The 240,419-nt window shown below is 36.1% G+C and overlaps 10 protein-coding genes across 13 annotated transcripts; 3 read left to right on the top strand and 7 right to left on the bottom strand.

Moving 5' to 3' along the window:
* Positions 1-9,219: 9,219 nt before the first annotated feature.
* On the bottom strand, positions 9,220-10,740 carry LOC149921372 (uncharacterized). Of its 2 annotated transcripts, XM_090163293.1 has the most exons (5): positions 10,216-10,740; positions 9,946-10,146; positions 9,574-9,886; positions 9,440-9,517; positions 9,220-9,385 (listed from the first exon to the last, which is right to left on the bottom strand). In XM_090163293.1, the coding sequence occupies exons 1-5, from the start codon at positions 10,417-10,419 to the stop codon at positions 9,240-9,242; spliced, it is 942 nt and encodes a 313-aa protein (XP_090019419.1). In that variant the 5' UTR covers positions 10,420-10,740; the 3' UTR covers positions 9,220-9,239. The 2 variants fall into 2 exon arrangements, with proteins under 2 accessions (XP_090019419.1, XP_090019418.1); XM_090163292.1 differs by having other exon boundaries at positions 9,220-9,517.
* Positions 10,741-33,684: 22,944 nt separating this feature from the next.
* LOC149921371 (uncharacterized) lies at positions 33,685-34,702 on the bottom strand. Its single transcript, XM_090162166.1, has 3 exons — positions 34,486-34,702; positions 34,140-34,425; positions 33,685-33,702 (listed from the first exon to the last, which is right to left on the bottom strand). Exons 1-2 carry the CDS (start codon positions 34,700-34,702, stop codon positions 34,145-34,147), a joined length of 498 nt encoding a protein of 165 aa, XP_090018292.1. The 3' UTR covers positions 33,685-33,702; positions 34,140-34,144.
* A 3,509-nt stretch (positions 34,703-38,211) lies between these two features.
* Positions 38,212-142,052, top strand: LOC149921370 (uncharacterized). The gene is made up of 14 exons (XM_090162165.1): positions 38,212-38,458; positions 81,065-81,168; positions 99,160-99,258; positions 133,707-133,805; positions 133,887-133,991; positions 134,488-134,601; positions 134,666-134,764; positions 136,534-136,632; positions 136,981-137,079; positions 137,622-137,819; positions 139,680-139,772; positions 140,573-140,789; positions 140,851-140,979; positions 141,040-142,052. Exons 1-14 carry the CDS (start codon positions 38,212-38,214, stop codon positions 141,123-141,125), a joined length of 1,788 nt encoding a protein of 595 aa, XP_090018291.1. The 3' UTR covers positions 141,126-142,052.
* On the bottom strand, positions 141,943-152,701 carry LOC149921369 (furin-like protease 2). Its single transcript, XM_090163714.1, has 19 exons — positions 152,029-152,701; positions 149,873-149,977; positions 149,342-149,464; positions 149,145-149,279; positions 149,003-149,073; positions 148,853-148,941; positions 148,616-148,788; positions 148,335-148,550; positions 148,121-148,269; positions 147,586-147,692; positions 147,073-147,513; positions 146,867-147,011; positions 146,624-146,808; positions 146,406-146,559; positions 146,076-146,338; positions 145,721-146,003; positions 144,850-145,064; positions 144,503-144,784; positions 141,943-143,812 (listed from the first exon to the last, which is right to left on the bottom strand). Exons 1-19 carry the CDS (start codon positions 152,452-152,454, stop codon positions 143,469-143,471), a joined length of 3,906 nt encoding a protein of 1,301 aa, XP_090019840.1. The 5' UTR covers positions 152,455-152,701; the 3' UTR covers positions 141,943-143,468.
* Positions 152,702-152,748: 47 nt separating this feature from the next.
* mRpL24 (mitochondrial ribosomal protein L24) lies at positions 152,749-155,588 on the bottom strand. Of its 2 annotated transcripts, XM_090163716.1 has the most exons (6): positions 155,165-155,277; positions 154,951-155,111; positions 154,783-154,878; positions 154,533-154,639; positions 154,128-154,264; positions 152,749-152,994 (listed from the first exon to the last, which is right to left on the bottom strand). In XM_090163716.1, the coding sequence occupies exons 1-6, from the start codon at positions 155,181-155,183 to the stop codon at positions 152,858-152,860; spliced, it is 657 nt and encodes a 218-aa protein (XP_090019842.1). In that variant the 5' UTR covers positions 155,184-155,277; the 3' UTR covers positions 152,749-152,857. The 2 variants fall into 2 exon arrangements, with proteins under 2 accessions (XP_090019842.1, XP_090019841.1); XM_090163715.1 differs by having other exon boundaries at positions 154,951-155,588.
* Positions 155,589-156,650: 1,062 nt separating this feature from the next.
* On the bottom strand, positions 156,651-158,813 carry LOC149921367 (uncharacterized). The gene is made up of 4 exons (XM_090162164.1): positions 157,766-158,813; positions 157,393-157,713; positions 157,198-157,320; positions 156,651-157,135 (listed from the first exon to the last, which is right to left on the bottom strand). The coding sequence occupies exons 1-4, from the start codon at positions 158,745-158,747 to the stop codon at positions 156,651-156,653; spliced, it is 1,911 nt and encodes a 636-aa protein (XP_090018290.1). The 5' UTR covers positions 158,748-158,813.
* A 1,143-nt stretch (positions 158,814-159,956) lies between these two features.
* On the top strand, positions 159,957-161,435 carry LOC149921366 (endonuclease 8-like 1). 2 transcript variants are annotated; one of them, XM_090163683.1, is made up of 5 exons: positions 159,957-160,341; positions 160,397-160,531; positions 160,593-160,831; positions 160,885-161,040; positions 161,104-161,435. In XM_090163683.1, the coding sequence occupies exons 1-5, from the start codon at positions 160,046-160,048 to the stop codon at positions 161,304-161,306; spliced, it is 1,029 nt and encodes a 342-aa protein (XP_090019809.1). In that variant the 5' UTR covers positions 159,957-160,045; the 3' UTR covers positions 161,307-161,435. The 2 variants fall into 2 exon arrangements, with proteins under 2 accessions (XP_090019809.1, XP_090019810.1); XM_090163684.1 differs by having other exon boundaries at positions 160,885-161,034; positions 161,097-161,303.
* Positions 161,319-162,962, bottom strand: LOC149921365 (uncharacterized protein C3orf38 homolog). Its single transcript, XM_090163685.1, has 5 exons — positions 162,948-162,962; positions 162,579-162,642; positions 162,359-162,501; positions 162,120-162,304; positions 161,319-162,057 (listed from the first exon to the last, which is right to left on the bottom strand). The coding sequence occupies exons 3-5, from the start codon at positions 162,477-162,479 to the stop codon at positions 161,374-161,376; spliced, it is 990 nt and encodes a 329-aa protein (XP_090019811.1). The 5' UTR covers positions 162,480-162,501; positions 162,579-162,642; positions 162,948-162,962; the 3' UTR covers positions 161,319-161,373.
* A 17,474-nt stretch (positions 162,963-180,436) lies between these two features.
* LOC149921364 (peptidyl-alpha-hydroxyglycine alpha-amidating lyase 2-like) lies at positions 180,437-186,767 on the top strand. The gene is made up of 11 exons (XM_090162163.1): positions 180,437-180,595; positions 180,659-180,712; positions 184,607-184,659; positions 184,900-184,966; positions 185,022-185,164; positions 185,226-185,342; positions 185,406-185,478; positions 185,540-185,747; positions 185,802-185,987; positions 186,044-186,159; positions 186,228-186,767. Exons 1-11 carry the CDS (start codon positions 180,437-180,439, stop codon positions 186,342-186,344), a joined length of 1,293 nt encoding a protein of 430 aa, XP_090018289.1. The 3' UTR covers positions 186,345-186,767.
* Positions 186,768-186,999: 232 nt separating this feature from the next.
* Positions 187,000-196,785, bottom strand: LOC149921363 (peptidyl-glycine alpha-amidating monooxygenase B-like). Its single transcript, XM_090162985.1, has 19 exons — positions 196,725-196,785; positions 194,550-194,720; positions 194,429-194,483; positions 194,268-194,367; positions 194,045-194,208; positions 193,927-193,975; positions 193,782-193,849; positions 192,100-192,266; positions 191,991-192,041; positions 191,873-191,925; positions 191,478-191,815; positions 191,289-191,412; positions 190,469-190,585; positions 190,190-190,405; positions 190,048-190,124; positions 189,666-189,985; positions 189,499-189,604; positions 188,422-188,670; positions 187,000-188,313 (listed from the first exon to the last, which is right to left on the bottom strand). The coding sequence occupies exons 2-19, from the start codon at positions 194,694-194,696 to the stop codon at positions 188,102-188,104; spliced, it is 2,613 nt and encodes an 870-aa protein (XP_090019111.1). The 5' UTR covers positions 194,697-194,720; positions 196,725-196,785; the 3' UTR covers positions 187,000-188,101.
* Between the last annotated feature and the right edge of the window lie 43,634 nt (positions 196,786-240,419).

The following is a 240,419-nucleotide window of genomic DNA, read 5'->3' as shown; positions in this document are numbered from 1 at the left end:
AACGGATCATGGAATACAAAGAATTCCAAGACTTTGTGAAAGTTGAACCTCATAAGCTATTAACACCTTGCCAAACGCGTTGCCTCTCTTTAGGAGCTGTGGTTTCTAGAATGCTTGAACAATGGCCGGCTCTAATACTTTTTTTTTCAATCGGCTGCCCTAGAGGACAAATTAGCTTCGGCTGCAACAATTCTTAATGCATTGAGAAACCCAACGAACAAATTATACTACAGTTTTTTAAATTAAATTTTAGGTCACATTAACAAAATGAACCTTTTTTTTCAAAGCGAATCTCCAAGGATCACAAAACTGCACACAGAGATTAAACGATGCTGAGAAATTTTTTGCAAAAAAAATATGTTGATGAAACTTCCGTCAGTAATATTTGTCCAAAAAAATAAATCGAAACGGCTATCTCCCACAAACGTCTATATCGGTACCAAAGCAGAAATAATGATTTCTGAAGTCAAAATTTGCCCAAATGATTTAACGATGTTTTATGAAAGAGTAACCGAGTTCTACGAGGAGCTGTGCTCCCAAATTAAATCCCGATTTTCATTCGATGATCTTTTTTTAACGAAAATATCGTGTTTGTAACCATATATCGCCGTATCTGGGGAGGTAGCGAGTCTTGTCCCTTTAGCTACGCAATTTCCCAACTAAGTTTCCGCTAAAGAATTAGAAACTCTAAACGAAGAGTGGAGAATGCTGCCAAATTTTGATTGTTTACAAAATCTAGGAAATAGTGATGAATCACTAGAGGGATTTTGGAATAAAGTTGGCCAATTTAAAAATTCATTAGGAAATCAAATGTTCCCTACACTCGCTCGTTTTTCAAAAGCGCTCATTTCTTTGCCGCACTCAAGTGCTAACGTTGAGAGAGTGTTTTCACACTACAAACTAATTAAAAGCGATCAGAGAAATTTGTTATCAACAAAAACTTGTAATTCCCTCATTTTAACTAAAGAGCTTATTGGAAAAACCACAACAGATAGATCTTGTTTTAACTGGGAGCCGAGTCGTTGTTTGATTAAGAAAGCAATTCCCCCTGATCTTTAATTCGAACTTTATGTCTAAACAATTACATGATACCTGAAATTATGCCAAAAATTTGTATTCAATTATTCATTATTTCATTATCGTATTAAACATTTCTAAATTGCTATTGGAGTTATTCTTTTTAATTAAATTAAAATTCGCGCCTATTTTATAGATATTTCTTGCCATTTCGTTTGAATTTTAAAAAAATTGGCGCCTTTTCCGTGTGAAAACTCTAGATGGCGCTCGCAGCGTCGACTAAAATACGTAAAGTACGTTTGCTCCTCAGAAAGTACGTTTTGTTTAGGGTAGAAAATACTTTCTTAAATCTAACAGGTCTTCTTCACGCGGTATGTGTCACAACGTCAACTGGAAGTCTACGAGTCGTCCACTACCAGATGTCGAAAATGGCTATTCTACGGTATCTTCATCAAGGGCAAGTGTTAAAATAAAATGAGCGTTAAAGGTGTGGCTATAGTATTTCGTAAGCGAGAAAAATACAAATACCCTCTGTAGATATTTCTTTTATTAAAATTTGCTTCGTATTATATTCAACTGATAAACATTTACTGTAAAAAGGGTTTAATTCAATTGTGCATTATTATAGTACGTCTAACTCACTGTTGTAACTACTTAACTTATGATATTCTGAATAAATTAAAATTGGTCGTTTCGTCTCAATTATTTTAATTGTAATTAAAATTTTGTACCGGGCGGGATAGAACTGGGATAAAATTTTTAGCAAATAACTCTGAATTGCGGAGATATATCTTTAAGGGTTATCTCGATAAATTAATACCACTAAAGACAATTCTTCCGAGGAGAGGTATATTTTGGCTTGCCAACTTGTTCAATGATACCTTGTTTAACGGAAGTTACGTAAATGACGTCACTTTTTCCAGTGACGCAATTTAAGTAATGTGTTCGCGAAGCGGCGTCTGCATTACAAAGACCATATATGGTAGTAGAACGGAATTAACGAGTCCTACGTTTCTTTGGCATGTGTAGAACAAGCTCTCATTGTAGATTTTCTATGGGAAAGGCTCCTATTGGCACACTTAGGGTAATTATGCCACTTATGGTGTTATGAATTCGGAACATGTTTTACAAACGTTTATTTGTAGGAATGTATTTTAACACTTAAATAATCTAAACCAATAGAGAAGAGGATCAGAAGATCTGATAATTCAATAATCTTCTTCCATAAAATTTACACATTTCTCTTGCTTCAACGGCACAATGGCTCGATGTGGTTTTTTTTAAAGAAGTGGGAAAGAGACAGTCAGTTGGATTAATATGTAGTTATCACGAGAGAATATTATTTTTTTGGAAAAAAAACATAAGTGGTTTTTGTTGTTGTATTTAAATGTATTTATACAGTAAATTAAATAAAAACTTACGTTAAATAATTTATGTCAGATAAGTTTGAGAAAAAAGTTTAAGAAAAAATCAGTAGTTGTTTTTTATATTGCCATCTTGAACATCTCACTTCCGGTCACTTTTTCGATTTGGCAACAGGCAGATTCGGATTCAGCAGGGTCGAAATAGGGGGAAAACGTATGTTGCCCGATTGTTATACGAAATGCCCCTTGCAGGTGAAAGGAGAGGCCGGGAGTAGTGGCGTACTCCTGTAATCCCAAGCGTCTGGGACAGGGGCGGATCCATAGGGGGGGGGGCGATAGGGACGATCGCCCCCCCTTAGAATACTTGAAAAAAACATAACAATTTTGAAGTTATTGAAATATATTTATAGAGACTAGACTCTAGTTGTAGAAAGTACTTCGTTTAAGCAAACGAAAATGAGAGCTCCACGTTACATTTTCACGCTCCATATAGGCTTCGAGCTTAGAAACGATAGCGCCATCTACTTTAATACCTGTCAACTAAATTTGTGAAGAAATAGCAGACGACTTTTGAATGCCCATGATCGCCTCTCCTTACTTGATGGGCTGGATCCGCTCCTGGTCTGGGAGGCAGAGTTTGTGGAAGGCCGTGTGGGGACGACCACCAATCCCCCAACGGGTGGTCGGGATACTTCCGCCACGGGTGTTCCCACCCGTCCCCACGTATCCGCCCGTTGGCGTGGCCGTTACACATATCTCATCCTGATGAATCAGTTATTGTGTGCTGGTGTCTAAGGCCTTGGGTCGACACCGATGTGTGGATGTCAAAAAAAAAGGTGAAAGGAGGGGAGTTACGGTTAAAAAGGACAAATTGATCTCTTGACATTTCGGTTTGGGTTGATTGTACATAGTCAGTATATTGTTTGTATATATCATCCTTTAATTTTTTTAATTTTAATTTTTTTCATTTTTTCATTTAATTTCATTGTTTTATTTTTGGCGCATTTTATAATTGTATTTTAAGTGCTAGATCGTATTTCATTTTATGTTTTTTACCCGCGAATCCAGTAAATGGTTTCCTCCCTGTTATAAAGGGGATTTGTATTTCAAAGGGAAAATAAATATCCATTCATGATTCATTCAACGCCAACTTTCCATTAATTTCAATGGGGTGGGTAAAAACCTTTTAACCAATTTACGCGTGAGCTCGGTACGAGAGGCGCTGCGTGTCATTTTCGTTTGAAACCGACAAAGCCTCATTACCTTTCTACCATCATTCTGGAGCTAAGCATGGCTGCCAGAAAATCTATGGAGTGCGACGCCCAATTTGTCGTTAATCTAGCCCAACAAAAAACCGCGAATTTTAAACTAGCCCAAAATTTCGCCCATGCAAATTTAGAAAGTAGCACAATTTTTCGCCCAAAAACGGTAATTATTTCTGAAACAGCCCAAAAAGAAGCACAATAATACAATTTTTAATAAGGACGTTTTTTAAAAACACTTTATAATATGCTTCGAGCTTAGGAAATATAGCGCAATTCTCCATAATATCCGCTAACTAATGTTAAGATATAGCAGACGTGTATACCCGCGGCTACTGCTGACAGTGCCACTACAATGTGTGACAGTGTGAGAAATAAGGCACTATCACAGGTCGATCAATCGCCAGTTCACGCTAGTGGTAGATAGCGCCACTAGCTTAAACTATTCTCACCGCTGGCTTGCGGTAGATGACGCCACCAACTAATGACTTTGGTGTCACTTATAGCTCTGTTCACCGTTACCTTTACCGTTTACCTATTCACGAGTCTCCTGACCCTGACAACCTTCATCCACGTCTATTACGCGAAGGCGCATGCATCATAGCTTCTCCCCTCATGGAAATATATCCCCACTCGCTCCAATCTGGTAGGCTACCCGCCATTTGGAAACAGGCCAATGTTACCGCTCTCCGTAAATCCCCCACTTCCTCCTCAGTTGACACCTTTCGGGGTATACGTTTGCCGTGTATTCCTTGTAAACAGTTAGAGACGTACGTTAGATATTCTCTTGTTTCTTTTTATCTTCTCGTGGTTTTTTTTCTCCGGACCAGCATGGGTTTCTTCGGCGACGTTCGTGCTTTACGAATCTTTTAGCCACTTTAAATACGCTCGTCACTAAATCCTTAGAGCTTGGTGAATCTGTAGACCTGATATATCTGCGTAAAGCCTTCGACACCGTTCCTCATTCCATCCTTATCCGTAAATTAGAATTACTCGATGTCCCCCCTTTGCTAGTTAACTGGATTGCTAATTTTCTTACCGAGAGGGTTCAACGCGTGACATTAGGGGATGTCGTTTCCTCCTGGTGCCCCGTTAATAGTGGTGTTCCTCAGGGTTCGGTGTTAGGACCTACATTGTTCGTCATATATACCAATGATCTCCCGTTAGCTATTCGGGAATCTTTTATTAGGCTGTTAGTATCCCACGATTGTCTATTGTTGCAAAGTGACTTAATCGCTTTGGACTCCTGGGTCTCAACAAATGGGATGAGTTTTAACCCTGATAAATCCACGGTCCTCCATTGTGGTCCTAATAATCCCCTTTTCCAGTACCGGTTGGGTGGTCGGGTCATCAAGTCCGTGTATGTTTTAAAACGTTCGTTTTCCTATTTCTCTATCAAGTCCTTTAAGGTGTTATATCAATCTTATGTCCGTCCACATCTCGATTATTGCTCGAGTATTTGGTCCCCTCACCTGGTTAAGGATATTGAGAGGCTTGAGAGAGTGCAACGTAAGGCCACCAAGATGGTCTCTGGCCTTCGTTCTCTGTCTTACCCTGAACGTCTTGAGCGCCTTGGTCTTTTGTCCCTTTCGAATAGGCGTCTGAGAAATGATTTGGTTGAGGCCTTCAAACTAATTTATGAGTTGTATGACGTCCCGGCCACCTCCTTCTTTACCATTCGCTGGACGGGTAGGAAAGCTCCTACGATATGTAAGGAGCGTAATGCTTGTACCTCGCGCCGTGTTTTCTTCACACAGCGAGTAGCAAACTCATGGAATGCCCTCCCTTCCCCAATTAAGATTAAATCCTCTAGTTCTTCCTTTAAGAGTCGGCTTGACAAGTTTTACGGGTGGTAAATATCTTTCTTGTATATAGTTGTATAAAATGAAAAAAAAATTATTTATATTTTACTTTTCCTAACTGTACCTTTTGCCATATCCATCGCCATTCCTTTGTCCTTGCTGTTATTTCATTCTTATTTTTGTGTAACTTTCATGGTATTTTATCATGTATTTCTGATTTTATATTATCTCCATTCCCCACTAAAGCAGGGCGCAATAAGTGTAAACTTTCTTTTCCTGTTTAATAAATTTTATTATTAGATGGCGTAACTTTCGTTACCAGCCAAACGAAAAGCGTGGGCCAAAGGCAGGGTTTTTTAAAAGTTCTAATCTAGTTTGTTATCCGATTTCTATGGTGGAAACGGAGCTTGAATTTTTAAAAGGGGAAAATAGCCCAGAAAAAAATTACAATTTACTTAATACTTAACTTTTTTTTTGCTCTTCTAGGCATGCTTCAAAATCGATTGGTAAACTAGATGATGCGATACCAGGAATTCAGGCGGAAGATAAATTGCAATTTTAAAATTACTTGGTACTATGGCTTAGACGCTTAGAGGGAGTTAAAAACCTCTCATAATTATTATTCAATTCACGCGTATAATTGACATTTCTGGATTTGATGTATACAGACATCGTACCGGCTTCGTTAGATCATGGGCCAATAAAAGCCACTCTATTGATGTACAGTCCCGGACAAAAGTTTTTTTTTTAAAATGTTAGGAATTTTTTAACCAAGGCTTAAAAAATAAAACATCGCTTTTTCAACCAATTGAAATTCTCCAATTTCGTGCACGTGACGAACGTCATTCGACGCGCCGAATTATTTCCATTCCAGGGACTCGATTCTGAGGCGGTCGTTAAGAATTTTAACCACCGAAAATCGTCGGTATCGCAAAAAATCGTCGTTAAAGAAATTGTTGTAATTCTAAGGCAGTCGGATCGAAAAATAGTCGGTAATAACCACTGAAAATAGTCGCTATCGTAAAGACTGGGGTAGAGCAGTCTTTAGAGGCTTTAACCACGGAAAATCTTCAATTTCAAAATGGCTGCGAACATGTTGAGGATTAATATGTTAATTTTAGCTGCCGAAGCTGATGAAAATAATTTATTTCGACGTGATTTACGTCGTCAACGGGTAATTAGAGACAGAGCTCAAGCTTTTGAGCTTTGTGATTTTAGATTTAAACGACTTTTTCGGGTGAAAAAAGACTTAGCTTATGATCTCTGCGAGAGATTGACGGACCGCCTTACCGGGAATAATGCGTTGGCGCTACCTGTTGATATTAAGGTATTGTTATTAAATAGAACCTCTTTTTCTTAATTTATTTAAAATATTTCAAACTTTGTTTTTAAGATTCTTATTGCTTTGCGTTTTTACGCGGTTGGCTCATATCAACTAGCTGTTGCTCAAGATTTATTTCTTGCAGTAAGTCAGTCGACAGTTAGTCGATGCGTCGCTAATGTAAGCCGGGCTATTGTGGATTTGGTAATGCACCAAAGCATAAAATTCCCAAAAACAGATGAAGAGGAATTGCAAAATAAAGTGGGGTAAGTTGAATAAATTGGTATTATCATAAGCCTATCCAGCCTAAGTTTGAATCGATAGGCAGTGTTGTTTCAAGCTAACGACTGTCGAAAGTACCGCGCTAAATCCACCCGGTGGAGGAAAAGAGAAACGTAACGCGTCTCGCAATGCATGATGCCAGCTGTGTTGATAGGAGAGGTGCGTAGAGAGAGAAAGGGGGAAGGAAGAAGCTTCAATTTATCTCTACCAGGTGCCGATACTATCGCCTGATTTCTAGAGGTGTGCAAATACCATTTTTTGGGGATCGAATCGAATATCAAATATTTTTTCCAGGCACGTCATATACCAAATCGAATATTTATAACGTCAAATAATTTGGTCGAATATTTTTAGAGCAAAATTTTAAGCCAGTTAACTGATCAAATACCAAATAGTATTTCGAATACCAAAAATTCGACGTATTTGGTTTTTAAATAACCAAATAGTTTGCATATTTGTCAAAAAATAAAGAAGTTATTGAAATCACTGTTCATTTTACTTGCAATAGTAAAATACTAAACCAAATGTATAATATATATTTTATTTTATTTAATAAATTTAAACTATAAAACTAAACTTTTTTAAAGAAAACTTTTACAAACAATATTTAAAATACACATTTTCAAAGTTTAACTACCCCAGCGTTCTCCTCTGATGGCCTTGAATCTCAACAAATTAGAAAAAGACCCGCGGTTATTCGACCAGTTTGCAAACTATTTGAAAATACAAAATACTTTTTTCCTATCTTTTCGAATAATCGACTATTTGATCAAGAAAAACGAATATTCGCGAACTTTCCCAAGTGCTATTCGATTAGACGAATCGAATATTCGATTTGGTATTCGATCGAATTATTTGGTCTAACCAAATATTTTGCACACCCCTACTGATTTCTTCTTTTTCGACCGTCCAGTGGTGGTACAAAGGGCGCTATGCGCGTTTCATACTAAGGGTTGATAGGCTTATGGTATTATACAAACACAAATTGAAAACTTGTTGAAATTCCTGTAGATTTAGTCAAGTTGCTGGATTTCCCGGAGTGATTGGTGCAGTGGACGGAACCCATATTGCCATTGTTGCCCCACCAACAACAGATGCAGAATATAGGGAACATTTATATGTTAATAGGAAGGGTTTTCATTCCATCAATGTACAACTGGTAATAGGATAAGGATTTCATTTTGCATGCAACGTAATGGAATAATTATCAATAATTTAATCCAACAGATTTGTGATCACAACCTCAATATTTTAAATGTAAATGCCAAATTCCCAGGGTCTGCTCATGATTCACACATTTTTAAAATGTCACAGGTGTCAACATATCTTGAGCAATCCTATTTAAATGGAAGAAAAAATTCCTGGCTAATTGGTAAAATTAAAAGTCTTAATTCTTAGAATGATTATATTTCTATGTAATATTCGATTTTCAGGAGACAGTGGATATCCTTTAAGACCGTGGCTATTGACTCCCATAGTAGAAGCTCCCGAAGGATCCCCAGAAGAAAGATACACAGAAGCTCACACTAAGACTCGTTGCCTTATTGAGCGTTGCATCGGAGTTCTTAAACAAGTCTTCCGTTGCCTACTACAACATCGAACGCTACATTACCACCCGACAGCTGCAGCAAAGATACTTTATGCATGTTGCACTTTGCATAATTTGCGTCGAGATTCCAAACATTCTGCAGAAGACGACGAGTTCTCTGACACAGAGAGTGAGAGTGATGATGACATTGGCTTAGAAAATGGCAATAGACGTCAACAACAAAGGCAAGATCGAAGACAGAGAACCGCAGTTGTGGATGTTCCCAACTATGTGCCAAGACCAAATGAAAATTGGCTAGCGCCAGGTCACGCCACTCGAAATTTAATTGTCACAAGATTTGCAAGACCACATTAAATGGAAATAATATATTAAGAAAAACTTCGTTTAGTATTAATATTTTTTTTCATTTATTTTTATGACACTAGAAGTTTGGAATCCCACTTGATGTTATTCATTAATCTAATATTCCTTTATATATACAAAATGAAATAATTCCCATATTTAATTTTTTATTATAAATATATTCATTATATATTAATCAGCTTTAAATTAAATAAAACTAATTGAAGTAATAATTATTGATTTTAATGAACAAAATACAATAAAAATAACAAATGGTTTTGATCAAAAGCAATGAAATACCTACTCTTCTTTTGGTGTTGCTAAAAATTTACAAACTGCATCCGCAATTCTGTTCACCCCATTTGCAATTTCACGAAGCAATTGGATTTTTTCCTCCTCAAACTGTTTAAGGGTGTCAGTGGCCTTCACGTAATGGTCATTTCGTGCTAGATATAAAAGAAACATTTGTACTTTTTTAAAGAAAAGCCTAGAAAATTTACTTTTCTTTTTTGGCCTTTGCTCCTCAGTTAACGTTGACAATCGCTTATTAGTAGAGCTTTTGTCAGTACTTGAAGCCTCTATAAAATGAAAAAAAAAACACGCTGACAACGAAACCAAAATTTAACTTCCTTACCATTTGCGGTTTGTTCCGAATGGGAACTTATTTCAAAAGAACTATTTTCATGTACTGAAAAAAACATTTCACCAATAGACCCAACAAAGCCTGTGGATGATGAGGTGCTTGGCTGTTGGTCTAAAAATTGTGAAGAGCTATTAGCTAAAGGTATTTGGGGTTGCTTAAACAAGGGAGAGTCTATTGAAGTTTCCATTTGTGCGACTGTTAATAGAGATTCCACTGATTGAATATCAGACACTGAGGAATGTATTACGGGTGATCCTGCTGCGGCGCTTAGCCCACGAGGCGTAGCTTGATTTGGTCTTGATATCTGTAAAAAATGGTAGAAGTAACATTTGTGTGTAAGTATAAAGATAATTGAATACTTACCTGTAACTCGCTATTAACTAGGTTAAAGCCTGCTTCTTCAACTTGGGGGTCCCCGTCAATACAAATTGGGCCAATAAGGACCATCAACCTACTTTCTATCTCGCTCAAGTCTATGTCTTTGGGTCGTGGTCCACCTCCAGTGGGTTTTTTCTTTGCTTGACCGGCTTTCGCTTTAGTGTCAGACTTCCATTCTATCCATTTCTTTAACCGCACAGTAGAAATATCTTATGAATTGATTTTCAAATATTTCATTTGTCATTTCATACGTACTCTCTTCCAGCCAGCAACATCTTTAGTTGGTCCAACTCCATCACTATTTAACATAAGTGTTAAAGCCTCCCACAATTTTTGCGACTTTGCTCTGGTAAACGTAGCACTAAATTTTCCAATAACCAATTCTTGGTGGGCCTCCATGTACTCCAACATAATAACAAGTTGTCTCTCCGTTACTTTTGGTGAGCGCTTTGGTCCCATTTTATTTTATTATATTAAACCAAGATTTTAATTCACGAAATTTCGATAACACAAGGCTAACTAAAAAACTGTGTTAAACTACTTGCCGTCTGCTTCTTTCTATTATTGAAGTGAAAAAGCAATAAAATTCCGTTCATCTATTGGCTCTGCCAACCTCACGTGACACAAAAACTACTACAGTAAATCCCCCTAAAAACTCGGTGGTAATTCTACGTTACCGACTTTCCTCTTAGCAACTTTCTGTAAGTCGATGCTTAGAATTGCAAAATTTTTCTCGGTAGGTAAATGTCGGTACGGAGAAGTGGTTGATAAAGTGGTTGGTATTATAGTCGCTACGCTAGCGACCGTCTCAGAATAAGACCCCTGAACCGGTATCGTTTTCCAAATCGGACAAGTGGTTCCGGACATATTGAGGGAAAACCAAAACCAAAAAACGAATTTTTAAAGCTTAATCAAAATTAATTTCAAATTTTAAGTCAGTTTTAGTTGGCAGTGAGGAATCAGCCGACAACTCGGTTACACGACTTTTTACAGTTTTTGACGGTGATTTTTTTAAATATCTTCGTAGATTTTTCGATATTTTAGGATATTGAATTCATATTTTATAGTTTTGTCAGTATTTAAGAAATAGTTACGAGATATTTTATCGCCGTTTTTGAGGTTTATAATTAGTTTCGGGGTAATCAGGGGGCGTTTTTAGGCATTTTTAATTAGTTTCAGGGTAATATTTCGGTGTTGTTTTAGCATTTTTCATAAATTTCGGGGTAATATGTCGAGATCTTTTCGAGTTTTAGATATGTTTTGAACTATTATATCGACGTTCAATTAATTTTGGGTTAATATGGCGAAGTTTTTTGACATTTTTAATTAGATTTTGTGTAATATGTCGGCGTTTATTGGCGATTTTAACTAGTTTCGGAGTAATATTTTCGCGTCTGTTGGCGCGTTGAATCAGTTTCGAGCTATTATATGTGAGTTTTTGACGTTTTCAATTAGTTTACGGGTTATGTGTCTGGGTTTTTTTGACATTTTAATTAGTTTCGCATTTATGTGTCTGGGTTTTTTGACGTTTTTAATTTGTTTCGGGTTTGTGTGTCTGGGTTTTTTGGCGTATTTGGTCGGCATTTTATGTTTTGAACTATTATATCGACGTTCAATTAATTTTGGGTTAATATGGCGAAGTTTTTTGACATTTTTAATTAGATTTTGTGTAATATGTCGGCGTTTATTGGAGTTTTGACTTTTTAAATTAGTTTCTGGGTTATGTGTCTGGGAATATTTGTGTTTTAATTTAGTTTTGGGGTTGTGTGTCTGGTTTTTTTGACGGTTTTTATTATTTTCGTGGTTATGTATTTGGGTTTTTTTGACGGTTTTTATTATTTTCGTGGTTATGTATTTGGGTTTTTTTGACGTTTTTAATTAGTTTCGAGGTTATGTGTTTGGCTTTCTTGATGTTTATTATTAGTTTTGGGGTTATGCGTCATTGTTTATTTGGGTTTTTAATTAGTTTCGGGTTTGTGTGTCTGGGTTTTTTTAACGTTTTTAATTAGTTTCGCGCTTATGTGTTTGGAGTTTTTGACGTTTTTACTAGTTTCGGGGCTATGCGTCTAGGTTTTTGAACGTTTTTAATTATTTTCGGGGTTATGTGTCTGGGTCTTTTGCCTTGTTGAATCAGTTTCGAGCTATTAAATCGGAGATTTAGGCATTTCTTATTTAGTTTTTTGACGTGTTAAATCAGTTTTGAGCTCTTATATCAGCGCTTTTAATTAATTTTGGGGTAATACGTCGCCGTTTTGTTTGCGTATAATCAATCTCGTTCGGGTTATTATATAGATTTTAGGAATTTTGGATAGGTTTCTGGCGAATATTTTTGCTTTTTTAAGCGTGTAGGGTAAGTGTCCAATTTGTATAATTACGTAAATAATGCAGTGGTTAATTGTTCTTAGTTTAATAAAACTCAGGTAGAGAAAGGAAAGCGTGATAAATAATTTAGTTTACTAAAGATTACTGTTTATTTGGTAAAGAAAAAACAAAATTGAAATCGAATATATCTTTACACAGTTATTACTTGGCTTATGTGGTAGTACTCCAAAGTTTTTTGAGCCTTTCAAGTTTTGTTTTTTTAGCAGATAATCCACTCTTATTGTAATTTGTAAAGGGCGCGCAATATTAAAACCCGGATCAAATATAATACCATCCAATATTTTAACTTGCGACACGGCAACATACGTCATTTTAAGTGAAACTCGTTGGGTCCGATGTCCACAACTGCTTTCTCCAATGTTAAACTCGGCTTCTCTCGTTTCAAAATACTACAGTTTAGTTAAAAGAAAAACTCGGCTTCTCTCTCCAAATTCGAAAAACGAAACTTTTTCTTGGAGCCGTTTATTTCCAATAAGTTACAAAAGGTGTCGCAATATGTCCGTGTCATTCTCCACCTAAATCGGCGCCAGACAGATTTTGGAATCCCCTATCTAGTGCGTAGGGTCGGGGGAGGAAAAAATATCATCTTTTCTACTTAAAGACCCTTAGGGCTGGGGGGTTAGACGGTAATTTGGGGTTCTCCCTTACGGCTGTAGTGGCGAATTCGGGTAGGAGAAGCAAAGTATTATTTGGTTTTTCCTTATTTTTTCTCCATTTCTGAAGACCAGAGTATTTCATTTACTAACATAGCAGGCGGTAGGAATCATTGCATCCCCAAAAAGCTCGAAACGAAAAGTGAATTACTGAACACAATTACAAAACTCGACACCCAGTCAATCACTCTTAAAGACTCCTGTTAAGACTAACAATCGGCTAGCGATGCCAATTAAGAGAAAAGCATTTGCTCTTGTGTTAGTAGCAAGCAGAACGGTTGGAGCTCCCTCTCGACTCGTTTTCCGAAGCCCCACTTTTCCCCCCAATTCAAGCGCTCTCTCGCGACGAAACAACCACCCGTTTTTAGTTCCACATCGAGATATATATATATATCGAAGTGGGACTATTGCTATGGACGGAATGTCGTTAAGTGTTGTCGTGGTTAGTTTGTTTGTTTGTTGTGGAAAAGCGCCGGCACGGTAGATGGAGCTGCGAAAAATAAGTTAAATATTTATTCTATTGGCGGCGACGGGACTCGAACCCAGATAGCCGCTGGCCGCATTATCTCTAATACCGGCGCACTTACCAACCGAGCCACGCCGATCTGTACAAATTTTACTCGGAACTTCAAGTCTCTTTTTGCGACGCGGGGGGATTGGTCAAGTTAAGTTGTCTCAATTCTCTTTCCTTTTTCCGCGTTATTTTACATGTATTTACGGCGTTTAAGGTCAAGTGAACCTCAAACTTCTTCTCCCCACCACGAAGGGTGACACGGGTAGAGGTCGGCGTTTGAATAAGAAATTACACGATTGTTTATATTTATCCATAACCGAGAATTATTCAGAAATATTCGAAAAAAAAATGATTAATTTTGCATATTAAATCGTTGTTTAATCGTATAATTTATTCGTATAAAACAAATAATACTAATTTTAATGATTAATTGAAATTTTTGCGGTTAACTTATTTGTTCCGCCGACCTCTAGACACGGGTGTGGGGCTACAAAACTTTTACCGATGGTCAGTTTCAGGTCTGTCAGGTAAACAGGGGGCACAATTACGACCTCCCCTTTAATAACAATACGTTAAAGTCAACTCTTTAACTTAGGATGGTACTTTTTATATCAAACGATAGGACGCGCAGTGCCGTTAATTTGTTTTTCATCGAGCAATTAGTTTGAAAAAGAATTAAAAATTTAATAGGAAAATTGTAAAAGGATTAGTTTGGTGGGAAGTTTGGAACCTTTAGTCTTGAACACTTTTATAGTTTGTATAGTTGGTCCAGAGATGTCGCTCTTGCCTGAAAGTTTCGGCGCGTTTTTTTGTTTGAATATTTCATCGAGCAGTTATATTGGCGGGAAGTTTGAATTAAACCCGGGTCTCCTGAGGGTGGGCGGGTTGGTCTCATTCGATAGGCCCTCAAGGGGTCGGAGTGTGCACTAACTGGCGGCTTTACCGGGGAGTTGGGGTCTGGCTCTTGTAACCCGCAAGGGCGGTGGCGCGCTGGGAGCTGTTAGCTCCATCCAAAGGGTCCTATCTCCAACCTCCGACTTCGGTCAGGTGTGGGCTGGATACTGGGCTTCGGCCCAGGCTAATGGAGAGGGGCCGGGCAACCTGGCCACCTTGGCGGATTGAGTAGCCTGCTGTGGGGCTGGGGGCCTCCGTATGAGGGCACGGCGGACCCATCTCCCGGCCTTTTGGAGCTTCACTGGGATCTCCGGTGCCAGCTGTGCCAGGTTATGCGGGCTGCTGTGTGCCCGCCGTTCCCCTTTAGGAGCTCTTTCCAAAGGGCTTGGCTCCCTGCCTTTCTAGGTGGGGTGTCGGCCGGAGTTGCTAGAGCATCCGTTCTCTATCCCACTGCTGTGTGCGAAGTGGCGGGCTGGTCGTCCCATTGTTGCACCTTCTGCTGGGTTGAGCGGCTTGCGTCAAGGGTGCGACCATCAGTAGTGGGGTTCTGCTACCCATGCTGGTTTTGTCACCTGTCTGGGCTTGTGGACGCTGGCGTAGAGCATTCTGATGATAGGCCTCCGGTGGTGTGGTTCTTTTCTTACCGGTACACCGGGCTATAAATTCGGACAACATGGTCTCATTCGATAAAACTCTTTTTTCCGCCCCCTCACGCGTTCCACAAATTTCCGCCCCCTCCGACCAACCCCCTTAAAGGGAGAGTGACCGAAAAAAACAAGCCATTCTCATTCGATAGAACAATAAAAGTAAAAGATTGGAATCGTCTACGCTCGCGTCTACGTGAAAGAGTGAGACCAAAAATCCAAAGCAGTCGAACTTAGGGCCTGTTGCAAAAGTCTGCTTTGCTAGAATCGCACAGGTTAAATTCAATGGGCTAGCACTTTGGCTAGGGTTTTTGCAACTATGCGACCATAGGATGGTAAATTATATATCAAACGATAGGAAATCACATGCCCTCAGCAGCTGTTGTATTTCTTTGCCCACCCACGTATCCTAGGTGTGGGTGACCCACACGTTTTAAACCTACTTAGAATGTTATTTTATATATCTAACGATAGGTAATCACATGGCCTCAACCGCTTTTGTATTGGTTTGCCCACCCGCGTATCCTGAGGGTGGGCGGCATCCACTCTTTTACTTAGGATGGCCATTTATATATAAAACGATAAGAAATCACGTAGCCTCAACTGCTTTTGTATTAGTTTGCCTACCTGTGTCTACTAAGGGTGTATGGGTTTGCCCACTTGAATACACTGATGTGGAACTAATATTACGGCCTGGGCCGACTTGTTCCCTCTCGAGTCGTTTTCCAAAACGCCCCTTTTCATCCAATAGCTTCTCTAGAACCGGACAATCACCTTTTCTGGCCAGTTTCCACAGTGAGAGCTACGCTCAATCACCGTTTTTTACACACAATCCTTAGGGATTTGTGTGTATTACGATCACGTACTGTGTAGCCGCCGCCGCCGCCGCCGCTGCCGTACACACGATTGCTCGCGGTACGTTAGTGGTACAAAGGCGATTGATATCTCAATCGATAGGCACTATTATAGCCTCGACGGGATTTTCGTAATTTTGGGATCGGAGCCCTAGAAGTTGGGCAAATGCCCAATTTACTATTTTTTGTGGTTTCGCTTTGTGTGGTTGATATTTTATTTAAAATTAAGTCCGATAACGTTAAAAAAAATATTTTTGGTAAGGATACGATTCAGCGGATATACAACTTCAGTTATATCAGTAAATATTAAATTTAAGTATAGTTTCCTGGTTAATTTACGGGACCCCAATTTTCGCGGTTTTATATTTTCGCCTAAAAGTCTACATAACGTTCTTTAATTTAAGTCCGATTTTCATGATAGTTATATTTTTGAATAGCTGTGGTTTCCCTTAACCCTAGATTTGCAATTACGTTGCTTAATTTTAATTCTAAGTGAGGTTTTTTCGACAGCGTATGCGGACCCCCGCAAATTCCGACATGGTAAATCCGCGTGTCTATAGAGTTCTCGCATTTTTCAAGGCCGTTCGCGCCGAGCTTTCAACGTGTTCCCAGAAGTAACAATAAGTGTGACCCCCAACGTTTTACGCACGTTTAACGCCCTTTTTACGCACGTCGTACGGCAGGAAGTAGGTAAGTAAGATTTGATCAAAAATCACAAGTTTTGTTACTTCTAGGCCTATTCCAGCTTAGGTTGCAGCCGCGTTGGAAAAAGTTAATTTTAAGTGAGTTAATTAGCCATTTCGCGTCATACCTGAATTCTTTACGCGCTGAAGCTATATTCGCATTCCATTGAAAGCCTGTCTGCAATAACAATAACGTATGAACAGGCGCGTAAAAAATAAGTGTGACCCTAAATATTTGTTATGCCCAGAAGTTAAGCATAAGTGTGCCACTAAATATTTTTTTGACCAGCTGCCGTACACACGATTGCTCGCGGTACGTTAGTGGTACAAAGACGATTGATATCTCAATCGGAGCCCGAGAAGTGGGGCATTTGGTCGATTGTCATATTTGAATTTCGTGCCAATTGATACAGGTGCCATCTTATTTCCAAAACCAGGTAACTCCAAAAACTTGGTTTTTATAAACATTAATTTAAATGAACGTGTTCGCGTTTCGCCACCTTATTTCCAAAACCAGTTAACTCGAAACGCTTGGTTTTTATACAAATTAATTTAAATGCACGTGTTCGCGTTTCGCCACCTTATTTCCAAAACCAGGTAACTCGGAAAACTTGGTTTTTATAAAAATTAATTTAAATGAACGTGTTCGCGTTTCGCCACCTTATTTCCAAAACCAGGTAACTCGAAAAACTTGGACCTTATTTCCAAAACCAGGTAACTCGGAAAACTTGGTTTTTATACAAATTAATTTAAATGAACGTGTTCGCGTTTCGCCACCTTATTTCCAAAACCAGTTAACTCGAAACGCTTGGTTTTTATAAAAATTAATTTAAATTAACGTGTTCGCGTTTCGCCACCTTATTTCCAAAACCGGGTAACTCGAAAAACTTGGTTTTTATACAAATTAATTTAAATGAACGTGTTCGCGTTTCGCCACCTTATTTCCAAAACCAGGTAACTCGAAAAACTTGGACCTTATTTCCAAAACCAGTTAACTCGAAACGCTTGGTTTTTATACAAATTAATTTAAATGAACGTGTTCGCGTTTCGCCACCTTATTTCCAAAACCAGGTAACTCGGAAAACTTGGTTTTTATACAAATAAATTTAAATGAACGTGTTCGCGTTTCGCCACCTTATTTCCAAAACCAGGTAACTCGAAAAACTTGGACCTTATTTCCAAAACCAGTTAACTCGAAACGCTTGGTTTTTATACAAATTAATTTAAATGAACGTGTTCGCGTTTCGCCACCTTATTTCCAAAACCAGGTAACTCGGAAAACTTGGTTTTTATAAAAATTAATTTAAATTAACGTGTTCGCGTTTCGCCACCTTATTTCCAAAACCGGGTAACTCGAAAAACTTGGTTTTTATACAAATTAATTTAAATGAACGTGTTCGCGTTTCGCCACCTTATTTCCAAAACCAGGTAACTCGAAAAACTTGGACCTTATTTCCAAAACCAGTTAACTCGAAACGCTTGGTTTTTATACAAATTAATTTAAATGAACGTGTTCGCGTTTCGCCACCTTATTTCCAAAACCAGGTAACTCGAATAATTCTTTTCCGATAACATTCCTCTTGGGTTTATTAAGTTAATACATCAGTGGGATTGTGTGTACTCAAATGTCCGTGACATCTTGTTGATATTTTAATAGGGTTACGCTGTATTTTATTACAATTTAAGACGATTATTAATGTTGTGAAACAGCATTTATTTAAAAAAGCTATAAATATTAGAAAAAACTAAATAATAAAAAAACACATTTAATTTATAACAACCCACAAAAACAAGTTTATGCTATAGGACTAATAGTTCAATAATAATGAATATTCATGATATATAGATATATTTAGTACATATTTAAATAATTAGGTGCCTTTAATATTTAGACCAGTAGCCTTGATTTTCATGCACTCTTTGAATTCTGGTCGTCATTGATTCATGCAATTTTCGCCAAAGGCTCGCATTTGCCTTTAGTTGGTCCCAAGCATTCGAAACAGCTTCCCAAAGCTGATCTTGGTTACGGACGTTAGAATGATCAACGATTTTGACCATTTCTGCCCATACGTTTTCTATTGGATTCATATCTGCGCCTTTTGAGGGCCAATCAATATTCTGGTAGAAAAATGCAATCTTAACGTCACGCGTTAAGATTTCCTTATTATTTCTCCAAAAATTACTTGAAATCCATGAACGTCCATCAGACGATTCACAGTCGCCATAGATACGCGTGACATGTGAATGGGCGACCTATCGTGCATGAATTTAAAATTCCCGTCAAGAAAACGATTTAACACGCTGGGCATGATGGTGTACTCTACATCCAACCGTGCACGTTCACTGAAAATCTTCCGCTTCTTTGAACTTCTTTAATATAAGGCCGTTCAAAGCGCTCACCAATTGGTCGCCTAACCCAAATCTGGGAATAAAGAAACTATAAATTATTTAATATCTAACCTGTCCGTTGTGACCGACAACAAAAACCTTTTCGTCCGTGAAAACTACGTTTTCCCAATCTTCTAGTTGCCATTCTAAATGATCGTTTGCAAAATTTAAACGACCTTCAATGTTTGCAACAGATAGTTTCTCTTTTTTAACAGCTATTCTACCATGCAAGTTATCTTTCACTAGGGAACGGCGAACTGATCGTACTGAAACATCGAGATCAAGATCAAGCTTCAACTGTCTAGCAGTCAGAAATGGGTTGTTTCTGGAAGTCCTTGCCAGGCGTCGCCGATCATTTGGTAAAAGCTCTGATGGTCTTCCATCTCTCGGGTTATCGACGCCATTATTGAATTCACCATTTTGGTGTCGATTCACCCACAAAGCCACGATGGTTGGAGATATATTTAATAGTCGACCAATATGTCTATTTGAATAACCTTCATTGCGCAACTGCACTATTTGATGTCGAGCAATAACTCGATTTCGGAAAATTAGGTTTACGAATTTGCGAATTGATTGAAAAAATTACCAATTATCCTTTTTATTCAATCAAGAAAAGTCAGGAAAGAGGTTGTTAGGCTTAACACTTTTCAATAAATAAAATGTTAAATCACGCGCTGATGATTTCGCGCGTTGAGCTAGCGCGCGCTTTTAGATTCAAAATGCGTCACCTGAAAGCAAAAACCACGTAACTATAACTATAATTAGTATAAAGTTACGTGGTTTTTGCTTTCAGGCGACGAATGGTTCTATTGAATATTTAAAAACGACACACTCAATTTTGGATCTGTTTTAACATAAACCACATCCTGGTAACCTACTATGTTTAAACTTCCATGTCATTCGGAGTTGTAGTTGTTGAGTTATTAGGGAAAAATCACGCCATAAGAGTGCCTTGATAAAATTAGTTTTAACTTAATATTTATTGTATTTAATATATTTTATTCTACGTATTTAGAATAGAGCGATTTAAAAATAGCCGAAGTGTGCTTGGCCACTTGATTTCGAAAGGGGTAAAGGTTTAACCAAATTTTTGTTTAACCAGGAATGCTCAAGAAAACTACATCGAAGCGTGAAATTTTATACATTATCATTTTTAACAAAACATCGTTTGAAGAGAAATAATAGATATCACAATTATAACACAGACAAAACAAATTTTAGAAAGCGATAGATCGCCAACTCCTAAAGTTTGACATTAAAATGCTAGTTGGTCGACTAACATTCTTAAAAAAGGTTTCGTTATCGACTCTGAAAAGTCTAATTCCAAAATGCACCAACTCGAAAAAGTCAGAGAGCGAGACCCTGACAAGCGACTTCAACGTTTTCAATAGTTGGTTAGTCAAGGTCGCGGCAATGTTTCGTATCGGAGTCCGCGTCTCAATGATCTTAGTTAGAGATAACAAGTATGAAACTAAGCAAGTGTAAGTGGAGTTGGGCCGACTACCGGAAAAGAGGCTTGAATTCAATTTACGTCACGAAAACAAACGTGAGTCTCTAACCCGAACCAACATTTTTAGCTTGGAAAAAAATGGGCTACTGGGGATTGTTTTGCAATTTCGGTCTAATATCGGTCAACTTTAATTCGGTCCCCCGAATTCTGTGAAGTGAATATGCCCAACTCTGTTCGTGGCGAACAATATAATAATAATAATAATCCGCTAACAATGTTAGAAAAATCGCACAAAGGTAATTTTCACAATTTCTGTCAAGTGTGCAAATATTAAAATTTGGTATTGCAAGTTTGAACGCAACCTACCAACTTCCCAGAAATTCATTTTAAACTTGACCAATCTGCACACCCCGTTTGAAATTTACGCATTTATTTATACGCCGTGCCAAATTTGCTCGCTTCCATCGAAATTTGTCCACTAAATCGACCAAAGTTTGCCCAAAGTTTCATCAGGTATTCGAAATTCGTGCACATCTGGTAGGAGATGCGTGGTTTTGAATGGCTCATTTGCGCAACTTTGAAGAAAACTTTAGCCCGATTTAGTCTGTAAACTTGATGTGCATAATTGTCCTCCCTTTTACAGGAGTGCGATCAAGATATGTTTAGTGAAATGAGCCTTCCCCTGCCCTGCTCTTCGTATACGACCCTTCTACTTAAACTATTTTCAAATATCATTTTCTGAATTTAATTTTAAATAATATTTTACGTGTTAGTTGCCACAGCCTAGCGTTATTTAATAAGAACGACGTGACGTTAAACTCCCTGAAAATAAACGGGAACATGCAATAATATAACGCGTAATTTACTTAACTTTCCTGAAATAGCAATGAAATAACGAATAACTATAATTAAATGCCGACCAAATACGCCAAAAAACCCAGACACACAAACCCGAAACTAATTAAAAACGTCAAAAAACCCAGACACATAAATGCGAAACTATTTAAAATGTCAAAAAAAAACCAGACACATAACCCGTAAACTAATTGAAAACGTCAAAAACTCACATATAATAGCTCGAAACTGATTCAACACGCCAACAGACGCGAAAATATTACTCCGAAACTAGTTAAAATCGCCAATAACAAAATCTAATTAAAAATGTCAAAAAACTTCGCCATATTAACCCAAAATTAATTGAACGTCGATATAATAGTTCAAAACATAAAATGCCGACCAAATACGCCAAAAAACCCAGACACACAAACCCGAAACAAATTAAAAACGTCAAAAAACCCAGACACATAAATGCGAAACTAATTAAAATGTCAAAAAAACCCAGACACATAACCCGTAAACTAATTGAAAACGTCAAAAACTCACATATAATAGCTCGAAACTGATTCAACGCGCCAACAGACGCGAAAATATTACTCCGAAACTAGTTAAAATCGCCAATAAACGCCGACATATTACACAAAATCTAATTAAAAATGTCAAAAAACTTCGCCATATTAACCCAAAATTAATTGAACGTCGATATAATAGTTCAAAACATAAAATGCCGACCAAATACGCCAAAAAACCCAGACACACAAACCCGAAACAAATTAAAAACGTCAAAAAACCCAAACACATAAATGCGAAACTAATTAAAATGTCAAAAAAACCCAGACACATAACCCGTAAACTAATTGAAAACGTCAAAAACTCACATATAATAGCTCGAAACTGATTCAACGCGCCAACAGACGCGAAAATATTACTCCGAAACTAGTTAAAATCGCCAATAAACGCCGACATATTACACAAAATCTAATTAAAAATGTCAAAAAACTTCGCCATATTAACCCAAAATTAATTGAACGTCGATATAATAGTTCAAAACATAAAATGCCGACCAAATACGCCAAAAAACCCAGACACACAAACCCGAAACAAATTAAAAACGTCAAAAAACCCAGACACATAAATGCGAAACTAATTAAAATGTCAAAAAAACCCAGACACATAACCCGTAAACTAATTGAAAACGTCAAAAACTCACATATAATAGCTCGAAACTGATTCAACGCGCCAACAGACGCGAAAATATTACTCCGAAACTAGTTAAAATCGCCAATAAACGCCGACATATTACACAAAATCTAATTAAAAATGTCAAAAAACTTCGCCATATTAACCCAAAATTAATTGAACGTCGATATAATAGTTCAAAACATAAAATGCCGACCAAATACGCCAAAAAACCCAGACACACAAACCCGAAACAAATTAAAAACGTCAAAAAACCCAGACACATAAATGCGAAACTAATTAAAATGTCAAAAAAACCCAGACACATAACCCGTAAACTAATTGAAAACGTCAAAAACTCACATATAATAGCTCGAAACTGATTCAACGCGCCAACAGACGCGAAAATATTACTCCGAAACTAGTTAAAATCGCCAATAAACGCCGACATATTACACAAAATCTAATTAAAAATGTCAAAAAACTTCGCCATATTAACCCAAAATTAATTGAACGTCGATATAATAGTTCAAAACATAAAATGCCGACCAAATACGCCAAAAAACCCAGACACACAAACCCGAAACAAATTAAAAACGTCAAAAAACCCAGACACATAAATGCGAAACTAATTAAAATGTCAAAAAAACCCAGACACATAACCCGTAAACTAATTGAAAACGTCAAAAACTCACATATAATAGCTCGAAACTGATTCAACGCGCCAACAGAAGCGAAAATATTACTCCGAAACTAGTTAAAATCGCCAATAAACGCCGACATATTACACAAAATCTAATTAAAAATGTCAAAAAACTTCGCCATATTAACCCAAAATTAATTGAACGTCGATATAATAGTTCAAAACATAAAATGCCGACCAAATACGCCAAAAAACCCAGACACACAAACCCGAAACAAATTAAAAACGTCAAAAAACCCAAACACATAAATGCGAAACTAATTAAAATGTCAAAAAAACCCAGACACATAACCCGTAAACTAATTGAAAACGTCAAAAACTCACATATAATAGCTCGAAACTGATTCAACGCGCCAACAGACGCGAAAATATTACTCCGAAACTAGTTAAAATCGCCAATAAACGCCGACATATTACACAAAATCTAATTAAAAATGTCAAAAAACTTCGCCATATTAACCCAAAATTAATTGAACGTCGATATAATAGTTCAAAACATAAAATGCCGACCAAATACGCCAAAAAACCCAGACACACAAACCCGAAACAAATTAAAAACGTCAAAAAACCCAGACACATAAATGCGAAACTAATTAAAATGTCAAAAAAACCCAGACACATAACCCGTAAACTAATTGAAAACGTCAAAAACTCACATATAATAGCTCGAAACTGATTCAACGCGCCAACAGACGCGAAAATATTACTCCGAAACTAGTTAAAATCGCCAATAAACGCCGACATATTACACAAAATCTAATTAAAAATGTCAAAAAACTTCGCCATATTAACCCAAAATTAATTGAACGTCGATATAATAGTTCAAAACATAAAATGCCGACCAAATACGCCAAAAAACCCAGACACACAAACCCGAAACAAATTAAAAACGTCAAAAAACCCAGACACATAAATGCGAAACTAATTAAAATGTCAAAAAAACCCAGACACATAACCCGTAAACTAATTGAAAACGTCAAAAACTCACATATAATAGCTCGAAACTGATTCAACGCGCCAACAGACGCGAAAATATTACTCCGAAACTAGTTAAAATCGCCAATAAACGCCGACATATTACACAAAATCTAATTAAAAATGTCAAAAAACTTCGCCATATTAACCCAAAATTAATTGAACGTCGATATAATAGTTCAAAACATATCTAAAACTCGAAAAGATCCCGACATATTACCCCGAAATTTATGAAAAATGCTAAAACAACACCGAAATATTACCCTGAAACTAATTAAAAATGCCTAAAAACGCCCCCTGATTACCCCGAAACTAATTATAAACCTCAAAAACGGCGATAAAATATCTCGTAACTATTTCTTAAATACTGACAAAACTATAAAATATGAATTCAATATCCTAAAATATCGAAAAATCTACGAAGATATTTAAAAAAATCACCGTCAAAAACTGTAAAAAGTCGTGTAACCGAGTTGTCGGCTGATTCCTCGCTGCCAACTAAAACTGACTTAAAATTTGAAATTAATTTTGATTAAGCTTTAAAAATTCGTTTTTTGGTTTTGGTTTTCCCTCAATATGTCCGGAACCACTTGTCCGATTTGGAAAACGATACCGGTTCTGGAATGGAAATAATTCGGCGCGTCGAATGACGTTTGTCACGTGCACGAACTTGGAGAATTTCAATTGGTTGAAAAAGCGATGTTTTATTTTTTAAGCCTTGGTTAAAAAATTCCTAACATTTTAAAAATTTAAAATAGCCAAAAGTTTCTCCCTTCTTTAACCTATCCAAAAAGGTATCATTCGACTTTCTACTCTTAACGGTTTTTGGAATATTTGAAAAACAAAGTGTCCAGAAACTTTTGTCCGGGACTGTACCTGAACCTAAAGCATTGAGTTTAAGATTGAAATGGTAAAATTTAGTTTTCAGTGTGGTTATTGTTAATACCATTGTATTCAAATTATTAGTGAAAATACTCCACCAAAATCAAAAAGACAAAAACCAGAGACTGGATCAAAATTGAAAAACCCCAAACCGAAGAAGGAGCCCAAACTGAAGATGGCGCAGCCGCAGCTAAAAAAAATGTTACGGGTTCCGTTTCAGCCCCCTTTTCAACCCCCTATCACAAAGGTCGTACGCGAGGTAATACGAGAGTCATGTCCTGGATGAATATATTTCATTGGCCCATGGTTAGATCGCTATTTGACAGGTGGTAATTACTGTGTCAAATAATGGTAAATAACGTTATGATATGAAATGCAAAAAGTCATAAATACCATATTTAATGGTAATTAGTATCACCATCTCTAGTTTTATTACTGAACAAATAAAACGTTCTCTGAAATCTATAAACTGTCGTCTGCTAAATGGTTGTTAAATAACAAATCTAGAAATGGCGGGATTGTAATAACAAAATTTCGTCTGCTATGGCATTTACAGTATTATAACTTGAATTTACTCATGTTATATGTTACAACTGACGTGACATACTGTTTTTGCAACATAAATAAATAAGCTTTTATCACTGTTAATAGTTTATTTTCTTAATTTCACCAAATATTATTAACTATTTACTTATATTTACCAATATACCATTATTTGCCAAAGCAATATGCCATTTTTACCGATAGACCATTATTTACCAATATGCCATTATGTTCCCATATGCTATTATTTATCAATATGCCATTAAGTTCCTAATATGCCATTATTTACCGATATGCCATTATTGACCAATATGCTTATATTTATCAATATTCCATTATTTACCGATATGTTATTATTTACCTATATGCCATTATTTATCAATATTCCATTATTTACCAATATGCCATTATTTAGCAATATGTCATTATTTACTAAAATGACATTATTTACTAAAATGACATTATTTACCAATATGCCATTTACTAATATGTAATTATTGGCCAATATGCCATTATTTACCAATGTACCATTAATTACCAGTATGCCATTATTTTTCAATATTCCCTCATAAGTACGATTCTTATGGTGGCCAGCATATGTAACATAATCCCTCATAAGTACGATTCCTATAGTTGACCGCATATGTAACATAATCCCTCGTAAGTACGATTTTGTATAACATTTGAGACCTTGTTTCACACGGAATATCCAATAGATGCTTCAATAAAACATCTTCAAGGACATCGCCTAGAAGTAGTATTTCAGAGAACTAGGACCTGCAAGTTAGTGTTTATATAGGGTTTGATGAAATAATGGAAACTTTTCACTTGTAAAAATAACGTCGTGTTTTTACTAAGCCTTAATATGTCAAAACATTTCCCTTGGTTAAAAGGGAACACTTGTTGCATACCGTACAGGGGAAACGTTTCCATTATTTCCATAAGCACCATATAAACAGTGACTTGCAGGTTTGCGCTCGGAAATATTACTTCTTGGCGATTTCCTTGAAGATGTTTTATTGAAGCACCTATTAGTGAACCGTATATGGAAAATGAGTATATATTTTGGTGCTATTGAATAGGTTACCATGGAAATAAAATCTCGAGATCGCGAGCACGAGCTCACCTATAGGAATTCTACAGTTTTTCAAAATCGATTCCACCTAGGAGCAACAAACACAAGGAGAACGCAGCTAGCCTTTAAACACGCTAACGAAGGGTTGTGTACGAATTTCATTGGAGGAGCGTCACGAGCCTTTACGCTGAACGTTTTACGGAAAGGGGGAAGACAATTTCCGAATTTACCCCTTCCGACGGCTGCAGGCGCTAAAGCGTCTAGCCAATGAAAAACGTACGCAAGAAATTCCACGACTTTTGACGGGTTGCGTTCTCCTTGTGTGGGGTGTTGTGTTTGTTGCTCCTAGATTCCACATAGGAGCAACAAACACAAGGAGAACGCAGCTAGCCTTTAACCACGCTATAAGGCAGTATTTCGTACAAATTTCATTGGACTAACCTTTACGATGAAAGTTTTATGGAAAGGGGGGAAGACCATTTCCGAATTTTCCCCTTCCGACGGCAGCAGGCGCTAAAGCGTCTTACCAATGAAAACTGTACACAAGAAAATCCACGACGTTTGACGGGTTGCGTTCTCCTTGTGTGGGGTGCTGTGTTTGTTGCTCCTAGATTCCACTTACTTCAGGTTCCCATATAAAAAGTTGATAACGCGTTTTTGGTCACGGAGTTTGAAGTGACGTAAATTACGTCATAACCTGGGAACATGAAAGAAAATACCTTTAGGACATTTTTATGAGTGATAATATTGTTGCGAGCGATCGGAAATCGAAAACAAAAACATTAAAGATTTCAACGGTGTTTAATGACGCGGGGAAATAGGCTGATTGTTGAAGTACAGCCCCGTCCCAGCGATTTAGCAACGTTTAGCGACACCATTAAATAACAATAAAGAATACAATAAGACGTATTTAGTTTAAAAACGCAAAAGTAAACAAATAAAGGTACTTGTCGAGTAATGACTTTATCGACCGAAAGGGGGCACGAGAAACGTAGCTTTCGGTATCGTCACAAAAACAATTTATACACAACCCCATAAAATATATAAAAGAGGAATAGTAGTTTGGATGATTTATCGAGGTTGCTTAGGCCTATTTAATTCCGGTAATAATATGATTTACGCTTCGTCCATTAGTAGTCGGGAGTACTTGGCACAAACGTGCAACATACATTATAAAGGCTTGTTCAAGCTGGATATTCTATTCCTTTTCTATATTTTCTATGGCAACCCTCAAAATGACTTTCTAGAAGCGGAAAATCGACTCGAAACTGAGCGAGTCACGATAGAAGAACGCCTTCCTCAAGAACCTGTCAACTCGTTTTTACTCCCAAAAATGTCGGCGAAAAACAAAACGGATAACGGAAGCGAAAAAAAACCTTATCGGGGCCAGACAAAAGTCTTCTTAGTTGATGAATTATCGACCAAGGCTTAGCGTGGGGAGTAACCTCAACGTCCCAAAATTCATCACGTTAATTATGATAAATTCGACAGGTACCGAAACTAGAATGGATTTTTAGTTGATAACTAACGTTTGGAATATACTAGCCTTTCTTAAGAGAAAAATATAGTAACTTGTAATTAGCCTTATTAATTTACATCGAGCCACGTAGCGGCCAACGGGAAAAGCTCATAAATTGACGGATTTTCGACTTATAATAGTAGGTAGTCTGCTCAAGAGACTCAAATCCAGTAGTTTATGAACCACTCGCATTAGCCGCTATGTGGCTCCATGCAACTGAAAAGGCTAACTGGACTATTTTAAGATATACTCTGGTATTTTAATAAAACCTGTATGAGGTGTTTGGTATAAAATAGATCAATAAAACTTATCATCTACATGAAAACCAACGTAGGAAGCTATTCTCCAAATGTTACTTGAAATTATAATAGCGTTCAGCATTTATCATTAATGGACATCAGCGGAGCTTCATTAACTGCTCACGAGATGGCGTTTTTCATCTGGCATTGCTTTAGAGGCACAACTTTCAAATTAAAGCGCACAAACTTCCTTAATGATTTAGCGCCTTACGAACTGTGACTTTAGCTCATAAAAAATCCAAGTGTGAATTTACCTGAAACATGTTACTTCGGGATAATGTTTATATTGAGAGATCAATAAATATATTATTGGTTAAATTTTGGCGTCACTTTGTTAAAATGTTATTATTAACATAATAAATTTTAACGGTCTATTTAAGTTTTAACTCCACATTTGTGTCAAACAGCATATTGGTCCTATATCTCCATATATTTTATATAATAAATTAATAAAGTTTCAGTATCTGGTAGTTTTGGAAAAATCAAAATTTTTAAGTTACGATATTTTGTGTCTAACAAGTCGTAATCCCCCCCCCCAATTCTTGGTTTAACATATATTTTTCTAGCTTTCGATGTCACCTCTGTCTTCAATAGCGATCAACTATAAGACAAGAGAGGTTTGTCCGTTATTTCGGATTTCTAATTGAAATTGGACATTACCGATCTACCGAGAGAGAATACTGACCTAAATTATGATCCCCAAAATGCAGAAGACACGAAAATGTATCAGCGATGAATTAGGCTAAGTGTCTATTTCTCGCCTACTGGCGCCTGTAGAAGTGTTCCAACCACAGCACACCGGTGTTCGGAGAAATGTGGAATACCAGGGGTAAGTCTTTACTATACTTTCAGAAGGAATACATGTATCGTTCATTTGTTATACTTTCTAAGCTATTGTGGCGGATTACTGTGGGCGGGGCTTATACGGCGACGCTTATAGTCAGGAGGCGCGGGACCATTGTCTGATTTGTGAATGATAGGTCTCAGACTTGGCAAATAAATAGATTATGTACCTCAATATTCTTCTTTAAACAACTGAATAAGCTTCATGCGTCATTAAATTTTGGTCGCAAGTATTCGCGACCGAAAACTATCGTTACGCCCCCTTTGGTTCGTCATTGAAACCTAGATAGGTAGCGGCTAAAGCAGACGCTATTAGCTTTTGCTAATCGTTATTCGTAAATTTGACTTTATAAATAATGATACTCGCATTTTTATAATTTTTGCATCTTGATACAACAGCTGAACTTTTCAGCCTAAAAACATTTGAATAAAAAAGCCGTCTGCTATTTCGTCATACCTTTAGTTGAAAGGTGTAGGCGCTTAAATTAATCATCCTCCCAGGAAATCGCCAAGAAGTAATATTTCAGAGAGCCAGGACCCGCAAGATATTGTTTATATAGGCTTAGTGCTTGTGGAAATAATGGAAACTTTTCACCTGTAAACAGAACTTCGTGTTTTTGCCAAGCCTTGAAATGTCAAAAAAGCTACCTGGTTAAAAAGGAACGCCATGAGGAACTCGTGTTGCTGCCGTAAAGGTGGAAAATTTCCATTTTATTAACAAGCACTGTATAAACTGTAACTTGCAGGTCCTGGCTCTCGGAAATATTACTTCTTGGCGATTTGTTCGGAGGATGATTTATTGAAGAGTCCATTGAAGCAGATGGCGCGAAGACTATAGGATAATTATAGCATTTACCATTTGATTACTCGAGGTTCGCTCCGAATCTGTCTCTGACGTCATAGATATCGAATCGATCGACTAGAGTAAAACCGCGAATGGAACATTCCATGAACATATTCCCGCGCTTTGTTGTTTTTCGTCTGCGAGTAATTTGAATTTTTGCGTCTTGGTCTGCCATTTGGAAAAAATTGGCTCCGAGCTCGGTCTCGATCCGTTGATCTGTCGAAATCGGCAGATCGGTTTTGGTGGATCTCGGAGCACCCGAGAGCGGGAAATGGAGAGCGCGAAACTTGATCGGAGCAGATCCGAGCACGCAAATGCTGATCAGAGCGATCTAGAGTGCTCGAGAGCAGTCAAATGGAAAACGCTACTAGTGATCAACTACGTAGATTTCGTGATCAACATTCTAAATTCTCCAAGAACGCCAAAGTCATCAAGCTACTTCTCGTCGCCCCCTATCGGCCTCTCGAGGTACCACGAAACGATAGTGACGTAGTCGATATACTCATTGCGCATGCCCCACAGTATAAACTCTATGGAAAGAAATTTAAAAATTTCGGCGGCGGAGAATGGAACTGGGCGGTATTTTGGTAAATTAAAGTATATTTAAACGAAAAGGCAGGCAAAGAAGTGCAGCTAAACCATACAGAAAGAGATAAACTATATTCAAAATTAGTAGAAAACAAAATTCACGAGAATTATTTAGTATTATTGTTAAGCCGCGTTTTCACGAACGCTTGTAGCTTCGAAAAAACGATTGAGATATTTCGTTTTCGCTTGAACAATTTTTATATTTCGAATATCCGCGCTAAACGCAAAAAGCACAAGCTACGCGTTTTCATGAAGACGAGAGATTTTTAGCGAGCCGCGTAATTTGAAAATAAACATGGCGGTTAAAGATATGAAGGTTTTACTTATTAGGAAAAAAATTGCGTTATTAAAGCTTTTAATTGTAATTAAAGGTAAGAAAAAGAATAAGAAACGCGTTTATAAGCAGAAAAAATGGTGGGTTCACCCAATTTGGTTAAATAGAAAAACTGAAGGAGATTTTGAAACTCTTGTAAGTATATCGGAAGTAAAGTTGGGTTATTTTTTCCCAATATAAATAATTTCCTTTTTAAAAAATTTAAGTTAAAGTCAATGAGAGAAACAGACCCCCTTTACTTCAGAAATTACACAAGAATGTTTGACCAATTGTTATCATTAGTTTCACCATATTTAAAATCAACATGTTTTTCGAGATCTGACCTTATTTCACCTGCTGAAAAACTCGCATTAAGCTTGAGGTAAATCTATAAAAACAAATAAAATAAAAATGTAATTTTCTTAAAAATATATTTAGGTTTCTGGCAACCGGTAATTCCTATTCGAGTATGGCGTATTGTTTTCGGATGGCAAAGACCACCGTTTACAATGTAATTAAGCAAACGTGTCAGGTCTTTTGGAAAGTTCTCCAGCCAATTTACTTGCCAGTAATTATAAAATAGATGTAGTGTTAAATTAACTTTAGTAAGAATTGAAATCTTTAAGCAAGCCACTGCTCAAACGTGGAAAATGGCTGCTGCTGAATATTTAGAGAAATGGAACTATCCAATGTGTTGCGGGGCCGTTGATGGAAAGCGCATCATGATTGCTCAACCCCCCAACACAGGGTCACTCTACCACAATTATAAGGTATTTTATACTTTAGAATTACTAAATTTTCTGTTATAATTAACGTTAATTCCTTATCAAATTAAGGGATTTAATTCCATTGTTTTAATGGCAGTAGTAGACGCCAGTTACAAATTTATAACTGTCGATGTTGGTGCTTATGGCTCTACATCCGATGGTGGTGTATTCAAAGCGTCTGAATTCGGTCAGGCATTAGAAGCTGGATCACTAGATTTTCCACCTGACTTCCCTTTACCAGGAACAAACAAGTTAGCGCCACATGTTCTGGTTGGTGGCGAAGCATTTCAGCTCCTGCCGAATTTTATGAAACCGTATGCGAGAGATTTTCTTACAACAAAATCTAGAATTTTTAATTATAGGCTAAGTCGAGCAAGGTATGGCTCTCAATTTTATTAAAAAAAACCTAATAAACAACTAGTACCGTGCGAGTTTCGATTTTACGGGTTCGAGTCGAGTTTCTAAAATTTACATTATCGAGTTTCGAGTCGAGTTTTATTTTTTCCTGAGTTTTCGAGTAATTAGGCTTATTTTAAAAAAGGATTTCGAGTACTCTAACAGTTAAGTATTAGCTTGAGTAGAACATACAAACTGTTCTCAATAGCAGGGCGCTCTGAGTCAGGTTTCATTTTCATATGGCTCATGTTTAAAAAATCATATCCAATCAAGGTCTTTGGGCGGGGCCACGGAAAAAAACCGAAAATGGGCGTTGTTTGGCGGTTTTTTCAAAACTCGCGAGTGATGCCTTGGATAAAATAAACGTTTCGAGAACTCGAAAAAATAAGCCTAGGTCTCAAATGAGTACTCTATTTTGTTTTCGAGTTTTTCGATTTGGGTTTTCAAGTTTCGAGTCGAGTATTCGCACGTGGATATAAACCACCCTTTTGTAAAAAATAAATAACTGATCTTACGCAGGCGCTGTAGTGAAAATGCATTCGGTATTTTAGCAGCACGGTGGAGGATATTTAGATCCTGTATCTATATGGTGCCAGAAAATGCCGATAATGTAGTGAAAGCTACTGTAGCTCTTCACAATTTTTTAATGAGTGAAGAAAAAAACAGTACGAAAGTTTATTGCCCTCAAGATTATTCTGACCATTTGAATGAAAATGGTCAATTAGTTGAAGGGTATTTTCACGACGAGCTAAGACAAAATCCGGCGAATGCATTTCGAAACATCACGCCAACATCCGCACGCAATTACAGGGATATTGCACGAAATAATAGGGAGTTATTTGCTGACTATTTTATTAGCAAAGAAGGAGAGGTTAACTGGCAATGGGATATAACGACTGGTGTGATTAGACCGGAAATATTAATTCTTATTTGTATTTTATTAAAACCTTTATTGTAAATTTTTTTTTACAAAATTAAACTATTTTCATAAGATTTTAATTATTAGTTTACCCGTCGCTCCATGGCTGCAATATAATGGCCAAATTTTGAACAGTCATCTTGAGAGTTATCAATTTGTCTAAAAATGAAATGTTTTAATAATGGTATCATAACTTTCGTAGCAGAAATTTAGTACTTATTTAATTCAGACAATTCATCTAAAATTAATGTAGTTTCATCTTCATGTGGCCTTTTCTTTGGTTTTTTATTTTTTGAGGACACTGGGCACTAGAATTGGTTGCAGTGTCTGCACTTCTTGGTATTGCAAAATTGATTTTCACCGATGAAGTTGGTGTAGACAAGTTGCTTTCCATTGATTTTGGAAAAGAAATGTGGTTTTCTATTGAGTTTGAGGAAGGCCCACTATTTTCGATAGAGTTCGGAGTTGGCAAGTTGTTTTCTACAGAGTTCAGAGTAGACAAATTGTTTATCGCAGTATTGCCACTGGCAAAAGACAGGGAGTGTTGGTCCTCAGTCCGTATTAGATCAATAACATATGGAATGCTATTGTATTCCTAAAAATCAGGGTTTATATTTGAAAACTTTACCATAAGTCAATAAGTATCATAAAGCTATTAAAATATTTAAAAAAGTACAATTGCCATATTTCAAATTTTATTATTTAACTTTCAATTTCTTTTAATAAATAATAATAATAATAATAATCAGCTAGGCTAATACCCAAGGCACCACCCAAAAACTAACTTCAAATAAAATTACTTAAAAAATAAATAATTGAAATTAGTTTATGTTTTTAAGTCTTCATTTTTTATAGCATAGCTATATTCTCCTATTTATCTTAACTATCACAATTAACTGAAATTGACATAACGAAATTTAACTGTATATACATTTTTAAGTAATTAAAATTGGGAATAGTTAACAGAAAATCCAATTTAATTTTAAAAGTTGTTGGTTGCTACGGTTAATAAATTCAGAAAATTTGTAATACTATGTTTAATTCTTGACTATTACAATTGGCAATTTGCGTAGACTGGTTTGCATTGTCATGAAAAAAAGCGAAGTTTGAAAAAGTTCTAGAGAAAGGAACGTGTTAATTAAAATTTCAGTTTCTATTGTGTCTTTTAAAAAGAGTAATTGTTGAAAATGAGGCCACTGAACGCTTTCAAATTGTTTTTCCTTGTCGTAGGGGTCTCCAGATTTCACACTTTTAATTGAATTTATATGAGTTCGGAATTGATCAATTAGAGATTTCCATGCTTTTTTTATATCCTCCTCTAAAATTTATGGAACAATATGAAAATATAGTAATGATACTTTACGTAAACTTCACTTACTTGGCATTTGCATGGTCTCACTTAATTCATTCCAAGCCACATCAACTGCATCTCTATCTCTATGTTCTTTCAATTTCTTATTCCAAATAATTTCTTTCTCCCTTACAAAACTAATGAATCTATTCTTTAATTCTATGTCTTTTCTCTTTTTATCTTCCTTTAATTTTCTTTCATATTCCTTTTGCTGTTTTTTTGTAAATGATTTGGTCTCATCCATTTTGGTTGACTAGCTAAGGAATTAGGAAACAAAGCCGTCACACGGTCACCGGGTATTGCGTAAGCAATCGCAACTACTTCCTCATTCGCTGATAGCCATCACGTGGGTTGACGTCGGGCGCGAAACTTTGGCTTGGGCCTGAAAATATCTAGGTGGATTTGATCGTTGCTAGACGCGAGACACCGATCTAGTTTCGCAAGCGCACTCCACACGCGAAAGGTTCCAGCTTTCATAAAAACAGAAATTGTATGAGCGTGAGCGTTTTTCAATAACTATTTCTTGCTCAAGCTGAAAAGTTTTAGCTACAAGCGTTCGTGAAAACGCGGCTTAAGATTATCTTCTAAACGTCAATATGACGGCTTTTAAAATTCATTTTGCGCGTGAAAATACCTCTACATGTTATGGTCAAAAAAGCACGCAAATAAGGCTGTGTGCCCAAGACATGTACCTGTAGTGTCGCGCGGTAAAACGTCATTTCAAAATCCGTCAATTAGGGATATTCAAACAGAAGCTAAGCCTAGTCATTTAAAATCTCATGTAGAGGATTTACTTAATGCTACAATAATAATTTTAAGTTTAACAGCGTAAAAATACTCACAGTTTTTGGTTTAGATTTTTGCTCATCATTATTGTTTGCCTTATTATAAATAATATAGCATCAGTTTTGAAAACAGAAGACCTTTTTTTGGTTATTGTTATTAAACGTGAGCGCATTTAGGGCAAGGCTTTTGGAGTTTCCAAATTGAAGCCACCAAATTGGTTTTCTTCTTGTTCTTTTAGGTTTTACGTGAAAGTACGGGCATTTGAACATGGTGAAACATATCCTAGTCTATTGGAAGAAATACAAAGCTGAATGGCGTAGGCGGAATTGTTAATATGAACTATCAACATTACTATAATTGTTGTTGTCTTTAGTTTTTTAATTATAAATTTTAAATTTCTGTAATATTTAGTTCCAACTAAAATTTAGTGTTTGTTTTTTTTTACCATGCCCCCACATATGGTGGTGAGCCGCTCTGTTTCAAAAGAGTTGTATTTTATACGGGCCTTTTACTAAATCTTGAATCTTGAATCTTACGTCACGATGTCATAGTTTTACTAGAAAAGTTTTGACACACTACATTCAAACAATAAGGCCACGTTCATTTATAAAAATATCTATTTATATTTATCTCCCAGGTACTAATCACAGGAGTTATATTAAAATTTTGAGACATTTTAATAAATTTACTCAAGAAAGTAAGGGACAGCTTTCGCCATAAACCGAGAGCTGAAACTTTCAAGGCAACTTCCAGTAAAAACAAGCGACCTCCGCGCTGACTAGATGGCGCTCTATTCGTACCCGGAGTTCTTTTTTGAATTAAAAATTATCCATACGAGTACCATGGGCGCGTCAAATTCTCACTTCTCAAAATTTTGACGGTCCTAAAAATGGCACTAATATTCTTGTCAGTTTACTTGATGCTGAAGAAAATGAAAATTGTGATATTTTTGTGGACGAAAATGAATTTCAGAGTAAACCGAATGTTAAGTTAATTTCCGATGAAATAATTCCTTTTAAATTATAAATAAAATGTTTCCTTCCTTCATATATTGTCGCGAAATCGTGTGAAAATAACATTTATTGTCGAAGGCTTAGTTTACAACGTTCGTGACATTCTCGTAAGCCGCCATCTTTAGAAGAATCTTTTTTATTGGACGCATTTTAGCGAGTTTTCACGGAGACAAAAATTCTCACGAAGAACTCTTCTCAAGAGAAGAATTCCTTCTTAGAATTTTGACGTGCCCCATTCCGGTAATATGGAACCTTATGGCGGAATCTTACTTATTGGAACCATATGATAGACTTATGGCTTTACACATAAGTCTCGTTGACGATTCATATTTTCGGTACAAAATTTATACACGTCTGATTACTTGGAAATAAAATTTTGTATCTCGTGATAACGTTCAATAATTACTAATGTAAGTGACAAAATTTGAGCATAGTATATGGCTAAAGTAAATTATAAGATTTCAAAGTATCACTAAAGTACGTGATAAGATTTTAAAGTATCACTAAACTAAGTGATCAGATTTCAAAGTATCACTAAACTAAGTGATCAGATTTCAAAGTATCACTAAAGTAAGTGGTAAGATTATAAAGTATTACTAAAGTAAGTGATAAGATTTTTAAGTATCACTAAAGTAAGTGATAAGATTACAAAGTATCACTAAACTAAGTGATCAGATTTCAAAGTATCACTAAAGTAAGTGGTAAGATTATAAAGTATTACTAAAGTAAGTGATAAGATTTTTAAGTATCACTAAAGTAAGTGATAAGATTACAAAGTATTATTAAGTAAGTGATAAGATTTAAAAGTATCACTAAAGTAAGTGATAAGATTTAAAAGTATCACTAAAGTAAGTTATAATATTTAAAATTATCACTAAAGTAAGTGATAAGATAAGAAAGTATCACTAAAGTACGTGATAAAATTTAAAAGTATCACTAAAGTAAGTGATAAGATTTCAAAGTATCATTAAAGTAAGTGAAAAGATTTTAAAGTATCACTAAAGTACGTGATAAAATTTTAAAGTATCACTAAAGTAAGTGATAAACTTTGAAAGTATCTCTAAAGTAAATGATAAAATTTTAAAGTATCACTAAAGTAAGTGATAAACTTTGAAAGTATCTCTAAAGTAAGTGATAATATTTAAAATTATCACTAAAGTAAGTGATAAGATTTAAAAGTATCACTAAAGTAAGTGATAAGATTTCAAAGTATCATTAAAGTAAGTGAAAAGATTTTAAAGTATCACTAAAGTAAGTGATAAACTTTGAAAGTATCTCTAAAGTAAGTGATAATATTTAAAATTATCACTAAAGTAAGTGATAAGATTTAAAAGTATCACTAAAGTAAGTGATAAGATTTCAAAGTATCATTAAAGTAAGTGAAAAGATTTTAAAGTATCACTAAAGTAAGTGATAAACTTTGAAAGTATCTCTAAAGTAAATGATAAAATTTGAAAGTATATCTAAAGTAAGTGATAAGAATTAAAATATGACCAAGTGATAAGGTATATGACCAAGTGATAAGGTATATGACCAAGTAAGTGATAAGATATATGACCAAGTAAGTGATAAGATATATGACCAAGTAAGTGATAAGATATATGACCAAGTAAGTGATAAGATATATGACCAAGTAAGTGATAAGATATATGACCAAGTAAGTGATAAGATTGGAAATTACACTAAGTGTAAAATTTAGATATAATGACTGAGCTAAGCGATAGAAAGTCGACAGGCGGTCGTTCTTTCAATTGCCAGAGTAACATCGGGTAACAAACATCCTGTACAATTAGTGGCGGAAGAGCGGGGAGAGATACGAAGGAAAGGCTAAGTCTCGGGGCGTCCGGGAAATCGAATCGATAGTAGGCTTAGAAAAGAAACGGGTCCTCGGGCGGGCTCGTGCTTCGTGGAAGTGCATTCGAGCCGAGCGGAGGCTCCGTCAAAGCGAGGCGCAATGGCAGGGGGCATAGAGTGGCGTTTGAATCCGCACCGGCCACCGACGAGTAGCCGCGAAAACGGCTCTGAAAGGCGGCCTAGAAACAACATGGACGAGGCGGCTCGGACATCGCGCGCTTCGGCGTTGAGCGAACGCAACAGCGAGTCGCTGCAAACGGAGAAACGCTCCAAAAGGTCGTCCCTGGCTTCGAGTCGCAACCAGGACCCGGATATTCTGTCTTTACAACTGAGCCATTCCTCTAGAGGTGAGCCTTTTATTTCCCTGGCTTTTACGCGCGAGGTTAACAACCTTACCCAACGCGACGCCTAGATCGCGCGGGATTACGGCGACGTTAGGCCTAACGCGGAACGCCTCGTTTGCCCGCGTTTATTTACCCAACGCTTTTGCAAATCGAAATTTCGTAAATATAAAACAAACCTTGGCTCTATTCAACCCTGATATTTTAGCCTTTAAATAGTCATCTTTTACGTGTTTCGCGAAGTTTCGCTATTACGTAGCGCTTCTATTTGAAGGGGAGTATAACCGCGTAGCTGCGTTTTTGTCTAAATTTCCCGGGTCGTAAATCGTAGCTCAGTTCGGGCTAATTTCCCTCCCACCCCTTTGCACTAATTTTGCCGCATCTCGTATTTTGCTAATTGGAGGGTTCTAATCAAACGATTGACTCGCGTATACGCCCGGCAGATCAAATAATTAGCGTAAGCTATTACGAATATCTTCTAAGCCGCTAATTTTGCCTAATTAAGTATCTATCCTTATATAAAGTACATAAAATAAGTTATCTTAAAATTCTCATAGATAGGTTTTGGGTAGAATTATTAGACGATAATTTACCTTGGTTTTTTTAATGTGATAAAACCTTCTCTAGAAGGAGAAATTTGTTAAACCGTCTCGAACAGAAGTATTGTGATAAACCCTTATCGAACAGAATTGTTTTGCTAAAACCTTCTCGAGCAGAAGTGTTTTGTGAAAACATTCTTGAGCAGAATTTCGATGAAACCTTCTCAAGTAGAAGCATTTTGTTAAAACCTTCTCGAGCAAAAGCATTTTGTTAAAACCTTCTCGAGCAAAAGCATTTTGTTAAAACCTTCTCGAGCAAAAGCATTTTGTTGAAACCTTCTCGGGTATAAGTGTCTTGATAAAACTTTGTTGATAACACTCGACGTACGATAAAAAATGTTTAACAAAATAAAAACTAATAGGGAGTCTTTACACCAAAATCCGCGTATAATCGCTATAAGAAAGAATGTCTAACAAAATCCCCTCTAAAATATCAGTATTTTGGCAATACAAAACTATAACTAAGTGGAAATATTATGAAAAGAAGTATATTTTACGAAAAACCGGCCATAAGAAAGATATTATAACAAACACCAGCCATAAAAGAAAATTATTTTTGACAAAATGTGTCATTCGCGGAAATATTTTTACTACAACTGTCTTAAACAAAAGTATTTTTACTGAAACAAAAACCTTCGAAAAGTAGTGTTTTTACAACAGTTCGGACTAAAACCAGTTATAAGCAAAACTATTTAACGCATTCGTTATAAGCAAGAGTATTTGACTAAAACCAAACCTTTGCAGATAAATATTGTTACCTCCATTTTTGGCTAAAACAAAACCTTTGCAGATAAATATTGTTACCTCCATTTTTGGCTAAAACAAAACCTTTGCAGAGCAGTATTGTTGCCTCCATTTTTGACTAAAACAAAACCTTTGCAGAGCAGTATTGTTACCTCCATTTTTGACTAAAACCAAACCTATGCAGAGCAGTATTGTTACCTCCATTTTTGACTAAAACAAAACCTTTGCAGAGCAGTATTGTTACCTCTATTTTTGACTAAAACAAAACCTTTGCAGTGCAGTATTGTTATCTCCATTTTTGACTAAAACAAAACTTTTGCAGTGCAGTATTGTTATCTCCATTTTTGACTAAAACAAAACCTTTGCAGTGCAGTATTGTTACCTCCATTTTTGACTAAAACCAAACCTTTGCAGTGCAGTATTGTTACCTCCATTTTTGGCTAAAACAAAACCTTTGCAGAGCAGTATTGTTACCTCCATTTTTGACTAAAACCAAACCTTTGCAGTGCAGTATTGTTACCTCCATTTTTGGCTAAAACAAAACCTTTGCAGAGCAGTATTGTTGCCTCCATTTTTGACTAAAACCAAACCTTTGCAGTGCAGTATTGTTACCTCCATTTTTGGCTAAAACAAAACCTTTGCAGAGCAGTATTGTTACCTCCATTTTTGACTAAAACCAAACCTTTGCAGTGCAGTATTGTTACCTCCATTTTTGGCTAAAACAAAACCTTTGCAGAGCAGTATTGTTGCCTCCATTTTTGACTAAAACAAAACCTATGCAGAGCAGTATTGTTACCTCCATTTTTGACTAAAACAAAACCTTTGCAGAGCAGTATTGTTACCTCTATTTTTGACTAAAACAAAACCTTTGCAGTGCAGTATTGTTATCTCCATTTTTGACTAAAACAAAACCTTTGCAGTGCAGTATTGTTATCTCCATTTTTGACTAAAACAAAACCTTTGCAGTGCAGTATTGTTACCTCCATTTTTGACTAAAACCAAACCTTTGCAGTGCAGTATTGTTACCTCCATTTTTGGCTAAAACAAAACCTTTGCAGTGCAGTATTGTTACCTCCATTTTTGACTAAAACCAAACCTTTGCAGTGCAGTATTGTTACCTCCATTTTTGGCTAAAACAAAACCTTTGCAGAGCAGTATTGTTGCCTCCATTTTTGACTAAAACAAAACCTTTGCAGAGCAGTATTGTTACCTCCATTTTTGACTAAAACCAAACCTATGCAGAGCAGTATTGTTACCTCCATTTTTGACTAAAACAAAACCTTTGCAGAGCAGTATTGTTACCTCTATTTTTGACTAAAACAAAACCTTTGCAGTGCAGTATTGTTATCTCCATTTTTGACTAAAACAAAACCTTTGCAGTGCAGTATTGTTATCTCCATTTTTGACTAAAACAAAACCTTTGCAGAGCAGTATTGTTACCTCCATTTTTGACTAAAACCAAACCTATGCAGAGCAGTATTGTTACCTCCATTTTTGACTAAAACAAAACCTTTGCAGAGCAGTATTGTTACCTCTATTTTTGACTAAAACAAAACCTTTGCAGTGCAGTATTGTTATCTCCATTTTTGACTAAAACAAAACCTTTGCAGTGCAGTATTGTTATCTCCATTTTTGACTAAAACAAAAACTTTGCAGAGCAGTGTTGTTAACTCGATTTTTGACTAAAACAAAACCTTTGCAGAGCAGTATTGTTACCTCCATTTTTGACTAAAACAAAACCTTTGCAGAGCAGTATTGTTAACTTGATTTTTGACTAAAACAAAACCTTTGCAGAGCAGTATTGTTACCTCTATTTTTGACTAAAACAAAACCTTTGCAGTGCAGTATTGTTATCTCCATTTTTGACTAAAACAAAACCTTTGCAGTGCAGTATTGTTATCTCCATTTTTGACTAAAACAAAACCTTTGCAGTGCAGTATTGTTATCTCCATTTTTGACTAAAACAAAAACTTTGCAGAGCAGTATTGTTAACTCGATTTTTGACTAAAACAAAACCTTTGCAGAGCAGTGTTGTGACCTCCATTTTTGACTAAAATAAAACCTTTGCAGAGCAGTATTGTTAACTCGATTTTTGACTAAAACCAGATCTAAGCCATAATATTTTTACTAAAACCAGTTCTAAGCAATACTACTTTAAGAACAACGAAACATTTGAAGAGCAGTGTTATTACTTCAATTTTTACCAAAAACCTTTGAAGAGCAATATCATACAGTTATAATTAAGTGTCGTATAGTTGTGTTAGCTACCTAGGGCCCGGGATAATTAGTTTTAAATTTACGCATTTTCCCGTTAGGGGCGCTTATCGACTACCTGGCGCAATTAGCCTTTTCAGTTTACGTATAGCCACGTAGCGGCCATCGTGACAATAGACTTCAGGAGTTTAGTCTGCTTAGCAGACGCCTTGTGTTTTATAATTATCGTCTGCTTATCAGATGATAAAACAGCAGTTTGTGAACTTCTCACGTTGGCCGCTACGTGGTTCTACGTAAACTGAAAAGGTCAATTGTGTCGCAACATAATTGAAAACACGACTATAAAAATCCTTTTATAGTCAAACACCAAAAATCTTTTGCAGACAAAACCGTTCGATCGAAATAAATTATTCGATTGCGAAAACACGAGAAATTCTCGCGTTTTTCCAATACATCCCGAGTTAATTGATTGTCTAGCTCATTAATCAGATTATGCGCTCGTTATTCGATCGAACAACCTATTTTTCACGCGAGACACCCGTAATTTATGAAAGCCTTTTTCCCGCGAAACTGATTAGGGCTCTAACTGAGCCCAAACTTCCGCTTAAATATACCGTTCTTTAAAGATATTAATTTTGCCGAACGGCGCTATATTTTAAGGGTCCCTTAATTACGAATTCAAAACGATACAGGCCGGAAGTGGGGGGCGTTACTTACCCCGCCTAATAAGTTTAGCCAAGGCTTATTAGAATTTCGAATCAAAAGCCACGGGGGCCCCTTGAGTTTCGTGGCCTATTTTGACCAGCGGAAAGTGTACGCTAAGCCTCGCCTTACCTATAGACTCGAAGTTTACACTCAGCGTGCGGTCTTAGGACAGTCTTAAGTCGCCGTTATTACGAATAATACCCGTAGACAGGTAAACCCGGGAACTTTCGATTGTACTGCCAAGTTACTTCGAAGAAACGTCCGCCTAAACGTTAATTTAACGTTTATAACGTCGACTGCTTAAACCATTGTACTATTAAACAATGTAGCGTTTTCTTAACAAAGAATGTTTACCGTTATTGTCACATTTATAAACGAGGCTTTCAAAAGATTTTCTCCAATTTGAGTTGTTTCGCTGAACGGTTTAGTCGTTACCGAGTGTATTTATTCATTTTAAATAATTAGCCTTTTGTCAAGACTTCAGAGCGCTATTTGGGTAATAGTTTAATCAGTGTCTTTTTATGGAGAGGTCAGCGTAGCTATATAACGAAATCGTGCAATTCCTTCGTCACAACATACTGAGCGAAAAGGGTGTATATAGATAGGAAAGTATATTATTAACGACCACTAGTGGAAATAGTATGATTTTCAGCACGTAAATTATGGTAGACTGAATTGGTAGCTTGCTCGTGGGTGTGGCTTGTGTTCGTTGCCATGGTAACGCGTATAGGTCGGCCATGACATTAAGACGCCCATGGAGGTCACGTGATTATTTCGCAGAATCCTGTGTCGTTTTGCCTCGTGATCTGTGACGTGGATTTAATGTCATGGCGGCCGTTTCAAGGCGGGACTTATTTATGACGTATGCCTACGACGCTACGAGCAAGCACACAATAAATTCTGTAGACTACGAATCTAAAAAATCTTAAAATTTTAATACATTATATAAACTGTTTAAATATTATTATAACAAATAATTATTGTGTCATAAAATAATATATAGTTATGCGTACCAGCATAAATGGCACAAAACAATATAGTAAATATTTTCTTAAGTGAAATTGACGAACGATTTCCGCTAAAATTTGGGAGTGCGCCAACCTCTCGATAAAAGGACCATGGTATATAGTTTTTTAAACTATTTAACGATAGTAATTGATTCCGGGATTAGATGGCAAAACCTTTAGTACTTATGTTTTTGTTTGTGAAACTGGTTAATTTCATTAATAAATAAGTGAAACTGGTTAATTTCATTAATAAATAAGTGAAACTGGTTAATTTCATTAATAAATAAGTGAAACTGGTTAATTTCATTAATAAATAAGTGAAACTGGTTAATTTCATTAATAAATAAGTGAAACTGGTTAATTTCATTAAGAAATATGTGAAACTGGTTAATTTCATTAGGAAATATGTGAAACTGGTTAATTTCATTAAGAAATATGTGAAACTTGTTAATTTCATTAAGAATTATGTGAAACTGGTTAATTTCATTAGGAAATATGTGAAACTGGTTAATTTCATTATGAAAGATGTGAAACTGGTTAATTTCATTAAGAAATATGTGAAATTGGTTAATTTCATTAAAGAAATATGTGAAACTAAATTTCTTAACAGAGTATTTTTAAAATGCATTGAAATATTTTTTAAATAGAACAACATCCCCGGCGTGCGTTGGAAGACGTACGTCTTAGGGAACCAATGAGATACTAGGCTGATTTGATTGACTCTTAAGGGAAGGAGCATACAGGAAGAGCGTGAGGTTAGTTTCAATCCAAAAAGTTTTCCGATTGTCTACTTAAATCCTGAAGATTTGCATCCAAAATGGAACACATATTAACCCTAATATTAGGGCTAGTTAATAGAATAAAAGTAGCTACTGTAAGTTTTCAAAGGTTAAAATTCATCTCGGTATCCAAGTTAATTATTGAAGCATAAACATTGTATGGTATTGTAATAATTTATTTCAATATAACCTTGATTTAAATGAACCAAAGCACTACTTAAAAATAGGGCTTCGCACAAAAACCCCAATGACGTCATCCTGAATCGATGCAACCAGGAAAATATTCACTGAGCCTGAGTATCGTGTCGGTAAAGTAGACTACAAGATGACGAAATTCCCGACTAGTAGGCTACTTCAGCTAATCTGATGTAGTACTGTTCAAACACAGATTTCAGTCGTCGCGTGTACTTCTTTACCAAAATAAATATTAGTCTGCCAAATTGCTTAAACAACTTGATCAGAGGGCTAAAAATCTGTAAATTTCGCGTTGATGAGTTCATTAGTTTCTTAATCTGTCTAGAACAAACGCTTTACTTCGACAATGCTCTTTACGCTTTGAGAAATTATTGTCTAGCACCTAGCGGCGAAAAAATAGTTCGCATTTGGTGGATACGTTTCGTTTGTTCTGGAACAAAAGGAGTACACCATTTACGCTAAATTAAAATATTCGCCGGTTCTGGTGGAGATAATTACTCTGCAACCACGGGTCGGCCGATTCAAATGAAATTTAAACCACCTAAGCTAGGTACCAAATCATGGAATAATTTACATTTTTGGCGAAATCGATGCAGCGGTTGCGTAACTAGAGTCATTCGAAAATAAGTCACTTTTTCAAACTCTTGAAAAGTTAATTTTCACACCCTCAAACATTTTGAATAAATTGAAGAATATTTCGATGATTACTATGAATCTCTCGTTTCGCCAATTAGAAATAGTTCAGACAAATGGTATTAAACATCAAATTAAAGCTTATTTTAAGCGCGTTTTTATGAATGTTTAAAATCTATAATCGAAGTTTGTTCTCATAACGAAATTGGCCGTCAAAAATGACCCCCCGTTGATTAAAAATCCCGAAGTTTTAACTTACTAATATAAAACGGTAAGATTTAGAAAAAAAACATTAATGTTTTCGAAATAAGCGCTACGCGTAACCCTAACATCGAGAGTTTCATTGTAATCATCGTAATATTCTTCAATTTATTATACAAAAATATTGGAGGGTGCGAAAATGAATTTTCAAGAGTTTGACTTATTTTCGAAGGGCTCTAGTTACGCAACTGCTGCATCGATTTCGCCAAAAATTAAAATTTCCCTGTGATTTTGTCCCTAGTTAAGGTGGTTTAAATTTTATTTTAATCGGCCGACCCATGGTTGCATAAGTTGTCGATTTGACGTGGAATGACCCAGTTGTAAAGAGAGTAAACTGATAGAATCGTCTGTTTATAAAGAATTTATCTACTAAAATGGCAAAGGTAGTCATTTTGGAAAAACTATCGAACTATCGGAGTAAAATGACGTCACATGGTCACTCTTCTTACCCTACTCCGAAATCCCAGAACAAGCGAAAAGTATCCACCCGCTATATACAGGATAGTGGATAATTTTTGCGTCTCTCTCTTTGTCAACTTATTAATATAGCGCCATCTGTAGTGAATAACATCTACGAATGGAAAATGTGCTTTTACCATTTTATTCATTAGATGGGGTTAGGTGCAACGCCAACGGTCGAAGCCCAGCATTTTTGGCTTCGCGGGGCGTCATTTATATTTAAAGCCGTCCGCAAATAAATTCGAAACAGTGACTTTTAAACATCGGGAAGCTTTCAAGTCAAGGAAAAGTAGCGCGCTGGGAAGGCCACCTCCGCAACCGCACTCAATCCGGGCAAACATTGAGTTAATATAACCGAGGCTTAAAAGAAAAAGGCGCGACAAGGCCTAGCCCTTATTTAGAGACTCCTTTACTTTCATTGAACGGGCAAAGAAGGAAGCTATATCAACCACAGACAGAAAAACCTTCACCCTCAATAAAACTTAACAGCTAAAAGGGAAGCCCGAATGTTTCAGAAGGAGAAAGGCCCAGAGTAGCAAAAACGAAATAAAAGGCAGCCCTCGCCCGTCGAAGTCACGTATAAAAGGATTTTGCACGAACTAACTTTGCCACGCCATCTGTGGCCCGATTAAATTGCGCAATTTGTTGGTCACATTCGGTAGCCGCGGGAACTCATTTAGGCCCATTTATATCAGCCAACATTTTAGCCCGACTTAGTTGGACGACAAAGTTATCGAAACAAGTTTGCAACACACTTTGCGTTTTTTCGTTCATTCCACCAAAAGTTAGAGCGTTAACCGGCGAAGAAAATTATCATTTTTGTAAAGAATACCTCTACCACGGCCAACTTTGATCACGCGCTGTTCGCGCTACAGCGGCCAACACATTCGTCGAAATTCCGCGAGCAAGGATTTTCCCCCTATAAACTGTACTATAACGTGTAGGAGTTCAGCGCCACGCTCGGTTTTTATATTGCCTTCAGTGTAAAAAGTATTCTAAAAATAATAATCCACTAGGGGCGCTCACGTCATACACATCTTTTGCTCATAGGTTATCACAGAAACGTCAACGAATGAGATGGCCGCTGTAGCGCGAGAGATCAATGTTGGCCGTGCCTCTACAAAGACAAAATATGTCGATTGTCATTAATAACGGCGTGTAATATTAAAATTTTCTTTGAACACTACATAACCGTTTTTATGACCAAGGCTTAGCACCAAATATCCGTCTCATAATTTTCGTATACATCCTTTTCATTGAAAAATATCAATATTCCTCACTGATATGAATCTACGTTGAAATATTTTATTGTAGCGGAGCTTTTTCTCCAGAATTTCTAATTATTTTCATTGACATTTAATGGCAAAATCCCATGGAATAGATCTTTAAACGGTATTCCATAGAATGTATAGAAATTTAACGTTTATGCCGCTAGGAACGCTGTTTAGTGACTTTTAGAGTGAAAAGTCTGTAGGAGCATCTATTCCTACTGCCTTTTGCAAACATCGAACTAGTCCGCCTTACCCGCCGGCGTTCCTCCGAGCTTAGAGAACTATGATTCGTTTAAAGAAGATTCTTTCTACTAAACAACTCAGTGCGTAAAATTGGGTGGAAAACTACTATCATAGTTTAAAATTAGAAATGAGTGCTGTGGGTGAAATGTGGATATAAAATTATACTACAGTTACTACTTCCGATTTTCAAAACATATACGCTCTTTTATTTCCGACTCCCCTCAACAAATTTTCTCCAACAATTTGAAACGAGCAATTTTTAAATAAAACTAAAAATTTCGAAAAATATAAATGCGATTCCTGTTTGTTTTCGCGCCGAATTTTTCCTGAGTTTAATTTTGTTATTAGTTTATAAACATCGCTTGAAATAGTGTTTTAAATTGTTTTTATAATTGTAGAAAATATAAATATTTACATTAATGTATTCATTTCAACCATGAATATCGAACTATAGGCTTCGGGCGTAGTTAAAATTTTGGTCATATGTATCGCCGCCTACCGGCCGAGTTTTAAATTGAATATATGAAAGCTGTCTACTCGTTCAAAATTATCTCTGCGCAACAGCGGAAATTTTCAACCGAAAAACATTGAAATTCAAAAGTCGTCTGCTATTTCTTCACATAATTAAGGCAGATGGCGCTATATTATTTCCTAAGTTCTAAGCCTTTATCATGACCCTTTCTACCATCTGGGGCTAAGATGGCCGGTGCCTTTCTGCATTTACGTAATCACTTAATCCAATCAGGAGAACAGCGTTTGTCGTTGACTCGATCCACAAAACGTTTCCGGGATGGCGTGATTTAACCGGCGAAGAAAATGACCCGTTATTCTTAGAAAAATACCTGTAATTTTACCAAATTACTTGATAATCATAAATAGAGGAATTGATTATTAAATTTTTACCTATTTTCGTTCAATCAAAAAGAGGTGTATTAAAATTTTAGAAACTAAATTTCGCACTAAGCCTTGGCACTGAAAACTAGTCAAGTTTCAAAACTTGTTGAGGTTGGCTCGCGTGGCTTGCAGGGCTTGCCACCACCCTCCTACACATTGTAACCCGGCCACCTGAATTAAAGGGAATATAACCTCAGGTATTTGGTGTGGAACACCAACGGTTGCAGCTCCGGCCGCTCTTGCCTTTGGCTTTAAAAATGTTTGGCGCCACTGTACAGGGTGGTTGGAAAAATTGAAGGGGCCTTCCATAAAGATTGCTTTGCAGGTTATATTCCCTTTAAATGGCTTTAAAAGTCGCTCGATGACTTAGGCCTAAGGTGGTGCCTTGGGTATTAGCCTAGCTGATTATTATTATTATTATTATCGTTGCCCTTCAATACAATTTTTGAGTGGCGGTGCGTCATAATATCTAAGCACCTCCGATCCTAGCGACTGAGGCTAGACTACCTCCTGCAGTTCGATATTCATGGAAGAAATGAATACATTCATGATGATTATACCCTTTTTGCTAATATAGATAGAAAATAAATTCCATTTACGTGTATTTAACTACACGTGGCATGACCTAGTTCCAAGAAAGTCCGTTTGTGGCGCTGCCTTGCAATGCAATTTTACTAGCTTCATTGTCACTATGTGGTATGAAAAGGTTCTGCCTTTTAGTTTTCCCTTCGCCACTTTTGTTCGCCGTTTAAAGTTGCTTTTCACTACGGCAAAAAACAAAGACGCAAAAAACTTACGTTAGGCCTAACGGAAAAGGTTTTGACCGAAGTTTCCTTTAGAGAAAACCAGCCTTTAATGAATTCATACGAGGCCAACTGCGTTCGCTAGCCAAGTTGAAACAATACATAGATCTCTTGAAAGACTCGAAGGTAGCGTTATTTTGAAACGGTTGATGGGTGGTAGTTCAAGCCTTCTAATTTCATTAATAAGTCTCGCGTTTTTCAAGTTAAGCCTCGGCTAAAAATAAAGGGAGAGATTTATTTCGTCAGATAGCGGGCGACTTCATTTCATTAATATGCCGATCGCGCTCTCCTGTTCGCTCGCTTTCGAAGCCAGACCATAAATAAGAATTAAACCGTGTTTGCCACTGCTACCGCTTAGAAATCTTTCTAATTAAGCGCGTTATTTGGGCTCAGCTTCTCATTAAAACAATTGATTTTTCCACCGAACGCTAGGTGGTCAAATAAACACTATCGCCAGTGACTTTAAAAATAGTTACAGATGGCGAAAATCGCAATAGTTGCGGAAGTGTATTATATACTTCTGATATTTACAATAGAAATGATTAAGAGGATAAAATAATAAAAATAAATAAATCGAGGGAATTTTACGTCTGATGTCATCGTTACGATAGAGAGCAAGCGTGAGCGATTTCCGAAGATAAACGCCGTGTTTTTCGGAGTAGCATTTAGACGACATTTTTGTATTAAGATTAAACTAGATAATAAATTTAGAGCTTAGGAAATATAGCGCGATCTATATTTAATATCCGTCAACTAAATATGTGAAGAAATAGTAAACGACCTTCGAATTTCAATGTTTTTCGGTTGGCACTTTCAGCTGTTGTGCAGACATAATTTTGAACGAGCAGACAGCTTTCATATATTCAATTTAAAACTCGGTCGCTTGGCGGCGATACTTGTGACCAAAATTTAAATTACGCACGACGTTATAGAGCTGCTTCTTTCAAAAATCAATCAAGTTAATTTTCCACAAAATTTCCAAATAAATAAATTCTGAATTGAGCGAATTATGACGATTTTACTGTAATAAAACATTTTTATTTTACTCGACCGAATCCATTTTCTCCCCAAAAATGGGTCTTTAAAATGAAAGCTTGCATCCAATTACATTACTCCGTCACTAACCTTAAAGCAGCAGAAAGCAGTGGCGTCACCAGGATTTCAAAACTGGTGGCGCTTTAGCCATAAGCACTGGTCAGGGCAGTGGCGGCGCGAGGGGTAGGCTACGCAGGCTACAGCCTACTTTTATTTCGCTTGTAGGGGCCCCAAATCTAGATAAAGGGGCCCCGAACAGCCCCCTAAAATGATTTGCGAAACTAGAAATATCAAAATCCGAATTATAAGCCTGCTGTTTTTAAGTTGCGAACACTGAACAGTGATTTCTAATATTTTTTCGAACGCACCCTTGATTCGTTGTAGTTGCTAAACTAGCTACTTCAAAAAGTGTTGCATCGTTAGACAGATGATAAATTGCGCGGTTTTCCGACTCTCAGAGTCCCAATTTCCAAAATATAGTTAAAATAAAGCGTGGTAACTGGCAAGTGTTTTTGCAACAATTGTAAGTGAAAATGGAGAATGCTGTTGGGGCATGTTGCCCATAACATATGTGCATTGTTATGCTCATCGACTAAAATAAATAACTTCCGAGTTCATTTAAACAGTCGATGTATATTTCTTTTGTAAATTATTAAAAATAAACCGGTTTTGTCACAGTTTTGTTTAGTTATTGTATGTAAAGGGGGGGGGGGGGCAAATTAAAGAATTAAGTAGCCTACCCATAGTAATATCCTGGCGCCGCCACTGGGTCAGGGGCGTCTCTTTGAGTGATATGGGACTCCCTAAAAGCTTTATAAAGCCCATTTTTATTTTGAAGAAACTTTTCGCCCAGTGAATTGGAAAGATTCTGAATTTTAGGAGGCGCTTTTCTGAAATTTTAGGTGGCGCTTCAGAAATTTTTAAGGTGGCTCAAGCGCCGCCTAAAACACCCTAGCGACGCCACTGGCAGGAAGCAAGTAATTAGTTGCTCTCTTTACGAGCAAACTCCCAATGTAAAAAGCGATTCTCTCCTCAATCTGCTCTCTATAGCCCCAATGGGACACGGATCGATTTTCTGAGCAATAAAACATCTTCAAGGAAATCGCCAAGAAGTAATGCTTTTCGAAGTAATGGAAACTTTTCACCCGAAAATAGAACGTTGTAATTCTGCTAAGCCTTAATATGTCTAAAAACTCTACCTTATTAAAATTAAACACTCGACGCACACCGTACAGGTGAAAGGTTTCCGTTATTTTAACAAGCACTTCATAAATAGTAATTTGCCGGTGCTGACTCTCGTAAATATTATTTCTTGCCCATTTCCTTGATGATGATTTATTCAAGCGTCTATTCAAAAAAAACCTCATAAAGTAAATAAAATAATAAATAGGTAACAAAAATATTACATTTGTCTAAACTTCGTAAAATTACCAAATTAAACGAAGTAGGAATAAAATGAGTCACCAAAGCGGACAGAACTGAACTGAATCTAGCTAAAGCACGAACCGAAAGGAGGTAGACCTAGAGCATAGCGCCGATTTGATTCGGGTCGGCGGCGGCGAGGCAAAATATGTTTTGGAAGGGAAAAGTTACGTAGAAAATCTAAAAAAATAATTCAGCGGTGGGATCAAAATTTAGCGGCGGCGGCGCGCCAAAAAGTAAATGACTCGGTGGCGGCTGTTCGGCGCCAGAGAAAATATCGGCGACGGCGGCGCTAGGCTCTATGTAGAACTAGACCCTGATGCCGCGATATTTTGACCGGCGACGGCGATTCGGTGATTTTCCATCGGCGCCATTTTTTTATCGGCGGCGGCGTTGAACCAAAATTTAACGGCGGCGGCGGAAGACGTTCGCGCAAACACCTAGAAAATAAACTGTCTTTTATATCAAAGTAATAATTGAAATGTGATAAAGAAAGAACTACATTTTTATTGAAGCTGCAAAGAAATCAACGGAAAATCTGGTAACCCTGTTGATAAATATTATAAACCGGCGGCGGCGCGCCGAGAAAACATCGGCGGCGTCTGGGTCTGGGTAGAGCGACATGTTAGCGTTGCTCCCAATCCTTCTCACGCAAGTTCCTTCCCCCTAAACCAAATCAAATCAGCAATGATGAAATGAAACAAACGCAATGAGATGGTTATGGTTTTATTTATTTTATTTTAATTTCCCAGGCGCTCACTCGTGATGAAAGTTAAGCGTTTTATCTAGTGGCCAAATGAAATTGACCCCGCACGCTATCAGTCCATTTCAATGGAAGTGAAAACCCAGTTGGCAATGCCATTTTCTATACCCGGTCCGGTCTGTACCTGAAATATCTCTAAAAATCCTGGATTTTCTTTAAGGCCGGTATAAATTGAAAACTCGGAATTGAAGGGAATAAAAAATGTAAAATACGGCTTGGCTTTAGATTGGTTTTCCGTCCGAAGTTGCGGGTCTATTTTCGTTTTCGGCCTAGCTTTAAATTTACAATTTTCTTACAGGAATGGTCTTGGCAAGCAATATTCCCAGTTTATTTTTATTGAAAAATACTATATGGCGATTCTACGCGGGTGGAAGCGGATCAGGTCATCGCTATTTAAACAAGCTAGTTTTGCTTGTTGATATAACCGTTTCACATCGAAAATATAAATGACCAAACCATTGGGGGGGGGGGGGTGCTAGGCTACGGAAAGGTCCTTTGAGGGGAGGGGGTGAAATTTCGTACAGTCAAAGCCATACTCACTGGACCAAAATAAATATTACGACGTTTCTTCTGTAGGCCATCCAAAATCTCCACCTCGTTATCATGAATGTATTTAACCCGTGAGTATTCAGCAAGAATAGCCTAGGTTGCTTCTCCCAAGGTCATATAACTATGTGACGTAGTATGACTAGCTTTTGATTGTAAATAGTAGCGGTGGATTGAACCTGGAAAACAAGATGGCAAAAAGCTAAATAAAGTCTGGCGCTTAAGTCGCCATCTATATTTGTGAAAGTTAAAACGAAAATATGACGAGGAAAGCACGGTTGTAATATTTTATTACTATTTTAATTAAATTTTTAATTTTAATTTAATATGAATTTAATTTTTAATTTTAATTTAATATGAATTTAATTTTTAATTTTAATTTAATATGAATTTAATTTTTAATTTTAATTTAATATGAATTTAATTTTTAATTTTAATTTAATATGAATTTAATTTTTAATTTTAATTTAATATGAATTTAATTTTTAATTTTAATTTAATATTAATTTAATTTTTAATTTTAATTTAATATCAATTTAATTTTTAATTTTAATTTAATATCAATTTAATTTTTAATTTTAATTTAATATCAATTTAATTTTTAATTTTAATTTAATATGAATTTAATTTTTAATTTTAATTTAATATGAATTTAATTTTTAATTTTAATTTAATATGAATTTAATTTTTAATTTTAATTTAATATGAATTTAATTTTTAATTTTAATTTAATATGAATTTAATTTTTAATTTTAATTTAATATGAATTTAATTTTAAAATTACGCTTTAAAGCCCACCAAATAGAGGGCTCATTCCTAGAACCGACGAAGTTAAGCGAAAAGCTCTCTATATACTCTCCCTCTATACCCTAAGAGTCAGTTTGCAGATATCCAATGCCTTCTCTACCATTTCCAATGGTGTCAACCAAACCGTTTATCGGAGTGTAATTCTGTCGCCATATCTAATTGAAAAGCAGGGACTCGGCTATGAAGTACACCTCGAAAATGAAGTTAAGAAACCCAGAATCGTTTTCTCCCTAAAGATAATTTAAAATTGTGAACGCAAAAACCTCACAGGTGTAATATCTTCTTTGGAGACGAGACTTAAAGCAACTGTCGGCTCTATCATTGCCATTTGTATTATGAAAAGGCTCCCTGTTATTAGAGATGGCCAGGAATCTATCCGAATCTTCGAAAAAAAATGACTTTCATGGAGAGCGTGGAGCCATCTATTAATGGGAACGGAAGCTAAAATTCTAAATAGCGAAACAATAACGTCGTCAGAGAGCCATTATAGAGTATTATATTTAAACCACTTTTACTCTGCTTAGTGAACTTTAACCTAAAATATATATCCCATATAAAATATATTGTAAACAATTACTATAATTGAAGTTATTGACAAATTTACAAACGAGCCAATCAACGCGAAGCATACTTTTATGTCCCGCCTTTTGGGTCAAAATGTAGCTTCAGCAGCTTGTTTTTATTTCGACGCTAGCGACATCTGTTGAAAAAAGAGCTACTTCACCTAGAGCCGACACTTGCTTTAAGGCTATTATTGAGGCGCGAAAATAGCCCCCCCCCCCCTTTAAGGCCGACTACATAAATCTTCGGTTTACTCTTTCTCTCACTGGAAGTAGGCTGACTGCATGGCACACGTGTATAGCAGTAAGCCTACTTCCAGTGAAAGCCAGAGTAAACCGAAGATTTATGTAGTCGGCCTTTAAGCTTTTAAATAGCGGTAAATATTCATGGCTTAATTAAATTCATGCCCTTTACTGATTAAACGAAACACGACGGTGAATTGCAAGATTGGCGTAATACATTATCCGCCAGGAATGAAGAGGGCTAGGCGTATCAGTCTCCCCCCTCTGCGCGTTGAATATTCATCCCCCCTCACGCAGTCTGATTCGTTTACCTCCTTTATTCCTAGGGGCATCATGTATTCTTACAAAACGTACATCCAGTATTTAGAGTCGCTGCCTTCGTAACTCGAACAGTTATTTGGATGTCTTAAAGGGATTTCTGTCACCAGGTTTATCAGAAGCTAGGGATGATTGGCGCTAGTTACGTTATAGTTACAAAGCGCGTGTTAGCGGACGGTTTTTCGATTTAGTTCATACTCCCTTTAAGGAAAAAATATTAAAATTATTAATATATATTTTTTAAAAGTAATACGTCGATAAATTCAGTATAACATTAAACATTTAGCAGCGAAAGCCATCTGTAAATATATAAAAGGCCAAGACGTTGTTGGCAGAAACTGATAGCGTTTTCCATTTGACTGCTCTCGAGCGCTCTGCTCGGATCAAGTTTCGCGTGTTCCATTTCCACTCTCGTTGGCTCTGAGATCGCCCAAAAACCGAACGGCCGACTTCGACAGATCCACCGATCGTGATCGGAGCAAATTTTTGCGTGTTCCTTTTAGTTTTTTTGAAAAAAATGGTCGACCAAGACGCGAAAATTCCAATTACTAGCAGACGAAAAACATGTGTTCATGGAATGTTCCATTCGCGGTTTTACTCTAGTCGATTGAGGCGAGATCTATGACGTCAGAGACAGATTCGGAGCGAATCTCGAGTAATCAAATGGAAAACGCTATAAGTTTTGCTTATGGCGAAATTCCTCCTTTTATGTCGGTCCTTTTTTGAGTAGTTTCTTTCATCTTGGCCCCATCGTGGTCGCGTTTTTGACGTCTCGAGTTAGTTTTAAATTTTATTTTCACCTGGTTTTATTTCTCGGATTCAGATTTTTTCACTGCACGAAAAACAAACAAGATTTCATTTAGGTACACACAATCCCCCCGATGTATTAAATATATTTAAAATATTAAATTTAAAAGTTTTTCAATTATCTTGTACATTAAATTAATAAAGAAAAATTTTATCGAAAATAAATTTTTCGAGTTACCTTGTTTTGGAAATAAGGGAGCGAAATCTTCTAATGTATTTAAACCCGCGCTTTGTATTTTTGGGGGAAACGTTTCGCCGTTCTTACGAAGTGTACCAATTAAATTAAACCCATCAATTACAATAGTGCTCACCATAAACTTTCGAATTAGTCAATTTATTTTAAAATTAAGTCTATTTATCTATTGTTTTATCTCTAGAAAACTAATCATACTTTTAAAAATAATTAATACGAGTAATAAATTGTGATTGTAACTTTAAATAACTAATAATTTGTATTCTGCTATAAAACTCTGATTTCTCAAACCCTGACCCCTTTACTGCGTTACGTCAGTGGCGTAGCCAGTGGGGGCACATGCCCCCCCCCCGAAACGTATTTGTCGTACGTACAAATATTTTATTACAATAGTGTCCCTCCCCCCCGAAACCAAATCCTGGCTACGCCACTGCGTTACGTAATTAGTGAAGATTTGTTGGAACACTTTCGAGGGGCTTCAGAACGAGACATTCAAATTAGTTTCGATCCCTTTCCATATTCGCTTTAGAAAACCACTTCCAAGTAATACAAATTGAAGATCACTAACGTCCTGGGCTTAAAAATAAGAAACTTAAAATAATTTATCCGCCATAGATAATATTTCGCCAAAGAAAATAGAGAAAAGAATAGAAATTTCATCTAGGGATAGCTTAAGGCTAATCACTTCCTTCTGTAATATTATTCACTGTAAAAATGGTTTATCAATTAACGTAAGATAGTTTAACGCCTGTCTACTGGAAGCTAAGGTCTATGTACACTTCAAAATTAGAAAAACTGCTATTATCGCTTTTAAAAATAACCGCAACAGCCGGTATTTTCCCAAATTATATAACGCGCGAGAATATACTTAGAAATTCAACCGTAAACAGGCCAAATTCGAAATTCCCACCGCCGATTTACCGGAAATTCCTGTTAGTATCTTTCCACCAAAAGTGCTAGATATTTTGCTTTTATTAACCCGCAACCTTGGACGAATAGTTTCTGGACTCGAAACCTAAGCGAAATCCCCTTTTCCAGAATTTGCATCGCCCGTCAGCGCTCCTACCGAGAGAATCGTGAAATATTTCTATCCAAATACAAAACACGTGCGTAAAAATGTTAGATAACCCGCGTTCCGCTATCTGCTCTGCTGTTTTTAATAGAAGTGAGGCTTTTGGAATTTTAATAGGCTTTCCGTTGCTATGCAACGCGTTTTGAAATTTTTAATGTTTAGGCTTAGTTTCTCCATGGAGGAAGCACGTGACTGATACTGCGATCAGTCACGTGCTTCCTCCATGGTTTCTCTTTTCGATATAGCAGTCGCCAGCCAGATTTCCCGCACGGTATTGATGAGTTCCAAATAGAACGAAACCGGTCTACCGTTGGAATTTCTGGCTATTTTATTTATTTTTAATTTAGTTTTTTACTCGAAGATCTATTTGATCCGAGTTTCGCGTTGCTCGAAGACCTATCGGTACGAGTTATTAGTAAGTTTTTAAATTTCTTCAAATTTGTTTAGGATTTAGCTATTTTATCCCTTTTAATTATGAACTAATCTACTAATTCGCGTATTTTATCATCCTTTGCACAGTCCATAGGTGGTTCCTTCTAACTTAACTTTAGATTATTCAGTAATAATTGTATTAGAATAAAAATAAGAGGGTAATGATTTAATTAATTTAAATCGGAAGTTTGCTTTAATGTTTTTGCATATATAGTTTGAGCAAAGGTTTAAATAGATTATAAATTTAAAAATGCCTCGACAAAATGGAAATAAAGCTGTAAGCTTTGACGACAGTGACGAGCTAAGAACGCTAGGCCGAACGTCGTCCGCTAATATTGGGCACGTGTTTCGTATTTGGATAGAAATCATTCCAATTCTTGACACTACGGCGCTACAAGCGGCGCTGCCGTAAAAGCACCAAACACGCCATTTGGTTTCGGGTCCCGTAATTATTCGTCCAAGCTGCAACTGAATATAGATAGTACTTCTAGAAACGCTTCTACGCGTACCTTTTCAGGAATCTAATAAATTAACATTATTTAAAAACAAGTTGACAAGCCAAAATATACCTCTCCTCGGAAGAGTTTTTAATTTTCAGTGAAGCGTAACTGTATCCGTGGTTCTGCGGTAGAACGCTCACCTGTCGTTCAAGAGGGCTCGGGTTCGAGTCCCGGCCGATTGAAAAATTATACTACACCCAATGACAAAAAGACGGCGCTTTTGGAAAAACCTTTTCCCTGATTCTAAGAAACTGCGTACGCAGTGATTACCCTTTGCCCCGAAAATGCGAACGCAGGCATGACAGACAGACCCACCGACAGACAGACAGACACGGTGGTTGTATAACCCCTCCTAGGGTACAAAGTCCCCTCGGAGAGGTAATAAAAATTGTATTATAATACACATGTATTCTCTAAAAAATGCGACTTAGAGCTCGTAACATTAAGAATTTATTTTTATTATTACGCGGGTAGTCCAATGGTAGTGGCGTTGGGACGGTAACTCAAAGGTCGTAGGTTCGATTCCTGCCCGAGGTGATATAATTTTTCTCAGTCCCTCTGGTAGGGAACAATACGCGGAGACATTCCTTGATTTAAATTAAACTTCAAATTAGAGCTCGTATTTAAAGGTAATCCAATTCCGTATTGAAACGTAGGACAACATCGAATGGCGGTTTGAATGACTTTCCAATTGGGATAAATGTGACGGCGCGACCAAAAATCTTCAAATGTTTGCTTTTCATTCATAATTTATGCGACTCTACAATAGCATTGATTTGGAAAACCCGAGAACGTCATTGGCCTCCGACAGAATTTGCCTTTCGATGATTATTTTGGCAAACCAAATATTCCCGGCAAACATAATTCGTCGCTGCAGAACGAAGCGTTAGATTACAACCAGCCTTAAGCTAAAAACCAGTCAATTTTACCCCAAATTTGTTATCATACAACAGTTTGCGTGGGTCTTAGAATCTTGAAAATTGTTAGCTTGCTGTTGCCTAGGCAACCGGATTCAAATACGAGATAACCTAGTGTTCGCAATTGCAAAAGAAATAATAACGTAGGCAACAAATTAACACCGATAATGTTTAATAATCGCAATAGCTTACTTAATAATTTGAAAAGCCAAGTCTTTGATTTCAGTAATGATTTTATTTGACAAACACAAAGCTAATTTGGTAATTTAGCGCGTGAAGATAAAACCATAAGTCTATAAGTTCCATAAATATGATCCTCCTTATAGAATTCGCTCACTAGATGATTTACAAGGAATTAAATAAAAATAAATTTATTTGCTTCAAATTTGTCACCAGATGTTATTTTTAAAATGATAAATGTACTAGATAATAACTTAATATGTTCTTCAAATTTTGACATTCTAACTTGTGACTTAAAATCACTAAAAAAACATGAATCACCTACAAAACCTTTCTATTCTACACTTAAATATTAGAAGCCTAAATAAACATTTCGAAGAACTTACAGTCCTACTTGAACATCTACAAATTAATCTCGATGTAATAGTATTAACCGAAACCTTCAATATTACCAACATAAAACAATTTGAACTTAACGGCTATAACGTCATATGCTCAGAAACGTATTTAAACAAAAATGATGGGGTGGTTGTTTATATAAAAAATAACCTTAATTACGTTACAAATAATGTATTTTTCACTCACGCTACCTCGCAAACTATTGATATAACGTTGCCAAATAACAAAAAATATAAAATAATTTGCGTGTACCGTTCACCGAATAGTAATTGTTCTGACTTTATTAATGATATAAGTATAAAACTAAAACATATTACTAATACCACAAATTCAATATGGATTGGTGACTTAAACATTGATATAAATTCACTTGATTCTACTGCAATAGATTACTTGACGCTTTTAAGCGAGTGTGGTTTTTTATCGCTTATTAACTCTTCAACCAGAGTTACTGAAAATACGAGTCGATGAATTGACCATCTCTTTCTGAAAAAAAATGACAACGTGGATGTTCAGTCGCTCGTCTACGAAACTACGATTACAGATCATTACGCGACGTTAGCTATTATTCCTGTGAATAAAACTACAAACCAAAACAATACGTCTAATGTTTTTAAAGAAACAGTTGAAAAAGTTCAATTATTAAATCGTGTAAGGAATGAAAATTGGCTGACAGTCACTCAAGAAAATAATCCAAACAGTGCAACTAACAACTTTATAGATAAGTTAAAAAAGTGTATAGATCTATCAACTATAAAACATAAAATAAAAATATCACATAAAGAAGAGAAACTAAAGCCTTGGATTACGCTGGGCTTAATCACGGCTATAAAAAACCGAGATAAAATGGCTCAAAAAATAAAAAAAGAACCTTATAACCTTTCCTTAAAAATTAATTATAAAAATCATCGAAATAAAATTCACTCTTTGATTAAAACAGTTAAATTTAATTATTTTAAAAATAAATTACAAAGCAACAATAAAGACCCAAAATTAATTTGGAGAACTATAAACGAAGCTACACAAAACTTGAAAAAAAAAAGGCAAACGTTTGATATAACTATGTTGAAACGACTTAAAAGTAAATAATATAAAATGAGCCCGGTATCTCATTGGTTCCCTAAAATTGATTTCTTCCGACGCGATTGAAACACATACTGGTGACGTTTTTCCTCTCAAAGGTCAAAGATCAGTTTAATTGCAATATTTGATAGAATAGCGTACAGATGGCGGTATTGGGGCAAAACACTGTAAGTTACCTTCTCCTTAAACACCCGTGTATTGCGTGTGAAACACTTCTACAGGCGTTTTGGCCTATGTTTGACCTATTTCGACTATATTTCAAAGTTCCGTGGTTTTTTCTTCTTACTAACTTTAACTTTTAAATAAACTTCTTCCATAAACTAAAAAATAAATTGGTAAGAATTCTGAACATTTCAGAAATAACTTAAGTTTAATTGCAGTACTAAGGTGAAGTAAAATTCATTATTTGGAAAACAAGGGTCTTTTAAGAAGCAATACAGTAATAATCTCTATAGTTTCAACTTAGCAAGATTAACATACCCCTTCACAGGAGCCTAGGAACCGCAGCGGGCAGGAGCCAAAGTTATTAAAAGCTTAATGTAGCCCAAATTAACTCCAGGCGAGAAAAGTGAACACTTCCTGTAATTTGATTATCCGCGCATTCATGAATGTATTCATTTCAACCATGAATATCGAAGTATATCATGACCCTTTCTACCATCTGGGGCTCAGATGGGTGGTGCCTTTCTGCGCTTTACGTCATCACTTCAGCCAATCAGGAGGCAGGCGTTTGTTGTTGACTCGATCCAAAAAACGTTTCAGGAATTGCACGATTTAACCGGCGAAAATGACTAGTGATTCTTAGAAAATACCTGTACTTTAACCAAATTATTTAATAATCATAAAAAAAGGAATTTATGAATAACATTCTTACCAATTTTCGTTCAATCAAAACTTGAAATAATTGTTTTAGGCCTAACCTAAATTTTTTTTGGGTCAACTTGAAATAATTATGTTAGGCCTAACCTCAGTTTTTTGCGTCAACTTGAAATAATTATGTTAGGCCTAATCTAAATTTGTTTGCGTCAACTTGAAATAATTGTGTTAGGCCCATAAAGAAAATGTCGAACCTATAGTACACCTATAGTTTGATTTAAGTATGGGTTGTAGTTCTGGTAAGTGATCAACCGGGAATATTTTAACCAATGTTTCCGACTTGTAGACGAAGGGTGGGGATAGTGAGTGTAGGGAGTGGAATGAAGGGCTTGCCACCATCCGCCTACGCATTCTGACGCGGCCACATGTTTAAAGGTATTAAAAGTCGCTCGATGACTTGGGCCTATCTGATTATTATTATTATCGGGTGTTATGGACGCGTCTATTCTAATGAAGCAAAGCTAATAACTATAAATATTAACAGAGGTAAATAGGGGAGTAGGCATCACGGTCATTTTTGAGAGCCGCCATTTTTCAAGAATTTTACCGCCTTTTCGCGATTTCGCGCGTGCTCCCTGAAATAAAAAAATATGCGCGAGCCTTTTACGCTAAAATATGAAAGAGTGCGTGGAACATTTTAACAAGTTGAACAAGACACGAATTAAAATTCGACGAGTCGCCCTTTTTATGAAGATCTAACCTTCAAAACTGAACTGAACAAGTTCGGCAAGCGCAATGACTTTATAGAAAGGCTTATTAACTAAAAACCGGAATAAAATATATATATATATATATTTTAACTTGAACAGGAATAAAATATATATATATATATATATATATATATATATATATATATATATATATATATATATATATATATATATATTATTCCGGTTTTTATATATATATATATATATATATATATATATATATATATTATTCCGGTTTTTAGTTAATAAGCCTTTCTATAAAGTCATTGCGCTTGCCGAACTTGTTCAGTTCAGTTTTGAAGGTTAGATCTTCATAAGAAGGGCGACTCGTCGAATTTTAATTCGTGTCTTGTTCAACTTGTTAAAATGTTCCACGCGCTCTTTCATATTTTAGCGTAAAAGGCTCGCGCATATTTTTTTATTTCAGGGAGCACGCGCGAAATCGCGAAAAGGCGGTAAAATTCTTGAAAAATGGCGGCTCTCAAAAATGACCGTGATGCCTACTTCCCTATTTACCTCTGTTAATATTTATAGTTATTAGCTTTGCTTCATTAGAATAGACGCGTCCATAACACCCGATAATAATAATAATCAGATAGGCCCAAGTCATCGAGCGACTTTTAATACCTTTAAACATGTGGCCGCGTCAGAATGCGTAGGCGGATGGTGGCAAGCCCTTCATTCCACTCCCTACACTCACTATCCCCACCCTTCGTCTACAAGTCGGAAACATTGGTTAAAATATTCCCGGTTGATCACTTACCAGAACTACAACCCATACTTAAATCAAACTATAGGTGTACTATAGGTTCGACATTTTCTTTATGGGCCTAACACAATTATTTCAAGTTGACGCAAAAAAATTAAGTTAGGCCTAATATAATTATTTCAAGTTGACGCAAAAAAATTAGGTTAGGCCTAGCATAATTATTTCAAGTTGACGCAAAAAAAATTCGGTTAGTCCTAACATAATTATTTCAAGTTGACGCAAAAAAAATTTAGGTTAGGCCTAACATAATTATTTCAAGTTGACGCAAAAAAATTTTTAATGCCGAATTTTTTTCCTGAGTTGAACTTTTTACATAAAGCCGCTCTTAAACGTGTGTTTATTCCCATGCTTTCAAAATGCCTTTTGGGGCTACGCTTCAAATGCTAGTTTCCCTGCAAGCGATTTGGGAATCGGTCTATTCCAGTTTTAAAAAGCGTAAAGTTGGCTAGAACCAAAGAAATATCGCTATTATTCGCAGATTATTGATGCATTCTATCCGGTCTTGGAAACTCCGACATTTTAAAAACTATATAGCGTGTCCCTTTTTTAACAATCAAAAATCCCTTGCATAAATCCACAATTTATAAACTTTTAAAATATTCGTTTTAAATATTCAAAAACCAGCGAGGTTTTTCTCATAACATATTCTTTGACAAATAGTAATAATAAAAAATGCTTTTTGAAAAATTCGCTGCGGAGAAACACGACAAACCGGACTGTTTGTTCAGTCCCAGCGCAATTTTGATAAATTCCCGCCTAATCTCAGCGGGCCAAAGAGTCCCCGAAAGTAGATGTATTCAAAATAAAACGTGTATTCTAGAAAAGGTCTGTATTTGCAACGTGTTCTCGAAGTGATAAACCATCTTTGATTCTTCAAGGGGACGCGGAACACCAAGGCGAATTCCCCGGGCTATCCGTCGCGTCATTGGGAAAATGCGTTCGCCAAGGCTTAGGGAAATTAAATATATCTCCGAAAAACTACACTGAAAAAAAATTGCAATTTTTAGGGTTAGATTTAAAGTGAATTTACTAAACGCATAAGTAAACATAGTAACAATAAGTATGACAATTAACGAGATTTACAACCAAAATGATTTTCATAGTTATTGCGTAATCAAGATATTTTCTCGGCACAGAGTGTCTAAAATATGCGAGACTTCCGCTAAGCCGAAATATCTGGTTTCCGATAAATAGGCGGAATATTAGGCTAATATGATAAAAATTAAATAAGTTTTTCTCGGCGCCACGAGATCATGTTTTTTGGCACGCGTGATTCGCACGCGGGCTTCGAAACAAAACCAAAGTCCCTCGCGACTCCAGAACGTGCTCTCTGATATTAGGCTTAAATTTGTATCAAAACGTAGTCATCCTAAACGGTAAGTCGCGAGTCCAAGTAACAGCTGCTTGAAGAGAGTATCAGTGCCGAAAAAAGGTTCGGTTAGAAAATTAGCATTAAAGCAATAGGAAGTGTCATACTTATGCTTATTATGTTACTTATGGTGTCATACTTATTGTTACTATGTTACTTATGCTAAACGTCAATTAAATTTTTAATTTATGCTATTTTTACAACAGTAATTCCCATTATTCGAAAATAGGGTTGCCATAGATTTCTACAATAACTACATAAATAAGATCGGACAATGCATGGCCACCCAGCTTGCAAAGACAACATTATCAATTTGAAATAAATAAATAATAACGAAAATTACTTAGAAACTCTGGTAAAATTTCGTCTATTTACAAGCTTCCAAAAACGTCAGCTGGAGGGTAGCAGTAATAAGTTAATAACATCCATCTTTATTACGTTGCTAAGTAAAGGGTCATTCCATGTCAAATGTCCCGTTTTTGAAAAAAATTCCCCACGGCACCATGCGCGATTTCGACGAAAATTTACACGTTAGTAATTAAGATAATTTTGGTGGGAAATCCAAATTCTTAGCCCTAAATTCATGGTAGTTTTTAAAATATGATTTTTTTAAAAATATTATGTATAAAGTGTTCATTTTCAAAACGCCGAAAGTCCCGGTATTTTCGTTCAAATAATTCTAAAAGTATTAAAGGTAGCCCCATCAAACTTTTTACACTATAAATAAGAAACTAACAGATACGTCTTTTTCTTCTTCCCAATGTACCAATCTTCGTCATATGTACATGCAATAAATGTTCCTGACACCTAGGAGCAACAAACACAACACCCCACACAAGGAGAACGCAACCCGTCAAAAGTCGTGGGTTTTCTTGTGTACGTTTTTCATTGGCTAGACGCTTTAGCGCCTGCTGCCGTCGGAAGGGGAAAATTCGGAAATTGTCTCCCCCCCCCCGCCCGTAAAACGTTCAGCGTAAAGGCTCGTTACGCTCGTCCAATGAAATTCGTACACAACCCTTCGTTAGCGTGTTTAAAGGCTAGCTGCGTTCTCCTTGTGTTTGTTGCTCCTAGCAGGCACGCATTCTTCTCAAGTTAAAACGTCCGCACGGTTCGTTTGGAACAGGCCAACTCTTGTCGCAAATTAATCCTCAGATATCCGTTTGATCTCAAGTTCATTTTCATTTATCGGAAGAAACGCATGGTACGATCGAGTACCGGGAATTGTTTTTACTCCGATATATCTTTCATTGGGGCAAAATTTTTCCACTTGTTTATCAACGTCTTTTTAGAGACGTTACCAAATTGAACATTGGTCACATTTTGAACGCACCAGGCATACATCTCTTCTGGTTTTTGTATTTGGTTTGTTTTGGTCGACTGTAAATAAAAACCCATTCTCGGGTGAAGAAGTTCAACATTACAGCTACTGCGTAATTTCAGATTTTCTCGCGCATAACGCCAACACTGTCCCTGCCTTTTTGTGTAAAATGATTGAACATATTAAAGCAAATCTTCCCCAAACGATTAACCAACTTATCTACTTCAGCGATGGAGATGGAAGCCAATACAAGAACTTTAAGAACCTTGCTAATTTGTGCTCCCATGAAAATGATTTTCAAATGAAAGCTTAATGGCACTTTATCGCCACCTCTCATGGCAAGAGTCCATGTGATGGAATTGGTGGGACAGTGAAAAGACTTGTAGCTAAGGCCAGTTTACAGTCGACCAAAACAAACCAAATACAAAAACCAGAAGAGATGTATGCCTGGTGCGTTCAGAATGTGACCAATGTTCAATTTGGTAACGTCTCTAAAAAAGACGTTGATAAACAAGTGGAAAAATTTTGCCTCAACGAAAGATATATCGGAGTAAAAACAATTCCCGGTACTCGATCGCACCATGCGTTTCTTCCGATAAATGAAAATGAACTTGAGATCAAACGGATATCTGAGGATTAATTTGCGACAAGAGTTGGCCTGTTCCAAACGAACCGTGCGGACGTTTTAACTTGAGAAGAATGCGTGCCAGGAACTTTTATTGCATGTACATATGACGAAGATTGGTACATTGGGAAGGAGAAAAAGACGTATCTGTTAGTTTCTTTCGTAGAAAAGATCTTAAGCTTTCTTGGCCAAGAAGAGAAGACGTATGCTGGGTGCCGTTTCAAAATATAATAATACGTTCTGATGGTAAAACGTATGTTCTAATTGTTCTTAGAAAATTAGATCACAAGAAAATTTTGCTCCTGAAAGACGTTGGAAAATAATATTTTTGCATTGTTTCGATCAAAATTTCGCAGATAAAATTTTTATTTCTTGTTTAGTTCCTTAAGTATTTAAGGATTTATTAATAGTAATAATAGAACACCCAAAAACCAAACCAAAATTAAAATATTTTGCTCTAAAGTTTTTTGTTCTGTATTATTAAATAACATTTGTTTTTAAGATAAAATAGCATATTTTTGAGAGTTATTTTTTGGGTTGAAGGTCTCTCATATACATCTTTTTTATTTATGCATTTCGTAGCTTGAAATCTCACGGTGTTATTTGTTTTCTGTATATTTTTGTCCTTTATACCGTAATTTCCCCTAAAGCACTACCATGTTTTGCAGTTTTTCAAAAAATGGATCGGTTCAAGTAGCTATATTTAAGAAACTAAATTTACTAGAATTTTTTCAACGCAATTTTCGTCCATTTTACTTATTATAAACTTCAATATTTATTTCATATTTAATACCTTCGCGACAGAAACCTTTTTAGTTTACCTCAGTTGGCGACATTCGAGTAAAAGTCGTCGTTTTCAACAATTTATAATTAAAAATCTAATTAAACAAATTGTATAATATTTATGCTAGTTACTCTCTACTACCCATATTTATAGTGTAAAAAGTTTTATCGGGCTACCTTTAATACTTTTAGAATTATTTGAACGAAAATACCGGGACTTTCGTCGTTTTGAAAATGAACACTTTATACATAAAATTATTAAAAAATCATATTTTAAAAACTACGATGAGTTAAGGTCTAAGAATTTGGATTTCCCACCAAAATTATCTCAATTACTAACGTGTAAATTTTCGTCGAAATCGCGCATGGTGCCGTGGGGCATTTTTTTCAAAAACGGGACATTTGACATGGAATGACCCTAAAGATGTTAGACAATGCGTTATTTAGCGTTGCTAGATCGGTAAAATTGAATTATAGCACCAAAGCTCTAAAATTATCGATTTCAGAAAATAAAAATTATTGTACGTTTAGAAATGGGCGGGAAATTTAAATTGTTTCGAAATACTGGCATCAAACTTTTTCGAAATTACATTGATGATAAATTTAAAACTTTAATACCATTTAAACAAAGTTTGTTTTTCCATATCCGCTTTGTTGTTTTTTTGGTAGTTGACGTGACTGCTGGGTGGTTTTTTTGTATTGTATAACTTTAAAAAAAAAAACATTTTTGGAGTCACACAACGTTATATATATTGCTGCTTCCTGTTTTAACTCTGAACTGTTACCCCTGATGATGATCTGGCAAAGCCGGTTGAAACTAGTAGGATCAACTTTTCAAGCCTTGGCTTTTAAATAAAAGTTTTTATACATGTGTAAATATAACAACGTCTTCAAATTATTTTTAATTATTTTAATAAAGTTGAGCCTATGTCAAAAAATTTTAACCAAATAAAAACTAATATTTAAAAGAACGCTTTAACCCACTTTCCACTAATATTTAAAATTACCGTACATCATCGTACTCTCAGACCGAATGATCGAAAACAGCGTATTATAATAGTACGCGTTCCGAAAATTGCCTCGAAATTAACGACATTTACGATAGCTGACTTTGAAAAAGAGGTTTTTACGTAATTAAATGCATTTTTCCGAGTCGCTCGCTTAGGTGAAAAATAGGTTTTTTAATAACGGGGGACAACCTATTTCCGTAGAAGACATAGAAAAGGAAAAACAAGTCGTAGAAATTAATGGTCACGGGCTATATTTTAGGCCTATTTACTTCGAGTAATGTTATGACTTGAACCAGAAGAAAATAGGGGGAAGTACGCTGCTAGTCAGCTTTGGAAAGGCGTCACTTTTCACGAATTTTCGCGCCAAAACGGTTTGGTGGGAAATCGCGGATGAATACATCGTTTAAAAAATCAATTTTTCTTAAATAGAACAATTGTAACATAATGTCCTTCTCATTCTCTGCTAATTGAGCTAAGGCGTATTTGCTTTCGTCGTTTATAGCCGAGTTGAATCAAAACAAAAGTGGAACTACTTTTTCAGTTTGGTTTATTATGCGTAAAAAGGCATTTTCGTGGGTCACACGACGACTTCTATGGCTCAAAGCTACAGATACGTACTTCCCCTATTTTCTTCTGCTTGAACTATACAGAAACCAGACGTACCCCGTCAAAACTCAGGCTAGCTTTATAACCCCGAGATACAGTTTAAAGCCTTTTCAATTGTTGCTATTCCTATTTTATATTTTCCATGGTTTTTTGAAAATGCCCTAGAAAATTGAAATTTTTCATATCTCCAAATTGGTCCAAATTTGACAATTATATCATAGATCAGGAACTTATGTACGCGAAGAAGATCCTTGGACCCCTGACATTTTATGACCAGGACGAAAGACTGCAGCCCTCGCTGCAGCCTCGAATAAATGGCGCCTTAAATGTCTTGGCTTTCTGCGGATCATTTTTCAGGCAGCCAGAGTCAAACCGTAACGTCCCGTTTCCAAGATCATGTTTAGAAATTTGTAAAATAAAAATTTGTTCGCTTCGCAAGTTGGCAATAGTAACTGCTTGGTAACTTCCCACTTTTTAGGCGAATCAAACGAAATTTAGGCTTTAAAATGGATTGCCCTAACAAAGACTGCTAACGCTCCAATTTAACCCTTGGCTCCGCCATTTTGTTTGTTTACATCGACTTCTCCTTTCAGCACGATTAAATTTTACAGCGCTACCAAAAAATCGGAAAATAGGATCTAGACTACTTTCAGAAATAGTCGCAATGATAAGAAAGTATTTCTTTGAAAAATATTGGAAAATTAAAATGTATCAGTTAAAAACAATGAAATTTAATATTTGTTTTCAATTGTATTTTTTCGTTATAGCTTAAACAATGTTAAATTTAAAACACATTTTTAATAATAATTGATAATTTTAATAGGTTTTACACTTTTACGGCACCGTTATAGGCTTCGTGCGTAGTTTAAATTTTGGTCATAAGTATCGGCGCATACCGAACGAGTTTTGAATTGAATATATGAAAGCGGTCGGCTTGTTCAAAATTATCTATGCAGAATGGGTGAAAGTTCAACCGGAAAACCTATAATAAAGTGGGTGGATGAATTTGCGACGTTTTTTAGAGGAGGGGGGGGGGGGGCTTTTTAAGTTTGTATCTTTTTGTTACGAGGGGTCTAAAAGCCCCAATTTTTGCGTGACGAAACTTGAGAACAGCCCTAAGGCAACTCATGGACCAAGAATTTAAGGGAACTCACTGTTCCCGATATTTTGGAAATAATGAAAGTGGTTGGGGTTTAAACGAAACTTGCCATTTTCATCTTTTATAAAAAAAATATATATTTATGGCTCTTTAGACTCGATAGCTTAAATAATGCTAATTTATCTCTCTTTGCATTTGGCTAAGGTCGTAATATCAGAAGGAGATAATGGGGAAGGATGATAACGGCAGTCCGACCAACCTCAAAAAGGCGCGAAAATATGGCGGGAGTACACACTTTTTCAAACCAATTTATTCCCAAAAAAAAACGTAGTCCCGAGAGATCTCCGCGCTACAATTCCGCCTTGTTGTCTGCTTAAGTCGACTCGAGTAACTGGACGATGTAGACTTAGTTTGTTTGGAAACCTGGAGGTTTGTATTTTATCTCAGATTTTAATTAAAACTATTAATAGTTTTGACTATTACCTTTTAAAGTAGTATTTGTTTATAATTTAATTATTAAAACCGGAAACGAAGGACTAGTTTGGGTCAGCATCAAAGTTAGGAAATTAGTTATTAAACAAGGCTTACCCAATCGTTTAGTTTCCTCTTTTTACTATCGCTTTCCTGAACTTTAAAGCCGTCTGTTTGCACGTATTTACTTAAACATTTAACTTGACTTGGCTTTATATTAACTTGGGTAGATTTAAACTTTTTACCCCGCGAAATTAAATCAACTTGAACAGATTTACTAAGATTCGCCGCCATAGCAATCTATTTTCGCGTCTTTCGCGACGTCAGTTAGTCACGTGAGCTGACGATTCTGACGACATCGTATGTCATCATTACGGCATACGCTTGTCAGCCAATTAGAAAAAATCACGAAATTCGAGGTTGGCCGAACTGTTGTTACACTCGTAAAGCATTATAGCATATGGGCAGTGCCATCCTTCCCCTTTATCTCCTTCTGTTAATATCTAATAAGCCATCCATCATCTTTTTGATAATCCAAGCGATCTGGGGGAGCGCCTAACATAGACAGAGTTGGATTTACACATAGACCCGTGGAAAATGATTTGGTATTTTCTGTGGCAAACTTTTAATTTTTCAACCCTTCCGTCGTATATCCAAGGATTCTTATAAAGAATCCTTGGTATATCTATTTTTAAAACATAGTTTTGAAGACGCTTGCACAATGAACAATTTGACTGCTTTCTTCTTTAAATAGTTTTTCGTTGGATATTCCTGGCATGTGTTTAATACCTTGGATATATATTATACGAGAAGTAGTGACCTTGGTTATTTATTTATATCGTGGATGGGGTTTTCCCCGAGATCTTCGGTTTCCCCTTCCATAAAACTTGTTGAGGTTAACGGTAATAGTTAGTGTCGGGAGCTGTTGGCTCGCGTGGCTTGCAGGGCTTGCCACCACCCTCCTACGCATTGTAACCCGGCCACCTGAATTAAAGGCTTTAAAAGCCGCTCGATGACTTAAGCCTAGGGTGGTGCCTTTGGTATTAGCCTAGCTGATTATTATACTTCTTTCGTAAAATTATATAATAAACTTCTGACAATATTCAATAGCTGAAAAGTACCAAAACGAATGTAGGAAAGCGGAAGGATAATGTTAGATTTCCGAAGAATGTTTCGAAAATCCTAATCTTCAATCACAAAAGTCGATGTCCTGAAAATGAGTGGATTGCACCTTTTATCAGGGACGTACCTTTGGGGGGGGACAGGGGGAGGCTCCCCCCCCAAAGCTTTGTAGAGTTGGCAAATCGAGGTGGACTTGGCAAAATGAAAATTATGAAACATGTTAGTTAATTAAAAACAAATCATTTAGAATTTCCCAGCAATTTACTTCCCTAAAATCATTAACTATGTTTGAGATTTCTATGTAGTTGCTTCTCCTTATGTATAACTTACAAGACCTGATTTCTATGCTAGGCAGCTAGTGTGTCGGAACTTTAGTTCAGCCTTGTGGTAAAAGCTTTTTAAATAGTCATTTTTCCTACAGCACCTTATAAAATTGAAAGGCAGATAGATGCGTGATAGAGAATATCCGATCGGTTGTTCGTTATTATTTCAGTGTTCATTTTCTACGTTAAATTTGGCAAGTATAAAATTTATAAAAATAGTTTTAATTTCTATAGGAGATGTTACAGTTTTTTTTAACTTAGAGTAAATTAGGTAAGTCGTGAATATTATAGTGATATGTTTTAGGAAAGTGAAAATTTCACAAGCCAATATTCCTAAAGTTGTGTTTGGTAAAGATAACGTGTGATACAGTTTCGTTTGTTCTTACGTTCATATTTCAGTAATAAGTGTTTGAATTGTTTGTTATATTTGGGTATGAATAATTCCAGTTATTCAAAGCAGTTCAGTTAAACAACAACTAGTATTCGTCAGGATGAAATGTATCTATTTTTTACTACAGCGGGATACACGACGAGAAAATAGTAAAAAGGTTTGATAGGATTTTTAAATTGCTGTAGCATCGTTCAATCTCCGTTTTCTACTTCGTGTATCTCACTTTATATATAAAGAGAGTACGCAAATGCTTCACTCAATATAACTAGACGCCTAGCCGTTTTCGCCATTGAATTGGGAATAGTACCGCCAGAATGACATAGGCGCGTTCGGTAGTTGTGGTTTCGCGAAACAAATTCTGAAATTTCCAGTCGGCGCAATCAGCCGTCAACTCTATCATTATACGGGTGGCGCCATCTATAACTTTCAAAGTACATTAATACTATTAATTCAATTGTATAGTATATAGTTCCCGCCGCTAACAGCGGATGGCGCCACCAATTATAATTTTAATGAAACATTTAAATTGAAATCTACCGTAACAATCCAAACTTAGACGACTTGACAAACTTTGTTTTTTACTTGGCAAATTACCCTTACCTCCACCCCCAATGGTACTCTCTTCGGTACGCCCCTGCCTTTTATATTTTATGGGGGAGAGTGAACACGCAAATTGATTCAGTACCCTGTAGTTGGGACGTCATCCCAACGTAAACAGAAGATGCGCTAGCGACGGTACCGGGGAGAGGATAACGACAGTCCGAAATCGATGATCTTCAAAGTCGCCACGGATTTCCGAACGGATTAAAATTCCCTCCAGTGGAGTGCCGAGGAGGACGCGATGGAGAGAAAACGCGTTCGTTACGTACGTCGAAAGAGACCCAAAAAATGTAACGTTCATTAATTTATTTAATTTATTATTGTTTATCCGAGATCTGCTAAATAATTAAAGGAGGGGTTGGTTAGGGGATTTTCCAGATAAAAATGGACTAAATTATAGGAATAAAATTTTTGAAAATGATTACCAAATGTTTTTAATAGGAGCCACGTTTTTGAAAAAAAAATAACCAAAATGTTAAAATCAGGAATAAAATTTTTGGAAATTGGAACTAATTTTTGGAAATTGGGAACCGTATTTGTGGAATTAGAAACCAAATGTTTTTGATTAGGAACAATTTTTTTTAAATAGAAACAAAATTTTGAAAATAGGAGCCACATTTTTGAAAACAATTAACCAAAATGTTTAAATTAGGAACCAAATATTTGGAATTAGAAAACAATTGCTTAGAATTAGGAGCCAAAGTTTTGAAAATAAGAACCAAATAGGAACCAGTGTAAAATCAAATCTTTATTTAAAATTTGTGATCTCGAAAGCTGACTTACGTCGTTAGTTTTAAATATTGGTTCATAGAAATGTGTTTAGTTTTTAAATATTGGTTCCTAAAAATGAACAACTTGCCAATTTCAATAATATTAAGGTATTTTGAAATACCACAAGTACAGCCAACTTCAATAGTTTTGACACTGGCTTTTATTTTATCGCAATTGGTCAAGATGGTACTTTGGCGCGAGATTAATTTTAAGAACGCGCTACCTTATTCAGGGCAAAATTTTTGAAACGGATAATTGGCGGTAATATTATTGATCGATTCGTCTCAGCTTTGACAGATAAGTATCTAGTCATACGTTAAAAAACAGTTTAAGTCGGTTTGATTGCCAGTTTTGACCAATGTAATGAACTCGCCATAAAACCCTAGCTTAAAAGTATTTTCAGACGATGGTACTTTCTTCAGATTTATTAAAAATATGGTACTTTAGGGAGCAAATCCACATTTTAGGGTGGTTTAACTACCTTGAAGAAAAATAGGATATTCTAAGGACCTGGTCGGGTTTTAGTCGTAAGTTTGCTCCAATGTTTCGTTTTGTAATTTTGTTTACTATTATCAAGAACGATTTCTATTTCTAAATGCTTACCACGATATGTGTTGAGAAGATGCACGGGCATCATATGGATGAATTTTATCGACTTTAGGAGGAATAAGCTGATTCTCCGAGCGTGAGGACGGTGGGGGGGATTGCGAGCTACGCTCAAGATTGTTTCAATATAGTCATTCTTTCTAAGTTGAAATAATTAACAGAACTAGAGGAAAAAAATTCCTCTTTAATTATTTAAATTTCGCATTTGATAAGTTTGTTTTATTTTTGGCCAAAATCCTGAATAAATCGTGTTCGAAAATGAAGATTATTTTGTAGGGATGCACCGATATATCGGCCGATATATCGGATATTTTTTCAAATATCGGTATCGGCCAATATCGGCTTAAGCGAGGCCGATATTAGCCGATACTTCTGGTATTAGAAAAATATTTTCAGGAAAAACTTTAAAAAAAGGCGATACTCAACTAACATTACATTTCCTTTTAAAAAGGCCAGTTGATCGCTGTTGTAAGAAATAATTATTCGCGTCCAAAACGGTCAGGAATCATAAGTGGTTTTTAGACTCCAAAAGCCATAGATCATATCATTTTTTAACAGGTGGTTACGAGAGTAAACAAAAAAGCATAATATTGTGATAGGTAACTTTGTTAATATCGGCCGATATATCGGCTATCCTCGGCCACGATTAGCCGATATCGGTGCATCCCTATTTTGAGCATATTCGAATACCAAAACCCTTCGAGCAATTGGTTGAGTAATGGCAGTTTAAGCTTTCGACTCAACGAAAGCAAAGGTCTAGCTTTCCAGCAGAGTTACCAAAATAAGTTTACTTCTATATTCCTGGGATTTCCCAGGTTTTCCATGAAAATTCCTGAGTTTTTAATTGAACATTTTTAATCCAAAGTATCTTATGTTTCAGTGACTTGATCAGCTTCAAAATATTTTCAAGCTTTTGCCGACATTTTATACAAGTTCTGAAAATTCGCTGACTTACTCCAGACTTCTTTAACCAGTTCTGGACATTTTGCGATTTTTTATAACCTGCCCTGAAAATCACCCGACTTGTTCTCAACGTTTTTAACGAGTCTTGAAAATCCCTCGACTTGTTCTTAACGTTTCTAACGAGTCCTGAAAATCCCTCGACTTGTTCTCAACGTTTTTAAACCAGTTTTGAATCCCCCGACTTGTTCTCAACGTTTTTAACGAGTCCTGAAAATCCCTCGACTTGTTCTTAACGTTTCTAACGAGTCCTGAAAATCCCTCGACTTGTTCTCAACGTTTTTAACGAGTCCTGAAAATCCCCGTACTTGTTCTTAACGTTTCTAACGAGTCCTGAAAATCCCTCGACTTGTTCTCAACGTTTTTAAACCAGTTTTGAATCCCCCGACTTGTTCTCAACGTTTTTAACGAGTCCTGAAAATCCCCCGACTTGTTCTCAACGTTTTTAACGAGTCTTGAAAATCCCCCGACTTGTTTCCAACGTTTTTAACGAGTCCTGAAAATCCCCTGACTTGTTCTCAACGTTTTTAACGAGTCTTGAAAATCACCCGACTTGTTCTCAACGTTTTTAACGAGTCCTGAAAATCCCCCGACTTTTTCTCAACGTTTTTAAACCAGTTTTGAATCCCCCGACTTGTTCTCAACGTTTTTAACGAGTTCTGAAAATCCCCCGACTTGTTCTCAACGTTTTTAACGAGTCTTGAAAATCCCCCGACTTGTTCTCAACGTTTTTAACGAGTCTTGAAAATCCCCCGACTTGTTTCCAACGTTTTTAACGAGTCTTGAAAATCCCCCGACTTGTTCTCAACGTTTTTAACGAGTCCTGAAAATCCCCCGACTTTTTCTCAACGTTTTTAAACCAGTTTTGAATCCCCCGACTTGTTCTCAACGTTTTTAACGAGTTCTGAAAATCCCCCGACTTGTTCTCAACGTTTTTAACGAGTCTTGAAAATCCCCCGACTTGTTCTCAACGTTTTTAACGAGTCTTGAAAATCCCCCGACTTGTTTCCAACGTTTTTAACGAGTCTTGAAAATCCCCCGACTTGTTTCCAACGTTTTTAACGAGTCCTGAAAATCCCCCGACTTGTTCTCAACGTTTTTAAACCAGTTTTGAATCCCCCGACTTGTTCTCAACGTTTTTAACGAGTCCTGAAAATCCCCCGACTTGTTCTCAACGTTTTTAACGAGTCCTGAAAATCCCCCGACTGGTTCCCAACGTTTTTAACGAGTCCTGAAAATCCCCGTACTTGTTCTTAACGTTTTTAACGAGTCCTGAAAATCCCCCGACTTGTTCTCAACGTTTTTAAACCAGTTTTGAATCCCCCGACTTGTTCTCAACGTTTTTAACGAGTCTTGAAAATCCCCCGACTTGTTTCCAACGTTTTTAACGAGTCTTGAAAATCCCCCGACTTGTTCTCAACGTTTTTAACGAGTCTTGAAAATCCCCCGACTTGTTTCCAACGTTTTTAACGAGTCCTGAAAATCCCCCGACTTGTTCTCAACGTTTTTAAACCAGTTTTGAATCCCCCGACTTGTTCTCAACGTTTTTAACGAGTCCTGAAAATCCCCCGACTTGTTTCCAACGTTTTTAACGAGTCCTGAAAATCCCCCGACTTGTTCTCAACGTTTTTAAACCAGTTTTGAATCCCCCGACTTGTTCTCAACGTTTTTAACGAGTCCTGAAAATCCCCCGACTTGTTCTCAACGTTTTTAACGAGTCTTGAAAATCCCCCGACTTGTTTCCAACGTTTTTAACGAGTTCTGAAAATCCCCCGACTTGTTCTCAACGTTTTTAAACCAGTTTTGAATCCACCGACTTGTTCTCAACGTTTTTAACGAGTCCTGAAAATCCCCCGACTTGTTCTCAACGTTTTTAACGAGTCTTGAAAATCACCCGACTTGTTTCCAACGTTTTTAACGAGTCCTGAAAATCCCCCGACTTGTTCTCAACGTTTTTAAACCAGTTTTGAATCCCCCGACTTGTTCTCAACGTTTTTAACGAGTCCTGAAAATCCCTCGACTTGTTCTTAACGTTTCTAACGAGTCCTGAAAATCCCTCGACTTGTTCTCAACGTTTTTAACGAGTCCTGAAAATCCCCGTACTTGTTCTTAACGTTTCTAACGAGTCCTGAAAATCCCTCGACTTGTTCTCAACGTTTTTAAACCAGTTTTGAATCCCCCGACTTGTTCTCAACGTTTTTAACGAGTCCTGAAAATCCCCCGACTTGTTCTCAACGTTTTTAACGAGTCTTGAAAATCCCCCGACTTGTTTCTAACGTTTTTAACGAGTCCTGAAAATCCCCCGACTTGTTCTCAACGTTTTTAACGAGTCTTGAAAATCACCCGACTTGTTCTCAACGTTTTTAACGAGTCCTGAAAATCCCCCGACTTGTTCTCAACGTTTTTAAACCAGTTTTGAATCCCCCGACTTGTTCTCAACGTTTTTAACGAGTCCTGAAAATCCCCCGACTTGTTTCCAACGTTTTTAACGAGTCCTGAAAATCCCCCGACTTGTTCTCAACGTTTTTAAACCAGTTTTGAATCCCCCGACTTGTTCTCAACGTTTTTAACGAGTCCTGAAAATCCCCCGACTTGTTCTCAACGTTTTTAACGAGTCTTGAAAATCCCCCGACTTGTTTCCAACGTTTTTAACGAGTTCTGAAAATCCCCCGACTTGTTCTCAACGTTTTTAAACCAGTTTTGAATCCACCGACTTGTTCTCAACGTTTTTAACGAGTCCTGAAAATCCCCCGACTTGTTCTCAACGTTTTTAACGAGTCTTGAAAATCACCCGACTTGTTTCCAACGTTTTTAACGAGTCCTGAAAATCCCCCGACTTGTTCTCAACGTTTTTAAACCAGTTTTGAATCCCCCGACTTGTTCTCAACGTTTTTAACGAGTCCTGAAAATCCCTCGACTTGTTCTTAACGTTTCTAACGAGTCCTGAAAATCCCTCGACTTGTTCTCAACGTTTTTAACGAGTCCTGAAAATCCCCGTACTTGTTCTTAACGTTTCTAACGAGTCCTGAAAATCCCTCGACTTGTTCTCAACGTTTTTAAACCAGTTTTGAATCCCCCGACTTGTTCTCAACGTTTTTAACGAGTCCTGAAAATCCCCCGACTTGTTCTCAACGTTTTTAACGAGTCTTGAAAATCCCCCGACTTGTTTCTAACGTTTTTAACGAGTCCTGAAAATCCCCCGACTTGTTCTCAACGTTTTTAACGAGTCTTGAAAATCACCCGACTTGTTCTCAACGTTTTTAACGAGTCCTGAAAATCCCCCGACTTTTTCTCAACGTTTTTAAACCAGTTTTGAATCCCCCGACTTGTTCTCAACGTTTTTAACGAGTTCTGAAAATCCCCCGACTTGTTCTCAACGTTTTTAACGAGTCTTGAAAATCCCCCGACTTGTTCTCAACGTTTTTAACGAGTCTTGAAAATCCCCCGACTTGTTTCCAACGTTTTTAAACCAGTTTTGAATCCCCCGACTTGTTCTCAACGTTTTTAACGAGTCCTGAAAATCCCCCGACTTGTTCTCAACGTTTTTAACGAGTCCTGAAAATCCCCCGACTGGTTCCCAACGTTTTTAACGAGTCCTGAAAATCCCCGTACTTGTTCTTAACGTTTTTAACGAGTCCTGAAAATCCCCCGACTTGTTCTCAACGTTTTTAAACCAGTTTTGAATCCCCCGACTTGTTCTCAACGTTTTTAACGAGTCCTGAAAATCCCCCGACTTGTTCTCAACGTTTTTAACGAGTCCTGAAAATCCCCCGACTGGTTCCCAACGTTTTTAACGAGTCCTGAAAATCCCCGTACTTGTTCTTAACGTTTTTAACGAGTCCTGAAAATCCCCCGACTTGTTCTCAACGTTTTTAAACCAGTTTTGAATCCCCCGACTTGTTCTCAACGTTTTTAACGAGTCTTGAAAATCCCCCGACTTGTTTCCAACGTTTTTAACGAGTCTTGAAAATCCCCCGACTTGTTCTCAACGTTTTTAACGAGTCCTGAAAATCCCCCGACTTGTTCTCAACGTTTTTAAACCAGTTTTGAATCCCCCGACTTGTTCTCAACGTTTTTAACGAGTCCTGAAAATCCCCGTACTTGTTCTTAACGTTTCTAACGAGTCCTGAAAATCCCCCGACTTGTTCTCAACGTTTTTAAACCAGTTTTGAATCCCCCGACTTGTTCTCAACGTTTTTAACGAGTCCTGAAAATCCCCCGACTGGTTCCCAACGTTTTTAACGAGTCCTGAAAATCCCCGTACTTGTTCTTAACGTTTCTAACGAGTCCTGAAAATCCCCCGACTTGTTCTCAACGTTTTTAAACTAGTTTTGAATCCCCCGACTTGTTCTCAACGTTTTTAAACCAGTTTTGAATCCCCCGACTTGTTCTCAACGTTTTTAAACCAGTTTTGAATCCCCCGACTTGTTCTCAACGTTTTTAAACCAGTTTTGAAAATTCTCGGACTTTCTCGAACTTTCTTTAACCAGTATTGCGAAAATTGGCCGTGGCCTGTCCTCCATTTCCTGCTCTGTACCAACTAGGAATATGAATGACCCGTATCCTGGAATGGAAAACTGTATTCCCTCAATACGGGCTCCCCGTCGCACCGATGCTAATGTAGCTCGATCTAAGACTTTAACCTAAGCCGGCAGTGTTACTAGATTAGCTGATTATTATATGCATGCACGTATAATTTCGTCTGCTAGACGTTCGAAATAAGAAGTAGTTAGTAACGGGTTTTTCTTTGGTTGAGTGGAAACTGATTTTAAATAGTGAAGGAAGCTGAATGTTTGCTTTTAGTAACAAAATATTTTAATATCTAATTAAACAATATACAGGGTGTTTCAAAACGTTATGCAAAAAATTTAAGGAGTTGTAGGAGGTGAGTTGAGAAGTATGCCTGTTTTTCCCCCTTTCCCTACGATCAGTTAAAAGAGAGCTTCAAAGTGTGGCCTACTAGCCCCTGGAACTGTGTTCCGGGGTGGTAAATACCACCTGACATTTATTGTGGCAAATAATGATTTTTAGTGACAAATTGACATATACTGGCAAATAATAGAAAAAGTAAAAATACTAATAAATTTTTCATATGAAATACCATAAAAACATTTTAGGCTATTTTTGTAATTATAGTATGCGGGGTTGCCAATAATTGGGCTATTTTGTATATTTTTCGCATAAATATATAAAATGTTTGGCAGATGATTGAAACATTTAAAAAAAAATTAAACCTTTTATTTTGTTCATTGCTAAAAGTTCTAGCATATAAAATGTTCTAAGAGTAAAAAAATATTTTTTTTCCCTATTTGTCACTATATGCCATTATTTGTCAAATTTGCCATTATTTGTCACTATTTACCAGTGACATGGCCTATATTCGAAAAAAGTGACATTTTAGGAACTCTGCCTGGAAGTAGGCTGTAACCAGCGCAAAACTCAGCATTAGGGAAACGCGAACATTAAGGCTTGGGTTCGTGTTATAGGTTAAAAAGGACTTTGTAAACAAATCAAGGTAACCATCGTAAAAAGGTAAACTTAAACTGTATTTAAAGTCCCTGCTGCTTGGTTTTGCGCTTGTTGCTGCCTACTTCCAGGGGCTAGTACCCCTAGCTGATTATTATTACTTTGAAGTTCTCTGGCATTCTTTTAAAGGGAATATAACCCGCAAAGCAATCTTTATGGAAGACCCCTTCAATTTTTAAAATTTCCCTGTACAGTGGCGCCAAACATTTCTTAAGTCAAAGGCAAGAGCGGCCAGAGCTGCAAACGTTGGTGTTCCACACCAAATACCTGAGGTTATATTCCCTTTAACTCATCGTAGGAAAACGGGGAAAAAACAGGCATACTTCTTAACTCACCCCCTACAACCTTTTGAAAAACCCTGTATATTTACTATTAAAAACAATAAAAACACGTGGTGTGCCAACAACTAGCGGACGAAAATATTTTCTTGAGCTCAAACTATTTCCGCTAGATGTCTATATTACATTAAGCCTACCTACCCAGTCTACCCCGTATCTTCCCTCCTCCTAGGTCGCAACTCCGCCCTATCAAAACAAGCCTTCTAAGAGTTGACGTTTTACCTTCGTAATGTTGACGTCACTTTGTCTTTGCAGGGATCAAACAAGAGCTGCTGTTACACGAAGGTGCCATTCGCAACGACGCGGATCTGGTCAAGAGGTTGATCGAGGCCAAAGTCGACGTCAACTCCAGGAGCAACGTAAGCTAAAGACATCAACTCCCCGCCCCCCCCGCGCGCGCGCCCATTGTCCGTCAAACTTTTCCAATTCCCCCCGAAACCGGCGTCGCCATCTATCGTGTTTCCGCGTCATCAATATCAAACACGCGACGTGTCGTTTGGCTCGTGGCCCCCCGGGGGTTCGCCCCGGCGCGTTCGCGGAGCGCCAAGGCTTCGGTTCTACCTGGACGAAAAAAGAGGTTTTATATCAATATATTACTCTGTAGCGAAAACTTCCTTTCCTTTATGGGTCGACGTAAAGTCATAACTTTGCGCTCTATAAAGAAAACAAAACCATTTTTCTTGTCCAAACAAGATGGCCCGTATATAGCATCAAGGCTCCCACCGTCATTTCCCTAAATAGGGTTGTTCTAATTAGTGGATATTGTTAATTTTCCGGAAAAATAAAATGCGGAAAATTTTCCGCAAATTGGAAAAATAAAAATTAATTAATGTTTTAACTTTTTATCGATATAAAATGTCTAATATCAGTAAACATACCAAAAACCATTACTAATGTTACATTGTTAATCAGTTTAAACTAGTCTAGATGTTTAGTTTTACTTTCAGATTCGAAAAAATGAGGCGAAAATGCCGCTTTATTTAAATTTGCAAACAATATATTAGACTTATCATGGAATGAAAACTTTTTTTATTTTTTTTCGGAAAAATACGGAAAATTTTCCGGAAAAAAGGTCTCGGTCATTTTCCAGAAAATTTTCCGACTTACAACACTAGTTCCCATATTTTCAGATTCGAAGTCCCTCGAAATTTCAATGATTTTCCCTAACCTTTTTAAAGCCTTATATTACCACAATTTTTAACTTTATTTTTATCAGACGTTAATTAATTCACTTATATTTTAGTATAAACTAAAAAGGTTTTATAACAACGCTTACAAAACGTTTCTTTAAGATCGCCTTCGCAATTTTTCAGAATAAATTTAAATTAAATAAATTTTTTAAAATTCCCTGATATTTCCATAAGGTTTAATTATATTTCAATTCTTGTCTTTTCCTTGATTTTCCTGACCCGAAAGTCCCTGTTTTTCTTCAAGGTCCCATAACCACCATAAAATCAAGATTTGGACTCTATTGTTATTAATTATTAAGTACTATTGCCTTCAAATATTTTTATACTTAAAGGGCAGTTTAAAAAGGTCATCATAGCTAAGGGGTAAACTATAGTTACAACTATAATTAAAAACGACGTACATTTTTGGGATCCAATATTTAAAAAATAGAAGAATAATAATCTACGTTTATAACCCACATTGCAACAGGCCTAAGGACCCTTTCACAGCGAAACTAGCAACTTAAACGGCGGCAGGGGACTATAACCCTGCCACAGATAACCACTTCACTAACTACTGCTTTAAAACCTCCGCGAGCTTTTATAGAAATAGGAAACAGATGTACTCGGAGGAAAACGCCTTTAACAGTCAGTTAGAGAAGTTACAAACTCAACGCGGTAGGAGTGGTTCCGAGTTTCTCACCCAGTGACACAAGTTGGGATCACCACTTTAGTTCAAATAAATATTTCATTTTGTTTAAAATTTGTCCTTCTGTGGCTAATATATATTTTACAAAATTTTGTTCATCGTGAAAATTCCCTTATCACTTAATTATTTTCGAGATTTCTGTGGGAGCCCTGTATATTATGAAGCTCGTGATGCAACTATAGCCTTAAGATATTCTCCGCATACACGAAGACAGAGCCTGCCATCTAGAAACAACAAACACAACACTCCACACAAGGAGAACGCAACCCTTCAAAAGTCGTGCATTTTCTTGCGTACATTATTCATTGGTTAGACGCTTTAGCGCCTGCTGCCGTCGGAAGGGCAAAATCGGAAATTGTCTTTCCCCCCCCCAGCCCGTAAAACGTACACCGTGAAGGCTCGTCCAATGAAATTTGTACACAACTCTGCGTTAGCGCGTTTAAAGGCTAGTTGAGTATCTTCCCTCCCTCACCGGAAGAAAGGGGGCGGAATTACACGCATGGAAGGCAGAGGGGCGTGGTTTTATTTTCGGGGATCATGAGGCATTCTTGAATCTTGATTCTGTCCCTAAGTATAGCATCGTTTGAAAGGTGCTTCAGCTAAAGAGGACCCGCTAATAGTTGACCTCTGCCAAGTTACGTTGATGGCGAGAAATACGAGACAAAGGGTTTTTGGTCTCGAATTTGAAAATAAGTACCATCATAAACGAAGCGGTAATTTATAATAGCATAGTTTATAACAATTCATCATTATTTCGACGCCATAAGCTTTATTTTTAACTTTGAAGACGTTATAATTCTCAACAGGTTCAGAGGCGTGTTAACAGAATTTCGAGCCCTTGGCGAAACGAGCGGTACAAAAGCATTTGCGCTAGCTTTAAACCATATTACATTTGGAACCACAACGCTTTTCAAAATCGTCTGCGAGTATGTTGTAATTATATTCAAGGTTCAGTTGTTCTGCCTTGTTACAATTCACACGAAAATTGTTTTAAAAATAAACAATTTAGAAATGTAAAATTTCATTCGAAATTTGAGATGTTATTCACAGCTCATACATCGCTATAATTCATAAAGCGTAAAAAATACACTGATAATTCAAATAACTTATATTTTTAAATCTGGTGGTTAGCTCTCCTATAAGAGGGAAGAATACAGTAAAAGCCTCTTTTTCGTTCAAGCTGAACGTTTCTGTTTTAACAAGTACATAATTGAATTATATTTTTCTTATTAGGCTGAACCTTCCTCTAGTGCTTAAAATAATTTTGATAATTCTAATATTAATAGTTAACGAGATATAAGAACCTAACTAAAGGGTAGTTTGGACGCTTGCCCAACTTGTTTAGCTCCGGGGTGCCGAATTAAAAAGTAATAACTTAATTACTTTTAAATTTAAAATTGTAAAAATTATTTTAGGCACTAAACAAGAGGCTGTTCAACACTTAAATATTAATTTTATAAGTTAAAATACAAAATTAAAAGAGTTCAGCTGAACTTCTTCGTATTTCGTGACGAATGAGCTACATACAAACAAGTTCAGCAAGCGTTGCTTATTTTATATAAAGGCCTATTGAAGTAGCCCTAATTGCACTGCAGAGAAATGGTCTCTGTGGTGGTCTAGGCGCACTTGGTTTTTCTTCTTGGATATCAAAAGCTTGGAGGATAAAAAGTATTTCTGGAGTTAGTCCAAGAGCCCATGACAAAATAAGCATGTGATAAGCTACACGATGGGTCAAGGTATTTTTTAATTAGGTTAGTGATTTGTAACCAAGAACTGTTTGTCTTACGGGTCAAAGTGGGGGCTTTCCGGAATTACGAACCACGTGACGTCACTTCCGGTGACCTTGAAAATTATATGACCTGATATTGGTATCATTCGATTGGTCTCAACGTGTTCTTACCAAATATCGCTCAATTAACCTTCAAATCTGAACCAAACGGCGTAAAAGACTAAAAAACTAATTTCGAGCCTATCCCAAACTTACATGTATAAGACAAAATTACTTTTTAAGTGGAATGGTTCCGTTCGGGACGTTCAATTTAATTTTGATCGGACGCCGTTTAGTGCTGCCATCACTGAGACCAATTTAGAACTAGTTAACCTTTTTTTCGTGTTTTTCAAGGTTAGATGACAGCAGGGCAGATTAGCAGAATCTCAGTCTTTCTTCGTGATGGGATAATTTCAAAGTAAATTTATTATTTTAATTTGGGAAATATTAAAATGGAAGACGGAATATTTTTTAAGTCTATTTACGACGAACACACTAGGTGGTTTCTTTTCGCTTGTTCCGGGATTTCGGAGTAGGGTAAGAAGAGTAAGATTATGACGTCATTTTACTCCGATTCTGGGGTGGCGAATAGTCGGAGTAAAAAAGTTTTTTCAAAATGGCTGCCTGTAGCCTTTTTAGCAGATAAATTCTGGCTAGCAGACGACAAAATCCGATTTACTCCTTTACACCTCCTTTCCAGAAGGATTAAAAAGAGTAGCTCTAATACTCAGGAAAAAGGGAATAGTTTATGGGGCGGAGTAATTCTCATCCCCGGAACAAACGAATAAAACGTTTTGGAATAAAAAGAGTACACTTTTAGTCCGAGAACAGGCGAAAAGAAACCACCTGCATTTCTAAAAAAGATGTAAAGGTAATTATCAATTCCTAATAAATTTCTAATTAAAGACGTGCGTTCGACCACTCCAGAAATACTTTTTATCCTCCAAGTCAAAAAGACAACTATAATATGCGAAAACGTCGTTGCACATGACCAGACTTTAGTGAAATTATCCGCCATTACTTTAGCGCGTGTAACTCGAAACCTATCACGGCGAATCGTACAAACAAGACATCGTTCTTATTCTACGTGTCATATAAATCTTCTGAATGTTTAAAACCGACATTAGTGTACAATATCCGTATTATTAGACGTAAAACATGTTTAAGAATGCCGCCAACAATTTAGAGACAAATTCCGTTAATAAGAAAGCCAATTTAATAAGTCAAACACTGTGTCTAATTGGAATTGTGATCCCATTGCGACAAATTCAGATCACAAACCCCATTCTAATCGATTGTTTTCATGAAAGGGTGATATTGAAATAGAGTGCATCACTATTTAAATATATAGTTTCTAATTGGTTATGTATATAGAAAGAAATTACAAACAATATTTGGCAGTTTAACTAAACTAGTGTAGTAAGTCGGAAACTTTTCCGGAAAATGACCTAGGCCTTTTTTCCTGAAAATGATTCGTAATTTTCCGAAAAAAATAAAAAAAAGTTTGCATTCCATGATTAGTCTAATATTGTTTGCAAAGTTAATTAAAGCGGCATTTTCGCCTCAATTTGGAATCTAAAAGTAAAACTAAACCTCTAGACTAGCTTTAAAATGATTAACAATGTAACACTATTAATGTTTTGTAGTATGTTTACTCTGCCGTGCAAAGCACAAAAGCATTAACGACCAAATTTTCGATTTACAGATTTTGGTTTTATTTCACCTTATTTTATACGTTAAATTCAATTTTGAACTAATTTTCGAATTAAAAATTTTTGTTCGTAGAGAAATGATTTGTTGCAAAACGCATTATTTTAGGTTTTTGCATTATTTTCAAACCAAAAACGCATTAATGTGTTTATTTTCTTTAAAAGTCAAATCAAGACGCATTGTTTTCGCTTTTTAAGACATAAATAGTCCAACATATACGTGGTAAAAAGCATTTTTTTAATGATATTTCTGAAATATAGTTTGGCCTGTAAATTGTTTAGTACTAGAATATAATTTGAGTTGAAAAATCCAAGTCTACTATATAAACTTGAAAGAAGTAAGTTGGGGTATCTTAAGGCAAAGAAAGTTTGAATTTCGCGGGTTTTCTCCATATTTTGGTTTTGGTCGTTAATGCTTTTGTGCTTTCACAGCAGAACGGTTATTAGACATTTTATATCGATAAAAAGTAAGAAAAATAATAAAAACATTTATTTTTCCGATTTGCGGAAACCTTTTTGAAAATTTTTCCGCATTTTATTTTTCCGGAAAATTAACAACACTAAACTAAACCAATTGATTGGGGTTCCACTTAATATTTAACTAAATTTTCAGTTGAAAGTGGATCATATTTGTGTATTTTTTCACAATAAGCCGGGATATCTAAGCAGCAAGACGGGTTTTCTTGTCTTTTGTTTCGCCTTCTATTGCCTCTAATACGGGTTATCAGGCCGTTAAATATTTAATATTTAAAAACATTTTCAATGAATTAAAACCAAATAAATTGTGAACTAGTTTTTTGAAATTCGGCTACATTTGGGTAGTTTTTATTTATAGTGCAAAACGCTTATAAAAAATGACTGAGAATAGGCGATATTATAAAGTCAGATATGCTTGCTCAACTTGTTAAAATGGGATAACGAAATAGTACAGTTAAAGCCTACGGATGAATTCATAGGCTCTTTGGTGGGAAAGCTAATAGAGATGTATCACGTCGTCTGCTCTCCCTAGCTTTACCAGTGGAAACGGTCGCCATGTTGTGGGGGTTTCTCTTTGCTAAGAAGCATTAGTGACGTTGGTCACGTGGTCACTAAAATATCTCTATGGAAGCATAGTGGAAGGTGGCCTTTACCATCAAAACAAGAAGGCCACGTTACTTTATTATATCGCTTATTTGTTGCCTACGTTATTATAAAGGCCAGTGCGAGGGAAATCTCTTCTATTATTTCTAGCATTTTAGTTCGCCAATTTTGGCCACTAGGCTCTCTTGTTATCTGTTAAATAGATCTCATGAGTCATGAATCACTAATTCAGTAGCTTCAAAATCCTTTTTTGTAGGTTTAATCACAGACCATCTATCCCAAGAGGGACATGTATCGCTGGTAGTAATTTAAATTTTTCTCTGTCTCGAAAGTTATGCGGCTCTTTTAGGAGCGCGCCATCTCACGGAAAGTAGAGAAAGTTTCGAAGGTACAATAAAAAATGTATGGTAAAAGCTGGCTCGCGCACGGGGTTTTTAATTTTAATTTCGTAAAATAAGCAATTTTCAAGCGGTATTTTCTGTTAGCTGTAAAAAACGTACACTTTTAAGACACCTTTTTGGTCTGTGGTTTAATCTAACAAGTCGGTCCAGGCCGTAATATTAGTTCCACATCAGTGTATTCGAGTGGGCAAACCCATACACCCTTAGTAGACACAGGTAGGCAAACTAATACAAAAACGGTTGAGGCTACGTGATTTCTTATCGTTTGATATATAAATTACCATTCTAAGTTGAAGAGTAGATGCCGCTCACCCTCAGGATAAGCGGGTGGGCAAACCAATACAAAACCTGTTGAGGCCACGTGATTTCTTATAGTTTGATATATAAATTGCCATTCTAAGTTAGAGAGTGGATGAAATAGGTAAGCAAAACACGACGAACACAATTCTTTTAAATTATTGAAATTAGTGGAAATATAATTTAAAGAAATTCTTAAACTGGGATTCAAATGTGTTTATTTTAGGAAATGTATATCAAACATTTGGGTAGTTTAGGCAAATTCATAAAAAAATACCCACGAATGTAATTTGGCAAAACAGAAATTAATAGAATAATGTCATTCTCGAATTTTATATTATATCGGTGATTAAATTGGTATTTTCTCACAGCAGATATTTAATATGGGTTATTAACAACTGCATAAATCATATTATTGCAAGAATGTATTTATGTACTAAGAATATGGCAAGACGGAGATTCTGTCCCCATGGTCACATACTTTGCAGCTTAAGGGCCTGTTGCAAAAGCCCTAGCCAAAGTGCTAGCCCATTGAATTTAACATGTGCGATTCTAGCAAAGCAGACTTTTGCAACAGGCGCTAAGTTCGACTGCTTTGGATTTTTTGGTCTCATTCTTTCACGTAGACGTGAGCGTAGACGATTTTAATCTTTTACTTTTATTGTTCTATCGAATGATACCAACAAGGGGGCGGAAATTAACGGCACTGTGTGCGCGTCAAAGAGTGCTATCGAATGAGACCACTCTTGGACGCGCACACAGTGCCGTTAATTTCCGCCCCCTCCGACCAGCGCCTTAAAGGGAGAGTGACCGAAAAAAACAAGTTGGTCTTGTTTTTTTCGGTCACACTCCATTTAAGGGGGTTGGTCGGAGGGGACGGATATTAACGGCACGCGTGAGGGGGTGGAAAATCTTTGGACGAACTATACAAACTATAAAAGTGTCCAAGGCTAAAAGTCCAAGCAGGAAGAGCCTGCTTGGTAAAGGCGTCGTTTTTGGAGATTACGCGGCCAGAAATCTGGGTTTGAATCCCGGTGACGCCAATAATATAATTTTTTTTCCGCCGCTCCATCTACCGTGTAGTCGCTTTCCACGACGCCGACGCCGACGCTGACGCCAAACAAACAAACACCCAACACTTATCGACATTCCGTCCATAGCAATAGTCCCACTTCGATATATATATATATATATCGATGTGGAACTAAAAATATATAAAATTGGTTGATTTTAAAATTCATTTTGCGCGTGAAAGTACGCCGCCAGGATAGGGTATAGAAGCAGGTAAATATGCCTGTTATACGTCATAATTTAAAGGTAGTGTCGCGCGCAAAAACTTTATTTTGAAATCGGTCAATTTAATAACACCAAATAACTCCCCCTCCCCCTCAAACACTAAATCACACTTCCAGGAAATCGCCAAGAAGTAATATTTCCGAGAGCCAGGGGGCCTATAGAGTGCCAGCAGCTTGAAACCCTGCGACGTCACCAATGTTAAACGTCTATTGAGAAAAAAACGCGAGTTTTCATGACAACCATTACGGAAGCTACGGCTGTGACGTCACTAACTTTTCAAAACGCATCAACTGCTAGCACTCTATTCTGTAAATATTCGAAATCCAATTTTCGATCGAAAACTAGATTTCGAACTTCGAGATCTCGACGAATGGTATTCGGTAAAGATTTCGAATAAGCATATTAAATCAATACAAATTGTCGAAGTCGATTTCGACATGGTATTCAATTTTTTACAGAATCGCCCCCCAGGACCCGCTAGGTATTGTGTACATAGTGCTTGTGGAAATAATAGAAACTTTTCCCCTGTAAACAGAACGTCGCGTTTTTGCCAAGCCTTAATATGTCAAAAAAGGTACCTGGTTAAAAGGGAACACTTGTTTCGTACCATACAGGTGAAATATTTCCATTATTTTAACAAGCACCAAATAAACAGTAACTTACACGTCCTGGCTCTTAGAAATTTTACTTCTTGGCGATTTCCTGGGAGGATGATTTATTGAAGCGCTTATTGGAAAACCCCGGAAAGACCACACCCCGAAATTTTTGTCCCAAATGCTCTAGTAGCCTCCTCAATTATAACACACACCTTAAAATTATGAAATTACATTCAAAATTAAGTCTATTACTTATTGATTTATATCATACGTATGTCAAATGAGAAAAACAAATATGGAATTGCTAGCGTGTCTTAAATAAATGATAAATTAGGTTTTAGTATAGAATTATTGTATGGGTATCATATCAATCCCCTCCCACCTGTCACCTTTGTAAGACCCCCTCCCCCTCTTACAAGGAGACCTTGGAGGAGACATCCCGAAGTGTAACCCACCGATTTTGTTCAAACTCGGGAATTTATTCAATGGGCAACCATTTTGCAACGAAAAATGTTTTTGACAACAACAAATGGAAATTTTCCCATTGAAAATAACATGGGATTCTGACCGATTCCTAGCCCCCCCCCCCCCCCCCCCCGTGAAAAATTTGAAAATAATTCAAAATTTCGAAAGTGCCAAAAAAAGAAAAATAAATAAAAATTGACAATAAAAACATCAAAATTGATCAACTTTTTATCAATTTGAGGTCAAAATCCCATGTTATTTTCAATGGGAAAATTTAATATTTTGTATTGTCAACAACATTTTTCGTTGCCATGGCAAAACGGTTGCCCATTGAATAAATTCCCTTTAGGATTTTTCATCATACATGAACGTCTACCAATCCCCCGAGTTTGAACAAAATCGGTGGGTTACACTTCGGGATGTCTCCTTGTTAGTGCGTTACGTCACTTGTGAACGAACTCAATAATATGACCTTTGCTAGGCCTTGCCCGTAAAGAAATCCCGAGTTTCTTTAAGCCTTAGCACGGTCGAACCAGCATATAGCAAACAAGTATCTACCTATCATGGAAGAAAATGTATTACTCGCATAAAAATTCTCGCAGCCTGAAAGTGTTGGTTAAAAGGAAAGTATCGGGACGAAACCCAGGCGCCGGGTCACAGCCCGAGGCTTAGCACCGACTTTAAACCCAAGCATACTCCTTTAACAAAAATTGTGAACATTTTAGGCGCGGGGAAATCGACCAACTAAATCTGTTTGAAAATTTGAAACTGTGAATTTTATGTAGCCATGTGGACCAAAAACCCCGTACAGGGACTTGTTTGAGACACCAGAACACCGGTTTTGGGGGAAAGCAAGGACGAAGATACTAGTTCATTTCGAACCAACATATTCATTAAAATTTTAGAAAATTATTTTCCCCTAAATTCAGCACGACTACCTATTTTACTCCGAGCCAATCCAATTTAAGTATTGAGTCCTTCTAAGGGGTCCTCGGTCCTTCAAACCCCTGCGTTAATTGAAGCGTAGCGAGCTAAGATTACCTTAGACCCAATAGTACACGCGGAATTTGAAGGAGTTGTAGGGGGTGAGTTGAGATGTATGCCTGTTTTTTCCCCATTTTCCTACGATGAGTTAAAGAGAGCTTCAAAGTGTGACCTACTAGCCCCTGGAAGTAGGCTGCAACAAGCGCCAAACCAAGCAGCAGGGACTTTAAATACTGTTCAAGTTTACTTTTTTACGCTGGTTACCTTGATTTGTTTACAAAGTCCTTTTTTACTTATCACACGAACCTAAATTTTAATGTTCGCATTTCCCTGCTGCTTGGTTTTGCGCTGGTTGCAGCCTACTTCCAGGGGCTAGTAGGCCTAACTATCCGGCGCTCTTTTAACTCATCGTAGGAAAATGGAAAAAAAACAGGCATACTTCTCAACTCACCCCCTACAACTCCTTCAAATTTTTGCATAACCCTTCACCTTTCCTCGCTGTATATTTCCCCCTTTCTCTCGGTATATGCTTTTGAAAAACCACCGTAGAAGGCGTAGATGGCGCCCCTATAGTTTATTATAAATATTGAAGCTAAGCTAACTTTTTTTTTTTTGCTGTTTTTGGTATTTACAAAAATGCACGCCTACAAAAAAATGTTGCCATATAAACACGTACCGATTTACGCGAGGACGAAACTAGCTGGGACGGTAGCTTATAGCTACGGTAATATGCTGTAGAGGGTTCATCTTCTCTACAGCGCCATCTCTTGAACGCAACACGAAACATTTTTTAATAATTGTAATTATATTATTTTTATAACTACGTTATATTTTTTAATACTTGCATATCACGTATAAATTAAATTTATATTTTAATTCATTTTTATTTATGAATTATTCCGTAGTTATTTTAGTTATATGAAGAATATATTTATTTATAACCCCGTCACGCTAAGGAGGGGGGGGGAAGGAGGGGGTCTTATTTTTTGCGTCCTCGCAGCAGCGTTAATCGCGTCGAAAAACGAAATTTTTAAGAACCAATGAGATTGCAGTATTATTTGATTTTATTAAAGCGGAGGAGCATACCGGGGGCCCTAACGGCTGGAATTGGAGAAACGCTAAAAATAATCTCGACATATTCATTCTCCCTGAGTATAAATAAATACATTCTTGGTTATATATTGTAATTTTATTCATTATTAATTGATATTATAAAAATAACTCATTTTATACAAAAAAAACATCGTTACAGCATTTTCCACGAGTATTTTTAGAAGTAGAAAATTTCCCATTTGTGAAAGTTTCCATAATTATTACTTTCATTTCCGCTCACTAGATGACGCCATCTGACCCTTACCAAACTAAATAAAATCCAATGGAAATGAAAACTCTACCGGTTCTAAGTTCTTCCTCGCGTTCCTTGGTTCTTGGTTAGTAGTTGGTTACTTTCAAAAAAGTGTCATAAACTTCTGGTGTTATAAATGGGTGAACAATACCACTAACAACTTATATGTGGGTCAAAGCGATTGGCCCAAACATCTCTATTTCGGGGAAAGAGAATATTAATAGCCTGAAATATTTTCCCGGGGCCAGAGCATTTACTATTTACGACCGGAAAGCTTTAGAAAACAGTCTTTTTATAGAAATGTTCTCTATTCCTTCGCAAACACTCGATTTTTCTAGTTTTCTATTAAATCGCGAAATAAACTTTTTTTGTATTCTTCGGCCGACGACGAAATTGTTACTTTTTTTCCCGACACGAAAACAAGTTGGCTCTGAGTTAGTTTGGCACGTTGAGAAATAGAGCAATCTCTAATAATAATACCATAAGTAACGTAATATCGCGGAAGTAACGTAATATCGCGGAAGTATGACGACGCCAACTCATCAGTGGCGTAGCCAGGATTTTGTTTCGGCGGGGGGGGGGGGCACACCATTGAAAAAAATATATATTTGTACGTACGACCACTGCGACTCATCTTAAAAGTCACAATAGACGACTATTTTTCAACTGCTATTTTTAGCAACGACAACATTAATCATGACGTAGCTAAGGGCTGACAACTATTCGCCAGTTGATAAATATCCATCTTTTTCATTGGAGGTGCCAAATTCTACTGAAAATTGAAACGCTTACTTTGAGAAAATAATGATGAATTATCAAATTGGTATATAAAATTGGCTATTATAAACCCTAGCTTCGTCTCCGAATTTTGGTATTTTCGAATTTGAGATATAAACGATTTTTTTCTCGAATCTATTGCCATCCAACTATCCTGCCAATGACTTTGCCATAATAAAGAGTACGAAGGTACCAGTTCCATATTCTGAAACACTATTTTTATAATTGGTTGGCTCTCACTTAAAATTAGTGGTGTTAATTTTCCGGAAAAATAAAAGTTTCGGCAAATCGGAAAAATAAAAAAATTGAAACATAAATTCCTTTTTAAGGGTTTTTAATTTTTATCGATAAAAAATGTCTAATATCAGTAAACATACTACAAAACATTAATAGTGTTACATTGTTAATCAGTTTAAACTAGTCTAGAGGTTTAGTTTTACCAGGGACATTCAATATACAGGACGAGTCATTGAAATGAAAATTTCGCACGAAACGTCCCACGTCTCAGCGGATACTTTTCGCGCAAAGAGAGTCGATGTAAACAAACCGTGACGTCACGATTTTGAAAGCACGTGTAAAAGTCGTCTGCTTTGCTCGCTTTGCCTTATCTCTTTGGAAGCAAACGAATTAAGATATATTAATTTTAGAATTGAAAATAAATTATCCTAATAATAAATTAATACAGCTGTAAAGAGATCGCAACGAAAACGTCTAAGCCTAGGGCTCATTTTCTAAGGTGAAACCATTCCTACTATAACCAAATGTGTGTTATTGTGGAGCATTCATACGCAAACTAATTAAAAAAAATTACACAACAATCTCTTATAAATGGTTTATTGTATCACCACCATACCTTATATTCATCTGTTTCTACCTGGCGATCCATTCTTCACCTAAATGATTTTTAGGTTTTGAAAATGTTACAAAAAAACTTTTTCCTTGCTCTTCATAAAAAGCGAGTCATTTTTACAGCTCCCATTAACACATCTTTTAGTTTTTCCCATTGTTAAACGTATCTGGGATTAACTTATCAAAAAATAATGCAACATTTTCAAGGCAATAGTAAAAGGCTAAAGCTCGCCTAAACACGGGCAACTTTGATTTCTCGCGCATCTCTCGCGCTACAGCGGCCATCTCATTCGTTGACGTTCCTGTGTTAACCTATGAGCAAAAGATGTGTATGACGTCAGCGCCCCTAGCGGATTATTATTTTTAGTATAGTTTTTACATTGGGGACAATATAACCACCGAGCGTGGCGCTGAACTCCTACACATTATAGTACAGTTTATAGGGGGAAAATCCTTGCTCGCGGAATTTCGACGAATGTGTTGGCCGTAGTAGCGCGAACAGCGCGTTATCAAAGTTGGCCGTGGCCTAAATAACACTCGGCTCCGCCATTTTGTTTGTTTACATCGTCTCTTTTTTTCACTGAGAAATTTTGTTTCAGTACTGCCAGATTTTGGGACAAGTAAGGCTAGAATAAAAAACATGGGCGATTCCATTCAGTGACTCGTCCTGTATATTGAATGTCCGTGGTTTTACTTTCAGATTCGAAAAAATTAGCGAAAATGCCGCTTTATTTAAATTTGCAAACAATATATTAGACTAATCGTGGAATGAAAACTATTGTTTATTTTTTTCGGAAAAATACGGAAAATATTCTGCGGAAACTTTTCCGACTTACAAAACTACTTAAAAACCAACGTAATTCAGAACACTGACATACTGATGAAAAAAGAAGGTTACATTTGGGGCTAATTTTTATACCAAATATTTGTAAACGTTTTCTATGGGCAAGAAATATCGAATTCCCTGACTTTTAGACCCATTTTTAAAGTCCCTGACTTTTCCAAGTTATCTAGGTACCCGTAATTTGATTAAAGAGGTCTTTCTCGGGGAATTATTTGCGTCAAGGTGTTACGTTACTTTTGGTAGAGTATCTATCTCAATTCCTACTTAAAATATTAAAAAGGGCCTCTTAACGACAACGAATAGACTGAATGTATTAGTTTCTCCTGGGAAACGTTTATTGGGTAGCAGTGAAAACCGAAAAGCAGTTTTTGTTCCGTCCCAAAGGAAATCTAGTAGTAGGGACTCAAAGCACGGGGGGGGGGGGGGGAGAGTGTGGGGAGTTCGACCAATTTCGGAATTATGGCACTCACACACGACTCAAAGTGAAATTACCCGAATGCGACGAATAGCCCCAAGCAAACGCTAGAAATGGGTACGGTTTACGCATAAATAGCTAGGGCGCCATAACAAATGTCTTCCGCTTGGCAAACCCACGAAATTTGATAATGTCCGTTACTCGCGTTCGGGTCTATTTTCCGCCGCCGTATTGTACATAACTCTTCAACCTTTAAGACTAAAAAGGAAAATAATGCATCAATCGATAGGAAATAGCATGCCCTCGCAGCTGCAATATTAATTTGGACGATCGTGAACTCGAAATTGGGTCTTCTTGCCCAGTTTAGTAATTTTGGCGATTTTCCAGTAGAAATCTACGCGCATTTCTGAAATTTAGTTCGATTTGCTTGTAACGATATTTTCACTTAAGCCTTGACCACTTTAACTTACGTTTATAGTTGGACAGTAAATTTAGAATTTAAAATAAGGATTTTAGACAATTTGGCCGACCCCCACTCGAGAGGGGGTTGCAACACAAATAATTGTAATATTTGGCGTTAGGTCTCGAGGGGGTGCCAAATGGGCCCCGAAATCACACGGGGCGAAGGAGCATCAAATGGTATAAACGCGCCTTTGACTGCGCATGCCGCGAACCAATTGAATATTAAGATACACTCGACGTATATTTACAAATATTTCATCCTAGACCTCGAAAGGAGCAACATTTTTAACAGACGACGCGAAAACAATGATATAATATGAGAATAGTTGCAAAATTCCGAATGCAGTTGGCGCTAGTCGCGTTTGAACCCCTCCGTCTCGCGCGAGTTCACGGTCACTGACGAAACCGATTTCGCAGCTCTCCGCAACTCCTGTATACTTGTTTTATTCCTACAAGTTTTTATTAGTGTTTTTAACCGGTTTAATCCATTGTTAACAACCGGTTTTAACCATACTGGATTTTTTAATATTTTAAGAAGCCTGTTTTTTTCCAACTCTGATTGAATATAGCGTACTATATAATTTATAGCATACCGTTGAAATTATCGTACGGCTCGATATTATCGACGAGTACGATAAATAGCGTACGTCTGGCAACGCTGAGGAGGATAATATAATTAAAAATACAATATCGAAGGCGGCAAACTTGCTACGTAAGGGGCGGGGGGGTTAATTGATATTGGAGATACGTGGTAGTGGTGATCTGATACGGGGCTGTTCACAAATTACGTAACGCAGAAAAACCACTTTTTAGACTCCAACCCGAGGGGCTGATCACTCCGCGTAATCGGTGTACAGAGCCGTACCTTTGACTGTACTAATGGGATTACGCGTAATCTTTGAAGTCCCTGAAATGACAACTGTATTTTTATGCAACACTTTATACCCACCCATGGGTTTTATTGTGGTGTTTTATCGGGGAACGCTTTTCCGTAAGCAGATATGAGGGACGTAAATAGAGCGCTTTTGTCCATTTTTAACAATGAAAAATCAATCTAAACTGAGGAAAAAATTTAAAACTTTAAAATTCACGTGGTAGATCCAGACTAATCGTTCTCGCACTTTTGTCCATCCCGAGCGGGGGAAAATAGGCGAAACTGTAGATCAAGGTCATATGAAATTCTTTTAAACGTGAGTAAAACAATGAAAATGCTTATGTTTTTACCTCTCCGAGGGGACAAAGTCCCCTAGGAGGGGTTATACAACCACCGTGTCTATCTGTGGGTCTGTGGGTCTGTCGCATTTTCGGTGCCAAGTGTAATCACTGCGTACGCAGTTTCTCAAAGGGTTGGCAAAACCACCGTGTGACGGTGAGCGTTAACGGATGCATTTGCGGTTTGGTTTGGATGGTGTTTTTTCGCTCACCGTCGTGACGGTTTGGTGTATTACGGTTTTTGTAATGTTTATGCGTAGGTTGTGAGTGTTGAATTTGTTGTGTTTGTGTTCTGATGGATGTGCATGTTGAGTCTGTTGTGTTTATATGGGCGTTTTCTCTCCAACTTCTTCTTAATGACTTTGGCACGGACCGAGTGCTGAGTGTAATGCTACCTCTCAACGTCCAATGGCAGTGTTTCCACAAGTTGTACACGGTATTCGTCTTAGTACCAATTTGCGATCGCATCGGGCGGGATTTGAACCCGAGACCTCCTGATTGACAGGCGTACGTTCTACCACAGAACCACCGACACTTGTTACGCCTTATTGAAAATTAGACCTTCAGCTTTATCGGAAGCGTATTTAATAGAGTACGAAATTTTGGTTTAATTGAAATAGAATTGAAATTGAAATTATTGCATCGAAGAAATTCTAATTTAGCGTTTCTCTATTGATTAAAAACAAATGCGCCACCCAGGTTTCGAACCCAGACCATTCGGCTTGGCAGTCGAGCGCTCTACCACAGAACCACCGATAGCTGCTTAGATTCACTGAAATTAAGACAGGCATCGTAAGCATAATAGGTAATAAAGTCTTTTTTTATTAATGAATTTATGAAGGCCTAATCTGTTTTTTTTTAAAGGTTAAATCTTGTTTTAGCGCAGTCAGCCGAGATTAGAGGGTTAAAGGGTAGACCCTGTGGGCGGTCCACTTTGTTAGTTTTTTTGTTATTTATTTACGGGTATTATTAACGACCTATTTATAGTTGTGTTAATTCAAAGGAGATAATTTAACGTTAATTGCTTTAAGAGCTGGCGGTTAGTCAAGTGGCTCTCTGTGCTTTGTTGATGGTAAGGTTTTTGCTTCTTGTAAATATATTTGGTGTGGATATTTGGATATCTACGATTTCTAACGCAGTCAATGATTTCCTGGGTGTGCGAGTCATTATATGATATTGGAAATTGGACGGCATTGGTCTTTTTCATGCGGTATGTGTCACAACGTCAACTGGAAGTTGAAATAAAATGAGCGTTAAAGATGCGGCAAGTATTTCGTAAGCGAGAAAAATACAAATACCATCTGTAGATGTTTCTTTCATTAAAATTTGCTTAGTATTATATTCAACTGATAAACATGTACTGTAAAAAGGGTTAAATTCAATTGTGCATTGTTTTAGTGAATCTAACTCGCTGTTGTAACTACTTAATTTATAATATTCTGAATAAATTAAACTCGATTGTTTCGTCTCAATTATTTAAATTAAAATTGAAATTTTATACCGGGCAGGGTTTGAACCGAGAATACGTTTTTCGTAAATAACTCTGAATTGCGGAGATATCTTTGGGGGTCGTATCGAGAAATTAATACCACTAGGGACCATACTTCCGAGGAGAGGTATATTTTGGCCTGCCAACTTGTTAATAATTACGACTGTTTCTGAAAGTTATGAAAATTTTATTCTACGATATTAAAAATAATATGTGTTACGTAACATTTTAGTGAAACCCCCCCCCCCCACCGTAACAATTAGTAACGCTTGCACAAACCCCCTCTCCCCCCCTACCGCGTTACGTAATTTGTGAACAGCCCCTACTGCGTTCTTACAATACACCGGGGTATTACGGGGACGACGCATCACCCTGTATACGCCGTTTTCGATTTGCGTTTTCTCTATTGAATAGCATTATTATGAAATAAATTCAAAGGTCTATTGATCCTAGTGTTTAATATGAATGTCGTTTTCTCCCTAGCTGGATCGAACCCCCGTCCATTGGGCTTCTTGCAAAGGACACTTGGAGGTCCTGGCTCTACTCATACACGCCAAATGCGACATCGAAATCCCCGACAAGGTAAGTTTTTCGACCTTAAATTTCCTATTTCTACCACCAGGTGTAACAGAAGCTAGTTACGTTAAAAACAAGTCGTAACGTGTGTTAGCAGACTAGTTTTCGATTTGGCTCAAATTTCCTTTAAAAATAAGTAAATGGATTTATAATATTATCTATAATAGAAAAATAATAATAATAATATAATTTTTACAATTGTGTACTTACGAATAGTTCTTTTTATAAAGTAACGTGGCCTTTTTGTTTAAATGTGGCTCTTACGTCGCAGTCTCTTACTTTGACAAGTCTACGAGCGCGCGCTAAATTATCGGGGATTTACGTATTTTCTGGCGCTCGAGCTTGTGCGATGAATACGCTAATAAAGCCGGGTCTTGTGACGTAAGAGCAACATTTTAACAAGATAGCCAAGACCACTTTTTATTTTATAAAATCAACTATTTAAGAATAACTTCAAACCCTATTTCGAGCGATGTTTATAAACTATAAACAAATATTCAACTCAGGACAAATTCGGTATTACTTTAAGCTAGGAGTAACAAACACAACACCCCACACAAGGAGAACGCAACCCGTACGTTTTTCATTGGCTAGACGCTTTAGCGCCTGCTGCCTTCGGAAGGGGAAAATTCGGAAATTGTCTTCCCCCCCGCCCGTAAAACGTTCATCGTAAAGGCTCGTGACGCTCGTCCAATGAAATTCGTACACAACCTTTCGTTAGCGTGTTTAAAGGCTAGCTGCGTTCTCCTTGTGTTTGTTGCTCCTAGCTTTAACTAACTCTTTAACGATTCTACGTAGAGATATAAAAAACCCATTGCGTGTTAATTGTTTTACAAGTAATGGTCAAACGTTTTTCTGGGCTTGAACGTTTCCTGTAATAAAGTTCAGAAGCGATAAAATGTTAAATGTCCGTTTTTAAACGGAACAAACGGGTTTGGTTTTAGGATTCTACAAATCGCATTGGAAAAATAATTAAGTTTTCTTTGCCTACAAAATTAATCAATTTAATTAAATTGAACGTTGAAATTAACAAATTTTACGTGGTATAGTTTTTCGAGCGACTTAAGACACCCTGTATTTGCAACTTTATTTAAATCAGTTAATTAAATCGCGATTTCGATCAAGTGATTCTTTTTAAATTATTAATTTAAATCACCTATTTTACTTTAATGTATTTATGAAAATGTATAGAAGTAGGTTACATAGCAAAACAAACTAAATTAAAATTAGTTTTTAAATAGTAATTTAATTTAATTCAAATTATTAAGAATGTCAAGAAAATGAGGTATATATCGTTAAAAAACTAAAAACTACTAAAAACAGAGCGATGGCGATTTTTAAAATTATAAATTTGGGCACCCCACTTAAATTATGGCACGAAAATGAACCAATTCCGCGTGGCATAGTTTTAAGAGCAGCTTGAGACACCCGAAATATTCTTCGGGTAATTTGCGTAAAAAAACTCATTTTACGGAGCTGAATAAAAATAAAAAATGACTAGCGAAGTCCAATATTTGCTCTGGCAATTGGGCTAAAAGGCATTTAGTGTTACGACGAAATTAATCAACTTTATAGAAAGGCCGAAGAAACGTTTAACGAGCCGTCTTTAATTAAAAGTCTTTATGGCTTTACTATTTCATTCTTATGGAAACCCCGGCGTCACGCGCCGAACACGCTTAGCAATCAAATGAGCCATTAAGGAATACATTACATCAGAAGTATATATTCGTCTGCCTACACTGCTAATATTATTTGTCACATTCGAATTCCCGGACTTTCCCATTTTTCTAACTGAGGTTTAATTGATTTATTTTAAGACACAATTTTAATAAACGTTTTTATATCTACATAATAGGCGATATTATAAAGTCAGATATGCTTGCTCAACTTGTTAAAATGGGATAACGAAATAGTACAGTTAAAGCCTACGTATGAATTCATAGGCTCTTTGGTGGGAAAGCTAATGGAAGCATAGTGGAAGGTGGCCTTTCCCATCAAAACAAGAAGGCCACGTTACTTTATTATATCGCCTATTCCAATTATTAATTTATTTTTACTTAGGGAGAAAAAGGTTCGGTTAGAAAATTAGCATTCAATCAATAGGTAGTGTCATACTTATTGTTATTATGTTACTTAAGGTAATGCACTTGAGTTAATGTTAAATTGAAGACGCAAGATTTAAACTAGAAAACCCTTTTAACATTTAATATTTTGGTCTAGAAATTGAACTAGCTCTTCAAAGTATCACGATAAATATTACATATTTATGATTTATTTTGAAGTTAGGGGGGATTTTTAGCGTTGTTCCCAATCCCCACCATGCTCGAAGAGTAAGCTCTAGTTTTAGTAACAATATACTAAAAATTCAAACCTACGGTAAGTTACCATCATAGCTGACGACATTTTGTAATTATACTACCGAAATCTATACGTTCGTAACTGAACCACTATTTAGCCGACGACAGTTTCAGAATTCATACAACTAATGGCAACCCGATTTTCGTGATATCTCCCAGTTTTCCCACGGATATTTCCCTGATTTTTCTATTTGCAATATAACCACAATTAAAACTTAAGATTTACAGAGTAATAATGTATAAAAGAAGTTATAAAGTCAAATATTATTATTTGTGCCAAAAGGTAGATACATTTTGTATAAGAAAACTTATTGATGTAAATTTGTACTCATAAGGGCAAACTTTCGGAACCCTCATAAATTTCCCTGATTTTTCCATAAAAATGGGAATTTCCCAGATATTTGCCTGACTTTTCTGTCGACAATCGAATTCCCTGATATTTCCAGGTTTTCAAGGTTTTCCATTTCTGTACGAACCCTGAGTGTCTAGAGTTGCCAGGGCTGGGTGGGGTCGTTTCATTTCTTTCTTAAAGACCAGGCGCGGAAAAATTGGGAACGTGGTCGAAAAAACGTAAACAATTCTGTAAAAAAGGGGGTAAAATGGAACGTGGGCTTTTTGAACGAGATAAGAACACGGTCTCCCTTTGATGAATAGGCTCTTCTAGAAATTCTGCCGCCAGTGCTTTCCCCCTCGCTACCCGAGAGCAACATTCAAGCAAGTCGAAATACCTGGCTTTTCATACAAAAATACTTAATAAAAATCCTGGCATGATTTTTTACATTAGGTGGCGTTATTACTTAATTTTTATTACTTCTTAAAACCATTTATTGGTACATTTCAATTCTTAAATTGTTATTATTCTAGATAAGGTTTATCAAAAGGCAGGTTAAGATACGAGAAATGTTTTCCACGCGTGCAGCCGCCTTAACTGTACCAGAATTAAACTTGTAGAAATATGGAACTAAAATGTAACGATATCAAATTTGATACACAGGCAACGAGGCTTTTCTCGAACTAAGGAGGCTCCGAAAATAGATAACATAAAACGTTTTCCATTTGGTTACACGAGATTCGCTCCGAATTTGACTAGACCACAAATGGAATATTCCATAAACATAGACCCACGTTTTGTTGATTTTAGGCTGCTGGTAATTTAGAATTTTCGCGTCGCATAAATTGACTCATAAAGAGTCTCGCCGAAGACTTGGTCTGCCATTTTGCAAAACAAGTTAAAAGGAACACGCGAAAATTTGTTCCGATCTCGATCTCAATCCGATGATCTGTCGAAATCGGCAGATGGGCTTTGGGCGATCTCGGAGCACCCGAGAGCGGGAAATGGAACACGCGAAACTTGATCGGAGCAGATCCGACCACGCGAATGGAACATAAAATGTTGATCAGAGCGATCTAGAGCGCTCGAGAGCAGTCAAATGGAAAACGCTAATAGTTATCATCCTTATCTGGAAAGCCTGCAAACCTAGTTGCGTGGTTAAATACGTAGATATTATTGCGATTCATTTATCTGTAAATGTTTTTAAACAATTAACTGTGAACAGTGCAATAACCATATCCCATTGATTATCGTTACTATTCCATTTATAATAATCTTATATTTTAAATTATACTCTCTTCATATAGGCTATCTTAGCTATATCAAGTATGTATTTGTTTACGAGGGATAAATAATAATATTAATAATCAGCTAGGCTAATACCCAAGGCACCACCTTAAGCCAGGCGCTCACTGCTCTTCGTAACGTCTCCGTCCTTCCTTTCACAAGCCTTTGCTTCGTAACGGAGACAATGCCTTGTGGAAGGCAGGACGGATACGAAACGGAGAGCCAGTGGGCGCCTAGCCTTAGGCCCAAGTCATCTTGCGACTATTAATGCCTTTAAACAGGTGGCCGGGTTACAATGCATAGGACAATTAATTTTAACAGTAGTTAACACTCTCCGCTATAATGCAATTTTAAACTATCCAATCAGGGAAGAAAATTTTGTATTTTAAATCTCGACAAAACCGTTCTCAACTGAAAACTTTCAACCAATCGTTGAAAATCAAAATTATGACGTCATGTTGCAATCAGAGTGCCATCTACTAACAAATAACGCCATCACCACGTTACCTCGGATGAATTTTACCCCTTTAAAGTCATCTTTGCCCGTTAAATATTGTAAATCGATCTATAAGCCTAGCTGATTATTTATTATTATTATTTATTTACCTCCAGACCTGCTTGGTGATTTAGAAAATACCAACCTAAAAGAACTAGACATAACCCGAATTTTTAGGAACAAAGAATTATCACAGTAGGGACTTGGAAGCATGACGTATATAATACATCATCCATTCTTTTTCCAATTACGAAAAAAAGAATACCAACATGGCGGCCATAGCCAAAGGTAGGGAGTCATGTCATGCTGCCAAGTCCCTATTATCAATTCTACCAAGGAGGATAATAACAGGAGGGGACACTTAATGTATTTTTCTAATAGACTGAAATTCGGTGCTGCCCTCTGAGTTAAAGCCGGTAAACTAACGATTTTGGCGGGATGTTCAAAATTTCGTCTGCTAATGTTAATGTAATTTAATGCTTACTAAGTGGGATAATAACCCTCCTTGTTGTTACTGCTGTTTTCTCCGACCATGGGCAAAATAATGATAAATCCAGGACATGACTCTGGTACCTTCCCACGTACTAAATCGGTCGTCGACCAAAAGTAACAGGCGGCCATTTTAGTAGGCGGGGAAAAGGAGCAAATAAAAGAAAAATGCGGAGCAAAATAAAGCAGAAATTTCCGGTTTCCCGAACGCCATCTAGTGTTGACTAAGTCGGAATTCGGAAATAAGTGGCGGTTGTTATTAAAAAATCCTGCCATATTGGCCTCTCAGTTTTAGATTAATTTTAACTATTCTAGGAAAGTATTATATAATTATATATATTATACTAATTATGAACTTAGTACGTATAAAAATAAGTACTTACATTTAAAACCACACTATATATGATAACTGTGAATAAATATTCCAGGATATTTACTACGACGACCACGTGTATTATTTTTGAAAACTGCCCCTAAAAAATATGCCCCCAAAATGACGTAGGTCCGCGATCGCGCGTTTTTTCCGATAGGGGGAAATAGTGGTCGGGTGTTAGCGCTATTGGACGGGTTTTTTGCATATAGTCATGTCCTGGATTTATCATTATTTGGCCCATGCTCCGACGACGCCATTTTAAATTGTTAAATAATGACAAAATTGATGACGTAATTGCGTATTTTACCGGACTTTCCTCAGACGGCGCTAGTGTTGCGCCAGTCCTCTAAAAACGGGCCGAGTGGCGCCTCCTGTTATTATCCTCCTTGATTCTACTGTACTGAAGTAGTTAAACACCATTAGATACCGCTTTTTAAATACTAGATGGCTCCAAAGTATTTATTTTAAAAATATTAATTTTTAGTCTTACTTTTTGAACCGCAATTTGGTCGGAGTTGAAGTTTCTAGTTGAAAAAAAAATGTAAATTGGCGCCATCTAGTATAAATAAATGCTTTAAAATGCTCAAAATGATTGTTTCGCATTTTGTGAATCAGTTTTATTGACGGCGCTCTAAAGCAGCGTTCAGACTATGTGAAAATATTACGTTAGCATCGGTCGTGTCGTTTCGGTTATGTTGGTCGCGTCGGTTCGTTCATTTCACTGTTCAGAAAGGAACCAACCTTGCACGGAGATTAACATAACAAGTCGGCCAAGGCCGTAATATTAGTTCCACATGGATGAATTAATTAATTATTCTCTAAGCCTTGGCGCGTGTCAAAAGGTTAAGCATTACGTCAGACGTAAGCTTCTTTATCTGTATTGTAAGTTTGAGCTCCGTATCTCAAATCCACTAGGAACTACGAAGAAAATTCGCATACGCTCACTAACCCTTGGCGCGCGTTAAAAGAGTTAAACATAGGGTCAGACTTCAGCTTTTTAAATGTATAAAAAGTTTGAGCCCCGTATCTCAAATCCAGTCAAGACTGCGTAAAAATGCTAAGCCTTCGTTAATTTAAAATTAAGTCTGGTAAAATATCCGCAATACCTATCCTAATACCTACATCAAGTTTCAAATCGCACGCGAATAGCGTTAAAATTAGGCCAAAACAAGCTAAGCCTTGGTTAAATTACAATTAAGTCTGATAAAATATCCGCAATACCCATCCTAATAACTACATCCAGTTTCAAAGTTATATCTCAAATTGCACTCGAATAGCGTTAAAATTAGGCCAAAACAAGCTAAGCCTTGGTTAAATTAAAATTAAGTCTGGTGAAATATCCTCAATACCAACCCAGATAACTATATCCAGTTTCAAAGTTATACCTCAAATCGCACGCGAATAGCGTTAAAGTTAGGCCACAACAAGGTAAGCCTTGGTTAAATTAAAATTAAGTCTGGTAAAATATCCGTAATGCCCATCCTAATAACTAAATCCAGTTTCAAAGTTATACCTCAAATCGCACGCGAATAGCGTTAAAGTTAGGCCACAACAAGCTAAGCCTTGGTTAAATTACAATTAAGTCTGGTAAAATATCCGTAATGCCCATCCTAATAACTAAATCCAGTTTCAAAGTTATACCTCAAATCGCACGCGAATAACGTAAAAAATAGGCCAAAACAAGCTAAGCCTTGGTTAAATTAAAATTAAGTCTGGTAAAATATCCGTTATGCCCATCCTAATAACTAAATCCAGTTTCAAAGTTATACCTCAAATCGCACGCGAATAGCGTTAAAGTTAGGCCACAACAAGCTAAGCCTTGGTTAAATTACAATTAAGTCTGGTAAAATATCTGTAATGCCCATCCTAATAACTAAATCCAGTTTCAAAGTTATACCTCAAATCGCACGCGAATAACGTAAAAAATAGGCCAAAAACAAGCTAAGCTTTGGTTAATTTAAAATTAAGTCTGGTAAAATATCCGTTATGCCCATCCTAATAACTAAATCCAGTTTCAAAGTTATACCTCAAATCGCACGCGAATAGCGTTAAAGTTAGGCCACAACAAGCTAAGCCTTGGTTAAATTACAATTAAGTCTGGTAAAATATCCGTAATGCCCATCCTAATAACTTCATCAAGTTTCAAAGTTATACCTCAAATCACACGCGAATAGCGTTGGCCATACACGGCTCCGTTAAGGAAGTGCCACACTTATTTGTTACTTCTGGCCATACACGGCTTCGATAAGTAAGTGTCACACTTATTTGTTACTTCTGCCCACGCACGGCTCCGTTAAGCGAGTGTCACACTTATTTATTTCTTCTGGCCATACGCGGCTTCTATACGTAAATCACGCACTCTAAGTGTCACACTTATTTAATTCTTCTGGCCATACGCGGCTTCTATACGTAAATCACGCACTCTAAGTGTCACACTTATTTATTTCTTCTGGCCATACGCGGCTTCGAGACGTAAATCACGCACTCTGCGTAAAGCAAAAACGCACGTCAGCGGTAATGTGGTTTATGCGGCGCCCAAGGGCCCCTAATTTTTCTAGGGCACCGAAACCTGGCAAGCCATTAGAGCTAAAGTAAATACGTAATTTAAAAAAGAAATTAAATTTTTAAGTCACTCAGTTGGGTAATAATCAGTGTGCGTAAATCAACGGCCACAATCGGAAAAAGGGGGGCTTTTGCGCCCCATGTTTCCACGACAGAGCTGAAACGTGCGCACATTGTAGAGGTATAGCAGTAATATAGATTAAAACTTAAACGGAATTTAAAAGTCAATCGTATCCAAAATTATAAGACTGCGTATTTTTAAAATAAGACTGCGTATTTTTTTTAAATGTGCCTAAGGGGGGTCGGATAGAAGGGGCTGGCAAAGCGCCGCTAACTAAATTTAACCCGTGAAACTTGGTTGTGCAGATAGTGGCAACCATATTAAGCATTCTTAGAAAAACCGGCGGGGTTATGTCACCCCGTTCAAAAGATATGGAAGGTGTTTAAAAGTTGGACGACGACGACGACGACGACGACGACGCCGACACTTCACAACATTCTAACGAAAACAATAGTCCCACTCTATATACATATAGATGTGGAACTAAAAAGTGATTGTTCATCCAATCAGAGCTCAGTAATTTCGATGGTTCTAAAGGTCGCCACTACCTAGAGTCAGCGCTGATGAGGCATAAGGCTATATGCCTGCTATGATGTTTTTGAGCGGATCGAAATGAAAAAATGTAAACGACACGCGCGAAAATTTAAAGTCTCTGTTGAGAAGTCTGAACGGTGTAAGAAATCGAAAGAACCGACACGATCGATGAAACGTAATATTTTCACATAGTCTGAACGCAGCTTAATAGAAGTGAAAAAGCAAATTGGAGAACCCATTTAATTGTTGGTCGAATTTTCACCCAAACAAATACTGATGATTCGCTACCGAACTCACAATTGTCAGTAGTATGTTATCGTCCCTCATAGTAGTATATCTTGGCTTGGGCGTACTTGGGATACTAGGTGCTCCGTGCAGATAACTGAACCTTTACTGCGCGATAAATCTTAAAATCGGTTAAATAGTGATAATTCGGCCTAATTGTCATCATGTTACTTATGGTGAACAGGATGTATTGCAATAATTGAAGTCCACCGAGGGGGTTGACAATGGGGGGAAACATCTGTAAACCGAGCTTCAAAATAGCTACCGCAGCGCCATTTCGGGATTCTTCGTAATTGAAAAGGCACAAATTTAATTGCAACAATAGCGCCAAAGATAATTCTTTGATAGCGCTTGGTCTTTTCTTAGAGTACCTTTTTAGTTCCACATCTATATGTATATATAGAGTGGGACTATTGTTTTCGTTAGAATGTTGTGAAGTGTAGTCGTCGTCGTCGTCGTCCACCTTTTAAACACCTTCCATATCTTTTAAACGGGGTGACATAACCCCGCCGTTTTTTCTAAGAATACTTAATATGGTTGCCTCTATCTGCACAACCAAGTTTCACGGGTTAAATTTAGTTAGCGGCGATTTGCCAGCATCTTCTATCCGACCCCCCTTAGACACTTTTAAAAAAAATACGCAGTCTTACAGTTTTGGATACGATTGACTTTTAAATTCCGTTTAAGTTTTAATCTATATAAACGCTGTACCTCTACAATGTGCGCACGTTTCAGCTCTGTCGTGGAAACAGGGGGCGCAAATCCCCCCTTTTCCGATTGTGAGCGTTGATTTACGCACTCTGATTATTACCCAACTGAGTGACTTAAAAATTTAATTTCTTTTTTAAATTACGTATTTATTTTAGCTCTAACGGTTTGCCAGGTTTCGGTGCCCTGGGAAAATTAGGGGCCCTTGGGCGCCGCATAAACCACATTCCCGCTGACGTTCGTTTTTGCCTTACGCAGAGTGCGTGATTTACGTCTCGAAGCCGCGTATGGCCAGAAGAAATAAATAAGTGTGACACTTAGAGTGCGTAATTTACGTATCGAAGCCGCGTATGGCCAGACGTAACAAATAAGTGTGACACTTGTTTATCATAGCCGTGGATGGCCAGAAGTAACAAATAAGTGTGACACTACTTATCGAAGCCATGTATGACCAGAAGTAACAAATAAGTGTGACACTCACTTATCGAAGCCGTGTATTGCCAACGCTATTCGCGTGCGATTTTAGGTATAAATTTGAAACTTGATGAAGTTATTAGGATGGGTATTGCGGATATTTTACCAGAATTAATTTTAATTTAACCAAGGCTTAGCATGCTTTGGCCTAATTTTATCGCTATTCGCGTGCGGTTTGAGGAATATCTTTGAAACTTGATTTAGTTATTAGGATGGTCATTGCTGATATTTTACCAGACTTAATTTTAATTTAACCAAGGCTTAGCATGCTTTGGCCTAATTTTAACGCTATTCGCGTGCGGTTTGAGGAATATCTTTGAAACTTGATTTAGTTATTAGGATGGTCATTGCTGATATTTTACCAGACTTAATTTTAATTTAACCAAGGCTTAACTTATTTTGGTCTAATTTTAACGCTATTCGCGTGCGATTTGAGGTATAACTTTGCAACTTGATATAGTTATCAGGGTTCGTATTGCGGATATTTTACCAGACTTAATTTTAATTTAACCAAGGCTTAGCTTGTTTTGGCCTAATTTTAACGCTATTCGCGTGCGGTTTGAGGAATATCTTTGAAACTTGATTTAGTTATTAGGATGGGCATTGCGGATATTTTACTAGACTTAATTTTAATTTAACCAAGGCTTAGCTTGTTTTGGCCTAATTTTAACGCTATTCGGGTGCGATTTGAGATATAACTTTGAAACTGGATGTAGTTATTAGGATGGTCATTGCGGATATTTTAATAGACTTAATTTTAATTTAACCAAGGCTTAGCTTGTTTTGGCCTAATTTTAACGCTATTCGGGTGCGATTTGAGATATAACTTTGAAACTGGATGTAGTTATTAGGATGGTCATTGCGGATATTTTAATAGACTTAATTTTAATTTAACCAAGGCTTAGCTTGTTTTGGACTAATTTTTACGCTATTCGGGTGCGATTTGAGATATCACTTTGAAACTGGATGTAGTTATTAGGATGGGTATTGCGGATATTTTAATAGACTTAATTTTAATTTAACCAAGGCTTAGCTTGTTTTGGCCTAATTTTAACGCTATTCGGGGGCGATTTGAGATATAACTTTGAAACTGGATGTAGTTATTAGGATGGTCATTGCGGATATTTTAATAGACTTAATTTTAATTTAACCAAGGCTTAGCTTGTTTTGGCCTAATTTTAACACTATTCGAGTGAGATTTGAGATATCACTTTGAAACTGGATGTAGTTATTAGGATGGTCATTGCTGATATTTTACCAGACTTAATTGTAATTTAACCAAGGCTTAGCTTGTTTTGGCCTAATTTTAACGCTATTCGCGTGCGATTTGAAACTTGATGTAGGTATTAGGATAGGTATTGCGGATATTTTACCAGACTTAATTTTAAATTAACGAAGGCTTAGCATTTTTACGCAGTCTTGACTGGATTTGAGATACGGGGCTCAAACTTTTTATACATTTAAGAAGCTGAAGTCTGACCCTATGTTTAACTCTTTTAACGCGCGCCAAGGGTTAGTGAGCGTATGCGAATTTTCTTCGTAGTTCCTAGTGGATTTGAGATACGGAGCTCAAACTTACAATACAGATAAAGAAGCTTACGTCTGACGTAATGCTTAACCTTTTGACACGCGCCAAGGCTTAGAGAATAATTAATTAATTCATCCATGTGGAACTAATATTACGGCCTTGGCCGACTTGTTAATTTTAAAATGAATTTAGATCATAAATATGGCAAAGTTAAATCTACCAAAAGTTTCAAAACGAAAAGCAGGACAAGAATCCCGAAAGGGCGCTGCGGTAGCTATTTTGAAGCTCTTTTCCCCCATTGTCAACCCCCTCGGTGGTGAACGTTTCGTTGCGGACGTCTCCCGGTTGTTTTATCTCTATTTCCTCCATACTCTTTGTTTTAATGCTGCTGTGAAGCAAAAACGCAGCCAAGATAAGAAGTGAACACTTCCGGTAATTTGATAATCCTCGCTACGTCTTTCTTTTTGAAAAAACCACGTTGCTTTTGTAACAAATTATACTTTAAATTTTTGTAAGATCTAACCCTTCTTTGTTAAAATAATCGCCCTAAATCTGTTTAAAAATTTCCAAAAGCAAAAATATGAAATATTGGCTTAAAAACGTTTTCAGAAAAAAATTTAGTTTTTTGCCGACGATTCTAACGTACGTCTGGAGTACCACGTCAAGTTGATAAGAGTTCTTACGAGAAGAACAAAATTTCTTTCGTTCCCGAATTTCTCGCCGATTTGACTTTTTTTAATCCGGAGCATCCTAGATGGCGCCGGAATTATTTTCTGATAAATATTTTTTTCGGTTGACATCATTGCCAATGGTAGAGCGACCCAGGATATCTGCTAACTGACTCCCAGGGTATAGAGGGAGAGTATGTAGTGGGCTTCGTCGCGGTCTGTTCTAGGAATATAAAAATAACAAATTATAAATAGCTAGGTTAACACTCAAGGCACCACCTTAGGCCCAAGTCAATTAGCGACTTTTAATGCCTTTAAATTAGGTGATCGGGTTACAATGCGTAGGAGGGTGGTGCAGAGCCCTTCATGCCACGCAAACCCTTTTTACGGAGGAAAACCCCTTTAAAATCGAGGCTAAACTGAAGAGACTAATTTTAGAATTACATAAAAAATGAAAATTAATTGATATAAAAATATTATACTGTGCTTTTCTCGCCAAATGTTGTGTAGATGGCGACTTAAACGCCGTACTTTATTTTGTCTTTTGGCCACTTGTTTAAATGAAAAAGTAGAGCGAACGGTTTAGCTGTTCTTGAAAGATTGTAGCCAGGGCAGTTTCTGCCAGCGGCGCAAAAGGTGCTCTAGCAGGGGCGGCTTCAAACCGTTTATTATATATTTTATGATATGATATTATATAATTTTGACGAACAAACTTATAATCAAAAATGTTGTCGATGAGTATTAACATTTTAGACCAACGGAACTTAAAGGGATACATCACTCACAACAGGGGGAGGCAGAGGGGTAACATAAAATCCAGACTTGCAGTGTGCTTGAAAACCATTTTTTTGTGACCCCTATGCCTTCCCCTGTTGTGAGTGAGGGATCCTTTTTGCTGACTCAGCATTTTGATTTGAAAAGTTGGCTCGTGTGAAAAGGTCTTTAATCAAATAATTTAATATGTAATCTGACTGCCGATAAAATTCTTAATTTTATGAATATTGTTTTTAAGCTTGGTTGGCCAACAAACCAGGAAATAATCTGTTTGCAACATTCAGTAGGTAATATTACCACTAGAGTTAAGATGATAATTTGGCTCAAATAAGGACACTTAATTCTTTGTGGGCAGCTCCATCTGTCTTTAGTGGTAGGAATCCGTGGAATTTATTTCTAGTGAATAGAACGTTGTATAAATTCCTCGAATGCTATCCGCTTTTCAGGGAACGAGGCTTTGACAAAGATATATCTTGAACCAGGGAGGCTCGGAAAGAAAGATAACATCATTATCTCACTTATCTGGCAAACCTGCAAACCTAATTGCTTGATGCAAAATGAAGAAATTCCCGCGACGCCTACATATTTACCGGTTACAGTTTTAAATAAACGGCTGTATACCGTACAATAACGATATCCCATTGATTGTGTTAATATGATATTTATAATATTGTTATATTTTGAAACATACTCTCTTCATATAGGCTACCTTAAATTGACCTAGGAAGGTTAAGTAAATAAGAACCACGTATGGATTGCATTAGAAAGAGTGATAAAATACGCGAAAAAAATAGGTTAGTACATAATGAAAAACGACAAAAAAGCTTAGCCCTAAATGAATTTAAAAAAAAAAGTACTTACAAATAACTAGTAGCAATAGGTATTCGAGCAAACATAAAGACGCGAATCTCGGACCAAATAGATCTTCAAGTATAATAAAACCATAGAGAAAACCACTCACATAGAGTGGAAGGCCCTATAGAAGCGCATGAAACATTGATCCTAACGGTGACCGCAACTTGTAGTCCGAAGAGCGATGGTGTTGTTTTTATATTTTTTAGAGTGTAAACTTAGGGCCTGGTGCAGAGACGTTTTGCGATTCCTGTTAATTTTAACACGATCGCAATTTAGCGATTCAGATTTGGCGAGCTGTTTATTAGGCGATCCTCCCAATCGAAATCGCGGTGCAGAGACGTTTTAGCGATTCCTGTTAATCGGCGACGCTGTTATTTTTCCAAATTTTTTTAACCAAGTAACGGACCAATGGGAGAGCTCCATTTCTGACGCAAAAAGCTATCACGTGGTTATGTTTGGTTTGTATTTTGACGATGAAATCCTGGCTCTTCTAATTAATAATTTCCTAACTCTAATTATATTATTAGGTTTTATAATTTTTATAGTTAAATCCGTTATTTTATTAAAATAAATTTATATAATATAGCCACGAAGGGAAAGCAAAACAGTTTCTGAAGAATGAGAGGTTATCCAAAATCTTTTTTAAAGCCTTAAATAGTGCATGAAAATTAGTTTCTTCTGATTATATCATTTTCTTACTCTTATTATTTATTAGATTGGTTGCATTTATTACACAGTTTAATGGTTTTGTTATTTTAAAGATATATTTTTATAATATGGTTGGTACATCAATAAAATAACGAATTAAAAAAAAGATTCATTACTATTATAAGCCAACATTTTCCGAAAATGATTCTCTGTTAGAAAATGAGCCGTATCATTTGGTTTTTAGGAAAATATTTATTTAAAAACTTAGCTGATAGCAATTAAAATAAAACTAGTTATAACATAAATCAATAAATAGAAAAACAGCAATTTCACGAGGTTACAAAAAATGGTAATTGTCTAAAGCAATTTCTAGCAAAATATCCTATATTGATCACACGTAAAACAATGGTCCTAGTATTTGATAAAAGTTGTTGTTCTACCTAATTATCTGGCATTTACATAGCCTAACCCAGGTATAAATTGTAACAAATGATATAAGCGTGTAGAATTAACTGACGAACACTTTTAAGGTAATACATCAAATTATTGGCTCGGTAAGCTCTTGATGCATGCCAAATAAACTTGAATATTCCAATACATCTTTTATCGCAACTCCCTAGTCTACCTGAGGAAAGGTTTCTTCTCGGTAGATGAATTGGTATAAACGCTGGTTGATAGCTTAAGATCCTTGATACACTGAACCAATTCACCATGTCATTACCGACTTATTAGTTAAAACCCACTGCATACAGTACCAGCAAATAAGGATCTATAAATAAACCAAGGCTTTGAATACACCCAAAGTAGTAGTGTATAAGATTCCCTATTATAATTTATTCTTACCTGTAAAATTTGTAAGAGTGGCTGGCTTATTTTAGTGTTTCGTAAATCGTGATTTTTAGGCCTTGGCTCTGACAATAATTGGACAAAAACATTTTTCGGGAAGCGATAATGAGCTAGAAACTCAAATTTTAATAATTTAAAAGATTCTGACCTATCGTGTTGTAAAATTTATCTTATTAAAGTAGGTAAAAAGCGTTTACTTCTCAATTTATTTCCCGAGCTCTTTATGTAACACAATCTGCCATTATTTTTGCGAGCTTTTCGGCGGCTAGCGACTGCCCAAGACCACTCGCAACAGCGTTGCCAACCTGATCCAATAGAATTATCGTACCAACACCTGAAAATTATCGTATTTCAGTCCTATTTATCGTACCGTTCGTAGGCTTCAAAAATATCTAGAGGTCTGATTAGCGAGTAGAAAAGGGGGGCGAAATTAAAAAGGGGAACGGTTTTTACACACAATCCTAAGGATTTGTGTGTATTAGTCTCACGTACAGTGTAGCCGTTGCCGCCGAAGCCGCCGTGTCGCGCATATCCCTTCAACGTTTAGGGCTAGAAGAGTCAATGATATCTCGTTCGAATGTACATACATTACCATTCATAAAGTTTTCAAATTGGAGCCCAAAAAGTTGGGCATTTATCCAATTTACCGTTTTCGGTGATTTCGCTTTATGTGGTAGATATTTTCTTTAAAATTAAGTCCGATAACGTTAAAAAAAATATTATTGGATAGGTTAGGATTCAGTTGAACTACAACTTCGGTTATATCAGTAAATATTAAATTTAAGTATAGTTTTCGGGGTTATTAACTGGACCCCAATGTTCGTGGTTTTATATTTCCGCCTGAAAGTCGACATAACGTTCCTTAATTTAAGTCCGACTTTCATGAAAGTTATATTTTTGAATAGCCGTGGTTTACATATAGCCTAGAAATGCAATTTCGTTGCTTAATTTTAATTCTTAGTAAGGTATTTTGTACCGCGAATAAGTACCCCCATCAACTCCAACATTGGAAATACGTGTGGTTATAGATAATTTAAGCGAATTTCTCTCTGGCATTTTCCAAGGCCGTTCTAATATGACTGAGTTTCCTACAAGAGTACCCTAACCGCCTATCACAAAGCTATTCGTGATGCCAAGAGGGCATCATGGAGAAGTTTTTGCGAGAATATATCCGATATTCCCAGCACTGCCAAACTAATGAAAATTATGGAACATGATAATACTAAACATCTCGACACCATTAGGTTGAAGGATGGAAGTTTTTCGACATCTGGCAAGGAAACTCTAACACATATGTTGGAGACGCACTTTCCAGACTCTAGGGTCACAGACAGTTGTGGCACTGATAGTCTCCCTCTTAGGATACAACGTACCAAAAGGGAAGACTGGGCTGTGGCAAAACAGATTGTCACACACTCCAGGCTTATGTGGGCGATAAATTCCTTTAAGCCTTATAAGTCCCCAGGTCCGGATGGGATCTTTCCCATTTTGCTGCAGGAGGGCAGCGATACCCTCTGCCCACTGCTCTGCAGAATCTACAGGGCTTGTATTGCCTTAGGGCATATTCCAAGCTCCTCGAAGCTCTCTAGGGCCATTTTTATCCCCAAGCCCGGTAAGTCAAACTACCTTGAGGCTAAGGCATTTCGGCCAATTAGTCTCACTTCTTTTCTCCTGAAAATTTTGGAGAAACTGGTAGACTGTTATATTAGGGAAGAGGTTATTTCCCAAACGCCTCTCTCTACTGCTCAGTATGCCTATCAAAAGGGCAAATCTACTGAGACCGCCTTGCATGGCATTAGAAATTGCCTTGAGAGAGCAATTGAGTTTAAAGAAATCGCTCTTGCGGTTTTTCTTGACATTGAGGGGGCCTTTGACAAGGTCTCAAGTGCAGTCTTGATGAAGGCTGCCAAGAGGTTTGGTATCAATGACACACTTTGATCAAATCTATGCTGACGAACCGAAGGGTGACATCCCTCCTGCTTGGCGATTCCCTGATGGTCTCCACTAGCCGTGGGTGCCCACAGGGGGGGGGGGGGTTCTAATAATAATAATCAGCTAGGCTAATACCCAAGGCACCACCTTAGGCCTAAGTCATCATGCGACTTTTGAAGCCATTAATTCAGGTGGCCGGGTTACAATGCGTAGGAGGGTGGTGGCAAGCCCTGCATGCCACGCGATCGAGCCAACAGCTCCCTACACTCACTATTACCGTTAACCTCAACAAGTTTTTATGGAAGGGGAAACCGAAGAGCTCGGGGGAAAACCCCTTAAACCAGTGGGGAGAGAACTTGCAAACTCAACGCAGAAGGAGTTGTTCCGAGTTTTCACCCAGTGCCACAAGCTGGGATCGAACCCGGCTCCTCTTGCTGCGAGGCGAAAGTGCTAACCACTCCGCCACCCCCTGTTGTGGTGCCTCGTGGTGTATGAACTACTGAGGACGCTGAACAGAGGGGGGTGCCGCTGTTTTGGTTACGCCGACGATATTGCTATCATTGTCACAGGGAAATTCCCAACGACAGTTAAGGATGCTATGAGAAGAGCTCTTGCATCAGTAGAAAACTTGTGCAATGAAGTGAACCTCACGGTCAATCCCAGTAAGACGGTTCTGGTTCCTTTTACCCGTAAAAGGACTAGGGGAGCGTTTAATGCTATTTCCTTGTTCGGTACCAACCTGGAGGAAAGCACTGAAGTGAAGTACTTAGGTGTTATCCTTGACAACAAAGTAACATGGAAACCACATCTTGACTATATTATCAAGAAGGGTCAGCAAGTCCTGGGGCTTGAGTCCTAGTGTTGTTCACTGGCTTTACACAATGATCATCAGACCCATACTCTCCTATGCAGCTGTGGTTCTTGTGGCCAAGGGTTACTCTCAAAACGGTGCAGTCAGAACTGCGCACTCTTCAAAGGCTAGCTTGCGTTGGCATAACAGGAGCTATGAGAACAGCCCCAACTGCTTCTCTAGAAATTCTACTGAATATTGTTCCTCTACATTTGTTTATAGAGGAAGCTGCTACTTTTGGTGTCTATAGGCTAAACCAAAATGGGTGGAGGATGGCCAATAGTTGGGGAAAGAGCCACACTACGCTTATTAGGGATATTTAAAGTCGGTTACCTGTTCTCTCAATGGGTTCTGACAACATGGCTGCTAAACTTCGTTTTAATAAGCCTTTCGGCGTGTACTTCCCTAGCCGCATGGAATGGTCAAATGTTACCCTCGGTACCAGAGGGGAAGTTGTCTGGTTCACCGATGGGTCTAAAACCCATCTAGGTGCGGGCGCAGGGATGTATTGCCTAACGACCAAGTACGGCTTCTACGAAAGCCTTGGAATTTACGCAAGTGTCTTTCAGGCAGAGATTTCTGCTATCTGCTTCTGTGTTGACTTCTGTCTTAAGAAGAACTATCGCGGGAAAGTTATCCAAATTTGTTCGGATAGCCAGGCTGCTTTAAAAGCTCTAAACCAGTCTAATGTTTCTTCTAGACTGGTTCTTAGCTGCTTGGATCTCTTTCTAATCTCGGGACGCTTAATAAGGTTCAACTTTATTGGGTCCCTGGACATGAGGGGTATCATGGGAATGAAAAGGCTGACGTCTTGGCCAGGGAGGGTGCGATGGCTGGGTTCTGTGGACCAGAACCCGCTGTCCCTATCCCCCGTGGCTTGATACGCAGCCTGGTCTCCAAGTACATGACTACCCGTCAACTCGAGCTTATATGTGTGGCCGTGGATATACATTGGTTATGTCACCGGCGTTGTAGGTTGCTGTGAATAACTCAAACAAACTTAACACATTAGAAGGATTGTGTGTATTCTGTCCGTCGTACGTCTTGTTCTCTCTCTTAGAGCACTGATGGCGCGATATTCCAAGGCAAAGAGAATCACCGGCAGCGTTGCCATACGTACTATAATTATGGTACAAATACCATAATTTTGCATAATATTATAAATGGTACTATTTTTTTGAGAGCGCACTATAGTTTAATTGTAAACATATTTCTAAGAATAAACTTTGATAGCAAACCTAAGCCTCAAAACGGGTATTTTTCAACAACGTACAATACAAAAACTCATTCCTACTGAAGTATCGTACAATCGCCAATATCGTACGTTGTAATATCGTACATCCTACTGAATTATCGTACAATTGCCGATATCGTACGTTGTGATATCGTACATCGTACGGAAGGTGAAATTATCGTACAAAACGATAATTATCGTACAGGCTGGCAACGCTGACTCGCAAAATAAACAGAGCGACTTCCTGTTATTTTTGCGAGCGAGATGTCTCTGCACACCGATTCGGCGCGAAGTTCGATAGTACGCGCGTTTTCTGTTAATTTGGCGATGAATCGCAATTTGGCGATTCTTAAAAATGTCTCTGCACCGGGCCCTTACTTTTTTATCCAGATATTGTACATTACCTTAGGCCAACTTGTTAATTTCACGCCTCGAAAACAAGACGTTGCGTAAGAAAAGTGTTAACAAGTTTTGCTGATAGTCTTACACTCTATGTATAAAACCATAAGTGTATAATATTATTACATAAGTGTGACGCTTCCTATTCTTCACATTCAAAAGTTTTACTGAGAGCTATTCGCAAGACAGACTGCATTACGGGCTTCTTCGCCGTTTTGCGTCCGCTTGCTAACGCGTCACACGGAGCCTTGACAGCGCCTCGCTAAGGAGAGATTTTGTACTTGTGATGACATCACTCCGTTACTAGCTCTCAGTAAAATATTCCCCAAAATGACCAACTTATAGAATAATATTATAGACTTATGTTAAAACTAACTAAAATAGCCATAAATTCCCACGATAGACCGGTTATTTGTAAGTATTTTAATTTCTTCAAATTTGTTTAGTGTTAAGCTTTTTTGTCCCTTTTCATAATGGACTAATCTACTTGTTCGCTAATTTTTTCATCCTTTGCAATGCAGTCCATAGCCGTAGTTCATTTTAACATTTCGTATATATTACTCTCCACCACTCTCCCCCTATTCGGCTTTCTGTTGCTACGTAACGCGTTTTGAAATTTGTAATATTTAGGCTTAGGTTTTATTTTCGGTGTAACAGTCGAGAGCCAGATTTTCCGCACGGTACTGATGAGTTCCAAATAGGACGAAATCGGTCTACCGTTGGAATTTCTGGTTATTTTATTTAGTTTATTTAGTTTTCACTCGAAGATCTATTTGGTCCGAGATTCGCGTCTTTATGTTTGATCGAATACCTATTGGTACAAGCTATTTGTAAGTTTTTAAATGTCTTCAAATTTGTTTATGGTTTATCTTTTTTGTACCTTTTCGCGTATTTGATCACGTATAGCACTCTGACCGTCTCTACGTCCGTGGCTATGATGGTTGATTTTGGTCGAATTTTCAGCCGGCACGAGAGGGGGGAAGGAAAAAGCATAAGGACGTCAGCTTGAGCACGGCCAACTTTGATCACACGCTGTTCGCGCTACAGCGGCCAACTCATTCGTTGAAGTTTCTACGTTAACCCATGATCAAAAGATATCTGTATCGTTTGAGCGCCTCTAGTGGAATATTATTTTTCGAATAGTTTTTGCATTGAAGCCAATATGAAAACGAGCGTGGCGCTGAACTCCTACACGTTATAGTACAGTTTATAGGGGGAAAATCCTTGCTCTCGGAATTTCGACGAATGGGTTGGCCGCTGTAGCGCGAGAGATCTAAGTTGGCCGTGGCTTGAGGGAACCAATAAGATACATCGGACTGATTTAATTTTGTTTTGTGGAAAAGAGATTACTGTTGTAGTATTAGAAGGATTGCTGGAAGCACGCTAAAATTCGTTCCAGAATAGTCATTCACCCCATGCCTTGGTTTAGAGTGCGAAAGTAAACTACGGAACAGACGAGTTATGACGTAATGGAAGTGACTCTTCACACCATAGGAGGAAGGCAATTTACCCCCACTGACTTTCGAAATCGACCTATTTGAAGCCGTGTTCACACTTTGCCTTGATATCGATTCAAATAAAAACGTTAAAGGGGAACGGCCAAGCTTTTACAAAAATCGCCTTATTTGCGTATCAAAAGACCAACAAGACGTTCAATATACTTACACGTACCTTTTATTCTCTTGAAAAAATAGTTTTTGGCCTAAAAAGTTGAAACGCAAAATAACGCCAAGTATTTGGGTTTGAAATTTCGCCGCCATCTTAGGGGCTGCCGCCAGCGCCCCTAACCCCGTATGAGTGATTTGCGAACTATCCTAACTTTTAAAATCGCGCAATTTAGGCTTAGGTCTCGTTTAACTGGAACGCGCCGCGCGTGCAAAACAACTTTTTCGCGTCTTCAGCAGCGCGCGCTTTTAAGTTGTTTTTCTGTGTCACCGACTTCTCACCAGGTGTCGCGGCGGACGCGGGCTTTTCAATTTCCCGAATTTTTTTTATTTTATTAAAAATTAACCACTTAATATTTTTTGATGCGGTTTTCGCCATAAATTTTAGTTTTTAACGGGCTATAGGGCTATCTAACTGGTTAAAGCGTGACACTTCCCCTCTAAGGAGGTGTTCCGTGAACTAGGCTAAATCGTTTTAAACCGACTTGAAGCATTTTCTAGCGCTTACGTGTGAACGTGGACTCGTTAGTGTCGTCGAAGTGTTAGGTCGAATGCGAACAAGACTCTGTCCGTGATTAGATCACGGCTGAAAAACGACGACGAGGCTGAAATACGTTACGAGCGACAGTACAAGCATTGAACAAATAGATCGTTATCTCGGCCGCCAGAGGGCCTGGGACCACTCGGTTCGGGGCGAAACGGGGAAGCCCATTCCAGAAAGAGGACTTTTACGCCGTAGCTGCCCCCTGTCTGCCGTTAGTTTACGGCGCACTCTCTTTTACTACTGACACCTACAAAATTGAGATTTTTCGGTTCACCACCGAACAAGGTGAAATATGCCAATGAGTCAAGGAACCATTCGCGATCGGTTTGAAAAATATTGTTTTCGATATTTCGAAAAACATGGTGCGATTTCCAGACATTTTCCGTGATTACCTACTATTTGTACACCTAATTATTCGAAATATCTGAAGGACTATTAACTTTATTAAAAGTTGATATTATATATTTGTACCATTAGCATCAAATTCGTCAAACAATTTAAATAACTTTTTTTTGGTTCGTGAATAAAGTTTATAGGTAACTGATAGTGGATTTAACTCGCTTATTTTTCATATTTATCTTGAAGGGAGTATTAAATTTAATGTTTATAGTTGATAAACGTATTTTGCCTTTTTGCCACTAGGTTTAACATAAGCTAGAGACGATTGGCGCTAGTTGCGTTAAAAATAAGTCTTATCGCGTGTTAGCAGACGATTTTTAAATTTAGGTTAGTTATTATTACTTACTTAGTTCCCACATTAAACGATAGATAGCGCCACGGTAAAGTGTGGAATTTTAATCTAATATTAGCTTCGCAGTAATCGCAACAATTTATTAATATGACGTGCCGTGTTCGTTTACACGGAAATATAATCCGATAATTAAAATAACCGCTATCAAGTAATATTAGATTAGAGTTAGGTAAAATTTCACCAAACTCCAATCGAATACTTAACGTTACATAAAAAAGGATTTCGATTTATTTATACTAATAGATAAAACATCAAATTATGGTAAATATGGTTAATTACGGTAAATATTGGGTTATATTATATAATATGTAAAATCAAGAAAATAATAAAAAAATGGAAAATATCAACTTAAGAAAACCTGAAACAAGTTGTTTCCAAATATTAAAGGTTTTATCTCCTTAAATGTAGAATACAATTTTAAATACTGTAAATAATTCACTTATTTATCACTTTTTACCACATAATTTACCACCACTTAAATACCACTTCGGAACCCTGAGCGTTGTTCCCAATTCCCCTCACCCTCCAACAGTAAGCTCCTCCCATTAAATGTCAATCAGATCAGTCCGGCTTCTCATTGGTTCTCTAGATCTGACGTTATTGAAGGCGAGTGTTTCCTTTCCCCTTTTTGTGCCGGGATCTAAAATAAAAATCTACAATTTGAATTTTAAAGTTCGAAAATATTTTTATTTAAATAATTTTTGCTTTAAAGTTTGTAGAACTATTTTGTTACAAAAAATATGTACGAACATAAAATATATTGTTTGACACCAAAATGGACTACAAAAATATTTATATAAAATTATTTTCCAACTTAAAAACTCAAATTAAAAGTAACGTGGTCATTTTTGGCCTTTTAGAAGCAGAGTGTTCTTTTTTATACTTTTGGAAAATAGTGGATTTTTTTCGTACCCTCCGGACTGTCATAATCTTCTTGAAAATTGCGTTGACAAAATAATATTGACTTTTTTTTCCTTTTGAAAATATGCTGGCCAAACCATTTTATTATAAACAGCCTTTGTAGAAAGGGTTCGGAAATTCTCGAGAAAGCTCGACTGGCAAAAGACCTCGGATCGATTTCGCGTCAGATAGAAACGAACGATTTTCTTTGAGAGTTCAATAAATCGGCTTTTCTTTTCATAGATACATAATGCCAAGTACGAATTTATTTTTACTTGGGGAGAAAAAAGGTTCGGTTAGAAAATTAGCATTAAAACAATAGGGAGTGTCATATTTATTGTTATTACGTTACTTAAGTTAATGTTAAGATTGCAACCCTTTTTATACAGTAGTTAATATTTTTGGCTAGAAATTGAACTAGATTTTAAAATCTTCCAAACATCAAGAGACATTACAAAAGTCAAAATATCAGCCAGAGACTCCAACTCATAAGGTCCCCATAAGTTAAGGTCCTAGCATATAGCCCCATGTTTACGGCATTGTCCATGCGAGAAGAAAATTAACGTACGACGATAGGGCAGTAGCGACATCTTCTTTTTCAAAATTTCTACATCTAAAATATTCTCTTACTTGGTAGAGCAGCCACACAAAACGCGTCTAAATCTCAAATTTGAAAAAAAATACCTTCAGAAACGCAACTCTTATTTCTAATAGCCAGTTTTAGGTTCGGATGAATCATTTTGCAAAGAAAAGTGTTAATTTTAAGTTTCAAAGCGATAAAATTGCGAATAAGCCTTGGCTACGGTGCTGAGGGCTGGCGGCGTAGATTTCTCCCGCCTGGTTCTAAATTTAAACAAGTTCACCAAGAAGGCGATAATATTAATTCGTGCTCGTATTCCATTTAAGCAGGTAGCAGAAATCATGATTTGGTAATAAACCTTAAATTTGAGTGAAATATGACTTCTGACCATACAAGGATTCGATAAGAAAGTGCCACACTTATTTATTACTTCTGACCATACAAGGATTCGATAAGTAAGTGTCGCACTTATTTATTAATTCTGACCAAACACGACTTCGATAAGAAAGTGCCACACTTATTTATTACTTCTGACCATACAAGGATTCGATAAGAAAGTGCCACACTTATTTATTACTTCTGACCATACAAGGATTCGATAAGTAAGTGTCGCACTTATTTATTAATTCTGACCAAACACGACTTCGATAAGAAAGTGCCACACTTATTTATTACTTCTGACCATACAAGGATTCGATAAGAAAGTGCCACACTAATTTATTACTTCTGACCATACAAGGATTCGATAAGTAAGTGTCGCACTTATTTATTAATTCTGACGAAACACGACTTCGATAAGAAAGTGCCACACTTATTTATTACTTCTGACCATACAAGGATTCGATAAGAAAGTGCCACACTTATTTATTACTTCTGACCATACAAGGATTCGATAAGTAAGTGTCGCACTTATTTATTAATTCTGACCATACAAGGATTCGATAAGTAAGTGTCGCACTTATTTATTAATTCTGACCAAACACGACTTCGATAAGAAAGTGCCACACTTATTTATTACTTCTGACCAAACACAACTTCGATAAGAAAGTGCCACACCAGGCCTTTAAACACGCTATCGCAGTGTTGCGTACAAATTTCATTGGACGAGCCTTAACGCTGAGCATTTTACGAAAAGGGGGAAGACAAATTCCGAATTTCCCCCTTCCGACGGCAGCACGCGCTCTCTCGTTCCGTGGCGTTTAAATCAAGTTAACCGATACTGCTCTGCGTGATTTGAATCTGTAAGTGCGAGTTTGTCACCACTACTAGGTAACTGTTTCCCATTTTCTTTTTCTCCAAATTTTTTCATTCAGAGACGGTGGCGTCGCTAGGGTGTTTTAGGCGGCGCTTGAGCCACCTGTAAAATTTCTGAAGCGCCACCTAAAATTTCCGAAAAGCGCCTCCTAAAATTCATAATTTTTACAATTTACTTGCCGAAATGTTTCTTCGAACTTAAAAATGGGCATAAACAATTTCATTTTTCCTAGCCGGCTCAATGTTTAAACCTTTTTGGGAGCACCCCCCTCCCCCATATCCCTCAATGGGATGGCCCTTGCCAGTGCTTACGGCTTAAGCGCCACCAGTTTTGAAATCCTGGTGACGCCACTGTTCAGAGAGGTTACTTCTTCGGACTCTCTAAGATTTCAAACAGAAAATTAACCTTCCTCGAGCCTTTACGAGCACTACCAGCTAACCTTATTATTAGCATTTTATCTTTAGGGGAAAATTCTAGCATGATCGTCTCAGCTTAGTCATTCCCCCTTTTAGCTTGGTTAACCAACGTTGAAATTAGTTTTTCGAACTTCAAAATTTTATACGCTTCCAATTGGAGTCAATACATGATTTTAACTAAAATCAAAGACTCCGTTAATGCTGTTAAATAATAACTAACATAATCGATAAATATAGCTAAACTCACAAGAAGAGTACCCGAGGTGTTTATTGCCGATTTTGTTCAAAGTCGGGCGTAATAGACCTATATGAGATATGAAATTTCCCCAAAGGAGACGTTGCACTACCCATTCAATTTACCATGGCAACCGAAAATGTTTTTGACCACTTAATACCAAAATAAGATTTTTTTCCTTATTTTACCCAAAAATTGTTACAATTTTCCCCCAAAAAGATTCCAATTTACCTAAATGTGGGCCAAATTACCCATTTCGTGATTTTAAATTTTTTTTTTTTAAATTTTCGTAGGCGAAACCGAGAAAATCCCATGCTTTTGTAAAATGGAGATTTTTTTGTTTTAAGTGGTCAAAACATTTTCGGTTGCCATGGCAAATCGAATGGGTAATGCCACGTCTGCTTTTGGGAAATTTCATATCTCATTTAGGTCTACATTACGCCCGACTTTGAACAAAATCGGCAATAAACACATCGGGTACTCTCCTTGTCAGTGACTAAAATAACCGATACATATAGCTAAAATAACCGGTAATTATAGTTAAAATAATCGATAAGAATAGCTAAAATCAAAGGCTAATATATTCGATAAACATTGCTAAAATCAGCGGCTAAAATAACTGATATATTAGTAAATTATCGAAATTGCTCAAACTTAAGTAAAATGTTAACCAATGGCTCAAAATCAACTTAACAAGCGAATATATTAGTAGCGAAGGGTTCCCTAAATTCCGAAAACAATGTCCGTTACGAGCGAGTCAAAATAGTATACAGGGCTGCCAACCGTTAGATTCGCTCCTCTTTTGTTAGTAAATTGCGGTGGTCTGGGCGGACCTCAAAACGAGACCAAGGCTTAACGAGCGGCTGATTAGCGGCCATCTTTCATTAGCGAGGCTCATTTATCTCGACGCCAAATTGAGCATGCCTAATTACGACCAAAGACTAGACGTACAATTTAGGCCTTGGACTGCCCTTTGAAAGCAAACAGACTAGAGTTCTAGGAGTCAAGGAAAGCAACCAAAACACATCTCAACAGTAACAGACTAACGCGTTAGCTTAACCTAGCCTTACGTCTGTATACAATAAGACTACGCCAAAATACGCGATACAACAGAAAGTTTAAGAGCGTGCTCGTGACTCGCGGTGTTTACATCTTAAAGGGAATATTATCTTAACAATTTACGGCAATTATTGAAATATAACGATTTTTCGTTTAGTTTGAGACGAGGGGCATACTTAATCGGATTTAATCCGATTAAATGTATTAAATCGTGTTAATCGCGAATAAATTTTTAATCTGATTTTATCTTTTAATCTTGATTTAATCTTTTCATCTTGATTTCATCTTTTTAATCTTGATTTCATATTTTTAATCTTGATTTCATCTTTTTAATCTTGATTTCATCTTTTTAATATTGATTTCACCTTTTTAATCTTGATTTCATCTTTTTAATCTTGATTTCACCTTTTTAATCTTGATTTCATCTTTTTAATCTTGATTTCACCTTTTTAATCTTGATTTCATCTTTTTAATCTTGATTTCATCTTTTTAATCTTGATCTCCTCTTTTTCAGCTTAATCGTGATTTAATCAGCTTAATTGTGATTCAATCGGCCTAATCGTGGTTTAATCAGCTTAACCGCGATTTAATCGGTTTAATCGTGATTCAATCAGCTTAATCACTAACTTGATTTAATCCATTTAATCATCTTAATCATGATTTAAATTAATTTAATCAATCAAGAGTGGAAACTTAATCATTGAAGAGATTTTCACGTTCGAGTAGGAAACACCCCGAAACCTTTGAACTCTAACCTTTCTAGATAATAGAAAGGTAATCCCTCTCGTAGGAGTGTAGACGTAGCTTTATTCTGAACTATCTACACTCAGCTACAAATTTCACGTTTTCGAAAGGCTGGCTTCATCTGTCGCCAGATTTCACAGATATTTATAAATTGACAATTTCTTTAAAAAGTTGCGAGTCCTTTTATGGATTTGTTAGTCCATGCTATATACAGGGTGTTTTATTTAGCTTTCTCTCTAAAACTATAAATGGTAGAATTTATACATTTTCAGAATATATATCTTACGTAGGCTGACCAAAATAACGGTCAAAACATTAGAGGAAAAATTGAACATAGCATTTATAGAATTTTATTATGTTTTTTTTTTATTAAATAAATTATAAATTTAGGATAATTTATGTTGAAATTACAGAAACAATGAAGATTTCAAATCGAGGGGTCCGATATTTGCCAATTTCGCGTACGGAATTTTGAATCTCAAAGTTATTTCAGAAATCAGAAACTGATTTTGAAATTTCAGAGCCCGATTTTCGCATTGATTTTTGCTTTTTCAGCAGCGCTGATTCAAAGATTTGGAACTGTTTTTTGCCTAGATTTCGGGATTATCAAGTTCATTTCAAGATTTCTCAAATCATTTTCTCTCTAGAGTGTTCGGGATTTGTACGAATACAGTGAATAAATATGAAAATAATTCTATTATAAAAAGTTTAGGGGGGAAATCTTATCTTTGTTATTAGTAATAAGGCACCACCAAGTCATCCACCCACTTATAATGCCTTTAAACAGGTGGCCTGGTTACAACGCGTAGGAGGGTGGTGGCAAGTGCTTCAAGCCCCGTGAGCCAACAGCTCCCTACACTCACTATTACCGTTAACCTCTACAAGTTTTTATGGAAGGGAAACCGAAGAGCTCGGAGGAAACCCCTTTGAACAGTGAGGTAGAGAACTTGCAAACTCAACGCGGAAAAAGGTTGATCCGAGTTTTCACGCACTGCAACAAGCTGGGATTGAACCCGGCTCCTCTTGCTGAGAGACATAAAGTCTAATACTAGAGCCTCAACCCGCGACGCCTTATTTGAAGGGTAAAAAATTGCGGGTTTCGTACTGTCATCCCCCTCTGGCCACTTTTCTGGGACTTAAACAAAATGATGTGCTACGCCGCTGTGAAATATAGTTCCCACCAAAATACGCGTATAGTATTTTAAAAATTGTATCATTTCGGTAAAAGTTGTTGAAAACAAATTAGTTTTGCGAAAAAAATAATAATAAGACTATTTAAATACCTTGAAATTGTCTTTTGGAAACTGATAAATACTTAGCTCTAAACACTGTATTTCCTAAGCCTAACTATAAAAGTAAATACAAACAGAAACTGTCGCCTATAAAGATTTAATCGTTTTAAATTTTATTTTTGAACATTTAAACATTAAAAGTCAAGGATTTTATACAATGTCCGTTACTATTACTTCTATTTCATGACATCTCAGAACTTGTCCTTCATTTTTATTGCCAGAACTTGAAAGGAAATATTACGTTTCCAATTCCAAATGACTAACCAAGGCTTGAAAATGGAAATTTCATTGCGTTGATTCTGATTTAGTAGCGTTTATTATACCATTAGGCTGTAAAACTTTAGTGTAAGAAAACTAATCTTGCACTACAGAGGATAATTTGTAATTGTAATTGTAATGTATCCCAGAACTTTCCAAACGTACTATTTAAAAAAAATGGTGGGTTAAACGATTTTCTATTGGATAACTATGTCATGTGATCGCGAGCGGGTAAAATAAGCTAGCAAGCACTGCGGATGGTAAAATCTGAAGGCATTAGTAGACTTAAAACATCGATTTGTTTACCAAGTCCTTTTTTACCTATCACACGAACCTAAACCTTAATGTTCGCGTTTCCCTGCTGCTTGGTTTTGAGCTTGTTGCAGCAAAAAACAGGCATACTTCTCAACTCCCCCCCTATAACTCCTTAAAAATTTTGCACAACCTTTTGAAACACCCTGTATAAAGAGAGCAAACTAAACTGTTTTTATAATGGAAAAGCAAATTTAAATAATATTTAACGTGGTAATGCCGGGGATTACAAATTGGAGTTGCCATTTATCGAGGGGTCGGACATTTACGAAAATCCCGTACACTTTGTCTAAAATCGCAAAATCTTTTAACTCTCTCTATGGTAAATTAACATTGAAATCCCAAAATCACTTCAAAAAGTAATGATAAATTTGCCAAAATCTCTACGAAATCCCGAAATCCCGTACAAAATAATGGCAAGTGTCCGACCCCTCGCCATTTATAAACAAAAAAATATGTACAACTTAAGGGGGAAGAATACAGTAAAAGCCTCTTTTTCGTTCAAGCTGAACGCTTCTGTTTTAACAATTACATAATTGAATTATATTTTTCTTATTAGACTGAACCTTCCTCTAGTGCTTAAAATAATTTTGATAATTCTAATATTAATAGTTAACGAGATATAAGGTCCTAACTAAAGGGTAGTTTGGGCGCTTGCCCAACTTGTTTAGCTCCGGGGGTCCGAATTAAAACGTAATAACTTAATTACTTTTAAATTTAAAATTGTAAAAAGTATTTTAATCACTAAACAAGAGGCTGTTTTACACTGAAATAAAAAAAATATAAGTTAAAATACAAAATTAAAAGAGTTCAGCTTGAAATAGCGCGAAAGTAGACAATGGCCACTGTAGTCTTCCCCCTTAAGGCAATATTTAAATCAATGCGCATATAAACACGTTGTTTTTAGTAAATTAATAAGAACCATACCTACAAAACAAGTAATTATACGTTACTGAACATATTTTACAAACACGCGAACGGACCATTAAAAATATAATTGAATGAAAGCGAAAAGCAAGCGTAATAATTTGAAATCTCAGTCTAAGGCCGATCCAACATCTTCATCCATTAATAGCAATTAAAGTCAAGACGAGAGTATACGCAGTACGAGCAGCGATTCGGCGAAGCGTCGCTGGCTCGCTCTGAGAACGGGTGCCTAACGGGCAATAGAACCGCGATCGATTCCCGTCCGGCACAAATGTCTTCTTTTCCACCCAAGATTAGGTTTATTTTTCGCTTACACTCAATCGATTCGTATTACCGATTTTCTCTACTAAGTAGTAAGCTTTGGTGGTTCAACGCCACGAAGGTGACCAGGGTTCGAATCCCATCCGATGCTGTTGGCGTCGACAAATAGATGTATACCGTAAATAATTGGTGGAAATCCTGCCATTTGGATGATGAGACGTTTCTCGTAACCCCCCGCACTCGATCCGTCTTTAATGTCAAAGAACAGTAACTATCAACAGCACAAACACACACAAATACACCGATGGCGACTGCAATACCGCACCGTGACGTCAACCGCGAACACCGTGCTAACACTTTGCCCCGTGACGTCAACCGCGAACACCGTGCTAACACTTTGCCCCGTGACGTCAACCGCGAACACCGTGCTAACACTTTGCCCCGTGACGTCAACCGCGAACACCGTGCTAACACTTTGCCCCGTGACGTCAACCGCGAACACCGTGCTAACACTTTGCCCCGTGACGTCAACCGCGAACACCGTGCTAACACTTTGCCCCGTGACGTCAACCGCGAACACCGTGCTAACACTTTGCCCCGTGACGTCAACCGCGAACACCGTGCTAACACTTTGCCCCAGTTTTTCCATCTGTGAACACCGTGACAGACAGACAGACACGGCGATGGCAATACCTCTCCGTGAACAATTTCACTTGGAGAGGTAAAAATATGGGAGGTCTCAGGCCGTGCAGCGTTGGTGTGGTCAAATCCCCAGGGCCCCGGAGCATGCTATTCAGGGGCCTATCACCTCTCGAAATTTGTCCTTCTTCAGCACCTACTCACCCCTTGGAAATTTCCGCGATGAGCCCTGACCTTTTCAACGGTCTTTAGTGATTGAAGGATTTATTTGTTTCGAGTCTCAATGACCCCCGGACGGCACCTATTTTTAAGTCTGGTTAGTCAAAGCTCAGTGGAAGGGGATTCGTTCAAAGATGATTCTACTAAAACAGCTCACTGCGTAAACCTAGGGGGAAAACATTAACTGCTATCGTAGTATACCAGAGTACAGATTTGACAGAGTGTAAAATGGGGATTTAAAATAACGCCTCCACTACGGTGAATCTGGCACTACACAACATTCTTCTATTTAACAGCGTAGATGAATGTTGTTGTACAGGTTAACGGTAATAGTTAGTGTAGGGAGCTGTTGGCTCGCGTGCCACCACCCGGTCACCTGTTTAAGGCATTATTAGATGGCTTAGCCCTAAGGTGCTGCCTTGGGTATTAGCCTAGCTGATTATTATTATTTTTATAGGAAAAATAGGAAATTCATAGTCATTTTATAGGAAATTATAGAAGTAATTTCTAGGTAAAAATTATATGAACTTTCAGCGAATTTATAGGAAATTATAAAAATAAAACAAATTCTTTTAAAGACACTTTGGTTTAATAATAATATTACATTTAACATGAAAACATCACAGACTTGGTGACTAGATATATGTATTAAGGTAATATTGCATTTTCATTTTAAAAATGCAGCCAGCCGTAAAAGCCGATGAAATTAGTGCTTTATATCAAGTTTTTACCCTAAGTCTATCAGAAGGTACCCATAAGTAAAGGTCAATCATAGTGCCCCATGTTTACGGCATTGTCCATGCGAGAAGAAAATTAACGTATGACGATAGGGCAGTAGCGACATCTTCTTTTTCAAAATTTCTACATCTAAAATATTCTCTTACTTGGTAGAGCAGCCACGCTCGGGTTGATAATTGCCACAAAACGCGTCTAAATCTCACATTTGGAAAATAAATATCTTCAGAAACAAGTTCTCATATTTCTAAAAACCAGTTTTAGATTCTGATGAATCATTTTGCATAGATAAGTGTTAATTTTAAGTTTGAAAGTGATAAAATTGCTACGGCGATAAGGGCTCGCGGCGGAGATTTCTAAGTTTAAAAACGTTCGCGCACGCCTTCTGCGCATTCATCATGCAACGCGCGAAATTCATTTGGGAAAATGCATAGTTGGGAACATAACCACTAGGAGGTGCAAATTTTGAATACTTACATCTTAATAACGGGTGTATGATCGTCAAAAATTTGGCCTAGACCTTTGTTTATGTTGACCTTATGATCAAACTTTAAAACTATATTGAAAGCAAAGCGCGAATTACGAAAAACATAAAAAAATAGGATATAGGAAAATTGTCATATTATAGGAAGACAATCGAAATATAGGAAAATTATAAAATATATTAAGGGTGGTCACCCTGACTGTGTGCAGCGCCATCTTTAGCGTAGTCAGAGTAAATATCTTCCTCATTACTACACTCAAACCTCCTGTTGTTCGTGCTAGCCAAAAATGGCTGTAAAAATATCCATATTTCCCACGTTCAATGACTGTTTACGCGTCAAATTTACAATTCAATTTGAGTAAAGTTTCTCGGCACAAAGGCCTCGAAGGGAATAACAACTGCAATTTCTCAGACTGGAGTTAATTAAATAGAATCATAACGGGGGGGGGGGTGGAAACCGGCAGAAAATGTCATTAAGCGTTTCGAGCAGGGGTGGGGTAACTTTCCAGGCCATGGAACAACTAATCAAGGTTTGTATTGTAACGGGAATGGCCGGGAAAATGATTATACGAAAACCCCCGAGAGAGAAAATTCGTGCTGGGAATACAAACTAGGATTTTCCACATTACTAAACAATAACTGGAGACAATTATTGGCTTTTGTATTTTATAGTTTTGCTCTAAACTTATAACAAAGGTACACTTATGTTTGAAATTTCTAATAGTTTGAGCATAACTATTGATTTATTTCATTTTTTCCCCATAAATTAGAAATCTATTTAACCTAAATTCAATTTCAATTAGCCTTTTTAGTTTACACAGAGCAACATAGCGAGAAGCTCCTTAACAGCTGGATTTCCCTCTGCCAGACCATTTTTACTTTAGCAGACCAAATTCCAACAGTTTATGAGCTTATCGTGCTGGCCGCTATGTGGCTATATGTAAACTGAAAATTATAATTATCTTTATTTTATTGATTTTTAAACATTTTTTTTGGGTAATTAATGCCTTTATTGGTAAGTTCTCAATTAATTTAATTATTAATCTAGATTGCTCTAAATTGGCATGGCTACAAAAACTACTTATGCACATTTTATAAATTTTAAATTTATTATCCTGCTACGAGGTATACAGTAATATCGTTAGATATCGGGGTGGTTTTTTTTTTCAAATTTGAAAAAATTTATTTCTTTGATTTTAATAGCATTTTTATTGATTTAATTTGATTTTAATGAATTTTTAAAGTTTTATGGTGTTTTCAAATTCATTAGTAATTTGAATGCAACGGTAATTTGAATTAAAATTTCAATTATTCTTAATAATTTGAACTATTAAATAAAAATTAATACTCCGTTTAAAATATAATTTTGGTTCATGGTACAAATTTCAATTTCACAAATTTGAGAATTGCAACGGTTTCGCTCCCAGGGCGTGAAAATTGAAATGGTCAGCGTGTGATTAATAATGCATTCTTGATTCATTTTCTCAGTACGGAATGCGACCACTGCTAATGGCGTCGTGGTTCGGTCATAAAGGTGCGGTACAAATGTTGGTCGAAAACGGATCGAATTGCAGAGCCGTCAACAGAGTAAACACTCTATTTTGGCAGATAAATTCAGCCAATCGAGCTTTCTCTAATGGTCTTTTATCTTTTTTCTGATGACTATAGCAAAGCCAAAATTCGCTGCACTGCGCGGCGCAAAACAAACACAGTGAAGTCATCGCCTACCTTTTGGAAACGGTCGAGAACATTAAAGTCAATGCCACGGATAAGGTGAGATCATTTTCCACCTTTTTGTCGAAAGATTCGCACTAGGACAGCTCCAATCTGCACCGAAGCGAATCAGTGCACGATGCAATTTCAGTGTATTTATAATCGGAATCTTATTAATTTACCTCGGTTCGTTTTAAGTACACCCAGGCTGTTCCAGTGCGCATTGAATGTCCATTATCGGAACCCTTTAGTGTACCTCGTTGCATTTTAGACCCACAAGTTTATAGAGTATACACTCAAGTAGTTTCAATCCGCATCGAGCATACCCTCGAATGGTTCCGGCGCGCATCGAGCGTACCCTCAGATTGTTCTGGCGCGCATCGAGCGTACCCTCGGGTTATTACGGCGCGCATCAAGCGTATTGTCAGGTTGCTCCGATGCGCATTGAGGGTCCATTATCAGAAACCTACAACTCGCAGCAATAGCAAAACTTAACGCTGCACAAGTGCACAGTTGCTCTGTAAAAAAAAAAAAAAAAAATTTATTTTTGCCGTAGAATGGTCAAACAGCCTTGCACTTCGCTGCCACGAACAATGACATGGAGAGTGTCGAAAAACTGGTCTACGCTGGCGCAGACGCGGGGATCAAAGATAAGGTAACACTTTCTAAGGTGCGATTATCACCGATAGATGGCGCGAACAAATCACTAAAGCAACCCTTTTGAATCCTCGCAGACCGGCAGAACGCCTATCCACATAGCGGCCATGAAAGGTCACCATCTAGTGTTAGTCAGGCTACTCAGGGTTGGAGTGGAAATAGACGACAGAGACGAGGTAACTTATCCAAGTATTTGTTTAAACTAGCAAAAGTAACATAATGAACCATAAGTATGGCGACTGTAGCCTTTCATAATAACTTGTTACCAATATTTATATTTTCAGAGGATTTGTAAATCCATAATCCGAAAGTTGAATAATGTGTTTTTTTATTATTCGGCCAAAAAGAGCCAATTTGAAATTCAGCCAATCCGATAGCTGACTAATAAACAATAGTCAGGTTGTGTGTGTAAAAATAATTCAACTACTTTGGAAAATTTGCCAAGTTCGATTTTTCAATTGAAATAGTTCAAACACATGTTAAACTAAATATATGGCCTTGTCTTAAAAAAATCTTTAACTTCTTTCAATTAGTTTTAATCATTTAAAAAATCGCAAAACTTTCGAAAAATGTTGCCGGGTTTTGGTGTTACTTAGCACCAGTAGTCTAATATTTAATATGTTTTATCATTCACAAAGAAAGCCCCATATGTCAACAACATTGTTTTAGATTATTAAAAAAACTTAATATTAATTAATTAAATATCAAACACAAATATGAACATTAAAATAATTAAGATAATTTAAAAAATATAATTTTAGAAAAAGATAAAAACCACTTTTTAAAGTTTATTTAAACAAATTAAAGGATGCGACAGCACTGGATGTTTCGTGACTAAAGGTCTAAAATCAAACTTTCAAGCTTTTCTTGCCAGTGACCAAGACATTTTGAATGCCTTTTCTCTCCTTGGAAATAATACCGGGCCTGTTCCAGAGGACATTCATTGCAAAATGGAAAAATACGTTTGTTTACTTTATAAGAATCGTGATGAAAAATGTGCAGGGTCGTTGAGACATCTTCGTTGGGAAATGTTTGCGAAGTTAGGAAAGGAAGGTAGGCAACTTCCGCCGACAACAGCCACATTAATTCCCCATACAAATCGCGCCCATTTTCACACTTTGGTTTTAAAGAAATCCAAAGAACCATTGCCGGGATTACCACTCGCAACTGACTTTGGATGGGAGTATTTGGAACATGTGTATAGGCCAAAACAATGCAACCTGCCTCCCGCACCAGAAGCTCTTTTAGAGCTTCGAAAATGTAATTGCACAAAGGGATGTAAAAACCGATCGTGTGGGTGTTGCAAAAACAATCTTGAATGCACTGACCTATGTAGTTGTAGGGATAATTGTCAAAACAAAAGAGACATTGAAATGTCGACAGATGATACTATGTAAACTTAGTCGGTTAAACATTAAAAGCGAAATATTGTAAAAAATAAATATCTTAATTATTTCAATGTTCACATTTGTGTTTGATATTTTAATAATTAATAATATTTAAATCATATCAGTTTTATAATAATCTAAAACAATGTTGCGGACGTACAGTGCGTCTTAGCGATTTCGATAAAACTTATTAAATATTAGGCTACGGGCTCTAAGTAACACCGAAACTCGGCAACAAATTTCGAAATATTTGCGATATTTTAAATGATTAAAACTAATTGAAAGAGGCCAAAGAATTTTTTAAGACAAGGCCAAATATTTAGTTTAACATGTGTTTAGACTATTTCATTTGAAAAATCGTACTTGGCAAAATTTCCAAAGTACTTAACAGCTGCTACCTGACTACAATATTTGTTTGTATAGTTCGCTAAATCGGCACCATGTGGCGCTATTTAGCGTCACTGAAAATCTGTACTAAACAATTAACCTCTTCGAAATACGTATGGTTTATGTTATTTACAAACTGAAACAAATTGATTGGTAATTCCTTTGTGCAGGAGGGGAAAACGGCGTTGCATCAAGCAGCGGAAAACGGCCACCAGATGGCGTGCCAAATACTACTAGAACATAACTGTGATCCTGGAGCCGAAGACACGGTAAAGAGGTCTTCAATTAAATAATTCAATGATTTAAGTATTCATGGATAATATAAAAATAGTTCTTAAGACCGATACTAGATGGTGTAATAAAATTGAAAAAAAAAAGTGTTTTCGTTTGAAGGAAGGGCTTAGTTATGAGGCCATGGTAGATAGCTTCGTAAGATTCTCAGTAAAATTAAATATATATGTAAAATAAACATGGCTGTTACGACCGTTACTAGGTGGGGCTATAAAATTGGCAGGTGTTTTGAGGGAGAGGCTTAGGTAGGAGATCATGGGAAAGGGTATTCGGAAGGTAGATTCGTGCGTTCTAAGAAATCTTAATGCTTCAATTTCCAAATCCAGAAAGAGCGGACGGCCCTGCACATAGCGGCGTCTTCGGGCTATATCGATGTGGTCAACACTCTTTTGGACTTCGGCTCTAGCATTAACGTCAAGGAGAAGGTAATGGAAACATAGCGGTAATAGAACCATTCACAAATTGCATACTCGGAGAAATAACGTTTAGTCTCAATTTCGAGGCTTTTATACTAGATTGAGCCAATTTAAATTTTTGGCGGGAAGGGAATTATAATACTTACCCCTATAAAGAATGTATTTATTTATATTTAGTGGGAATAAATGCGTTCGAATTTTAAAGAAAACCAATGAGATATTGGCCTCTGTGGATTTTGTCAAGGGGGAGGAGCTTACTGTTAGAGCGTGAGGGGGATTGCGACTATAAATAAATACATTGTCGTCAATATATCACAAATAAAACTTTTAACACTAGTTTAAGCGATGTTTTAAGTAAAAAAATATTAAAAAAACTTTTAGCTCGGAAAATATTCGGCGTATTTAAAATGTTTACTTTCACACTACTGGCGCCATCTAGTAAGACTTCGGGTATTAAAAAGTCAACCTTCAATGACGTTCCCCTGTCAAATGTATCTCGGTCTATAGGTCAAAATTGACTCTAATTTTAACTTGTGTTTTGCGCAAATTAGCACGGCAATAGCCCTTTGCATTTGGCAGTGATGGGGAACAACCCGCAAATGGTGGAGCTACTGGTGCACGAGGGATGTTCGGTCAACGCCCAAAACTCCCGCCACTTGACCGCCTTGCACATGGCGGCCGAACTGGGGCATTCAGACGTGGCCGAGGTCCTGCTCAGGAATGGTGCCGACATCTCAATAACGGAGAAAGTAAAGTCAAACATCGGATGAGTTTCGCGGATTCCTACTACTAGGAATGCCGAAGGCGATCGATCGAAACTATCGATGATGCTTTTCACCAGGGCCTAAAATAGTGGGCAGTTTTTTTAGAACTGCTTAAAACTTTTAAGCAGTTCTAAAATCGGATTTGGGCAGTGCTATTTATCGTGAATTTATCCCAAAAAGTATAAAAAAAATTAAATACCTGATTACCTCATGATAGATGTCGCAGTCGACGGGTCTTTCCGGTACATATCGACAAACGCCACCAATTTTGCTGAACTTATAGCGTTTTCCATTTGACTGCTCTCGAGCACTCTAGATCGCTCTGATCAACATTTTATGTTCCATTAGCGGGCTCGGATCTGCTCCGCTCACGTTTCGCGTGTTCCATTTCACGCTCTCGGGTGCTCTGAGATCGCCCAAATCCGATCTGCCGATTTCGACAGATCAACGGATCGAGATCGAGATCGGAGCAAATTTTCGCGTGTTCCTTTTAGATTTTTTGGCAAACTGGCATACCAAGACGCGAAAATTTAAATTACAAGCAGACGAAAAACAACAAATCGCGGGAATATGTTCATGGAATGTTCCATTTGCTTTTTTACTCTAGTCGATTGGGGCGAGATCTATGACCTCAGAGACAGATTCAGAGCGAATCTTGAGCAATCAAATGGAAAACACTATAAGTTACTTATTTACAGCCCTTTTTTCTCTCAGAATATTGCTAGTGACATCTGTTGAAAAAATGGCTACTTCAATCACGTCGAGCCGACACTTGCTAGAACACTTTTCCCTCTCAGCAAGAGGAACCGTTTTCGATCCCAGCTTGTGCCAATGGGTGAAAACTCGGAACAACACTCCTTCGGCGTTGAGTTTGCAAGTTTTCTTTCCACTGGTTAAATGGGTTTTCCTTTTCCAAAAAAACTTGTCGAGATTAACGATAAGTGTGCAGAGGCGGCGCCAGGAAATTTTTCTTAATTATGGGCCCCCCTATATATTGACTAAAAAGTTAAATTTTGCAAATTTTTATGTATAAATTGACTTGAGGAGGCCCCAGGAATCGATTTGTGGCCCCTAAGTGAAAACAAACGTAGGCTATAGCGTGTCTCGCCTACCCCTAACGCTCTGTTGGAAGGGCTTGCCACCAACCTCCAATGCATTGTAATCCGACCATCTGCTTTAAAGGCATTAAAAGTCGCTATACGACTTGGACCTAAGGTGGTGGGTTGCTTGGGTATTAGCCTAGCAGATTATTATTCTTATGTAGGTTAAATTAAAGATTGTTTGTAGGAATTCTAGAATCCGGAATCTAAATAAAAAAAACCCCCAAATAGGGGGAATGGCACTATAATTACTGGCTACTTTTTCAAGTCTTATATTCCGTGAATGCGGATTTTACATCGGAATACTAGGCCACGGCCCAGACTACGCACTTGAAAATGATAGCCAATCCTTCCGAGGACATGATTCGGCGACATTCGGTATTCCTAGAATACGAATCTAGTATTACCATAAGTGTATAATATTGAAACATAAGTGTGACACTTACTATTCTTACCATTGTTTTACTGAGAGCTATTCACAAGACAGACTCCATTACGGGCTTCGCCGCCGTTTTGTGTGCGCTTGTTAACTCGTCACTCGTAGCCTTTGACAGCGCCTCGCTAGGGGGATATTTTCTTCTTGTGATGACGTCACTGCGTTACTAGCTCTCAGTAAAATATTCCCCAAAGTGACAAACTTATGGAGAATATTATAGACTTATGGTATTACCGATATCATCGAATAGCTTAGATTCTGATTTTACAAGAAAGGTACTAATCTCAAATCTGTGTTGGTTGGTGGTAGGGTGGTAGGACAGCCTTATACATCGCGGCGAGGGGCAGCTACACGGCCATCGTCGACATGCTCATCCGGGTGGAGAGAGGACAGAAACAGAAGGTTAGTGAAATGTGAGTGAGGCCGTTTGGTATTTTGCTTGCCACATTCCTCCGGGAGCATGACGCAATACGCAGATGAGGAAAGTTCGGTTAATCAGCTAAGTAATTGGGTGCATAACGTCGCGTGTAAAGTCAGGGTGGCTAGCTTTGCTCTAGGAACGGACTTACATTTATGTCGCTTAAATTCGGTGTAATGGGTAATAGCAAAAGTGGATTATATTATTATATCCACTTTTGGTAATAGAACCATGGATTAAACACTAATCCATGTTAGAACCCTGCTCATGCCACAAAGCATTAAAGTTCCAGTGCTCAATGGGCAGGTTAAACCACTTTCAAAACCTGGTAATGGAAACTTGTAAAGCTACTGCTACACTCCTATAGAGTGTTGTCGTCTGATACGATTTTGAAAACTTGTAACGTCACAGCTGTAGCGTTAATAGTGGCCGCCATGACAGTTACCGTTTTTTATCAATAGGCAAATTACAATGGTGACGTCGCAGGGTTTCAGACGACAACACTCTATAAGTACCTCCTACACGATTTCAAAAGGGGGATTCCATTAAAGTTCCAGGGAATAAACCATGATTTCAGTGCTAAAGCGCAATGGTTGGAAGCCTTAATTAAAGTTCCAATGCATAAAAGTCCCTGAGCATGTTTTCATTGAGGGCATAAGCACAGCTTTAGCTTGTAAATTATATACTCTAATGAAATTATTATCACTGTGTAGTTATTTGCACTGGTTCTAGTAGGGTAGTTTTTTGAGCCACGTTGTCTTCCAATTTTTATTACACTGCGCAGAGTAGTACACTGGTGGACTGCGAAGACTCCACTAAAGATTCTATAACCGTCCAAAATACCGAACAGCAAACTGAAGCCCAGTTTAAACGCATGCAAGAACTTCTATGGCTTTTAGCGAAAACCTACTTACAACAGAACGACTGGAAAAGACTAGCAAGGCATTGGGGCTTCGCTGAAGAACACATCAAAGCCATAGAGCACCAATACACTGGTACAGGTATAATTATATATCATTCCGGTATAAAATCAATTTTTAATAAGTTAATGTGTTTTCGAAGGAAAATGCAGCTATAAGGAACACGGTTACCGAATGCTTCTAATATGGCTTCACAGCCTTCCACAAGCAAAGAACCCTATGCGAGAACTCTTTGATGGACTAACGGCCATTGATAAAAGGGAAATAGCGGGTAAAATTGATACCCCCATACAAATATTTACTAAAGTGCTTAAACCATGTTTTTTTAAAGAAAAAATTAGAAGAAAAGCGGAGGAAGATCATGTAAATAGGACGTGCCCATCGGCCAAGTTTTGCGCACTTTGTGTGGTTTCGTGATATTTATGGATATTTGAAAACTATGTTTTGGTAAAATTAATTTAAAATCCCCAATATAATTGAACGCCGTGCCTTCTCAGCTATAAATTTGTGTGGTAGTCTTGAATCTTAATGAAAAAAAAGATTTAAAACAAACTGGCAATTTCTGAATGGGTGTTAACTTTGGTGATCTGGCCAAAAATAATTTTGTCCATGCATAATAAGTATTATTTTTTTGGCAAATTTATAATTTCTATAAAAAATTAAAGAAATGGCTCAATTAGGTATGTTATTACTTAAAAATAAGAGAAAGACACCATGCCCAAGTGTTCCAAGACAATCAAGCTTATTATATGTATACAGTAACTGTCCAACATTTGGTTCCTGATGATTTCCTTTATATTAAAAAGAAAATGCAGGGACCTTTTTAAAAAATATTTGCCTAATGCTTTTTTATTAAACCAAAACTAATAATGGCAACCAGTGATAATCTATTGTGTGCCAAATTAAATTAATTCAGGAGGGTAGCACAGTTACAATTTTACTAAATTAGACTGTAAATTAAATTAAAAAGTTACTGTGTTGAAAAAATTTACGAAAGCTATATGAAATTTTAAGGAAATCTTGGAGTAAAGTGTTTTAAAACTGCCAGTTAAAAACCACCCTTTCAATTAAAAAAATTCTTCCCAAATGTCACGTGATCAAAAAATCTATATTGATAAATAAGGGTAAATTGGTACAGTGCGAATCTACGAAAAAGTTACTGAATGTCATTGTTCTTATAGTTGTATAACGCTTACTCAAATATGTAATTCGGGTACTTATAGTTGGATTGTAAATATGAGAATGATTACTGCGTCAATTGTTCACTTTCGTAAAAAAATTTAAAGGGTAATAATAAATTTAAATCATCGAAACAACCTCTTCCTACTGATATCCATTGTGTAAATAAAAACGTTAACATTAAATAACTTATTTTCTTCAGTGTTTAATGTCAATAAAAAGATTTTTAAGATGTTTGAATAAAAAATAATTCTTTTCATATGATATTGGAATTCCTTTTTTTACTCAGTTATGTGACCAGTATTGTCTTTATAACACCATTATCATGATCAGTACTAATTAGTTAAATAAAAAAGAACATTGGAAATTTTAAAAATTACTTTTGGTATAATATAGTGATAATTTTTTTAAATTTAAAATAATTAAAATCAGATCCAAGGAAAAAATTTCAAGATTTTTTGGTTTGCTTTGATTTTGATTATAACCTCGCTCTAAGGAAGTAAAACTTTAATTTCATGATTCTAGTAATTTCAACATTTTATTTACTTAACCGGGATATTTGGCATAATGTATGTTTTACGTATTATTATAGCGAGGTTCACAAAACTTGAACAATCTCAATTCTACAAAAAATCACCGCTTTCACCCCCAATTTAAAATTAGTAAAATACGGAATGTTTAAAAATAATCCGAAACTGGCCATTTTAAAAGACTTGGGGCACTGGGTTAAAACGGTAAATGTACTAAACAGAATAGTACTGAGAATTTATATAATGCAAAATTAGGAACAAAAATTTCAACTTCCCCAATGATTTCAACTACAAAGAGTACACAAACTTTGGACAAGTCAGTCAGTGCGAGTTTAAGAGGAGGGAAAGTTTACTATAACAATCAACATAATTTTGTTTTCAATATTTCCTACAATAGAAAGGTTTACTTGTAAAAGAATCTGATGATAATCCACATGATTTAGGCTTTTGGATATGTCTGAAATTGTTTCATGCACAACTAACCTGGTTTGAGGTAGTTTAACCCCTTACACCTTAATACAAAAACTAAAAAAAATGTGATTTCTAAATTAAATTCCTCGCTAAAAATTTATCTTTTATTTAACTAAAAGATGTCAAAATTTGGTTTAAATTTTTAGATATTTTACAGTCAAAGCCTCTTTTAAGAATTAAGTAGTCTACTTTTCCTATTGAAAAAGTGGCCCTGATTGTCAGTAAAGACTGAATTTGCATGCCTCGAAGGCAGACCAAATATAAGACTGTTGAATTGTTAGTAGACTAAAGTGGCCGCTTCAATACGTAATATTATAAATGTAACCGCCAAGACAAATATTGGAGCATCATCAGATTCTGATTGACCTTAAAAGTTTTAAGTTAGAGCCGCAAATGCAATCGATATTAGACCTAAATTTTTTTTACAATTGGAAAACTTCACCATTAACATTATTTACAATTTCTGGTCCCATTTAATCGTTGCATTCTCGTTTACCCCATTACTTTGAGAGTGTTCATTTCCTAATCGCGAATTAATTTAACAATAAGATACAAGTGCCCCGTCCCTTTTTTTTTTAAATTACGTTTTCTCAAATAAATCTTCTTCTTCATCATCATCATCCTCTTCCTGTGTGAGGGCAACTTTTTCGGAATTCCCTTCGTATCTTTCGAATGGGACTCGTTTGTAACTACTCCCGAATCCTTTCTTAAAAAACCCCGAAGAAGCCACTTGCAAAACCCCAAAAACCAGGAAAAACAGGAGGACTGCTGAAGTGCAAATTCCAACTATGACAGGCACTATGTTTCTCATTGATGTTGCGAGATCTCGCTTTTCACCATCTAGGCTCTCGCTAAATGGAAATTTTCCACGAGTTGACTCGGAAATTACACTCCGAGGCTTATCGGAGAGACCTCCACATAGCCCTGAACACATTAAAAAATAACGATACTTTTACCATGTTGAATATAAACAATTAAATAAATATAGTCAAAGCAGGAAAGAGATATGTTGCTAGCATGAATTAAAATCTCCAAAAGAGGCAAGTGGAAAGGAACCTTAAGGGTTAAATTGGACTACTCGCAAAGCTCTGATCAATTTGTCAATATAGCCAATACTACGATAAGGAATAATTTAAAACAACTGTTTTAAATTTGCAATTAAAATTTTAAAAAGCTAGCTGTTAGCTAGTTTTGAGAACTTCAAGGGAGGAGGTAGGAGTTCACATACACATGTATGAGGTGGAACCTAAGTTTTTACAAATAACCCACTGGGTTTAATTTTAAAAGTGCAAATTTAGCAAATTTGTTTTTATTAATTCCTAAAATGAAACTGGAAAAGCATAGCCATATTGAAAACAGTTGATGAACCAAATCCCAGAAATAATGATAGGTAGCAAATGTACTATCTAAAGCACCAAAAGGAAAAAGGAGGTCTAAAAATATTATAATGTCAACACGAGAAAGGTTAAGCCTGGCACGATTAAGTAACATTTATATTTCGACATGTTCTCTCTAGAGCAGGCTTAATCTGTCTAATAAACCAAACCGAAATACAAAGTGCAATGCATCAGCAAGCGTGTCTCACAAAGGCTTAGTAGAAAAAGGTTTTTATACCTGAATTATCATCAGAGCATGAACAGCATTTTCCTCCTGCTACTGATTTATCTTTTTCACAACATGGAAGACAAGTTCCAGAATCACTGTTAAGTCTTAATGGAAATGGGCACACAGTACAGTCAGTTTCTGAGTGTCCGGTGCAGTTTGCACAAGATGAGTGGCACGCCAAGCACTTTCTTTTTCCTTGATCGTAGTATTCACTTCGTTGGCAAGAGTAGCAAGTATGGTTGTAAAGCACATTATTTTCCCGGCAAGTTTGGCAAACCGTGGGTCCAGGACCTACATATAATTTTTTCTTCATTACAATTTAAAATATATATTACCTAAAAGAAAGTATACTGTACCAGAACAAGACAAGCAAATATGATGACAAGGGAGGCACTCTTGAGCATTATGTATCGCATTTGTTTTGTAAAAACCATCAGGGCAAGTATTTAGGCAAGCCCCACTGTACAAATAGGCACCTAATCCGCACAATGTACAGTTATTCATTCCTTGTCCCTGGCAGCTCTTGCATGTGACATCACATTGTAAACACTTGCCATTGTATGGATACCAACTGGTAGGTAAAAACATGTACTTAGAAATACATTACATTTGCGAACTAGTATAGACTTCTCATAAAGAAAAATACGGTTATAAAATTTTTAATTGAACTGCCCCAAGGTGTCACAGGGTTCTCCAAATTATTTTTAATTTTTCATTGCACATTCATGTTTTCATCATATGAAAATTCACTTCCAAGGGCTGATTAAAAATACTAAAGAGACTATGCACTCTTCCTGAGAATGGCTCTAAAGTCATACTATTATTTTTAGTTTCCCAGTGGGAACTAATTACCCCAAAGGTCAATATATCTATCACATATGCACACATTATCATAATATAATGAATAGCTCCGCTTATACTACACTACTCATAAAAATCAAGCAGTCACTGATGCCTCGATTTTAAATTAATAAAAAACTTGAGAGATACCAGTCACCAGAACCTTTTGCAAAAACAGAATTTCTGGGACCTTATTCTAACTCATGTCTAAAAAGTAATAAAAATAGTTACCCTATGTAACAATCATAGAGTAAGAAAGAGTTAGATTACGCTTCCTTTCATACTTCCAAAACAATTTTTGGCCTAAAACTGTAGAGGCCATTGCACCCAAAGAACTCGATAAATTAATTCTAATGTAGACTATTGTAACTCAAGAGTAAGAAATACCTTTCACTACATGATGTCAAGCACTTATTTTCTTGTAGTACCATACCAGATGCGCAAAAGTCACATGAATTGAAAGAAGTACAACGATGGCAACCAACCGGACAAGGCGCACATTCATTAATCAAACTTTTGTAGTAACCACTCGGACAAGATTGAACACATTGTCCATTATAAAGAATGAATCCATCGTAACACTCTGCACAACTGAACTGGTTAGGTCCAGTACATTCTTTACAAGTTGAATGGCATGATACACACTCTTGGTCTCCAATTGACATATAACCTGGGAGGGGTAGAACAGTTACTAAGTTTTTTACATTAAATTGACGCGTATTAAAATAAAATAGGTGTTTACCGTGTTCGCAGTTATTATCTGATTGGCATAGTCCGCTGCTATCTAGCAACCAGCCTTCAAAGCAAGCATTGCAATGCTCCCTGTTAGCACAGGCTTTACAGCCATGATGACAACGTGAACAAACTGGAAAATCTTCATAATAATCTTCAGGGCAATGATCCTTGCAAGTTCCATTCAAATAATAATAATTTGAGTTGCAGTAAAGACACTGTTCATCTCGGGGACCTGTACATGCACTACAGCTTGGATCACAACCATTGCATCTAAAAAAAGTATCTTTGTTTTGATAAAAAATTTCTGATAAGAATGAAATAAATCACAGCTTTTTACCTATTTTCTGTAAAATATGTTCCCATGGGACAAAATATAAAGCATTTATCCTGATATAAGTATAAACCATCCTTGCAGACTTTGCACCGATCAGGAGCACCATCACAAACCACGCAAGAGCTTGAGCATGGTAAGCAATCTCTTGTAGAAGGGTCTTTAAATAAAAAATTATTAACAGTAATCTCTTCCTATATATAGCACAGAAATTTAATTATTACCTTCGTAAAATCCATCCGGACACTCAGCAACGCAAGTATCATCTACAGAAAGATACATATAATGAGGACACGTGAGACAGTGACGAGGTCCTCGACCATAGCACTCTTCACATTCAGTACTACAAAGCTGACAAATGTGTTGATCATCACCAAAATATCCAGGCGGGCAGAAGTCAACACATAATCTAAAAAATTATGTTAAATAAGTTTTAATGATAAAATATTTGTTCTTTTTTTTCTTACTCAGAATCTTCAGATTTTTTGTATTTAGGAATGCAAGGGTTTACAACTTCCAAATTAGAATGACGTCTTCTACCAGTTGGACGTTTAATAGCAACAGGGTTCTTTTCAGTACCATAAAACACCAAAGACCACTCTTTAAGCAAACCTGTAGTCGAATTTGTTATTAATTGAACATATCCTAAAAGAAAAATTACTGAAATAAATACCAGGATTGGACACTCTGTGTCGTCCTTCATTCACAACAATAAGTTTCCATTGCCCATTCGGGTTTTCACCCCAAAAATGGACACTCAAAAATGGCCATTTCACGAATGAATTTTCAACGGAATCAAATGGTCTTGGTAACAAAACACTAGACGCAGTTCCAGAAGGCGATTCAAGTGTTACACGGAGATTTCCTCTGGGTTGAAACTGGAGTGTAATAACAACTTGGACATGTTCCAAGTAAAAAATGCCATCGGTTGTCCCTTGACAACCATTGGTGACCATGGTAACTTCTAATCTTTCACCATACTCTGATGATATTTGCCTTTCTTGCTTGTCAGTTGGAGTATGGCAAGCTTTCTGTTGAGGTACGTTCTTCCATTGTTGAGCTAATTTCACCAAAGCAGCAGCGTCCATAAGACCATAGCCAAACTTATGGCTTACTAGCATCAACAATACTCTCATTAGTTTTAACTTTTTGAAGGTTAAGCGTAATATTCAATGCGACAATATACCTTTTCGGCCAACTCCATTTGTAACCCATCCATCTTCTCTACTTAAAGGCTCAGGACGCGAAGATAACACAACCAAATGCTGGAGATCTCGCCAAGTTAACTTTGGACTGCAAATCAAATAATTTAATTATTTATAATATTCACTTGTTGGTTGCACAAATATTCAATAGAATTAAAACTTAATTAGTGTAGGTTTCATTTTAAGGCCTTAAAGTGTTCTTTCAAAGTATTTCATTTTCATTTTCCAATTTGATGTTAAATGTATAATTTTTGCTTTTCCCTATTCCAAAATCTATAAAATTTCCCAAAATTTATTATCCATTTAAAGCATGAGTGAAATTACTGATTCTCCTGAGGTGAGGAATTTATAGAAAAGGAGATAAGATTTCTATCATAGTCCAGACCATTTCCTTCCAAAATCGAAACCCTTTTTTGGATTAATTACTACTAACTATTCATAACTAATTTTAAGGAAATTTTCTTTGCTTGTAAGTTAAAATCTGCTCTTCCTAATGAAAATTTTGAAATTGCATACTTTGCTTCTAAAGCCAACGCAGCAATAGCTGCGGCAATGGGAGCTGAAGCTGAAGTTCCAGTGTGTGACTTTGTACACAATGAAGCTGGATTTGGAACACGATGGTTTTGTAATTCACGGAAATATGACATATCCATGTCTACTGTAACCTAAAGTCAATATCATAATGAAAGTTAAAATCAAATCTAATGAGAACCAGATTATCTATACATACAACATTCTCATCTTGACGTGGGGTTCCACTGCTATAAGTAGTAGCCAAGGTTGAGGAGCACTCTTCCAAGTACCAAGGCTTAGCTCCAGCTTGGGTTGCGCTACTAATAGATAGTGTATATATGGAATTGGTATAGCCATCGCAGTTACAGTTATCTTGATGTCGTCCACCATTACCAGATGCCCATACAAATATAGAGCCTTTGCCTCTACGACCCTATGTAAGAACAACTTTTATACACTTCAGTTTAAATACAAAATGACATAACTAAAAAATCATACGGAAGTAATCCCTTCTAAAAAGGCACTTTTAGCAAGTCTACCAGGTCCATCCACAGTTTTACCATCATCTTCCGGACCCCATGAAGCACTATAAATATCAATGTGACCATAATTTAAGCTTAATGCTCTAGCTTCCACTTCATCTGTGACAGTTCCATCTAACATTCTAACACCTAAAATTTAAAGATTATTTAAAAATTCTTTACAATTACGTTAAATAATATTTTAAGGCATTACCGCCTATGCTAGCGTTATAGGCGATGCCAACCCCACAGAAATCATTAAAGGCTGTTGCTGCAACTTCTCCTGCACATCGAGTGCCATGTCTGTTACGGAAAACTAAATTTAACACTCGTTCATATTAAAATTAACCATTTTCTGTTTAACTTGTTGTCCCCATTATCTTGCGGCATCGGGTCATCATCCTGACCATTAATATCACTACTGGCTAGGGGATCCTGAAAAATAAGTAAAAATTGCACAAATTTAAGAACATTTATTAAGTTAAACATTTAATATCTTAACATACGTAATTTTGGACTAAATCAGGATGGTTTGTCTGAATTCCATCATCAAGGATTGTGACTACGACACCTTTACCAGTGATTCCTTGCTCCCAAACCGGAACAACATTCATGTCAAAATTTCCAAAAGCTCCACTATGCTGTTAAAGTTTGTTTACATCAGCATACATGTCATAACACACAATTAAAGCCATTAACTTACTAAGTACCACTGTTCAGAAAACAGTGGATCTGGGAATTTAGAAAGTGACCTGCTTTTTCTAGAATTTGTTGAAATATCTCGCTTTACTCGTTTTTTTTCATACTGCTGCTCAACCCATAGAACCTATAATATAATGAAGGCCATTTGTATTAAATGCTCTTAAATGGTAATTATGGCATTAAGGTGACAAAATATACGTTATAACAGCTTGTATAATAAGACAATATACGTACACTACAATTAAACACGTAAGAGTTTTAAAAATCACCTGAAATATTATTAAAAGTCACGAAAACAAGTAACCAAATATTTTTTCCATTTTTTTCTTAATTTATGTTAGCGGTTGGTGCATGTAATTACATAACCTCAAAAGCTAAATATAATGTAAGCCGTACCATATTTCACCAAACCCATTCTAAAATTACCCGTAAATGTCACAATGATAAATAATACAGCTATTAATTTGCATAATATGCAATTTCAGTAGATTTCACTAACTTCCTCCTCTCTTTTTTTTATCTATGCAATTACCTCTGCTTCCTTCTTCAAGGCTATATGATGTTGATGGCTGTAATCTAATGACCGTTTCTCAATGCCATGATGCTCAAAAAGAAAATAGTCCTTTAAACCTCCAATCTTTAAAGAGAAAAAAATACATAAAATTCCCTTAATTTCAAACTTAGCAAAACTTTTATGACTTCTTTAAACCCAAGAATTTTTATGAAAAAGGACCAACTATGGTAGTTTTTTTTATATGGGAAAGTATTTTGGTAAATAAAATGAATTTCACGCTAAATCACGGTTGTGCACATCAGAGTTGAAAATTTAAAGCATATTACTCTACCTAATGATGTAAAATGTAAAAATTACACTCAGTAGAGATATTTATTGGAAAAAAAATTTAATTAGAAAAATTGGCTTTTTAACAAAAAAGAACCTGTAGGATCTGAGAACCTGAACATTATACTAAAAATATTTTAATTTTAAATTGTAAGTTTTAAACATTTTTGCAAGAATTGTAATTTGTACATGATTACATAACTCTGGTTTTGAAACGAAACTCTACACCAAGATAACTGATATGTCTTGATAGAAAATAAATCTGCTCATTTTTAGCAATATTTTGGTTTTATCATTTAACACAAATTTGCAAATAAATTTAAACCAGCGCCAACAAGCATAGTGCTTGTCAAAACTTCAATTATAAATTTACAAAGTTCAAGGTTGAAAAGTTAGATAGGAAAAATAAAATTTCTTCCATATATCAGCAAAAATACTGAAATACACTATTGGTTGAGGCAGAAGGGTGCTTAGCTTACCAAAAAATACTCTTTCTAGTTTCATGCGCTCACTTACGACTTAACATTTACACATAAAGTTGCTTTTTCTACTCGTAGTCTGTTCCATTAAATAGTTTTGGTAATTTTAAATTGTAATAGTTAATGATATAAAAAGTTTGGCTATTTTTATGTTAATATAGATATTGGATAGAGATGGCTATTGTGGGTTTGGTACATTGATCAAGAACTATGCAGTTCATAACTGAAACAATTATAAATACCAAAAGTGTTCATTTCTTAGTGAAACTTCAAAATAAAACAATGGCACTGGACCTACAATTCAAGAATGTAATAACTCGGGTACCCTTTCCCATTAATACGCAATTGCGGAAAACGTCTACAGACTTTTGTGTTATATTATCTATGATTATTTTAGCAGGGCTTCAGTAAAATTTTGAAAAATAATTAGGGGAAAAAAAATTAATGATAAAAATGAGAACCAAATATGGAGAAGATTTTTCGGGAAATAAATAACCGGAAAAAGTTCCCTTGTTTAAAAAAATTGGACCTGAGAAACTGATTTAGTTTTTAATAATCACTAACAAAGTTAAAACTATTGTACATCAATATTTAAAAAAAGCCATTGAACAGACAAGCATTAAATATCTTATAGAAAATAAGGTACCAAATTCTAATTTTGAATAGAAATAGGGACCTGGTGAGAGCCCTGTAATGGTTGTTCAAAATGACTTATAATTGATGTAAGAATCATTTGTAATTTATCTGGTCGCTAACCCGAGTTCAGAGAGAGACGTTCTTTCTACCCCCTTGCTGAGTTCTTTTGAGAAATAAATTATAAATAGATGTATTCCACAGGATGTTAGTTCCAATTAAACAAGCTGGGATAGGCAAATGATAAATTACCTTCCCGTAGAGCTGTTAGAAGTAATATTTTACTTGTTCCTGTCAAGCAGGCAATATTAATTAACTTCAACACTTTATGTATGGAATGATATTTTTTTTTTAACAATTTAGTTGGAATTTCTTTTGGTGAAAGGACAAATTGTTAACAAAATATTCAATTTTGAAATTTAGCTTTGTAGATAGCTTACTAAATTGTGACATAATAACAAGTTGCTTTAGGAGTTTAATTCCCTCATTCAAAGCTCCAATGAAATCGCATATTAGATAATTAAACATGTTAGTATTTAAAAATTCAGAGATTTTAATAATCTGAGACTGACTTCAAGATTTAGATAAGGCTTTAGAAATTTAGATTTTGGTATTGCATTCACCATGTTCGAACTTTAAATAATTTATATATCTTATTACTAGAGTTTTAGCCATAGATTTGAAAGTTTAAAAAATCCCTACATAAGTAGAAGTAGAAAAAAACAAAGGAGTTACCTTTCCATGATTGATAAATCCATGCTGTAGAGCAATTTTGTCAGCTACAACTTTACCACCAACAATTTGTGCAGCAAATTTATTTACATAATGACGCTCAGCAGTCGCGAGCACCGTTGGAAAATGTATAAATAATAAAGCTAACAGGCTAGCTAAACTTAAAAAACTAGTGTTAAATTTCATCTTACGAGTTAAATATACAGTAATTTTAAAGGGGTTTCTAAAAGTATTGGAATGTTCATCTGATAAGGATCGCGGTTTTGAAACATTTTCCATTGTCAAGTTTGAGTATTTTGAATTTGTTGTGGATTGTAAAAATTTTAATGATTGCTTAGTTCTACGTTTTGAATGGTTGAAACAATTTACAGGAAGACGACTTTCAGGGTTAAAGCCAGAAGACTGTGGTTTCATTTCTTCGTGAAACATATTGGAAGAAAGATAAATTTTCAAGAACGCTGGGAGCTGTGAAGCCCAACAACATAAAAAGCAGAAGGGCAATTTTTAAGACTTGGCTTCCAGTTTTTGCGTTTTCTTCATATTATTGGCCATTATACCGTAAATAACGAAATAACTTTACGTACTCCTTCACGTTTTCATAATTAATAAGAGGAACTCGTTTGAACTTTTATTTAATTTAAGGTGGAAACGTATTTAAAACCTTTGACAAAAAATTGACAACCACTTGGAAGGTATCGCGAAAACGAAATGACGCAAAACAACTCGGCAAGGCTACCAGCCACAATTTATTCAGTGCTGAACATAACACCAAAATTAAAACCCATAGGTTTAGAATTGAGGATTTGTTTCAGTCTATTAAATTGCTATGTAACTAATACCAGTACGTTGGGGTAGGTTGTCTATCTTCTGAAATTCCCATTTCATTCATAATATCTTGCTCAAAAGTCATTAATTTAGGTTGAAATGTGATTTGTTCTAAGTCCGCAGCATTTGTGTCCTTGGGTTGCTCTTTTTAAAAGATACAAAATAGAGAATAATCCATTAAATATTAGCAGAAATTCATAATAAAGCTCCTTTATCCATTTTACGGGCTGTGAAGCTAGCACAAATTTTGATTTCAGCATGTGTGCAATAAACCAGAATTCTGAAAATGCTACAGACTAGAGGACTATTTGCTATATACAAGCAATGAAATTCGAAATAAGGACATTAGGCTGACTCAATTACTTAATTTTTTATGATTTTAACTTTTATAACCCTTATTTTTTAGGATATTTCCATTATTTATTAGAATATTATTTTTTTCTAGATATTACACTTTCTAAAGACAGGTTTTACACATGCTTGACATTTGCTCTCAGATAGTGAATTACACCCTTATTGATCACTAGAGAGCTGCAATTCAGTCGAAAATGTTTCCATTCTCGCAAATTCCTGTAGAGCAGAACTAAATTCCCATCCCTTTCTCTGTCCAAATTTTCGTCTTGCATCCATTCCCATTCCATGACTACCCATTTCATTTGACAGAAATTTTCTCATTCCCTATATTCCCAAATCAAAGAATTTTGAAAATAACCATCAGAGGTGATTGACGGATTTCATGAGCTGTAGTTTTTAAAACCAAACCAAAAACGAAAATTTATCCAATTACTACTGTCATCCCCCAGCCCAGCCAAAAACCAGAGGGGAGATCCTAACACCTACATTAGACAACAGACATTTTATCACCTATACTCTGCCAGGCCAAGTACATACAATAAAGGAATTGTTTTTCAATATTAACAAGAAGCCACCAATGGTCATTGAATTATGAATAAAGTTAAACCATGGTAAAAGGACCATTAAATTTAATAAGAACAATATACGATAGACATGCCCGTTTTACTGCAAGCCTGTGAGAGATATTTCAGGTCGTGCCTTCATAAAAAATTAAAAATCATCCATTCCCAAATTGAAAAATTGCATTTCCATCCATTTTTATGCCTGAAGTTCCATTTTCTATCCATTCCCATTCCATTTGACATAAATTTTACCATTCCTAATGCAGCTCTCTGAAGTGATTTCCGTGGTCATGCTTTAACATTTTTAATATATAATGACGAGAGTTTAGATCATAAACTTCCAGTATTAGAAAATGTTACCAGGATAATGATCTTTGGTTTTGTAATCCACTGTTTCAAATGCTGCTAAAGGAAAAGGAATAATACGTCCAGTTCTAACAGAAATTCTGACTTTTTCACCTTCTTCAGAATACCTCCATTCTATATCAGTCACTTTACTTTAAACAAATTCCAATAATTAAAAAAAAAAAAACTAAACAAGGACATACTGGGTGCTGCTTTACCCCTTGGACCAGACCCTGTTTGCTCATAACTCATCTGTGTATTGGAAGTTTTGGGTAAATGCTTTATGAATGAAACACCCTAACAAGTCAGATACTCTGTACTAGGACTTGTCACAGGCATGTTACAGAAAAATATGAGTTGGTCCAAAGGAAAAGGAAACCCATGTATTTTCACTACAAGAACATCACAATTTTGACATACTTATCAGTTGGGTCCACTAACGCAACTTCATCTACTATCGATAAAGGTTGTTCATCCTTATACATTATTCCCGGAAAATTTGGAGTTTTTCCTAAGAATTTATATTCCTAATTAATAAAACAGAAAACAGTTCAATATATCGAATTATTATTAATTAATCGAAATGGCTGTTTTTTACATCTTCCACCATTTTTCAGTTTTGGTTACATTTGGAAGCAGATGCAAAAAACTACCAATAAAATCAATGTACACAATTCAATCCTTCAACTGTGACCCAATTTCTCTCTTTAACAATGTAATTTATGTGTCCTTGTTTTCCTTTATCTTTTCCTGTTAAAATTTCTACCTGTAAAGTTAAATTGCTTGTGAATTATTACCAAATATTAATTATTAATAAGACTATAAAGTATAAACATACTAGGTCACCACGAAACATGGGAAATTCTTTGAACGGTTTCACAAATATTTTACGGCTGCGTGTTCCTATTTTATTATCTGCTTTAAATTGATCAGTCCATGGTCGGTCCATTCCATAAAGTAAATCAGTTTTCTTGATAACTTTACGTTGATATTGAAGTCCTTTTGGAGTTTCAAATTCCGTAAAGTTTTCCTTTAAAACCCTCTTAACATACCTTTCTGGTAAATTTGCATAACTTTTTGGAAGTTTTGAGTAGCTGAGAAGGCAAGTACTCAGTTTCATATTTTCATCTAAAAGAGCACCACGTTCAAATCGTAATGATTTGGGGTTTATAACCATTTAGGCCCCACGATCCCCACCCAAATTATCAACAAAGAGTTGTCTGCTTGTTTTTTTTTTTTTTATTCAAAGAAGAAAGAGCTGATGTGAGTCTGAGAAGACCGCGAGCCCGGCGAAGACACCATCTGATTAAACAGGGCGAGATATGTGTAACGGCCACGCCAACGGGGGGATACGTGGGGACAGGGGTGGGGACACCCGTGGCGGAAGTATTCCGACCACCCGTTGGGGGATTGTTGGTCGTCCTCACACGGCCATCCACAAACTCTGCCTCCCGGACGCCTGGGATTACAGGAGTGAGCCACTACTCCCGGCTTGTCTGCTTGGTTGTTTGGCTTACGCAGGGACCCCTGCCGCTCGCCCCCTGCACACGTGCCGGGGCCAGCCGGGGCTTACGATTTAAAATTCAGCGTTGCCAGACGTACGATAATTATCGAGCTAATTTTTTGAGAGGTACAAGTTTTAAAATAAAATCCACTATTGCACAGTTTGAAATATTTAATTTGTGAGCTACGCACGTTTTGACTGGATCGCACGAGCATGGATTAATTAAGGATGTTCCACGGGCGAAAAAACGCACAAATGCCCTATCACGTCCCCACCTAGCGGCGCGAGTCCGAAAACCAGAAATTTATTTTTATCTCCGCTCTATCCAGAGCAAACAAACCCACGTGCTTTTAAATAAATAATGGTATCGAAAAAAAAGCAGACGAATTCAAAAGATCACGGTATAAAACTATAAAAGTTCCAAAAATAACAGATGGCGCTACAAATTCATATCCGGTGCCCCTGGATAGAAGCGGCTCTTCCTCCATGATAGAAGCAAAACAAAAAATAACACCTAGCTAACGAGGACTTTGCCTTAGGAAGCTAGCCCGTGGAACATCCTTTAGTGTTTAATCGTTGCCTCCGTTATATCAAGGCCTGGGTTCCCTCTTTCCTGAGCATTGTACTACGAGTTATTCCCCCCCTGTTTGAAGTTTCCTATTTTTCCCAATAGATGGCGTTCGTTTCCATTGCGTTTAAATTTTAAGTTTCGTTCGCATTGGTCCTGAAAATGTATTAGTTCATCTACACGGCCAATATTAGCCAACTTCAGTTTATGAATTTTAACAATTTGTGAATTAATAAATGTATTACTCTTATTAAGGCTTATGTTAAATAGAATATAGTTTATGTGTAGTTGATAGTTTCATGATGGTCAAATAATTAATTCAATTGGTTTATTAAAATTTTAAAATCAACATTTTTAATACAGGAACATGAAATCAGATACTTGTTTTCCAAAATATCACTAATGGGAGTAGAAAGATATATTCCATACCTACCACCCACATACATATCAGTTTTTTCCTAGTATTTCAAACTTTGAGAACTTTTCTAGATAAGGGCTTGGTGTTTAATTTTTTTTTCTTTTCTTTTCGATCTGGGGCATCTTTCGCGTGATTATCTAAAAGAGCTCTCAAGAACTTCTCTAGAAGGATTTTCCGTAAATCTTGACTTTCCCGTGATGAGAAATTCTTGCATTCGTTGCACATTAGGGGTTTTTCGAAGTAAGGTAGAATTTCTCTTACATATGATTGAAGCACTTGTACCCGAGGAAACAAATGGAGTGAGGATTGCACAAATTCCGTTACAAGGGCCAATAATTTAATTATCATTCGTGAGGGATATTTCAAGCCTCCTCTATCTTGAGCATTAATTAAAGCAAATAACGGAGATTTACTTTGCGGCTGCATCATTTTGTCCAGACAAAACTCACAGTCAGTCCTTTCTTCGGCACATTTTATTATGTACCCACCAACCATAGCAATGGAGCAATTTCTTATTGAGACAACAGGGCTTTCTGAAATTTAAAATGAAGTCATTTGCTTTTGAACTTATGGAGTTTTAAAATCATAATATTACCATTTGGACTTGTTTTCTCCATTTCATGTAATATGGTTGTTAGGTGAGGAGGCAATTTGATTAACACTATTGATGTGGCAGTTGGATGACTATCTCCAAGACTTATTTCGTGATCAGACGCAACTAGAAACAAATTTTGAAATTTGAGGACGCTCAATCACATTATCATATTAAATTGAATAAAAACTAATATACCATTAGCAATTGATTTAGAACCATTTCCACAATTTGATGAACTGGATGCCTTCAAGATTCCAATTTTCAAATGGTGTTCTATGCTGAGGGTGCAGGCACGGGCATCCATTTGATCGTTGAATCCTCCACTACTCCTTATACGACTAAACGTCTCTTCAATGGTATCACTTGAAAATTTTCTAGTGAAAATGTAATGAAAACCATTTTCCAATAAATATTTTACAAGTGAAATAGTGGATTTGGTGGTAACGACTAGAGCTTCATACGTCTCATCTGTGAAACAGTCTGATTTGTCATACGCTTGTGCATTAGTTTGAATAGCTTCGATAAAAGGTAGAAATTAAAAAATTGGCTCTTACATCTCCACTCATACTCTCGCCCATAATCTTTCGCAGTTGGGTATATTCCTTTCTTTGGTTCTCTTCTTTTTGTTCCTTGATTGTTTCTTTTAAGCTTGCAATTATTTTCCTTTGAGCTACAACTTGCTTTCTCAATTTATAATTGTCTCTTACATATTTACGTTTAGAAGTTACGTATGGTGTCTTTCGTACAACAGGAGACGCTTGAGTAGTGGCATCTCTACATGAAATTAAAGGGACAACTTCAGCTAGAGTAGATTTTTCTGGAATCACAGATTTAGCTTGGACTAGGGATGTAGTTTTGACTAGAGACGTTGTTTCTATTTGAAGAACGACTTTGTTGTGAGGAACTATAATGTCTCGAGGAACAACTACGTCTTGAGGAACTATTACGTCTTGAGGAACAATTACGTCTTGAGGAACAATTACGTCTTGAGGAACAATTACGTCTTGAGGAACAATTACGTCTTGAGGAACTATTACGTCTTGAGGAACTATTATGTCTTGAGGAACTATTATGTCTTGAGGAACTATTATGTCTTGAGGAACTATTATGTCTTGAGGAACTATTATGTCTCGAGGAACTATTATGTCTCGAGGAACTATTATGTCTCGAGGAACTATTATGTCTCGAGGAACTATTATGTCTCGAGGAAAAACTACGACTTGAGGAACTATTATGTCTCGAGGAACAACTACGTCTTGAGGAACTATTATTTCTCGACGACTAGCTTTCTCTTGACAAATGACTTGAGGGCTGGAAGTGTATTCGTAAGTTTTATTCATCACAGGTTGCATATCCATGGTTCGAATATGTGATGTGTTGTCATTGCACTGTTTTTTTTCAACTTTGGAATGAATAATATCTGATACTCTGAACAAAGCCTTTTTTAGCTTTTCTCGAGCTGAAATAACAGGTGTGGTTTGTACATCAGTCCTTGGAATATTTCCCACTGGAGAAAGAGGGATTCTTCTTTCGCAAGAGTTCTTAAACATCTTTTGGGGATGAGAATCAGAAATTTCAAATTCATTTAGCGAAATATGGGGCACAACGTAGTTTAAAAGACGTTTTCGACTAGTTGATATACTAAAATCAGACTTGTTAAAATGTTTGCTACAGATTTTAGCATCTCCTTTATTTGATATAAGTTCCTCATGAAATGAAAGATCGTCATCCTGTTGGACGTTAAAAATTGCACAAATCCATTTTTTTCTCATTGACATTTCCTTAGGAAATGAATGGAAACTTATATTTTCCTCTTGACCAATTTGGCGTTTCTTTACTCTCTTCCAATCACTTTGTTTGCAATTAGGAACTGAGCAGACAACCATTTTATATTACTACAAATGTAATTAAACGTTTGTTAATATGTGGAATAATATACAATTAGTTAAATACTTACTTATTAATGACCACCACGGCGAATCATTGGAAGAAAGATCCAAAGTACAACTTTGCAAAAAACGAAATGCGCACGCTCTAAATTTCAAATTTCACAATGGTTCAGAGTGCCTCTAGCGAGAAATTGCGGCGTATTAGAAATCCACGGTGGGGGGGCGAAAATCTAAGCGTACCCAGGCCTTGATATAACGGAGGCAACGGTTTAATCCATGGCACGAGTCTATTATTTATATTTCAAACCTAGGAGCAACAAACACAAGGAGAACGCAGCTAGCCTTTAAACACGCTAACGAAGGGTTGTGTACGAATTTCATCGGACGAGCGTCACGAGCCTTTACGCTGAACGTTTTACGGGCGGGGGGGAAAACAATTTCCGTATTTTCCCCTTCCGTATAGAAAACATTACAGGTTGCGTTCTTCTTGTGTGGGTGTTGTGTTTGTGGCTCCTAGTTCAAACTGTGCAATAGAGGATTTTATTTTAAATCTTAGTAGACTTAGTTGTATGTACAAGGCTTAGCCAGTTTTCTATAGGAATACTATATAGTACGCATATTTCGATAATTCAGCTTGCGCGTACGATATTTTTTTAATTTGTCTGAACACCAGTTAAAACTCCCAATTTGAAACATAAGTTTTCAATCGGTCGAACTTTAAGTGTTATTAAAAATTTTGTTTCAGAAATAACGTCAGTATTTCACACAAAATTCGAATTTATCGCACGTTTTCAGTAGTACGATAATGTTTTCTGAAATCGATAATTATTTTGGCTCTGGTACGATAATTTGAGTTTCAGGACTGGCAAAGCTGATTTAAAGGGTCGGTTGAAAGTCATGTTCAAACGCTTCGCGCATTAAAGTGGCCTTCACCACGTGTTTATCGTTTCTAAACGATCATGCCAGAGGGTCCAGAACTTCGCTATGCCTGTAATTTTGTAAATAGAGTTTGTAAATATAAAGTTTTTGGGGGAAAACCGGTTAAATCAGAAGTTAGTAAACAAAGAGAAGTAGACTATGATAGTGATAAATATGAAATTACAGCAGAATGTAGAGGGAAAGAAGTATTGCTAGTTTTAGACAACAAGGATATTAAAAAAACACTACCACAGTTGAAAATTCTATTTCATTTTGGGATGTCTGGCAGTTTCCACTTTACGGATTCTGATAATTTACCCAAACACGCTCATCTTCGGTATAAAAACCACATATGAATTCTGTAAAAGAAATTGAATATAACTTTTTTATAGATTTTTAACAACCACCGAAAAACCTCAGAAAGCTCTTAGTTTTGTTGATTATCGCAGATTTGGTAGCTGGGCCATTGTAAGAGATTGGAGTTCTGATAGAGGACCTGATCCAGTTTATGAATATGATTTGTTCCGGTAAAAAATACATTACTTAACCATAAATAAACAAATATAAACTAATAAAGATAAATTTTAGTCATAATATATTGCAAAATTTGGATGATCGTGTGTTTAAAAAACCCATATGTGAAACATTGCTCAATCAAAAATACTTCAATGGAGTTGGAAATTATCTACGTGCAGAAATTTTATACAGAGCTAGAATCAAACCATTCGTAGAATCATTATCCATTTTGGTAAATCTTGACGAACAAGAAAAACCTGATTTACTCCAACTTTGTCATGATGTTCCTTTAGAACTTATGAATATGAATGGTTGTATATAAATTAATTTAAATAGCCAAATATTATACATATGATATTTGCAGTTGCTTCACCAGCTTATGATAAAAAGTCTGAAGAATTTCAAGACTATATCAAATGGTTTCAATGCTACTATCAACCAGGAATGTACAGCATGCGCGATCACAACAAAAGAATGATGTGGTTTGAAGGAAGTGATCCTGGACCGCTAGCACCTAAAAGTATGAGGATGTGACACTGCATTAAGGAAAAAAGGTCGAATAACATGAAAATTTACTCTATAGAAGAGAAACCAATTCTGCATGTGGAAAAAGCCTCCAAATCACCCACTAAGAAAAAAGCAGAAGCCAAAGAAATATCGAAAGTTAAAAAAGCAGCTAAAGAAATAAAACCCAAAAAAGGAAAAGTATCTGCAGAACATAAAATACCCAGTGAAGAATCCATAATAGCAACAAGACGATCTTCTCGAATAAAAAGCTTAAAATGAATTTTCTTTTTCTTAACACTCTTTTATTAAATATAAACTTTTATATCAATGACTATTTTTTTCTTCTTCAAAAAACAATATTTTGTATGGCCAATGTATGAAGAAAACTGTCAAGAGGGCAATTAAACTTAATTCTCAATAACAAATTTTTAATTCGCCATGTACTATTTTCATTAGGGTCCTTTATCAGGACAAAAGCTTGTTCAAACAAGCCTGCAACTGCTGGTCTTTGATGCAAGACTCCATTAACACGCACTTTGACAAAACCATGACTATTTAAAGAAGTTATAATGCACTCTAATGATGGATCCATGTATAATTGGTTTAGAGTCAATATGCTTTTAAAAAAGTTGATTATGTTATCAGCACCGATTACAGTATTAACTTTCGAAGTATTATCATTTCCTAGAAATTGGAAATGGAGGGAAGGATCTGGCCAAAAATGGTAGGTTTGAAGTGTCTCGGTTTGATTTGAATACAGGTTTCCATTTAAAATTCGATAAAACCACTCTACGAAAAGTTTTCCCATTGCTATAATCTCCAAACTCGGAGGAAAAGACACTATATCAATTTCAAACTCGTCAAATTGATTCCACATAGGTAGTTGATGACTAGATCCAATGGCTCCTGAATTTTGATGTATGTAAGGACTACTTTGCTCATATTTACTAACGGGTGAATTAAGAACTAAATTTGGAGAGCTGCCTGATAAAGTGTTAACCTCGTCAATTTCTTCAAACTCCGCGTCATCCTGCATAAACAAAACTTTAAATACTTAATAATTGTAAAGTAAACCAGACATTGATAATTTACAAGGGTCTGTTCATTTCCTTCCCAATGTTTAAGGCAAGCCTTAATATACTCTCGTTTCTCTCCAGTGACAGACATGGTTATGCCAACATCTTTCAAATAGTGAAATAGGTGTTCTCTTTTAACTTTGCGTCTCCGTAACAATAATGATGGTTTCTCACAATAGAGAAGCACAGCTTGAATTGCATCTGCAAAATTTATATTACACAAAATGTTAAGTTAATTATTAATTTAGTAATTACCATATTGATTTTCAGGTTTCACAAATCCTTTGGTGGTTGTAAATGTTAGTGAGAGCAAATCTTCTATTGACATTTTCCTGAGAATGGCCTTAATGCCCTCTTCTTCCTTTGCGGTTAACATCTCGAGCAAACATTAAAAAGTTCTGAGATAAAAAAATACCAACAAATTGAGCAGAAAACTCAAACTTTAAGCTTGGATAAAGGAATATACTATGCATACCGAGGACGAATCTGCCTGAATTCTGAAACTTGGAAAAGATAATATTGACGGTGCGGTGGAATACCTGACGAAACAGAATTAAGCTATGGTCGTAACTACGGCGTAAAACATTATAAACTGCTTTTAAACTTTAATAACATTACGGAAAAAATTATCTAGCTCACTAGAACTTTGTTTACTATTAATAATAACCAAAAAAGTTAGAGTTATCTAAAAATACGAAGAAAAAATAATTTACAAAGAAAACTACAACAGATGGCGCTACAGGTTTCTTATATTTTTCAACCGCGTTTTTTGAATTTTCTTTCAATTTACTAAAATTTCACATACGAAATGTGATTTAAATAAATATTATTTAATTAAAATTACCGTCAATGATACTTTAATACGATCATATTCAGACTACCACCAAGAATAATGCGGAAGGCCGGCGATCCATTGCTATAACAATTACAACCTAACCAGATTATTCCGTGATAATGGCGTCTAAGACGTGATATTTAACCCGATTTAATTAAATATGACACGGTGAATAATATTCCTATTACCACCTTTTATAATGCTGAAGGCCGGCTATCTTTTGATATAAAAAGTACGTCTGGACCTCCTATAGTGTGTATTCACGAGGCGGGGCTTAGTCCCAATTTCGAATTTCCCGCGTAAAGAACAAACCGCCATCGGATCACATTGATCAAAATATGTCAAGATTTGATCAAATAAATTAAACTTATCCATTTTTACCCGATTTAAATAAATAATCAAGTTTAATCTATTTTTATAAAATGTATTAAATTTTGATCGAAATTAATCAGTTTTGATTTTTTTTTAATTTTGAAAAATATTGCTGTTTTAAATAAAATTTTAAATATATTTCAAATTATTGCCCATTTTATTATTTTTCTATTTTTTTTTCATTTTTACTCAATTTGGTCATTTTTTACTCATTTTGATCAAATTGACCAAATTGCATTTAAACTTGATGAAATTTAATTTTTAAAATCAATTTTAATGGTTTTTAACGTTTTTGAAATATTCAAAATTTTTAATTTTTTAAAAAGTTTAAAATCTCTCAGATTCCCATGTTATTTTTAAAGGAAAAATTTCAAAATCATGTTGTCAAAAACGTTTTCGGTTGCCATGGCAACTTTTCCCTTGCAGGTCTTTCAAGCTATTCCTAGTTTCAAGTAACATGGAGGTGTACATAATACCCGAGTTTGAACTAATTCGGTGACTATCATAAACACGTTTGGTAAACGTTGATCATGTCACCAGTTAGCACGTTTTTCACCAGGTATTTTTATGAGTTAAATTAAGTTTAAATTACATTAAATCATACGGTATTAAGCTGCTATTTGGCGTGTAGTAAGGAGTTATTTTGCTTAGCGGATGATTATATTAATACTTTTTAAAGTCTACAATTTTTACGTATGAAATTTTAAAGGTGAAATCTTGTTTTAGCGCAGTCAGCAGAGATAAGAGGGTTAAAGGGAAGAACCCGTCGGTGGTCCAATAGTTTTTTGTAATTTATTTAAGGGTTTTCTTATCGACTTAGATATAGTTGTATTAATGTGGTGGCGTTGGTTTAACGTTTATTGATATACGAGCTGTCGTTTAGTGGCTTTCTGTGCTTTGTTTATGGTAAGGTTTTTGCTTCTTGTTAATACATTTGGGGTGGATATTTGGATATCTACGATTTCTAATGCAGTCATTGATTTCCTGTGTGTGCGAGTCATTATATGACATTGGAAATTGGACGGCATTGGTCTTTTTTACGCGGTATGTGTCTACGAGTCGTCCACTACCAGATATCGAATATAGCTATTCTACGGTATCTTCATCAGGGGCGAGTGTTGAAATAAAATGAGCGTTAAAGATGCGGCAAGTATTTAGTAAGCGATAAAAATACAAATACCCTCTGTAGATATTTCTTTCATTAGAATTTGCTTCGTATTATATTTAACTGATTAACTTGTACTGTAAATAGGGGTAAATTCAATAGTGCATTGTTTTAGTACGTCTAAATCACTGTTGTAACTACTTAATTTATAATATTCTGAATAAATTAAACTCGGTTGTTTCGACTCAATTATTTTAATTATAATTAAAATTTTATACCGGGCGGGATTACGTTTTTAGTAAATAACTCTGAATTGCGGAGATATCTTTAAGGACCATCTCGATAAATTAATAACACTAGGGACGATTCTTCCGAGGAGAGGTATATTTTGGCTTGCCAACTTGTTTTTTTTTTTCGTGTATAAAGAGGTTTTTTATTTATTTTTCCGTAAGGTTGTTTGACATTGAAACGCTAAAAAGGTCTCCATTTCAAGATTTCAAAAGCCGTCCTTCACATACATTTTGTAAGATAATTGGGCCGAAAAATAGAGAATGGAGATCTTTTTAAGAAATACTGCGTTGAAGAGGTAAGAGTTGTATCTTTAGTCATATGTTTATGATACTTTTTAAACCATGTACACTGTATCTCTAATGTGCGATAATTATCGTACGTCTGGCAACGCTACAGTCGACTGACGAACGAATGCTCTTCAAAGTGACTGGAGTTTTAAATACTCGTCTAAATATTTCCAAGCGAAGTTTCTTGATTTAGTTCGAATATTTATGAAAAATACGAAACGAAACCAGATTTTTAAAATACGTTTACCGAACTTTAAAGAAGGCACGTGTAAATAATTATTCCCTCGTCTATTCCTTTTGTGATAAACTTTCAGTGTAAATTCTTGCGCGACTATTTTCGATCCACGAAAAAATCTCGACTCTTCGTTTTAGGAAGATACCGTACATTTTGTTATTTGACAATGGAATTCGATGAACCAAAAAATAAATGGCCTTTCCGAGTCTTGAAATGTTTAGAACATACGGGCTTCGATAGCGAAGAATCGTTTTCGATGTTAAGAGATTCTTCGGAAATAAAATCGTTTTTCCGTGAACATGGAAAATTAATGTTATCAGTTAAAAGAGAAGAAGCCAAGGCGGCTCTGGGAATATTTGCCGATTGCAAAATTACTAGGATGAATAAAAAGGTTAAAATCTAACGTAGTCCACCTTTTTACTGGTTCGTGGTGAAACAAACCGTTAGTGAAGATTTTTACCTTTTTATTCATCCCAGTAATTTTGGGAGTCACACTATTGGCTAAAAACATATTTATTTAAGCCAATGGAAAACCTCGAAATTGAGAAGGAAATTTTTGCGTCGGAATTTTAGTCAGCCCAATGTAGCTTTATTGAAATTTATAAACTCGTTCGGTTTGTGCGGATGAAGTTAAATAATGAGTAGTTTAGAAAAATAAAAGGTTGGGGAAAATTACCAATATGTTATCCCTTTCCACCAACGTTATTAAAACCCATCTCAAGCCTAAAAGAGTTAGGCCTAGGCTCAAAAGAATCTGAAAAGACTCCAACCTTGTAGATGCGCCAGAAAAGCTCAACCTGAATTTCCAATATTTTTTCCAATAAACCTGCTTCTATTATTTGACAATGCAAATTGGTCGAATCCGATCGGGTCCACGCTATTGAAGCCTAAAACGTGACGGGGAACACTTTTGTAATTGGAACCAACTTTCTAACAGAGATAGTTTTTTGATTCCCCTATATACACTATGCGACCTAAGAATTTAAAATTCGTACCTAAAATTGTTTTGGAGATATTCGCCCTGGTCCATATTTTATTGGACACCCTGTATACTACATGAGAAAACCTAAGGAATTTATAGGAAGGTATTGAAAATATAGGAAATGTGGTCACCTTGTAAGTGATTTAGAAATGTAATCATTTCGGTAAGAAAATGTACAAACATTTTGAAATAATTTTTAGTTAATTAAAAAAACCAAACTATTAAAAAAACATTGGCTTAAGCCAGTGTAATTTAAAACAGCCAACCATGCTGCTTGGTGGATTTTTCATGGGATCTTCCATAAAGAACGAATTGGAGGTTATAGAGTAGTATCGCTCTGTAGCTTTGGACTATGGCCGCCATTTTGAGGGTAGTTTTTTATCTACAGGAAAAAGGATGGGTGACGTTAACATACGTCACGTCGATATTACTCTATATTCCCTTTAATCACGGAGTTTATTTTAAACTTCTACTACCAAATATTTTCGAAACAATATAACCAAAATTGCGGTGTTATAGTTAAAGGGAATATAACCTGCAAAGCAATCTTTATGGAAGACCCCTTCAATTTTTCAAATGTCCCTGTACAGTGGCGCCAAACATTTTTAAAGCCAAAGGCATGAGCGGCCAGAGCTGCAAGCGTTGGTGTTCCACACCAAATACCTAAGGTTATATTCCCTTTAAACTATGTTTTTTTTTAGCTGGAGAAACTACATCAAATGCAGAGGCAGTTATTGAAGTCGCGTCACCTTTCGCTTCTGACGATTCGAAAATTTCAAAGTAGGTTCATGTGATGTAAATGAGCTCCATAATAAAAACCATAAGAGTACCGAAACTTAAATATTGAATTCTTTGGATATATAACAGTTGAAAATGTTCCATGAACCAGGGTCCTAAAATGTCACGTTAGAAATCTGAATTGAAAGTTTAAAAGAACATTAGACAACTACGGAGATAAAGCAAAATTAATTGAAGATGCCACTAGATGCACCGCAAAGGGGTCATATGACTAACTATCCAACCAATTTATTGGATTAGTTCCCCCACTTGACAATAACGGTTTACCGATTACAGGGCAATTCCCCTTCGAATCTTTCGAAAAGGTTGAAACATATGCTAACTAACAAAAAGGCTGACTTAATTAACACTATAAAGCCTGGTTTTCACTTGGCGGAAAATCACCGACAGAAAGTTCGACGTCGGCGATATGGTTTTCGACGTTTCGCTCACTGTCGGCGTTTAAGTATTTTCACTTGGCGTTTTTTTTGGGCGGAAATAAAGCGATTTTGTTCCAGCGAGTTCGTCGGTTTTCGTCTGATTGTGGAGATTTAAGCCTAGGCCTAAAAATGGATGATTTATCTGATCATAATAGTGAACTATTGATTAAAGCTCATGTAAGCATTTTAAATTTAATGTTATTTTACATGATCTATCGTGTTCAAAGAAATATGAGTTACGAAAGATCGGTTTGTGTGAAAGAAACATACTGGAAAAGAAGGCAACAAGGGTATCATGAAAAAAAAACACGTTAAAAAAATTCACAGAAAAGCATTAACCATCCCCCCTGACGTCACAGTCACCTTTCGAAAATGGTTTTTGATTGGTTGAAAAAGAGCGAAATCGCCCAACTGAGCGAAAAAAATAGAAATGAAAATCGCCACACAAAACCGAAAACCGACGGAATTTCCGCCCGGCGTCGACGGAAATTTTCGCCCATTTTCCGTCGACGCCGGGCTTTTTCGCCCAAAAACCGCCAAGTGAAAACCAGGCTTAATGGTACAAAGTTGACAATGTCTGGTACCGATAACAAGTACGGGGAAAATTTAATTTCGGACGATCGCTGTACTCTGCGGAATAACCGTTTTTGGGTTTTGCTCAGATGGCGACCCCAAATATTTACAATCCATGAGCGAACGCGGTAGTTAAAATGGCAGAAAATATTTCAAGTGCAAATTCAAGTCTTACAAATATGGCGTTGCATTTCATTTAGCTGCCAAATTACGAACTCGGCTATTGCAACTCAGCATACTTCTTCCGATAGGAAGTGAAGTATGTAGTCGTTGATTTTTAGATATTCTATTCGATGAACATTCGAAGTTAGAACATGACTTAAGAGCCAGCGATTTAGTTGTTAAAGATCGACAAAACTTCGACGCGGTGAAACGAGTTTTCTCAAACAGGGTCATTGAAATTATAGAGAAAGTCCCGCAATCAGTTGGTTCTAGCTAGGAGCAACAAACACAGCACCCCACACAAGGAGAACGCAACCCCTCAAAAGTCGTGCATTTTCTCGCGTACATTTTTCATTGGTTAGACGCTTTAGCGCGTGCTGCGGTCGGAAGGGGAAAATTCCGAAATGGTCTTCCCCCTTTCCATAAAACGTGCAGAGTAAAGGTTCGTCCAATGAAATTTGTACACAACACAGCGTTAGCGTGTTTAAAGGCTAGCTGCGCTCTCCTTGTTCTCCTCTAAATGTGTTGGTGTTCCAGGTTCTTTTTCAGAGGCTGGAAAGTATGGCTTAGAACCGAGCTTAAAAGCCAAAAGGGATACACACTTAAAGGTAATTTTATATCTCGAAACGCCCACCTTTGCATTGAAATTAACGCTCATTTCGTACATGTACACGCTACACAATAACAAAAAAGAAGCGTTTCTTCCAACTCTTTTGGGTAGCCAACAGTGTGAAAGCTTTTTTTGGAGCAGCCAGAAGTTTGTCGACCGTTTTTCTACTGTTGACAATTATTCAGTCAACGAATTATTATATAGGATAGATTGCGCAAATGGAAACTTCCAAAAATGTTCTTTTATGTATCCCAAAAGACAAGAAGAAAATAGAAATCCAAGTCTGTGTTTTGTTTTCCAGATATATTTGAAATCCATTTCCGAAAGCAAAGTTCAGCCATTAAAAGGTTGGAATAACAGTTTCTCTAAATAGTCCAGTAACTTTATGAGAAAAAAAATCGACCAAACTTCGGAAAAAATGGCCCCGGGCTGAATTTTTGCATACACCTTTATTTAGTGTCCAGAAACGTTGTGTCAAAAGTCCCCATCATTGGGTGTATGGAACTTTTGTTTTGGGGGGAAAATGACCGGCAAAAATGGGTTTTCAATAATATCTTCGTTATTATTACTTTTACAGCTAAACTGTCAATTACAAAATTAATGCTGAGCACGTTTTAGTACGGCTTCAATGTTTTTTTTGTGGAAAAAATATTCCATACCTAAAAATTTCACAATCGAAAGAGGTTATGGTCTTATAGAACATCCCCAAAGTCCTAAAGTCTGCGGTGCCAACTTTCACCGCCATCTTGGAAAATGGCCGCCATTTTATATTCGCTTATAATTACAAAACTATTTGCTCAAACTCAACATTTGAGGTGTCATTCTTCTCCAAATTGTCTTGTCCTCCTTTTTAAATCCTTAAAACGTCGATTTTATCAAAAGGTCAAAGGTCACGAGCTAAAAAAGTTAAAATATCTTTAAATTATAACGAAAAACGGTATATTTCTTACATATTGCTTATTAATTAAAACTTCTAGTAATATTTCAAAGTAGCCATATTTATCTGGAGAAGGTTAAAGTTTAATTAGATAAAATTGGTTAAGTAGTTATTTTAATATTAAATAATAATTGATACCCCACCCTTAGTTTTCTAATAAATGTTCAAAATGTTGCGCTTACGAGGAGACTACCCGAGGTGATAATCACCGATTTGGTTGAAACTAGGTGGGTATGTAGACCTTATAGAAACCTGAAATTTCACCAAGGGAAAAGTTGCAATGGGCATTAGTTTTGCCATGGCGACCGAAAATGTTTTTGACAACACAGTATGTATATTTTCCCATTGAAAATAACATGGGAATCTGAGCGCTTCTAAGGGTCCCTCCCCCCCTGTGAAAAATGTAAAAAATATTTAAAATTTCAAAACCAAAAAAAATAGATCAAAATTGACAAATGAAATCAATTTTATGATATTTTGATGAATTTTGGTCAATTTGGTCAAAATATGTAAAAATTTATCAGATTGTTATTTTCATTGGGAATATATACATATTGTGTTGTCAAAACACTTTCGGTTGCCATGGGAAAACTAATGCCCATTGCAACTTTTCCCTTGGTGAAATTTCATGTTTCTATAAGGTCTACATACCCACGTAGTTTCAACCAAATCGGTGATTATCACCTCGGGTAGTTAGTTCGAAAAAATTGTTTCAAGACTGCCCGACTTGACATTCAACCACCAGTGGGCATTCTAGGTCGTTACGATGACCACAGCACATGCAGTTTCAAAACAAACGGTACGAAAGATATTTTTGGAGAAATATATATTTCATGAGCTACAAAAAAGGTCCTATGCAATTAAGCGGTGCGAGATGACGCTGACGTTATTTTTATTATTTTTATTATTTTATTTCTTTTGTCCAATTTAGATTTTACAATTGATATAAAGGGCCAAGTCTAGGATGACTTATTATAAATATTAATTATTTTTATAGAAATTAAATAACAATAGGAAATAGAAAAAAATCAAATTAGAACTTAGAATAACCAAAACAAAAGGAACTAAAATATTTGTTAAACAGTGATTATGACAAATTTTTTAATACAATTGTAATGGTGATCTAGAGTTCATCGATAAAAACATCTCTTAATACCGTTTTTGAGAACGTTTTCGAGTTTTTTATGGCTATAATTTTTTTGGGTAAATTATTATACAATTTTGGGCCTTCATAAAACATTGACCTTAGAAACAAACTCGAATTACAATGAGGCACTTTCAGGTAGTCATTATTACGAGTTATTTATTTTTTTGTTCTCTGTTTAATATTTCGAAAGGATTAGAAATATCGGACGATAAACTTTTATGTATATACGTTAAGACTCTCAGGGACCATATTTTATCAATAGTCAAAATTTTCAGATCAGAGAAAAGGGTTTTAGTGTGCGCTCGATAAGGCTTTTTACAAATTATACGGAGTAAGCGTTTCTGAATACTTATTAGTCTATCGGAGTTGGATTGAGAAGAATTCCCCCATACTGTTACGCAATAAATTAAGTTCGAGTAGACTAGAGCAAAATAGATAATTCTCATAGTTTTTTTATCAAATAGATTTGTATGGTAGTTTAGAAAGTAAGAATATCTTTATATTTTGTTACATAATTTGCTAACGTGCTCATTAAAACATAAATTAGTGTCTAGAGTAGCGTAATTGGATATTACGTTAGTTTTTAAATCTACAATTCTATTTCTATGAGTGAAAATTATATATTCAGTTTTTGTGGTATTTAAATAGACTTCATTAGTATCTAGCCACGATCCAATTTTATCTAGTTTCACATTAATGTTTTCAACTAATAATTTTAAATTTTTATTGGCTTCAAATATCGTAGTCTCATCTGCGTATAAATTAAGATCACTAGGATCGTGTATCGCTTTCGTAATGTCATTTACAAATATATTGAACAGTATGGGGTACTCCAGTTTTCAACATATAAGGATCTGAGTAATTTTGAACAATCCTCGTATATATTTTACGATTTTCTAGGAAAGATTTTATCCAATTGAAAGCAACACCACGAATCCCTTTATGATCAAGTTTATATAATAATTTTTTTGTGATTTACCAGATCAAAGGCTTTTTTGAAGTCTAGAAAAACTACCGCACTGTAGTTTCCTTTATCAACACTATCTAGTATTTTTTTGTAAAATCTATTTACTGCTGTTTCGGTGTTTTTTGGGGCATAAACCCATGCTGTTGGTTAGATATCAATCTGAATTTTAGACAGAAAATTTTCATATATTTTAGCGAAAATTGACAACAGTGCAATAGGACGATAGTTATTTGGTTCGTCCTGGTCACAATTTTTGGATATTAAAGTTAACAACGTATCTTTAAGTTTTTCTGGGTAGATACCTTGAGTAAATGATAAATTGATTAAAAAAGATAGAGGAACTGAAATAATTTCTTTCCCAGCTTTAATAGTTTTTGGCAATATTTCGTCTAAACTTGGAGCGGAATTAGTGTTTAAAGAATTGATAACATTTATAATTTCTTTACGTTTCTCATAAATTTTGTGAATTTATTTAAATCGTTTCTATTTTTTATCTGGGGTAAGTTCTTATCTTGTGATTTTTTGGGATTATTTTATTGATTAATTTCCAAGCTTGTTTTGGATTGCTAGAGATATTGCCAAGTTGGTTTTTATAGTACCGTTCCTTTGTAATCTTAATTGTTTTAGTTACATGATTTCTGAATATTTTATACGCATTGACATTTTTATCTGTTGGGTGGTTTTTAGCTATTTTCTTCAATTTATTTTTATGCCTTATTAATTTTTTTAAGATTTTCATGAAACCGAGGTTTTTATCATTTTTTTTTGTTTTAATTCTAATTAATTGAAAGGAATCTTTATAATCTTTGTTTATAATATCAAAAAAGTAATCAAAGGCTGCATTAGCATCTGAGTATTTATATAATGAAGACCAGTTCTGTGCTTTTATTTTCTCTTCAAAGAGGAAACAGTTCTCCTTATTAATCCTTCGCAGAATTTTTTATTTAAAAAATTAGTTTCAAATTCATAGTCTATCAGAACTAGGGAAATGATCAGTTATGTCTACTTCGCCGAGTTTTCGGTTACCCTAGTAAAATTTGTTACATAATTCTGGATACCATAGTTCAAAAGAATATCGTTTAATTTTTTATATTCTGGTTTATTTGGATCATTGAAGTTAACATTGATGTCACCTAATAAGATTTTTACCTCTCCGAGGGGACAAAGTCCCCTAGGAGGGGTTATACAATCACCGTGTCCGTCTGTGGATCTGTGGGTCTGTCTGTCAGGCCTGCGAACGCGTTCGCATTTTCGGGGCAAAGGGTAATCACTGCGTTCGCAGTTTCTCGAAGGGTTGGCAAAACCATCGTGTGACGGTGAGCGTTATCGGATTCATTTGCGGTTTGGTTTGGATGGTGTTTTTTCGCTCACCGTCGTGACGGTTGGTGTGTTACGTTTTTGTAATGTTTATGCGTAGGTTGTGAGTGTTGAGTTTGTGTTCTGATGGTTGTGCATGTTGAGTCTGTTGTGTTTGTATGGGCGTTTTCTCTCCAACTCCTTCTTAATGCCTTGGGACGGACCGAGTGCTGAGTGTAATGCTACCTCTCAACGTCCAATGGCAGGGTTTCCACCAGTTGTACACGGTATTCGTCGTAGTATCAATTGGCGATCGCATCGGGCGGGATTTGAACCCGAGACCTCCTGCTTGACAGGCGGACGTTCTACCACAGAACCACCGACACTTGTTACGCTTTATTGAAAATTAGACCTTCAGCTTTATCGGAAGCGTATTTAATATTACGAAATTTTGGTTTAATTGAAATTGAATTGAAATTGAAATTTTTGCATCGAAGAAATTCTAATTTAGCGTTTCTCTATTGATTAAAAACAAATGCGCCACCCAGGTTTCGAACCCAGGCCATTCGGCTTGGCAGTCGAGCGCTCTACCACAGAACCACCGATAGCTGCTTAGGTTCTCTGAAATTAAGACACGCATCATAAGCATAATAGGTAATAAAGTCTTTTTTTATTAATAAATTTATGAAGGCCTAATCTGGTTTTTTTACGAATGGAATTTTAAAGGTTGAATCTTGTTTTAGCGCAGTCAGCCGAGATAAGAGGGTTAAAGGGTAGACCCTGTGGGTGGTCCACTTTGTTACTTTTTGTTATTTATTTACGGGTATTCTTAACGACCTATATATAGTTGTGTTAATTCAAAGTTGATAATTTAACGTTTATTGCTTTAAGAGCTGGCGGTTAGTCAAGTGGCTCTCTGTGCTTTGTTGATGGTAAGGTTTTTGCTTCTTGTAAATATATTTGGTGTGGATATTTGGATATCTACGATTTCTAACGCAGTCAATGATTTCCTGGGTGTGCGAGTCATTATATGATATTGGAAATTGGACGGCATTGGTCTTTTTCATGCGGTATGTGTCACAACGTCAACTGGAAGTCTACATGTACGAGTGTTGAAATAAAATGAGCGTTAAAGATGCGGCAAGTATTTCGTAAGCGAGAAAAATACAAATACCATCTGTAGATATTTCTTTCATTAAAATTTGCTTAGTATTATATTCAACTGATAAACATGTACTGTAAAAAGGGTTAAATCCAATTGTGCATTGTTTTAGTAAATCTAACTCGCTGTTGTAACTACTTAATTTATAATATTCTGAATAAATTAAACTCGATTGTTTCGTCTCAATTATTTAAATTAAAATTAAAATTTTATACCGGGCAGAGTCTAAACCGAGAATACGTTTTTCGTAAATAACTCTGAATTGCGGAGATATCTTTGGGGGTCGTGTCGAGAAATTAATACCACTAGGGACCATTCTTCCGAGGAGAGGTATATTTTGGCTTTCCAACTTGTTTTAATTTAATATTACCAAAAGTGTGCGGACCTATTTCTTAATGAATGTTACGAGCGAAGTACAAGTTGGGAAGAGAGAAGGGAAAGTATGCCTTGGGGAGGGAAGGAAGTTAAAACCAACAAATAACGCCTCGTAGTGAGGAACGGAGGTACTAAGTAGCACTGGTCAAAGCATAGTCAAAGTTAGTGTGTTTTTTGATTTTTCGTCGTTCTGTGGAGTAGCTACCGCCATCTACCTACGATATAATACCATAGACTAAAAAAAGATCCAGAAAGTATTTTATGTGGTCGATCTCAAGTCGAGCATTCATTAAACCTTTAGCATACGAAAGTACAGGTATTGTCACACCTTTGGTAATTAAGTCACTTTTGATATTACCAATATTTTGTAGAAAATTTTCAAATTCATTTAAAAAATGTTTAAATTTTTCACTTTTGGAGAGTTCGCTCATTGTTTGGAGTTGTATATCATCTCTAATATAAAATCCAACACCACCTCCTCTTTTTTGTCTTCCCACACCAGTAAATATGAAATTAGGTGAATAAATATAGGAATCTTCTTCCTCGTTTCTACTAAACAATACATTTCTCAAATCTAAATTGTCAATGTACGACAGTAATGAATCAAAATTAGCGTTTACGCTTTTAATATTGTGAAGTATTATTTTAATAGTTAATTTTTAGATGTTTAGCAATTGAGAAGGGCAAGATAAATTTGAGTAGAGATTTTTTCCAGAGTTTCCAAAATTCGAATTTTCAGCGGTTGATCACCTTCTTTTTTGCGTATATAAATTTTACCTTCAACTATCCAGATAAATTTAAAGTTATTTTTTAAAATAAATTGTTTACATTCATAGAACAGCTTTTTATTAGTTGGTTTTAAGTGTTCATTAATATAGATCCTTCCATTTCCGTATAGGTGATTTATATCACTAGCTGGTAGGCCTTTCGGTTTGGTTTTTTTGAAGGCTTTTAATAAGTTATCTCTCGTTTCAACTTTAACACAATTAACTATAATCACTCGAGGTTGCAGGCGTTGTTGCCAAAAAAAAGGGTTCCGCTTTGATGCTCTGTAAAAAGCGATTTAACTCTAGATTATAATATAACGGTCATTAACAAAAAATAAAACCAATTTTACCACTTTGGCAGGTCCGTTTAAGGGGGTGAAAATGGGGGATGAAATTTCACTTTTCAGAAAATTATTTTTAATTTATTTTAAAGCAACTAATTAACTAAAAAATTTGCTCTAAATGGCATTTGTTTACTAAAAGTGTGGCACATTTATGTTAATTTTTGTAAATTGCTCAGTGGCGTCGCTTAGGAGGGGCGCGTCATAACTCTCATCCCCTCTTTTCTTAAATCTCATTCATGGCCGGTGGTAACAAATATATATATATTTTTAAAATAAATTCTTGTAATATTTACTTAAAATAGTTTTCAGGGCTTTCAAAAACATATGGCATAACTCTTTAGGCCTACTAATGACGTTTCTAGAATTTGTTTAAGGTACCCCCACCGATTACTTATAAACGCGTTGCCCTAGTAAGTTTAGAGTCGCGCGCCGTTATTACGTAGCGTAACGTGCGCTAGCAAAAATAAACAAAACGCATCTATTTTCACGTCGAAGAAAGATGGACACCGGTAAAAATAGAACAAGCCCCATTTTCATGCTCGCTGGTAGCGTGTAAAAATCGACAAAATCCGCTTCAGCTACACACTTTTTGACTTTCCGCATCGATCTGTTTCAAACAGATATTTTAGGTTTCTTTTCACGCTTGCGAGTGGCGGAAGCGAATTTTGATGATTTTTACCCGCTACCAGCGAGCATGAAAATGGGGCTTTAAAGTATGTTTTATTTGTCAGAAAGCCAATAAAGCCGATTTAACTTTCGCAAAAAAAAGATTCAATAGCCAAAATATACAGTATACTAATTCGTATTATAAGTATGGAAATAACAAGTACAAGGCGTTAATTGATAGATCTCGTGAAAGTGATCCTGATAATCTACAAACGGCTGTGTACCATAGATTATGTTATCAAATTTTAACTTGTCGGTCTAAATTTTAACGCTTTAAAAGAAACCATGAAAAAAGAAAACTGGGAAATAATAGAGCTAATTAAATTAATTATTCCCAAAAAGGTAAGATCTCCTAGGTTAGTTGGATTCTAGTTATGAAGAAATTAGGCGTAACTTATATACATTTAGGGAAGTGGTCAAACGGTAGTTCCTTTTCAAACGGCAAACGACAACGGGTATTTAATAGCGATCTTTGCGTGTTTTGTCAAAAAGGAGAAACTGAACCAACTCACGGAGTTACATCTGCCAACATGGGAGCCCAGCTAAAGGAAATAGCCGTGAAACCGCAAGATTACAAAGTGAGAATTTATCTAAGCGGCATTGTCTTGTCAGAAGATCCCCTAGCTGCCGTGGCTTATGGTATGAAATATCACCTTTCCTGTTTAACCTTCAATAAACGTCAAACATACAATGAATGCCAAGGCAATGAATGTGATTTCATGAAAAAAGTGGCGGACCACGCAATCATTGAAACTGTATCTCGAGAGCTTAACTCGAATTTAATTTTAAACATGAACGATATTCTAGAAGAAAATGACATTGAAATCTTGGAAGGCCGTAACTATAAACCTCACTTAAAAAAACCTTATACTTAAAGAAATTAAAGATGTACATTTCAAAAAATCGGACGTGGTAAATCAACCCGAATCCGCCTGGTCTACCAAATCAATTCAAGCTTCAATGACAGATTACCAAAGAGGAAAGGGTTTGCAAAACGATCTCAAACCTTAAAGGAAGCAGCCAAATTTTAAGAAGAGAGGGAACAAATAAAATGGAAGTTCGAACTTTCGAAGGCGATTTTAACAATTTCGAAGTGGCAAAGCTTATTACGCAGTTTTGCAAAGAAGTAGTCTGTGGGATTCATGAAATCGAAAATGAAATGAAAAGATCTTTTATTGACACGCAGAGGCTGGCGTCATTAGTTAACCATTTTTTGCATTTATTTTCGACACCAAGACAAGTTAGGTACAAACCACAAACGGACATCGAACGTCAAATTTCCTTGAATCACGAAACGCCTTTGTCGGTGGGTCTAGCATTAGATATTTATAGAAACACGAGATCAAAGCGGTTGATATCTAAGCTGCACGATCTCGGGCTTTCAATAAGTTACGAAAAGTTGATAACCCTCGAAAAAGATATTTGTTACTCAGTAAGAGAAGAAATGCCGAAATATGACGGAGTTTGTATGCCAAGGTTTTTTGTAAAAGACAAATTTGTTTGGTTCGCGATGGACAATATTGATTTTCTCATTTCGTCTCCCTCTGGTCAGGACTCATTTCACTGAACTGTCATAGTAGTGTATCAAGCGAAAGCCAACGACAAATCCCCTATGGTTCCAAAACTAAAGTTTTCTAGGGATAAAAGTTATGTCCCACTGAAATCTGCAAAAAACCCGCTGCGGCTGAAGCAGAAATGTTTCCATTTAATAAAGAGTTTCAAACTCAACCGACAGGAGTCCCAATTCAAGACCTAGCGTGGCTTTTAGGATGGATTCTTAAAGGTGACGTTAAAAAAAAATGGAACATGGGCAGCGTTTAATTCGTTAATTTGTCAGCCGAAAGAAGAATGTAACGTTGCACTCCTAGCTCCGCTTTTAACTACTTCGCCTACAGATTATACCACCTTTGTACAAGGAATTTTAATGGCACAGCAGGTGAATTGCGCTGTAGTTGGCCCAAATGCGATCACGGTGATAACTTTAGGTATGCAATTGTATGAAATTGCAATAAAACTCTGGGTGACAAGGCGTGATTTCAGAACGCAGTTCTTATTTAGACCAGGAGAGTTGCACATTGTGTTTTGGGCCCTATCTGCCATTGGAAAATTTGTGGAAGGCAGTGGCATTGACCAAGCGGTAGTTACTCTGCGACTACCGTATCAAGAATTTTAAATTTAAATATTATTTTTTTATTTGTAATAACAGATCTGCTCCTTCGTGTTTTACATAAAACTCGAGAATTTAATGAAGTGTTTGCAAAGCATGAAAAATATAGCAGATCCTTTGATTTTAATTGTAGTTAGTAGTTTCAAAAAAATAAAACTTCAAAAATGTGTATTTTAAATTTTGTTTGTAAACGTTTTCTTTGAAAAATTTTAGTATTATAGTTTAAATTTATTAAATAAAATAAAATATAAATTATACATTTGGTTTAGTATTTTACTATTGTAAGTAAAATGAACAGCGATTTCAATTATTTTTTTATTTTTTTGACAAATACGCAAACTATTTGGTTATTTCAAAAACAAATACGCCGAATTATTTGGTATTCGAAATACTATTTGGTATTTGATCAGTTAACTGGCTTAAAATTTTGCTCTAAAAATATTCGACCAAATTATTTGACGTTATAAATATTCGATTTGATATTTGACGTGCCTTGAAAAAATATTTGATATTCGATTCGATCCCCAAAAAATGGTATTTTCCCCCCTCTAAGTCAATCTAATAAAATATTTCTTTGCTCACGACCACCTTAACTATGCTAGACTACTACCTCTTTACTTACATACGATGCAAGAAATTCAAACCGGAAATACTGCTCTGTGGAAAGAGTTTAAAAAAGGATATTTCTAAGCTTGAAAATGATTCATTAACACTAAACGTTGCCACTGCGGAGGAAATTAATTCACTTGCAAAAAGGAAGCTATACGGAAACTCTGAGATAAACTATTCCGAGATAGGGTCGCACATAGAAATCTCATAGGTAACTAGAAAGCTGCCGCCTACGGCCGAGCTTGACGCCAGTTCGCCTTGAACCTTCAGCCAATGAGAGGCCGTAGAGTGGTTCCGCCAAGGAGGATAATAATCCTCCTTGGATCCGCTACTATAACGGGAGATAGGTGACGTCATTCTCTCTGCTGACATTAAATTCTTGGCAGAACCACTCTTTGAGCTCTGATTGGCTGAGATCTGGCTATCGTCTGCCACGGAGTTTGGCCCATTTGCCAGTTACACGGCAGCATTCTAGTTACCTATGAGATTTCTATGGGGTCGCATAACGTACTGCTTAGTAGGTGGTTTTTTTTTCGTTTGTCCGGGGACAAAAGTGTAAACTTTTTACCCTAAAACGTTTTATTCGCCTGTTCTCGGGGTAAGATTTACCCTGTCCCGAATTTTGTTCGCTTGTTCCGGAGTATTAGGGTTACACTTTTTACTCCTTCTCGAAAGGAGGTGTAGAGGGAGTAATCTAGATTTGTCGTCTGCTTAAATTTAGTTTCACGAAAACATGACGGGAAACTTTTTATAAATAACCTTTAACCTTTAAATACTCCCATCTACTCCAACTCGTTTTTTTCGTCAAGACAGAATTGTAGTAAAATGACGTCATATGGCTACACTTTTTAACCTGCTCAAAAAACCCAGAACAGGCGAAAAAAAACCACCTATTGATGGTATGGCAGTAGTGCAGTCAATGAAAAAAAATGAGCAAATTAAAGCCTGCGAAGATTTAGGAAACTTATTTACTCTCACAATTCAGAAGATGGCCATTTCTTATGACGAAGTACGTTTGGTTTTTGATACCTACAAGGATGGGTCCCTCAAAACACAAAGAAGAAATAAACGCGCTAATAATAGCTCGACCTATTTTTATGATATCAACGACAGGACTAACATTGCTCACGTTCCTCTCAAAGAGTTGTTGTCTTCAATTAAAACGAAAGCAGAGCTAACAAGATACTTTGGATAATATATTTTAGCAGTCCGTCGAATAAATTCAAAATGTTTTTTGTTACGTATGGCTCTGTTACCAAAGCCAATGTCCCTGTCAACCCACATATCGAAGAACACTCGCACGAAGAAGCCGACACTCTCCTAATATTACACGCTTTCAATGTTAAGAAAACAGCCCATCTCTTTGTCGAATCTCCGGACACCGATGTTAAGCTTCTACTTATATATTTTTTCCCGTTATTACCTAAGACCACATTTTTCTTAAAAAAGGGTAACCCCAAACGAAATGTCGCTTCCATGTACAGCGCCCAAGAAGAAGATCGGGCACGGGAAATACTTGGTTACCATGCATTTACAGGATCGGATATAACGGGAATTTTGAGTATTTCTGAACAGCAATGATTCCATCTTGAATGCCTTTTCTTCTTTGGGAGAGCCGGCAACGCTACCGAACCAGGCTTGGAAATAAGGTTTATTCTAAACTGGTCTATTTGGCCAGTGACTCCCAACTCTGGAATTATTTAAGTGGTCACGTAGACCAGTTGGTTAATAATACGGTAGATAATTTTGAATTAATAAACTGGACACTGGACCAGTGATCCCCTAGCTTTTGAATAAAAAAACTGGTCCGAGCAATTAATAAACTAGTCTTTGACCCAGTGACCACCACTTATTTCCAAGCCTGTACCGAACCAAGCAATCGAGGACAATCTTTTGAAATATGTATGCTCACTGAACAGCCCGAAGAAGCAGGCCGAGACCCACGAAATGCTACGTTAGCAGCTTTATTCTTCGCGTAGTTTTCACGGTGAAAACCTTCCCCCTACCAGGGGCGCAATGAGACCCCATACGTTTGGAAAGGTTCGCGAGAAAATCACCCGCGCTTACCACTTCAGAAAGCTCAGGATGGAAACTAAATGATAACAACCCTGGAAGCTACGAGGCGGTTACAAGCTTCGAGTTACCGGCACCCGAAGCTATCTTAGAGCTTATAAAATGCGGGTGTAAAAGTGGCTGTAAAGGCAACTGTTCTTGTCGAAAAAATGAAATCTGCGAAGACTATTTTCAGTAAATATTACAAGCATTTATTTTTAAAAAATATACATAATTGTTACCACCGGCCATGAATGAGATTTAACAAAAGGGGGGATGAGAGTTATGACGCGCCCCTCCTAAGCGACGCCACTGAGCAATTTACAAAAATTAACATAAATGCGCCACACTTTTAGTAAACAAATGCCATTTAGAGCAAATTTTTTAGTTAATTAGTTGCTTTAAAATAAATTAAAAACCATTTTCTGAAAAGTGAAATTTCATCCCCCATTTTCACCCCCTTAAACGGACCTGCCAAAGTGGTAAAATTGGTTTTATTTTTTGTTAATGACCCTTCTATTATAATCTAGAGTTAAATCGCTTTTTACAGAGCATTAAAGTGGAATTACAATTTCGCCTGTACTATAAGCCTGTTTGGGGACGAATTTTTTTTAATATCAGCGCTCAGCTGACTTCTTCTACAATGGACAGCACGGATTCGTTAGGGTTTTCTATAACGCCTGTTATATCAAAATAAGTGTTGAATTTTTCTTGTAATAGTTCATCGACTTTAGTTTCTAATAATGCCACTTTATCACTTGTTAAATTAGATTTATGAATAAGCTGATTGTTGATCTTTCCGATTTCAGTAATCACTTCAAATTGCTTATTTATTTCGACTGTAAAATCATCTATTTTTTGGCTACAAAAATTTATCTTCGGTTTGTAATTTTATCTGACTGGAATTTTGGGATTTTTTAATAATAGGTCCCTGAGCCCAATTTTTTTTATTTTATTTAAAAAAAAAAAGGTTAAGATGCTAGGGATTCAATGGTGCAAAATTTATTTGTCGGAAACAATTATTCGTGGAGTTATGGAAATTCAAAGTTAAGCGTTTGTTCCCCATGTTTTTGAGCATTGCACTGAGTATTCAAGTGGGGATTTCTTAACAATAGACACTTTTTTGTGTTTTTTTTTGGTTTGTTATTTGTCAAGGATTACAGTAATGCAAAAAGTTTTAACCGCAATTTATTATTTAAAAAGATATGATCAATGTAAAATTGTTACTTGCCAGCAATTTTTACAACGGAAAATACGACATATTTCGAGATTTGTCTACGTGTTGGATGAGGTAGGACTGATGACGAGGACGATTCTTTAAATTCCTAGATTTTAATACTTTTTGGATAACTGATGCAAAACAGTACTAACTTTTAAGGGTTGGAAATTTTCCCCGCATTTCAACGCTGTTTAGGCTTTTTTAAACCATATTATGTCATATTATATGTCTTCTGTGTGATGTTGACTTAAACAACGTCGAATTTATTCGAAGTATTGGCGCCGGACGGCGCCGCGCACTCGCAACCCCATACTAAAAAAAGCTATGGGCCATCTATAACGCAACCTAGAGGACAGCACCAAGCCTGACGCCTCAAGTATCGTCAACCCGATATAAATCCAACTAACTTAATAATATAAATAACCTAACCTAACCTATTTTCCCCGCCAAAACCCCTTAAATGCGTTGAAATACAGCGAAAATACCTAAAATAAAAAAATAAGTTAGGAATGTTTTGCATTACCACATTTTTCTTTTTCGTCATCAGCCCCACGTTATCCAAAACGCATTAAAATCTAGGAATTTAAAGAATCGTCCTAGGGAAAATTCACTGAAAAAGGCCAATGTTTAAAAATTCATATCTTTGTAAATATTCATTTCCGCCAAAAAAATAACATTAAAATAATCCCCATCTTGCCCTCCATCCAAAAAAAAATATATAAAACAAATAGGATGGGGGCAGCTTGTCTACACTTTACCCAAAATAGCAGAATAGGCCAATTATATATAATTTTGAATTAACTATATCTCCTTAAGTATTTATTTCCGACAAATAATTTTAACGGAAATAGATTCCTTGCGAAAAATACAATATTATAGCACAATCAAAACAAATATATAGGAGAGGGACCTATTCTTCAAAATAGCCTCTTTGACCTATTTAGTTCCAAAGATGTACCTAAGCATCTTTTATCTTCAATTATATTAGTTTTAAGATTCTTACTCTTAAATCTAATTAGATTTACAGAAAATACTACCTAAGAACGGTTATAAACTCATGAATTTGCTATATATATACTATTAATAAAGATTTGTTATTATTAAAGATTTATAAATTTTAAGAGAGACAATATTTACGCGTCAAAACGCTCTAAACACCTCTACAGCCTTCAAAACTATGTATTCTAATCATTGAGTTGGGAATATTAATCTAGAGATCCAATCAAATCTGCTCCCCGCGAAACAAGTTTTTGAAAAATACGAATGTGCCATCTGCTCTAAAATGACGAGCAAACGTTATCATATGACCCGTGGCGCCATCCATTATTTTGAAGAAAAAAAATCTTTTTGCTTGAAAACGCGTCTTATTTGAACGAATCATTGAGAGATAGACGGCGCCACGGGTAGAATGATAACGTTTTCTCGTCATTTGGGACGCCGATGGGAGCAGACGACAGTATTCTTATTTTTAAAAACTTGTTTCGCGAAATCCTGAAATCCGACGTTTCGATTGGACCTCTAGATTAATATTCCCAACTCAATGATTCTAATATGGCGCCTTCGCCTAAAAAACGCGTCTCTTTTTCTTCATTTAATATTTATAAGGTAACATTTTTTTAAATTCTGAATTATACATAAATATATCGCGAAAAGATAGTTTTTTCTAATTAGGAAAGTGGAAAACCGAAGAAAAAACATTTTTCCGCGGTTTCGCTTGTATTCCCCGCCTTTGGTGATAGTAGGTTTTTGGTCGTATGTAGCGCCCCTATCGGGATTATTCATACACGCAAATTAACATTAGATGCTGGGCGATTTACGGGGCCGCTAAAGCGCGGTACGCGTGATCGAAGTTGGCCGTGCAAGGATGCTGGCACGTTCATCCCTCCTACTTCGCCTCCCTTCCTATCCTCCTTGCTCCGTTCATCGACATTTTACCGGAGAGAATTTACATCTAAATTCTCTCTGGTTTTACCCTTCGAAGATTCAAACAACCGTCTATCACTCTATCTAGATAGACGTTCTCTGGAAGATTATACCATACATGCGCTGCCTGTACAGTAGACTGTAAATGACGTGAGCCGTGGATCACTTCTACTGGGAATGATTACCATGGCAACGATACATAGGAGATTTCTCCACTGAAAGGGAAAACAGACACAATTATCGGAATTTTTCAATAGTAAGTTAATAAGATTTTGGCGTAAAATCTTACTGATTTTAACAGTTTATATTACTTTCAGCGTTTTAAAGACAGTTTTAACAGTATGTTATAAAAAATCAATACAAAGATAACTAACTAAAGCAAAAATTATATAAATCCGTTTTTACCATATTGTATTTTTACTGAGAAAGAGATGTTTTCAATATTACGACTATCTTTGATACTTTTCACTCTGAAAGTCATTTCATTCGGAAACAGTTACGTATACCCACAAAATAATTACTATGATAATCTTCAAGAAGTTGTCAACCAATATGAAGAAAAGGTATGTAACATTAGATTTTAATTAGGTTTTTTTTTAATTTTATACATTTTACCAGAAACAATGGCCAAAGTCAGTTGAAATAGAAGATAACTGGCCAGTTAAACTCGATAGCTCTATAATTGAATATACTGGAATTGCCATTTGCCCTGAAGGAAAAGTTCACGTGCTACACCGAGCAGATAGAATATGGATGGATAAGTAAAATAAATAACTCATATTTTTCTTGCAAGAAATTAATTTTATTTAACAACCAAAATAGCACTTTTAATGATGATAACATATATAACTTCATAAAGGACGGACCAATTAAAATTGACCCTATACAAGTATTTGACCCTGAAACCGGAGAACTATTAAGTAGTAGACTTAAAAACAGGTATTTTTTTTATAAATAATTAAAGCTAAACTTATTATAATGTTTTTTTTTTAAACACCACAGATTATACTTTCCACATAGTATAACAGTTGATAAAGACGGAAACAATTGGATTACTGATGTGGCATTGCATCAAGTATTTATGTTTATTATAAATTATAAAAAATATTTTATTTAACATTTTTTTGGAATTGAAGGTTTTGAAATATCCACCGAACTCAGATGAACCGAGTCTCGTATTGGGAGAAGCATTTGTTCCTGGAAAATCCGAAAACCATTTTTGTAAGCCGACCAAGGTTGCAGTTGCGTCTAACGGGGCATTCTTTGTTAGTGATGGCTATTGCAACTCACGAGTGTTCAAATTTTTTCCGAATGGAACTTTGGATCAAATAATAGGCATAAAGGGTAATTAAAACAAATTTTTGGTTTTGTACCCAAAATTAACGTGCAAAATTTCAGATTGGCTAACAGTACCACACGACATATCTCTTGATGAAGAAAGAAATCGTTTCTGCGTTGCCGACAGAGAAAACTATAGAGTCATTTGCTACTCGGCAGGTTTGAAAAAGAACACTAGAGCTGGAATTCCCCTTCAAACTATAAACGCTCCAAATATGGGACGAGCCTATGCTATTGCTTTAGCTGGTACCTTGTTAATATTCTTATATTTTTAGATCTTTATATAACTATTTCAATTTCAGGCGACAACATTTTTGCTGCAGTAGGACAAAGCTTTTTGCCAGCTGTTCCTAGTGAAGCATTACTCTTTGCTAATCTTGATACAAAAAGCCTACTCAAATACTGGAAACCACCTCAAGTCAATATTACTTTTTCATACAAAAATTATCCTTTAAATAAGTACGAGTTAAACTATTTAAATTGCAGGAAATGAAACAACCACATCAAATGGTTCTTTCATTGGACAATAAAGTGTTATACCTAGTCGACGTGGATGCTGAAGCACCCAAAAAGATTTACAAGCTGAAGTTGAACGATAAATAGATTTACCATAAGTCTTGAAGTGTGTGATAAATTATTACTGATACCTATGTGTGGATTGACATCATATTTACTCAAAAAGAAAACAAGACTTTTGGAAGAAAATATGCAACTTAAAAAAAATTATCAGATGAAGGTATAGATTACATTAAGCTTAATGATGTAATGCAAAAATGTGAGGTCATTCTAGAACTGGCTATCAGTAAACTTTTAACATGCAGAAGATACTGACACACTTCTGTGAAATTAATTATAAACTTGATGGATTTACTTAATGTTTAATATAAATATTTCAAATTGTAAACCTAACTTAAATTAACCAATTGTACAAACCTTGTTAATATGTATAATTATCCATTTAAATTTTCCAACTGTACATGTAATTACAATGTTAAAAATCATGTTAACTTATTTAAAACTACTGTAAAAATAATTACAGATCTTATTTAATTCCTAAATAATATTAAATAAAAAATTTAAAATTCTTGTTAAATGCAATGAATTTAGTATATTAATAAAAAAGTTGGGTTAAAACTTTATTACAATTAAAATAATTTCTAGAATTTAAAAGGTTTTTGGTTGCTTTTTGTAATAATTCTACATAAAGCCCAATATCACATTTTTTTTTTAAATTTTTGAACTGCACTTCGGGCTAAAAAAATAATCTGTTAAATGTGACAGTTTTAGCATAAATTTAAAGAATGATTTAGTTTAGTTGGAAAATATTTTCATTAATATAGTTAAGAATTTTGCATTGATTCTTACACAAACCATTTGTATTGATAATTTTCAGACAAACATTTAGGATATGTGGCACAATTAATTATTAGGAATTCTGTTAAAGTCCACTAATTTACCTTTGCGTAACTTTTAAGTGAGCAATGCAAAAATAATAAGCTAGGGGTTTAGTAAATTATTTTGTACACAGTTTCACAAAAAAGCTTTCATTATTTACATCCTTGAGATCTTTATAACATTATTTAATACATTTTCTTTATACAGTAAAAATTTAAATTAATACATTTTGAGATTTGACTCCCATCTTGATCTATTCTGACTCGGGTACTAAAGAATATTTTTTCTGATTGGCTAACAGAAATAAGCAAAAAGTAAGAAATAAAAGTAAAAATAAAAGAATCGAAATACTGAAAATCATGCAATCAAATGTAAACGGTAAAAGCATGGGAATGTCATGTAAAGTAAAAGAAGGGTAATTCTACTAATTCAGGAAAAAGTAATTTAAGAAAGGTACTGTTTAGAAACTGAGCATGGTTTTTCAAATATATATTGGAAAGTTAGAACACAGTGCATGTAATTTTTGGGATCTGATTATCCTTTGTCTATACAGATTGTCCGCAGTAATTATAAATGCTATGCTGATTTAAAATTAATTTTTCTGTTTTATAGACTAGTTTACTCCAAAATCTAGTAAAAAACTTAACAGAATATAGTTGAATTTTAGATTGTTGTTAAAATCTAAATGCCTTCTTATGAGAATCACAACACGGTTTAAATAATGTACTTTACACCTGAATTATTCGCAAAACTGAATTGAGGTGGGAGAGCAGCCCAAAGTAGATTTCATTGCCACAAAGATTCCTCTAGGTTCTGCGAATCATCCTGGAGCAAATGTACATTAAGGTCCCCTACTTAAATCACGCTTGATGACCTGGATTTATTAGTTTTGTGAATTTGTGCTGACTCAATTTCTGCGTACAAGTGATCTGCATTACAAAATCTATCTTCATATAAAATTTGAATTAAGCTTTTCTAATGGCGGCGTTAAATTCCTCTACATCTGAATCACTTTTATCTTCTCCGTCTAAATCACTTTCATCAAGCGCAACACGATCAAAACCTTTATGTGGGTTTAATAAACTTCCAATATTGAATTTCTCTTGGGAGCTGTGAGGGGAACGGTATCCACCTAGCCAACCTTTTACGTGTGGCAATGTACAGTGTTGAAATTTTCCTAAAAACCAGTTATTCAATTTAACCCAATTTACTGAGAATATCGTCAACGTATTTCAAAGGCCTTGATTGACAATGGATTCAAAATGTGAATGATAAAGAAACTTACCCCTCTTCTTCAGTCGGAATATGACAGTTATAAGGATCAGCAATAAAACGGGAATTCCAAGCAGAGCCATAATGACCATTGATGTAGCGAAATTGCTGGCATCAGCTATAACTGTACTGCTGGTCAGAGGTTTTGATGGAATCGCATGATAATGAGGAACTGGCTCTGTAGGTGCCGCATCAGTGGTTTGTTCCGTTGGTTGGTTTTCAGTTGAAACTATTAACACTTTTTTTGTGCTTCTGTGTGCTGCTATAACGGAAAGAAATAAATAAACTTGTTAATCTTCTAAAGGTATTGTCCAAGCATTTTGACAGGAAAAAATTTTATGTCCAAGCTTTTGGACAACATTAAACATGGCTTAATGGAAAAGTGAAAACTATATAGTCCATGGCTTAATGGAAAAGTGAAAACTATATTGTCTATGGCTTAATGGAAAAGTGAAAACTATATTGTCTATGGCTTAATGGAAAAGTGAAAACTATATTGTCCATGGCTTAATGGAAAATGGAAACTATATTGTCCAAGCTTGGATTAATAATAGGACTCCTGGATATGGCACTTCTACCTTCCCCACGGCAAGATCGGGAGTCTCTCAAAATGGAAAGCAAAATAGGTCGCGGTGGGACAAATTTTTCTGCGCATGCGCAATTCGCAACGCTAGCTTTTCAAAAATACGGTTTCAAAATCCTTAAGCCTAATGGCGTACGCGCACTTGGAGCTGATTGGTTTTACGCAATAGTTCAGGGCAAAAACTAAAAATTTAAAATAAGCAATGTCCAAGGGAAAAATACTAGGTGTGCGAGTGAGTGATTTCAATCAAGTGGTATTCCTAGCACCAAGGCCTAGAAATTACTATAACTGGACTCAAGTTTAGGGATGAAGCTTAATCAATTATTTTAATCGCCTGGCACATTCCTAAACAAAGACTATGGCTGCAAACTGAGTTAACTTCTTAATACAATGTATTTCAATGCTCAACATGATTGTATATCCCTTTCACATGGGCTTACTGCCTAAATGTATTTTGCCACACAATGAAATGCCATATAAGTGTTATTGAAACTTAAATATACATACTATTAATGGTTTTTTCAAATTTCCAAATTATATCAGGTCCAATTTCAACCACATATACATCTTCAGAGTTATCTGAGACAGCAATATCATGAGGTTGGGAAAATGTCTGTAAATGTAACAATTATTATAGAGCAATATTAAAATTATTAAAAAAAAAGGTATTTTACCCCAGTTCTTGGTGTAATAACATTTAGCATGGCTTTTGAGGTTAAATTGAAGGCAAATGCTTGAACTGGATAATTGGCCGGGACTAAAGAGTTGCCACTAACTGCATATAAAAGACCACCATTAGCATCCGTACCAGCGATAGCAAACAATTTTCCGTGAAATTCGTCGCGATTAATTTGAAAACTAAATTTTCCATCAGCTTTGGTAAAACATTGTACACGACCGTGTTCTCTATCAGCCACACATATATATTTTTCCTTCTGTACAAGAATAACTTTGTGTGGAATATAAAATGTGTTGGGTGGAGGAGGAATAATTCCTAAAATTTTGCAAAATTAATGCCACAATTGAAATGAAGATGACAAATAATTATTCAATTACTTCGAGTGTTACTTTCTCCAAACTGACTAACATACGTTCCATCATCCGTAAATCTAACAATTCTTGTGTTACAATAACTGTAAAGAAATAGCCCAATGTAAATACATTTCTGCTAAAATAACTGAAAGTTGAAAGTACGTACCCATCAGCAACAAATATATCTCCATTTTCACTAATAGCTACACTTGCAGGTTTGCAAAAATGACTCTTGTCATTGCCACTTACAAAGCGTGTACCTAATGTGACTTGAGCTACACTAGCCCCATTTTCAGGGAACTTAAATACTTGATGCAAAGCAACATCAGTCAGCCATGCTACACCTTTTTTGTCAATTGAAAGGCCATGAGGCAGGTAAAATCTTTAACAAATAGAAAACTGTTTCGAAATAATCCTCTATACTGATAAAAAAATTTTTTATTACAATCCAGCACCCCAACTCTTCAATACATGTCCAGTTAATGGGTCTATCGTAACAATAGTATCCTGGGCAATTGGTCCATCATCAATTGGTAAATAATTTTCATAAAAATCAAATGATCTACATGAAAGCAAAAATTAAACATAGTATGAATTTTATCTGTTTGTTAATCACAAAAAAAGGTTGTCAAATGCTTAGTAAGAGTAAAGGTAAACACTAAAAATTATCCAGGACTAATAAATCAAAATATTAGTCCAGATACAACTTAAATTGGACCAAATTGTAATGAGAAACAACTTTTTATTCAGATTTGAAACTGAAAATCGAATAGTTCTCGTTACCAGACTTTTTATCTCCTAATTCAAAAAAACTTGAAATTTATCAAAATATTTTGACCAATTAACAGATGTGGAGCAGGTTTTAATGTTGCTATCTGATGATCTCCACTGGGAAGTTTGATTTCTGGCAGCTTTTAGGCACTATTAAAATAATATCTTCTTTCACTGCGAAACTCACTCATTCTGGCTAGCTTCAAATATAGGTGCAATTTTGGATCAGTCACTGAGCTACCCAGTGAAACTTTATTATGTCCTTGAAAGACATGGCTCAAGTTCATTAAAATTTTCATTTATCAACGACCATCTGCACAAGCTAAATTAGTGATCTAAAAATTAAAAATTTGTAGCTAATACAGATTTTGAATTATTAGACCTCTATGATTTCTTTTTTGTATAATGAAAAATTTTATGAAGTTGAAGGAAAATACATATAGCCAAGGCTTAAGCAAAAATTAACATCCAAATGTTACATAAAATATTCTTACTGTCCATTCCATACATGATTGCCACGATGGAAAACTACAACATTGCCTTTGGTATCAAATGTTACTGCTGTAACTTGTCCAAGCCTAAGATTTTCCTTTGGCCAATTTGATACTTCAGTGTAGTCTGTAAGTATAAGACCGAAATACAGTTAGAGACGAAAAAAAATTATAGAAATATTAATGCCATACTGAAATTAGAATCAAATTCTGGTTTTTGAGACTCTACTTGCTGCGAATCTTCATAGTCAGTATCCACAAGATTATGGTGCATATCAGTCTTTTTTGTAATGTTAATTTGAGATGGTAAATGTGAATAATTTAATGTTAAATCTGGATTTTCGCCACTATTTAACCCCTCTTCTCCAAGTTCTTCTAAAAGGGAATTTCTTGGCAATGGTACATCATTTCCGTATGGCAATTTATCAGCTAAACTTGGAAAAATGTTCCCATTGCAACTCGCATCTAGTTTTGCTCCTTCAGAGTAGTACATTAGGTAAAAATTGCACATTTCGTCTTTTGAAGTTGCCCTTACAAAATAAAACTAGTTACAAAATGTACAAAAAATAACAATTATTAATTTTTACCCCATTAACGTAGTTTCATCTCGACTTGTTGAGTTATAGGTACATCTTGCCAGCTAAAATATTTTATTATTTGTGAATGATGTAAAATAAACTAAGATTAAATAAAAAAACTACAAACCAATGTATCATTTTGCGATACCATATGAATTTGGTCCATCGGAAAAAAAGCCTAAATAATACACGAATAAAAATAGTGCAATAGAAACAATATTTGTTGTGGATTTTACTTGAGGCCACTGAGGATTGCCTTTTGCAAGTAAACTGAAGGAATGTGTGGTGTGGTCATATTTGTAGCCAGTAACTACAACCCCTAATTTGTGTGTGTGAACTCTGTATGCAAAAGCATAAATTGGTCGAACTCCAAGGTATGGACATGAAACATCTACTGATACTTCTGAGTTAAAAAAAGTAAGTAACAGTAATTGTAAATGCTAGTTAACAAAAAAGCGAAATCAAAAGTCAATATGCTTGGTACAAAAAATCTCACTCAAGCTAGTTTTTGTAAATTTGGATATTCATATATTATATTTACGGATATTTCTTTATCAAATGATCCAAAATGCAAGTCACATCATATTAATGAAAGGTACAATCAATTAGGTAAGTTCGTTTTTAAAGCCAAATGGAAAAATTAACTACTGGTTTGACTTAAAAATGACTAGCAATTAAGAACACATAGCAGAACTGATATTTTTAAAATAAATGCATCCATTGGTACAAACCTCTAAAAATGAATAAATTATGACAACTAATTTGTTCTTGCACTTAATATTTTTGTTATTGGTCTAGTTTCTCATTATATATTGTATTTAAATGCCAAAGAAGAGCATGCAATGAATATAAAGTTGTTATGATAGAACGCTCAACTGATTGGGTGTCTCTGCAGGGCTAGCAGCTTGCGAGAGCTATGATCTCAGCTGTGTGTGCCCTTCTTCTCTTAAAGTAATCATGGCTAACCTTTTCTCTTTGGTATTCTATGTACATATACAACTTCCAGAATATTAATGATTATTATTATAATTAATTTTGAAAACATTTGGGGTGAATATCAACACACCAACTCATGTCCGATTTTTTGGATACTTTAGACGATACTGAACATTTCTAAGTCAAAATTATTTTGCAGAAATGAAAATTCCCTAAGATATTAATTTTGGAAAATTAACGTTTTCTAGCGTTACGATTACGTTTGTGGTATAGTAGGGTACATTTAAATTTTCAGTTTCGTGCAATAATGGGAAGCGACAAAGTATTTTCTATTTTTTTCATGGTAATATGTCCTCTAGGTCACGATGCTAGACGGCCCATTCTGATTAGCAAGAATGGGGTTGGAGTGGTACCTAACGCTCCAACACTTAGTTTATGATTATACTTCGGTATTTTTCCACGATACTTTTTTCACTCGTCTTGTGTTTGGAGATAGGTGCTTTGCCAAAATTTGTAGAGGGCATCCAGGCAGTTTAAAAATATTTTGCATGGCCATGTAAAAAGTTTTACTAACATCTAATTTACACTAGCGGGCCAAATTTTGGCTAAAAAACTTTTATTTTACAAAATCAATATCTCAGCGAATTTTTATTTCCGCAATATAATTTTGACACAAATGTTCAGTATCGTCTAAAGTATCAACATGCGTTGGTGTTTTGATATTATTTTTATTTGTAGCAGAACCCATGGAATATTTATTTATTTATTTTTTCAGCTAGGCTAATACCCAAGTCAGCTAGTGACTTTTAATGCCTTTAAATCAGGTGGCCTGGTGGTAATATCAAATATACCAGCATAATTTGGCTACAACTCTGGCAGAGAAGTTGCATTTATCACCAGTAGAAATATCACCTTTCAAATGTCCGATCTAGAGATACTTTTTGTGCGAAGTCATACTGACTTTGGGAAAATTGAAACCTACTTGGTTGTCTAGCAGGTATTCCACTTTTGGAATTCGATAAAATAAATATACCAGCAGTATATTTTGGCCTGAAATTATGGGCAATATTGAAATTTGTGAGGTTTCAAAGCGATAGCCTTTGTGCGGTTTGAAGCTTTGAAATTACCTATTGGTTGTCAATTTTAACTTTAAACCACTTGAATCTTGAGTCCCAGCTACAAAAATATATTTAATAGGTTAGCAATAATTTAAATGACACCTACAATTGATAAAAATTTATTAACTTGGTAGAAGTGATGAATAGTGGACTTGCAAAATTAAATGTGTAACAGGAGTCCTTTGTCCAACAACAAAAGCAACATCCTGAGGCAAATTTACAGGTGGGGCATTTCTTGCCCAAGAAAACAAAATTGAGAGACCTTTTTGACCCGCTAAGTGTCTACAATCCCTGATGTATTAATAAAAATAATCAATTTTTTTTCCCAAATTAATTTTATAAAAATTTACCAATAGTTAGGATATATTTCAGATGAGTCTTCTAAGTTACTGGTCCCAAATAAAATCATATGATGAGCCCTTGAAGCGTTAGCGTGTGGTTCAAAACCAACTATAGGAAGAAATTCATTAATTATAAAGTTAATTTTGTTTTTGAATAAACTAATATTGACCTATGAAAGCTTCATCAGGTGTCACTTTTTTTGAAGTGCAATAATACTGATCAGCCTAGGTAGATGATAAGTATTAAAATCAAGTTAAATACCTCATAAGTTATAATATTAAAATATTTACCATATCAGGCTGAACTGATGGCATTTTAATATCAAATATAAAGTTTGTATCGGCATCTTCTATACACGTTGTGTAAGTTACATGTATTGCTAAAACTATATACAAGTATAAAAAGCTGCTGGCACTGGGCAATTTAGTTCCACTCATATTTGAACTTGGGAAAAGGCTTTGCTGAAGAAAAACAGAAATACAAAAACATTTCTCTATCTAAAGTGTTAAATACTCAATCTCATTAAACAAAGTCTGAGATGGGATTCTGATAAAATTTCATAGCCTTCGGCAGCTATGAATAACGTAGCGGAACAAGGAAATTTTTAAGCATAGATCATCTAATTATTCCACTTTTGGTTTTTTTAAATTTAAAATGAATTTTTACCCAAATTAACACAAAAAAAGAATTTATTTATACTTAGTAAGAATGACTATGTTGAGGCTATTTTTATATACTCTTCCCCTTAAAAGTCAATCAAATCGGCCCAGTGACTCATTACTTTTAAAAAGTTTGAAAATAGATGGGCTACTTTTTTTCTCCCCCACCTCATGCTGGGGAAAAATTATCTTCAAGTATAAATACTTAAATGCGAAAAATGAAATTGAGTTAGAGACTGCAGCTCTGGGGTTTTTCATTATCCCCAAAACCCGGGCTGTGCAAAATATATGATTACACAGAATAATTCGAACGAATATTTACATCGGTACATAATTGCAATGTCGACCTTTGTACGCAATACAACAATATTCAACCACACTATTCAATGTTACAAATATTCGATTTTGTAATTTGCATGGCTAGAAAACAAATATTTTATATTTAATTCAATACCAAAAAAATGGTATTTGCACACCTCTATGAAAAACCAGTTGTCTTTCATTGCACTACAGCTTCACTCCATTATGACACCCACTATAATATGGGACCTTGCATAGCTGTTTTATGGTAGTTAAAATATGTTTTACACATTTTTTTAATGAACAGTCACACATCACACACATCCTACATTTTATACTGCTAGTCATGCCTTAAAAGAGAGCCAATGGGGTATATAAAAGGAAGTATAAACTTCCATCAACATATTTGACATTTCTGGCACCAGGTGTAACAAAAGCTAGGGGTGGTTGTCGTTATTTACGTTAATAAACAAGACGTAGCATGTACTAAAAGACAATCTTTCAATTTAGTTCATACTTCCTTTAAAGACCAACCATAGTGGTGCAAGGGAAACTACATGGCAGAATCTGCTCAAACTACACCCTTGCTCTGGCGAAAGGGGGACACTGTTGAATGATATAGTTCAAACAGGTTTCATACAAATAATGGCAACCTGATATTTCCACGTGCGAAATAACCACAATTAAAACAAAGATTTACAGAGTAAATCATTTCATGTTTGTAATTTAAGCTAAATTGTTTCCATGTTATCATATAACAGCATTGCAGAGATTAATTAAGAAGCAAATTAAACCAAGGCCTAAATTGCAAAAACTTAAAATTGACAAACCATCTGACCATGACCCAGCGTTGCCAGACGTACCATAATTATGTTACAACTCAATAATTTTAGCAACGATTTTTAACGTATCATAATTTCACCAGTGTGCCATATGGTACACATTTTTGCAATAATTTTAACAAACCGTACTATATTTATTATAATTCTGATAGGTCTTACCATATTGTCAATAATTTTCGAACTGATGTTCAGCCCAAAAACATTATTAGTCTCATTTGTTTAAATTAAATCTTGAAGTCAACATCGGCAATTTTAGGTGGTTTGATCTTTAAAATTAAATTTTAATTTTTAAAAATTATCGAAACTAGCCTACATAATACAAGTGAAATCATTTTGCAAAGATTTCAATAATTTTTGACTTCTTATAATTTCCCTTTTTACATCTGGCAACGCTGTTATGACCATTCCATAAGGTCAACAACACAAAGGCCTTGTCCAGTTAAGTTTGAATAACAACCAACGCTTGACCAAAAACCAAGATTATTCAACTATATCTTGGCTTAATTACCAAACTAATGGCTTAACCACGCGAAACAAGACTAAAGTCTCATATAAATATTGATTTTAATACTATTCATATTATTATATATAATGAGAAAGAATACATACATTAAGTAATGTTCATTGTACAGGTGAATAAATAAACAGAACAACTTTAAATTACCCAATGTCCTCTACGACTCCATGATGAATTTACGGTTCGAGTACAGACAAACAAGCAGACGACAGATGTTTTTTTTTTGATAGACACAAATCGGTGATGACCCAAGGCCTTAGACACCAGCACACAATAACTGGGGGCCTAATCTGTAAATATTCGAAATCCAATTTTCGATCGAAAACTAGATTTCGAACTTCGAGATCTCGACGAATGGTATTCGGGTCATTCCATGACAAAACGCCTGACGCTGAACACCCGACCCCTTTCGATTTCGCCCAAAATTTGCGTATATGGTTTTTTGGGCCTAAGAAAACGATTTTGAAAATTTCATAAGGATCGGTAGAGCCGTTTACGAGATACAGCATACGTGTTTTTTCAAAAGTACACCTTGACCCCCTAAATGTTTTCTCCTATATCTTATGAAGTAATTTTCGCAAAATCACATATAATATCTCATTTTAAAGGGAATGCGTACCTTAATATGAATATTTAATCAGGGTTGTTATGTGACGTAAATTTCATTAAAATCTGGGCCTTTAAATAATTTGACCTTTGACCCCGCCCAGACACCTCAATCGTAGATCAAAGATTTTAGCAATTTCAAAATCTGCGCTATCGAATACATAACAATCACTCAAAATCTTAAAGTAATATTTGTAGTTTTCGAGATATTAATTTTTGAAATTCACCCCACCACACACAAAATTAAATACTAAAAACATTTATTCTTATAGTTTACACACGAATCAATTTTTAGCTCGAATTTTAGGTTACACGAAACAGCTGGCACTTCTTTATACTTTGTAAAGGCTTTGGTAATTTTAATTTTTATTGTCTTTTTTTAATTGATAACCTACAAGAATTTCAATTGCACAAAGAACATTTTAATTTGATACCATAGATGGGCAAGCCTCCGGAGGGAACGTCGGAGGGCTGGATGACATAATGTTAATTTCAATGAAGCCCTCCAAGCCCTCCGGAGTTTTGCCCATCTATGCTTGAAACCCAACAGCTATCGATCCTTCTGGCCCATGTGTATTTGTCAGAAATACCAGGGGGGGGGGAGGCAAAAGGTGTATAATACTGCACCGCATGACTCCGGCTCAAAGTAATATTTCTAGTTTTCGAGATATTAATTATTGAAATTTATCCCACCAATTAACGAAAATTCTATTTGTTATACTTGAAACTAGTTGACCTAGTAAATAAATTAATATTATTATGCTTCTAGTAATTTAGAGTTTAGAATATCGAAAACTCTTCTTCTTACATTACGATTAGGATTTATATATTTATTTTGGTTTTTCATGTTATCTACAGAAGATGCAACTAAATTTCTTGTCCGGGATAGTATAGTCTGGGCGTTCAATATTATTTTAGCATATATTACGGCACCCTAAATTGTGCAAGATATCAGACTTTGCAAAAAGATGTATTAATTAATTTTGGCGGTCCTGGTTCGAATGTTTTTCTTAAAGGGCCCCAGAACTCCATCTATTTCCAAGTCTACTAGAAATCACAAGGAAACCCGACAGAGTAGCTAGGAACACAAAAACTCGGTACCCAGGAATAAAAACGGGTATTCCCCCATTACGAGCTCTCCTCTCTATCTACGGCAACAGACTGAACGCCAGCCAGAATCGTGGACATAAGTGCTTAGCGACCCATTTTATCTAGATTTTTTTGAAAACTCGTCTGTTAATTTTAGAATATCAAGAGCTGGCTGCAATTACATTTAATAATATAATTTTTTTGTGTGAAACGTCTGTTCGATTTCAACTTATTCCATTGCAGACTCCATTTCACGTAAATGTCCGACCACTCAAAAATTTTAATGGATACGCGGTCTTTATTTACTACCGCTAATTGCGCCATCTACTCTGAAACATAACTATCTAAAAAGCAACTTGAAAAAATAAAAAAAAAGACATTTATAATGAGGTGTTAAATTAAAGTATGTGTATCACAACAAATGTAACGATATGTCACGTTATACCAAGAACCCATAGACGTTCTAAAACACGCAATTGTAGCTTTAGGCCATCGTGGAGCCTCCTAATCTATATTTCAAAATAAGCTCCGCCTTTTCCTTTGTCTCCTTTCGTAACTTCTTCCGCCCCATCTACTTTGCCAGAATATTAAAAGTTCTGGCAAAAATAAAAGGTCGCTAACAGTAGCGGTGCTAAGGTTTTTTCACGGGTGGGCTAAATATTTTGTGGCCCCTAAGAATTTTGTGGCCCTTACCATTTTAGTTACCCCTTATAATTTGGTGGCAGCTGTGGCTTGCCTCCAATATGTCTCTTATAGCTTCTACATATTTAAAAATTTGAAAATTTAACTCAAAGTATAAATTGCACTCTTCTCTTTTTTTTACTAAACTCGTCAACAACCAACAAAGGATTGTCTCTTAACCTATTAGATAAATCTCTATTTATAGAGAGCAAGGCTAAATTTGTTAATCGATTTTCAGACATTGTTGTTCTTAAAAATGATTCGAGTCTATTAAGTGTACTAAAACTACGCTCTGAAATAGTATTAGCAACAGGTATGCATAATACAATTTGGAAATATTTTACGAGATCTGGGAATGCCTGCTCGTATGTCAATAAATATTTATAGCAATCGGAAACATTTTGCAAATTTTGAGGTTTAAGATATTCATTGGTTTCAAGCTGCGTTTGCAAACTTTCTGTGTTTATGTTTTCACCGCTTTTGGTACTAAATAACATTTTAGCAACGTTGACCTGATTTTTCAGAGACTCCATTTCAAAATTAAATCTTTTGTAGTTTTGACAAAACGCAGTAATTTTTTCAACGTTCAAAAACTCGCTCGAATTTGGGTCTGATGCGCAAAGTTCTTCATAAATAGAACAATTTTCTAACAATCTTTTTTTCATTTCTAATACGAATCTATCTAAAATTTCAAAATAAGTTGCTTTAAGTTGGTCACCAATAGTTTTGAACACTGTTTCCCGACTTCCTATAGTACCCGTTATTATGGTACCTTTTAACCTTTTGTTTTGAATAATTTTTCTTTTCATGGGTACTTTGACGGAACTATTCTTTTCTGGTACTGGAATTGAGGCTGAGAGAGCTAATTGTTTCGCAACATCCCAAATTTGATCGAATCTTTCAGAATTTCGGTCTGTTTCTAACTTTTTTATTGTGGCACCGCAAATTGCTACGGCTTGAGTTATAACTACTTTTGGATTTTGCAAATATTCAGACAACACATTTGTTACGCCTAAAATCTCATCTAATGCTACGACCATTAATAAAATGCTGAAATTTTGAAGCTGGGAATGGTACCCTCTACATTCGGCTGCTTCCTCAGATTTGCCACTTTCAATTAAGTTTTCTAAAGCTAAAACTACAGCATTATATCTAGTTCTAAAAAAATGTATACATTTATTTTTACTGGACCATCTAGTGTCACAACTCTGGGGTAATTTTAATATTACATCGTATTCAAGCCCACTTCAGCCCACCCTTAGCGCCGCTACTGGTCGCTAATTCAGGAACAAAGCATGAGCCTTCTTACAGAACTAACTTCGTAATCAGTTTTATTAGCAATACAAGTAACAATAGTGGTAGAAGCTAGACTATAGCTTCGTCTCCTAAAAATTATAGATTAGGAGTCGATTTAGGAAAATCCCCATTCCTTTGTTCTTAGTATGTCTATGGGTTTTTCATTATACTGATTCAATTGATTTAGAATAATTTCACAATGCACCATTTTTCGATTTCAAAGAGTAACTCCGTATCCTAATTAGTTAGTTTATTCTATATAAACGAAATTGTCAGTCTCATTTAGAAACCAATACCTTTTAAAAAAATGCGTTGGAGCCGGCTCATAAAGCCGGTTTATACACCTTGGAGCAGAAGCCGTAGCTCCAGATCCGGCTCCGAAATATCTCGGAGCCGGAACCGAATTGGGCAAAACCGGAGACGTGCGGCGCACTATTATAATCCTTTTGTTCCCCCCCCCCCCACCCTCTGGTATTTCTGACCAATACACATGGGCCAGCAGGGTCGATAGCTGTTGTGTATCAAGTTAAAATGGTCTTTGTGCAATTGAAATTCTTGTAGGTTTAACGAATTCAAAAGGTTATCAATTAAAAAAAGACAATAAAAATAAAATTACCAAAGCCTTTACAAAGTATAAAGAAGTGCCAGCGGTTTCGTGTAACCTAAAAATCGAGCTAAAATTTGATTCGTGTGTAAACTATAAATAAAGGGGTCGGGTGTTAAAATAAAAAAAAACTAGTCGTTTTTTCATGGAATGACCCATTCGGTAAAGATTTCGAATAAGCATAAATCAATACAAAGTGTCGAAGTCGATCTCGACATGGTATAGGGTATCGAAATCGAATTCCCCTTCGAATGTTTACAGAATAGCCCCCCAGATTAATGAATCAGGGTGAGATAAGTGTAATGGCCACGGCAACGGGGGATACTTGGGACAGGGGTGAAGAGTCTGGGGACACCCGTGGGGGAAGTATTCCGACCACCCGTTGGGAGATTGGTAGTCGTCCTCACACGGCCATCCACAAAGTACAAACTCTGCCTCCCAATCCCTTGGGATTACAGGAGGACGCCACTACTCCCGGCGCAGACGACAGATCATTCGTTACAAAGAGTATAGGGCTACGTTCAGCAGCGCTCATCGAACTCACCGATTAGTAATCGCTGACATCGGTTTCCTACTGTACGCTTTTTCGCGTTTCCGGTTTTGACGTAAAGATGGTCATCGGTTGCTCACCGAAGTCATCGGCTTCAAGAGCCGGTTTTTCCGATGACTGATGTCATTACTGACGTAAAACTACTCTAAATTCAACGCCATTTTAGCAAAACACCGATGACTGAACAGGGCCGTAGCAAGAGAAAATGGCGCCAGGGGCGAGTTGCAATTTTGGTGCCCCCTAATATAATAATATGGACCAATTTTGGTGCCCCAGCCCCTATACCCTATCGCGCGCACGGCGCCCGGGGCGGCCACCCAGCCCTAGCTACGGCCCTGTGACTGAATAAAAACGTTCAGCAACTTACGACGTCATTATGACGAAAAAGCTCATCGATGGAAAATATAAATCCATCGGGTTTTTTTCCGTTGACTGTTACCAGAGAAATTCTCTCTGCTGTTACTGAACGTACCCATGGACTAATTATTTTTTTTTGGTCTTTGGACTGTCTCAACGGGGGTGCATCTCTGATACTCGTTTTTGGAGAGAAAGTCGAAACGCAGAGAGAAAGGTAGCGAGGCATCTGACCAGTGACGTCACTGGCTAGATTTTCAAGAGAGCGATTTATAGGGTGGCTACGTTTGTCTCTATCTTCGTCTGTCTCTTAAAGGGGCTAGAAAGTGGGGTTTTGAAATCGTCTAGTGACGTGGTATCTCCAAAAAAATGCGGACCCTGCTTTATTTTCATTTTTCCCCGCTTGAGGAATTTGGCTCTGACGCAAGGTTCATAAATACGCTAATTTAATTACTAAAATATGTCAAAGATACGGCGATAAGACAATACTACAGCATTGATTTCAATGCGGAAATCTAAGCTTCTGGCTTCCCACTGACGTCACCATCCCGGCATCGGCTGCTTATGCAGCTAGCCAATGACAATTTATTTCGCTCAGTAGGTCCCCTTGGCTCTGACCACGGCCAACTTTGATCACGCACTGTTCGCGCTACTACGGCCAACACATTCGTCGAAATTCCGCGAGCAAGGATTTTCCCCCTATAAACTGTACTATAATGTGTAGGAGTTCAGCGCCACGCTCGGTGGTTATATATTGTCCCCAATGTAAAAACTATACTAAAAATAATAATCCGCTAGGGGCGCTGACGTCATACACATCTTTTGCTCATAGGTTAACACAGAAACGTCAACGAATGAGATGGCCGCTGTAGCGCGAGAAATCAAAGTTGGCCGTGCTCTGACGGAGATGTTTTGAAAATAGTGAGAAGCGACCTGAGAGAGATTAGTGACAGGTATTCATACGCGAACTAAGATATTCGGGCCTTTGTGGACGTGGTTTTGGTTCTAGTATTTTAATATTTATTTAATTATAATGAAATTAATGAACGAGTTTAATTCAAATAAAAACGGAAACGTGATGATACGAAAATATCTCTTGTTGGTGAATTAGATATGTGGGAAAAGGCAAAAGAACTGATCAAAATGCTCCAGTGAAACCAAGGCCCTAAGAAATTGGCTTCGATTCATCTAGTGTTTTTTTACAAAATTCGATGAAACTCGTAAATAATAATTTAAAAAATTACGAACACACTACTACCAAAAGTGGATATAAAACAGAAAGTCTGGGAGGACCCGGTAGCCCTGTTCCATCAAAAATGAGGATCCCCCAAGCATGCCCCTAGTTTGTACCTACCCCCTTTGGCGGAGCATTACAAATGGCGCTTTACTCGCATGTACCTGCGTAAATCGGCTGATATATTATAGTTCTTCTTCAGTTCCTTATCCACCTGATTATATAGTCTTTGGGCTGGATTTGGTGCGTCTGCTCTTTGTGAAAATTCACGTTTGGCAAGGCTTAGGTAGATAATTGATAAAAACGTTTTTGTTTTATTTGAATATGGTAGGCGGCTTAAAGTGTTTAACGAATTTAAAAACAATCGAACTTTAAAAGAACTACTAGAAGATGTGCTCTCAACGCGAGTTGTTACATTCGCATTACTCTGAAGAAAGAGGAGGATAGTGGCTTTCTGTACGCATGGAATAATTGGGTATACAATTTAGTACTTAATGTTGAAGGAATTGACCCAGTTATAATTTGTGACCCAATATATTCAAATGAACTCTCCAATGTAGTACATTGGATAGCTTGGCAAAAAAACCTCAATAAAATCCCTGTAGTTTTGAAGGCAATTAACAACGGGGGTTTATTTATGGCACATGAGACCCTATCTACTGGAATTTTAGTTAAGCCTTGGTTTAAATCTTCACTGGTTTGTATAGTTCCAATTGAATACAAATCTTTTATAAATAAATTACACTGACTAAATTTACTTTTCGGCTTTAAAGCTAACTCTTCTGGTGTATGTTTCTTACGAGCTTGAGCCACAGTGAGTCAGTGACTCTTGAACTTAACAGAGGCAAATTTTTGAAAAAGGAATAAATTAACCAACGAGACAACGTTTTCGGGAGATTTACCAAGGATGATATGCTTCTTGGTTTTACCGCTAGGTTAGCTAGCATCGCCCATCTGAACTATTTCCTCTGACCGTGACGTCATGAGACATAGGCCAAACGTAACAGAGTCGTTCCTGATTGGCTCAATCATTGTATAGGGGAAACAGCTCCTCATTTTTGAAGGAAACCACTGGGAAAGCTAACGAACCCTTTTCCTCCCAGACTTTCTGTTTTATATCCACTTTTGCTACTACCAAAAGACCTTATCACTCAAATTAATTTTTCGTTAAACATTTGTTGTTCACTAAACTAAATCTCAATAAAGATTAATGAAATTTTAAAACTTCCTACGAGCTCAGCTAACACTAACCAAGACCACTTTTTACCAACATTCTAAATATTAAATCTTATGAATTGAGCTAGTTTAGGAATACGGCCTAAAATACAGCATTGATATGAAAATATATACGTTTTGAACAAAAAGTTAAAGATTTCCGTAGTGTAATGAAAATTAATTGTAAATTAAAACAATACTTACAAAATACACAATATTAACAGGAAACGAGGCCACGTGTTTGGTAGAGAATCATAAACGAAACGAACAGATTTATCTCGAATTATAACCATGAAAAAGGCCCAATGACTTTTATGATAAATACCGCCAAAGAAAATGAAATAAATTAAAATAAAAGTTTCGCTCTACTACCTTAAATTAATCTGTTTAAAAATACAGAATGATATAGGCATTTTTCGAAAATACGAACAACGAACAAAATAGTGCTGTTAAATACAACGTGTTATAACGTAAATAAAAATTCAATGTTTTGTTGTATATAGCCAAATTGGGCTACTATAACGATAAGTTGAGAGATCTGTAGCTGGAATTTTCCCTTTTTTACTTTGGCGCCTGCGCAGTGTTGCTATAACCAATATCATTTCCCGCGGAGTCATGTTTCGTTTTATTCTAACCAACGACGTCACCAAACTAGGGGAAACCCACCCTCCCGCGCGTTGCCGAAAACTAGTGCCGCTTGTAAGAACCTTGGGACTGTCTATCATTCTATTTTCCTTTCAATTGTTTCTTTTTAAAGAATTAAATATTTGATATTTATGTATATGACTTCAATCCGGGATTAATAGGTGATTCCGAAAAAGATCGGTAGTCACATGATTTGGTTACTTTCTGTCCTATGGTCTGGGCGCATTTCTCTTTTCTTTTTCAACGCGAGCCAAATCACGCCAGCCACAAATTCTCACAATCTACTAATATATCTTATTTATTTATTTATTTGAAAGAAAAGATTATGGCTACAAAGCTATAGTTATAATCATGGAACAAATATTAATATTTGGTCCATGTTAAAATGGAGATAACAATGAAAATAAAATAATTAAAAAAATGTAAAATAAAAGGTAAGGAACAGTAGCGGCGCTAAGGGTGGGCTGAAGTGGGCTTTAGCCCCCCTGCATTTCTGAGAGGGGCCACATATTTATATTAAAAGGGCCACATATTTATATTTAAGAGGCCACATATTTGAAATTTCTTTATGTTTTTATTGCCAAGTAAAGTTTTTCGGGGGGAAAAATCTTTAAAAATCCATTCGTTTACTCAAAAAGATAGTAGACCTTAAACAGATAGATTCGGGAGGCGAAGGGAGCGGAAATGGAGAGAAAGTTTAATGAACAATTGAAAGAAAAGAAAGGGGCTTGAGGGAATTTCGGGAAATACCCCAGCGGGCATGCACGTCAATGCTCGGATACAAGCTCAGAAGGGGGCCCAGTAAACGCGACGATAGCCACAACAATAAAACGACCTTGCTCTTCTCGCTTCCTGGAAAATTCTGCGGTTTTTCGATTTCACCACTTTTGCGAAATATGGTCAATGCCAGGTTCGACCGCTAAGCTGCTTTTTTTTTAAACATTTCTTTCCATTTCGTCTTGAGCTCCAGAACGAGTGTTGAAGATAAAAAGCGTTATCGGCTTTTCTCGTTTAGTTTTTTTAATAGGTTAAAAAAATGTTTATTGTAAATAAGATATATTTTTAATCACTAATCTTATATTACTATTTTTTAACCTTATGTGTATATATATTCGCTTACAGCGTTTATTATTACCGTCACTCCTAATATGTCGTTCATCTTGTAAAGTATTCATTCTTAATAAACGTTTGTCATTTTAAATTACTACGTTATGATTTCTTACTAGTTTCATTAGTTAGTTAGTTAGTTTAGTTAGTTAGTTAGTTAGTTAGTGTAGGGTAGCTCTGCTGATTAACATTGGATTTAAAACTCCAATAGGTTATGGGCCCAGCACGCTCCCACTGCGCCACTACTATGCTGATGATCTAGTCTGCTGTATCCCGGTTTCAGTTACCATCACCGTAATCCGTATCCTGTCAACAGTTCCCGTTAGTAACCATGGATAGTCTTTTTCGTCAAGACGTCGAGAAACTATCAGTTCCGGAGAATTGGAGGAGTTGGAAAAGACAAATCGTCGACATTCTAACCGTACGAGACGAATACGAGATCCTTACTGGCGAATGGCTTGAACCAACGGAACCATTAAGAGTAGCAGAGAGATCTGAATACACTTCAAACAAGAAATACCGAGTGGCTTTCAGTACAGTCCGTGGCATCATCTGGTCAGCCTTGTCCAAAAAGGTCCAAAACATGATCGCCAACTGCGACACCCCGAAGGAGATGTGGGATAAGCTACTAGAAATCTTCGAGCAGAAATCGGCCAATCGTCTGCGAAAGCTCCTGGCGCAGCTAATGCGCACGACGAAGTCGCCTGATGTCGACATGGCTACCCACATTGCCCAGATATTCTCTCAACGGCACATTCAGAAAAGGACATATCCTTCGATGACTGCATTCTCATCGCCTGTATTTTCGAGTCTTTACCTCAGGAAGAATTCAGAGAATTCGGTATGCTCTGGGACACAATGCCCACAGAAAAACAGACCGTCGCCGAATTGGAACGTCTGTTAATTGGTCGAGCTACCAGAGAGGAAGACGTCTTCAGAGATTCCTCTGGTCTGATGGTGAAACGCAATAGTAAGGGTCATCACACCCATACTTCAACCGAGAAGAACGGGAAAAACAAAAGGCAATGTTTCCATTGCCACAAGTATGGGCATGTCATCGAAGACTGTCGAGCTCTGAAAAGGAAATCCAGAAGTAGCAGCAACCAAGAGAATCCATGTGACAGAGCCGGAGGCATGATTGCAGCTAATGGCTTAGTTGTCAGCTCTTCTTCTGAAGGAGCCTGCTACTTCGATTCAGGTGCATCACAGCACATTACGAACGACGTCACGAATTTCCTCACATTCCGCAAGTTCACCACTCCAGCAACTCTCCAGATTGGAAACAAGACACTGATGACTGCCGATGGGGAAGGAGATATCAAATTTCTTTTTCGTATTGGAAAGAAACGCTATTACGAAATTGTGCACAACATCTGGCACATTAGCGATTTCGCCTGTAGCGTTTTTTCATTGAAAAGCGTCATGAAGAGGAACAAGAACCTTGAGTTCCTAGTCACAGCAACCTCTTGCGGGGTCTATGAAAACATTGGAGGGAAGAAAATCCTTTGCTTGCCTGGCAAAGTTGAGGATCTTTACCGTTTGGACGCAAAGGTCGAGAAACCACAACGTTCCGCTCACATAGCAGCCGATCCTAGAAATGACAGAGTCGCAGATCTTCAAGTCTGGCATGAGAGGCTGGGTCATCAGGATAAACGGCACGTTGCAGAAGTCCAAAACCAAACCTCAAACAAGCTTTGCGAAGGGTGCATCTATGGAAAAATGTCGAGGCACAGCTTCGGTACTCGTTTGGAGAAGGCTACAAAGCCGGGTGAAAGGATTCACTCCGATCTCTGGGGACCGTCACCGACACCGTCTATGAAGGGGAAGAGGTATTACCTCCTGTTCAAAGACGAGTATTCCAGTATACGAGCCGTTTACTTCCTAACGAAGAAATCCGAGGTCATCGACTATTTCAAGGATTTTCTTGCTCTTTGCCGAACCCGGAATTACCCAGTTCAAGAGCTGATCACCGACAACGGAACAGAATATGTCAACGCAGAGTTCCATCAATGGTCCTCTCAAGAAGGTCTAAAACATCGCACGTCCATGCCGTACACGCCCGAACAGAACGGAGTCGCTGAACGAGAGAACCGCACAATCATGGAGTCAGTCCGTGCCATGTTGCATTCCAGGACAGAGCTACCACCCAAGCTCTGGGCAGAAGCGGTGAATACGGCCGTCTATATTCTGAATCGATCGGCTCCAACATGCATTACTGGGAAGACGCCATACGAACTTTGGACGGGAAAGCCAAATCCGTCAATCAAGCATCTAAGGGTCTTCGGCACTGATGGTTTCGTTCACGTTCCAAAGGTGAAACGGAAGAAACTTGGAAAGAAAGCATACAAGGGTCTCCTCGTCGGCTATGAAGATGACGCTGACGGTTACCGAATTTACGTTCCGGAGCTCGATAACGTACTCAGATCAAGAGATGTCAAGTTTGATCCAGAGCAATATGTCATGGAGTACTCTCCTGAAGTTCGTAACCAGGGCGAGCAGTCAACCGAAGATACGGTCTGCATAGACGGACCCGTCACAGTCATCGACGTACTGAGAGACATGCCAACCAGAGCAACCAGTTTCTCAGAAGACGAGCCCATCACAGCTACAGATGTACCAACCAACATGCCCATCATAGCTGCCGGTTTTTCAGAAGATAAGGTCACCACACCTAATGAGGCAACAGTGTCTCTTCCTGACAATGTTCGGGACAATCAACCTGAGAAGAGCGGTCCAGTCCTTAGAGATCGTTCAACACTAAGGAAAGTCGAACCATGTCAGAGGTGTCAGCTAGCAAATAAAGCATTCCTCATCTGCGACATGTTACCACAAACGGCACGAGAAGCACGTTCAAGCAACGAATCCGCCGAGTGGGAGAAAGCGATGGTAGATGAACTTTCGGCAATGAAAAGACACGACGTCTACGAAATGGTTGATCCTCCACCTGGTCGCAAGATAATCGGAAATCGTTGGGTCTTTCGTACAAAGAATGATGAAGATGGGACGATCGTCAAGCACAAAGCCCAGCTTGTCGCAAAAGGCTTTACGCAACGAGAGGGGATCGACTTCAATGATACTTTCGCTCCAGTTGCCCGATTCGAGACACTACGAATCTTTCTCAACCTAGTTGCCCAGAAAAATCTCAACCTCAGGCAATTCGACGTAAAGACCGCATTCCTTCATGGGAAGCTATCCGAAGAAATTTATCTGCGTCAACCTGAAGGTTTCGACAATAGTAGTGGACAAGTCTGGAAGTTAAAGAAAAGTCTCTACGGTCTTAAACAGTGTCCACGATGTTGGAATGAACGAATTGACCAATCGCTTCAGAACCATGGCTGAGTGCTGATGGAGATCACTGTCTATATATTTACTCAACCAATGACGTTTTCTTGGTCTTGATCCTCTACGTCGATGATGGATTGGTTGCCGGCAGTACCACCAAAGAAGTTGATGACTTTCTTCACGACTTCAGCGATGAATTCGAAATCATAACCGGAAAAGCGTCAACGTATCTTGGACTTAAAATCGATCAGTTAAGCGACGGCTCCGTATTCTTACACCAAAGCGCCTACATCGAGAAGGTTCTTGAAAGGTTCAACATGCAAGACTGTAAACCAGTGAGCACTCCTATCGGCAGTCCGGACACCACCAACCAAAGTCAGGAGAGTTTCGAGTCAACGACCATATATGCCTCGGCCATTGGAAGCGAGGGGCTAACTACACTGCGAAAATGTGTACACCAGATTTCGGACTTCAAATGACTTTGTTTTAAAAATTTCAGACTTCGCAAGATTTTTTTTTATAAATGAGACTTTGCGAGACTTTCCGGGATTTCGTAAGATTTCGTTATTAGTAAAAGACTTTGCAAGACTTCGCGAGATTTCTTTAAAAAAAATTAAGATTTCACGAGATTTCGTTAATGAAGTTGAAGACTTCGCGAGATTTAATTTCAAAAATGTAAGACGTCGCGAGATTTAATTTCAAAAATTTAAGGCTTCGCGAGACTTCGTTTAAAAGATAGACTTCGCTAGATTTCGTTTGAAATGTTATTTTTAAACTTGAGGTGGACGCTAAATAAATGATTTAAATGATGATCAACACATTCAACAGAGCACTCGAAATAGAGTAACTCTTTTAGAGTGAAAATATTAAGAAATATTTTTTAATATATCTAATTGAAAGAACGCAGATTTCATTAGACCTGATAGAAACGAGTCCAAATGTTTCTCCTTTTCCAAAGAAGATTCGTAAATTCTTGAATTTCTATTCAAGAAAAGCGAAATCCGTTGGTGAAGTTCTTAATTACTTTTTATCAGTAGTTGGACTTTGTTTAAAACCGGAAAAAAACGAGTTATTAAAGTTTGGTTAGAAATGTCTCTTTCAAAGGCACGTTTCTTACGTTCACGTCTACTGTATTTACTCTCTTTCCATTTACTAGGTAGGACCACGTTTGATGGTAAATTTTTCGTGTGAATGGCATGTGGGGTCCTTACAACATGCCATTCTGTACTTCCCCCGAATTTTCGAGTCTTGATTCTTTAGTTTTCGGCTCTTCAGGTGTTTCACTGTCACCATCGTCTTGAATTTCGAAACAAGTTTTCTCCTTGGTTGTAATAGAAAAACTACTTGGTGTGCCATCATTTTTTGGAAAATGGGAAAGAAGCGTGTTTATCCGCCTTTTGTGAACTGATTAATCGTTTCCATTCAGTGAGTGAGTTGTTGTTATGTGCGAGTCTTTTATGTGCCTGGTATAGTTTGAGGTGATCCACCGTCTAGTACCATTCTTGTTATTCGTTGTAGTTAGTTTTATGCTTTTATCACAAATAGAGCAAGTGACATTTGCACAGTCAATGGGTCGTCCGTTGTTGAAATTTGCTAGCGATATTGTAAAATTGGAAAATTTCCCGTATATTTCATGATCCGATCCACAACTGGTCTTAATAGCGCTTAATAGAACTGTGCGTAGTTTTTTTTCTTCAAAATCAACTTGACCTTTTGACTCACTTACGTTACTACTTTCTTCAATAACTGTAGTCACGCTTTTGGAACTATGTATAGATGATTTCTTGGTACCTTTTCCATGTGCAGAATTTTTGAGCTCAGCAAATTTAGCAAAATAACCAACCGACTTATCCTTCACGTAGTCTCTTAATCCTTCCAAAAGCTTTTTTTCGCCAATTTGTAGTTTAAACTTTTCCGGGTTGTTACAGTATATTCCATAAAATTCTTCTTTTCTGGCATTTGGTCCTAAAGCATCTTTCATTTCTTCTTTGACGAATTTTTCAAGTGCCAATATGTCATCTGAATTTAATGAGCGAAGTGATAATGGGTTATCCAGACAAACCATCTTTAAAATGTTTTTTTAAATGCAAAGGAACGGTAACTCCTAAATCGGCTTTTATCACTTTCCAAAAACTCGAATCCTCAGAGTCAGCAAAAGTCGACGCAAAAGTTGAAAGTCCATAACTCTACAATAAATAATTATTGTTATTTTAATTATATTGAAATTAGTACTTATATTGGGTTAATTTTAAGTTTATTTGATAAATTAATATTTTTAAGTAACTCATTAAAATTACAGACAGACAGATACCTAGCTTTGTGCCCACTCCCTCCCTCGAATACGTCACTGAAGCAAACGGAAACCAATCCTCTTATTACAGTGTAACCATAAATTTAAACTATGCACAGTGTTTATATAAGAGGTTTGACCGTTAAACAATTCTTTGCACCAGACTTGGAAATAGTAATTTTTTAACGGAGGCCCTTCGGGCTCCCGACCCCCTTAAATTTATTGTAATTGAGGGCCACTGGCCAGGGGGGCGGGGGTGAATAGCGAGAAAAGTAAAAAATTGGGAGGGAAAATAGAAGAATAAAAATTGGTTACGTTACTTACGTAAACATTTATTGACTTTAAAACGCTCACTCTCGAAAACAGCGTTTCAGAAACGCCGAATAAAAAATATTTTAAAGAAATTTCCGTGAAATGTTAATAAATATTTTTATTTTGAAGGCCCCGGTCGGCCGCAACCCCGTTCGAATGATTTATTTTAAGGGACCCTTGATTTTTTAAGGGCCATAGGCCCCAGGACTACCGATATTTATAATTATTAATTGTTTTATATATCGGGGTGACGTCACAACTACTGAATGCATTACCAATATCGTTCGAAATATTATTAATATATGGTAAAACTGTAAACATTTTTCTTTTGAAATCTCTTTTGATTAGAGTATTTTTCTATTAAATTTCTGTTGGTAATGCGGTCAATTCCTCTTTCATATTATACATTATGTGGACCACTTATTTTGTTTTATCCGTATTTATATGTATAAGTGCCGTCGCTATTTTTATTACGTCAGTAGAGTAGGACTAAATATGAACATGTAAATCCAAGATGGCCGCCAAGATGGCCGCCAAAACACCCCCCAAAAATATTTTCCAAAAATTTTGTCCTTGGAAAAATCGAAAATATTTTTAACTTTAAATTTCACCTTGAAGATGATCTTTGACCTCGACGCGAAACTAAATATGAACGCTTTTATTTCCAAGATGGCCACCAAAACAACCCCCCCATCCCCCCAAAATATTTTCAATCTCAAATTTCACCTTGAAAATGATCTTTGACCTCGACGCCTGACACCTGTCCACAACCACTAAGCCTCGGTCTATCAAATCAACAAGTTTGGTCACGATCGGACAAGGTCGAACCGAGATATCGGCGATAATATGTGACCCCCCCAAATACTTATGTTAAATTACTTTTGATATCGTTTTTTCGTTTTTTTCGTTTTTTCGCCGTTTAAAATGCTAATTAGTTATTTGCGAGATGGGGAAACGAATTCGCGACCTTCGCTTTATACCCTTGGCGGTTTTGGCCCCACCCAAAATACTTTAATCAACTAAACTAATATAAATGAGTTTTCATTTTTTTTCGCAAATATTTTATTATTTTAAAATCAATGCTACTTTAAGTAATCAAAACAACACAATTAGTTATTATAATATTTAATAACTATGATATTTCAATATATTTTTTAAACACTTAACAACATATGAAACACTACCAATAAAACTAAAAGCTAACAAATTAAATTAATAAATAATAAAGAATTAAAGAAGGTTGTATAAATAATTTGAAGGCTGAAAAATATAAAAACACAATGTTAAAAATATTTTAAGTGTATAATTAAAAATAATTATAATTACATCAATTCGTAGAAGGTATTTTTCCTCTTCGGTACAAAACGAGATGTCGGGTTGGAAATTCGGGCTAGAATTTATAAATATAAATAAATTAACCTATTAAAAACGAATATATCTAAATAAATATTTACCACAAGAATTCTTTTTGTTGCTCTAACATCGCACGAATAAAACACTGGTTTTTGGTCTTGATCGTTCGGAAGTATACAGTTCGAGAATGTCTGAATTAAAACAGATCGAACGGTATGTTGTACAATGCCAACATGATGAATTTGATCTAACACATGAAGTTCAGACTCAAAATGATTTAAATTCTTGCGATTCCACCACGAAATTTGACGGAGTATTACAAAGATTATACATTCTTACTACTCGAAGAGAGAGAAATTTTAAAGATCGCGGCAAAGAAAGTACAGGCTTTAGATGTAATTCACCAGACATCTTGATTATAGATTTCTCCTTGTAAAATCCTTTACATTGAGATTTTATAGTTTAAGCCTGACATATATTTTTAAAATTTAAAAATATTGTCTTTGGGAATAATTATTAATTTTTAATACAACTAAGGTTAACTAATTATCACTATCCTTCTTAAACCTGTTTTTATAAATTAATAAAAACAATTATATTCAATTTTTAAAAACAACCTAGTACAAAATGTACTTATACTAATCAATTACAAAAACAAACATAAAATATTAAAGTTTAACCGATATTAGTATAAAAAAGTACATAGAATACATGAAAAAAAAACCAGAAAGAATAATAAATAATTAATGGGTCGTTTGATATAGGCGGTTAGGCTCAAGGATATATAGCGCAAGAGATGAAAAACAAAAAAGATAGCGCAAGAGATGAAAAAAACAAAAAAAAAAATAATAATAATAATAATAATAGAAAAACATTAAATCTAGTATAAAGCGTACTAATAAAGTTTCTTGAAAATGCGTTGGATAAAAAAGATGAAAACAAAGGATTTTTAATATAGAGAAAAAAGAACTTTACACCAATCCCAACATTAAATTAATAAAGCTAGTTAAAAAAGAAAAAGTAGATTATGAAATATTAAAAACAACCTCCACCGCCTGAATTAAATTAATAAAGCTAGTTGATTTGGAAAACATTTTTAAAAAACACTTAAACTTTCTAAAATAAAAACATTTAAAATAAAAAATATAAAACATTTTAAAAATTAAAATCTTTCACCAAAATAAACAAATTAAAAAATAAAAACACAAAAAAGTCTTTAAATAAAAAAATTAAAATTTTATAAGGTTTGAGTCCTATTTCAAAAAATAAATAGTTTTAGTTTTTTAAAAAAATGAATAAATTATTGTAAATACCTTGAGTCGCAGTTGGAAAAGTTGCCGACGATCGTTTAAATTTTGATTCGGTCGAGATAATTTGCAACTAAAAATAAAAATATTTATTTTAATTATTGTAATTATTTTTTTAAAATTAGTATTCCTTACTCTAAAGTTGTAACTATTTTAACTTCTTGTCGATCCAAATCATTAATAAAAAATAGAACGATCATGCCTAATTCTAAACGGATGTTATACCGTGTTAGGCGAAAGTCAGTTGTAATAGATAAATGTTTTTTTCGAAAAAAGGAAACTTGTTGTAATTGAAAGAGTATCAAAAGATCACGTTGAAGGCTCCTACGATTTTTATGTTGATGGAACCATGGGATCTTATTTAAATTTTTATATAGGCGCATATGTTTTCCAATTAGGCGTAAAATTTCGTAAGAAAACCAGCCTTCAAGAGAGGATTGAGTGTGGAACAATAAGCCGTCAAACTCAAAAGCCTCGTGGGGACAGACAAAATTAACAGAATGAACGTCAAATAGACAAGAATTGTTATTGATTCTTCTAGAAAAAACCGAAGCGAAAACAGCTGGCGATAATTTGAAAGAATTTTTTATAAAGGGACAGGCAAAAACAATTTTTTTAAAGGGTTCTATTAATGCTTTACACTCAAGAAAGACAGTTCTCATACAGTAATTTTCAACTCTAATTGAAATATCGTTAATTTTAAAAAGGTTATAATTCCTAACTTTACGTAAAGCTAAATATTTTAGTGAAAAAGGGTTAATAGCGAGAGGATGAGAAATCTTACCAGAAACAGTCAAAACTTCGCGAGAGCCCATGGTTTATAAAAGGAATACGTTGAAAATCACGCTTTTATAAGAAAGATTTCAGAATATTTAATTTTTACATCCTGATTTTAACCTGTTTTAAAATCAAGTCAAAAGACAATTTTTTAGCAAATACACCCTGCAGAAATATAATTTTATCCCTTCGTTTAAATTTTATACCTCGCAGAAATATATTTCTTCCCATAGAATTTTAAAACATCTAACCCTGTAATTACCAAAATTCTTACATCTATAATCGATTTTTAAAGCAAAAATATTAAATCTCTTAGGGCGTTGTCTTTTTTTGTCACGAAATTAAATATAAAGTCCTTCAAAAAAATAATTAATAATTTTATATTTTTTTACATGTCTACATATTTAAATTGTTATTCACAAACAATTTTAAATACCGTTTACATACTGATAAATTATAACTGTGTTCTATCCTTGTAGTATTAATCACTTTAATATTCAAGGTTTTATATTTTGAAAAAAATTAATGAAAAATACATTTGGTATAAAAGGGCAAAATTTTACTATTGAATCATAACAGGTTAAAATGGCGTCCACAAGTAATAGTCAAATCTCCGCGAGTCAGGTAGTTTCAGTTCTTGATAGGTCCGAACAGGAGATGTTATTAGAGTCGGACGAATCGGATGGGGACTTTATTCAAGAGGTTCGTCGCATGTCAAACATCGAAGAAATTGGAATCGAACAATCAGTGAAAGTCAAGAAAGGTGGAGTTTGTTACGAAACTAAAACTCCGAGAAAAAAAGCGAGCGACAAGGGGTTATATCTAGATATCCAGATATATTCATATAAAAACATCAAACATCTTCCCCAAGATGAACTCTGGAAGGGTGATTATAAGAGGGTGAAATTCTTAGCTAACACACTATCCATGGATGTTATTCGAATCATAAACTCAACAAACAGGCTGAAAAAAGTAATTGAGCAGACGGAAGGAAAAATTGTTGTTCCACCCACGAAGGCAAGTTAAACTCATTAATTAATTATTCGTAATAGTAATTAGAATAATATTTTAGACCTGGAAACGAAATTAGAACATGGAAGACTCGAGTGATTACGATTCGGACTCTCAATTAGACTTTTCATCGTTAAACAGTTTTAATTATAAAAAGTTTTATAAAATTAAAAAATTAAGCCCTAGAAATTCAAAAAAGTGGAAATGTAAACAACTGGATATTGACCTAGAACTAATAGACTTAAACGAAATCCCCACACATTTATTTTTTACAGTATTTGAAAAGATTCTGTCCAAAATTATCAAATACGTAAGACAAGAAGCACCCGGTTTCGATTTCCTCAGATTTGCAATTCAATCGGAAAATTTAGAACATCCAATTAACATTAAATTTATTAAAATTGATCAGTTAACTGTTTCTCGAATATTTAACCATATAGCTCGCGTTGCTCAATCAAAAAAAGATTTCTTACTAGATGGAGAAATTAAATTTAGTATAATTCTTTTGAAATCCCCACAGAAAATGGGAAAAAAATTTTTAGCTTTAAAAAACAGAGATATTATCGATCTTGATGCTTTTTTGAAAACTAAAACCAATTTTTACTATATCAATAATGTCGATAATTTATGCGTAGCAAGAGCCCTTACAGTAGGAATAAAGCTCTGTGAAATTGCCGAGTACAAAAAGAAAAAACTTCCATTAACAAGTGTTCTTAAAGAATATAGAGCCTTAACATTCTTTCGTAGTAAATTACAAACTGAAGCCGCTAAGAAATTGCACGACGATGTAGGAATTGCTCGAGGCGCTGTAGAAATTGGCGATATAGCTAAATTTCAGACATTTTTAGCCCCAAAGTATCAGATAATAATATTTAACGCCACGGAAAATTTTCAAATTTATTTCAAGGGTTTTCCCCCTGCCGAACACAATATTCTACTTGTAAAAATTGGCACGCACGTACATTTAGCTAAAAATCTACATTCCATTTGGGGCGGTGTAGCTTCATGTTTAGATTGCGAAATTTTTTTTATTCTACCGCTCGTAGAAACAAACACCCCTGCTTTGACACTAGAAATATTAAATGTAAAAGGTGTTTAGGTCGAGAATTTCACGAAATTTTAGAAATTCCTTTAATTCGTTGTAAACTTTGCAATAGATATTTAAAACAAGGGGAATGTTATAGTTTTCACCTTAAAAATGAAACTTGCAAGCTTTTCCACAGATGCGAAAACTGCTGTGTTCAATTTGAAACTTCAAAAACTCACAAATGTGAAACAACTTGCGAGTCTTGTAAAATCGATCATCCTCCAAACCAGCATTATGTTAAACAGTCGACATTTAAAAAAGAACCAAGATCCTATGTATATTTCGATATTGAAACCATAATCGAGAATAATATACATAAACCAATTCTCTTAGTGGCCCAAAGTGAAATTTTAAATCAGCCTGTGGAAACCACGGTTTTTGAAGGACAATATTGTGTAAATAACTTTCTCAATTTTTTGTTTCAACATGAAACTATTTTACTTACTGATGGGAAACGAAAGAGAAAAACTATTAGACCAAAATTTACCAACCTCATCGTAATGGCCCATAATCTAAGATCTTTCGACGGAATGTTTATTATTTCTAAATTAATTAATCATGTCATTCCCGAGGTTATTTACGATGGAGCCAAGATACTCACTATTTATATTAAAAGTGTAGACATTCGTTTTGTAGATTCTTTGAACTATGTTAGTGCTCCTTTAAGACATTTTCCTAAAATGTTTTCTTTGCCTCAATCTAAAGGATATTTTCCCTATATTTTTTGGACGAAAGACACTTTGAACTATTCAGGTAAAATTCCGGACGAAAAATACTTTGAACCCAATAAAATGAAAGAATTTGAATACCGAGAATTTAGAAAATGGTATTCACACAAACAGCTCGAACCGGTCTATTGTATTAAATCAGAATCCAGAGCGTATTGTCTTTTAGATTGTAATTTATTACGCTTAGCTATGCAGAAATTTCGCATCTTATATAAAGAACTAATTGAAATTGATATCAGTAATTATGGGGGTATTTCTCTTTCCGGGGCACTTAATAATGTATTAATCGACAAGTTTTTAGAACCATATACACTATGTACTATTCCTGCTATCTGTTTGGCAAGTAGACAGAATCAAAGCGAGATTGCATTAAAATATTTATCTTGGTATGAAAAGGAAAATAATTTAATTTTGCAAACTGTCAGATCCGCGGCTGGGGAACAGGCTGTAGGGCCGTATTTTGTAGATGGCTACTGTGAAAATCCACCCATAGTAATTGATGTAATGGGTGATTTCTGGCACGGTTGTCCAAAACATTTTTCTGGCTCGAGCTTTAATTCAATTGTCGGAAAAACATTCAAAGAAATTAGAGAAAGAGAATTAGATCGAAAAGAATTTATTGAACAAAATTTACCAAACCATACATATATTCAAATTTTTGAATGTGAAATATTAGAACTGTTGAGAAAAAATGCCGAGGCGAAAGTATTTTTTAATACAATTAAAATTATTCCTAAAATTAACCCTAGAGATTCGCTAGTGGGTGGTCGTGTAGAAACAATTAAGTTGTATCATGAAATTGAACCCTTACTTGGAGAACAAATCCGATATTTTGACTTTTGTAGTCTGTACGCCTATTGTTTACAAAAAATGGAATACGGTTGTAAAAATGTTAAAGTTATCACACACAATTTTGATTATGCCCCAGACGCGTATTTTGGAATAATTAGCTGTCGAATCCTCCCCCCCAGAGACCTCTACTTACCCGTTCTTCCATACCGATTTAATAAAAAACTTTATTATCCTTTATGCAGAAGTTGTGTAATAAATAATGATTACAAATGTACCCACAGTATTGACGAACGCGCTATAACGGTAGTCTTACCCTCGGTGGAAATCTACTATTCAATAAAAGAATGTAACTACAAACTGTTAGAAATTTTCGAAGTATACCACTATAGTATTACAACAAATTTTTTCAAAACATATATTGATATTTTTTTTAAAGCAAAAGTTAAAAATTCAGGATTTCCACCCAATATTAAAACATATCAAGAGCAAAAAGAGTATTTAGACGCGATATACGAAGCTGATGGAGTACGGTTAGAGCCTGAGGAAATTGTTGATAACCCATCCTTAAGAACTTCCGCGAAATTGGCGCAAAATTCGTTATATGGCAGAATGGCGTTAAGAATGGACAAATCATCAACTAAAATTATACATAGATACTCCCAATTAACTGAGATTATAGCAGACACATCGAATAAATTAACAGACTTTCATTTAATCAACAACGATGTTGCCATGGTAAGCTATAAAAAAAAAGTGAGCTTGCACCAACTTTTCGCAAAGGTAATGTTATTGTGGCTTCCTTTGTCACCAGTTACGGTCGTATTCATCTGCATAAGCTAATTAATAGGCTGGGGAAGCGTGTAATTTATTATGACACGGACGGAATAAAATTTACACATAAACCACACGAGTGGCTACCCCCCCTTGGTGGTAATTTAGGTGAACTTACGTGCGAGACTCCGAATTCATATATCACAAAATTCGTATCAACTGGACCAAAAAGCTACAGCTATAAACTTGAAAATAATCGGACAATTATAAAACTTAAAGGAATAACTCTTACCAGGGAAAACTCAGACATCATACATTTCGACGCCTTCAAACAAATGATTTTTGTGCCAAATACCGAGTTTAAGGTTAAAATTCCCTTTAACGTAATAAAAGATAAGTACAAAATGCTTTTACGTGTTGGCAACTTAAGTAAAACTTTCAAAAAGACTTTTTGTAAACGTGTGCTACAAGATAATATTTCCAGTGTCCCCTATGGCTATTTAGAATGTGAAAATAATGAATTGTAAAATAAAGTTGTCTTTTAATTATAAATCTAAAAAACATGTAACAAAAAAACTTGCAAAACAGGTGTCATTTAACCACATAGTTATCGTAAATGAAATCTCTTCCGAAAATCGAGTAAATACTTTATTTTTAAATAACCTAAGATTTAAACTTTTAACTTCCAAAATTGAATTTTTACAAAAAAACGGGAATTAATTATTTTTTGGTGAAGGAGATATTATGATTTTATTTTTTTATTCAAAATGTTATTTTTGTATGTTATTTTTGAAACTTTATATAACTGGTGAAGGGATAGTTTTGATAAGAAACATTAATCTTTAATAAAATAATTTTTTAAATTTTAAAAAAATGTGTTTGTTTATTTTTTCATATATTCTATAAAACAGGCAATGTACTAACAAAATACGTAGTATGTTGTCTTTGTTTAAACAGTAATGTCTTATATAAAATTTCTTTCACCGTTTCGAATGATGGTGTCAGGTCCTACTATGTCGGGCAAGTCAGCATGGACGAACTCACTAATTAGATGGAGGAATGAATTAATTGATAAACCTCCTATTAAAATTATTTATTGTTATTCTGTTTGGCAATCAGGTTACCATGATTTATCTCAGTTTTTAACCGATATAGAGTTTATTCAAGGACTTCCTCCAATGGACAGCGAGTTCTGGGAATCAAATAGAAATTCTTTACTTATTATTGACGATTTAGCAGACGAACTTTACAAAAATGATCAAATTGCGAAATTAGTTACCGTAGACAGTCATCATTATGAAATTTCAGTCGTATTAATCTCACAAACCCTATTTCCTCGAGGCAAACAATCTCGTTTAATCTCTCTTAATATGTCATATCTAAATCTGTTTAAATCTCCTCGAGATCTAAGTCAAATCCAATATCTGGCCAATCAAATATCTCCAAATAACACAAAAATAATTAAAATGGCCTACGATATGTCTACTAGAGAACCTTACAATTCACTATTTATAGACACATCTGTAACCACTCCAGATAGCTTACGATTAAGATCGTACACATTTAATCAAATCGGACCACAAATGGTAGTTTTTTCCAATAATAAATAATTTACTATATTATTATCAAGTTCATTAAAGAAAATGACACCAAAAAAGACAGTACGTAAAAAAACTACTCCTATTGCAAATCCCTCTGACAGGTTTAAAACACACTATCCATATTTAAATTTATTGTATAAATCTAAAGGAGGGATACGTAAAAATTTATTAGCTAACAGTTCTTCAAAGCAATTAAAAGCCTTACAAACCGTTTGCAAAAACTTGAAAGGGGTGGAATTATATTATCTAAAGCCAAAAAAAAACAACTTTCTAAATATAAAAAAACAATACGGTTCTTAGCCAGTCCGAAAATTTCGCAAAAAAAGAAGCGTGCTCTAATAATTCAGAAAGGTACGGGATTCTTCATACCGGCTTTATTAGGCTCTATTGTTCCTTTAATTGCCAATTTATTCAATAAAAGATAAAATGAAAAAAATGATTTTAGTTCCCGCCTCGAGTGTCGGACAAATATCTCAAGAAAATAAACAGCTTGTTTCTCCCCAGGAAACGTATTATAACTTATTAGATAATGAGTTGCAAAATATATTAACTTCTAATTTAAACAGCCGCTCTAAATTGCGAGAATTTCTAAAAATACTGAGCGAGGCCCGGGAAATGAGAAAAGCGATACCGGTACCTAAAGTTGAAATTACAAACTTTCAAGCCCCCGGACCTGTTGCTCCATTAAATTCCCCGTTCACCTCGCAAATTTATTCACCTTTCAAAACGCCCGAGGGAGTTAACGCTGGCGACGCTGCGGAGGTGCGTTTAAATACTATGACACGCAAAATGAAAGAATATCTCAGCGAGAGAGAAAACGAGCAGAGTAGAAAATTCCCGAGTCTCTTAAAAAATGTAGAATCTTGGAAGAGGAAAGCCTCTACGCCGATTGTTAAGCAACAAAAGACAATTACCGATGATAGAATGTATAAACGATTAAATCGAGAAAATGAAATATTTGAAGAATACTTAGAAAATACCGATATTGGAAGTCAATTAAGCCAGGAAGATGATTGGGATCGAGAGCTGTCTTTGGAGGAGGGTGCTGTCGGTGGTGTTTCAATATCGCCGCAAAGAAAATTAAAATTACCATCCCCCAAAAAATCGCCAAGGCCTAAAAGACAGACCCGCCCTCCTTCTCGTTGGCCAGAATAATAAAAATGTGTAAAAATAATTATGTGTGAAATAAATAAACATTTTTTTTTTATTTTAAACAAATCGATTTATTTTGTTTCCACTCTTTCATCAAATGAATACATATATTCAACAACGCTAAACTATCATTTCTTTTTAAATCGAAATTATACAATTCGTTAATTATTTTACTGTAAGAAATCCCCATACATCTCGAGGTTAGAAAATAAATCACATGTGGTCCGCAGTTTTGGCTTTTATTTGATTGAAATTTATGAGTATTGTGTCGAATACGCTTGCTATATCGCTCTAGCAAAAATCCATAGTCACGATGTGATCTTCCTAGAGAACAAAAAAAGTCCAGAGTGTCGCCCGATTTGTAAACAGCCGTCCAATGAGACCCTGGAAGCGTATCAGGATCGGTGTTGATTACGAAACAATATGATTTTTTTTTAATTGGAACTTTTGGTAATCTATTAGCGGGAAACACTCCGATGAATTTATCTCTCGAGCGGGGGTCACACTTAAGTATAGCTTGGATTTGATTAGTATTCATCTTTCACGTCACTGTCAAAATGCATAATTTCTCATATTGATCTTTTGTTAAGTTGATTCCTCTGATAGACGGTTTTAAACTACCGTCTTCTTTTTTAAAATGTCGCACGTCAAAAGTTTCGTTACATTTTACAAGGTACGTGTCTCTTCCTAAATCGAAGGCTTTGTCGCAAATTCCAATATCTAAGCTGTATTCGGGACTTCTTTTTTTAAATTTCATCGCGGAGGAAACTATTGTTGCGCTCACGCCAAATATTACAATCGCGAGACCCAGGAGAATGTGTACTTTACCCATGGATAACAAAATGTTGAATAAAGACTGTAGCGCTCTACACTTGAATTTTAACTATTTCTTGAGCGTAAAAAGCTCCTTTAATTATATTGCCGGTCAAATCTTTCACAATATACATACAGGGATCTCTCGTAATTACTCTATGAATTTCAAATATTTCGGCTGTAAACGTTCCCTTGTATGCTTTATCAAATGTTGTTTTTGCAACGGCTAATCGAACTTTATCCCCAATTTTTAAACTTGCCTTTCCAATCATACTAAGATTGCCATAGTTTTTTTTCCCAAATTGCCGATTCATTGTTTTTATTGACATCTTTAGGGGCGATTCCCGTTGTTGAATGTTTTCGAGCGTTATAAGCTTTTGCAATTAATGGTAGTTTATTAAGATAGTGTAAATCGCCGGTCTTGGTAATTATTTTAAAAATTTTAGATTTTACCGTGCGAACGAGTCTCTCGACCATAGAAGCTTTTTTCTCGGAGTATGTGAGGTAATGGTGGATGTTATAACGCTTTAAGAGAGCGCGAAATGGGGCGTTTCGAAATTCTGTCCCTGCGTCGGTACATAAATTAAGGGGTACTCGTTTTTTGAAAATCTCTCTAAAGGCCTTCACAATCTCGCTCGAGGTTTTATTTTTAATTGGTAGAATAAAAGCGAATTTGCTTAATATATCCTGAACTAATAACGTATAGCGGTACTTTTTATTAAAAGTTTGTAAAATAGGGAGGTCTAATAAATCGGCCATAAATGTCTCATCAATCGTCGTTACATATAATTTGTTACGTTTAAAATTTAACCTCCTAGCTCTGTGTTGTGTGTAGGTTGGTTGTTTACTGAGAAAATTTTTAATTTCTTTTTCCGAAATTTTGGGAAATGTTTTTCTTAAAGTAACACTGTCAGAATAACTGTATGGGTTTTCAACATCGTAATAAACTTTACTTAATTGTTTGTCTGTTTTTGACAACACCATCTTTAAATGTGTGAATAGAAATAATAAAAACAGATTATAGTAAAAGTTTTTTATTTTAATAAATTAAATCACATTTTAAGTTTGAAACATTTTGTACAATATCAAAATATAATTGACTTTCTACTATTAAGGGATCAAGACCAAATTCCTTTTGGAATCTTACAACAATATGATCGTAGTTTAATTGGGGGATAGCTATTAATATCATATTTTCCACTCGGTCTTCAAAATTTGTGCTAAATCCTAGTTTACAAGAGACATCGTGAGCAATCGAAGATTTACAATGCGGATTCTCACAATTTTCGGTAATTTCAAACATTTTATCCGTGAGCTCATGTACAATTATGTCACGCATAATATTTTTTGCCGACAAAATTAAATTAATTTCCTGATCGATTGTATGTTTACAATGTTTTAATCTTTTCCACCCTGCTTGGTTGAGATTAAAACCATAATTTGTTGAATAAAAAAGATGATACAAATGGTTTTTTCCTCTGGCACAAGCTCGTACATCCACGAGTTTTTCCTTTTGTCCCTTGAAACAGTCGATTTTTATCTTTGAACCTTCAAGAGGAAGCCAGGTGTGAAAACTAGCAACTTGGTCTTCAAAAAAATCAGTTATTTCCTTTTCGAATGTGAATAGAGATTGCCAGGCTTCCAAATTCAGTTCAAATTCGGCGCAAGTGTCTAGTCGGTAAATTTTGATGGATGGATTTACATAACCTAACACCGTTACTTCTTGTTTAGGTGAGAGACTGTGAGTTCGAGACATCTTTACCACTACGATTTCGCGAAACAACTAACCAATCTTTGCCCTCGTTGATTGATTTTATTCCGTAATATACGTAACTTGACGCTCTTGGTTAATGACAAATCGGTTTTCGTATTCTCCAATAATAATTATGTTTTGAATATTAGTTAAGGGGGAAGAAAACTTCATTACCATACGTAAACTACCATTTCGTTGAATTGAGAGGTTGTTAGAGTTTGCCGAGGAATCGTAAGTTAAATCAAACGCGAATAATGTATTACCGTTTTTATAATTTTCGTAATCAATACAATTACCAGAGTTATTTCCAATTAAATCCATTGCCGAGAATAGTGAATAATACGACCTAGTGTAAAGGTTTTTATTAAAATCTGGAGTTAGAGCAGTTTCTGGTATATTCTGGTCGTCTAATGAAAGTTGTAAGAACGAGAGATTATTATGGTTAAATTGAAAGGGATTTTCTCTACTAGATCCATTGTAAGCTGAATTGTTTACCATTCCGATTATTACACGATTTGGAATTTTACCTAAAAAAATATTTGACTTCACGAAATCGCTCGCGCCTGCTGAAATTGTCAGAGTTTTAACAACAGTTTGTGTTAGATCGTACAAAGCCCTCTGTTTGTGCAATATCGCATTATGTGCCAGCTGGAGATCTGGATTTACGAGAATATGTTTAGCAGTAAGAACCGCTTCTTCGATAATCAATCTATATTTGATATTAACATCTTCTTGTGAAATAATTATAAATTCCTCGGAATTTTTCAAGAGTCGAATTCTTAAATTCACTTTGTTTAAAAGAAATTTGTCTATTTTACAAGAGTCTACATGAAGTCTTCCCATATATTAACAAAGTTTCGATCCCGCAATATCTTTACTTCTTTTTAAAATTCCATTGTTTTTTTTATCTTTATGAACATCGTTAAACGCTAGCGTTGGGTCGCAAAACCCGTCTTCGTAATAGCCCTCGGCGGTTTTGTAAGATTGTTTGGCGCCTTTATCAAAATTTAAAACTGTTGCTAAATATGCTAAATATGGGTAGCAGTTGTTGCTAGATTGTACTAAAGTCTCATTCATAAACACGTCTATTTGGCTAAAAATAGAATGCAATGGAAGATTACATAATGATACTTTTTTTTCGGCTGCTGGAATATCTGTTAAAACACCGTTTTGTTCTTTTTTAACCCGAATTCGAATTTTAAGCATCAAGTTTGACATGTCAATATAATAATCCCCCCCGGGGATAGAAAAATCAATCTGTGTAGCATTAGATAAGGGAGCTATAGGGAAATAGTCTACAAATTTATTCCCCTCAATATTACCATTAATCAGGGGTTCGTTAAAAAGTTCTAACTCTGAACACATAGATTCAAATTGAGGCATAATGCTTTAGTCAAGAAAATCGGTTTTTGTTCTCTTGCGTTTTCTTTGCTTATTGCGTAATTTTGATTTGCGCTTCTTTACTCTTCGAGCTCCAGAGCCTTTCTGTGTATTTAATATGGTATCACCGAGACTATTTAAAAGATTTGTTCCAGCAATTTTACTATTTTTTTTTAACGACTCCTTAAAATTTTGACCCGCAACAACATCGTCCATTATCCTTTTCCCCATAACCAACCCTTGAATACCGAGTGATTTAGCTACGGGTCGAAAAAGAGGTGTTACGAATCTTGCTAAACTTTTAAAAATTGACCCAAATCCACGTCCCGTCTGATATTGACTTCCTCGAAAGACGTTATATCCGCGTCCTGTTTGAACATAATGATGATAATATCTTTCCATGATGAGCTTGTTTTAAGTGTACTTTAGACTAAGCATCCAGTCTTTTAAATATGAATTTAATAATAGTCTTGCCTGTTTTATATGGCAGGAGTTCACCGTAATCCGACCTTAAAGAAATTTCTATAGTCTGTATTTGATCGTAGAGAACTGGAAAATGGTCTAAAAAATGAAATCTTTCAACCTGTGCTCGATTTTTATTTTCGTTTAATTTGATAATTCTCAGCAGGGGGGTATTAGTGTGTCCTGTTATTATAGGTTGTATAATATTTGTATAGACATAAATTCCGGATATTCCGTGGTTGAGATCTGCGGGGTACATACCTATTTCGTTAAAAAGAGGCCTTTCAATTTGATTGTTTGAAAAACCTAACATTCGCCCGAGTTTGGGGTTATCTATTGGAAAGGTTAAAAAACTGTTTCCACCCAAACCTTTAACTGAAACTGTCGAATCTGAATTAAAATTAAACTCGAATTTAGCCCAACTCTGATGTGGCAATGATTGTTTCATTGCTAATAAAATATCATCAATAGTGTGGTACACACCAGTTGGAATTCGACAATGGAATTTGTCTACAATATTTAGTTTATTATTTTTACCATGTTCGTAATTGTGGAAATCAATATCACGTTTTTGTCGTCGACTATTCTCAACTCTGTTTAAATCGTTTCGAAAAATTATAAAATTAGCCGTATTATCTAATTCTAATCTAATTTGAAGAGGGTCTAATGGTTTGCTTTTATAAACTGAGGATATATAATCTACTTTGTACTCAATTTGTAAGAGGTCTGCTAGAGGACCGAATATTTTAATTTCCAGCCCACTCATTAACTCAATTTGAAAATAATAATTTCCATTTTCTTTGAAAATAAAAAATCCAACCTTAAGTGAGATATGCGAATCAAAATATTTTTGAAGTTCATTCAAAATTTTGAAATGAACAGATAACGGTTTAAAATTCCCGCTTAAATCTTTATCAGCCTCGTAATAGTTTCGTTCAAACGTATAACTGTCATTTTCCCAGTTAGGGTGTTCGATTGGAATATTTTTATTGTACCTAAAATCTATAACAGATTCCTCATCTGACATAAATTTTTCCTCATAAACTTTTAAAGGATTTTGACTGCTAATTACACCATTTTGAAATTCTGGCGCGTTTATATTAAAAATATTTGCTAATCTCCCAGTGAAGGCAATTTGTAGATCTTTAGGGAATGAAATTCTTAAGTAATGACCTCGATTTATTTCTTCTATTGCGTAACTAATTTCGTACCGATTTAAAGGGGGGAAGTTAGTCGCCTGTTGAATCTCGTTTTTTAATTGCCTATGCAAAGATAATGGGATAATATTTCCAAAATCATCTCTCTGACCTTCAAATAAAAAAGGTTGTATGATTGATACGGAATAGAAAGCCCAATCTTCCTGCTCAAATTGCGGTATTTTTGTAGTCTCAATACGTATGTCGATAAAATTAGTACGAGAATTAAAAGTAATATTATTTAAATTATTTAACGGTCCAAATTTTTGAATACCCGTAAAATAAGTGTCTGGTGGAATTTTAAAAAGATCTGCTAATGGATTTTGAAATTTAATTTCCATTCCTACCGGTATTTATAAATTAAAATATAAATTATCTTCATCATCGGAAGATATTGCGGTTTTTAATCCATCAAACTGTCTTGGTTTACATCGTTCTAATAAATCACGTATAATTAAGTGTAATGTGAACGGTTGAATTTCATTATTATATTGTCTTTCTCCCTCATATCTGCCCGCTTCAAAAACAATCGCGTAATTATTCCATTGTATTTGTTTAATAACAGGCTGAGATGGTGGATTAATGGGTATTGGGAGAGAACTTGGTAGATTATTTTCTTCGGAAGGATTTAAAACTTTTGGTTGGTTGACGTCTTCATTAATATTTAGAATTAAAGGTTCTGTTGGTAAAATGTTGTTTATATTTTCTTCTGGTTTCAAATTTGGCTTTTCTTCTAAATTTGTTTTTGGTTCAAGTTTTGGTTTTCCCTCTTGTTTCACTTCTGGTTTTAGTTTCGGTTTCTTGTTAATTTTCTGTTTTTTTCTCCTGGGTTGTGATTGTATTTCTTCCACGGGAATTTGTCGTGGTAAATATTTTGGTTGATATTTATTCACAACTAACGCTTTTTTAATTCGTACTTCGATAAAATTTGTTGCGTAAGTTAAAGAAATAGTTTTAGCGTGATTCGAGAGAGGATAATTAGAAAGATAATCACTGTCGACAAAATCATTTTCTCGAAATTCCAGAACAGATGCTAGGGGCGATGCTTGAGGTATTCTTACTTGCACATCTTTTTGTAACTGTATTTTTAATTTTGAACTGTCTTCGTTTTCGTCAACTTTTACCGTATTCATATGTATTTTTCCTTTAAGTGTTTGATTGGTCTCAATAGTTTTAGCAAACTCGTTGAGTATATTATTTTGAAGAGATGTTGGAATATTATTCTTATTTCGATCTAGATCACCCTCGTAACGTTTGGGTGGAATTTCAATTTTAATATAATCCCATTGATTTTCTTCGGGTGAAATAACATCTGACACGTGCCCTACTTGGAAATGCGAATACTCATTTGTTATATTCGAATAAGTTTCAGGAAGAATTATTTCTGCTAATGCGCAAGACCATTTTTCATTGTTAAAATTTAAAGGTTTCGATAATTGTACTTTAAAGCTAGAAGGTGTATTTTCCGGGTAAATATCGGGTGATGCGTTCGAAGGTAGAAATACTACGAAACTTGACATCTTTATAATGACAGTTTCAGTTGGGCGACATCTCGTTTTATACTAATAAAAGATTTAGCGTGATAGATCGAAAGGATTGTGATTTGAACTTGAGACTGTTTGAATAACGTCCTGCAACGCTACCGATCTACCACGCTAAACCTTAACATGAAAGAGTTAAAATATCTATTTTTACGTAGGAAAAATAATCACAATATATTAGAAAATCAGCTTTATTTACATATTTTCAATCATTTGACAAGTTTGTTCAAGATTTTCCAAAACCTCAATGGGTGTTTCAACTTGATTAAGAGTTAAAATTTGATTATTTTTACAATATTCTTGAAAACAAATAATAGCTTCCATCTGCTCATCAGATGGCATGACAAAGTCCGGTGGAAATACAATATTTGATTTCATTGTTGAATTTAAAGTTTCTTCGGACTTAATAACAGTTGTCTTTTTTTTACGTTGAATTTTCTTTGGAGTTCCAGTACCATTAACAAACTCGTTTAACCATTCTTGATGTTTTACGTTAAACTCGTTCAAATAATCAATAATTTGATCGTCTAATATTTCTTCTTTGGTTGTATATTCTGGTTTCTTTGAATGAAGACAATCGCAAACATCAATACGAATTTGATTTTTATAACTACTCGATAAGTGATCCATTAAGTGTTGTTTAAAAATTGTCTTGTCAAGACATTGTTCTTGACAAATCCAGCATTTAACACTAAAGTTTAAATTATCAAAGAAATTAAAAGCGTGTTTGCGACATGGCTCATTATAATAACAAGGATTATCGTTAGGCGATTTGCATTTAATTTCTGGTTTCCCCATAAATAACTTCATTTTTTTAACCTTTAAAGAGCTCGATTTTTGAGACGTCTTACGCTTACACAAATCCTTTGACTTTTAAATGTAAAAACAATTATTATTTATAGAAATAGTTATTATTGCAAGTTTAGACACGTTTATTAGCTATTTAAAGTATTTTGGGTGGGTCCAAAACCGCCAAGGGTATAAAGCGAAGGTCGCGAATTCGTTTCCCCATCTCGCAAATAACTAATTAGCATTTTAAACGGCGAAAAAACGAAAAAAACGAAAAAACGATATCAAAAGTAATTTAACATAAGTATTTGGGGGGGTCACATATTATCGCCGATATCTCGGTTCGACCTTGTCCGATCGTGACCAAACGTGTTGATTTGATAGACCGAGGCTTAGTGGTTGTGGACAGGTGTCACGCGTCGAGGTCAAAGATCATTTTCAAGGTGAAATTTGAGATTGAAAATATTTTCGATTTTTCCAAGGACAAAATTTTTGTTTTTGAAAATATTTTGGGGGGATGGGGGGGTTGTTTTGGTGGCCATCTTGGCGGCCATCATATTTAGTTTCGCGTCGAGGTCAAAGATCATCTTCAAGGTGAAATTTAAAGTTAAAAATATTTTCGATTTTTCCAAGGACAAAATTTTTGGAAAATATTTTTGGGGGGTGTTTTGGCGGCCATCTTGGCGGCCATCTTGGATTTACATGTTCATATTTAGTCCTACTCTACTTACGTCTAATATAATTACCCTTAAAATAAAAATATATAATAATAGGTGTACTTACATTGCTTTTACTTTGGTTCGAGATTTCCTTCGATGGTGTTTCCTCGAGTTTTTTATCAGAGGCTTTATCCACCTTTACTTCCATGTTTAACTCGATATGAGATTAATTCCAGCATTAAAAAAACGAATAAAATAACTTCGTACTAACTATTTGTACGTAACTAGGCGATGAATTTGTATATAGTCCCACTACACGCTCGATACTACGACTCAGCAACTAAGCTCGTTCTCAAATCGGAGCGTACGGACAGCAGCAGGACAGAGAGATAAGGATTTAAAAAAAACGTTCGAAGATGAATATTTCTGAGATTTCGATATAAGAATATGCGAGATTAAAAATTATTAGTTTAAAATTTTGAGGACTTTCAGAGACTTCGCTGAGATTTTCCGAAGATTCTATAAGACTTTGCAATGACTTCGCTGAACTTTGCAATGACTTCGCTGGACTTTGCAATGAATTCGCTTGATTTTGCAATGACTTCGCTTGATTTTGCAATGACTTCGCTGGACTTCGCCAGATTTCGGGGGATAGATAATTTTTTTAGACTTCGCTAAAACATTTAGAGACTTCAAAAGACTTCGTAATTTTTTTAAAGACTTTGCTTGTAAAATTAAGATTTTTTTAACGACTTCGTAAAATGTGTACACCAGATTTCGCGAGTGACTAGCCCCTCGATTGGAAGTCTCAGATACGCAGCGACAGGAACACGACCTGACATCGAATACGCAGTCAATCGAGTGTCCCAAGCAATGGCGAATCCAAAGGTCGCTGACTGGAATGGAGTTAAACGAATTTTTCGTTATCTCAGAGGGACCAAGTCACTGGGTCTCTTATTCAAGTCCGAGAATTCCATGACAACCATCCCCTACAGCGACGCTGATTACGGTGGTTGTGAGAAAACAAGACGTTCAACGTCTGGGATCGTATGCCTAATTGGCTCAACTCCAGTTACTTGGGCGAGCAGAAAGCAACAATCTGTTGCTTTGTCAACCACGGAGGCTGAACTGGTAGCTGTCACTGAAGCGGCGAAAGATGTCGTCTGGATTGAACGAATCAAGTCTTTCCTGGGTCTCAACGTAGACGATGATGTACCCGTACTCCGAGTCGACAATGCAGGGGCCATTAAACTCATCAGAAATCCTGAGTTTCATCGCCGAACGAAACATATCAGTATTCGTCAGTACTACATTCGTGAACTGGTCGAAGAGGGCGTCATCGACGTTATGTATGTCCCGAGTGAAGAACAGCTGGCCGACATTTTCACTAAGCCACTACCTAAAGAAGTCTTCACCTGCCACCGTCAGAATCTCAGTTTACGACAGTACGAGAAAGTCATCAACGAGGGCGAGTGTTGAAGATAAAAAGCGTTATCGGCTTTTCTCGTTTAGTTTTTTTAATAGGTTAAAAAAATGTTTATTGTAAATAAGATATATTTTTAATCACTAATCTTATATTACTATTTTTTAACCTTATGTGTATACAGGGTCTTTTTTTTGCTCGGAAAAGTGTTTTTTTTCAAAAACTATTTATAGTACCGATTTCAAATTTGGAAGGTCAATTCTCTATACCGGTGGACATCAGTTTGAGAAATTTGAGCGTTTTCGGTAATGTTTTTCACCAATTTTGAAAAATTATTTTTCGACCACTAGGTGCGAGATAAAAAATTTCTATTATAAAGTTGTAGGCCGTCATCGAAAACCCTTAAAAATTGTTCACTCGACGAAAAACAACTTATTTATCAGTGAAAATTCGAGCTTGAAAAATTTACAAGTTGGTGAAGCCAAATTACGATTGTTTGAAACGATAATTGAAAAGGGAACAAGTCTAATACAAACGTAGTAGAGTTTTCACACTTGAAAAAATGTACACGTTTGGTTTTTAAATGCAGATATTTTATTCACATAAATTTTTACAAAACATTTTCAATAATATCACCATTGGCTGCAACACAGGTTTGTGCGCGGACAATTAAGTTCTCAAACGCTTTCTCTACCATTTCTGGTGTGACGTCTCGGCAAGCACTGATTATTCGTCTAATGAGTTCCTCCCTAGTTTCAATGGGCGTGGCGTATACCTTTGCTTTAATGAATCCCCAGAGAAAATGATCCAGCGGTGTTAGGTCAGGTGACCTTGCTGGCCAATGCACTGGACCATTTCTCCCTATCCACCTTTCAGGAAACTCGTTGTTGAGGTGCTCAGTTACTTGCCGGGAAAAATGCGGAGGGGCGCCATCTTGCTGAAACCACAACTGACGTCTTTCAGCCAATGGAAGGTCGTCGATTGCGTCACTCAGTTCGTTCTGTAGAAAATGTAAATACCTTTGGCCGTTGAGGTTCGTCGGCAGGAAAAAGGGACCAATCAAACGGTTTCCAACAAGTCCAACCCAAACATTGACCCGTTCAAATTGAACCTGGTGATGATATTCAAAACCCCAATGTGGGTTGATGTCAGACCAAAGATGGCTGTTTTGATGATTAAAGGGCCCATCTCTAGAAAATGACGCTTCGTCGGAGAACAAAACATGGCGCAAAAATTGTCTATCTTCTTGGACAGCATTTAGTAACCAGTTGCTAAATTCATAACGTCTTTGATGGTCTCCGTCAATTAGTCCTTGGTGGAGCGTAGCTCTGTATGGGTGATAGCGATTCTTACGAAGAATTTTCCACACACGATTTGCAGAACAACCCAAATCAGCAGCGGCGTTAGCGCAACTGTGACGAGGATATGCCACAAAGTACGCGAGTACATTGTTCTCGAAGTCTAAATCCGGTTGACCCAATCCGCGAAACCTAGGTTGCAAGTTACCAAATTGATTGAAATCGTGAATTGCTCGTCTTACTGTATTTACAGATGGTGCTCCATTTGGATGTCTTTCTGCGAAGATTTCAGTCACTCTTCTAAGGTTTTGCGCTGCTTCTCCATAGTAAATGGCAACTATCTCGGTACGCTCAGCTACTGAATAACGAGGCATTGTTCGAAATATTATCAAACACTGATAATAATCTCCCAAAGTTTTCCTTTAAATACCCAATGCATGTTTAGGATTGACCTATAGCCTCGTGTTTTTTAAATCCGGTCGTTTTTTTAACCAAAGTTTCAACTGGATTAGGTAATTCGGTTTCAATTATCGTTTCAAACAATCGTAATTTGGCTTCACCAACTTGTAAATTTTTCAAGCTCGAATTTTCACTGATAAATAAATTGTTTTTCGTCGAGTGAACAATTTTTAAGGGTTTTCGATGACGGCCTACAACTTTATAATAGAAATTTTTTATCTCGCACCTAGTGGTCGAAAAATAATTTTTCAAAATTGGTGAAAAACATTACCGAAAATGCTCAAATTTCTCAAACTGATGTCCCCCGGTATAGAGAATTGACCTTCCAAATTTGAAATCGGTACTATAAATAGTTTTTGAAAAAAAACACTTTTCCGAGCAAAAAAAAAGACCCTGTATATATTCGCTTACAGCGTTTATTATTACCGTCACTCCCAATATGTCGTTCATCTTGTAAAGTATTCATTCTTAATAAACGTTTGTCATTTTAAATTACTACGTTATGATTTCTTACTAGTTTCATTAGTTAGTTAGTGTAGGGTAGCTCTGCTGATTAACATTGGATTTAAAACTCCAATAACGAGTCAGGTCTATTTTGAAAGTCTTCCTCGAATTTTAAGTCTTTAGTCTTTCTGTTCTATTGTTTTGGCAAGAGCGGACTTCTACCTCCTCGAGGTTTAAAGAAGCCCTAATGCGCTTGTTTAAAATATAAACAACTAGCTAAATGACTAGTTGATAGTTTGATTTTATTTCAAATTATTTCAACAGCCTTTTAAAGGCTAATTAACTATTAATAATTAATTTTTCCAAACAGCCTTTTTCAAGGCTAGCTAACTATTAGTAGATATATATTTTGAAAGTCTTTCTCGAATTATAAGTAGTTTAGTCTTTTCTGTTCTAATATTTTAGCAAGAGCGGACTTCTACCTCCTCGAGGTTTAAAGAAGCCCTAAGGCGCTTGTTTAAAATATAAACACTTAGCTAAATGACTAGTTGATAGTTTGATTTTATTTCAAATTATTTCAACAGACTTTTAAAGGCTAATAAACTATTAATAGTTAATTTTTCCAAAAAGCATTTTTCAGGGCTAGCCAACTATTAGTAGATATATATTTTCCAAACCGCCTTTGTCAAGGCAAATTACTATTATTAGTTATTTTTATAATATCTTAGAAACTTAGTCTTATTATTTACTAAGATAAATATTCCTCGAAAATTAGAAGGATTTTAGAGATACATTTTAGATAATTATATCCGGTAAATTTAACTATTTAAGTATTGACAAATTAAAAAAAATTGTAGAAATGAGTGGGAGAAAATTTCCGTCCGGAAGCCAAAGTCGCAAAAAGCGAAAAGCCAGTCAAGAATTTTTAAATTCTCAAAAAGGGGCTCTAAATAAGTACTTCAAAACATCAATTCCAGTCTTAGAACAAACTCAATTAAATGCAATTGCGAACAAACTTGACTTACCAACCACTACTGAATCTTTAAAAAATCAACTTTCCCACAACGAAAACAAATCGCTAGAATCCGAACCAAAACAAAATAGTACTGACAATAAAATAAGCTTATCGAAGGACGCTATAGGGGTTCATGTTGAAAGTAATCTTTCAACTAATAAATCGAACGAGTCAAAATGTTTTCGATAAAGTTGTAGAAGGCATTGAAGAATCAGTTATTGATAATATCTTAATAGGAGCTCCTAGTGAAAGTGAATCAAACAATTCAAATGACATTGCACTTTCATTTGTCGCTTCCAGGAATTCCCGAGAACTCCATGAGAATAGCAGTATCGTGCACCATTTAACTCCTGCTCTATCGGATTTAAATGCAACTCAAATTATTCCTGACATTAGTATCGACATGGATTCTCCACTCGCTCAACCAAGGATCTTATCATTTCCCCAAACGATTATTAGGGGTCAAAAACGAAGTTTCAATAGTATTTATTATGTAGAATATCCCTTTTTGGAATATTCTGTAGAAAATGACATGGTATACTGTTTTTGCTGCCGTCATTTTCCAAGCAGTGGTAAAAAAATATATTTCACAACTGGTTTTAAAAATTGGAAAAATATGAATGAGAAATTTCACGAACATTTTACTTCCGAGAAATCGACCCACCAATTAGCGGAAACGAAGTACATACATTTTTTACAGTCTAAGAAACGAGGAGCTATAACTTCACAGATAAATATGCAACACCGTTTAGATACTATTCGAAACAGAGAAGTTTTATCCGCCCATGTGCAAATTGTTTTAACATGCGCTCAACAGGATATCGCGTTAAGAGGGCATCGAGAGAACGACGATCAGCAAAATCGTGGAAATTTCATTGAAATCCTAGAATTGTTAAAGCGCATTTCACCTGACTTAAAGAAAAAAGTAGATAGCATGCCCAATGTAGCAAAATATACCCACGGATCAATACAAAACGAGCTTATTAACACTAGTGGTGCACTTGTTCAAAGAATGATTATTCAGGATATTAATGATTCGGGTGGTTTTTACGCAATAATTGCTGACGAAACTAGGGACAAGGCGGTGTAGAACAACTAAGTGTTTGTGTTCGATTTACCACCACTAAGGGAGAGGTTCTTGAAAGGTTTTTGTCTTTTGTTGATTTACATAAATTTGACGCTGAATCTTTATCTTCCGCGATTATTAATATTCTTTTATCAAATGGGTTAAAAATATCAAACTGTGTAGCGCAAACATATGACGGAGCGAGTGTAATGAGTGGAAGTAAGTCGGGAGTGAACATTAGGATTAAGGATGCTGTGGGTGGGATGTGTCCATATGTGCACTGTTACGCCCATCGCCTAAGTAAATTTAGTTTTGGTGGATACCTGTAAGAATGTACCAATAATTCGTGAAACACTTGGTTTGTTACAGGCAATTTATACATTTCAAAGTAATTCGTCACTTCGAAGTGAGTATTTTCAAGAGGCCCAAAAAGAGCTTGAATACGATGTAATATTATATTACCCCAGAGTTGTGACACTAGATGGTCCAGTAAAAAAAAATGTATACATTTTTTTAGAACTAGATATAATGCTGTAGTTTTAGCTTTAGAAAACTTAATTGAAAGTGGCAAATCTGAGGAAGCAGCCGAATGTAGAGGGTACCATTCCCAGCTTCAAAATTTCAGCATTTTATTAATGGTCGTAGCATTAGATGAGATTTTAGGCGTAACAAATGTGTTGTCTGAATATTTGCAAAATCCAAAAGTAGTTATAACTCAAGCCGTAGCAATTTGCGGTGCCACAATAAAAAAGTTAGAAACAGACCGAAATTCTGAAAGATTCGATCAAATTTGGGATGTTGCGAAACAATTAGCTCTCTCAGCCTCAATTCCAGTACCAGAAAAGAATAGTTCCGTCAAAGTACCCATGATAAGAAAAATTATTCAAAACAAAAGGTTAAAAGGTACCATAATAACAGGTACTATAGGAAGTCGGGAAACGGAGTTCAAAACTATTGGCGACCAACTTAAAGCAACTTATTTTGAAATTTTAGATAGATTCGTATTAGAAATGAAAAAAAGATTGTTAGAAAATTGTTCTATTTATGAAGAACTTTGCGCATCAGACCCAAATTCGAGCGAGTTTTTGAACGTTGAAAAAATTACTGCGTTGTGTCAAAACTACAAAAGATTTAATTTTGAAATGGAGTCTCTGAAAAATCAGGTCAACGTTGCTAAAATGTTATTTAGTACCAAAAGCGGTGAAAACATAAACACAGAAAGTTTGCAAACGCAGCTTGAAACCAATGAATATCTTAAACCTCAAAATTTGCAAAATGATTCCGATTGCTATAAATATTTATTGACATACGAGCAGGCATTCCCAGATCTCGTAAAATATTTCCAAATTGTATTATGCATACCTGTTGCTAATACTATTTCAGAGCGTAGTTTTAGTACACTTAATAGACTCGAATCATTTTTAAGAACAACAATGTCTGAAAATCGATTAACAAATTTAGCCTTGCTCTCTATAAATAGAGATTTATCTAATAGGTTAAGAGACAATCCTTTGTTGGTTGTTGACGAGTTTAGTAAAAACAAGTCGGCCCAGGCCATAATATTAGTTCCACATCAGTGTATTCGAATGGGCAAAGCCATACACCCTTAGTAGACACAGGTAGGGAAACTAATACAAAGCTTTTGAGGCTTTGTGATCGTTGGATATATAAATTGCCACCCTAAGTGAAAGGGTGGATGCCGCCCACCATCAGGAGACCCGGGTGGGCAAACTAATATAAAAACTGCTGAGCCCATGTGATTTCCTATAGTTAGATATACTATTTACCATCCTATGTTAAAGAGAGGCCACCGCCCACCCTCAGGATACATGGGTGGGCAAACCAATTCATAAGCTGTTGAGGTCATTTATTGACTTAACTTGCAAGGTAATTTGACAAAAAGCTATATTTTAAATTTCGATCTATTTGTGGTAGAGCTATAAACGGGTAGTCTTTACGTGAACTTGTAAGTTAATATACCTAAGTTTTGCGAATGGTATACGGCAAAGATTATCGTAATAAAAATTTACCTTCATAGATATAAAACTACATATGCCCGAATGCCCCTAGTTTTTGGATGAGTATGGGAGTCCAATAATTAATAATGGCGGTACGTAAGTGTGTGAAGGGAAATAGAGTCTTCAATGCTTTAACTTTTTAAGCGTACGCGTGTTCTTAATAATATAATACCTTCTCCCGATAGTGACTTCAATTTATAAATGTTTCTCTATGGTTCTATTGCTTTTATTACCCAAAAGGAAGTTCGTAGTTTGTCTTGAACCTTTTGTTTGGTGTAACGAGTGATGAAGTTTTTTAATGTCTCTTGTTGATTTATTTAAATAAGAAAATAAGTATCTCATTGTGGGGCTTTTAGAGCATTTATAAGTACATATGGGGAAGAGGGCATTTAAAATTTTCGAGCTCGTTTATTCGAGTACTCACTTTCGAGCGAGGCATCTTAAGCGAGTGTGCCCACCTACCACTGCTCACCACCCGAACATTTAAAATTTTCGAGCTCGTTTATTCGAGTACTCACTTTCGAGCGAGGCATCTTAAGCGAGTGTGCCCACATACCACTGCTCACCACCCGAACATTTAAAATTTTCGAGCTCGTTTATTCGAGTACTCACTTTCGAGCGAGGCATCTTAAGCGAGTGTGCCCACCACCCGCCACCCACCACCCGACGCGAAGTTTGAGGTTCACTTGACCTTAAATTCCGAAAATATACGTAAAATAAGGCGTAAAAACGGACGAGAATTTCGACAACTTAACTAGCCAACTCCCCCCGCGCCGCTAAAACTGACGAGAATACAGTAGAAGTTCCGAACAAATTTTGAGATGCTTCCAGTGGCCGAGAGCGTAAAGCCGTCAATATTCGGAGTTTTTGACTGTGAGTTCGAATCCCGGTTTCGCCAAAACTGCAAATTATTTTCGCAGCGCCATCTGCCGTGTCGTTGCTTTCCACACCAAACAAACAAACAACACTTAACGACAATCCGTCCATAGCAATAGTCCCACTTCGATATATATATCTCGATGTGGAACTAAAAAGAGAAGAGTGCAATTTATACTTTGAGTTAAATTTTAAAATTTTTAAATATGTAGAAGCTATAAGAGACATATTGGAGGGCAAGCCACAGCTGCCACCAAATTATAAGGGGTAACTAAAATGGTAAGGGCCACAAAATTCTTAGAGCCACAAAATATTTCGCCCACCCGTGAAAAAACCTTAGCGCCGCTACTGGTAAGGAAAGGAGAAATTGACAGATGGAGCTGAAATACAAGACGGTTAAATGAACACCGGTTAAGAATAAAGTTCAGGTTGGTTGCGGAGGTAGTCACGGACGTGCTTTCGGAAGCTAGAGCGCGTTACACAGTCAAGGGCAGTTGGGGGCAGTGAGTTCCACATTTCGACAGCACGAAACTCAAGGTGCCAACGGCGTACATTTAGTTTTGACACATGGCTAGAAAATCTTAGCGCGATGGCCCCGTCTCGCGCGGAGAGTAGGGAACTGCAAGATAGTAGAGGCGGTGAGCGCAGATTTACCAGACCTTATGCTCCAGATATGCACAATGTCTTTATTTGCGTGGCGAAGTAGCGGGGCATCAAGGCCAAGGCACTTATCCCGTTCGTCTGGCGGTAGAGTGGCGAGTCCTTAAGTCAATTTGGTGTAGCGGTTATGCGCCTTCGTTAATCGG

Source organism: Leiobunum rupestre, chromosome 11, assembly GCF_980474605.1.
Source record: "Leiobunum rupestre chromosome 11, qqLeiRupe1.1.hap1, whole genome shotgun sequence".
Taxonomy (NCBI): domain Eukaryota; kingdom Metazoa; phylum Arthropoda; class Arachnida; order Opiliones; family Sclerosomatidae; genus Leiobunum; species Leiobunum rupestre.
Note: the sequence above shows the minus strand (reverse complement) of the source record. Positions and strands in the feature narration are given on the sequence as shown.

Bases quoted from the DNA above. Each gene is read 5' to 3' on its own strand.
- LOC149921367 (XM_090162164.1), bottom strand. From the start codon at position 158,747: ATGTTTAAGAACTCTTGCGAAAGAAGAATCCCTCTTTCTCCAGTGGGA. The intron at 157,714-157,765 runs GTATGAGTGGAG...CTTTTATCGAAG, and splicing joins GCGAAAGATTATGGGCGAGA to CTATTCAAACTAATGCACAA. The intron at 157,321-157,392 runs GTATATTAGTTT...ATTTGTTTCTAG, and splicing joins TTCTAAATCAATTGCTAATG to TTGCGTCTGATCACGAAATA.
- LOC149921372 (XM_090163292.1), bottom strand. From the start codon at position 10,419: ATGGGACCAAAGCGCTCACCAAAAGTAACGGAGAGACAACTTGTTATT. The intron at 10,147-10,215 runs GTACGTATGAAA...GTGCGGTTAAAG, and splicing joins ATGTTGCTGGCTGGAAGAGA to AAATGGATAGAATGGAAGTC. The intron at 9,887-9,945 runs GTAAGTATTCAA...CATTTTTTACAG, and splicing joins TAGTTAATAGCGAGTTACAG to ATATCAAGACCAAATCAAGC.
- LOC149921364 (XM_090162163.1), top strand. From the start codon at position 180,437: ATGTTTTTTGTTACGTATGGCTCTGTTACCAAAGCCAATGTCCCTGTC. The intron at 180,596-180,658 runs GTTAAGCTTCTA...TTCTTAAAAAAG, and splicing joins TCGAATCTCCGGACACCGAT to GGTAACCCCAAACGAAATGT. The intron at 185,479-185,539 runs GTATTTATGTTT...TTGGAATTGAAG, and splicing joins CTGATGTGGCATTGCATCAA to GTTTTGAAATATCCACCGAA.
- LOC149921370 (XM_090162165.1), top strand. From the start codon at position 38,212: ATGGCAGGGGGCATAGAGTGGCGTTTGAATCCGCACCGGCCACCGACG. The intron at 137,820-139,679 runs GTAAAGTCAAAC...GGTTGGTGGTAG, and splicing joins ACATCTCAATAACGGAGAAA to GGTGGTAGGACAGCCTTATA. The intron at 140,980-141,039 runs GTAAAATTGATA...GTTTTTTTAAAG, and splicing joins TGATAAAAGGGAAATAGCGG to AAAAAATTAGAAGAAAAGCG.
- LOC149921363 (XM_090162985.1), bottom strand. From the start codon at position 194,696: ATGAGTGGAACTAAATTGCCCAGTGCCAGCAGCTTTTTATACTTGTAT. The intron at 194,368-194,428 runs GTCAATATTAGT...TTCTTCCTATAG, and splicing joins ACCTGATGAAGCTTTCATAG to TTGGTTTTGAACCACACGCT. The intron at 192,042-192,099 runs GTAAAATCCACA...TGTATTATTTAG, and splicing joins GCAATCCTCAGTGGCCTCAA to GCTTTTTTTCCGATGGACCA.
- LOC149921369 (XM_090163714.1), bottom strand. From the start codon at position 152,454: ATGTTTCACGAAGAAATGAAACCACAGTCTTCTGGCTTTAACCCTGAA. The intron at 148,551-148,615 runs GTATGATTTTTT...GTTCTTACATAG, and splicing joins TTTTAGAAGGGATTACTTCC to GGTCGTAGAGGCAAAGGCTC. The intron at 146,560-146,623 runs GTAATAATTAAA...TTTTATTTAAAG, and splicing joins TCCGGATGGATTTTACGAAG to ACCCTTCTACAAGAGATTGC.
- LOC149921366 (XM_090163683.1), top strand. From the start codon at position 160,046: ATGCCAGAGGGTCCAGAACTTCGCTATGCCTGTAATTTTGTAAATAGA. The intron at 160,342-160,396 runs GTATAAAAACCA...ACTTTTTTATAG, and splicing joins CCCAAACACGCTCATCTTCG to ATTTTTAACAACCACCGAAA. The intron at 160,832-160,884 runs GTTGTATATAAA...TGATATTTGCAG, and splicing joins AGAACTTATGAATATGAATG to TTGCTTCACCAGCTTATGAT.
- LOC149921365 (XM_090163685.1), bottom strand. From the start codon at position 162,479: ATGTTAACCGCAAAGGAAGAAGAGGGCATTAAGGCCATTCTCAGGAAA. The intron at 162,305-162,358 runs GTAATTACTAAA...TAAATTTTGCAG, and splicing joins GAAACCTGAAAATCAATATG to ATGCAATTCAAGCTGTGCTT. The intron at 162,058-162,119 runs GTAAATTATCAA...TTGTTTATGCAG, and splicing joins AAGGAAATGAACAGACCCTT to GATGACGCGGAGTTTGAAGA.
- mRpL24 (XM_090163715.1), bottom strand. From the start codon at position 155,289: ATGGTTATAAACCCCAAATCATTACGATTTGAACGTGGTGCTCTTTTA. The intron at 154,879-154,950 runs GTATGTTTATAC...TTAACTTTACAG, and splicing joins CCATGTTTCGTGGTGACCTA to GTAGAAATTTTAACAGGAAA. The intron at 152,995-154,127 runs GTAACATTTTCT...TCTTTTAAAAAG, and splicing joins AACCAAAGATCATTATCCTG to AGCAACCCAAGGACACAAAT.
- LOC149921371 (XM_090162166.1), bottom strand. From the start codon at position 34,702: ATGGATGAGACCAAATCATTTACAAAAAAACAGCAAAAGGAATATGAA. The intron at 34,426-34,485 runs GTAAGTGAAGTT...CATAAATTTTAG, and splicing joins TGAGACCATGCAAATGCCAA to AGGAGGATATAAAAAAAGCA.